At 42.1% G+C, this 233,801-nt stretch overlaps 5 protein-coding genes across 19 annotated transcripts in view; 1 reads left to right on the top strand and 4 right to left on the bottom strand.

The window, feature by feature from the left end:
* Positions 1-1,045: 1,045 nt before the first annotated feature.
* myo9aa (myosin IXAa) lies at positions 1,046-102,514 on the bottom strand. 8 transcript variants are annotated; one of them, XM_069165685.1, is made up of 44 exons: positions 102,003-102,512; positions 78,472-79,443; positions 47,654-47,748; positions 47,502-47,564; positions 45,815-45,914; positions 43,789-43,842; positions 41,635-41,732; positions 41,111-41,237; positions 40,731-40,820; positions 37,331-37,447; positions 36,914-37,048; positions 31,505-31,626; positions 29,858-29,999; positions 28,810-29,005; positions 27,234-27,353; positions 25,802-25,877; positions 22,017-22,157; positions 21,484-21,523; positions 21,267-21,389; positions 20,063-20,143; positions 19,725-19,835; positions 16,630-16,752; positions 15,739-15,888; positions 14,775-15,082; positions 12,579-14,336; positions 12,101-12,200; positions 11,626-11,841; positions 10,510-10,607; positions 10,227-10,357; positions 9,805-10,025; positions 9,516-9,632; positions 9,175-9,363; positions 8,796-8,846; positions 8,499-8,610; positions 6,895-6,956; positions 6,474-6,666; positions 6,224-6,352; positions 5,970-6,075; positions 5,731-5,862; positions 5,005-5,128; positions 3,517-3,537; positions 3,067-3,275; positions 2,764-2,906; positions 1,046-2,666 (listed from the first exon to the last, which is right to left on the bottom strand). In XM_069165685.1, exons 2-44 carry the CDS (start codon positions 79,354-79,356, stop codon positions 2,167-2,169), a joined length of 8,109 nt encoding a protein of 2,702 aa, XP_069021786.1. In that variant the 5' UTR covers positions 79,357-79,443; positions 102,003-102,512; the 3' UTR covers positions 1,046-2,166. The 8 variants fall into 8 exon arrangements, with proteins under 8 accessions (XP_069021786.1, XP_069021785.1, XP_069021791.1 ...); XM_069165684.1 differs by having other exon boundaries at positions 9,805-10,028; XM_069165690.1 differs by lacking the exon at positions 27,234-27,353 and having other exon boundaries at positions 9,805-10,028; positions 102,003-102,513.
* Positions 102,515-102,521: 7 nt separating this feature from the next.
* senp8 (SUMO peptidase family member, NEDD8 specific) lies at positions 102,522-104,955 on the top strand. Of its 3 annotated transcripts, none has more exons than XM_069165693.1 (2): positions 102,522-102,885; positions 103,509-104,955. In XM_069165693.1, the coding sequence occupies exons 1-2, from the start codon at positions 102,747-102,749 to the stop codon at positions 104,189-104,191; spliced, it is 822 nt and encodes a 273-aa protein (XP_069021794.1). In that variant the 5' UTR covers positions 102,522-102,746; the 3' UTR covers positions 104,192-104,955. The 3 variants fall into 3 exon arrangements, with proteins under 3 accessions (XP_069021794.1, XP_069021795.1, XP_069021796.1); XM_069165694.1 differs by having other exon boundaries at positions 102,522-102,852; XM_069165695.1 differs by having other exon boundaries at positions 102,814-103,291.
* An 8,893-nt stretch (positions 104,956-113,848) lies between these two features.
* Positions 113,849-144,243, bottom strand: gramd2aa (GRAM domain containing 2Aa). Of its 3 annotated transcripts, none has more exons than XM_069165645.1 (12): positions 143,756-144,240; positions 135,108-135,212; positions 127,328-127,385; positions 125,634-125,706; positions 124,058-124,161; positions 123,428-123,526; positions 121,958-122,029; positions 121,730-121,786; positions 120,298-120,475; positions 118,511-118,604; positions 115,465-115,569; positions 113,849-114,941 (listed from the first exon to the last, which is right to left on the bottom strand). In XM_069165645.1, the coding sequence occupies exons 1-12, from the start codon at positions 143,893-143,895 to the stop codon at positions 114,938-114,940; spliced, it is 1,089 nt and encodes a 362-aa protein (XP_069021746.1). In that variant the 5' UTR covers positions 143,896-144,240; the 3' UTR covers positions 113,849-114,937. The 3 variants fall into 3 exon arrangements, with proteins under 3 accessions (XP_069021746.1, XP_069021748.1, XP_069021747.1); XM_069165647.1 differs by lacking the exon at positions 143,756-144,240 and adding an exon at positions 141,109-141,403; XM_069165646.1 differs by lacking the exon at positions 113,849-114,941 and having other exon boundaries at positions 115,461-115,569; positions 143,756-144,243.
* A 1,330-nt stretch (positions 144,244-145,573) lies between these two features.
* znf609b (zinc finger protein 609b) lies at positions 145,574-221,169 on the bottom strand. 4 transcript variants are annotated; one of them, XM_069165642.1, is made up of 9 exons: positions 220,319-221,169; positions 196,940-197,829; positions 168,854-169,082; positions 157,012-157,099; positions 152,843-155,150; positions 152,346-152,715; positions 150,965-151,333; positions 148,965-149,038; positions 145,574-148,263 (listed from the first exon to the last, which is right to left on the bottom strand). In XM_069165642.1, the coding sequence occupies exons 2-8, from the start codon at positions 197,699-197,701 to the stop codon at positions 148,995-148,997; spliced, it is 4,170 nt and encodes a 1,389-aa protein (XP_069021743.1). In that variant the 5' UTR covers positions 197,702-197,829; positions 220,319-221,169; the 3' UTR covers positions 145,574-148,263; positions 148,965-148,994. The 4 variants fall into 4 exon arrangements, with proteins under 4 accessions (XP_069021743.1, XP_069021744.1, XP_069021742.1 ...); XM_069165643.1 differs by having other exon boundaries at positions 145,574-149,038; positions 152,346-152,712; XM_069165641.1 differs by having other exon boundaries at positions 145,574-149,038.
* A 7,986-nt stretch (positions 221,170-229,155) lies between these two features.
* trip4 (thyroid hormone receptor interactor 4) overlaps positions 229,156-233,801 on the bottom strand; it is a 66,774-nt gene continuing 62,128 nt past the window's right edge. Inside the window, exon 13 of the mRNA XM_069165649.1 lies at positions 229,156-229,535. Coding sequence (XP_069021750.1) covers positions 229,471-229,535 — 65 coding nt within the window. The 3' untranslated portion in view covers positions 229,156-229,470. The remainder of the gene's footprint in view (positions 229,536-233,801) is intronic.

Consider the following 233,801-nt stretch of genomic DNA (forward strand, 5'->3'; position numbering starts at 1 on the left):
ACTAAAGACATGCAGGAACTGAAACTGTAACATAAATCCCCCAGTTATAAAATGCGGTAAAATGCATTAAGACATAGCCACTGACGAGGTAAATACTCTACAATATACAAATCATCAGATCAATACAAATTATGATCAGTCATTTATAAAATGTGTCTTGGGACCTCAACTGTGTTGCTAAAAGTGCAATGTCAATTAAAACATACATTCAGGGACATCATAACAGCCTTTTCTTAAAGTGAGTGTTTATAACTTTTACTGAACTGTTGCTACTGTGGTGACAAATACAGAATAATGATCAAGGCTACAATGTAGTGAAACAGCAGCACACGTCGAGAAGAGTCAAAAGTTAGCAAATCAACTGGTGACACTTGAAGTGTCAGTTAGCCATCATAAGTTACTGGTCATAGCAGGGAAACTGTGTTTACTGAAGGTGTTTTACATTCCTTACATCCTCCATCTTGTATCGGTACGAGATATAACATTATTTCTTCTTTCTAAAGCTTCATGGTGTCATTTTACAAATTATTATCTTGCTAATTGTACTGGTTTGTATCGTATTCGTTTTGCAAAGATACACAATGAAATTATTGACCATGGATCATTGAAACTAACCAATAATGACACCAAAATCATCTCATGGATCAGGTACTGAGTTTGGGTTTGAATTTAGCATTTTTCGGTGTTATTTTTCTGAGAATACATTTTGACATATTATAGTCGGGACGAGGCAGAGTTGTAATAAAGATGAAGATGGCAGGATACCATTTAGCTGCTTCAGTTTCATGTACAGCGCATACTTCCTCTATTACATCTAACTGGGTGTCAGATTATAACAAAGCCCTTGTTGATGTTACTAATAACCCCTATCTACCGTGACAAGTAATTCTGCTGCAGAAAAAGGTTTATATTTATGTGTCATCTCCTTTGACAGTGCTGAAAAATTCTAACAATGACAAGTTGTTAAATATTTCAACATGAAATTAGGAAAAATACACTCGACATAAACATAAACACACATTAATAATGACAAAAGACATGACGCTTTTATGTTCTTGCTTGTTGCTATTGAGCAAACAGTTTATAGACAGGAGGGGATGGCTTTGGGAGTGGGTGGGTAACAATAGATCTCAAGAATAGAATGGCATTTGTCCACTATATACTGTACATATGAACTGTACATTACAATTGTTGTATGGCTGTTGAGCAGTGAATGCAGGAATATAATACACATCCGAGCATTCTTAAAGAGCTGGGATCCCCTTGGCTGGAATACACACCAGCTGATTGGTCCCTTTGATGGCGGTATTTCCCTTGTGAGGGGGAAAAAAAAAAAAAAAAAAGCAGCACAAACTCAAAAAAACACTTGAAGTGGTTTTCTCTTTCTCACACACACATACAGTCACGCATGAACGCTCCGCACATGCACACACACAAATGTAGCATCCACTGCCCAAATCTGAACATCTCTGTCCAAGATATTAAAAAAAAAAAGAAAAAGATAAATATCTGACTTCAACTACCCAGCAGGAGCTGGTGTTCCGGCTTTGTACAGTATTTATACCTGTATATTATATGCAATAAAGAATTTCTGTGACATTAAAATTTATTAAATAGGGAAAAAATATTTTTGTAATAACAGAGCATCCATTGCTAACAATGATTGTAATGAACTGTAAACTCATAAAGCAGCTAATAATTCTGAGCTTTAAGTTCACTGTAACGACTCATGGTGGCTGATTTCTTCTCATCTCCTGGAGTACATTGCTTCAGCTTTCCAGCTCTGTAACATTCCCTGATGCCGAGTGGTCTCCGGCATATTCCAACGTTCCCTTTTCTCTGTCCTCCTGCTCAGTGTGTCTCGTCTTGGCGCCGAGTAAAGAGCTGCCAAGGCACTGTGAGAGCATGGGTGGCAGTTTTAGTCCACAGAAGAGGAGCCCTTCCACCGATTGCTGTCCCTCCGCCAGACATACCTCCCTCACATCTGGAGGTGGAAACACTATACACGGACCTTGGGGACACTTCTTTGCAGACTTAGACAAAGAAAGGCTAAAAGCAAGAGTGCTTTGAGGAGTGGACATCAGTTGCCATTATTTTACCTCCCGTTGAGAACATACGTGTCTGCGTGGGAGTTGGATAGGGAGTGCTTTGGTGAGTAAGTGTCCTTCATACCATGAATTCATTGCTGCCGTACAACACCAGGTGCTGCGGTATGTCTGGAGGGTCCCTGCCGTGCCCACTGCCTTCTCTGGAGTGCCTCAGGGTTGAATGCCGGGCTCCCTTAAGTTTCTGTTTGCCCTTCTCCGGATTGTAGGTGCCTCGGCTGGTAAACTGGGGTCTTTCGTCATACGGGCCTTCCTGATCTCCCGTCAAGCTGCCGTCTAAGCTTTCAGATCGAGAGGACTGAGATGCATTCAGAGACTGGGCCTGGGCCGGACCTGGACTTGAGCCCCCAGTGGGTGACTTGGAGTGGAAACGAAACCGTCGGGTGGTGGCCGAGGAGGAGGCGGACGAAGGGTGGAAGTGGGACGAGGACGAGAAGGAGGAAACACTGGAACATGAGTCTACAGAGTCCAGGGAGTCGGGCTGCCGCCGGAGAGCACGGCGCCGGGGGCTCTTCCCGTCGGATCTCCGAGGCCACGGGGAAGTCAGCCCTGGACCTCTCTCTGAAATGACAGGGAGAGACGTGGTTTTATTTCTGATTACACACAAGAACTATTACACACTGAACGATGAGTTATGATTTCCTGTATAATGACATACCAGAAAAGTCAGAAATAGTTTCCTCCGAGTCCACATTGAGGTTTTCAGAGCTGTCAGCGGTACCGATCGAGGCCTCTGACTCCAGCGTCTCATCATCTGACGCTCGTGGCTCCAGACTCAGCATCTCGAAAGTCAGCTCCTCTCTACAGAAGACAACATTAACCAGATTCAAAAATAACCTGAGCACACGAGACAGCTAGAATCAATAACACAGAAATATTTCCAAATCAGTTTTTCCGATACACAGTTTGTATGACTCCTAATTTTGAGTCATAAAAAAAAAAATCATGTCAAATTATGTACTTCTCTTTCTGCAGGTTTTCAATCTGCTCTGTCAGCACTCTCTCTTCCTGCTGCATGGCCGCCTGCTGATGGTCTGAGATCTCAACGATCGACTCCGCTCCCTCTTCGCCGCCGCTCTCTTCGGTCACGCTGTCAGTCACCGACGGCAGCCGTGGACTGACGGGAGGCGACGGGGTGTGGTAGCTCAGTCGCTGTACGTGGCCTTTGCCCTGATGAGCAAATGGAGGGCAGATGTTGTCTTCTCACAAAGGCCATGATCATATTACATTCGTGCTTCATAAAAAAACAAAAACGTCGATCATCCCAAAATGAAAACGCTGTCATGTGCAGTTCATTCCAGCACATTTAGCAGGGAGATACCCACTGAACCACAAACGACCAGCCAAGTTTAAACACAGTACAACACCACAACCCAAAGAGAAATACACCACAACGATACACAAACTTTACCTTTTTAGCTGCGTTTGGTTGCTTTGAAAATTGACAAGAAGAAAAAAAAATAGAAGAATCAGCAATGCCAGATTCATAACGATCAATTTTAATGTGCAGTAATAATCTGTCAAATTGACTGCTTTACTGCCTTATTACATCTTTTTCTAGATTACTGACATATAATGCACACATTTCAGTTTGTCAATCAGGTCTCAAAAGCAAAGCTAATAGTAACAATACCACTGTTGTGTGATATTGTTATGGTATGTCAAGGGAAAATGTACAAGAGTCATCCAAATTTTTTTTTATGATATACAGTATGTCCATAATTTACCAAGAGAAAGTAACGACACAAGTTAAACCAGACTCCAATTTCTTATTTCGGATTTCTTAGGGATCTAAGCTCTTCAGTATTTGCCTTTAAAACTGAAAATGTTTAAATTTTTATGGATTTTAAGTCACATGCTGTGTTCCAAATGGTGTAAGTGCGTTCACACTGCCAAGTATGGAAACCTGCAGTGCACTACAAGTGCAGGATGATGCACTCAAAACGGTCCAAAAAAAACAAAACAAAACAAAAAAAAACGGTCGGCGTCTCGGCTACGTACAGGAAGGGGCGGGACCAGCGACATAGAGAATTTTCAAATTAAGGCATCTGAGGAAGCAGTAGCTGTTCCTGAAAACTACACAAAAGTGTCTCTTTTGCACTTGTGCTGCTGGATAAAAAACATAAATGTGTTCGTGTTAAACAGAGGCCACAAAAACTCGTTAATTTCTTGGTAAAATAATTAAAGCTGCAGACATGTTGGCAGATGATATATTCACATGCTGAGTTTATATTCTCTCAGTGTGCGATTTGAGACAACAGTAGTCTGTCGAAATTCAAGTACTACACAAGTAAGAGTCCTAACATCTAAGAGCACTATTTATTAGTGTACTAAGGGAAGAATGCCATTTCAAACACAGCAATAAAATATGACTTGATATGAAAAATGTTTTTGTTTGTTCCATACGCCACATAGCATAAAGAAAATCAAATTAGAAGCAACTGTATGACCGTATAATGTCCTTACTTTCATCCACAAGAATCGGTAAAAGAATATAGTCGACAACATCCAAAAACAAAAAAAAGTGAAGCAATGACTCATGCTTTGGGGATGGAGAACACAGATGTTAATAATTGAAGAGATGTGCGGGAACCACAAGAACATCACCACTGGATGATGGTTTGGAGATGCAATCCATGGTGTGTGTATACATACCATAGTGTGCATTATGCTCATAAATCTAACAGCTATTAGTACAGGTCTCTGGGTAAAGGAAAGGACATGTTAGGGCAGAGATTCTGGAGAGGAGAAACTCTGCTTATAAAAAGGGAGGAAATCACGGGAAGGGGTAGCAGTGAAGGCGTTTTCAGGATGGCCGAGTCAGGTAGGTTTAGCAAAGACTCAGTAAATAGGTTATTGCTCGGATAACAGTGGGATTAGTCGTAATGTTGGATCTTACCATCGACCGTCGAATGAGGGTCAGTTTGCATTTGGCCTTATTCTCAGCAAACTCCAGGGTGCTGATGTCCTTTAGTCGCACTCTGTACTTATTCATCTGCTCACAGATGATAAGTTCTACACACCTATGAACAGATGGCAAAAGACAAAATCACTTCAGAGTCACTGGAAATACTTAAGTTTATAACAAGTTATTCAAAAACCCTCTCTACACAGTTGTGGACCGATACAGTACAATATGTGCCTTGTATTTGCCATTGGGCTAATTGTCCCCATTCTTCCTGTCAAGACAATACATTTATGCCCAATTTATGCACTCATGTGATTGAATTTATGCACCATCAGTGGGGAAACCTGCAGCAATGCAAGTCGAATTAAGATTTATTTTATTGACCTAATATCATTATGCAAGTTATGCTGTGAGCTTTTAGACACGGACAACACGAGGCTACAGTGACAGTAAACCCAAAAGACCACTTCAGCTGAATTATGCGTTGACTGATGACTTTACTTGTCGAGCGTCACTTTTTCTCTTCCTATTAAAAAAAATTATACTTTTTCCCTCCTTAATAAATCTTGATAAAGTAGCTGCTGAAAGAGTTTGTTCATTGTTCTCACCTAAAATAGATGAATTTAACTTAATATGTATTCCAATTTCCCCCCCACACTTTCCACAACCTTGGGCAGAGCAGAGGGTTTATTTGATAAACATGAAGTATATTATTACGCTGTTGTCTTGCTGATGTCCTGGACACTCTGCAGTGGATCAATGGTGTCGGGGCAGCGAAGGATGCAGGGTGCAAAAACTATAGCCAAGGCATTAGCTGACATACGGTTTGTATCCTCTTGCAAGGCGATCCTGAAAGCATGAATTCAGTATTAGAATAATCCATCATGAATGAAATTAAGCCGCTCCATATATTAAGTCTAACATTAGCATAATAAGAGATTTCTTTTTTTCATTACCTGACAAGATGAAATATGAGGCGTTCCAAGGTGTTTAGGTGCGTTCTGCTGAGCTGGTCAATAACTGAATACACTCCTCTGATCATTTCCTTTTTATCCTTCAAACCTGAGGAGGCATTCGCACAAGACAAATCACCATTTACTGTTTCAGCAGGCAAGTACATTTCCCGCTGTTAGCAGTAATAAATCGTTGTGGAGCAAATATCAAGTGAGATGCAACTGAAGCACGACGGTGCTGAATGTCCACCACCTACCCATGGCACGTATGAACTCCTCGTAGAGCTCGAATGTCATCAGAGGATTGGGCAGGTCTCTGAGCCACTGCTTGAAAACACTGGCGATAACATGGATGTTGTAGTCGTCCAGATTCATGTTGTCCACATCTGTGCGGTCCCCGTAGAGAATGCAGAGAAACCACATCAACACTTTGTAAATCACATTTAATCCTTTTGTCACCTGGGTTTTTAAAGCCAACACGCATCATCAACCTGCCGGCTGACCCACCTGTGTCCAACCCCTGCTTGAGTTCCCTAATTTTGTTGGTGGAACCCGACTTCCTGTATATTCCTTCGGTGTAGAGGCCGTGCATCTCAATGTAGTTAATGAGCTTCTCTACGACCAGGGGCACCGTCCTCTCGTCGTTAGTCAGACGAGAAACTTCCACTCCGAACTGTCTGGAGGAAAGCTCCGGATCAAACTGTTCACAGACACAAATATAATATACTCTTATTAACACATCCACATGTTGAGTATACACATGCAAACATTTTTCAAAATTTATATCCCGAGTCCGTTGTCTTTCAAGATCGATCACTGTTGGTGTGTTATGAGGCACAAATACCATCAGCTCTTTTACATAAACCCGCAGTAACACAATTAATGTCATGGGACGTTATTGTGAGGGTGCACAATATGGCCGACTCACCTTCTTACTGCATTTAGTAGTCATCTTCTGGCAGCACTTTCTGTGGCAGGCGTAGCGGCACACTGGAGAAACACAGCCAGAGAGATCAAACAAGTCATTTCTATTATCCACAGAAAGGCAGTGCCTCCTCATTATTCAGCAGAAGCTGGCGAAAAAAGACACACAAAAAAAAAAATCAACACTGCTATTGCTCGAGAGACCAGAGGGCCGTTGGCCGGCGTGAAGAAAACATCCTGTGCGGATAAAGGACAAACTGTGTGGAGAAATCTCTGGAGAGAAAGAGACGCAGACCCCATGAGTCCAGTTGAAAACAATCTGATTAGGGATGAGGAGGGAGGGAGGGCGGGGCTCGATCTCTGAGGTCACACCGAGCTCTGCGTGTGTGCGTATGTGTGTGTTTGCGTGTGTGTGTGTGTCCGTGAGAAGTCCAGAGATGTTTGTGCATATATGTGTGTGTGTGTGTGTGTGTGTGTGTGTGTGTGTGTGTGTGTGCGCGCGCGTGTGTGTGTGCGTGTGTGTGCGTGTGTGTGCGTGTGTCCGTGAGAAGTCCAGAGATGTTTGTGCGTGTGTGTGTGGATGTGTGTGTAAAGTCCAGAGATGTTTGTGTGTGTATTTTTGGTCATTCATTTTTGGTATGAAAAGCAATTTCTTTTACATCGCAAAACTAAAATTCTACAATTCTCGTGTTGTGGGGACATAAATGTTTTAACACTGTGGGGACTTCGTTTTGGGGACAAAAAGTACATCCACATAATGTAAATTAATACATTTTAGGGTAGACACTTGGTTTAAGGGTTAGATAAAGGTTAAGTTTCATTCATATAAGAATAAAGTCAAGTTTCCAGGAAATCCATGTAAGTCAGTGTCATGTCCTCTGAAGTGATGAAAACATCCCCCTGCATGTGTGTGTGTGTGTGTGTGTCAGGGTACAAACACTCACTAACAGCAGCTTTAAGGACATTTCAATTTCTACTACTAAAATTGAAAAACCCAAAATTCCACCAGCAGAAGATGTTTTAGGAGTAAATCAGAAACCTTCTTCTTCCTCATGTTCATATCCAATAAAGAAAGTGTAGTAAAATATTTCAGTTGAAATTTACTATTGCATCAACCTGAACACCCACCACAGGCCTTTTCTCTTTGTGTGAGATGATGGTGTCCTTTCATCATCTCACATTTTAAGGCCGTAAAAGACCACTTTCATGATCAATTAACCTCAGGATTATTTTGACAATTAACTGATCTCATTTGTTCCAGTGAGAAAATACTGTCATCATGAGTTCGCAGACCATAAAATGACAGTCAAAGACATCCAGTTTTTACTAAGTAAAACAGAGAAAGCAGCAAATCACAGTGAAGTAACTGGAACAAGCAATGTTTTTACTTGATAAATGACAAAATCCATTTACTTAATTATTATATGATTAATTTTCTTTCAGTTAAGCATTTCTGCATGAGCGTCTTCTAATAAGAAAAACAACAACTTATTTTTACACCATTCATGACCTTCAAAATCGCAGATTTAAGGGCAGTTTTTCTACGCTGTATGAAATTCAGGGATTCATGAGGTGTTCTGATTTGCAGGTGTGATATTCTGCACTCACATTTGCACACGCAGGCACGGTCCATCATCCAGATGAGTGAAGAGCAGTATTCACAGTATGTGGGGATGCTGTACTGGGTGGACTTGAAGATGTGGCCATTATGCTCCTCCACCTGCAGAGAGCAGCAGAGCACAGGTTCATTTCTCTGTTTTCCTTTATTTTTACAGCCTTGTGTATTCTATCAGATGTTTGCTTTAAAATGTTGTTATTTAAGCTGTTGTTGAAGATGGAGTCATAGAAGACTGGATGTGTTTCCTCTGTTGTGCCCAATGTTGGTGAGAATGAGGAGAAACTTACAATGTCAATGTCCTTCTTCCTCCGTTTTTTGCGTTCGGGTTTAGGAGCCGGCTGCAGTCAAAGAAAAGAAAAGAAAGAAAACAAACACATTTTTTTTTAGTATTCATCAAAGCATCAAAAATAAATATTAACATGATGTACAGCATTGACTGAATCTCTTTTGCAAACCGAAGTATGTGACAAGTTTGTAAAAATGTAAATAATCATTATACACCTAATATTCTTATTGGAACAACCAATGCATTTATTTCTTTACCTTCACCCAAAACTAAATTAATTCAAAGGAGTCTAAAATGTCTGTTGACAGTTTTGACATCATCCAAACTCCCAAACGGCCTCTATTCCCCCTAGCGGTCAGGAGGCCGCTACACGTCTTTACCTTGCCGAGTGTGCTGTCCAGAGGTTTGTACTCGGTCATGAACTCATCCAGGAACACTTTAAAGGTGTTGACCCACACTCTGACCGGAGACTCCCTCCAGTCCCTCTGCTCCTGACGCATGGTCTTCTCCAAGATGTGCTCAAACAGAGCGTAAAGGTCTTTGTAGCGGATACTCTTACCGTCATCCATCTAGGGAGAAAAAACAGCAGGGTGTGCTTTTAAAACATAACGCTCCGGTATAAAACAACCGGACTAAGAATAAAGATCCGGAAAGTGGTGACTATAATTCAAAGGAATACTTTGTAGTTTTGAGGGATAACTTATGCAGCGTTGACACTTACTGCAAGCGCCGTGGAGTAAGAGTTGAAGATGTTTAGACGAAATTCCTTCAGAGCCTTTTTAAACACAACGTCCACCATGGTGTCCTTCTTACTGTCCTCAGTGTCCAAGTCGTTGATCTAAAACGTGACACCACATTCATCACAGCACGAAGCAGAACTACAAGTAGCTCTTAAATATTATACGTTTCTTCTCCTTGTGAGGAATTTTAGATGCTCAAGTCCAACCTCAAGCTCCACCTTCACTCATATTATGTATCGAGAGCACAAGACAGATCATGTTTGGCTGTACCTTCTTCATGAGGAAGTCGTTCATGCTTCGGTAGTCGTTGGTGCAGGTGAGGATCTGCACAGCGTCGTTCTGACACTGAGCCGACTCCAGAGCCACGCTGCTGATCTTGACGCTGCGCCTTCGCTTCACCTTGGGAGAAGGCTCCTTGTTCTCCTTCAGGTCTCTGAACCCTCGATCCGACATCAGATCCGGACTACAGGGCGGCGACATGTTTTCCTGGCCTGCTGCGGGAGACAGAAATCCACTCAGCGACACTTCGGTGGGAATGATATTTGTTTAAAACAAGCAACTTAGGCAAACAAACTTTAGGTAAAAGATTAAAAAATGTTTAGGAGTATTTTAGTCTCTCACTGTATTATTTTTGATTGTTTCAAAAATATTAGGTATTTGAAAAAGGATGCATCAGCTCTTGCATATCGTACCGTCTCCCAGCAGTGGCCCAGTGTCTCCGTAGTCTCCATCCAGGGAATCTCCCCCACAGATGAGTTTTTCTCTGGACGTCTTCTTATCGCCATACTTACTCTTGCCCCAGAAACGCATCTTACCACGAACCCTGGTCAAAAATAAACAAAATTTGTACATTCAAAATGTAAATTGCTTGAACTTATAAGTGGCAAAACCCTCCGTAAAATTTGCTATTAAGGAGATAAAGAAAATAAGTTTTGGTTAAACTGGATGCTAGCGATGCAAAGTTGAGGAACAGACCTTCCATCTTGCGAGTTCTTCCTCAGCGAGTCCACTTTGCCCAGATCTCCTGACGACATGGCTTTGTGTATCTTCTTCTGCTCCTCAGAGCTCGCGGGCTGAAACAACATCAGAACAGATAACATGTTAAAGACATGGCACAGAGGGAAGAAAAGCCTCTACTATTTCCATGAGAGAAGTTTATTATGAGCTGCAGACAAGCTCAAGCCAGTAGATGGCACCATCACATCACTTTTGTAGCACTTTCTACATTTCACATTTACCAGAGCTTTAACTTCCTGTAAGTATCAATAAAAGTTCCACAATTTATCATGAAAATAAATAGCAAAAACAACAAATAGTACTTCATAAGTAAGAAAGTTGACAACATATGACTCAAACCATTTTTCCCACAAAAAGACAGGAAGAGTTTGTTAAGTGACGAAGAAAGTCAAGAGCGAATCATCTCTCAAGGGTTTCCAAGGTTTGACTAGCAACTAGCGCTTTGTCCTAAGAGAGGAAACACAACCAAGTGGCATGCAAGTATTTCTAATCAAAAAGGAAAGAACCAGGAATAAATCAAGGAGAAAAATCACTATTACAGCTGTGAGAGAAAGAGAAGCAGCATTATGTTAGAAAAGCAACTACATTAAAGGTTTCAGGGGGAAAATACATTTCAAAAATTGTCATCCATCAGGATGCAGAAATTCTAATTCAAATTCAAAGTTGCTCATTATTTCTGGAGAGGTTTTATAATATAAGAAAGTTTTGGACTTATGGTTTTGACAGCCTTGAATTCATGTCTTTAAAAACCAACATGAATATTATACATAAAAATCAATGTATATATATTCTTCGATTAGAAGGATAGTGTTTATGGCTTATTAAACAACACCGTTTTAGCAGGTATTTAAAAATGTCTTTGAAATACCTGCCTCGAAACACCTTTGAAATGTCTTCCACTTTTTGAGAAAAGTGACTATTTTAGAAAAGAGAAATTTGCTGAAGCGCAGCTGGAGTCAGAGGTGTGATGCAGACCTATGCTCTCTCTGCGGAGTGGGTTAGAAAGGTCAGAGAGAAGCCACGCTTTAAGAACGTAGAGAGAGCGCCGCTGGGGGCTCGGGGGGTGCCTGTTACCATGTCCGAGTCACTGAAACAGGACTCTCTTAAGCCCGCCTCCGTGGAACTCTGTTTGGAGAGGGGTAGAGTGTAATGACGGGGGCTGGGGAGGCTGTCGCCATCACAGTCATCCTCGTCAGTGTCGCCCCCAACTGAGAGGACGGGGCTGCGGGTGAGGAAGTCGGAGCGGGTCCGTGCCATTCTGGCTTTCTTTTTTTGGCCCACTCTGCCAACCTGGAGTTCACCGGAAGTGATAACAGCATGTTTTAAAAGGTGCCTTTAATAACGTGTAGAAGAGCTTCGGTGCATTTTGATCTTCATGTCAGCCAGCTGCGATGTTCTTGGTGTTAGATTAGCAGCTTTAATGGCAACATTCATTAATGCATTCACAATAAAAAAAAAAAAAAAAAAAAAACTCAACCCTGCAAATATGCAAACACATGCTGAATGAAATAGCCGTTATCTAAAAAAGAAAAAAGAAGAGATTGCTTACATCGCGTGTTTTTGCTCCTTTAGAGGGCTTGGACACTGGTGTGGTTCCTTCTCTGGGAACAGCTGCAGGTGTTTCTTTAGTGACAGCATCACGGTCAAAACTGATGGACAAAAACAGGAAAACAAATACAAAGAGACAAAGTTATTAATGTAAAGTAATAAGTGAATAATTAATTCACGAAGCAGCAACAGGGAACAAATGTGTCAATGGAATTTTAATTAAATACAGACTTTTATTTTACATTAAAGCATCCTTTACATTGGTCTGATGGTATTTTTCTTTGGTGAAAAATGTTAAAATCTGAATGATATCGGCACCATATTGTGGGGTAACATCTGCAACACGTCATTGTTATACCACAAGTGGGAGGTGGCAAAGTCAGATTTGATGTATTATTTTCATTCCAAAATGGATTTACAAAAACATAGATAGGACAAGCAAAAAAAAAAAAACAGCAAAATATTAATTCACAACTCACTTTTTAAATGTCACTTTGTCCTTTGGAGAGAAGAAGATGCTGCCCGGTTTATCTGTCATACTAACTGTGGTGCCTTGATTACTCGGTGGTTTCTTGGTGGCTGTTCTCACTCTGGTTCCTCCTCCATCTCTGGACTCCAATGTGAGTTTGGGTGCCCAGCCGTCAGCCACAGACCTGCTGTCCTTGCGTCTCTCTCTGGGAGCAGTAGCAGGTGGAGGAGGCAGCTGGGGCTGAGGGGCAGAGTGCAGCGACGGGGCGGTGGAGTCGGACTGGGTTCTGCCGTGAGGAACTAGCCCTGCTCTTCTCTCGATCAGCAGCGAACTGGGTCTAAGGGGCTTGCTGGAGGTCGCGGTTCCACCGACATCTGGTCCGCCCTGTCTGCTCTGCTGTATCCTGTGCAGAGCCTCTCCTCTTTGCTTCTCAAACATGTCTCTCTCGTACTGAGCGAAGAAAAGTCGCTGGCGCTCCAGCACTTCTTTCTGCTGTCGAATCTGCTCCATCATCTCCTTCTCATTCTGCTGCTGTTGATTACGCTGCCTCTCCTCCTTCTCTTCGTTCAGCCGCACCAGCTTCTCTATGACAGCCTGGTCAGCCCGAGGGACAGCGGGAGAACCAGGGACGGGACCTTGAGAAACAGGAGCTGGGTCTGGTTTCTGTGATGAAGATGCCAGTTCCCCCGTCTGGGCTGCAGAATCTCGAACCTCTACAGGGGGACGGACAATGCCACTCGTCTCTTCGCTGAGAGGCGTTTCTTTCTGCATGCTGATGACCACCACCACTGGTCGACGAGTTGACTCTCGTCTCTCTTTGAGAGGCTTCGTAACGACAGTGGTGGTTACGGAGACGGCTGCCTCTTTGTTCTGTTGAGGCTCTTCAGCAGGACGATGGGAGATTACTGTGCTGCCCTCACTAGCAGGGACGTAGAAGGTTGGGAGGTAGTTCTCGATTTTGGGCGGATGCGTAGGAACAGACGGGACTGCTGGATCCATCTTGGTTGGCTCCTGGCTGCCCTGGGAGGCAACAGCGTCAGAAACTGTTGTCTTGTGTGGCTCATCTGGCTTCGGGCTTGTTGAAACAACCTCTTCATTGGGTTCAGACACCGGAGCGACAGGTGGAAGAGGGGAGCAGAGTTCGTCGCTGTCTGTCACCTCTTCCGTAGCCTTGGGTGCCTCCTCGTCCATCATGAGAAGCTCAAAGCTGCCTTTGGAGCTCTGGCTGTCGGGCGTGCCTTGAGGTGAACGAAGAGGTGGGCTCGCGGGGGGAACCAGCTCCAAAGACCAGCGGCGCTCCTCAGACGGGGACGACGCTCCACCGCTGTTTGCTCGCACCTTGAGGAGCTCCAGGCTGAACTTGGCCTGCTCCAGCTCCCTCATCCGCCGACTCTCTCTCTTGGCCCGAGTGGTTTTCTGGCACGGCTCGTCTACATTTCGAGCCCTCTCTCGCACCACCACTGTGGACGTCGGGCCTGAGGTCGGTTCTTCAGTCTGTGCTTTAGAGGAGCTCTCGTTAGTCCCGGCATGTTCTCCTTCATCTCCCTCCTCCATAGCGGTGCTCTTGTAGCTGCTGAGGATTTGGAGGCTCCTTTCTCGCTGTTCGTAGGAACGATCCTCCCAAGTGCTGAGGTCCAGCCCCATGATTCCTTCAGGCGAATCCTCCTCCTCTTCTCGTGAGAGACTCACCTGGCCATTCTGTAGCCGAAGCAGCTCCTCCTGCTGCTCCTTTCTCTCCCTCAGTATCTGCTCTCTCAGCTGTTTGAAGCTGCCAATCAAGAAGGCACGGTTACAACTTTAGCTGAAACTACTACCTACCCTTATTGTGAAGAATCTCTTCACACAGATAAAGTTATTACTGACTAATTTAAACTACCCCCAAGTGTTCACCACAGAGTCCGAGATACAAATTCTTGTTCTCAGCAGCTCAGCTGATTGTAGAGCAGCTTTGGGTTGGATTGCTTGCGTAATGGTTCACTCTTTCCAAGCCATAGTTTGTTAGCACACTGAACAAAGCCCAAATACACTGCAAGAGCTGTGTGCAAAGACTAATCTGGTTCTCAGCAGCTTTAGCAAAATCACAGTCATCTAACCTCAGAGGCTATTTTCAGAGCCTTTAGAAAAATTGCTAAAATGTTGGTTTTTGTTTGCTAAACTCATCTAACTGCAGTTTTCTAGCGATGAGTTGTTTCGCAGTAAGACTTACCTCTGTCTGGTGAAGAAGCCTCTGCTCGCCGCCTGTAGTTGTACCACCGTGGCATACAGACGCAGGTAGGCTTCTCTAGCTCGGTGACAGCGCCAGGTTGTCTGAATGAGCAGCGCGGCCGTGCAGCGCCGGTAGAGCCAGAGCCTCCACGCCCTCTGCAGCACCAGAGCAGCCTCCCTCCACAGCCTGAACCTCTGACGCTCCCTGTAACCTCGCCAGTGAGTCTGCAGGCACAGAGCTGCCCCTTCCTGGACACTGTGGTCATAATCCTCCTCCTCCTCTATGGACTGGTAAGAACGCCACCACTTCTGCAAGGGGGTGAAGATGATGACGAATTGTTTTCAACACACGGCAAAGTTCAGTGACTACAACATCTCTTTTAAAAGTAAAAGAGTCTTCACTCAAACGGCAATTTCAAGTCTCTTTGAAGACTTTCTTTTGGGATTATAAATACAAATGAACTGTTTATGAGCTGGATACAAAGATTTCAACTTATACTACATTTAGGAAGCTTGTAAGCTAAAATCAAACATTCCTGATTTGAATGGATACTTTTTAATAATTTGATTTTACATATCTAGCATCTCACTGCACTTTAAATGGGAAATATACATGAAAATAGTGTTAAAATATTGTATTACCAATATCTTGGTTTCATATTACTGCAACTGTAAGCAAAATCATGTGGATTACATTACACGGAATATTTTGAGTACAACGAAAACGTGAATAACAAAATAGTTAGTTTTGAATTAAAACGTCTTTGGCTACATTAATGTGAGCAACAATATTTTGTAAAACCGTCCAATGATATCAGCAAATTATTTATCATACTGCTACTAAAAGTTGATAATTAATGCTCAACTCTCAGGACCATTTTCCAAAAAAATTTAAATAGAGATTAACTAGATGGAGATAACAGCTGCGATGATAAAAAAAAAAAAAAAAAAACACCGTACTGTACCTGGATGCAGGTCGCGGCTTCTCTCATCCTGACAAACTGCTTCCTCTCCAGCCGGGCTCTGAACCGCCGCTGCAGCATGACGATGAGTCGGAGAACTTCCCGGTGGAGTAAGGCCTGCAGCCGCTGACGCTCAGCTTCCCGCAAAAACACCTGAGGGGAGGAGCCACGATGGAGTCAGCACGAGATATACACACGAGATAATACACACATTCCTCTCAAAAGTCAATCGTATCCACACGCACAGACAGAGCTCAGAAATCCCTGGCCAGATACGTGGTCACGAGAATGTAAGGTATGATCCTCTAATTATATAGACAGCAACCCAGAGGCATGGACCCCTCTATCATGGCTGAGTCACACCGTGGACTTGCACACACACCAAATATGGGGCACTGTCCACATTACATCCTTCTTTTTCAAAGGGAGGATGCTTCCAGGTATTATGAGGTTATTCCCAATACTACACTTTCCTCAGGTCCATGACTTTTTTTAAAAATATATTTTGGGGCATTTCATAAGTTTGAGAAACTTAAAAACCTTCATTCTTATGAGTAAATCATTCTTTGGTCTCAGATACAGCAACAGTAAACATAACAATAAACACAATAACACAGTGTAATCAGCCTCAAAATTTTCTTTTCACCAAAATCACCAAAAAATTATATAATTCCTTTTACATCTGGCCTTTACATTGCGACTTAATGAACCCTGATATCCCTCTTACATTTTCACAGAAATAACTATAACAATATTTTTCCCCGCATATGTCTATTTTTTTAAAATATTTTTTTTTACTGATAATGTGCTTCATTAAAAACAGATGTCACACCATGTTTTGCATATTTGAAAGGTTGATTTAGAAGAACTGGAAAGGAGGAAGTGGGTGAATACCATTGTCTTTCCCACTTGATAGCCCTCCGGTTGGAGGTCTATCTGATCCAGACACTGCTGGATGCCCTCTGTGGTCGCGCTAGTGCCCTCTGGCAGCAGCACACAGAAGTGGTGGACAAAATCCTGTCATGAGAACGAAGAAAGGTGTTAATGAGAAGAAAATGTAAATACCCCACAGCTCTGCTCTGTTTGAAATTTATGTTTGTGTCGTGTGCACAAGATTTCTGTCTGATGAAAGCTTCATGTCAATGAATCTGTTAATGCTAACAGTTTGTCTGGTAGAGGATTAACTGGTTAGGGTTTGAAACATAAATCTTGATCAGCAGCAGAAACTGAAGCTTCTGTAGCATCTCTTGAGCAGACCAAAGTTGAAAAAACAAAGCTGTCAAGGAACATGTGGTTTCAGGTAAAAGTCCACGCCGTCCATATTTGCAGGGGTTCAAACATCATGGCATAAATATGCTGAACTCCCACTCCTCAAACTGAGGCTCATTGTCTGAATTCAGTACAATCTGCACCCTGGGCTGCAGGGGGTGGACGGGGAAACAGATGCTGTGTTTATACAATTACAAGCATAGGGAGTGTTTCGGAGACCCGAGGACAATGGAGAGGCTCTGTTCTGAACAGCAGAATCCTCCAAAGTGATACCATGCTCAAGATATTTCTCATTAGCGCTGACCGCAGCGCTAAATATGTTTGGAGGAATTTCTGGTAAATGAGGATGTCTAATGCTAAAATTATCTGAGTGAGATCATCGAAAAAATTGCAGCTTTATGAGTTTTGCACTCTGTTATGTACATTTTAAATGAAAAGGATGGTCCACACAAAATACAAAATTATAAATATCATTTTTAAATTAGTTTACAAATGTTAGTGGGAACCATTTTTCAGTAGTACTCATGTGGAACTCAAACAACACAGACAACTAAAACATGACAAAGAGCCAAAACCAGACGCTGCTTATTTTATAAATGGGTCACAAACCAAAAAGGTTGGGAACCACTGTTTTAACATTTTTTTTTAACTGTGCATTGTATTTTAAAGGATTATAATATGCCTATTTTTTTGGGTGAAATTTTAAATTCTCTACAGGCATGTTCATAGATGTATGAAAATACTCTGCTTTGAATGATAATTTGTGTCTGATAGGATTCTAACATAAAAAAGTTCAGTTACCTGGTTAGAAATTAGGAACATAAATCATTCTGCATGGTGAAGGTCAAAAATCCAACAAGAGTAGCATTGACTAAAACACATTTGTGAGTATAGGTGGACCTTCATATTAAAAGTAACTAGCAACTACAGATGTCACAAAAATTTTCTTGAGACTGAACATCAATATTATCATATATAAAAAAGTATAAAATGGATATACTTCAGTCCAAATGCCTAAAAAACATGCATGATTTCATGAATTGTAATTAAGTAAATGTACTTAGGAACTTTCCACCACTGCAGTTTTATACTGAAGTTGAAAACTAGTGAAACTCATCCTGTCTAACTCTCACATTGCTTCTGATCAGTCACAGAGTCAGTTCTGTTCCAAAAAAAAACAACCTCTGAAATTAGTAATTTCAGATGGTTTTCAGTGCCATAAATGAAACATCACTACCCTTGATTGTATTTAAGAGGCAGCGGGAGGCCTAACTGTGAAGATCTAAGAGCTCCACTAAATAAAACCTAAAGCAGACACCTCTGTGGTTAAGTTTGGTAAAGTGACACCTGAATAAGAAATCAGAGTGACTTAATCTTTGCCTAAAACCTTGGCAGGATGTGACGGGCACATTAAAGACCACAAAATGGAAACTTGTGTGAGAAAAAAGCAGAGTAGGCGTGAGCCACTCCCAAATGTTTTCTGTCCAACAACTCACTTCCAATCTGCATTTAACATGGTCTGCTTTAATAGGCGCATTGCATTTCTCACAAGGTTGACATCATTGTTCAGAAGAGAGCCAGTGTGGTTAAGATGGCTGCCACCTCACATCCCCCATAATTCCCTCCTGACGCTACACGCAATGAACCCAGTTGGAGCAACATCAGCGACAAGTTTCCTGGAGGGGAATTCATCACTGGCACCGAACCTCATGGAAACCCGAGTGCTGTTTAAGCTTTGTGTGGTGAGCGGTGAGATTGATAGTACAACGGCGTTCTGGCCGGCACACGCCTGCACAGAGGGGACACGTTAATATGATCTGCTGCTGAACTCCTTTTACTCCTTACTGAGTGTTTGATTTCTGGAAAACATGATTCCTGGCATTTTCAGACAAAGGTCGAAAAATCCTGGGTGAAGTGGGTCTGTTATAACTCTCAGGAAATGAATAGAGTTTAAAGTGGAACTCCACCGATTCTACACATAAAGGTCAGTTCACTTTATCGAGTACATCACACAGCCTGTGAAACTGATGAGTTTGTCATGTTGAATAAAATAGTTCTTTGCCCTTTTGGGTGTGGAGACAAATTGTTTTCAACAAAAAGCTGAGTTGCCAACCAGAGTTATGAAGTATCAAATGTGGGCATTTACCGGACATGGATGTAATATGTAAAGTGTATAGTTCTGTATTTCAGAACAGATTAAAGAAAGAAAGTCCCGGTTGTTCCACCACAGAGGGTAGGCGGAGCTAACTCAACAGGCTCATGCTTCAACTGCCAACTAACTGACGTCACACAGGTGACACTGTTTAGATCTCTGGGAAAGAGTCCAAAAACACGATGTTCACTTCCAGAGTTGAAGCCAAAGAGAACAAAACTCAGATCTTCAAAACTGTAACTTTAATGTTTCTAGAGACTAACTTTCTAATAAACGTAGTGGGGTAAAAGCAACAATATTTCCTTTTCAAATATACTGGAGTAAAAGATGCAGGAGCCTAAATTTATGTACTCATATGAAGTAATGTGTCATAAAATTGTAAAACAAAAAAGCAAAGTGTTTAACAGCTATTGTGGCAAAACCACCTAAATTCTGGGGAAATATGTTGTATATATTTGGTGTAGTACTTCCTTCTTTTGTTATTTACCATATTCAATTTAAGATGATGAGTTCATAAAATATGATTTTTAAAAAGAGTATCTACAGGGTGTGAATCTGTGAGCGTTACCTTGAAACTGTACTTGATGTTGTAACCCGACTGCCGGATGCGCACGGTCTCCAGCATACCAGTGTAACGCAGCTGCCTCAGCACCAGGTTATCATTAAACCATAAGGGCAGCTGAGAGACAGACAGATAGCCAGAGAAAGAAGAAGATAATCGAGCAGAGGGGGAAAAAATTAAAGAGAAAAGGAGGAGCGACAGGCGGCGGAGGTTACAGATGGGGGGGGGGGGGGTGGATGATAAACAGCTTTAAAAAATTCGAACTTCAAAGGAAATGAAAAAATGCTTTGAAAACTAAACCAAAGCAGTCAAAGTGGCAGCAATGTGGAGTCGACCCACTGTACCTTCTCAGCGTTGGAACGGATGCACTTGACGAAATACGGCTCAGACTGACCCAGAGTCTCCATCAGCTTATTGAGAGACGCCTGCAGAGAAAACACAACAAGCTGAGGAAAACTTTACAGCTGTTTGACAGTGAGGAGCCACAATCAGGTGTGTCTCTCTCATCAGCTGGGGTCGAAGTGACAGTAAAAACTCTTTTGCTGCAGGATTAAAGTCTCTGCCTGGCATCATGATTGCTAGCAACATGTCTACGTAGGCATGTGGCGCTGGAAAAAAAAATAATAAAGGAACCATGTGTGTAGCATTTCCATGTGCAGCTATTGTGTTGCGCCTGTAAACACACGCACATGTGTGTCAGCATGTGTCCGTTATAATTGAGTGGCGGGAGGCATCCCCCCCCCCCCCTCCGCCCCCCCACCCCCCTCCACGGGAGATTAAAGCAATCAGCGCAGCACAGGATGTGGAGAGTGAAGTCATCCACACACAGAGGCCGGGGCTGCCTGCCAGAGGGGCCTCAGCACTCGTCTGTACCTCCAACAGCCACAGAAATACGGCTCGCTCTCTCAGAAGTCAGGGAGAAAATAGCACATTTTAGATGCCGAGAGTTTTTCTTAGCCTTTCGTGTGTTACCGGCTGCCAAAGAGAGCTTCCATCAGATATTTTTGAGCTAAAGGGAGCCTGACTAGAAGAGGTAGCGGTCTGTCTCATTTATCTCCTGTTCGAGGCGGCCTTTTAAAAAGAATATCAAAGAGCAGAGCGGTCCCATTTAACAGCTTCCTGATTGATTTCAGGAGTTGAAATGGGAGGAATAAGCTCATTTTAAAAGTAATGAGGAATTTAAAAAAGGGTGTGTCAGTGAATGAGTAAAGGCTAATTTTCTACTTTCTCACCAAACCCAATGTATTATTTTTTTTTTTAATACCAGACATGATCTCATACATCTATAACTTTTGGTTGGGTGTTACTGTAAAACAGACACCTCACACTTACTCGCCACGCACACAGTGGACAATAAAGGCTGTGAGCAGGTTGAGAAAAGAGGGATGTTTCCTCCCGTGGGCACTGGTAAAGGACACACCTTGTTTGTATCGTATTCACAGCTGGAGGGGGATTCCTCGGTCCAGTTCGGGCTCATCGTGTTACTTTTACTGAATGGAAAATCATTGAGCTCTTTGGTACGCTGCCGTGTGTGCGTGTGTGTCTGACCTGGAACTGTGCGCTGATACTGGGAGGTTTCTTCTTCTTGTGCAGGTGAAGCAGGGACTTGGTGATGCGGTCGTGAAGCGTCAGGTTGCTCAGGTACTTCAGCGACTTGACGTTCAGCAAATGCTGCAGGTGGGAAGTCAGAGTCAGTTGATAATGTAACACTGTGTTTGAATCTTTGCCTTTAATTATGATCAATAAAAGATGTATTGACCCGTACCTTCGGAAGAACTGGCTTTGATTTGTAGTTTTTGTTCCTCCTGTTTATAAAATAACAAAATAGAAAAGTTAGTCTGGCAGTTCTTTAAATCAACAGGTGAGATGAGTAGTTTGTTACTGTCGGGAACAAGGCCAACAAAGCATTCAATTAATCCCAGAAATTCCTCCCCAGTGGGTCATATCCCTGTCAATAAAGTGGAACTTTATTCATCCCCGTGGGGAGGAAATTCCCTTTTCACTTGCTCCCCTCCGTAGGGAGGTCAGAGGTCAGGGTCAGCGGAGCAGATGTTTGAATTCGGCTCTTTCAGGTTTACAGATGTCTCTAAACCACTAAGAAACACTGGTGAACAAAATAACAACTAAAATAAAGTGATGACTAGTGTTATAAATTACAACCAGAAAGAAGCACAAAGAGAACTATTTAATAGACGAAAGAAAAGCACTTCGGTGAAAAGACAGCAGCATCATCACTGCACCAGGGTTAAAGGTGGGTTCAGAGTGTTATGGCGACTGCAGACGTGTCCTGTCTCTCACATCAGGATGTCGTGGGCTCTTTCGAGGAGTTTGCTGCTGGCAGAGTTGACGAAGATGCCGTCTTCTTCTGCATTGGAGCTGCTGGATGATAAGCGGCTGTGTCGACCCACACGTCCGTTCCAGCCGAGGCCCGGAGAACTCCTTCAGAAAAGAAAAAAAGCACAGACCAGTAAAAGCGATTAATACATAGAAATCCAAATTCATATATATTTTATGCTTACCTTACTCTATGAACTTTGGCATTACAAGACAGCAAACAGAACGTATATAACTAAACCTATCTTAAATATTATAGCTTTAACATGCAGTTAGACATTTGTTTATTAGAATCAATGAATCAATTTGAAGAGTTATTTATCCTCCATTATTATATAAATTCAACGTATAAACTGTACTTACAGTGTAACATATATTTATATATAACATGTTGTATTTTCAATACTTTTATTCAAGTGCTTGGAATTCCTTTATTCATTTCTATTTGTTTTACTTGCACCGACCATCAAAGCAAAAAGAAGGTATATACGAAATAAAAATAAAAAACATCAACAAAAGTCACCTGAGTACCCAACCTACTTGTCACCCCATTCGGTAAATTATATTATTTTACATTGATAAGAGTCGACATTCAGTGAATTATTTCTAACCTTTCGTGGCTAAAAACACGTTTACTTAATCGTTTTTGTTTCTTTTAAATGTCAAACTACCAGATGCAATTACATAAAATAACTATGACTAAATAAAAAACATACACTCCTAAACCATGCAGTGTCAGTCATGGTCTTACACTTTACTGATGTTTTTACAGCTCTTACATTGAATCTAGTTTTTGTTGTATTTTCTGTGATAAAGGCCTTCAGATAGAATCATTATTCAGTCACCTGGTCTTTCCACAAATATATATATTTTTGTCCTGCCATTGATGTATTGATCATGTCTTGAGAGCAACGGTGATTTTTTTTTCTTATCCACAAACTTTGTTTCTGCAGTGGTAAGACACTAATTAACACATTTGTTTAAAAATCAACTGTGTGACATTCTGGTTTTACTATGCATATTAGATACAGATCTCAGGTCTCAGATATAAAATCAAACATCTTTTACCAAGTTTTGTAATCTGGGGCAACACATAACTGTAGGAGAGGGAGGCGTTGTCCTTTTTGGCCCTTTCGAACAGATCCGAGTTTGACTTTAAAGAAGAGGGACTAAACTGCACCAAAACAACACCTTGTGTTTTCTATTTGTAAAGGGGGATGTTTTTGTCAGGAGGAATGTCACCAGCAGGGGCAGCAGTTTCCATGTTTGTTTGTTTTTTCTAAGGAGAGAGTGAAATTCCCCTTATACAAAATTAGTTTACTGAAGCCTCAAACGTTTAAACCTCAAGCCTCAAGGTGAAACCTAACCACCTGCCCAGAACACAAACAAAAACAGCAGCGGTCAGGTCGTGGTTACAACCAGCCTGAACTTCTTTTCAGCCCACAGCTGAAGACAAGAGGAGGAAAAAAATAAATAAATAAAACTGTCTGAGGAACCGAATAAATACATTAAAAGACTTTCTTCAACAATATTGTTCAAAATAGAGAATAAATGTATTTAAATGTATCATTGCCATTATCATTCAGCTCTTCAGATTCACTGGAGCAGTTTATTTTGTTTACAGTATCATCATTTAAAGGTTTACAAGTCCTCCAGACAAGTTTAATGCCTCATACTATTACACAGCAGCAGGATGTGTTCGCTAACTCATACCGTGTTATTAACAGGAGGTCGAGTCATTCCTGGAGCGAAAATAAGATAGGAAACTGGCGTGTGGAGCGATTTTAAAATGGCTGATTAAAAATAAAAGTCCAAACAAACAGAAAGCAGCAGAACAGAAGAGCCATCTGTACTTTAGTGAATAGCGAGATGTTTGGATTGAAAGTGGATTCTCAGTCTCTGAAATACTGAACATAAACATGTTTTCTAAAAAGTGACTTGAAGAGGAATCAAATACTTTCCTCTCGTAACAGTTTTAGCTTGTTTGTTTTGCTTCGATTCAATCAAGCCACAATTTTAGTTTTTGGTCAAATCTTAAACTGTTAATTTTGAAATACATTTTGGACGCAGAGTCGAAAATACAAGTAAAAACAAAGAGCAGGAGAGCAGCCTTTTAAAGCTCTCTCTCTTTATGGAGGCCACAGAAGAGACCCTGAGGACGCTTCTCTCACACAGCTACGTTCACTGCTCCTCTATCCTTGTTACAGGATTACATCTCCACAGTCCCAGAGGAGCAGTACAGACACGTATGATTTGTACAACCAGCCTGCTTTATATTAAAATGTCATAAATTACAGCAGAAGCTCCACAAACCTCCGGTGTATAATTGTAAATCAAAGTCTTTGGATATATACGTGTTTCTGAGTTGATACGTTCCCCTTGAATAACGTCAGGAGCGACCAGTGTTTAAGGGTTTATTGTCTGTGGCCAAATCTGCAAATACATTTTGACATTACAATATAGTAAAGCACAAGTCTTCTGGTTGCATCTGGCCATCCATATAAAGGATAATTTCTCCCCAGCTGATCGTGGATCTCAGTAAGTGGTGATGGTACAGTGTGCGTTTTGTAGCGTGTTTATCCCCAAAGTTGAGAGTCCCATAAAGCACCGCACTGTCTGCTGCTCCGTCCAGCCGAGGAGCACCCTGCAGGGACTCGATATTTATCACTCCCCGGGCACTCCTCTCCGACGCATAGCTCTGACTTTACATCACGGAGGAAGCAGCTGCGCGGGGTTTAGTGCTCTCTTAGCGTGTGGAGGATGAGTGTGTGGAGAGGGACGTTGAAGGAGGGCAGAGGTTGCAAATCACATTATTGGGGGGCGGGGGGGGGGGGGGGGGGTTTAACAGCTCCTGTGTAACAAAAGCTTGTCCTGTATGAGACCCTCCGTCGTGGTCGTGGGCTGCTAATCTCACAGCCCACATCTAATTAGAGGAAGTGGTGGAGGGCGGCCTCGGTGGGGCGGCATGAGAGCGACGCTCGGGGTCACAGCACAGTCATCACTCTGTTTTCTTTTTAAAAGTAATGTCATGTTTGCCCCAATGCCCAGAGGTAAATATCATGAGGGTTACATGCATGACAGAAGATAATTTAAAAAAACAAAAAACACTAACACCACGTAAACATGGCAGATCGTCTGCAAGAAAGTTGTTCAGGGGTTTGTTGACAAGTTTATTTGTAGCGCTCTAAGTATCCAAGAAATAATAGCAAGTTTACAAGATGCCCTGGAGGCCAATGAGTGACGGCGCTGACAACAAACATCACCAGTTTTAACCGTCCGAGTGCCCAAATGCAAAAAGTTCATGTTCCTCATTACTGATCAACGTACATGTTTTTCTCGTTGTAATAATCCAAATAAGAAAATGATTAAGTGGATTTTAATGTGATTTTTGTGCGATTTATACATTTATTGTGTTGTTTTGACCATTTTAACCTGTTTATTTGAGTATCTTGAAAAGCGCTACATAAATATAATGTATTAATATTATTCACCCATTCACATACATATTCATAAAACTAATGGAGCTGTCATGCAAGGCGCTCGCTTGCCATCAGGAACAATTCGGGGTTCAGCGTCTTGCGCAAGGACACTTCTGCATGTGGCATGTGGACAGGAGGAACCGGGGATCGTACCGCCAACCTTTCGATTACTGACCAACCCGCTGTACCATCTCACCCACAGCCGCTCTCACATGAGATCAGAAGCTTCACGAAGGGCTCGAAACACACGATCACAACGCGGACACTTACCGTGGCGATTTCTCATTAATGGTGTTGCTTCCCTGAAGGTCTGACAGAGGCGTGCGTGGACTCTTCCTGCTCACACCTGATCACAAACAAACAGGTTGGCATCATGTGAAAGAACAAAAAAAAGCACACACATGCACACGACACAGATAAGGACACACACAAACAATCACAAAACCACACCTCTGACACCACGTTACACTCCAGTGTTATTGCAGTGACTGTGCCTTTTTATTGGAAGTATAAACTACTGCAGGTGATTTCATAAAGTAAATATTTGTGAGGTTAACAGCTTTGTGCTCTTGTTAGTGTCGAATTGTGATACTGAAGAGTTATTTAGTTTAGTTTGGACTGTAGGTTTCAGATATCGGTTAGTTATTTAAAACATCAATTTTCCAAACACATTTGGTCACGTAATTATCTGAGGAAAGTAAAAATGCAAGTACAGTGGGTTTAATAAAGGTTGCTTTGTGTGCTGGCTGGGTTTCGACTGTAGTGATATAATTCATACACCAGCATTCCCCGTGAGCCTACAGCCAATCAATCACAGTGCTGAGAAATCAGAGAAGTCTACGGTGTGTTAGCCTCCTCGTAAAGCAAACTGGGGCCGAACAGTACTGTATACCCTTTTCAGTTTCATCGCTTTGTACAACAATTTCACTCTCATCTGGAGCTGCAGGGTGGCACAAAACAAAAACACACAAACACATTTGAGTGTGATGGAATATTTGTGGAGACCTTTTGTGAGAAGTGTGTGAGGTCGGCTGTACAGTGTGTCCTGCACCACATGTAAAGCTGCCCGTGAGCAAGTTAGTGATCATAATGCACACATGTGCGTCCCAGCTACGCCCCCCTCAGTCCTCTATCACCATCACCAGTCTATGTGGTATTAGTGACAGTGGTACAACAGCTGATTTTAGACACGTGTTTGGTGAACAAGCAACTATACCCGCTGCCCAATAAAAATAAAAAACAAAACATGAAAGTGTAGCAGTGTGATTACTGACAGGAAAAGTGTCGGACACCACGAGGTGTGAGTTAGCTGGGAGAGCGATGCAGTCATGCATTTCTCTGCAAGCCTTGAACCGGCACCGTGTGAGTGACAGAATGACCGAAGCATGCTTGTGAACAACATGCAAGACAAAGATCAAGAACAAATGCATGCAGGTGTGTAAAAGAGCGGGAAGAGGGAGACAGAGGGAGCACAGACCAACAAGCATCTAGTCTAAAATAAGAGTTGTAAATCTAATCAAAAGCGGAACATTAAAAAAAAACGTTGTGAAACGATGTCTCTTTAAGTTTGGATATTCTTCTTTGGATATTCTCTTTTGGCTTTAGAAATACTGATGATGTTGGTCGGTTGCATCCCTACAGTTTCCCAAGTCACTGTCTGACATGAAAGTGGGAGGAGTTATCGTTCAGTTGGCAGCCTTACTGTGCTTCTCCTCTTTGCATCTCTGCAGGATCTCTAAGCTTCTCTGATGCACAGGGTGCTGCAGAAAGCTAAAACTATCCACACTTTTCAATACTGCACAGGGAGCAGCGTCATCATGCCCTTGGAAAAGCAAAACAAAAGAGAAAACAGAGAAGGAAACAGACAGGGGGGGAAAACAGAGAGAGAGAAATGACAGATTAGACAGCGAAGAAGAAGAGATCAAGAGACACAGTCGTCTACTGGAGAGATACCTGTGCAAAGACTTCTGGAGAGAAGATGGTTGACATTCAAAACTGGCGGCAGCAGTAGAAAGTTTGCCGTTGTAGTTCTGTGTGTGGGTGTTCGCCCCCCAAAGGCTCTTCCATACATTGTCTTCTAGAGGTATTTCTGTGACCTGATACTACTTTTTGTCCTCTTTGGCAGGACGGAGGTGGTAATTGAATTTATTCCATTATAATGTATATACATCAAAGACTTGTTAAAAACTTTGACATAAGTTTAAAACACAGTTGTGGTTTTTCAGAAATGTTTCAGAAGACATGTAACAGAATCCCTTGGGTGACACTGATATCTTTAGAGTTTAGTTGGAAGGATTTCTAAAAGATATCTAAGGATAAAGCAAAGGATTAAAGACTTCTGAAGAAAAATCTACTTTCACATGACAACATCTACACTTCATGTGTAGGAAGGATAAAGAGGGTGCAGAGCGCAAATCTGATTCACACGCCGGCAGTGCTGAAAGAACATCTGAAGGTAATATCTGGATATAAAGTACAGCTAGAGAAAAGTCTAAGGGGAAAGAAGGCATTCCTAGAGAGCCAAAGCTGAGAGGGAAAAAGAGTCAGAGCTACTGTAAGTACATGACCACTCTACTACAATGTACATTAATGCTATAGAACAGTGACTACCGAAAACATGGCGGCGACAAAGAAAACTATAATGAATGAGGACAAAACCATAACTGTATGGCGTATGAGCATATATTACTGGACACGACAGGAAAACTGAACATTTCTATATTTGTGATCTCTTGCAGTTTATTAGCTGAGCTTACTTGGTTATTGTTTATGTTTCAAAGTTCCTTCAGCTTTTATCTGGTGACACCAATAAACTGCAAGCTACAAAAACATAGCAAAACAAGATGAATAATCAAATAACTGTCATTCTTTAGATTTGGTAGTCTGACAGTTTATTACTACTTTTGTTGTATCTGTAATGTGTTTATACCGATCAGAAAAGTCAATGTTCTTCTGCTTTTTCTGGATTTGCCATTTTGACAGTGATCTTTTTTTCCCCAAACTAAAAATATCAGCTAGTTTCATCACTTTGAGCATTTATTCTGATGTAATCTGTCTCTGAAAACCTTTGAAAATTCAGTAAATTAATAATATAAGCACCATTTAAACATCAGAAGCTGCCTTTATAAAAAATAAAAAGCCCTACAGACATTTGTTGAAAAACATACGGACTTTCTACCCGTCCATCTGCAACATGTGTCTCTTTACAGACAGACTCTGCCTCATTGCTGCTGTAAAATGGGAATATAAACAAGAGTTTTCTAAGCGTGGGCTCTTACCAGTCTTCTTCTGCGTGTGTCTCTTTCCCGCCTCTCTAAAAGCCACCAGGGCTCTGAAGTAGGCTCGGAGAACCGCCCAGCGGAAAGTGGCCGACGGGTCGATGCCCATCAGCCCGCAGATGAAGGCGTTCTTGCTGCTCTTTAGTAAAGCTACGATGTCCGGGCGCATGTGATCCGTGTTCTTCTCCCTGAAATCCTGAGTGTGTGTGTGACAAAGATATAAAATCATTCAGCAGTACTACTGATTAAGCTCATAAGCATCTGCTGTAGCCGTTGCTACTCGTTCTGAAGGCCACAAGTTTAAAGATATCGATATACAATCATGAACGATAAATCAAAGCTTTTGATCAAAGAAAAAAACCTGCCAAATAAATTACAACCCAAAACTTTGTAATATCATTCAACAGTTCTCCTTATATAACTTAAACCAACATTACAGCAGAGAGCTAATAATTACTATGATAAAGCTACTTTTAATGACACAATCATCCATAAAAGTCATGAAAACTAAGACAAAATCATGTAGTGTATATATGCATTCATTTCTTAAAAGGGTAAGCACTTTCTGAGTCTTTAATATTAACTTGCTCCATTCCACAGAACCTCTATACATAACTGTATATTTTTAGTTTTAGTGTTGGCTAACTTTCCATTAATCCATACTAAGTGGGATGTTATTGTGTTTGACCAAAGTACTCCAACAGAGCTGAATTCAGGGGTACCAAAAAAATAAAGCTTTTTTCTCATCAAAACCAACAGCCTGTAATGTAATCTGGGGTAAATTTAGAGCCACGGCAGTCAGTTGTATATCCTATCCTATTATTGAAGATCTTGAAACTATTATTTATGGAAAATCTCATCACTTGTAATTTTGCTTCTCCGTTTGCCACCATTTCTTCCAATCGAGGAATAATTCCACTGTGGTGGATCTTCCCTGGATTGTGCGAGATAAGATAACACGGTGCTGTTGGTCATTACCCCTCTTTATATTAAAGCTCAGACCTGCACACAACGGGAAAGGATGACAGATCTTGTTCTTCATACTGACCTTGACACCGTACTTGACCTTGCCAGCGTAGTGTCGGATGATAAAGGCGGGCTCCATGACGGCCGGGAACTCGATGTAGCTGTTCCCTTCATGCTGCCGCTTGAATTTATCCAACAGAGTCTGGTTGGTGGCCTGAGGGAAACTGAGAAAAAAAAAAGGACAGAGGAGTTAACTTTGAAGAACAATGGGTTTAACATCTGTTTTTAATATGAAAACATACCAAAAAAAAAAAGGAGTTCTACCAGAGAATCAAAATGTCGATGCACTTGTTTAAAGCCACCAACTGCAGTATAAATCACAGATTCCTGATCAGTTTATCCACACAGAACAAGGTGAATTAAAGACCTATTTTTTTCCACCAGTCTCTACAACAGTATTTGAAATGGACCACTGGAAACGTGGCAGGCCAACATCGTCTGATCTATAACCAGTTCTGACATATTATCCTCTGATGCCACAGGTCGAAGATTATCCTTTTAAGCTAATTTCAGTTCAGGTTTCTTGCCAGTTCTTTAATATCGAGAGCCAGCTATTCTGCAGAAAATCAACAGTTTACAGGAAGAGGAGAGGGGAAGAATGAGACACCCGGGGTTTTTGGGAAAGGCTGAAACCTGAGCTATGAAAACAGCACAGCGAAAAGCTGCTTTCCAGCTTCTCCAAGTGGGAGGAATTTGATTCAGTGTCCAAATGGAGAAGAGGGGGGAAATAAGGATGGAAATATTGTTAGTAAAGTAGTCACAGTGCTGCCATGAAGCTGAAAGGATCAGATTTAGTCTGTAATTTAGATGGTATACGTTCTAGGCCTCTCCATCTTAAACAACGGTAATTTTATTACTTGTCAAAGTTTATTTTTGCAGAAAAACAGAGGCTTGACTTAATTCAATGTATTTTTTTTAAGTGAAATTGGACTCACTCAAGTGGACTCACAATCTTAAACATTTTCCCATGTAGCTTTGCAGTTATTAACATACTACCACTATGTGCCTTCTCGAAAAGCTCTAAAACAAGCTGACAGATTCATGTTTGACATACTGTGACTTCATGAATTTAATCAGACTATCATGCTCTCAAAATAGTCAGCAGACATTAGCATCTCTTTGGAGTTTCACACCCCCTGATGAATGAATTCCCCTTTTATCTCTTGCTTGAGCTTTACATGTTGGATCGTCGTCTCTCTACACAAACTAGCCCCTCTGTCTGCTTGTTGTTTTGTGCCATAAGACCAAAACATTTAGCTAAAAGAGGCCAAAATGCTTTGTAAAGCGGTAGAGTTGGGAGACAATTTTCTGTGTTTATTACTACAATCAATTCACATTCAGCACAGTCAGTTCATTCAATTTTAATATAAAACTTGTCCACTGCAGTGTCACTGCAGCACTGGGCGAACAGTTGATGTTCTGTCTCTCATTGATTTTAGTGTTTTAACTTTCATCTAACAGCTAACAGTATAAAAACAGACAGAAACGGGTATCAGATGCAACAGAGGTCCCAAACTGGATTAAACCAGCGATTTTGTGTCAGAAAACCTGCCAATTTTACTTTCACCTGCCAAAAGCACTTGATGATTTATCACACTGGCAACTAAAAACAGCTTCGAAAGAAGTGATCCAGTCGAACTGGAAGCCAAACAGTTTTTTTTAGACTCACTTGCACTCTTCATCCAGGAGGTGGAACAGCGCTGTGGGCTTCTTGCTGATCAGGTTGATGCAGCCTGTGTTGTCGATGTAGTCGATGTTTCGCCAGCTGATGCCCTCGGCCCGGTACTCCTCCTGCACGGTCACATAACACAAACAGACATGTCCGTGTCAGTGATCCCTTCGACAAGACTTTGCTTCAAAGAATTGTATCTTGATTACAGACTTTTTCTTTGGCTCTAATTCTCATGTTGCAATGACAAGAATGTCAGTAGCTATTTATGTAATAAAACACTATTAAGTGCTTGATTTCATCACATTTGTGTGTGCTATTACAATGTATATATATATTGTTGTTGTACTTTTATGCTCCTAAGTAGTTAGGAAACAGAGACAGATGCAGACATAGAGTTTTAAAGTTTGGTACAATCCACTTTTAGGCCAGAAGGCGTTCAGCACATGTGACATCAAAGACGATATCTTGGCACCCATGAAAATATTAATCAACAACATACCATCAAGAAACAGTACTTTGTGCGTCAGGCTGTTTACATTTTTTACAATCAAAGCAACAATGCTGTTTGCATTCATTGCTTTCATGTTTGCAGACTTCTCCTGGCTCGTTGGTTTAACAATGAGAGAAGCATTCGGAGCTTTTATCAGTATTCTTCCCCCCATACATGTTATTTTCCTGTCTTCCTGGGAAAGAGATTTAACCAATAAAGACCATAATCCAGAGGAGGTTTAATAAAAATCACTGGAATCTCCTTTTACTCTTGTTACCCTTAAGTCACAAGGCTGAAAAAAAAAAACAAAAAAACCAGTTAATTACTGATGTTTCCTCTGCTATCTGTGCTGAAGACAATAAAGTTCATAGGGACAAATAAGGAAGGGAAGATGATCTTTAGAACATAGAGAAATTAAATGAAAGGGCAATGCTGCAATTAAATTGATCAAACTGCTGTACGACTTTAGCTGCTGGCGAAACTTTAAATCGGCGCCATTTCATTGAGATTACTACACAAACTGAGAGCTTAATTCTTTAACACACCCGTCTTCTTTTCAGGGATTTGTAGTTTGTGCTCCTTACAAACAATTCAATTTGTCTCTTAAACTATAAAATGTGAAGGAAGACCTGTTTTTTGAGACTATAATCTTTAGATATGTGACACAAATGGTGTTATTCTGCAGAAAAATAACCACTTCCCTTAATAACAATGGAAACATTTAGAGCAGAAGTACATGACAGTTGCTTCAGACTAAGCAACTTACTAAAAACATATTTTTTTACTCAAGTTTTACCTTGAGTTTAAATAAAACTTGATACACACCGGCTGGAAACCATCAGACAAACACCTGTGTAATGCTGTATAATGCAATTTAACAGCCCTGGGATAAAATGTATGCGAAGCGCAGAATATTTGTGAGTCAGATGGGAGCTGACTCAACTCTTTGGTAATCACTGAGCTGTGGTTTGTGGGGGTGCTGTATTGGACTGCATCACATTGAACAGGATACTGTTTCCACCCCCTCGACATGCTTTTAAATCATCTTCCTGTAAATGCTGTGATTCACTCGTATTTTGACTAAACCAATAAAGAACCATAACATGTCTCCAGAATGTGCAGAATCAGCTTCTCCACGATGTTTCTCCAGACTGCCGTCATACTCTTTTACTGTTGGTCTTAATAGTGATTTATTGATTTAGCCCAGTAACTGTATTACAACCAAGAGCCCATTTCTGAATCCTGACACTGCACAACTTCCATCTGATAAGTTTTTTTGTGTCTATTTGGGATTTGTCTGAGTGAATGACGCGTGTAAGTAACAGAACAACGTGAGATGAGAAATTTTAAAAGTTAAAATGAAGGAGAAGGCTTCCTCACTGATAGATTCTTTTGTAACTTCTAAGCGAGCCCACATACACTCATCTTGTTACGTACAGGGATACACAGCCCTGCACAAACCTGCAAAAGATAAAAAGATTACACTGTACAACATTATTATTGTGAACATCAATCTGCACACAAGCAGATCTGTTTCCTCTGTAAGGAAACAATCTTTTCTTCTACTCGGCAAATCCGCCGTTATAATGATAATCCACCGAGGCGCAAGCAGAGCTGGTTTTTAAAGAGAATGGGAGATGACACTCTGGTTTATTTCATGTTACGCCCAAACTCCACCTACGATAAATAACTAAAAACAACCTGTTTGAACCATGCAGCTAACTTTTCCCTTGGATTATCCTTTGTTAAACTAGAAGAAGTGCATCTCAACACAACCTAAATGCACTAGTGCCACGCACATTGGGGCATGTGCACAGATTGTTGAAATAGAGCTGAGGGAGATACGTGTCTAAAAGGGCCTATATGAGCTTAAAAGTGTGTATTTGTGTAAAGGTCATATTTGGGCATTCCAGGAAATCAAGTACAGACGTTTATCTGCTTTGCAGCCGCAGATGAGCAATGACGGAAAGACGGGTTAAACTTCCAATCCAGTTAAGATTAGAATTAAAATTCAGTTAAGATGAGCAACAAACTGACAACTGAAGGAGTTAACTCATGATTACACTGTACCATACTTTAAAATAATACATATATTATTATGCTAACGTTCTCTTATTCCATTTTGCGTCTTTCAACAGTGTGATTACCGGCAGAGGTTGTTTTAAAGAGCTGGAAAAATAAATCAAAAAGGGAAAATAAGTACAATTCTCCCTTAAAATGACCATCAGTGTGTCCTTAAGAAAACCAATGAGCCCCTTTTCTGCTCTAACAGAGTGACTCACTGGTCGACGGATGAATGGAAATATACTGTATGTAATTGTAGACGAGGGTGTGAAGAGGAAATATGAAGCCAGCTCTTGGTCAACCAATTCAGGCTGAATCATTTTCAAAGGTTTTCAGATTGCCCCAGAGGTGTTCCTCGATTTCCATTTCCACACACAACTAAAGCTACAGTGAACCTACTGCATTATGAAACTCTTCAGTTTCCTCAGATCAAGTCTTTGTTGTAGTTTTAATTAAGTGTAATGTTAAACCTATCAAAATATGATTTATATACAAGCTGAGACATTCACAAATATGTGGATTTTGTTCTATTATTGGCCTGAAAAAAAAAAAAAAAATCCAGGATTAAAAACTGTAATGGTTGTTTGACCTATGGAAAACATTATAAATCAATATGAGGATTTACCGATAATTTCACACTCATGTTCACATGCACAGTAAAGCTGGTGTTGTGAGGGTCAATATTTTCTAAACTAGCGAGTGCGCACTGGCTTTGTATACGAGGCTAAATCTCTGCAAAGGTGAAACCACTGATGATCAAACTTGTGTAAAAGTACAGAAATCATACTAACAAGTGTCAGACCGGAGGTGCAGTGAAAGTCAAAACTAAGGCTGAACAACCATGACGGTGACTGTTGCCTGTGGCAGCCTTTAGTGATAATAGTTTTATCTGCTCTGCTCAATGTTAATGCTGCATGCAAGCCCTGTTTTACCCAACAGGAAGCCGATAGACATCAGTTCTGTCATTATCTGATCAATGAGTGCAGTATGGAAGCGAATGCTGCTGCACACACACGGCCTGTGTGACAGGCCAGAACATTTACAAGCAGACAAATTAAAGATATAGCATGGTCAGACTGATCTCTGGGCGGACTGGATGTTCTGTTCATTTTCCAGGTTAAAGTGATAAACAGACTCCGCAGAGAATAAATCTGAGCATGTTTCTGAAAATATTAGTTATTATTTGCTTTAATTTCTTAATCAAATTTCACAAGATTTAATCATCAGGCCCTAATTTCTACGGGTTTCAAAGATGTTTTGCAAATAATTTAAAGTAGGACTTGCAAAGTTTATCACGGTATCAATTGGTCCTGGTCTCATTTAACCACACAACAGATGTCACTTTCTTTTTTTCTTTTTTTTCCAGAGACAGGGTAGTAATGTAGTAATTCTGTCCTCCTGTAGATCCCCGAAGACATCTGAAAAGGGGCAACCTGGTAGCCGACATTTCCTGACTCACTTTCCTAAATAAAAGCAAAAATCTCCCAAAATAAATCTTAAGAGAAAAAAAACTTCTTTTTTTTTTTTTGTGAAACACCTCGCTCCCAAACTGATCATGTCCAGCTTCTGGTCACCCCAACACACCCTCTGGGCTTGAAAACATTCTTTCTTTTTTTTACTTGTAAAAGGTGCATGTTCAAAACAAAACAGGGCGTTTAGTTGCTCTTTAACAAATGGCAGAAATGGGGATTGGATGGAAACACAGAAAGCAGATGCAGCACAGAGGCTGCATTTACTGTTTAGCTTGAGGCTGGATCTATTATGACTCGGGTTCATGCAGTAACCAGTAGCACAGGAAGTGCTGTGGGATTATCAACAAACACTGGAAGCTGAAGTCTCAAGAGTCTTAAAAAGAAGTCGGATATTACAAGACTGCGATGTATAACATGCCTGAAAAAAGTCAACCAAGAACGACTCAAAGATACTAAAGATTAAGGACTTTGTAAGAGCCTTTGCTGCCCCCGCACTTAATTACTGAAATATTCAGCCTGATCTCAAACATGTTTTAAAGGATAACTGTTTTCAAGCAATACGTTTTCTACAAATGAGGCTGGGAGAAATATTTTGCATTAAAACACGCAGGCTTGACAACATTTATAAATCTTTGAAAATAGTCATTTTTGGGTGATTACTTGAAGAATCCATCACCATATGAAGAACCTCCAAAAACAAAGAAGTCTTTGAAGTCGTTTCTCTTGATATACATCTGCAGGATGACTCCTGAAATATTTACGACATGGAAGCAGGACAGGGTTTGTGAACGACTGCCTTTGTACAAAACGGGAATGAATGAGGGCGCAGACCATGTCGATGTTGTAGTTCATGAACTGCTGCATGGAGGCTTTCAGGCAGCTCCAGCCTCTCAAACGTACATGTCGGGGCACGTCGCTGATTTGGTCAATCTCATGGTAAACGCAATGTTTAATGTACGGGCAAATCTTACAGATTGTGACTTAAAAAAAAAAAACCTTTGAAGTTAATCAGCTCACTTACGAGAACATACAACCTCAGTCGGGGTGGTCACAGGGAGAGAGAGGTGAGTCATAAGGCTGTCAGTTTCTCCACTAACACTGTTGCATAATGTTATGAAGAATTTCTCCATTGTTTCGGTGTCATTGTAATGCATGGGCACCGGGTGGTGTGATAAGGATGAGGGACTTTTTTGGAAACGGTCAGTCAGAACATAAGATTTTAAAATACGTTAAAATAACTGCGTTGAATTAGTTGCAATAATACAGAAGCTAAGACGTTCAGACGCTGTTTAAAGCCTCGAACAGGAAGGAAAAGATAATTGTCAAATGACTTTGATGTTTTTACATCGTAAAAAATACTTCTTTTAAGAAATGTCTCACCTGCTCGAGCTTGAAGATGTGCTGGTTGAAGTAATGCTGGAGACGTTCGTTTGCAAAGTTGATGCAGAACTGCTCGAAGCTGTTGTTCTCGTAATCCTCAAAACCGAAAATGTCAAGCACTCCGATGGACAAGATCTGAGGAAGACGCAAAAACAATTTTAATCTTTCATCCCAAAACGTTGCTTATCCATGGAGGAAAAGTTTCTTCTCTCATTTACTAATCAGTACTTCAAAATCTGAGAACTTGTCTTTTTAAAATTGACAGTTTTGTCTGTAACATTTACAGGAATTTAACTGTTTTCCACCCCAAATTTAATGTAATAGTTATTATTTTGAAAGTTTTCATGCTGGAACATTTCAAATCAGACAAACCAGATTATTCCCGTGTTTAATGTATCTGAGGTCCTGGTATCTTACCTTGGTGGTCTCCTCCAGGTCCTTGATGTTGAGCAGAGCGTGGTTGATCCTGAAGACAATCCAGTCAAACAGAGCGCTGTACAGAGACTTAGCCATGGAGTCTCGCACCGTACCGGCCTGGAGAGACACAGACGTACACCATCGCTATCAGTTTATTCCAAGATCTCAGGGAGCAGCATTAAGAAATGAGCAGCCATGAGCGACTGTTTCCAGGTATAGTATTATAAAAGAGACACGACCCAAAACCAGGTACTTTTACAGACACATATTGACTGACTTAAGTTTTCGCCACATAGTTCGTATCTTCTTTTCAAGTAAATGCGTACAGTGAAGTACTTTTAGTAATGGAGTGTTGTGCGATAAAAAACTTTGTAGATGTGCTAAACACACTTTCATTTGACTTTGTTTGCTTCCGTTCTACTGTTCTACTTTACAATGGTTTTTTTTTTTAACAATGTGATGCCTTCATGATGTCTGTCTGTCTGTCTGTCATTACTTTGGACACCAGCTGATGCTCAACAACCCAAACATTTCCCACACATCTGTATTACACATTAGAGCTTGGCCTTGTAACACTGCACTTTTGTACAGTATGAAAAACAATGAATGGAGGCATTTAAATATAGAAAATAAAAGAGATTTATATCAAGGTCAAAACTTGAAACTCAGTCAAAACTGGCCTGCTTTAAACACCATTATTCAAAACCAAGTCAAGATGTGCAGACAGTCGTATTTTTACTTGAAAATCAACCGTCTATAGTTTGACCTGAGTGTAAATCACATGTCTGCAGTCCCATCAGAGCTCCAAGTAGGATCTGGACTCTGAAGTCTTGATGGAAAACGGAAAATAGGATATCCTCAAATGTAGAAAGCAGATAGCCAGAAGAACAGAGACAGTCCCACCGTCCAAACACATCTCTGACATTGATATTCTCTACAGAAACTTTGGCACAGCAGACAAAACATCACAGACATGCTGGCAGGCCGCGTTGTGTCACAGCACGACGTCTTGGAGCAGTTATTAATGTCATTAGGCTGTGTGACACTGCCAGGGTCTGATGGATGCAGAGGGTTAGCGTTTCAGTCTAATGGAAATATGAGCTTTAATAAGCCAGACACACACTTTAAAATACACTGAATATACAGTAGAGTCTCTGCTGCACAAAGGACGAAGACTCAGATGACATTGAATCTTCAACATTAAGTATTTGAAGATATTATCATTATTCTATTATTATGTTTCAATCATGATCAGAAACTTTATGTTTCAGTAGGCTGGATGAATGTTGTGTGTTCTTTCATAAACAGGGAGATCATTTAAATAAAGCTTTCTTTTCAAATGATTGAGAAAAGCTTTCTTAATTCCCGTATCCGCTGGAAAGATTTGACCTTGCTGCAGCAAAGGGGAGAGTCACGGTCTTCAGAAACAAAACAAACCACTGAGTGGCTACCCCGAGTTAAAATATCCCTCGTTTCTAAATAATTAATCAGGATATTTTTAGCCTCCGCAGACCAAATATGCCTTCTAAGGGTCAGGACAGATATTATTTTGAACCTTATACATACTGCGCTCTAATGACCCATGAGCTTTTCATTATTTGGAGGCAAGCTGGACGTAAAACATTCAACAGCCTCATAAATCGGACCAAATGGAGAAAAACTCATTAGAGAAACGCTCAGATTTCTTTGAGGTTTCCTAGTGTATGATTTCATTTAACAGGCGATGAGATTGTTGAGACTATTGGACCAATATTTACACGGAGACCACCCAGTGCGCTACCCAAACAATCACTGTTTGTTCATATGAAATGACTCCTAAATATCCAACAAGCCGTTACGAGGTTGTTGTCGTTTTGGTGGGAATGTATAACACGCCACCATCTTCTGGGAAAGACTGCGGTAAAATAATGCTGAGACTGTTTACTTTGGTGTATATTAAATATTTACACTAAAAAAAAAAATTGAAAATTACTTTCTGTACAACAGAAGATTTGACTCCACTGAAATATGAAATACTGAGGAATCATGATGAGTTTGATGTTACAAATTTTACTCTTTATACGCATGTACCTCCCTCTCCTCTTTCAGATGGCTTTCGTCTGCAGACGTGTTTGTTTTCAGAGTTGAGGTCCCAGTGAACACTGTAGAAGGGCTTGAAATGCCTTCCCTTCTCTCTAAACAGACTGAAGGACTTTGTGCATGCGTGTTTGTAAGTGTGTGTGCTGGTGTGACTCTGTGTGCATGTGTGTTCATGTTTGGCAGCAGACTGAAGGAGCTGCAGATAGAGTGAGCGAGCAGGAGGAGATCCGGTACTAGTGCACGCTGTCCTGTAAACACGGCTGGGTCAGACTGAAGAGCCTCGACTGCAGCGCGAGTATCGAGCTGATAAAGTGTCTTAAGTTGCATGAGAAAATGGTCAAACGTACGAAAACGACATGCTCATACAGTGTGTATTAAAGTCTGGCTAACAACATATCATGATTACTATAGAGTAAACCTTACAGTATACTACTTTTGCAGTATTTATGAACTCAACAAGAAGCTGAACACAGACAGAGCAAAGTGGCTTTCCAAAAATATAGTGAATATTTATTGTTTACGTATTTTGCCAGTTTTAACACACTGAACTAACACAATTGCGAGACCCCGACTGGTGCGCAAAACCATGTGATTTAACAATTAAGCCACAACCACTTCAAATCAAGTGAAACACAGACAGAAATCAGTCAGAAAGCAGTTAGGGCAACCTGATAGTTGGGTGGTGAGGGTATAGAACGCATTGGCACAAATGTGATCGGCATTTGGGCTGTCACAATCTTTTAAATTTGTTGACGAACAATTGTCCTACAAGGTTTTTTTTCTGTTCATTTTACTTTGACAGACAACTTTTTGCTGCAAAACTGACAAATCTGACGATGCTGTGGTATTTGGCTTTGCATTTAAATCATTGATATTCATGTTAATAGATACTCAACGAAATACAGTCAATCAAAAATGAGAGTTTAGGCGCTTTGGTATAAACAGTTGGTGGCGCTACGACACAACAGCATAAATAGGGGTGCAACAAAAGGACGTTGTAAAAAGGCCGCCAAAATGACATGGAAACAGTGATGGAAATATGATATCTCTGTTCGACTCATCCAGATAATTTTACACACATAAATAGAAATGATTCCAACGATTATGCAAAATTGGCTCAAATAATTGTGATCAGGCGATTATATAATAATGGTGACAGGTCTAATCAGCATCGAGTCCCCTTTACTGCATTCCATTCCCCTTTTCTCTTTCCCCACATTTCCTGTCCGTCTCTACTTCACCAAACTAATAAAGGCAAAAATGAAAAGAAAAAAGAAAACTTTAAAAAGACAGAAAAAAGCTGGAAAGCAGCTAGTCTCACCTCAGACAGTTTGTAGGGAACAATCAGCTTCTCTCCTACAGTCACTGTCTTCCTTGTCGTCAGAGCTTCAAATAGCATCTCTTCTTTGACCTTGTGATGACAGTAAAGACACAGTAAACAAGTTAAGAAGCCTGACACTTTCTTTTCGAGCTGACTTTCATCTTTGACAGTGTAGTAAATCATTGAGTGCTGGGTAAATTCAAAAAAAAGTCGTGTGATTTTTGGATTTTATGTTGAACAAACAACAATGCCAACAATTAAAAGGGACAGTGAGAGCAGGAATATCGTGTCAAGACTTTAACACTGTCCACCTCTTTGATCTAAACATAAATACAGAGAATATGTAGAAATAAACTCTGAATAGCTTCATTTTTCAGTACCTCCAGCAGTTCTGAGACGACAGGCAGCATCTCGGGGTTGCAGATGTCTATGGAGTCATCCCTGTAGGTTTTCCTCTTGTAGCGGATGTTTCCCAGGTGAAGGATGGCCGACAGCAGAGAGAAGATCCTAAACAACAGGTTAGAAAACATTTTAAGGTTTCAGGTGTTAAAAGCTCCAGAGACTATCAATCAGTGGTATCCTTTGAGTTTATTGGTCCAGGTTTGATTGGAATAATCACATAACAGTACTTGTAGTAATTATGACTTGAAGCTGTGGTAGCCAACAAGATCACTGCGCACAGTATAAAACATGGGAAGTAAAGTATGTGAGAGTGAATGTGTCCATGTGTCATGTGGACTATATAAAACAGATTATAACTTTTTGGCAACGACTTATATATTTATGGGTTTCATGTGTCTTGTCTTGTATTATGAGTCACACTACTTTCCTATTTGTAAGGCAAACTTGTCACTACGGACTATTTAAGTTGACCTCATCGCACACTTTTGTGTGTGTCACTCACTGTTTGCGCGTGGCAGGAAGAAAGCCCACCATCTCCATGGCCAGCTGAAGCCTCTCAAAGTCATGCTTCAGGTCTTCTCCTTCAACAGTGAAGCAGTCCTACGAAAAAAAAAAAAAAAGCAGCAGCCCGGTGTTATCAGGCTGGCGGCAGCTGTTACGACACCGCGGCCGGAAAGCCAAAAGAGCTAATGACAAGTTACTATGAGGTTTTAGAAGAACTTACTAAATACCGTTGACATACACAGCGCCTTAATGTTTTTAATGTTTACAGACTGTCAAGTAAAGATGCCTAAAAAAGCTTTTTAGTTTACTTTGTAGCTGAAAGCCCCCCCCAAAAAAGAAACTTAAGCGTCGCCAGAAGCAGACAAAATGAATGAGTCGTACCAAAATAAGCTATCATTAAGAAAGTTTGGGGTCAAACAAAACAGCAACACTCCAGACTGAAGTGAAGAGCGCTTGGTGAACGGCAGCATGTGCACAATCTGCTCATGTAGTGGAAAATCTGGTCTGGCTTCCCCTTCAAACCAATCCACAGAAATTTGGCAAGCTGGCAAAAAGAGCTGAGAAGAGTAGCAATTTATGGGTTTGCCTGTGTTTGAATAATGGATGATAAGCTCAAGTAGCAGAAAGGAAACACAGGAGAACTTTCTTTTGATATCATAACAGTGATGTGGGCTCATAAGCAAGTGCTACTCTTACACAGTGTATGAACACATGTGAAGCACAGATCTCACCAACAACACAATAAGACTAAAATCATTAAATCATTTCAAAAAACATAGAAAAACACTTAATATCATTTAGTATCCAAAAGCACAGGACAAGGATTGAACCTTTGGATAAATCTGGATTGGCTGTTTATGACAAGAGGAAAAGTTTTTCCCAGACTAGCAACACATGCTTTGATGTAACAACACAGTGTTTCACTACACCCACCATAATGTGAGCTCTGCTCTGTGCTTTATGGGCCCATTCCACTATGGCTGCCATAATTATCACATACCGAGGCCTCAGAAACACAAACATGAGACTCACGCTTAACATCAACGTGCCTCCTTTCCTGCCGCCTTCACCCTCTGCCTTCATGGCAGAAACTCACACTGACCTGTTAGTGTTACATTTCCGCAGCAGGGAAATCTACATTTACGTTTTAAAAACAAGTTTATAAGCTTGGACTTCTTTCCAGCGCAAAAGAACCTGGCAATGTAATAAAAAAAAAGTTGTTGATGGAAAGCTACCAAAATGAAATTAAATCATAATCATTCCAATTATTTTAGAATTGTATGTAGTAATATTGTTGTTCCCTTTGCAGTCACTGTACTGCATTATTTCTTTTATATTGTTAATAATATAGATAATTGCTGCAGGGCTAATCATATGAAGTCTCTGCATCTGCACAGCAATTTCTGTTTACTAATGTCAGAGTTGTCACAAACTTATTATTATGCACCTCAGTATCAACATTCAGAATGCAGTGACCTTACTGAGATAGGAGTGGAAAATTAACTAATTAATCAAACGCAACTGTAGTACTGTTCTATACATGCGTTAATAACCACCAAAAAAGTAAAAAAAAATCCCAACACAAATCACAAAAGACCTTTTGGATCATTGACACCCTCCAATCCAGTGTTTCTACTGCAGGAAGTGATCTGAATCAAATCAACCGGTCGAATATGTTGTGACTTCTGGCTTTAAAAGTTTTGAGCATGTAAATATAATTGAAGTTAAAAAGGTGCGATATTAATATATCCAGATTTTTCTGTAATTTATCGACAACTTCAGCTTCAGATTGGAGGATCGATACCAGAAACACTGCACTGGTCAATGATCAAAAAAAGATCACAGCAACACAGTCAGCTGCAGTGGCCAGGATATGACTAGACATACCACCATAACCCAGAGAAGCAGCACAACAGGGGAAAGCAAAAACAAACAGAGCTAAAATAAACACCAACCAAACCAAACCTGGAAATATCCAAAAAGCAACAAAATGAGCAAAGGAAAGGGGGGCGGGGAGGAGGGAGGGGGAGTGCAACTGTGCAGAGAGAGAGTGATCTGAGCTGCAAAGTGCTCAGGTGACTTTAAATCTACTCGTTGAGGTTTCTTCCAACATGTGCACACACACGGACCGTACAAACAAACAGATACTGACCGGTTCAATCTCACAGTAACTGTCCCATTGCGGTTGGCGGGTTGTCTTTGTCATCTGGAAACGTTAAGGCAGAGTTTACAGGAGGCAGGGTCAGGGTTAGATAGCAGCACGTACTACACACACAAACATGGACACAGCAATGGAAGGAGGTGCTGTTAGGACTCAAGCAATGGAACAGCTCTGTTCACTACCGAATAAATATCAAGCACTCGCAGTAAGACCGATGGCAGATGTATGCACACGAAAAGCGTTCACAGACACGAGACCATGAGCGCTCGCTACGACTGAACACATCAAGGCATTAAAGCAGATGAGAGTTGCAGATACGCAACACGTTAAAGATTCAGATTGACTTTACTGTACACTACAGCATACCATGAGTTTTTATGATTCATTTTCTACCTCCCAGGGAACTGATGATTTCCATTCATATAAATAAGGTAGGAAAAGCAACCTGCGATTTACAACCTCTGCTTTACGTTGAAGTAATTATTGCGTTGCAGCCGGAAACATTTTAAAATTCTTCCCCGGGTCTGTGTGGTACGGCTGCACCATGTGAGGTTTCATAATCGGACACTTTGTAATAAAGTACCAGATTCCCATGATGCTTTTTACTGCATCTGCTCATCTGGGTTCCTTTTTCCAGCATCGTATCTTGTCATTGCAAAACATTTTAGCAGCCAACAACATTCAGTCGTCGGTGTCCTTAAACGCAGCACAGAGGGAGCTTTGTTTCTTCCACATGATGAACCACACAATACTAAAATGCGTATGGAAAAACATTAAGGATACTAATTCTGTACATTGCAAGCAACTAAAGTCTAAGTCGCTGTTAAATAACTCTCATTTCGTGGTTTAATGTGCTCGATCCTATAGCTGCTTTAAAAGCAGAAAATGAACCCAATAAAAACGTATGGTTTGCTTTGGATAACAGTCAAATCTACCGTGTATTTTTGGTTAGTGGATTATTTAAACAATGCAAAAACACAGATGTTCAGAAATTCTGAATGAGTTCGGATTAAAGGACCAAAGTGGGAAGAATGAATGAGAACATCATGTTTACGTAGCCTGTAAACAAGTCAACTTGACTGTGTGACGGTACGAGAGGTTTAGGAGTTCATGCAAGAGCTCCAGCTGGTGCAGGAGCGTGACTGTTTTTTTTTTTTCACAAGGACAGAAAAGCAAAAGAGATACTGGAGAAGAGGAGGATACGGACGGAGTGCCACAATGTGTGTACGTATATGCGCGCGTGCTTGTGTGTTTGCATCTGCACATCAGTGGTTGGGAGGAATGGAAGGAATTCCCTGCTCTCTCTCCTGCGTAGGCGGAAGGATTTTGGATGGGGGTGGGGGGGTGGGGGGGGGCAGACTTCACAGGTTTTACACAACATCCACATTCCATATACGCAATGTGCGTGTTTATGTGTTTGCGTTTATTGTGGCTTTGTTTCATGGCTATGCGTGACCCGTTTTCCTTGTGGGCTGCACAACAGAGGCAACAGAGAAGAGGAACACGTGCTATTTTTCGTGTGTGTGCGTTTGTCAGCGGTGGGGATGAAGCGGTAAAGACGTGCGAGTGCGTGTGTAAAAAAAACCAAAAAAAACAAAAGGTGAATGAAGACCGAAGTGTGCGCGAAACCCACACGCATGCAGCCTCGCCCACGAAAACTCAAATGAACAAACACATCGAAATTAAGACACTTCGCTCTGAAACAGTTGTAAACAACAGACAGCATCAGGTCTGGTGCGTGTGCGTGTGCGTGTGCTAAAGAGAGGGGGAGACTCCATATAGCGTGTGTGGAAAGCCGGCCGTGTGCGTTTCCTTCGTGTCCCGAGTTCTCTGTTTCCTGTTTGTGGACACTGAGAATGACACGCTGATGACACCAATACCGACATTCACAACTGTACAAATACATTAAAAAAAAAAACAACAACACAGTAAACACATCGCAACATTATGGGCACGACCAGCATGAGACAAAAAAAAAAACCAAACAAACAGCTGATTGTGCCGCTGAAGGTCCCACCTGACTGAGGTAATGATATTCTTCAGGCTTCTTGAGGTGAAAGGCTGTCCGCTCTTCTTCACTCGTTCCTGCCAGCAGGTAGTAAAACACATGGTAGTTTCTGTAAAAAGAAACATGTAGACAATTATGAAGAGTCGAATTCAAACTCAATAATACAAGCTTGATTGCTAAGAAAGAAATAAAAAAAAGTTTGCGTATGAATATACCAATAACTTATCCCAAATAGATATTAGATCTAAATATTTGCTTCTTGAAAAGGTTAGAGTTGACTTACATCCATATAATAGAAAATAAAATTCCAAATGCATGCGGCTTTGCTATTTATCGATTCTTACTACTTATAATTGTGTTTTTACCGACCATTGTCTGTGCAGTGCAGATTTTAGCATGCCTTCAGTTAGCATGTTAGCAAACTAAAATGCTACAATACTGTCGACATAATGGTTCGGATAAAGTGTAGCTCATTAGCTCCCTTGTTTGCACACGCAGGATGTCAATATTAGTGCATATATATGCCGACACTCTATTTTCCAAACGGTTAGCTTCGTAGCTGACACCAGCATCTAACATACCCAGGAAACAAACACGTTTGTCAGCGTAGTTACAATGTCAAGAGGGAAATTATAAAATAATAACATTCAATTCATTTTAACTACACAGAAAGAACTGACGGTGGACGTATATTTTCGAGATGGCATCTCATTAATTGATGTGTTAGACAAGTAGAAACATGTCAGGTGATCTCTGAAGTATCTTTGTAGGAAACGGAAACACGACTTGGCGAACAACATTATTATCTAAACTGAGTGTTAGACTGGTATCAAATTCCCTAACAAAATGAGTCATGACAGCTCAGGTGTTAGTTTGTTTGTTTGTGTGTGTGTGTGTGTGTGTGCGCGTACAAGTGTGTACGAGTGTGTTTGCATGCGTAAGTGCACTTTTTCTCTAACAGCATCTAGTTACAGCGCAAAGGTTAGAGGTCAAAAGTGTGCACCGGCTGTAAAACATAGCTCTCACACACACACACACACACACACACACACACACACACACACACACACACACACACACACACACACACAAGCTTTTATGGACCTCGAGTCAGCAATCCATGTCAGTGATAGGTGGCTCACCATGGGGGGCCCACATATTGTGAGCCCCCCATGGTGAGGTCGACGCTCGCCACACCCTGCAGCCAGTCCCGCACATTAGTGTCAACTCCATTCAGAGCTCACTTCACTTCATGACTCACACTTTGGCAAACTGAAACTGCAGCCTTTCTCAGTTCGTCATTTGGATGCACATTTTTGCCAAAATTCAAACTCACTTCATTTTAAGTGCTTTTTTTAACGTGTCATAATATTGACTCGACGTACAGGATTGTGCTAAAATGACCAAGTTGGACACAATCTTGTTTGTTGATACTGTTCATATTTATGACCTTAAACATTGTTTAGATGTGTTGATATAATATATTACACACATTGCAACTAAATGCTGCTGGATTTAGTCCTCATTACTGATATATGTAATATGACAATTACACAGGTTGTACATACATCATGTTGGATTGATGCATACATATTCATTGTTAAATGAACTTCACTACTACACGTTTAATTTCCTGCTCACAGAATGATGTGCATTTCTCTTCGTTTCAGAGGTTATGATTATGATCTGTGCTCACCGCTCATTGTGCTCTTGATAGACCAGTCTTGACTTCTCCAGAAGGTATTTCTCCACATATGCTCTGTAAAAGGAACAATACAAAAATGTAACTTCAAGCTATTATTCTAAAATAAGAAATAAAACAGTAAGCATCAGTCTGTGGCTCCTTACCCTCTCACTGTGCCGCTCTCCTGGTAGTTCACCTGAATGAACTTGCCAAAGCGACTGGAGTTGTTGTTGTGTGCTGTCTTTGCGTTCCCAAATGCCTGAAGGGAAAAGAGGAAGAAAAGAGGAAGATGTGGTAAAATGAAAACAAACACACACTGGGAAAATAAATGAGAAGATGTCGAATATTACAATATTTTACACACAGGTGAGTGCCAGACATCTGAGGTCAAGCTTTGAGTGGACTTAAGGTGTGGATAATTTGTTTGTGGGTCAAACACGCCGAGACGTCGGCCTCCTGCCTGACACTGTCTTGAAACAGTCAGCCTGACCGGCGGAGAGCAAGCTTTTCCTCTTACATACTTTCAAACAGCGTCAGTCCGAGACAGATTAATAACATGTTTTTAGGATCTATTAAAGTCAGAGTCAGACAAATTGCCAGAACGAGGATGAAGGAGCCGCGGCCAGTGGGTCTGATGGAAAAAAGATCCGCAGTGAGTAATGGGATCCATGTGGCCATGTGGAACATGTGTAGTGGTTGTGCTTTAATAAGACGGTCCAGTATTTCCCCTCGCAGCTCTGTTTATGTTGTATGGCTGCCTGGAGGGGAAGTCGTTTTTCGCCCTATATAAACCCTGCAGTTATTTGCAGCTCCGCCACAAGTAAACAAATTCCTCAGTGAATCACTTAGAGCTGTCCAGAGCTCTGCATCTGTGAAATGAGAAAACTCTCCTTCCCAACCCCACCCTTCACCAACGCCACTTACTGGCATGCAAACACGCTTGGAGTCCGTTAATGCTAAGCTAATGTGCAACATCTTAGGGCTTCGGGTGATTCCTGATGCAAAAATGTGTAGCTCAAACTGCGAAGAGTCAAGACATTCAACCATCGCTGAATTTCACTCCAATTTGTTTCACAGTGGGCCCCGATTGGCTAAAATCGCTGCTTCTACGCAAAACAAAATAACAAATTAAGACACGGAGACCTTTTCAAGCCGCTAACAACAAGTCAAACCACCAGGCCAAGTGGCAAAATCTTTCTAATCTTCATTACTTTTCAAATTTCACGGCTCGCATTAAAGTCACGTACAATGCACATAGGGTGTCGCTTGCATAAGTAAGACCTCTGCATGCGTGATGGAGCCTTCAAGGCAAATAAATCAGTAGATATTCAGTAAAAGCAAGTGCTAAAAAACTGAAACTCTGTTAATCAGACCAGCTCTCGGTTTCCCAAAAGTATCTGAAAGTTCACATGATTTCCGAGCCATTGAAAGTCTATGAGCATCAGACCATTAGGATGATTATGGGAAACGTGGCGCTTCAGAACTGCGGACACGTTGGCCTTTCTGCTACTTGCAGACCCTTGCTGGAACAACTGGATCACAGCAATGAGCTCGCCTCTCATTTATGACTCACAAAGCAGAACAATTCATTAAAATAGGCTGACACTGTGGAAAATACATGTTCAACTCTGCCGTCCTGAACAAAGAAAGAACACACAAAGTCAAACCGAGGAACAGTGACGATATCATGTCACATCCAAGAATGTGGGTTTGAAAATGTGACGCCTGATGCATTTGATATTCACAGAGGAGCTGCTTTTCTGTTCACCACTCCGTCTGCCTCCGAACCGGCTAACCTGCCCGTTTCAGGAACAACAGGTCAGACGAGGACAGACTAACATCAGTCAGCGCCCCTCAGTAGTAGGAACTTCCTGGACAGATAGCCAATAAAAACCAAGCACTAAAGCACTGAAACAGGGTGAGGAACAGACGGAGGTCAGACAGGTCTGATATCGGACATTTCAGAGCCTTTTGTTAACATTCAACATTAACACAGGAAGCAGGATGTGGAAGAACTAAAACACTGAAAGCTGATTTATACTGAAGCACTGCGTGTTCGTCCACCTGGTCTGTGTAAAAAAGATGTATGGGTAAAGAAGACGTTTTTAGAGCCGACAGTTTGTAATCTTTCTAAACTTGGCGAGCAGCGCATCAACAGCAATAAAACACAAACCTCCAAACAGAAGGGACATCTGACCTCTGCAGGGATGGAGTTTCTGACAATGAACATGTTACATCATACAAACGCAGGTAAAACAGACTGAAAACAGTCACCCCTGAGAAAACAAGCTGTCACTAGCTCTATAAACTACTTTTAAAATCCCACATTTAGTTTCCTCTAATATGAAAGTATTGCCTGAAACGTCAGCCACACTGGACTTAGATCATCAGAAGAATATGCTAAAGAACAAGAGAGCAATCTGCAGTAACCCCAAACACAAAGCAGCCACAAGGCAAGTTCTGATTTCACAAACTTGTTCTCAAATGCAAATATAATTTTTCTGCACTCTTGCTCTTCCCACCTCCACAAACAACCCACAACAATGCAAATGTGTTCTTTCCTCTTCTCGTATGGGAGTTGTCGAGAGTTATTCTGGGAAATTGAAGTCAGTAACTTAAGCTCAGTAGCACCAGGCAGGTTGAGGCAGAGTGGGCTGAAACAAAAATTATATAATTTCATGACAAAATATAAACTCGATAAAAGATTTCACACACAGTGAAACAGCAGAAGAGAATCCGAGGGTGGATTCTCTCCTCTTCGACGGTCCCAAAGACTCAGAGGGACACCGTAGTTAAAACTGTTTGTACAGACATGATTCTCACCACTTTAGTCGCTCCATTAGGTCAACAACATTATTCTTGGCTTCGGACCACAGACTGAGCCAAAGGCGGACCAATGACAGACTTGAGATGGTGCCAGTGTGTTCTGGGTGTAATGTGACCGAGGATACGGGCTCGGTCAAAGTCATTCAGTGGAGCGCAGACAGAGACGATGCCACAAGAATGATGCCATGCTTTTATAAGCAAAGTAAATAAGTAAAAATTACATGTGTTTGAAGTGTGGTTTTGAAATAAAATAAATGTTATAGCAATAGAGTGTGACCTCACGTTTTAACTCCAGATACAGCGGTCGGATTTTTGCTTTCAGTATCAAAAACACGAATTCAGAGACTGGGTTTCATATGTCACATAGATAAGGAGCTGGCGACTTGAGCTGCAGCTGTATATTTGCATGCATATTCATATTCATTCTGCACACACTGAATAAAGCCAAATGTGTAGAGTTATATCGAAGCCACTTTTAGACTTCTAAATAAGTAATTTTAATGAAGACAAGTCAGTTTTTAAGTGTTTAATAAATGCGAGGAGAGTCAGTGGTTCCCAGTGTTGTTGTTTTTTACCCTTACAGCGCTGGCTTGGTCCATATAGATTATTCATTTAACACTGTGGATATTGTTAAAATATCTTTAGTCATACAAGACAATAATCCTTGAATTGTCTTCGAGCGCCGCCTCAACCAGCGGTGTTCAGATTCCGTTAATACACATGGCTGTAGTGATATAATAAGGTATTGTGTCATTGTATGCTCTGATTAATGCAGAGTGGAGCAGAGACACATGGTCTGTAATCATATGAGGATGACTTCATTGGAGAGGAGAGGAGAGGAGAGGAGAGGAGAGGAGAGGAGAGGAGAGGAGAGGAGATTAAAACAGACTGTTGTCCTTGGTGAAGTCTGCAGGGAGTTGGGAGCGTTTCAAATGAATGGAGGTTGTTCACATTATTCACATAAGACTCTCAGATACAGAGAGGAGACAAAAGAGCGCTTGATTTAACTCACAAAGGGATTATCTTTGAGCAAGTCATCAACTGCTTCGGGGCTACAGATGCATTTCCATGGCTGGTTGTGTTTACAGGTCATGTGACAGCATGGTCCCTAACTACACAGACAAATGCTTTGTTTAGATTTCAAAGCACTTCAATCATACGTGTTATGAGATCAAAAACAGCATTGTTCTCACTGACTGACTGCAAACTGATTTAGGAAAGTGTCAACCTAATGTTCTGCATTCCTTCTCAGACAGTAGCTCCAGAGAAAACTACTCCGACAAATTGTTCTGTGTGACTCAGAGAAGCTAATTTAACCTCCGCAGATTCACATCCTTCTCAGAGCTGTCCACCAGGCCGACTCATCCACCAGACATGCAGACAGGATGTCATCAACGGAGTAGAAGACTTAACCAAACATGTATCACGGTTATGTCACGGTGAGTGTGAGCAGATAACATTCTCCAGAGGCTAATTCATAACCATGTCCTTTGTGATCTCACACCTAAGGCCATGTGCCGGCCGGAGCGGACTGCGGTCACTGCGGTTGTTTAATCACAGGGGAGAACTGAAGACCCAGTGCAGTGAAAGCATGGTGGGATGTGGGCTCTGGCAGCGGCTGCTTCTGTCAAAACACTGATCTGAAATGTGTTTGAGGGAGGATGTGTACAAGTTTAACATTTAACATAGCCAGCGTAAAACATTTAAAATGTTTTTTTCCTCCATGAAATAAGGGCAACAAACCAGACTGCGTCTTTCCACGTTGAGTGCAAAATAAACTGGGACTGGACGATATTGTATGTCTGAACTAGAGTGGGTCATGGTTTTCAAATATTTGAAACATCATAAAAACATAACAAATTGAATAGTATATGCGACTATCACCCTTTCTTATTTCAACGTCAGAAGGTGGCAGTAATGCACCTAAAAGCCGTTATTAGTGGCTAATAAACAACATAAGGAGAAGCATTAATAGTCAGCTAATAGTTGAATAGTTCAGAGCGATTATCAAGTCATATTTTTTTCTTGAACTGCACATTCCTAGTCCGATTTAGAATATAAGAGCCTAAAGCCATGTTAGCTGCTCTCTGAGGTTGTTGGTTTGAGCTGAAAGCCAAAATCAGCATGCTAAAATATTTAGGTTGGTAACAAGCTGAGATTTTTAACAGCTATAATGATTGTCAGGTTTACAATTTTACCATATTAGAATTTAAACAAATTGCTAGTTCACATGAAACAATGAAGCTGAGGTTGTTTTGATTCTCATTTAGTTTACCAAAAAAGAACTGGACAATTTAAAAGAAATACTGTCCAGCTGTTATAATTCTTCTTCTGCGAATCTCAGGAGGTCCGTACAACATCTCATGGCAAACAATCCAATACTTTACTCTAAACCACAAATTTCAACCTTATTAGTTGCACTAAAGGAAAATTCAGAAGCTCATCAGTCAGGAAAATTCATTGTGCAGACCATTGTGTTTATACAATTTGATAAAAAAAAAAACAAAAAAAAAAAAAAAACATTTTTTTTTTTTTTTATTATTTTATTTTTTTTACTGTATTTCTTCCCCAAACCTGATTAATTAGATGATTACCAGTTAAATATACTTTCTGAGTGATCTTTGGCCTGGTTGGTTGGCTCCTCTTTTATTTTTGTTACTATTTATTTGGGCTGCCATTTCTCTGAAGCTGTTTTATGTGGCAGCAAACTGAATATCTTTACGTTTTGGAGTGTTTGTAGTGATGCAATTTGATGGAATTGACTTTGCCCTGGTTCACGTCAAAAATTATATAACATATTATTCCTCTATCAACCAAGTTAATAATTGGCCTATTAACCAATAATTAGAACAATTGTGAGTTGCAGCAATGATCTTGGTAATGTTATCAATTTAGTGTGGAGAACAGAACTGTCAACAAACTGTTAAAATGTGACAAACTGTGGCATGACAGTAAAATGTCCACAATCAGTAACAAACATTAGACAAACATTTTATGTAAATTTCTGCAAAACGCAGTTCAACTACCAAGTGACTCAAGAAACTGTGATTCATCCATTTAAAAAAGAAGCAACGTTTGGTTGTAAGCTCGGCGGAAAAGAGCTTTTTGTCATACTAAACTACATCCTACTGTCACAAAAGCTGTCCTCCATAACTACCCATGAGCACACCGTCACTCTGCCTCAAAACGTCCCTAAGAGCAAATCTGATGGTCCAGTGAAATCAGCAATATAGACATCAAGCCTGACAGGTTGCGCAACTCTGCCTTCAGTGAACTGCCAGAAATCTCAGCGCTTGTTTGTTTAGGGTTTTTTTTTTGACAACTGTTGTGTTTCAAAGAATTTCAGCTTCAAATTTAGTTGAAGCTGCAGTCACATCTGTTTAAATTGGCCAACTGTGAGCAGAATAATGTAAGAATGTGGTGTTGTTATTTATATCAAGGCTGACTATTCTCATACTTCAGACTACAGGCGAAAAAAAAAAATGAACATTATAATTTCTGGAATCAATGCAACCACATGTTTATGTAAAATTTCAACAAGGTTTTCTGTTGTTTTGCCATACTGTAAAAACAGATTATCAAATTTACATTTAGAATTGGGTGCGAGCAATGGAGATTTTACTACATAAACATATCTTCTTACAGTATAATTAACTCTGTCTTGTGTTTTTTTCTGGTGTTTGACTAACTGAGCTGACGAGACAAAACAAACCCAATGAAATTATGAGTTGTTTGCTTTCTCTGCTGGCCAAATTCTTTCATTGAATTAACTGTGCGGTAACCTTCATAAAATCATATCTCAAGCCATAAAGTTTAAAATGTGACATTCAGATTATCTACATTTTTATATTAATCTTTGTAAATGCCACACAAAAAAACAGCCTATAAAAGGGTTGTGCAGGTTTTCAAGGATTAGTTTGACATTTCGGGAAATATTATTCTTGCAGAGGTTTTGATGAGAAGACTGACACCAGCCTCATATCTCCACAGTAAATATGAAGCTACAGCCAACATCAGGTTAGCTTAATTTAGCACAAAGACCCAGAGGCAAGACATATACTGGTAACCCAGTATTGATGAGTGAGCTTCAGATGTGCTGGGAGGCCCATATGGTTATCTTGAGACAGAGCCAAGCGAGCTGTGTTCATGCTAAGCTAAGCTAATTGGCTGCTATGAGAGTCACATCAATCGTCTGATCTAACTCTCCACTGGAAAGCAACTGATTTCCCAAAATGTCAAAGGTTTCACTTCAGAAGTTACCCGGACTAAAACAGAGTGAAAGAGGGAGAACAAGAACAAAGAAAACAAGAAAAACTTAATTACAAAAAGCAGTGTCCTTTTGATCGCTGTTGACTAAAGTATTGGCTCAATCAGAAGGTCCTCCTGTAAGGAGGAAGTGAGCATTAGTCACAGTGATAGAGATGAAAGCCAGGCGTAATAGAAAAATAATCACGGATGTCCAGGACTCCTCAGCTATCCGAGACAGCTCTCATATAACATAAACCTCCCTGAATTAGAGAAGATGAGTGAAAAATAGCTGCATTCCTAAATTACGAAGGCCCCTCAGACAGAAGCAAATCACAAACTTTACTCTCACTCGAAATGATCAAATTCATTTCCCATGTTTACTGATAATCATCTGGAAGGTATGAAAAGACTCCAGCCCAGATAATCTGATCCTAACTTTGCCTAAAGACAAGATGTTAAAATGCAGTAATTACAGTCAGTGGCAGTGTCATGTAAAGAACCAGAAACAAATTTGGCTTTAGAAAGCTTTTTTTTTTTTTAAGAACAAAGATACAAGCCTTATTTGTTGCAGGTTTTATGCTAAGGATTTTGGAAACAATTCATCAGCCCAGGGGTAGGAAAAAGTTCTCAACACACAGCAAAACACTGATGTCCTTTAACATAACAAAAAACACTGAATCACACGGATTATTTTTGGCTGAAAGCAATAAAACATGGCTTGAATTAGAAAATATATTTAAAAAAAAAAATCAAGGGCAAGTGCATCAACACACTGTATTCTTCATTTACATAAACTGACCTAAATGGCACACAAATGTCGGGACTAAAGGTTCACATTTATAAAAAAATAAAAAATAAAAAAAAGTCAGACTGGATCCTTCTTCCTAATTTTGACATGAACCTTGAGAAACTGCTGCTGATTGGGCTCCCTGCTTCTTTTGCGGGTAGCATCATGTTTACTAGATTTAAAGAGTCGGCACAGTCAGCTGCCCAGTCATTCCTCTTATCTGCAGTAAAGATGTCAACTTCCTCTGACTGCCTCCCTCTGGCATCTTATCCCTGATTTATTTGTGTTGCTACGGATTTCACTCTCTCCTCATTTTCTCTCACACATCACAGACACCAGTGAATAAAAAAAACCAACCACAAACACAAGCAAACATTACCAACATCTGTTCTGTTTCACTTTGTTTACACCTGCGGACAGAGGATCAATTACTTCAAAGCACACAGTCTCTCTAGCGTTCTGTTAAACAGAGTTCGTGAACTGAACAGGCTGAATGAAAACATAATGAAAGTTTCAGAGATCCAAAACCTAAACAGGAAGAGCGTGAGACAGAAAGCAGACAAACGCCTCAGAGAACAACTCATTTAAAACAAAAACAGTGTTCAACGCATCCAGTTTACTCCACTTTCAACACACTGATGTAACTACACACCAGTTACTACCAATGCAAATTCAATGCAGCAATAACCAAAGTGTAAAACTAGGAAATGTTACCGTTTCTTCTCAACCAGTTTCGTTAATATTATATGGCAAAGGATGACTTTTTTTTCTTTTATGAAGCACAATTCAGGGCAACTTCAAAGTTTGTTAAACACCTTAAAATTCTAAAAGAAATCAATAACAGAACTTTAAAAGTCAAAACAAAAATGTGAACATAAATACATATTCAGAGCCAATCTTTACATGAAAGAAGTGGAAAAATAAAGTCATGGAGACCAAATGAAAGTTGCTATTACTGTTTATGTCAATATGTAGGAAGAGCAGTCCTATATAACAACAGTTTCAAACTAATACACAGTTTTGGCTACTTTTTTTCTGGACTAAACTGTTCAACTTGCATGTATGTTATATCAAACTAAGATTATTTGCTTTTAAAGAACTCCAGCAACACTTCTGGTATGAAGAAAAACTTTACTGTTAGACGCGTGTTTCGCCTTGTGGACTTCATCATCGTCGACGAGGTCTAACATTAAACTTCTTCTGCAAGTGTTGCTGGAGTTTGGACCTCTGCAGACTCTTTTTTTTTTTCTCCGTACACTTTGGCAGCAGGTGAAGTAGCGCCAGAAACCCCAATTCTGCTTCTATGATTTGCTTTTAAAGCCGTGGATTCGCAGCCCTTGTTGCTGTGAAAGTAGGAAGCCTTCATTCCTTTCATTCTGTCAGTCCAAACAGTCTCACGTGGAGTTATCAGTACAAGCAAACAAAATCACTAGTAAACAAGCTACATGAAACATTTTAACCATCAGGAATGGAAAGAAAACTTTACAACTAAACACTTGGGCTGCAAACCAAATTTCTACTTTTTAGGTCATTAAACTTGATTGGAGGGGAGCCTTGTTGTGCAGAAAATATAAGAACTTAGGTGATATACATTTATTATTTTAACTACTTTTACCTCTTTATTGAAGAGACAGTCACATATTTAACTCTGTTAGTGCTGTTTTCCGGTCTGGATTATTAGTAAGCAGGTGGAGAGGAGAGATATGAGGCTCAGCTAAATTGAAGGTTAGTCCTCTTTGTTTTTCAGTTCCCATCGGCACTGAATTCCCCCCCTGCCAGCACACAGTCACACACAGACACACACAGACACACACACAGTCTCTCTCTCTCACACACACACACAGTCTCTGTCTCTCTCACGCACGCACACGAATACAGTCACACACAGACAGTCTCTCTCTCTCTCACACACACACACACACACACACACACACACACACACACACACACACACACACACACACACACACACACAGAGAGAGAGAGAGATGAGCACACAGACAAACTCACACTATCAACTTGTGCATACCAAGACAGAATCAAAAGTCACTCAGTGTGTGTGTGTGTGTGGTGTGTGTGTGTGTGTGTGTGTTCGCACAGTGTGTACGGTATGTTTACACACAGAGGTCTGTAAAACAGCTAAAATTAGAGATGCTGATGAATAGGCTTAGCTATGCATGTGGCCACAAGCAAGCAGGGAGGCGACATTTCATTTCAATACACTGGAAGCTCAAATCAGAAATGATGAATCACACTGGGCTTTTCCCAGTCTCAAGATCCCAAGAAAAAAAAAAACCCTCATGAAATAAAAGTTAATGCATACATGATCATGTTTCCACCTGATGGAAAAAAAAAAATGTGTTATGAATAAAGCAGCTGCTTTATGATAAAGCAACAAAAAATGAGTTACTGAGCTGACGGACTCCGCAACTATTTTGATATTACAAATATTTAATTGTTCTGACTTCTCATATGTAAAAATTTGCTGATTTGACACTATTTTCTGAGGTTTTCCAGGCCAGGTATTTGATTGATTGCCAGAGTCAATTAATCTATAAAAAAATAAAACAATCATTCCTTGCAGATCTACTCTGCATGGTTGCACATGGGACAACAACCCTCGAGTGACATTCAAATGTGGCAATGTAATCCTAATCCAATCACATTAAAGGTTTTAACTCTCGCTCAAATCAGAATAGTGATTTTCAAATACTGGGAACAATAACAGACTTTTGATTCCTCAAACCATCAAGCAGGTTTTCTCCGGACGTCCACAGTAGATTAAAAGCATCACATTATAATTTAAACGGTCACATTTCTTTCTTTTTACTCAGTACCAACAGCATCATAAACTACAGCCTCCAAAATCAACATCCAGTTGAATAAACAACTCCCCAAGTTTAAGAAAATAATTGAACATTACAGTCTCCTTAAAAGGTACAATTTATTTAGAGACTGTTTTGCATTAAACTCTATTAGTTTTAACAAGATGTGTCGAACCTGTCTGACCATAGCTGTACAAATGGCCCCAATGTGCCTGAGTTATTTCCATTTTTCCAATTTAAGCTTTGCTGCCATCTTCTTCATGCTGGAACTATCTAGAGTTTTGAGCAGTGCTAAATTACAAGTCCCCTGACACGCCATAGCTGCTCCCACATCAGTTAGACAATTTATTATACTGTGTTTTGACAAAAGAAGAGGAGTTTTTAAATACCTTGTTCACCCCACCGCTCATTCATTATGTTTATTTATACTTAGTATGTGTGGTTTTCCTCCACATTTAAAAATTATTTTTTAATTCCTAATTAAAAACGTTCCTTTACATCCAAACAGTTGTTGTTTTTACAGATTCCTAATGTCTACCAGCTGATGAGTGCGGAGGAGTTAAAGGTGATAACAAGAACCCAGAATATTGAAATAAGATTCTTGAAAAATACAATTTATTGCAAGTCCCCATGAGTCAACAGTTGCTGCACCTGCAGCTTGTCCGAGAAATATCTTCCAGCTGAAGGGTCAAATACTTTGGACCATTACATTGGAAAAATCCTCAAATCATAACATTATGAAGGCAGGTCTGCCTTTCTGCAGAAGTTAAACCCCATTCTTCTCCGGTGTAACTAGATGACTCAACTCAGTCCTTAGCGGTGTGAGGTGACTATTTGTAGCAGAGACCCCTTCCTTTTCTGTGAAGCACAGCTGCCTTACAGGATTTATTTCAAACATTGTCAAGATGCCTTTGATGCAATGTCATTTTTCACACTGGTGCACAGTGTCGGCTCTGTTCTTCAGTCATTCACCTCATTATTCCTGTTCCTTCTGCCATGTGACAATTTCAAAGAAAAAAAATGTTTCCTCAGCTGAACTCCTGACCCACAGTTACATAAGAGGGCTCGCTTTTCTTAAGTGTGAGAGGAGGGTTAAAGTGGACGCATGATCCATAGAAACAAATTTCCTCAAACTTAAAGGGGCACACGGAGTGGCGGAACAAACAGGACCTGAAAGCTTCTGGTTTCAGCACCAACTTTACTGGGACGTCCGGGGGTAAACAATAGTGCAGTGTTTTGTCGTGGTAATGAGATGAGGTACATGAGAGGCACAGAAAAGGGATACAAAAAAAAAGAAATGAGGAAGTAAAACATCCAACGACTGAATCCTCAGGCCGTAAACTGGTATTTTACATTCATGTTCTGCGCTTAGTTATTATGAAGAGGAAGTTGTCACGTCTCAAGTATATTTAGATCATGACAGTGTAAAGTCAAGAAACAACTAAAAAATTCCAAGCAATCGTCTTATCTATAGAAATAAGTAAAATATTAATAGTAGAAACCAATACCTTACAAGACTGAAACTATCTAAATTGAACAATAAGCAGCCAGAACTAATGAAACTCTATTAAGATTGTACCTGCACTTTTGTTTACTCTTCATTGTTATGTACTTTAATAGATGACAGGAATCAAAAGTTGTAAAATCCTAAAAGATCAGCCCCTTTATCCCGTAGATAAGACCAGGTCTCATGTGTCATGCTTTTCCTTCAGTCATGCTCCTCCTGTCTCTGCTGCCTGTGGCAGGTTTGAAAATAATTGCGGGCATATCACTCTGCATGTTTTGTCCTTGTGTTAAGAAAATGCAGCTCATGGTATCTGCACCCGAGCATCATGTTTCATCTCTCAGCCTTCATCTGTGGATGTGATTATGCAGGCAGGAGTCCATGACAAACAGTCTAAAAGGAGCTTCTCAAACAAGTCAGTGATCACACAAAGAAGAAACGAGGGGAATATTCAAATGAAGAAAAATGAGAAAACAGAATATTTGAAATATACGCACAAATACAAGCCCTTACTGGTATAAATAAAACTAAAAAGGCTGGGATTACAGTGTGACTCGATTTTGGCAGTCGTCCTGCTTTTTCTGTGTGATAATGTATTCCTATCGTTTACAGTCTGTTCAGGCCTCCAGTATCACTAACTATGTGGCACATTTTTTTTTTACCTTTAAAAAACATAAATACAGATTTAAGAATACCAAAATGACAAAGCTCATCTCTTGCAATTTCAAGAAAAATGAGAATAAAAAAATGAATGTGTTGAAACGATGCAGACTGGTTCAGATTTGATAGACAGAACACGTGTCTGTCTTCACATCGGTCTTCATTAGTCCTCCAGCCTTTCCGCAGGGTTGGAATTTAGGAAAACAGTGAGAGAGCAGCAGATGTTTGATAGTCAGCAGTGAACTGCTGTCATTCCTTCCACTCGGCCCACAGGCTCAGTGCTGTGAGTCACTCCACCAACATAAAGACGAACAAGACCTGATTGTTGAGTCAAATATCAGACTGATCGCTGAAACCACAACAACAACAACCACAAACCGCTTTTCAGACTCATAGTTTTGCATGGGAACCTTTGCTTTTAATTGTGTGTGCAATATGAATGAAAGTCAGCTCGTATTAATCCAGCTGCCTTTTTTGATCACACGTGTGACAGCGCTGACTGGAACACTGTAGTTTGATCATTAAGGTGTCATTCATGACGCGGCAGATTGTACAACCAAACCAAATTTGTCCTTGTAATTGCTCCACTGACATTAGCTGTCAGTCAAGCGTCCTAGTTGTCAGTTTTAATGGCATCGATTCATTCTTCACATCAGCTGGACATTAGGAAGGTACTGATGAAGAGGCCCGTCCGTGAGGCCACACCCATGTCTGCAGTGCTGCATCGTGTTGGCAGAGATTCAAGCTCTGTGTGCGAGTGTGTTTTGAGTGCTGAAGAGTGTGCATGTGGCTCAATAGGAGTGATGCTGGCCTGGTGGTCCAGTCGGCTCTGTTTCACTCTGTTCGCCAGCTCAGGTTAGCTTCTGGATTATTGTGTGAATGGGCTGCATTGATGCCAGCTGGAGAAAGGGACAGGCTATCACATTGGATCTACTATACCTATGATATTTTCTTAAATTTACTGTAACATTTTAGGGTGCAACTTACAATTTGACCCAAAACTTATGAAATTGAACTTTCCGTGAACACAGTGAGTAAATGTTTCATTTAGACTGAAATAAACCAGTTAAAATATCTATATAGTCTATTTTCTATGCAGTATGTTCTGTACAGACTGTACCTGTAAAATACAAAATGTCCTGGTAAGTAGATATCTATGTTCAAATTATTAAAGCAATTAAGGGATGCAAAGCAAAAATGTTTATGATATGTGTGTATAGAAAATAAAAGTAGCAGTAAGAATTTTTAACCTCCCTAATATCCAATATTTTCTGGAATCAAGTAAATGTCTCAATGATCTAAAGACAGATATAGGAAAAAAAAAGATCCTGCAGTCAAATAAAATATGATAATTGAGGAAATTATTTCCCACAAAAAAATATTTAAAAAAACAAAGGAGGGGAAAGAAAAGGAGCATTTTCTTGTCAGTTTGGAATAACACGCTGACTATCTGGTATTAAATAGGGTTTTATTGGCTTGCACTAAAATTTACAAGCCTCAGCACTCTGATGATGTAATAGCTTCCACAGCAAAATCCCTTCACAGGCTGCTCTCTGCATCCATGCACTCTTCACTCACAATGTTTATTTTAACAGCAGGGTGGGGGAGCGTCAGGTTCAAGTGGCAGCGAACTTCAGCAACTCATTCACACGCTAGTTCTTTTTATTGGTCACCAGGTTTGATTAAAAGATGAAGTGTAAACCAAGGAAATACAATTTAGATCCTCATGTACACAGCAGTGCAGGTGATGCTCTATAAGAGGTGTTTTTAAAGTATGAGATGCTGGCTTGCAGAGCTAGAAGAGGCATTTCATCTCCAGTCCAATAATAAATACCACATACAAAGTTTAACAAACTCAGTGGCCTATTAGTATTTAAAATACTCCTTGGAGAAGGACACAGAGAGCATATATTGGCATATAATATACTGTAATCTATGTACCTATTTTGATACTGTTTACTGTTACTGTCTAGAGATTTGGACAAACTATATCCTGATGCTTTGGCAGCATTGTTTTCGAAATGTTTATGCTAATAAAGCCTTTTTGAATTAGATTGTAAACATACACTAAACTGTCAGTAATACACAGCTACAATGTGCTTCTCAATACACTGACGACACTAACTAACCTCAAATGAACAACTCTGACAGAACTCACTAAAGAAGAATCTGAAACAATTTTGATCATCAATTAATCCAATTATTAAGCAAAAGTTACAACTTCTCAAATGTGAGGATTTGGAGCTTTTCTCTGTTTTATATTATCGTAATCAGAATATCAAGGTTTTCAACTGTTTATCAACAAAACATGCTGCTTTTGGCATGCACACATCAGTAATGGAGTAGTTCCAGCCTTCACTTGAGTAAAAGACGAAATAATATAATACAAAAAATACCTAAATAAAGATAAAAGAGCTGCACTTCTAATTATATCAAAACTACCAAAAACTGGCATTTTATGAATGTTTTATTATTGATCTGTTACAAATAATTGAAATTCTACACTGTAAGTGTTTTACTTACGGGGCTTCTAAGTTGTATGACATTAAATTCTCCCTTTGTGAGATTGTTATTATTTCATCTAAAATGTAGTTAAATTAAAGTCTCGCAGAACAGAAATACTCAAGAGCTAATGCTTTCCACTTTAACTGAAGTACAACACCAAAAGAAAAATACTATTTTGTGTATTGAAGCATATTTAGTGGCATTCCAGTCAGCGCTGTGCTTTGATGATGACGACAGAGGGTTGAGTGACCGGAGTCAATTTGCCTCCCTGTATCGGATGTGTTTGACAAGCACTGAGTAAATGTGCTCAGCCATTAAGAAAACAGGCCTATCTTTTAGAGCAAACACTAACCCCACTCACTCCAGAGGCCTCTGTCAATATGAAGTTTCTCAGTGGCAGCAAGTTGCTTGGATAACCTGCTTGAGAGGAAAAATGTCCCTGCTCGTCCTTTCTGAGAGCAGGGAGCCTTTTTAACATTAGTTTGAGTGGAGGGAAAAGCACTGGGATTCTTTACTTAAGTAAATGTACAATACAAAAATCTAAATATACCATTACAAATAAAAGCCCTTTATTGAAAATGCTACATCCTATGATTAAAAGTGCAGAAGTAGTATCAGGCATTATTAGCATTTTACAGTAAGTTAAGGTGAAGCTAGCTACAAGGTAAATCTGAGCTTTTGTGCGACGATCAGTTGGACCGGGACAGACGTAAAAATAAAGTTGTGCTAAATACATTTCATTTACTGCACTAAGCTTTGCTATTTTGTGAAATACTGAAATCTTTAAACTGAAGTTCAAAGTAAAAATCACTACTTTTTGAATTTGCTAACAGCTCATAGACATCTGAAACAGGACAGGGGATCCCAAATAAACCATTGTTTCGTGAATAACAAGAGGATTCAAACCACTGACTCAAATTTGAACAGTGCACTGCATTTAAAAAACCTAGTTTATGTAAAATTTAGAAAGTTTTAGTTTGCCATCCAGCAAACGCAGCGGAGTAAAGAGTGAAATACTTTGATCGACAATAAAGTGGAGTGGATGTATTAAGTGGCAGAACATGAAGACGTAGTTTATCTAGAGTGTACTTAACGTGAATGAGTATGTACTGATTAATGGCAGCCACTGAAACTATGCTAAAGGTAAGCGAGTTAACTTGCAAAGGAACAGCAGTAGTGTTTTAACAAATTATACCCTTTTTCAGACGTGTTTATGTCCGTCACTCTCTGCTACCAGAAACTGTTTCTTATACATTGTTCTACATGTCGACCAAGGGTGTGACAAAACAGAAAAAAATAAAATGCACAGCTGAGCATGAATAGAATCTAGCATCGAGATCTGACTGTGAGAGAGGATGGGCCGAAAGAGATAACTCAGCACAACTGGGGGTTACAAAGCAACAGCTTCTCCATATAAAACCTCCTACGCTTTGTTCTGTGCACTCGCATACTTGTGTGTTTTGTGTGCGACTTTGTGTCTTGGTAAGTGTGGAGGTGTGCCATGAGGGATCACAGGGTGGATTTATGGACTGGTGACAGATTTCTGGGGTTGTAATCCAACTCTTTACATTCTGACTGTGTGCATAAGAGTATTTACATAAACACAGGAACATCAGCATTTACAGCAGCTCCGTGAGGAGAGTGTTAAGTATTGTCAGTGTCGCTTCCTATGTGTGTGTCATACACAAAACAGTTTAACCATATACTATTTTTTTTTCATCATCTCCTAAGTGCAAGATTGATGTCTTGGATGAAACTCCACAGAGCCATTGAGAAAATAAACTTAAAAGTTCTCTCTCAACACTCTGAAGGAAAAAAACTAAAAACTGTAGACGCTCACAGTCCAGACATCAGCAGAAAGAGAGGAAATGCACGAGGCGCAGAAAGAAGCTTCCCAAATCTGGCCCTCATACAGTGAACAGGAATGCAATAGTGAGGGGGAGTGAGAGGCGGGGGCACAATGTCCTGGAAAACATGGAGTCACGTCCCAAATCACAGTGTTCAGACTCAGGGAAAGACAAGAAACAACAGCTAGAAAAGTGCTGTGACGAACTGCAAGTGAAGCATCTATAGTGACGTCTCGAACACTCCCTGCACAGCAAATTACTAATATCGGTGAGAGGTTACTTTGAGGGTGAATAAGGCAAATGATAAAATGATAAAAAAAAACTTCACGTTTAAGATAAAACAAAAAAGACATCCATTACAATGCAGAACAAAGGGGATTACTCAGCCACAGAAATATAAACTTCTCCTCAAGTATTTATAATCTCAACAGTCTCTTTACACTAACAGTGCAAAGCTGTTGCTAATTGTTATTACAGATCAGTTACTGCCGGGCTGGGCTTCAGCTTTCCCACTTTCTCAAGTTAACGCAGCACACAGGATGAGAGCGGAGGGTTACGACACAAGTGGAAGATGAGAAGGATCGATTACATGTCATCCCAGTAGAACTGGTTCTGCTGCAGTTCTGTGGGATTTTTCAAACAAAAGGGAAACATTCGGCTATTTGAATGCATATGTATGATCCTGCTGTTCATGGGGAAGGTAACTGGAGTGTACTTAACACAGCTGAAAAGTTACAGCAGGTTAAAGGAGGTGCAAATAATGAGCGGAGTTGATGAAACAATCAGGTCCTAATCTGTTATCGTCCATCTGTCAAACCTGCCGATTGAAATCTATTCGTGCCAGTTCAATTTATTAAATAACTTCTCTTACTTAAATAAGTTTGGATATGTCTGCCTTAAATTTGAGAGTTTGAAGTGAGAAGTGGCATAATGTCAAGTAACAACTACGTCTAAAAAAAAATGTTCTATCAACAAATCAGAGCTGTGTACCTGACACTGTCGGCACTGTTTAAGTTTTAGCCGCGTACGATTTGGTAATGGAAGTCATCAACGTGTTTATCTGTGAATACCAGAAGGGGGAAAAAAAACAGCAACACCTGTGAGGCTCAACAAGGAGACACGTCCTAGAAGAAAACTGATTCCGAGTTGTGTTTGTTGGATCTCTTCAGTGTTGATTTTCCTTCAACATAAACCGACTTTTGTGGTCATTTTGCCGGTGGATGAAACAAACGCCACCGAAACATATCATCACCTTTTAAGTTGCTGCGGTCAACTTGTTAGCAAGTTGTTATTTTTGTTCATTACACATCCAGCAGTTAGAAAGCAACTCGGGAGGTGTGATTTTGCCCAATTGGCAAATATAAGTCAAACTTTTAGCTCTGTTTTTAGTCTCCACCATCTCCTGGTAACCGTCTTGGTGCAGATGTGTGATATACAGCAGGTTTTAAAGCTTTTATCTTAAATCAAGAAAATCATTTTTTTGTAAAATGTCATTGTTAAAACAAAATATTTTTTAAATATTCATATTTAACCTTCAGTTTATCAGAAACTCAACAAATCTGGAAGCTTGTGCCTTTCATAGTGAAGATTCGCAAATTTCCTTTGCAACATATTATTATTTCTGTCTCACATTCTTTTGTTGTTTAACAAATCATTGTATCCTTCTTTCCTTTTCACAGTTTCACATACACATTTTACTATTCCCCAACAATCCACAAGCATTCACCTAATAAATACCTTTAAAGTACTACACTCACCCGAGAACGACTGTTTCTTGTAATAGCTTATATTTCCTGGCAGTAATAGTGTGGAAAGTTCTCTCTAAAGTGAGGGATATAAACTGTAGTCAATCTCTCACTTCATCTGACAGATGAATCTCTACGGGTGTGTTGTAGCCTCCAGCATGTGTACCGCAACCTCTCTGTCATTAGCCAACACCCAGGTCGTGTTAGTAAAGCTTTGTCCATGCAGCCAGCCATGTTGGAGCAAAGTCGGAACAGGTGGTCTTATCAGTAACGCGCCCATATGTAGGCCACATGTCAAGCATTAGCTGACCAGCGCTGGGCCGAGCTACGCTGAGACAAGACAATGCACCCGGCTGAGGTGAGTGACTTAGCACAGTCACTACACTAAAGGAGGTCAATCCAATTAGTTAGATCCGAGAGACATAAACATCAGGACTCTGTCCAATCCCGTGCCAGTCCCACGAGACGTTCAGGTCTTCTGTTCAACATTACACAGATGTATCCGACTGGCCAAATCACACACAGAAATACGTTTTATCAGAGTTTGCGCGAGTCGAGTCGAGTCGTTGAACAGGGAAATTTCATGTTATAAACTAGGTGGAATTAAGTGGTTGATTATCTAATCCAAAAAACTGGGCTGCCCCATTGTTTGACCTCAGAACACTTCAATGTAGTGCTCAGTAAGCAGGTGACCTCACAGCACTCGTCACGGTCCGATCTTAAAGCCGAGTTGTTGGATGCCTTTCCGTCCCTATGAAGCTGTTGCAAAGTCAGTTTATCATTATATCTTGAAACCTGACTTGTTCAGCTGGCAGTCTTCTTCTTTATTTCTGGCTTCTTGCTGTCCGCAACATGTAATCAGTGTAATCCTGTTTAACAGAGATTTCATACGACTACACAGTACCCATTTCGATTAGTGTCCGCCATAGTCAGCCAGGATGTGTGTTGCGTCACGACTTGCTTGTTAAGTATAAATGTATAAGCTTAATATGAATTGCTGCACTCATGATCAAAAACTTATGGCTATTTCTATACATTTGTCCATTCAGAAGATTTTGCTCTGTTTTTGGCCTTTATCCCCTAGAGAAATATTTTCCAACTAAATGCACCGTTCGGTGCAGTGGTGTAGTGTACAGCGAGCTTTACTCTAATAATAGTCTAAATTAACACAGAGCTGTGTTTGCAGGTCAGCCAGTGGGAAAAAAAAATGAACTGAAATTCAATACAAAAGCTAATTAAACCTGAGAAAAGTTGCAAATTCAGGAGAATGTCCAACTCAAATCACCCTGGCAACTAAAGAGAGACCACTCCCAGGTTGAGTCTTTAACTACATTATGAAAAAAAAAAAAAAAAAGAGTAATATGGAGTAAATGTACTTCAACTTCAAGGGGAAACGCTGCTGTATGTCATGTTTCTTTAATGACTTGAGCCTGAGGTCAGTGTTTATTGAGCAGAAGCACTAATGTCTGGACGACGGCAGTTGGTAAAGCTTCATAAAAGAAGGGGATTGTATCTCCACAATTATTAAATACACACCTCTTCAGAGCCATTATTGAGGACATTTAATGAGTCATTTACATAATTTGAATTACCGGCAACTCTCCCCGAGAACCTTAATTTATTCTCGGAGTGACACTATCTTCTTACTTGGATGAACTGGAGGGGACATACAGACCGATATATGAGCCAACAGAGGAAGAGAGAAATAGGAAGATGGGGAACAAGGAAGACGATAACAGCACTTCATAATTGCGTCGCATTTCCTTCATGATAACATATCATAGGGACAAAAGTCAAATCTTATCTTTCATGTCCGTTGCTGTTGGAGCCAAAAGAGATGACCACCTGCCACGCAGGGACTTTTTTTTTTACTTCCCTAAACTCAGCACCAACAAATGCAAGACAACCCGGAAAATATACAGGACAGCATGTGGCCGGCTGGGAGGAGCTTTTCATGAGCGTCCTGCTCCGGGGTGACATCCCTCATGTTTCCTGCTCCATTCCAGATGTGTGTGCATTCCACACCAGGTTTTATTCCACCACATCTGGACATGTGGGGCGCACAAGATGACCACAAACCACACACACCACATGAGAACGTCGCTGCAGAGAGGTCACCTGCAAGGATTTATGTAACTCCAGTGAGGAGTGGAGGGTGTGCAGCTTTCAGCATTTATGTAACGGACATCACTGATGCTCACAATTATGACGATGTGTTCAGAAGGAAGTGGTTACAGATTTTAACAGTTCTCGTCTTAGTCTTCTAAAGTAATACAGTTTATATAAATTCTCAAAAACCAAATATATCACAGGTAATTTGCTGAATTTGTATCACTGCCACTCCTACAGGAGGAGAGGAGGACACGACTGAGCATTCACACGATGCTTTTAAAACAAGTGCTGAATATCAACCCCTTCACAACATCTGTAAGTTTCTGAGGAGGGATGATGTAAATGAACCACATTAAGCGAACAAAGTCACAGCAATCGAAGGGAGGACATATCATCTCAGTGTGGTTGTCATCTATGTTGAACCAAAATTTAGAGATTTTAACTAAATGTTTGCCAATGATAATAATCATTTGAGCCATTCAACAGTGAAACTACTGACAAATAACATTGATAACAATTTCGTAAACGTCTTTTTTGTCCAAAACCCCTTAAAATATGCAGTTTATTGTCACAGATGACAAAGAAAAACAGAAATATTTCATGTGAGAAGCTGGAACCTGTAAAGTTTGGCATTTTTGCACTTAAGCCATTCATCAATCATCAAATTTCTTGCTGATCAATCGCCTAATAGAGCATTCAATCTACCTATAAGCCTTAAGACTTCTTATCATCACAAAATTGATACGACATTTTTGAGCCATAATTGGAGGCATTGACAGCACAAATGTGCTTCCAAGTAATTTACCAAAGACTTCAAAAAAAAGAGAGAGCTGGTCCACTGTGATTGTATTCGTCACCACGACTTTTACGTCATACAGAATAAAGTCTTTTCTGTCCGTCTTATTGCTATGTGACACACTGGTGCAGGTGTAGTAGGACAGCTGGTCAAGTCTGACAGCAGGTGCTGACTGTGTGTGTGTGTGTGTGTGTGTGTGTGTGTGTGTGTGTGTGTGTGTGTGTCTGTGTGTGTGTGTGTGTGTGTGTGTGTGTGTGTGTGTGTGTGTGTGTGTGTGTGTGTGTGATGCTGACCAAGCACCTGCAAACTCTGGCACACCACAGCATATAAAGAGGCTGTGAGGGGACACAAACAGGCACATTGTCGGGCTGCTGCTGACATCTGTTGCTGACGAATGACTGGATGGTTTAAAAAGTGTGATGAGGGATAGAAGATAGACAAGATGAGGCTACATATCTATACAAAATTGCTGATTGAATATAACTGCACAGATGTAGGGCTGAACGATTATTTTCAGTACCAGTTAATCTGCAGATTATTTTTTAAACTAATCGATTGTTCTTAAAAAAACTAAAATCTAGGGGCAAAAAAACTATCACAAATTCCAGGACACAAAGATTAAATCTTCAAATGAAAAGAATAACAGCTAATTTTCTAATGCAAGAAGCTGGAACCAATATATCTATCTATCTATCTATCTATACATTTATTTATTTATTTTTTTTTTTTTTTAATGGCTTTTTTGTTGTTTTTCATTACTTTTTTTGACCAAAAAAGTGAAATATTATTATTTTTCTGTGATCATGTCTGGTCCATTAACCGATTCATTGTTTGCTGTGCTTTAGCCTTAACAGTTTTGTTGATCTAAAATGATGTAAAGGTCAAAACTTCATCACATTCCACTCTGACTTTAATATACAAGTTAACATAACTTCACTGCTGTACCTCCAGAAAACCAAAAAATACAACTGGATGATTCGTGAAAGTTTAATTAAAAACACACTTATCCAGATTTTTGCTTCGTTTTGACCCGACACAAACTACACAAAGCTCAGAAGTCAACAAAATCAACGTGACCCCTTTAAGACCGATGTGGTTCCAACCAAAACTCTCAGTAACTTCTTGGTCTCAAGCTGCAACAGTCACAGTGAGAAGCTGTATCTTTTTGTACAGATGGGTTGACAAAGCAGGAACAGTATGTACTCGTCTTTCCCAGACACTAGTACCAGTCCTCATGTATACAGTGTCAGGGAAAAATAGGAGCTTGGCAGCAGAGTGGCGAGATAAACACTAAATGAAAAGTAACAGCTGGAGCTGTCGGCATTCTTTGTCTTTCGGCTACGAATTCGAACACTGCCGATACAAAGTTTGTAGTTGTGGGTTATCTCATGCTAAACTTTACTGGGTGAAACTAGTTAAAGTAACATTTCTGCTGTTGTTTCGACCGAAACACATAAGAATATCATAGCTATAATTAACAGAATTTGAGAGACAAGATGTGCGTTTTATTGACAGAAAACGGTAATCAACAGACTTTTCAAGGCTGCTATTGTCCATTTTTCTTTTAGCATTACCTTTGCTTCTCTAAAAATGTAGCCATATTTTGAACCAGCTATGCAATTACATCACATCCACATAAAACCAAAAAATCGATTTCATCCAAATCCATACAGCGCTGACAACTGACAGAAAATTTACAAAATTCAAAAAAATGTTGGTTGATTCTGTAACTTCTCATTTCACCATATAACCACGACTCTCCAATAAAGTCTAAAAATAGACACTTTCCCACAATATCAAACCCTTAAACTTCCAGTACAGAAGCCACTACGGTTTGCTTCGCTGCTACTTCCACCATGGAAGGTGATTCATTTCCTGAGGTATGTTTTTATGAGTCAGACTAATGACTCATATTAATTATGAATAGCAGAGGAAGGACCTGATCATGTGGATGAGATAAGGACCATAATTTATCAAGCAGTTGAGCTAATCTATCTTTCTTTATTTACACACTCAAATACAATCAAAGATGACACATGATCTCAGAAGAAAAAAACGGTTTATCTTAAAACGCAACAGAAACCATTACTGCCGTCATATTTCAGTGCAAAAACTCCCACAATCTACACCCGAGTTTAACCCAACTCGCAATTTCAATCAACATAAAAGTCTCGTCAACGTCATTGAAAATCACAGACATTTATTATGAAAATCCAGCAAATCTAACCATTTAATGGAGCCTTTCTCAAGAGTATGTTCTGTGGTTCACCCAATATGTTCAGTGTCTCGCGTTTTAGTGTAAAGAGCAGCCTTTCCCATTAGCCAATGATTAAATGTCATTTAGCTCAATTAAAGAGCTCAGTCCTCAAGTGAGTGGCAGGGCTGAAGGTAGCAGGAAAAATGTAGGAAATGTGGAAAAATTTTGAAAAACAAAGAGTGTTTAGGAATCTCATGGATAGAAACCATGACATACTGTAAGTACCCGAGCTGCCAGGCTGGATTTCTATTTTACATTGTTGAAATACCTGAGGTTTCTATTGTTGCGTTGGAGGACTATTTGTCTTTAAGTAAACCCAAGGAACAAGCTTACATTTTTCAGAGAGCTAATCGGAATTTGCATTGACTTCTAAAAGCTACGGTAGAACAGAGGCCGGCCCAAATATGAGGTCTCGATTTAACCACCAATAGAACATAATAGATAGACAATAAAAACAGATAAAACTTCAATTTAAAGCTCTCTGATTCTACCACTAGTGACAAAACAGCCATCCTCTGATCTTCTGGGACAACCGTCAGTAAACATATTATGTCATCCACATACCATGGTGAAAATAGTAGGTCCAAAACCAGTAAAACTCTATTTCTGATCTACACGGGTAACCTGGAGTTTCTATATTCTCTGATAAACTGCATGTGTAACTTGTGCTAGTGTACTTTTGCACTACTTCTGCCAACTTGCATCCCTTTATTTTGTTTTTGCACATTAAACATTTCCACAGGCCACGTGCAACATATGCGTTCCTTGCTTTTAATGGCTAACGCTGCTGTTTTTGTCACCCTATTGCTATCCAAGTTGACTGCAGTTCTAATAAATTACATTTGTTTCACGTAAATCTTTTGCATCGACTCCCTTTTCTTCACATTCTCGGACCATGTTTTCGAAAACTTCAACTGGAGTCCGGTGAATACAGATTACATGGCACTGGAGTCTTGCACCTTCCTCAACAAGGGAACGCAGCCCATCGGCCGAGCCCACAATGCAAGCATTCATAATGGTCAGTATTACACTCTTTACCCTGATTTAACCTCAATAAAAAGCACAGCACTGTAACTTTACACTCAGCTGAGGGACACTGCACATAAACGCTGTTCAATCACTCCCAGTTTCTCTCAAGTAGTCTTTCTTTTCCATCCCAGCCTGAGGAAAACAACACTTTCAGGGCACAGTAAAGCTGGTTTGACCCCACCCAGTTGAGGGAGAACCTGTAATACATACTAATCTACTCAGTATTAGTGAGGGGCTCTGGGGAGACAGTATTAAATGTGCAAGTGTGTGCGCGTTTCTGTGTGAGTGCAGGAGCGTATTGAGGTAGCAATGAAGGAGATGCTGAGCGGTGAAAACGCTGACCTGGGATGACTCACACCAGGGATATTTCTTTTGGCCAAGAACACGGAGGAGCACAACGGGAGCTCCAGCGCTCGCTGGGCCAACGAGGTCTGGCAAAACAGCAACAGTGCCTCACAGCTCAGGCGCCTTAAAGTGCCCCTGAAACACTCCTCTAACACAGCATTAGCCGTGCTCGTGCACTAATGCCCTGTGACACCACTCAGGTCTTGGACAGCAGATCCTGAAGCTGCACTGTCAGAGTGAGCTTGAGGTAACCCCATCCTCTCCGTCGTGACCCGAGGGGAGAATAGAAGACAGCTGAGCTCATATTAAGCTGTCACTTCGCTCACATGGTAAAACAAATGACCATGCTTCCTGTGAGAAGTCTTTGTTTTCATTGAACCGAGACTAGTTACTTCCTGAAATAGCATTATAGAGTCGTGAACTGACCCGAGTCCAAATTTCTGGTTACATGTAGCAGTAGTTTTCAGATTTCTGCCCTATTTTTAATTGGAGTCACTGCAGATAAAGACAGAAAACATGTTGAAAGAGGAAGAGGGGTTACACGATGAAGGTCCTGGACCGGGATACCACTGGCGACGTTGTGCTTAAGTGCTTTGCATTTTAACCTATCCTGTAGTACTTTTAGGACATCTCATATTTTCATACCTACTCAGGACATTCACTCCCTGACCTTGCTTTCAATCATTCTTAAAAGCCAGGTAGCCACCTGAATATAAAAACTGGACAGGCTACCATCTGGATTCAAAGCCGGGTTGGTTGTTAAGCACTAGATGACGACTAGCCAGCACGAGAAACAAAATACACCAAGGATCCATCGTCCAATTATCCACAATACATTTGTTTAATCTATCAATCGTTAAACCAAAGGTTGTTTGATCATGCTGAGAGCTAAAAAGAGAGGAAAGAGGTGCCTGGTGACCTCGATGTTCTCTGCACTAACGTATAGTTACTGATGAGCACTGTTGAACAAGTGGAGATCAAGCGGACAGCAAATGGCCTTTAATAGTGATGCTGCACTCCGAGCTTTCCTTCATAGCTGTCTGTCATCCATTTCTCTGTTATTGCAGCCACATGCTTTAAAATATAATCCCGGCAGTGTGAAATGTCAATTGAGTCAAAGCTTGAGTCAAAATTTCCTGCATACCATCAACGGTACCATGGAGACAAAAGAAGATGAAAACATCCCAAACATTTGTCAACATTGAACTCCAGTGAGTAAGATATGTCGTCATAGCAATTTAAGGCATAGAGTCAATCCAGTCATATCTGGCACACGAAGGAAAACAACGTCAGGAATGACAGACAGCAGATAAGCACTAAACCAACACAAGGTGAAGTATTTGTCGTGTTTCATGCGTGCTTGTTATTCGTCTTCGGTCTGCAGGGTCAACTGAAGTCCACAGCTGCTGAAGGCAGGATAAATCAAATCAGACTATTCCCCTTCAAACCCCAAATTGAAGCCTGTCACACCTCTAATTGGCTTCAGTTAGAATAATAACCGTGTTCAGACAAAACGGTGGAACTGGCTGTATTTGTCTAACCAGCACAACATGCCCTTACAGTGTCTGTTTTCATCTCCCTCTGAGTTTTATTAATTGAAACACTCGAGCGACAGGACTTGTCAGGGTCTTAACACATAACTGCAGCTGTTGGCTGGTTTCCAGACCAGACGCCTTTGTAAGCGATATCCTCTATCATGGGTTTTGAAAAAGAAAATCTGACTATCCGTGCAGTTCAGGCCTCGGGGTGCGTTTGCCCTTCGACCGACAGTCAGTAGAAAACGTCTGTCTGCTCTGCTTTGAGATTGTTCACTTGAAGGTGATGCCTCCACAGTGTCCCGGTCTTCAACCTTTTCTGAATGATGACCCGGCCTAGCCACTACTGAAGTGGGAAGGAAAATAAATATGTTTTAACTCTCCAAAAGTAAATTAAACCCCAAGCGACTGCCACTAAACAAGGCATTAAAGGAAAGAAAAGTGGCTCAGTGGCAAACACTGAATACAGTTTTTGTACTGGCTGGTGCCGGGTTGTAAACACTTTTGCTGGACTTTTACTGAGTGTTGTGTGTTTTATATGCGTTTCATAATGTTGAGTGAAAACCTGTCCAAAAGTCTGAAAATGTAATTCAACAAATCTCTGCTCCACAATTCATCTGAGTGTTTAATCATTTACAGTAGGTTAACATTCACTTTCTTGGCTTTTAGTTATTAGAATGAACCCTCCTTTGAATTTTCTTTCTTCCAGCAAATTATTTTCCAATGTTATTTTATTTTAAAACTCAAATTGCGCTAAAATCTATACAAACGATGTTTCCTCTTGACTGTGTTTGTTGGTTGTAATTTTTTCCTCAGATTGAATTTTCAACCTTTATTCTGACAAACCAAAGAGTACAATGATTTTGGGGTTTGGCGATACTGGATGTCCCCCATAACGACTTACATTTCCCTAAACTATAGCATATCACACAATAAGCCATGTGTCAATTATTTAAGACGATGAAGTAAATAGCTATTGTAACATTAAGAGAGAACAAAGACATGGGGCAAAGAAGTCCGTCATACAAACCACGCAATCTCTACAAAATTACTGTTAGAAAAATTACTCTGAGGCTAGATTCAAAATCAAACATATCGGACATTTTTTCTTGCAAGAAGGAGCAAATACATGTACACTCAAAGAAGGATGCCCAGCATTGCTCAACGTCACTCCTCCGTAGGGCAGCTTTTATACAGTGTGACAAACAATTGACAGTCACCCCCATTCCCTTTGTATCTGCTTTCGTATGGTAATACTGAGTTGGTTGTAGGTCACAAGATAAGGACACAGGAGAGTCGTAAATTAGATGCCGAAAGTAAAACAAAAGAAACTTTCCGGAGCCATTTGCAAATAAGATGACTACATAGAAACTTTCCGGAGCCACATGCAGACAAGAAGAAACAATCTTTTTTTCTTACCATCAATTACGTAATGAGTTCAACAACAACGCATGCTCAAGCATGTGTTGTTGATTGTCCTTCTCAGCTTCCAAATAGATTGCAGTGTTTTATGCTCATGTAGTCTTGAACAAGTAGCCTGAAACAGAGATGAGGAACAGTAGCAGCAGTGCTCCCAAAGACCTGCGAACAGATTCGGATGTGTAAAATTGGAGGCCACTGAGCTCTTAAAACCAATGACCCATGTAAAATTAGAGGTCAAATTTAAATTCAAAGCTCTTTACATTAAGTTCATAGAACATTAACTCCAGCAGGGGTCAATACTTGGACACATGGACACTGGACTTCCCCTCAGTGACAATGTGATAAAGAAGATGATGGGGGGGAAAAAACACAAACAAATCAACTGAATATATTTAATAAATCAATTATCATTCCTCCTGTTGCTGCTGGTCTCCTTTCCTGAACGAAAAGCTTTAAGAAAATGAAGATAAATTATTCCTGAGGAAATTTTTGGCAGCTGTTCCTGGTCTTTCTCTCTTCTATCTCTCTCTACAGTAGCACCGCAGCTCCAGTCTTGGCATCAATCACCAGCGGGCAGATACGCAATCTTACTGTGCAAACAATTAAAGGCTGCTCCCTCTGCACCCGAAACTACTCACTCGTGTTGCTGCGTTGAGGATTAACTCAGTGGGCTCACACATTAACTTCAGTGACACTCAAATGAATGGTATTCCTGAGAACTGTGTTTGCTAAACTGACAGCAATAAAATGTCGAGCTACTCGATGCCAGGATTGTTGTTTTGTTACCTTTGAACTTGGCCCTCTCAGCTGTCATCTTCAACTTGACATTAATGCCAAGAAAAATAAACTATTTTTATTTTCTTATAAAGAGGGAATCATAATATTTTCTTTTAAATTGTTTGATTGATAGATAATTTAACAAAGTCAGGAGTTCTTCCATTCTAGTTGGCTATACCCAGAGGAAGAAATAGATGGTAAATGGTCTGTATTTGTATAGCGCTTTATCACCTTTCGGTCTCAAAGCACTTTAACATGGTTTTCCCATTCACCCACTAATGAGACAGATCACCATGCAGGGTGCTGCCATCAGGAGCACATTCACACACCGATGGTACACCATCAGGAGCAACTTAGGGTTCAGTGTCTTGCTCAGGGACGCTTGGGCATGTGGACGGGAGGAGCTGGGGATCGAGCCACCAACCTTCCGATTGGTGCGCAACCCACTCTACCGTCTGAGCCACAGCCTCCCCTCCCCGAGGACCTGTATGGATTTCTGTTTATCATCTGTGAACCCAGTGTAAACAGCTAGCTTTCAGGTGTGGCGACAGTGAGCGATACAACCCCCTTATAAAAAATACAATAACCCTCCTGACAATGTGCAACCTGTATTTGCCTTTCTGATAAGAGGCATTGTGCTTACAGTTGAAGGGTGTTACGTAACTTTCAGGAATTGAAGTTGATATTGACAAATGAGAAAACAATGTGCAGTTGTGAACAGACTATCGACTGGTGTGTGTTAAAGTGACAGGTCCCCGAAGAAGAAAAAGAATATGAGAGGAATTTCTTGTGTGATATGAAAACAACCAGTTTCCTTCACAACCCTCGGCTGGGCCTCTTCAACATCTACCTTGAGACAATATTTCCACTGTGTAGAAAAGAAATGCCAGAAACAAGAATCTACAACTGTACCACTGATAGGCCACAGGCGGCTTGCAGATAGAGTTCCTCTGTGCACAATGTAATCCCCACACAGCTGGACTAAAAGTGCAGTAAACCCCTGTATGGGTCAAACACAACTCCAGGCCAACCAGAGATAGTTGTGGCTGAGCAGTGTTGTGTAACTGATGTAAAAAGCCACATAAAAAAACTCTCAGCATGTTGATTATGAAAGCATGAATGAAAACACGTAGAGGCAAACTGTAGAAACTACAAAAGCAGACAGAAAAAAATCCACACTGAACATTAAAAGGTCTCTTCTCTTAAATTTAGCAAACAAACGATGCGAAGCAGGCAGAAAGTCTTTCGGGGAAAATTCAAGTCAAGTTCGTAGTTATTTCAGTCACAGTTCAAGGAGGAGGGACTCTCTGTGCATCAGACAATTAGAAATGTAAAGCTAACCGAGACTGAACAAAATGTTTTTTTCACAATACGAGCTTTTAAATAAGGTGCAGCAACTAATGTTTCAACATGAAGCTAATCCTCTGATGAAATGTAATATAATCCTGTGCTTCAGACTTCATCAATCTAGATCAAACCCTCCGGGACAAGTCTAAATCACATCACAACTCTTAACATGTTAACTCTTTAAGTTGTAGAGTGATAAAAGACCTGCTTGTCACGATGCTGTGTATTTTTCATTGTTCCGGGATTTCACAGCATCAGAACTTGTGTTTTTGCTTTAAAGTCTGAAGTAAAGTCTCGTTTTTTTGGCGGTCAAGTCTCAAGGCTCGTCTCGAGTGCCGATCTTAATTAACAGCGAAGCACATTGAAAAACAACAAATGTTCATCAAAGACCCGGAGAGGCGGTGTTTTTGCTTACCTCTAATACTGGCCCCGCCCCCAAGATGATCTGCTCCACTCCACTGGCAAAACCCTTCTGACTGAGAGCGGTCAGATGATGAATGAGAAAGTTTGTGCTTTGCGTCTTCCCAGAGCCGCTCTCCCCAGATATAACAATGCACTGATTGCTCTGTCTCTGCAGCATGGCGTGGTAAGCCACATCTGCCACGGCGTAAATATGCGGCTCCAAATCTCCCAGTGTATGATTATCATACAGCTTCACATACTTGGGGTTGTAGATGGGCAGGAACTTGAAGGGGTTAATGACGATGAGGATGCTTCCGACGTACGTGTAGATCTTTTCCTGGCGAAAGCGCGAGCGCAGGTTGTCCAGCAGTGAGCGCTCGTTGAGCTCCGGCAGGCAGCACAGATCCGCGTGGTCCCCCTGAGACTCGGGCTGTGGCAGCAGTCCACGTTCCACCATGCGCCTGCGCTCCTCCGTGACCTGCAGCCACATCTGGAGGCTGCCGCCATAGTGAATCGAGCCATCCAGGTTCTTCTGCCGTAGGAGGAAGCGGTAATCGTCCCCACCGAACAGCGACCGGTGTTCCAGTGCCACGCGGGGCCAGAGCATCATCCTCTGCACGGGACAGTCGCTGGGATTCAGGATCCACTCCTCCCCACCGAACTCCTTCACCTCAGCCAGAACATAACACTTGGTGCGGTCCAGCTGCAGCCGATCGATGACGCGTTCGATGGCTTCAGCGGCCGTGGTGGTCTTGCGGGCGCTGATCGGGCAGTAGATGGTTCCCTCGACCAGGGCGCCGGGGTAGATGCGCACCGTGAACTCCGAGTTCTCGAAGCGCTGCCGCCGGCCCAGGGTGCCCATGCCACCGACACCACCAACGCCATCACGAGCACTCATGGCGCAGCAGGAGTTCCCATGAGCAGCGGCCCGGCACTGGCTCGTCCTTCACTGGGCTAGAGGGGCCGCCGAGTCAAGACATTACCACTGCAAGAGAGAAAGACGAGAAAAAGAAGGATCAATATCCTGCAGACTCACAGTACTTGAAAATATAAAACATGACCTGATTCAGACGGTGAGAACCAGCCTTAACAAAGAATGACGTAAACATAAAAGCCTATTTTTAAAATCCAAGCAGGACATATTTGGGATGTAAATACAGATTCTTTCCATTTATATTTGGTCTACAAAATGTCAAAAAGCAGCTAAGAGTTATAAAAAAAAAAATTAAGAAATCCAATATGACGTCCAATTAAAAGTCCAAAAGCTTAAAAATATTAATTTACTATCACATAAATCCATGTATTTTTGCTGAGAAATGACTCATGATTATCCGATTGTTAAACCAGCAGATTAATATTCATTTGATTGACTAATTGATTAATCTTTTTAGCTCTAATATCGCTGACCTGAAACTGCAATGAATGAATGAAACATCTACCAACTAGTCTGATCTCTGACTGGGCACGTCAGCCGAGCCCTCTGCAAATCTACCAGATTACTAAATTTGGTCAGATTATGACACAAAGACCTCTTGTGCTGTTACGTAATCTGCTAAAGGGCCAAATTATTTTGCTGGACCCCGACATGCATACTCATAACGGATAAAGGATAAGTCATTAGGTTCTGCAGGATTACCATTAACACACATACACACTCCCGAGCACACACATAAGCTCTCGCCAACCCCAAGACCAGCAGCTGCCGTCCTCTTTAGTCAATACACAATCACGCCATTCACAAGTTCCCTCTTTAATACAGCGCAGAGGGACATCATGGGGAGAGTCGAGGCCACGGAGAAGACACAGAGAGGAAGAGAGGGTCGAGTTAAATGAAACAGCCGCCAACAAAAACTCTCTGCTGCTCTCAAAAATAAAAAGGGGCTTTCTTTGGTGTTTGTATCAGACAAAATAAGTATTTACCACACATTAAGCCGACACTGCAGTAGTCAGTGTCTTCCTCCTTTCGTCTAACCCCGACAACGTGACAGCCTCGTGTATCATCAAACTGAAATGTTCAGAGCATTCCAGGAGTTATTATGTGATGTACTGTAATTTGTCTTTACGTCGTAGCTGTTTGCCTTCAGTCCGCCTTTCATCTTCTGCATCAGATACTGATTTTCAAAGGAATGAGCGTCAACTTGTTGCTATCAGTTGTGGCTTTTTTCATGCAGGTAGAGAAATGAATGGCGTAACTGTGGTACTTTCGGTTCCCCTGTCAAGTTTAAAGTGTTGTGGCTCCAATTCAATCTGGCCTCTAAAGAGCTATAATTGTGCTGAAATTAGGATCTCTGCCTCCTCTAGGATGGAATTTATCCAATATAGGTGCTGAGCAGCTACTGTATACCAATACTTAAAGAATAATGAAATTATGACATGGGGTCACATGCACGAATAACTGAAAAAATATCCTGAGATCAATATATAGGCTGTCAATTAACAATTAACACTTGACATAAATAGTTCCTCGATCCATATATCTTAGTCTATAACGATGTTCAAAAAGAGTGAGATACACCCAATGGAATTTCTGCCAGCACATGTACTATCATATATGACACAAAAAAAGAAGAAGAAATGATCACATTCAAGAAGCTAGAAACAGGAAATGGTGATATACATCAAAATTTACTTGAATGACAATCACAACAGTTGTTGATTAATTTTCTAAACTGACAAAAGCGGGTGAAATTTTTTTGTTGCGGCTCATTATCACAGTAAATATTCCTGAAACGTTTACACCTGGTCAGGTATAAATGTGATAAAGGCTACAACAAACAAAACAAAAAAAAGGCCCAAATCAAAAGTACATCATGAAGAGATAATTTAAACAGCAGCAGTGTTTTACATCACCTTATGCATCAAACTTATTTTATCTATCTGCTCTGCTTTATGTACATCTCTTTATATTAATGAAACATAAGCAGCCTGCTAAGTCGTAGACTGAAGAAGGTCGATGTGTTATGCCACATAACTCATTGTGCATCACAGCTACCTAGAAGCTATGTTACGTCGCTTGATCAACATCAGCATCTGAGTAACAGGTGGTTTTTGGGACCACTGGTAGGTGCGATTTCATGATTGCACCACCTGAGCAGAGAGCGCTCATCAAATTTAGTGTCAAACTCAGGAAATTGGCAAAAGAGACCCTGGAAATGCTTCAGAAAGAAAAAACCTGTGTAACTCAGGTGCTGATGTTCATTGAGGTTGTTGCTTCGCCCTTCTCCACGTGTTATTACTGTGCTACGAACCATTCGTGCATAACAAGGACAATCTCTCAACCTTTTGATTGCATATCATTTGGATGAAGTGAAAACACAAGAAAGTCCCATCCTGTCAGCAAACCATTATATTTCAGTATTTACTCTGCAAACAATTCATATCTGTGTGACCAGTTGTTACTGATAATAAATTACACAACTTTATACATTTTATAAATTTGTAGGATATGTACCGTTATGTAATTCACAGCTGTCACAAGACTTTGTCTTTACTGGCGGCATCGTTATTTAAAGTTATCTTCAATATCAGAAAGAAGAAAATGGATCACGCTCTTTACAAAATATCAAATTGCATGAGCAGCACGACCGCAGCAGAAATAAAGTGAAAACAGGAAAAGGAACAGGGACGTGTATAGTTGGTGCACAGAGGCGAGCGCAGCGGACTCCAGCATGGAAATGGGACAAGGCTGCGCCCCCGCCGGGTCATTTCCTGCCGCCCCATATCCAACCTGCCATGTGTCACCTCAGCAACTTTGATACAACCGTGTGCCATACAAACACATGAACACAGTACCTGCCCCCCTTTCCAAACACAGACCCACCGATGTGAGACACAGGAAAACACACACACACACATGACCTTTTTTAACCTCACACAGAGCATTGGATCTAACTGAATAAAGCTGCATTCATACACATACATACAGCCACTGGTTGGTGTTAACTGACAGCGATCAATGTATGTCTGTTTCCCTGCTTGTGTGTGTGTGTGTGTGTTTGTGTGTGTGTGTGTGTGTGTGTGTGTGCGTGCGTGTGTGTGTGTGTGCGTGCGTGCGTGTGTGTGCGCGTGCGTGTTGTGAGCACTGAGTTCAGGCCTGGCGTCTCGAACAGATGGTCAGCTCACTGCTTAAAGGATAGGGAGGGGGGATTTAGGGTTGTGGCAGTGCTGGACAGCACTGGGCCATGCTGGCCGCCTCTCTGTTTACCATCACGAGGACAATCAACTAATGGACATGTCGTCCAGCAAATCTTACCAATCACAGATACCCAGTAACTCCCTTCGCCGTCTTGCTTTTGGTCCAGACAACTGCATTAACCACAGGATGGATCAGGGCGACATGAGGAAAAGCCTGCTCATACTGGAGGATGGGATGATGTAATGAAAAGAAAGATGGATTATAAGGGCTGAAAATTTTAAGTAATTTTCTTTGTTGATTGTCAGATAAAAATAATGATAAATATTGAATTAATCACGAAGAAAAAAAGCGAAGTGAAAGCTTTTAACAACTAACTTTTCTATTCTGTGACGGCAACCACAAAAATTAAGTATTTCCGGCACTTAACATAAGTAAATTATTATCGTAAAAACATCTCTAATCAGTCAGCTACTATTCTGTGATAAATGGACAAAGTAATTACACACATGACAGACCTAAATTAAAGATATACATGAAATGAGACTAAGCACACAAGGCAGTAACAGCCTGACTGATTCAGGCATCAACAAGTCCTGTAACCAACAAACAAAGATTATCTGTATCCATTTAGTCTTGTGGTCAGACCTGTCTCCACCTCACTGTACCAACTCTGGAGAATGGACGCACTGATATATCATCCTGGTATCAGGAGGAGGAAAAAACTCCCTGGGTTGTTTGCATCTCTTAAGACAGTCTAAATCGTAATGGGTGAATTGAGCAAAGGATGCAGTGATGGTGCCTTTGCAAATTGGTGTTGTAGGGGAACTTGTTTTAGTGGAAAATTTGCCCGTGAGGGGGCATAAAAAATGCTTAACCTGTCTAAAGACTCAAAATAGTCAAGCAGGAATGTCTTATTGCATGATCCAAATCTTCATCAAAACTTGCCATTTTCGGCATGCAGGTCGTTGCTCTGAGGTAGTTGTTGTTTCCTTTTGTGAAACACAGATAGAGAAAGAAAAGGAGACTGTCGACTGAAATAATCGTCCAAAGGCAGGTTCATACTGGCATTTTACATAGAGGGAGTTAGACTAGTTCTTTTCTTGCTCCAATAAATATTTGGCGGATCAGTTTTGCAAAGAAAGAATGATAAAAAGAAGTGGTGATCTTTTAGTCTGGCACTTTTTAAATAGGGAAAAATGTCTTTACTGCAAAAAAAAGAAAACATTTGTGAACTAAAAACGTTCTATAAATTAACATAATCCCAATTGTTGCTGCTTCTTTTTTTCTCCAATTGAACAATTTATCCCGTTTACACACACATTCACCAAAGAGGCAATTTCATACTGTAACATGCATCCACAGCAGCAATCACATTGTGCAGTGACAATCACATCAAAGTAAACAACTAGAAAACAAAAGGACATGAAGAGCAAAACAGAGTGAGCAAAGAAGACAAAATGTTTGAGACACTATGTCGTTTCACCCGAGCGCCGTCCCTCTATGTCTTGCACACACACTTAAAAAGGTTTGACGCAGATAAGCCTGAGGTTTGTGCCCTGAAGGAAGTGACAAAGCAGATGGAGCACAGCTGGGAGGAAACCTGCAGTGGCCTCGTCTTGTCTCCTAAAATGACTGAACCAGAAACAGATCTGGTTACATCACCTGAATCTTCAGGGATTAGAAAACACGGTCAAGTCATCTGACCTCAAATCAGTTTGAGCAGATCAGGGCAAATCCAATCTCAGCGAAGATGTAAAGAAATAAAAAACTGAAATTGACACATATTTTAGGTATATAAAACACAATGGGTGTGATTCTGCATTCAGCTTTTGTTAAAGTTAAATTTGGTTCCGATGCTATCAGAGTTCACCAAAGCGAGGAGAGGTGTTGGAATTCACAGAATCTGCACTTGGATCAGTATTTTTAATACAATGTGTAGCACGAGAAAAACACGGTCTGTTTTTTTTTTTTTTTTTAACCAGCAACAACTGCATATTTATACTTTTTATACGTCCGGATGTGTGATTTACGAAAGATATATGGTTGCCAGGATGCTTGCAAATGTACACATGTTTGGCAGATGTATTGAAAGACAACTACACTTTTGCATTCCTTATGTAATCTGATCATTGTCTGAGAGATGCCATGTTGGAGGTTCTCTCTGACAGGAAACAGAGGGGAGGTTCAACCATGTGAGTCAGACTCTTCAATGGCTGCCATTGTTGCAAAGGAGTGAAGGATCAAGTTTGGTCAGCTTTCTACAATGTGAAGTCATCTTTCTGAAAAGCTATCTCTGTGTGTGTGTGTGTGTGTGTGCGCGTGTGTGTCACTGTCATCAGTACTAAGCTCGTGTACTCAGGGCTAATAATGTTGCGGTGCCTCTTTATCATACCTTCAGCGACTGTGAATTTTTATGCGCTGCACGAAGGTGTGCGAGTTGTCGCTGACCTGTGAGCTCTCGAGTTCACTCTACAAGTTTTACAGGGTTTGTTTATGAATCCGACAGCTTCATGATGCAACATTTATCTGCTATGTTTATTAGCTACATGTCACAGGATTACACTGTTTGTCTCTTACTGCCTTACATTTTGTTTTGTTATCAATTATTCAAAGGAGTAAAAGCTGTAGCTCAGTTAAGGTTGATGAAACACACACCAAATGTGGCATTCACATCAGTTATTGTTACCATCAACATCTTTCTTTTTTCACACAGCTTGACATTCCTGTGAAATTCATAGTTTACTGCTTATGTATATGTATATATGTATGTGCATACATCTTAAAAAAAAACAGTCAATCAGTATGGCAGCTACAAAACCCAGTTAAAAGCAGATACTGGTAATAATTCAAATGTGTATGGAAACATTAAATGCGTAACATCGGCACCCCAAATGGCCAAATTACCCCCAAAATTGTCATTTGAATTCATTCCGTCACAGGAAACAATAAATGTAGTGGCGTTACTATTACAAATGTAAATGTATTCTTATTTCTTTTCATGATTCATGATCCTTTTTTAAATGAAAAAGTTGGTATCAGCAGTTGGAAGCGGTACTTGGGAAATTTGGTTTGGTACATAGTGGTGTATGGTCTGAAAAGTTTGATAACTTGTGGACAACAGGATTATTTGAGAAAATAGTCTTTAGATCAAGCAGTTACGACAATAATCATTTGGGTTGGAGTTTATAGCTGGAGTTTTTATTGCCGACTGAATCTGTTGTTATGCCAAATACTTTTTTTATGTGAAAAGCACAGTCAAATAAAAGGACGCGCTTATATGACATTCGGTTTGTTTATTGGTAACTATCTGTCTCACACGTGTGAAACAAGCTGTTAATCATGGCATCATGTTACTGCACAGATAGGAAAGATAAAACCCAAAGAGCCAGACTATGTTATCCAGCTCACATTCCTCACAGAAACTAATTTCCCTGCTTTTAATAGGGCTGTAGAACCTTTAAAAACAAGCCCAACCCCCTCACTGTTGCAGGGGGAGGAAATTGCACATAAAACACAAACAGTAGAACCTACCATAAAACCAACTGTACAGAGAAGGGATGGGCAGCAGCTACTGGAAAAGAAAAACATCACTGGAGAAAATAAAATGATGCCTACAGCATTTCCAGTAAACAATTTCCTCATACTGTCTGTGTAAGTGTTTTCTCCAGAGGTGTTTGAAGCCCAAAATATTGTACCAGATTTTTGCTCCGAATTTGTAATCTCCAATAGATTTTCGGAAGAAATTATGGCTTGATCGACTGTCGCTTGAAAGGTGGTTTGAGGGGGGATCACAATGCATGATTGATTACATAAACAATAAACAATCTGGCTGTGATTTCTGGCATAACATTTTTAGCCGGCTGTCTGTAGTCTGGTTGGGTTTCCTTTAGTCTGCTGTCAATTGATTGGTTATAAATTGTTGTGAACTTGTTTGAATATTTCTGGAGCGGTAGATTACATGTTGTGGCTAAAACTGTAGTCTTCTGTCAACACTGTTCAGGATGTGGTGCACTCGTTTGATGAAATGTTGTTACTGGACCAAGAAAGACCAGCGGTTCATCGGAAAAGTTCAGTTTGAGCACCGCGTTGTGGACGGTCCATTGATCCATACAATGCGAGCATTAAACGCGTAGGTTTAGCCATGTAGACAGATCGAATGCAAAGTGCCGAATGAGCCGGGATGTCTGTGGCTTTCCGTTTCCATTTTAAATCTCTCAAATGTTGTCCAGTCAAAACTGGACGAGACACAAGCTAAAACGCCTAAAATATACATGTAGAACTAAATGTTTCTCCAAACCATTATGCTTTGCGAGCAAATGTATGAGTTGGTGAATTAATGTATTAGTTGGAAAATTGTTACAAAACATTTATGTGGTATCTTTACCTTTGTAAAAGTGAGTCTCCCGTTACAAAAAGGTTAACTTAGGTTAAAAAAAAAAAAAAGAGGGGATATTCAAAAAATACTGTGATACTGCCTCTTAATAGATATTAGCTTAAATTCAGTTTGAAAAAAAAAGGAAATAATGATTTAGCCAATTCCTTGTTGTTTTGGCACTTTAGTGTAGTGAACTTATTCAAAACTACCTGTAAATCTTATTTGGATGCAGTTTTGTTTTTTTTCCATGTTAACAGCATGTTCGGATTCATCCATTACAGCGTGGGGACGTTACTTTAGTCCGCAGAAGAAGCAGCACCCCAGTGTCGTATGAAAGGAACGGAGGGGTCGGCTGATTGATGGGGCAGAGGAGCACCAACACGTTCTACAAACACATAACTGCAGGTCACCACTCCTTGCACCCAACTGTACCAATGTGTAACACAACTCTGCCTCTGCAGCGTCCCACGGAAATAGTTCACCTTCAGCCTGGAGGCAACAGAGCAGCTCGCTGAGAGAGGCCTTGACCTTGTCAAGCAAAGAGCAACAATACGAGCTGATCGGAGGATTGCAGCAGCTTCCTGTACTGTAGTTACAGAAAGCTGCGGAGTCTACTAGTTGTTATTTAGTTCAACAGTTGATTGACAGAAAGGAAAAAAAAGTCCAAACATTTGCAGGTTGCAGTTTCTCAACAGCGAGGATTTGCTGCTTCCGGGCTGCGCAGAGCAATTAACAGGAAACCACATATGAAACAGTAGAAGGCTTTTAATTTGAAACAGACACAGGAAGTCGCGGCACTCGGCCAATCAACTTCATCACTTAGTCAGAGACTTTTTGTTTAATTTAAACATTTTTCGCAAAATCAATTAATCTCGCTGAAATTGTAGCCATTAGATTTACCAGCTCGCTAACTGACAGTTACTCAGTCAAAAGACAGTTAACAAGCTCGGTCGCTTTGCAAGCTTAATTCCCAAATGCCAGGAGGCAGTAAATGTTATAGTAGAGACAAAATAGGAAGTAACTTTGTGAGCCATTTTGACAAATGCTAACATGTTCCAACTGGTTCGCTCATCAAAAAGTAGATTCCCGGCCAGTCGAGGAGTCCCAACGCCACCGAGCCTCGAGGAAAAAATGCTTCTGGCAGATTGATGTATTTGTGCAACTTTCTGGTGCTATCACTGTTTTATACGAGTGTAAATTAAATGAAATTAAATAGGCTATCTTTAGTATGGGTAAGTTGGTTTATTGAAACAAGAAATCTGGAGATGCCAAAGTGGATGAATGAAAAAAAAACCACAAACAGCCCCAATCGAGGGAACCTGGACAAACAGGAGGAAGAAGCTCATTTCTGTGCTGCATCTCTGACTTGTATTTTGCTGCACAGTTGACAACGTGCCGGTTTTGTACTCCATTTCCTTTGGAAAAAAAAACACCAAAAAAAAAAAACATTTTCTGGCCATACGAGCGCAGCTGCCCAGAAGTGAATGGTTGACAGAGGTTACGTTTTTCTAGACTGTGTGGTAAATTGACTGTAACATGAGGATATGGCACGGCGGCCTACTGTAACTTCCCCCTGTATTTAACTCACTGGTGAACTGGCGCTAATTTGGGTAAAGTGGAAAACAAGGAATGCAGGACGCAAATGCTGCTGTCAGCGTCTGTATCATTTGGGTTTTGGGGTTTTATTACAGTTGCAGTTAATACGTGCAAAGGTTTTCTCGAAGATCGAATGTGTAGACTGTGCTCACTCATCCGGATCCTGGACTTTTTTTTTTAGGAATGACAGAACCAGTAGATTTTTTTTTTTAAATATATGAGAAAATTATTCTTTAAGCTCTGCAAGCACCTGATAAATTCATTTATTTGCCAATTAATTAAATTATCAATATTTAACATCTGTGGGTCTATACAATACTTGCCACTCAAAATATCACAATGCTATGCGGTATTAACTTTTTCCACACCTCCAGTGACAATGACAAGTTTTTCTGTAATTACGGAAAAATTATATAACCGCATTTTACGTACACACATTTAACTTGTTAACTTTCCCTGATATGTAACAACGAAACAAGAGTCCCTGAGCCAACTTTGTTGATTGCTATTGGTGCAAACCTGGACAGATTTTGATGGATGAGTATGAGCTAATTTAAAAATGCCTACATTCCGTCTAATTTCCTGTGTTTTGTGTGGGTAACTACAGTGATGGAGTGAAAACAGATGAACTAAAACTCAGTACCGTACTTGAACCCCTCCATGTGCGATGTGCTGCTAATGCTATACGTCATCTGTACAGACATGACTCAAGGGCTCATAAACTTTGCTTTTTCCTCGTAAAAATTCCTTAAATTCACCTATCTGAAAGGCAGACATTACTTTGGTTAAATTGTGCACAAGTTATGTCCACATGAAGGCCAGATGAGGGGACACAAATATTTGATGTCTCAGGATGTTTCTGATACGCACTAACAAGGTGCTTGGGAGCATTAGTAAAACAAAAACCGTTAATTAAATATAAACAAGTCATACATAATTAGAGTAGTATTGCCTGCAAATACAGACATTAATAAACCCTTAATATCTAATTGAGCTGGGCGGATCACTCTAATGAACAATTGGAAAGGAATGAGTCTAGGTTTACTAGAGGGAGTGGATGTGAACAGTATCTCTGCCGAAATTAACTCGTCAATTAATGCCCAGAAGAAGGACATGTTTTATTTTCTCACACACAGACAACAATATGGTTTCAGGGCGTACAGCGAAACACGGCCTGAAATACATTTTACAGCATGATGTGCACTCACTCGCACGGCTCTCGGGTCTCTGTGTCCGCTCTGTAAGTACTAATGACCAGAAAGTAGAGGCTGGGGGGTGCAGAGTATTCAGAGAGCCAGAGAGAATAAGAAAAGAGCATGAAGTGAGAGGAAATATGATGCAGAGTCGCAGAAAGAGAGACTGAACCGAGTAAAATAAAGGAGAGGCAGAAACAGTCAGACAGAGAGAGACGGAGAGTGAAGAGGATGTCGGCTTCCTGAAACCTGAGCTGTGGGAAAGTGAGAGGAAGGAGAGGCAGAAATGAAGGACTGCAACACTGACAGTCAACCTGGCTGCAGCAGTGCAGGTACTCATTGTTGATACCGTTCAACAATTAGTCTAACATACAGTTTACTCCATAATTTCAACAACTATTTGAGAGATTACAACATGATTGTCCAGGAAACACACAGCAGATGCTTCCTGTTATCTCCCTCCATTCGTATCGAGAAAAACTAAAACTTAATTTCACTGCAGGCAGCAAACAAATATAAAAAGTTGAAAAAAGAGATTTCGGAGCAGTAAAGACTAAATAACATCACATCATATACGAGACATCGATAACTCTAAAGAACAGAATTGCGCAAGAAAAATACAATATAGGACACATTTTCACAAAGAAGGGAAATCTCCTGTCTCAGAGTATTCAATAGAAGCACCCATGGACGACTAGCCGGTTATTAATTCTCTACCCTCTCTGTTTAAAAAAAAAAAAAAAAAAAAGGCACAACTAAAAATGCTACAAGGGTTACAGAGTCTTGTCTGGTTGCTTTGGTGTAAACAGGCACATTTCAGAGTATTGCAGACTGGTGAGTTGCGAGAATTTGCAAGTTTATTATCATTTTGTAGCCAATCTTTGGTCTGAACTCGCCATAAGTGAGCGTCAAGGCTGCACTTTTGAATCTTCAGTGTCCCATTATTTGATGGAAAATGCAGCATACGCACAAGTTGTTATTAAAAATCTGCTCTATATCATCTCATAACGTTCACGTAACTTTGACAAACAAATAGAGTTGTGATGTGTTGAATGATGGATTCATCAACTCAAACATGGTTTATGAGTCTACTGATCATGTTCACCAAGAAATGACTCAAGTGAAATAGAATAGAACCTAGATAATTGTTAGAAAATTAATCAATCAGTTAATTAACGTCAACATGCTGCCGCTTGCCCTGCTGGTACTTCAGGTTCTAAGTAGTACAAAGACACCCGAGTCTGTGAGACCGGAGACGTGCTGGAACAAGTCCATCCTGGAATCACTGTCCACGCCGTAATTAGAAATGACTGAAGGCCTCTTCGGGCAGGCAGAGCACACAGCAGAGGATAAGTGTGACTGGTCACTCTGACTGAAGCGCTGGGCCGACACTAACTCCCTCCGCATTCCTCCGGCCGAGCACCAACAGGTGACACGAAAATATGATACTGGAGGAAACACCGTGCGTGTTTGCTAAATTAAGAGCCTCACTTTGCTGTGCAGGAGCCACATATATTATTGGCCTGCAGTGGAGTGCCTGACGAGAGTGGAGGGTGAAGCCAGAGGAAGGAAATTAATCCAGAGTACAGTGGGAGTCCCAAGGACAACACTGTAAAAGAAAAAGAAAAAAAAACATTGCATGCTACTGTGTGCTCCGATATCCGCAGAGTCGGCAAATTCTGCCCCAATAACTTGTTTCCTTCTTTTCCCACTTTCTCGGTATGTTGCCGCACTATTCAAACATCACAAACCTTCACAGAAAAAGAATATTAAAGCAAAAGTTGTTAGTCCAACAAGGTTTGGTCAAAGCTTCAAAGTTCAAACAAAAAACAATGATTCCAAAGTGCAAGGTTAAGTCAAAAGCTTGTAAATGACTGGTGGATTTATTTTAATGGACCCTCATAAAAGGGGAAAGAGGCAGAAAGAAACGAGAACATATTTTTCCTGCACACAGGTGAAAACTTACTTTTACATTTCAAGTAAACCTCTTCTGTCAGTGGTGACAAGCAATTACAGAGTTTCAGATATACTTTGCTGGATGATTCTCCTGTGAGACAGTGTGGTACATTCATTGAAGTTAGTCATGACCACAATTAAACGGAGTTCTTTAAACCATTAAACTGCACTTTGTTCCAGGCTGCTGTGGAGACTGGCTATGAAAGAAAATACAACTATGAATGACCACGAGAAACAGCGAGTAAACGGCACCACTCCTTTGTTGTCGCCATGGTAAACTCCACTTCCTGTGTCCACTCCCAGGACAATGACAGCAGCTTTGGGTGAGACAGGAAGTGTAGCACAGGGGGGGCTTCAACATAACAACACTATCATGCCATTGTAAAAGCACTTTGATTTCACCTTCTACAAATCATGCATTTTATGTCATGATTTTTTTTTTTAAGAGGTTTTGTTTTCCAACTGAATGAACATTCAAAATCAAACACTTAAATAATAAAAACAATATGGCCTGTAGGCGATGTATGACAAAGTCAATTTGTACACTACATAGCACAGAAAAAACAATGCATTAAAGGAGAGGGTTTTCTACAATGCAACACAACCAGTCGTGTGACATTTTAAACTTCTCAGACAGCCACACCAGTGGACCTGGTTTCCATTGGTTTGGAAATCCGATGCCTGAAATTAATACTCAGATGTCCTAAAAATACACAAACATAAATTAAAAAAAAAAAAAAAAAAAAAAAACATCTGACTGCCAAGGGATTCATAAGATGATCCGTTTGAGCTTCATGTTGGAAAACTTCTTCCAGTTTCCAGGGTGCAGACGCAGCAGATGAGACGGCCGTGTCACCTGATCCTGAAACACCTGCTTCGAAACCTGTCGCTTATCTCCAGCTCAGTGTTTCTGTCCCAACACCTCTGCTTCCTCTTTAAGCAGCCTTTACTCTGGCTTATTCACATGTAGATTGCCTTCTCTTTGCCTCTGGCTCACAGTGAGCTCGACCTCTCACAGATGAGAGAATTCTATAGATCCACACCTGTGATTTGTCTTCAATTTCTGAACAAAGAAAAGCTTCTACACAGATGTACCGAGTGAGTAAACTAGAGAGCAGCTCAGTGTGAGTCGAAGTCATAAAAGTATGCGTAATGCTTTACTGGTTCACTGATATCATGAGGTAGGGGTGTGAAGGATTCTCTGAGGAAGCAGCTGGTGATTTCAATGAAAGATCTCCATACAACAAAACTACCACACAATTAAATGAAGTAATTAGAGATTTTCCAGTCAAATCTGAGGAGCATTAAAGGAAACCCCTTTCACATTTCACTAAACACATTTTTCTCAACATACCTACTTCCCTTTACTCAATAGTCTATATTTGCCTGAATTAAAGTCATATTAAGCCTCCGTAGGTGAAGAAATTGACATATTATGAACAATGCCTCACTCTTCTATTGACCTCGCGTTCATATTTTATTGTTTTACAGAGTGGAAAAATGTTTTTCCTTTCAGACTCTATTCTAGCTCTGGAAATATCAATATGAAGCTGCACAGTCTGCATTTGGCCGATGGAATAGGAAAAAGTACACCACCCCGCCATAAAACAGGCCAGCGAATAGAGGGCACGTCATCGGCAACTGCTGCTGCTGTTTGAAAAGTTTTTAGATTTAACGGGTCCTTGGAAATCATACATGTCGACCTCTATTTTTTTAAATGAAAAAAAAAACATTAATCAATTCAATATGGGTGGTTTTAACACAACTGTAAAAACTAGAAACATTCAAACAGTGGGGAAGTTTTTACAACTTTGTCAACCGAGGTAAAAATGTATTAACAGCCATCACTGCAGCCAAAAAAAAGGATCACCTTTAAGTGCCAACTGCATGACACGTGTATGTAAAAGTCTGACATGAATATGAAAAGAAAAGAGAAAAAAAAAAGACTTCTATGTGGTATCTTATAAAGTCAAAAGCACAAAAAAATGTGAGTCCAACTGACGCACGAGTCAATACAGATACTGTATGTTTAGAAAGGGAGAGACGTGACAAGAGTATGTATCAAAAGTAGAATGCAAAATGCAACAGTTAAAAGATAATAATAAAAGGGAATTTTATCAAAAGACAATTAATATTGGCAGCAGATATATCATATCATCCTCAAACATCTTGTATTGGTTTAAAAAGTGCAGCAACAGTTAACAACACTGGTCTAAATGTACCCCAGGCAGAGGATGGCGAGGTGTTATCATGCTGCAGAGTCAGATAGGGGAGATGAAAGAAGAGGAAGGAGAGGAGGAGGAGGAGGAGGAAGACAGTGAGGGATGAGGAGCCATCATTGACCCGGATTATGCACACTCCATTTCCCTCTCAGAAAGGGAGTCTGTTGGGCCAAACGGACCCATTCAGTCGCCTCTGGCCTCGAGGTAAGACAGCGCACTTGGCACACCTACATTTTTCCTCCAGAAACATTCAACGTGCAGAAGCCAACATACGAACCAGCAGCAAGGACGCGAGTGCACAAACGTAAGAGCTGAACACAAACAGGCACAGTGTACATCCAAACAACGGATGAGTGGGTAACAGGGAATTGGATTTAGTCTGCAAACAAAAATACACACCGAGAGCAAGACGGGCTGCAGATGCCAAAAGGACTCATCTCCTCTTTCACAGCCGAGTGGAGACGAGCAATAATGACTGTAGCTGCTCACCGAGCGCGGTGCCAAGATACCCCCAACTTCAGGGTGGTGAACACGGGTGTGCACCGAGAGATCAACACTGTTTCCTATTCTGGATACCTGAGACCGAGTCGAGCATACAGACAAAAGACGTTACCAGGTAAAGAGTTCATTTTCAACCTCGGGTTATACCAATGGACGCGTCATCTTCATGGTCAATTAACTCCAATCAGCTGCCGAAGGTTTCTTTTGTCAAGTGTTGCATAATGATGCAGATGGAGGATTTTGTACTTAAGGGCATCCAACACCTACATTCAGAGCTATTTCAAAGACATCGCTGTGAATCATTGAACACATGAGTGGGCGCCAATGATCAAAGGAAAATGTAATTCATCAGACTTTGGTGATGTAAACTTAAAACTCAAGGGCATGCAAGTTCATGTAAGCTTATACAAGTCGGTTTATTTTTTATGTTGTCATACTCGACCGACAGCAACTTGAACCAACTACATGGAATCACATCCATGTGTGTTACAGAGCAGTCAGCTGTCTAATCCCCGTTTTTTAAATCTCCATTTAAATTTTAATTTGCGGCTTTTTGTGTTCATTAAGTTCCTTTCCTGGCTTTGATAAATCGCTGTTCAAAGTTACATATTTAGAATGCCTTTAGGTGGTTTACATGTAACTCGACACCTTTGCCTTCATTCATCCACCCGCAAGCTGACGGGATTGGTTCTTTAGATACGTGACGTATAAAACCCAGACAGCCTGAATGTGTTTTTGAAAATTGCAGACTGTCACTGCAGTTTCAAAAAGAGGAAATGCTCAACCATGCGTTAACTCATTATTTCACTCATGATGTCTTCAAGCAAATATAAAACACCACGTGCACATGTTCACAAGCTGAAAGAAAGCTTTTTCTGTTGGAGGAGGTCCTTTACAAAATCAAATCTTTTGACACAGAGAGACTATAAGTAACTCGGATAAACAGTCAGAATTAGAGAACCTCAAATGCAAATCATTGAGGCCACAGAAGCAGTGTATGCCTCCAGCAGCTGATAGTAATGACAGGTCATCTAGTCTAACTCCGGGTCTGCATGTTAAGCATTATTTTAAGCACATCTGTTTAGCGTATTAGGAAAAAACATGACCTGTAATTACAGGGCAGTGTTACAGAGGCTCTCACTGTCTTCTCTGAATGGGGGGGGATGACTGGTGTCTTACTGCCTTCAGCAGACCGCAGGCTTTTTGAAATCTGAGCCTTGTGGTGCAGTCAGAGCCGCAGTCAACAGAGAGACGGCAAAGAGCTGCTGTTTGATGATAACGCAAGTTTGGTTGCAGGCTTCAAGGATATGACGGAATATGTTGGCGAGAATCTCCGGAGAGGCTACATGTAATGTTCCGAGTTCGCAGTTTATTGCCCGCCCTAAACTTTAAGAGAGACGAAGTGAAGTGACATTTGGTGGTGGAACATGAAATGAACGTGACTGTCGAGGCTAAAGGAAAGTTCCATCCTGAGATAATATTTCACTGTTGCTAATAAAATGTAAATTACATGTAATGAAAGAATTATCCTGCGTGGAAACATCGTTCACCTACTTTTTTTTTTATTTATTTTACTACCTTTAGATTGTGAATTCCTTCATTTCCCAGAATGCCTTGCGACAGCCCCAGAAACATGCATGGGCTTGTTTTATTCCGCCGGGTTTCTTTTGCAATGAGCGACAGCAACTGTAAAGCGTGACCCAGACAGACAGCAGTTTGTAAGACAAGCGAGGACAAGCCTCGCGCCTGTGACCTAAAACACCATATATATATTGTTTGTTTTGTTTATATTGGTCTACTGAGTAAACAAACATGGATAACTTCGATTAATTTCTGACTAAACATTGGTCCAAAGGTCGAGAAAGAAACTGTTAGAAAAAGTGATATTTTACCATTTTTAGGTTGTGTAAAATAATCTGCTGTCAAACTGATGTAACTGTTTGCGAAGTTTCCGAATGTGAAACCATTTTTATCGACAATTAATCCTTTTTTTTTTTTTGTGCTTTTTATCTGATTGATTGTTCAAAACCAGTTCAAAAGGTTCATTAAAATGCCCCAGGCCATATAACACTCCAAAGGGTCAGTCCACAGAGAAACGTACGCAGCCTTTATTCAAGAACTGTGCCATTTGGACTTCCGTAAGTTTGTGATGTCACAAACTCATGCTCGTTGATATGTTCGCCTTGTGCACGGCCGACTGTTGAACCTTTTATCTGGAAGAAAACACCAAGCGGTCTTTCCATCACCAAGTAAACAAACGACAAGGCCAAACAAAAACTGGGCATTCATTGCTCAGAAAGAAGTCAGCCAATCAGAAGAGAGGTCAATACATCTTAAAGAGACAGACACAAAACAGCCTGTAACATTCCAGACAGAAGTTAACGAGAGGTGGTGTGAAACTATACTGAAATGGTTATTGGTCCATAAAACCACAAAAATATATTTTTATTGATGTAAAGACAACAAATAAAACACAAGAGTGTAAAATAAGGGACCTTTAAATGAATGATAAAGTACGGCAGATCTACATTTAAATTCTCGTATACTTATTCAACCAAAACAGACCATGTGTCTGCAGAAAATCAAGAACAAACTACTCAGTCCACTCTCTGAACAATACTTCATTGTCTCTCTCAGCTGAGAAGGTCAGAACAGTCCAACCCTCCATCTGAACCCTTATTGAGCTCATACTGGCTTGGACTCTCCATCTCCACTTTCATAGTTCACCTGTTCTGCAGCGCAGCTCAGCCAGCATGACATGGAGAGCAAAAATATTTGTTAAGCGGAGACAGCTTCACCATGAAGTGGACTCTTTCAGTCTGAGTGGGGGACCTGGACTTTGTGGAGACAATAAGGACCCTCCAATCATCTCAAGGGTGTCTGACCATCAGCGTTCAACCAGTCAGAGCAATGAATGTGGGCCATGAAATGCGTCAGTGGGAAAACGGGATGAAAGCAGGTGGGTGCCAGACTAAACAGGCGCTACACTGAACATTGTATTTTTCTTTAATGATAAATGTTATGACCTTATAAGGATCTCTTAGATGATGATGATGATGTTTGTTGAGACCGACAAAGAACGACTATATGTATGCACCTTCGAATCACAAATAATTTAATAAATCACAGGTCACGAAAAGGAAACACTCAGACAGCACAAACCTTCGCAACGACCGTACAATCATCTAACTTGTTACTTTTGTTTAATGCACTAATTGTTTATGCTGACCTCAACAGCAAAGTCTGATACATGCAAGTCATGTCACGGCATGAAAAACTTTATATGATGTAAATCCAATTACATCTCATTAATACTACATTACGGAGTGGTATTGTCCTAAATGTCTGTCTGAGTCTTTCTGGATGAATTATATTTTCCATCATTTTCCTTCAATAAAACCAAAACAAAAGTCTCCACTTACGAACCATTACTCCACAGTTAATGATCCGACTTTTTCCATAATCGCCAAGTGGCCCGTTATCATCTGCTCATTTACTACATTGATAACTATTGTATAGATTAGACAGGGGAAGAATGCTCGCTATTAGTGAGCGTGTATTTGAAATCCATCTTATCACAGCCCTTTTACTGTCAGTTGCCCACACCTATCTCCACTCTTCCTCCCCTTCAGCCTCTTTCTGACGGTGAACAGACTTCTGTAAACCGCCAGAGTTTCTCAGATAAGAGCGGCGGTGTAGAGCAGAGACACCAAACTCCAAAATGTCTTTCGTCTTGTCCTCCTTGACGAGCTTGTATCCCAGAAAAACAAATCAATACATCATTTCCTTGAGGTCTTAATATTATATTTGGCACCGAGTGGGTGTTATGAAACGTGAAAACAAACCCAGCTCTCGTTGGTTAAATATCCAAACGAATATTTTAATATTTCCTGATGCTATGTTTAAGTTAAGGCCCATGCTTCAATGGTAATGACACTTTTGAAAGCTATTTAAAGTGGTTTCAGGGCAGAGCTGCTCTGCTGTATTGTGTATCATTAAACAACTGCACATGCCTGAGGATTAACTGTGGGCCCTCTCCTGTCTGTACCATGAGGCTGCTGGGGGCCAGGAGCTATTGTCATAGCTATGTCACAACACACACAAAAATTCAGCAAATCACAACTTTAGTTTGGCCTTTTGTCATTTCACCTGTATGTCGTCCTGCATAGCGTTAACTGGCAATAGTGCTGTCCATTAAGTAAAGTGTTCTTCTGAAATTAAGACTTTTAGGAGTGCTTTTACACCATCACCAAAATCAGAAACATTCCTCCACCAATTATCAGTTTCCACAAGCTCATCCAAGACGTTAAACATCCTCCTCCTCCTCACATCAAAAGACAAATTAGGTTGCAAGTGAGCAGCCGTAGCCACATTTAACGTCATCATTTAATTAAAAAAAAAAGAGGCACAAAAAGGTTTTAACCACTTGCTTCTCTGTCCAAAATAAAGACACTGATACAAAGTGAGCTGCCAACAAGATCAGTGTTGTTTGTCCACTCTGTTTCTGCCGCCTATTGTGAGGGATTAATTAAAAAGAATAAGTCAGGCTCGTTTCACATAAACAAAATTGCAAAGAACAACACGACGCACTTTCTTCTCTCCAGCTACTGTTAGCACCAGTGAGTTAATGAGTAGAAATGCAAAACGTGGGGAAGCCGAGCCTGTGAGGCCAGAGCCTGCCTCATATAATGGCCAACCAAAGAAAGGGGAGCTTTGTTCGATGCAACACAAGCAGGTTTAATGACTTCATATGCATGCCAATCACTTGCGCCATACAATCCCATCATGCGGCCGCAACACTTTTCAGGACATCCCGATCATGTGGGCCCGGACCGTGCGACTGGTGTTCTCCCCAAAACATGAGCTGCCATTCGGATCAGCAGGTAACACCTCGGGGGATGATGATGAGGATGAGGATGAGGATGGGGTCATTCCCATTATCAGATTATGCAAGAGACTGCGGGAACAATGCTCAGAGTCACTCACTGGAGCTTTAGTGGATGTGCAAAGCACTAGTCAGAGCCCAGAGGATCGTTACCTCAACGATAAACAAAACAAAACAGCAGAAACTGCAGCTCTGTGAAAGTGGTCATTTATCATGTCGACTTCTTAAAGCACCAGGAGTTAAACATCACACTTACAGTCCTTTGGTAATCAATTAAAGCTAGATTTTTTTATTTTGTGTGTGGTATTTAAGCATGTATAGGCATGTGCATAACACAATAAATACTTTATTTTCCTGTTCAGCTCGAACTCTTATCATCATACTATGTGTTTTCTGTAGTTTATTGTTGGTTAAAACAGTAGAAATAGCAGCATCATCTTCATCCTTCATTTCAACCATTGAAGATGATATTCTAGTGATGCTAAAATCAACACGGCACACAATATAATACTGATAGCTGTACGGTGGGCAACACAATCAGGTTCTAGAAGCTCAGGCACATTTTATAGTTCAGAAAATACAAAATGATGTACAAAGATGTTGGTTTTTTTTTTACTGCTAATGTATACAGTATCTGCCATTACTTTTTGAGAGGAGAAGAGGACATATCATCAATGACAGTCTATGAAAGTTTAAAACGTTATTCACTCAGTGGCCACAGTTTCAATTGCAAAGACATTAGGAACTTGTATGAGCTCATGGACACATGGAAGCGCCAAAATGAGGCCAAGCTCTGGTCTAACCGGGTGGCAGGACATTATGTACAAGATGAAAAATCCTCAAATCATTAATTGATTCCCTGTGAGAAACCCGAGTGAGTCATAACAAATGGACCGAAAAGGTTTCTTAAAAGCCCTCACAAGTATTCCAAGAAGACTGCGTCCAACTACCGTACAGATGAGCCCCTGCAAAGACTCCCATCCGAGCTCTCCTCTCTTTCAAACCACAGCTTCAATCTTTCAGGCGGTGTCGGTGACATCGCTCAATGCAGCCCGATGTGATACAAAACTGAGGCCAGTCCTTTAGAAATAGCAGACAGAGGGCCTGTGGGGTGTCAGATGTCAACAGGGACCAGTTGCCGGAGTCTCAGTCCAGACCGCCTCTCATGCAGCTGTCTCTCCTCAGACCTCACATTCCTGCAGGACAGGCCCACTTTACTCTCATCACCTGTGCTGATCTGAGGGCGGGACCAGCTCACAGCGACGTGAATTCAAGTCATTTTCTGTAGTTGTTTGCAGTTATGAAAGAACACAAATGTTTTTACCAAATGAAATCACACACAAAAAAAGAAAAACAACAGGTTAAAAGCATGCTCCGATAATCACTGATCGAAATTTAATATGGGAATTACATAATTGTCGCAAAGACAGCGAAGAGCGCCCTGTTGGTGTGTGTGATTCAGACCTCTGACTGGATTGTCCTCTGTGACGTCTGCCTTTGTTGCATGAGCTTTTCCATCTCTCCCTCCTTTCATTTTCCTTGATGTCTGTCTAAAAGATGACTCCAAAATACTGCAGATTAAATCGGCAACTGCAACAAGGTCGCCTCACTTTAGACTCGGCACACACAATGTAGGCCACAGCCTCAAAAATAATACCGAAATGGCATCAAGCAAGATAAAAATAAAACCCATTCGGGGCCAGTGGAGCTGCATATTGCATGCGCCTGAAGTCGACACTCTGCCCACTGACAGACTGAGACTGTGCGCCCATGATTCAGCAGCTTCTTCACCCCATTAGACCTCCCTGTACAATTGCAGTTGCTTTGCACTCTGTATTGCCTTCACTGCATTATAAGCTGCACTGTCTGACCCCCCTCTAAATAATACATGTAAACATGTACCCCACCCTGCTGCAGACACACACTCACGCACCTTCTTTTCATTTCTTAAATCAGACCTGAATTCAAAACACCTGATTCATGTGTTCTGGAAAATGGTTGCAATGTCTTCTCTTTTTTTCTTCTTCTTAGATTTTATATTATTTGTGCTGTATCATCCTCTGTGTGTGTGTGTGTGTGTGTGTGTGTGTGTGTGTGTGTGTGTGTGTGTGTTAAGCCGTGTAAGCTTCGTTTAAAAGGGTATTAAAAACATCAATGGGCCCAAGAATTACAGTTGAAAATGAGCTTTCTGGCCAGATGTAAAACATTTACACAGCACTGACGCAAATGAATGTGCGTTATCAACAAAAAAAAACTGAACTAAAGAATAAAATAAATCCAACCTGAAAGGATCAAATAATTGTCCCTCTGTAAAGATACAATCGGTGGCTTTAGATGTAGCAGTCTGCATTTGCAATGTTGAAAATGACAGATCAGTGAGCAGCAGCTTAAACTTTTTACAAGCACACATCACACACACACGCACCAACACACCTTTTGACTGTGACTACTCATTTTAACAATAGCGCCGACTGAGCCCAAACACACACACACACACACACACACACACACACACCTTAAAAGCATGCTGACTGAAAACAATTTAGCAAATTAGATGAGATGAAGAACAAGTTTTCTTACAAAGACTCAAAGTGATTCATGGATTTATTGGCTGCCTCCAGCCCCAGAGCCTGTCGTCCCGCTGCGGGGCACCACACCAGTTTGAAATGCATCACTCTTACCTCCAGACGTGAGCCGAAGTAAAAAAAAAAAACTGAAGTGGGACTCGAGTTTTTTTTCCCCGTCTCTTGTCAGGCTGGTCTGCAGGAGTCGCGGCACACTTGTAGCCACGCAAAAACGTCTCTTTTTAATTCCCTGCAAGCATTTCCCAGTGAATTAATTTGTTTTCTTCTCTCTCTCTCTCTCTCTCTCTCCCGCCGCTCGCCCCCCCCCAGAATAAAGTCCTCGGAATTCAAGTCTGCGTTTCAACACTCGCGCATTTCTTTTTTTTTTTTTTTTTTTTTTTTTTTTTAATCCGAGCGTGTTTTGCAGTTTGAATGTAATTAAAAGGCAGTCCTTCGCAGCTCGCTGGAAACTCCTCTCTCTGCCGTGATAATCAGTGCGGCCATTCCGAGGCGCGCAGCAGTTGCGCGTTCACGCTGACCATGGGCGGAGAAAACAATCCGAGAGGGAGGACGCAGCGAAATGACAGGAAGTGACCGGGGGGGGGGGGGGGGTAATACGACGGCGACGTGTAACGCGCAAAGCACGTCGCGTGTTTTTAAATGGCGCATGAATCAAATCTGAGGCTCTTTTTTCTTTCTTTTTTTTTTTTTTTTTCTTTTTTGGAGTTTGTAAAAGGACTGCCGTGGTGGGATTTGTGGTTCCGTTTTTAATCTTACGTACATTTTATAATCTCGGCCACCGATGACGTTCCGGCGCTTTGCGCGTAAAATGAACCGGACCGTTTACGCGCGGGCACCCGGATGAAACCGGCCAATCACGGGCGAGCTGTCGCAACGTGTTTACGTTTCTCCGACGGCGCTTTACGGTCAAGTCACTGCAATGAGGGACGACTCCGCACTTTTCATGGTACTTTTCATTTGAATGTTATCTCTTTTGCAGGTACGGACATTACAAACAAACTGCACGTATTTATTTTTTCCCCCCTCCCCGTACGACCGAGCGCGCTTTCGTGTTACGCAGGAAGCGGCCCGACTTTGTTTTAGCTTTTAAAGTGTGACGGTGAAAAGTGGCGGTTAGCTTTCGTTCAGGCTAAATCGAGACCGTCCGCAGCAAAGCGAGGGCTGCTTTGCTGGCAAAAAAACAACAACAACAACAACAAACCCAGCGACTAAAACGCATTGCAGTAAAGTGGCATTGGATTCATGGCCGAGCAAACGTCATTGTAAATATTTGGAAATCGCTCGTTATTCCGATAAGTACGCAACTAGGTGACGTCATTCCACTTTCGTAACGACCCACATCAGCGATCTTAAAAGTCTCCACAAATCGACAGCTGGATCCGTCTGTGAGTTTTTTTTTTAGGTTCACTTAATATCATTTTAAACATCATCTTACTTGTTCGGGGGTTTGTCCCGGTTTCGAGAAGACTTCAGGGTGCTGTGCATTTATTGTATGAGAAATTATTAGACTGTATTATCTAAATGGGTGTTGATTAATCTTCTGATGACATTAAAAAATTTAAAAAAAAAACACATTCAGCACTGAAAGACTGTATTTTTCAGACGGACGCTCAGTGAAGATGGACCCCGTGGTGCTGAGCTACCAGGACAGCCTGCTGCGGCGCTCCGACGTGTCCTTACTGGAAGGACCTTACTGGCTCAACGACCAAGTCATCGGCTTTGCCTTCGAGTACTTTGCCGCCGAGCGCTTCAGGGTCCTGGGGGAGGCCATCATCTTCATCAGCCCGGAGGTCACGCAGTTCATCAAGTGCGCTTCCTGCCCCGACGAGCTGGCCCTGTTCCTGGAGCCGCTGGACCTCGCGTCTCGCCGCTGGGTCTTCCTCGCTGTGAACGACAACTCCAACCACGCCGCCGGGGGCTCCCACTGGAGCCTGCTGCTCTACCGTCGCAACGCCAACCACTTCGCCCACTACGACTCTCAAAACGGCAGCAACTCGCTGCACGCGCGCCGCATCGCCAGCAAGCTGGAGCCCTTCTTGGGCGCGGGGAGGAAAGCGCTGTTCGCCGACGAGCCCTGCCCGTCCCAGCAGAACAGCTACGACTGCGGCATGTACGTCATCTGCATCGCCGAGGCCCTGTGCGAGAAGGCCAGGGTGGAGGGCTCGCCGCGCCTGCCCGCGCAAACCATCACGCCGGCCTACATCACCCAGAAGAGGGCCGAGTGGTGCAGACTGATCCAGAGTCTCGCTCAGAATGACCTCTGCTGCGCTCTGTCTTTCCCTTAGCACGCCGATCGGGGGGGGGGGGGGGGGCCCTGCCCTGCCCTCCCCCCTTCTCCCCCCCTCACTATATGCAGAACGGCTGCGTATCTGCAGCCGGAGAATCTGAACGCACTCCTTCAATACGATATACAACTATATGCGAAGTATATTTCTATTACGGTCTTATCATAATCCATAATACTCACAAGTTGAAAAAGATAAAGCAAACGTTACGGGTCTTTTTAAGGACTCGAGAGAGAGAACGGTTGATGTCATCGCTTCTCCCGTGTTTGCGCACAGCAACGTTACAGTACGTAAACAAGAACACCAGCATGCCTATAAAACTATATTCTAGCCCTTGTACATATTCGGCGAGGACGGAGAATGTGTCTCGCGGACGAGGAGGCACGGACGTTTCTTTTTCTCCCGTCGTATTCGTACGGAGCGAACGTAGAAATGTTTACGCAAATTATTGCTCAGGGTCATTTTTTTTTTTTTTTAAATGAACTGAATTGACAATAAGAATGTGCATCTTAACGCCGGCTCTCCTTTTACGTCGCGCCCGTTCCGGTCTTTGTTTCTCGGCGCGAACAGACGTCGCGTCTACGAGCACTTTTAGTTTGGAAACGGATATTTCGCCGCGCGAGGGTAAGACGTGCGCCGAGTGTTCACGGGACAGAGGGCGATGTCGAGTGGTGGAATGTGTTGTTATGTTATGCGTGTTAAAAATGATCGAGTTCATTGCTGATTGAATAAATGTGACTGTTGTCACACTTTTGTTGACGGAATGGTTCGATTTCTCTGGTTTTTATTCGAGGTCCCAGCTGTCTTTTTTATTGAGTTCAAGTCTTTTTCCTGTAAATACAGTGACATTAATTACCAGAGAAGTTCATTGTATATTATTTGGAATGCACAATTACCTCATTGAAGAAATTACATATAGCGTACACACATTTACTGATGCATAAATGTTGGATTGAACTTCCGTGTCAGTTTTTGTAGCTCAGAAGTCCCAAAAAAAAAAAAAAGTCTTGTCTACGGCTAAATGAAACCTTTGCTCTTAAGTAGAATAATCAGAACCACTGACGTAGTGACACATTTGGTTTATAAGAGTAACACAACATTTGATCCCAAAATGTTAACACTATTTTTAAATTGGTGTTGGATACTTTAATTTTGGGATTATTTTTGGATACCATCAGTAAAATATGATAGGAAAGTGTGGCTGGAGTTTTAAAAAAAAAAATGATAGTCGTACAACATGAATCGGCAAATTGGTTAAAATAATCCAAGAATGTGACAAAACATTCAAATCCAACTTTTAGGACAGACGGTTTGTTACATTGTTTGTGCTACAAACAATGCAGTCAGTGCTCGAAATGTAATTTTTTGTGAGAAAGTAACATTATTTACTCACAGGAGTGGAAGTCTTGGTGGAGAGCAGCAGAATGAAGCTGAAACACATAAAAGGCAAAAGTGTGCCCTTTTTTCTATTCTGCAAAAAAAAATATCTGCAGCAGTGAAGAACGTCTCACAACTGAAACAGATTCTTTCTCTTCAAAGTGGGAATAAATTTCAACAGCTTTCATTTTTAGAAAAACAATGAAGATCTCCAAGAGAGTCACAATGAAGAACAGATGGGTGACCTACTGTACCCGCCGACATCACACAGGAAGGACGAACTATTCTTAACTTTCAGCTTCACTATCCAGAATCTGACTGTGGTCTCTTAACAAATTCATGAGCGAGCATTACAAACCGAGTCTGAGCAGGATTGAGTTCAGGAGTTTCTAGATTCAGCAAAGTAATGCTGACCACGTGTGGAGACGAACAAGAAGTTCACAAAAACGTCCTTTTGATTCAGCCGGAGGGAGAGCGAATGAATTAAAAGATCACTGTCCTGTCTTGTGTTACACCGCTCTAAACCCAGAAAGCAAAAGACGCAAATCACAATTTGGACAAATATGTATTTAGTTTCCCTTCATGCGTGTTCTAAAAGCAGCCTGGTAAAAAAAACAAAAAAGAAAATTATTTTAATAAGGGGTGTTTTAAAACGTGACAAAAATCAATCCAGCACATTGTACACTGTTTTTAGGACTAACTGTGTAACTGTGTGGCAGACAAAAAAAAAAAAAAAAAAAAAAAAAGGGCCATCACCTCCTGATCTGGCTGCCTGCCCTGCTCTCCTCTTAAATCCACACCGCTCGGATTGTTTCTACCCTCCGCTCTCCTTCCGCTGGCACCCTTGTGCTTCGTCTACATCCCACGGGCATATTTCACCCGGAGTAACCAGTCAGACGAGACATCAGGGTTTACTATTGTCCTCATAAAATGCCACAAAAAGCTTGGGGCATTCCCCTCCCTGGCAGCACGCTGCATTAGTGAAACAAAGTGGCCGGCGAAAGGCAAATTTATTTAGACAGATTTGCCTCCAAATGGTCGATTAATCAAGTCACGGGTGCTTTCAAGGAAGCACAGCTCTCTGTTTGCCGTCATTGCTCGCTACCCCTCGACATGCAGTAGAGTAAGAGTTTTGGTTATGATTTGAAGCAATAGGACTTTATTATGCACTGAATCACGGAATAACCTAAACTGAGATGGATCAATTTAAACCCTATAAAATCCTGTACTATGCTTTTTGTTCCTTCGGCAAATTATGCGTAGCTCTCCCTGGCATAAAACGAAGCTGCTCAGTGTTTGTGGTTTTACTCTGCTGGGAGTCCACACCGGGTTCATTGATAATCTCCACCCTTGGGAGAAAACAGGTCATTTTTCTTTTGGACCCTCAACATGTGTGCAGGTGAGCTGCTGTGAAGTGAGCTCAACACACATCTGAGGAAAAAGTCAAGACAGCAGATTTGCATTTGGAAACAGTATTGAAAACAAATGTGATTAAAGTGATTACAAACCAGAAAACAATGAGAGTCCAGAAACAGTATACTGTATATAAAAGTGTACTGTGAAACTGATCAGTTCATCAGGATGAATTATTCCACTTCAATTATGTTTATAAACCCGGGTTTTTCAAGTTATAGTCTTTTTTTTTTGTAATCCTTGTTCTTCATTCTTTTATTCAATTTAATATACAAATTTTTAACACTTTACTGTTTTTTTTTTGTTTTGTTGTTGCATCAATTTTGTGTTTTAATGTGAAACAGTTTGGGCTAAGTGTTTCTATAAAAGATGATATATAAATAAAGCTGAGTCGAGTTGATAATTAATTTGAATTAATTACATTGACGGGGTGATTTTGTTGTATGAATAAGGTACAAATAAAATGCTGAGCAGCTGTAAGTGATAACTGCAGGTACAGCGGAAGAAAACAGGACTAAGCGGGGAAAAGGAAGTAAGCGGTGTGAAATTTTGAGGTACAGAGATTTTAGGAAAATCATGAATATATATCTAGAAAACGCAACATTTCACACGAGTTTATCTGAAATGTTGTTTTTCTTACCGTTTTCTCCATTTTGTTCCTGTTTGCTCGTGAGAATCTGTAGCTTGACTTGGATATGCTCTCCAAAAAGAGTTAAAACAAGTTCCCGAGTATGTCAAACTATTTGGTTTTATTTTATGACCACAGATATTCCTTCATTTTTTTATGTGAATAAACACAGAGTGAACTCACTCACCGCTGTTCTTCATCAGCAGTTGTGTGTAATTGATGTCAGGAGCAGCAGCCAAGGTTTCCCCTCCAGAACCTGCAGGTGCTTCTTATTTACTCATCAGATAGACGTCCTCAGGCCACACACACACACACACACACACGCACACACACACACGCACACACACACACACACACACGCGCGCACACACACACAGGTCTATAACATGAGCTCAGAAGTGTCTCTTAAAGTAAAAATCTGTTTTGGGAGTGTCGGTTCTTGTTCACTACATCACTTCCTGTCACGACACATCTGCAGCCAACTGCAACAACCTGGAACATTTATAGCTTCATAAACAGCTGCATGCGTGAGAGTAGGTTCGATTAAAACATGCTATCGAGAGGCCTGAAGCGACACAGTTCCATCCTGGACAGCAGCGTCTGCAGATGTGCTCTGCACGGTAACACGTTACGGGAGCTGTAAGTAGGTCACGTCCACATCACAACGTCAGAAATGAGAAGAGAAGGCGGGAATTAGATGCTCCGCTGCAAGTGCAGTGTGATTCCCCCCCTCCCGAGATGAAGGTCACCATTGTGCTGCACGTTAACAAACTGTACCGGCGGGCTGCAGAAGTGCCAGCCGGGCTGGTCCACCTCACCTGCCGGGATCAGGCGGTCAGTGATAATATGTAGGTCAGTTATTGTATGGCCAGAAAACTGTTGGGAAATTACAAATCTTTAATCCGACAAAGACACAGCCGAGAATCAGAAACAGGAGGCTCCGGTTTCAATGTGGAAAATATTTAATTAATCCTAAAATGTGATGTGAAACAGCAGCACCATTGAAAACACAGCAGGAACTGCGTGAACAGTTAATGTGGTGTAAATAATACTTGACTTTTATGAGCATCTTGTGGAAATCTGGGAAATGGAAGAATATCTTTTCTACAGAACTCTGCAAATTGACTTATAACCGATATAAATAACCTGATAATTCCCATAAATTTGCATTTTTAGCATCGGGAAAAGGCATACTTGAGTCACCAGAGAATAATAAACCTCTAACTTGTCCGAAGGTTACCTCCCACTGTAAATACCAGCACCTCTGGGTCACAACTTTACACTTTTATTTTTTCAAAGAATTAACAAGAAGTAAAGTGTCGATTGGTGACCTTTAAAGCTGCTGCTGCCGCCGCCGCGCAGATTTTGTCGCCTTCAGACAGAGGCGAGCATGCCGTTTCCCCTTTTCATTTATTTGTGTTAAGTTGAGCTCCAAGCAAGAAAGAAAATCAGCATAATTCCAACAATATGTCAAACTTTGAACGTTAGCAAATTACAACAATTAATCATTCTGTCTCTGTTTGGCTCAAAGTAAAAAAAATAAATGGTGTAATGAAAACTAATTGTTCTTAGTTACGCCCCACACATGCGTGTCTTCTATTTTATAGCTTGTGTCACTTGGTGGACACTCGTAACTAAAGTCGCAGGAACGCTGAGCGGCGAGGGGCTGCAGATCTTTCGGCGATGGGCTTCGCTGGGTTGAATTAGTGATCGCTGGAAGGAAAAGGAAAGAATCCAGAGAGCTGATGAAGTGCAGATGCTAACGCAGAGAGAGAGAATAGAGAGAGCGAGAGAAGCAGACTGGAAGATGGAGAGCGGAGAGGACAACCGAAAGGTACGCTCGATTCAACCGCACGGCCATTTTCACATAGACGACGGTTAATCCGAGCGTGAAAGACTCAGAACTTCACGGTTGCTTATCATCTACAGAACAGGCTGCGGTTCAACCTGTCAAACACAGGAGGGCATCGTGAAACGTGTGCTAAAGTAGACTTCCACTCAAATTCCCAGCTAGAAATATTTAGTTTTATACAGTTTTGTTTTTTTTTTGCTTTAAGGCCACATTCTTAACCTAAATAAATATCATACATTTAATGGTCAGCACATTCCAGGAGTTATTAGTGCTGAAATCTTGTTATATATTTAATAATGTATTACAGATATACTCTGACTTGTTCCCCATAATGACTTTCAGCTCTCCGGAGGATGGGTGTTGCTCTCAGTCAATGGCGGGCAGATGGACAAATAAATATGGTGACGCGATCCAACTGTTTGTGAACACGGGCGTGTTTGCGGTCGCAGCCGACCTCTGTTCATCAAAACACGGTTTAACATGTGGCTGCAGTGCATTCTGGTCCTTTGAGGTCGTCTGGCAGGAGATGAATCAAGTGTTTCACCGCAGTTTTGTCAGTCAAACTCTGAGGTACGTTTTCGTACCAAACCTCAATCGTAGCCCGGAAGGATGTAAAACCTGACAGGAAAAACACATGAATTTCACATGCGCAAAAACTCACATGTGACCACACACACACATACGTGATGTTGCACATGTGAAACTTGTGTTTTGCCCGTTTGGAAACGTGTGGAACATTTTCATGTTTACACGACGCAACGTTGAATGCGTGAAGCTCATGTAGATTCCCGTATGAATCATTTTCCACGTATTTTCCCCAAGTTATCAAAGTTATCACGTGTTGCAAAATGTGCAAAATGTGTGTCAGACACGCGATCACGTGTGTAAAACATGGGAAACATCTTTCTTTTTTTTTTTTTCTGTAAGGGAAAGCTTCTTAATGGCTGCTTTCTTATGAAAATAAGACCAATCCATGTCTACTAAAAAACAGTTTTTTCACAGTGATTTTTGATCTCAAGCTGAACTGTAGATACACATTGAATAGTAAATCAGGGTAATGTACATTCTTACACATTAGATATAACGCTTAACACTTGTCACGGGATATGAACGATTTTTTTGTTCTCTAATGCAATTTCATGGCAGGTTGTTTTTTTTGGAGTTATTTACATAAAACACATACATTACATTTTAAAGAAAATTGTAAAACAAAGTAATTTCATTGCTTCAGTGCAGAACATTTTCCATTGGATGTATGCCGTGTGTAATTCTCTCTGGATATTTGGTCCCAAAATCCCCTCGCAGAGGAAGAACTATTTTTTTGTCTTGCAGTAAAAAAAACAAAAACAGCTGCTCTCACTTCGTAAATGGAATAAAGTGCAGTGCTCCTGGGTTGTGATCTTTGCAGACATGGACACGTTTAATGCCCCACTGAGGTGATGTGTTCTTGGAAAACCTCCAGCGGTGTGTGCGAGCATTTCCCTGCGCGTAATAAACCATTACCGTGAAGTTACACTCGGCATTCTCCTTCAACACCACGGAGGTCAAAGGTCGCCCGAAGAGCATTCCAGGACAGACGCTACGGCTCCCCGGAGGTATGGAGGAGGCTGCAGCTTGTCTGGCCATCTGCTCCGACCTGCCCCCCCCCCGTCACTCTGCACTCACACACACACACACACACACACGCACACACACACGCACACACACACACACACACGCACACACACACACACACACACAAAGAGTTACAGTAGTTGACCCCTGACCTTTGTGCTCCTTGAGGTCTCCAGAAGGCTTGCGGTCCAACTGAGACTGACAAACAAGGTGCCGCACGAGCTAATAACTACAATTACTTTGTTTCTACTGTGCTTTTACGACTCACTAAAAATGACTGAAGGCGTCAAAATATGGATGAATCAATGAGTGAACATAACAATACAAACAAACGTAAACAAACAATATAAAATTCCAAATAAAAACATTTGAGAATCAAACGTCAAAGTACTCACGATAGACCGGAATGAACGCTCGTAGTATTAAATAACTACCATATTGGATGTTCATTACTGATGGATCTATTTCATGTAAATAATAAGTGTAATGTAGAACAATAAATTGAACATTATCTGAGCTGATCATCTGTTTTGTGGGTAAAATATAAATCTGCAAAGGAACCTTTAGTGTTAAATAAATACAGCAGAGAAAAAAAACATCAAATAAAGCACAAGTAGTTGTATTTAAGCCGACCTCGGTACTCAGGATTGTGTATATCAAATCCACCGTTGAATGTGTAATCATGTAAACCATTAAGGCGTGGTAAAAAAGAGATCAGCGCTCAGAAAAATGAAGATAAACAAGCTTGCAACTCACTCGCGCCAAAAATAAATAGCTCAACAATCTCAGTGCTATTGATTGTTCTGCCAAACCACGACAGTGAACCAGAAAACTGAACATCAGGAACATGAAAGTAGCTCAAATAAACTGAACTGAGCTTTGATGTCACACAGATTTCACAGATCTTTCCTACATGGTTTTTAAGTCTTTCTTTTCCAAACGTGAAATGTAGTTCTTGGAAACGTTCTTCAGAGGTGTAAAAGTAACAGACTTTCAGGATCTGAGACACGGTGCTCTTCTGGAGGATATTCGTAAATGTAGTTTCTGGTTTTAGAGGGAGAAAGAAATCTGAATCTTCCATCAGTCACCATCAGGAGGGTTTGGATGAAGGTACGGTACTTTAACGTCATAAACCAAATCTTAAAGGATTTCACCTCCTCATTCCTGAAGTTGCTTCTTCTGTCCATTTATCCACATTATTTTCTGAAGTGGAGTTTTGTGTGGTTACTTTTTGTCAGTCAAATAAATATGGCTGGTTACATGTGCACTTGTACATTCACATGTACCTCTTTCAATTAAAAAAAAATTCTCAGTGATGCTTTCAGTCTTTTCAACTTACTTTAATTAGAATAACCTTTATATATAGATGCGATTACTTTACGGTTCCTGAATATAGAAAGATTAAACAGTAATTTCAATGTTAGCAAATTTATATTTTCTAAGGGTTTGGGATTTCTGCTTGTTTTTGAACATGAATTAAATCATGTGTTCTGTAACTATACTGACTGGAAATGATCTAGAGTCATTTTAACAGATGTGGCATCAACCAATATCTCATGTCAGATATTAGAATGAGCTCGTATTACATGAAGTGAAAATCAAGAGTCCTGCACAGGTTTGATCGTCATCAGGTTTGTTGTGGATTTCAGACGTTGTCCCGGACGCTGCTGTCGTTTCACCCTCTGAATCAGATGTCTTTCTCTCTTTTTCAAGCTTTAGACAAAAATACTGAGGAAGAGATGTGACTGTACAACTGAGTTTACTACAGTAAAGCCAACTGTTATTAAAATGATCCATTTTCCTCAGTGGAGAGTTTTAGTTCACCACGATCGAAGCATAATTTTGGAGATATATTGAATTGTTTTATTTACAGGAGAAAATATAGGAAACTTGTGCCAGACAAAATCAGAATAAAGATCAAACTCTTTGTGCTGGTTATGCATTTGATTGAAGTCATTTCAGATATTGTTATCAAAAATGTTGTGGTGCTGAACGCCGTGTGTTCACTAGATGTCAGTGTAGGTTCTTATCCTGGTGTTTAGTGAAGCCAATGGTCTGAAGATGGCCTTTTTATTCAATCAGATTGAATTTAACAGGCAAAGGGACAGATCCAGAAAATTTGATCCACAATCTTTCTTTAATAAACTCCCGGAATGAGTTTCTTCCTGTTTCTGAGAATATTCTCGTTAAAAATGAGAAATAGTTCAACCTCAGGGTCAAATGTCAACAAGGACTGTCTGACATTTACGTTAGGAAATTACAGCTGAGTATCACTGTTTTCATTTTAAAAGCTTCTAACTTCAGCTTGCTTAATTATCACATGGTTTTCATGCAGGATGAGAAAACTCAAGCTGCTTCTTGAGTTTATTGAGCCTTTTTAAACCCCATCAGGTAATATCAAACGTTTGTATTAACATATTCATGACTACAGTAACGGCTTGTTTTTGCTGAGTTTCTGATCTGTTCGTTTTAAAAATTACAACCCATGAAAACGGCGACAAGTTATTAAATATAAACTGAGCCCGGTGCCAGTGTTGTACTGCCAACGCACCGCACCATATGTAATATATTAAGCACCGCCTGCCTCTGCCAACATTGTGCTCCGTTTCTGTAATTCAGGCTGAGTTGTGGAGGTTTCTAAAACTTGCAGCGCTGTCGGGAGTCGAGCCTTTCTGTGGTTATGTGTGAGGCGCCGATACGACAGGATGGAACGGCGCATTGTAAAGTCTCGGCACCCAAAACGAACGAAAAACAAAGCGAAACCCACAAACACTTGTTTTTGTTTATCTACATTATGTTTGCCAATTTAATTTATTGGGATTTCTCAAACTATATACATATTGTATCAGCCATGTCTGCAAAATCAGAAATATATAACTCCGTTTGAAATGTATAGAAGGAAACACCCTGGCCACTCCTTTTACACAGCAGATTAGTGAGGCAATTAAAAAACAAAGATTTCGCATGTCATTTAACCAACTCATTCACATTATAGTTAACACCCTCGAGTGGTGTTGTCGCTCCGGTACGTCACAGTTTAAACGACAGGTAACTTCACTCAGTCCAGCGTCTGTGCTTACAGCATCACTCTCTTCCATAAATACCTTGAAAGTACCTATTATCAAGCCCCCCCCCCCCAAAAAAACAAACAAATTAAAGATCGAAACAGCTACATACATTTGAAATAATGGTTAAAAAAAAAAAAAAAAGTGCATTGTCGTTGCTAGTTTTAACCTTCCTACTAAGGGCTGTGGCAAAATCTAAAAAAAAAAAAAGAAGAAGAAAAGGGTTCAGTCTTCTTGTTATCAGTCGGAATATGTTGGATATGAATGGACGTCTGCTGTAACCAAAACACACCTGAAATGTCTTTACTGTCAGATTCTTCAAGTAATTAATGTGTTGATTTGTCTCTTACCTGTCCTTCTTCCTCAAACACCAACCTTCATCATCCGTCACCACCTCTAATCGCCATCAGAGCTACAAAACAGCAGGAATCTCCTCACTATTTCAGGACCTCTTTACACTGCAGTGTCACGTGGTGAAAGATGAAACGTCCGTGAGAGGGACGGGCCGTTGCAGATGATCACAGTCTAAAGTTAAAACCTACTTTATATTCAGAAATAAATAGACGAGTCAGTTTGCATAGTCTGGAAGTGATCACTGAATCGGAGCAGCCTCCGTGGGAAGCCTGGAGTCGGGTCGATGCTGCTTCCTTCGTGTGTTGACAGCCGGCGCGGGGCGGTTGGGTCAGCTCTGGGGGCTCTGAGCTGGTCCTGGATCTGTGCAGGAGGGCATCGTCAACTCCAAGCATGAGGAGATTAAACAGCAGCCAGCCGGATTGGGTCACAGCGGAGAGCGGTGGTTACCTGGACGACAAGAAAGACACCTGGTTAGTGGATTAAATGGAGGAAAAATGTACAGCTGTTTTTACAATTTTTGAATCATTTCACTGGTCTCAACACATACGTTGATGTGCAAACATGTGCAAACCAACAGAACATCTAATTATCTCGAGTCAGACATGATTTGTTTTACTTATTTAAAAGCTTAAATATAAATTAGCTTCGACAAGAAGCGCTCTTTAAATAACATCTAATGCATTTATCCAATTTAATGTGACAATATTTGCACTATTGTCCCTGTTAAATTAAAATATATAAAATACAACGTACCTTATAATAATACCATATAATGAACATATATTAATGTTATAATTGTCTCATAATTGTGGTTTATTTTGTCACTTATATCTAAATCCAAACACCCATGTACGTTGAATGTTTTTTTTTGTTTTTTTTTTTATCTTTGGTATATTCATGTGCTATATTGTGTCACATCTGTCGCATTGTGTCTACATCAGTAGTGATGATGTAGCTGGCGCAGCGTTACCTCTCTCTCAGGGGCAGATTTGGGTTACTGAGGAAGGACAGCTGCTGCTCCAGACTGCACACACGAAAGGCCAAGTAGCAGGACGACAGGATGAGGAGAATAATACTGACGGAGGAAGAGGAGACACGCGTTTGTTAACTCGCACATTGTTTTTATGATGACATTGGACACTGTGATCGCCCTGCTGATGTGGAGGAAGAGAGGTGTAATGTCCCTGGATGAACGCTGGGTGGCACTGTTCGACTTTCTGTCAGCATCACGCCACTACACGGCTCCACAACAGCACATGTTAATAAATCTGTCTTAAAGGAGTCAGAGGAAAGAAGTCATGACGTAGCACTTCAATGGTTTTTAGGGCCCGAGCACCGATGGTGCCAAAGCCCTATTGGTCGTCGAGGAATTATTATTCCGCGTTATTATTATTCTCTGTAAACAACTGCATTTTTGGAGGCTTTTTCATACTCAAAAACTCATGAAAGTTGGTACACGCGTCTCTCCTGGCGTTTTTAAAAACTTCGTATTTTAGTGGAGTCGCGAGTGGGTGTGGCCAAATGGCAAACAGATGCCCCGGAGGCTACATTGACCTACACGCACGAAATTCGTTGGACGTGTGTATCACACCGAGATGGACAAAAAGTTCCAAGTGCACCATTACGTCAACTCAACAGGAAGTTCGCCATTTAGAATTTAGTCGCCATTTTTGGCGATTCAGACATGTTGTACTTCAACAAACTTCTCCTACAGATTTTGTCAGACCGATTTGAAATTTAGTCTGTGCACTCTTGACATGTTTGGAATTAAAATGTATCAAAATAATTTATTTTCATAGATCGGTGTGCCCGTGGTGGCCAAAAAGGGACCCAAAAGTCATGCTATAGCATGTCGTCCAAAATGTGATAAAAAAAAAAAAGAAAAGTCATACTATAGCATGTCCTAAAAGTGACCCAAAAATGACTTTTGGGTGACTTTTTACTGTAGTATGATTTAAAAAAAACATCATGACAAAGGGGGGGGATTGAACCTCAAACCTTCAATTTTGATAGGCAATAGTTCTAACCGCTACACCATCAATCTTCCCAGGAGATGACCTACATTGTGACAAATCTTTGGCTCACTGCAACCTATAACTCCACCATCCACAAATACTCATTCAAATGTGACCAAAATTGCCACAGACATTCTTTGGATAGTAGATATACATGTTTTCAAGGGGGTCTGAAGTGATATTAAATATCTTCCTGTATTGTGTAGTGTATGCAAAACTTTTTCAACTTCTCCAAACATTTCAACTTCACTAAAAGTTGAATCACCATCAACAGGCCAAGGTGGAATCTGAACCATTAATAACAACCTTGGTGAAGTCGAATCTTTTACCTGTTGAGTTAACCAGACTGTTGGTTGTCACTGGAAGCTCTGAGTGAACTCCGTGATACACTTTCTCCTGCCACGGCTATTTTTCTGGTGCCCAAGATAGTCCAGGGGTCTACGACCCCGCTTCAGAGATGGAAACAACCTCATGGTGACAAGGGTTCGAGCGCCGCTCAGGTATTACACATGGTTCACTGAGAGCTTTATAGCCACATCCCCATAATAAGGTTCACTGAGAACAAATCCCTCTAAGGGTAAGCTACATGGTTCACAGAGGGGGAATGTACATGCAGTCATACCAAACCAAAGGTCAACTACAAAACTCAAAACAACAATAAAAATCCCCCCAAAAGAGACTTCTTTTTTTTTCATATTTCAGACATGATATAGTATCAGTATAGTGGTGTTAGAGCAGTTGCCTCACAGTGAGAAGTAACTTGAGGCATGCATGTCAGTTCAGAAAAAGGTCATACTCCAAAAAGTGATTAAAAAAAAAAAAAAAAAAGTCATCCAAAATATCCAAAGTATGTCGTCCAAAATATATATATATATATATATATATATATAAAAAGTCATATGTTGTCCAAAAAGTGACCCAAAATTAATTTGTGTATAGAGTATAGAGTACATAGTATAGCCAGGGCAATGCGGCTAAGTTTGATGTTTTGGCGTGACACAGGAAGTTGATGTTTAAGGTCAAACGATGCTCCAAACCTCATGAAACTTGCATCAGGCACCAACTTTCATGAGTTTTTGAAAATGTTAAAGCCGCCAAAAAAAAGGCAATTTTTTTTTTTTAATAATAATAAGGAACGAGTTCGAGAAAAAGATTAAAACTGCAAGCGGCAATATGCGGACCTTGGCGTGCAGCGTGCGAGGGCCCGCATATCACTGCTTGCAGTTTTAATTTTTTTATCTACTTTTAAAGCAGCCACTGATTTCCAATCACTCCTGTACATTAAAAAATCCATAAACTGAAACTAGCAGGCGTCGTAAAAATCTGGAAAAATAACTTTAATTTATTAATTTAAAAGGACCATTTTAGAATATTACAGTTGAAGTACACTTTATTTAGAATAAACCTTATTTAACCTTACTTAATGATAGTATAACATGACATAAATTTATGTTTTTAATTTACTTAAGAATGACATGTATATATTTTATGAAGCATAAGGGTACATAGAGTTTCTGTTGTAATTTATATCAGTTATATACCAGAGTAATTTGTCATTTCTATTTTCCTGGACAGGACGTCAGAGGTCGTCATCAGTCATATGACAAACCTCCAGGAACTGAGTCAATGCTCTCTCAAGGACACTCAAGCAGAGCAGCTTCCTGCTTTCCGGGTGGAGGTCAGTCTCCCCGGTCAACCAGTCACCCTGCTATACTAAAGTCCAAGGTGGAGAAGGAAGTCCACGAAGACCAATCATTTAATGTACCGCGATGTTATCGTCACGAGAGGCAACTTCTCTGAGGAAATATACATCAAATTAAAAAGTGCTTTAACAGCTCAGACACCCCCCCTCCTCCCCCGGCCCCCGTGTTTAGTGCCACTGAATCAGCCACTATTTATATCTCCATGTTCAGGCTCACAGTGTGTGTGGAGCTGTGAGTCAGCTGTTGGAGGACGTGAAGGTGGTGTTGTTGATGTCTGGTTGTCCCTCTGTATACTCACAGCAGGGTGAAGAACTTGAGCAGCTGGTATTCCATCTGGCCCAGCTCTGCCACTGGCTCTGATAAAAGACCTCTGTCTGTCTGCAGCGCTCGCTCTGTAACACGCACACACACACACACACACACACACAATCACATAAAACCATTAACATTACTCGACTGTACAACACATTCTTGTGTAAATACTGCTGCTGAACCACCTGTTGGTGTAAATCTGAACGCAAAATGGATCCCAATATTGAATACATTTGATCGATTATGCTTTCCAAAGGGGACGCATTTTTTTCCACATACACTGCATATAAAATATCAAAGGGTGCAAATAAAAGTATATTTATTAACACCGTGAATGGACAGGGAACTTAACTGCTGTCTGCTGATGATTTTCTGAAGATTAAACCTGAATTATGTCATAGAAAAAGAATATGTGCCAAGTAGTTGAAGAATGTGAGATCAACCGAATTACTTTTTATATTAATGAGGACATTCTCATCCATGCATTTTATATTATTTTATACATAGCTAAGGGTTTTTAAGATGGAAAAAGGTGATACATTTTTATGTAAGTTACTTAATTACTTGCATTTTTAACTAAAAACTAAGAAACTTTTCTTAAAAAGTAAGAAATTGGAAAAAAAAATTGGAACAACAGGTGTGCATATTTCTTTTTAAAGGAGGACTAAATAAATCTTAATCTTATGTTGTTTTTAATAATTTTTTTCTTGTCAATATTACATAACCATAAACTCCCTGCAGCCTAATAATTATTGCATGCTAGCTGACATGAATACATTGTTTTCTGTTGCACAGGTGTGTGTCCATATGGCGCTTTATGTAAAGGCTATTATAATCCAGGTTAGGCTATCAAAGCGTACATCTTTTAATTACATTACTCCCCAGGTTTCCACTCCACACATGAGCCGTGACAATAACATACATAAAAGCTCACGCCGACCACATTTCCAACCTGTAATGGAGAGCAGCATTAATGTAGGTTAGCGTGAAGAAGGTCCAAAGCCAGTCAGTGTATATAGCCGTTAAAAGTGTCCTCAGACAACTCTGACAGCAGACATTGTTTGTGCTAATCTCGATTTAATCTGCATCCGCCCCAAAGCTTTTTAATACAAGCCCCCGCATGATTTAATCTCCATTTGGAGCTTAATGTGTCGTTGCGTAACAGAAACGTTGCCGTCCGAAAGCAATTACTCATTCACTGTCTTTCTCTCTTTTTTTTGTCTCACGCACAGACACACACAATGAAAGCCTAAGCACATACACACACCGTATGTATCCAGTCAACTAAACTATATATACACGACGTACAATATAAACATGCTTTGACGACAACAACCATTTCTAATATAAGTGACATTTAAAGACAGAACTTTAACTCGGTCTTCATTCATAACTCGGTCCCCGTTTCATTTAAAACTCGTCACAGATTAACGCCTCCTTACTGAGCAGGACTCCTTAAATCTTTTATTCCCCCACAATCTCTTAAAATTACACAACGCAGGCTCTAATTATTCTCAAGATTAAATCTATTTTCGTACTTACAATGCTGCCACCCCGTGAAATGCTTTACAATTAGCAGTCAGATGGGTGATATCGAGATTTTGGTAAGCCATGTGGATAAATCTCATAACAGTCCTGATAGAAGACGAGGAAATTGAAGTAAACTATAAGTCACTTCGACAAGAATCTGAAAGCGTTTAGCCCTGAGTGAGGCCTTGGACTTCGTGTACATACACTGACATTGCATCATCATCGCACGAGCAGTTTTATCACCTTCCAGCGGCTGTTCTGATTTGAAAGACGTGTCTGCGGCGCTCAGGCTGCTGGTGGAGTTCCCCAGGAGGTCAGGAAGGGAGGAGGACACAGACACCACCGAGGGTTTCCTTCTCCACTTTAACACTGATGGGAATTCGTCGACCACCGGGAACTCGTCTGGCGTCGGGAACTCGTCCTACGGCACAGGAGAGAGAGAGAGGAGGACGTATTGGTGATCCCAGTGCAACGGATAATGATCCACCGTACCGGTGTCTGAACAACTCAGCTGTCAGCACATCACCGGGTTCAAGATCAAACCAAAAATGGTTACTTATATCAATCCACTAATGCTTTATTAAACGTTTCGGGCCATTAATTCAAACAACTTTTGGGTTGCAAAGGAAAATCCTTTTAGCGTGTGTTTTATCATTAATTCAGACAAATATGTTAGTAATCCATGTTTAGAAGCTCATGGGTACCACACCCTTTTAATAAACTAACAAGTGTACAGTTATACATGTAAATAAATTAGTAATGAATTATTTTTGTCCAAATAAATGGTACAACAGTCCAAATAGTCATAGTCGTTCTTCACAATATCTGGTCCGATCAATGGTTTATGACTGATCTATAATGCTCAAGCAAATGAGTTACCAACTATTAATAAAGCTATTATATAGTAAAACTGTTTGTAAAATGGTAACACATTTATTTTGAGCTTCAACAAGCTAAATGCCTACTAGGACCCAATGGCGCCTGTATGGAAGCTACGCTGTAAGGAAATACCGAGCTACGAAAAACATTATTATTATCATTATTTTTAATTACCTGGAATATCACTACATTTACTTCTTGAAAAGACTTCACTTATACAACCCAACATTTTCTGGGTCAGGCGCCACCAAAGCTCTAATAAACCTTTATCATAATACGCAGGCCTCTTGAACACACAGCTTTTTTTTTTCCTCGAATATTATCGGCCAGGGTTAGAGCATGATCAAGGACGAGTATGTTAACAGAACTTAATTATTCCATAATACAAAAGCTGTTCTTTAGCCAAGCAGCACACACGCACACACACACACACGTACACGCACACACACGCACACACACACACACACACACACACACACACACACACACACACACGTACACGCACACACACGCACACGCACACACACACACACACACACACACACACACACACACACACACACACAAGGTGACTTCAGAGAACTCTTTGATAGCATCTTGCCGACTCGGGGAATAATTCCTTCCTGCGAGGCTGCAGCTGCAACAGAATGATCTATTGATCCCGTCTGTGGAAGAAGGTAAGTCAACCTTCTGCTGCGTGTTTCACACAACACTGTTGAAGTTCCCCTCACTGTGATCTTCACAACTTTCAAATTTGAATGGGTGATGAAAGACTTTCTCTCATGTTCCCACTGACCAGCAACAAGGTGGGCTCCTCCATGAACTGCTTCAAGCTCAGACTCTTCCCATTGACCTGGAGAGGGGAAGGAAATCACCTCTGTAAGTGACACGTACGCCACACAGTACATACAGCAGGCGGAGTGAACGTGTGTGTGTGTGTGTGTGTGTGTGTGTGTGTGTGTGTGTGTGTGTGTGTGTGTGTGTGTGTGTGTGTGTGTGTGTGTGTGTGTACGTGCCCTCTGACCTGTAGGTGTGTGCAGATCCTGCGCAGGACGTCATACACACTGTCTCTCGATAGCAGGGATACAAATACATACTGAAGAAATAAAATAGAGAAACAGAGATATCAAGTTTTCATTGAAACCATTTGGGAACACTTCAGAGATTTAAAAGTTTTAATCTGGAGCACAAAGAGGATATTTTTCTCATCAAACAGTTTTGTTCCAGTTTATTCTTTCATGAACAATTATGAGCGACAGGTCAGTGACAGCTTTCACAAACATGGCTCTGACCTGGATAAATATCACTGCTATCTAAAAGGTGCTGTTGAATGCATTTATATTGTAATTGATACATTGTGTTACTGTGTGTTTGTTTTCAGTTGCTTTTGTCTGTCAGCTCATAAACAGTCTCGTTCTTTCTCCCCTGAAAAACACAAATGACCCTGAACTTTGTGGCTGAAGACACGAGCTGCGAACGTTTGACCTCATGAACAGAAGAATCGACCTCAATCAACATGTGCAGCAAAGTCATGGTGTCCAGAGGCGTGTGTGTGTGTGTGTGTGTGTGTGGTTATGTAATACAGATTGCATAATCATGTTGAAAATGACTTGACAAAGTTTCCTGAGATTAGCATTAAAAAAAAACGACAAAAGGGCATCTGTTAATTACGGGTGCTTAAAAAAGAGCTGTCTGTTCATTTATATCTGTTTATATGTTAGCATCTTAGAAAAGGACTTCTTTTCACCTGTCGGTATTTCTGATATGTATATGTAGTATGTTAAATTCATCACGGGTCATGTTTGACCTCATTCCACCATACATATCGAATGAAAAGCTTTGACATCATAGATTTCAGCACTAAGGTGCTTGTGTCTTGAGTTCGACAGAGCCTGTAGCTGCTGGTGGTGGTGGGAGGTTTTCTGATGAATCACAGTTTCAAATGACTTATTTGTGTGTTCAACATTGTTGTATTATTCCCTCAATTTAGCAAATCATGCTTTCTAAAGACTCAATTTCCTCCCTCTATTTTCTCCTAAGCAGAAGGCGCGTTGCACACAAATAATTAATTTGGGGGACCAATTCATTAAAATAGCTTCCAGCCTCTGGCCAACACACACTTTCCATGTGTTTGTAAGGTTCGTTTTGCGCAGTTACTCTGACGCTGAAGATAAATTACCCGGATTTTACCCCGTGATTACATTGGCTTGATGAGGCTTGATGAGGCCAGGACAAAAGCTGAAAGGTACAAACAGTCTTTGAAAGCAGCACCTCATGACTGGTGGAGACTGGTATGACAGAAAGGAGGTTCTTCTGAACACCTCTGCTGTAAGGGTGGAAAAACTTCCCTCTCCTGAGCTAGCAGGCTGGTACTCTGCTCTGCTTCTATCTATAGCGGGCTGTTGTTGTTTTTTCCATCACAGCTCCTCTGGAAAACACAGCGCTAATCAACACAAGTATTTCAATTTACAGCGACTGTGATGGAAGTGTTTACCTTCTGGCCGGTGTCTGTGGTGATAGCCAAGCCGTTGGGCACGAGGCCAGCTGTCTTGTGCTTCTTCACCAGCCTCACTGAGACGACAGGGATAGCCACCTAGAGGAGACGGGGAAAAAAGTGACATTTAACAAGGACGCACTCGAGATTTGAGGAGGAAAACTTAAAAACAGAACGATGAGAAAATGACAGGTGAGGTAAAACCACCGTCATGATGAGAGGAAATGGTAGAAGGGAAGGTAGGCACTAAAATACGGAGGGAAAGCCCCTGAAGAAAATCAGCAGTGGACGTGAAAACGTGTCTTATTTCAGTGAGAATGTGAGGAATGCAGTCTGAATAAGTAGCTTATTGTCACTGACATGTCAGGAGAGTTTTGGTTTCAAGGAAATGAAGGGAAAAGGTACAGTGGACAACATAAAAGGGAAAGCCACGTAGCTGGTGAAGGTTCAGGAAGTCTACATGTTCGTGCTACATAATTTCCACAGTGCAGATATTTTACATGTGGAAGAAGGCTGTGAAGCTTCAAGTCGGCCCGTAATCCTGACTGACTTTCAGTCAAATAATTTGTCAACTTGTCCAAACTCCAAAGTCAGTTTGAGTTTATTAAGCTGTCTGTCCGTCAGGCCAACCTTGATGTCCTTGCCGAAGAGGTTGGCATAGAAACACAACCAGTTTCTGGAAATGTAGAGCCGGCCTTGTAGGAGGATGTCTCTGAGAAGAGCACAGGAGTACACTGGGAACAAAAGGGACACAAACACTTACAGCAGCTGTCAACTGGATCAAGAAAAACATGCAAGCTCATTAAAAACAGTATCTCTTAAACTGCCTCATCAGATTTTCGGGAAATTAAAAGAATTTCTTTTCAAACATTTATCTCCTCAGTTTCACGTTTTATTTTTGATAGGTCGCAGATGGCATCAAAGTTTATGTTAAAGCAGGTTGAACTGTTCAAAATTGATGCTGTGCAGGAAAAGTTGCTGAGGCTGACCAGGAGGAAGAGCTGAAGCAAGAGCAGTGACGGGATGAAGACTGTACCCGGACAGCCATTTAAAACCAATAAAAAAAAGTAGCACGAATTAAAAAATACTGGACAGTATAAACTTCAAAAGGTTTGATGAGACAAACATTTTGGTCTACAAATAGAGAATTTCTCTTATTTTGATGTTGTGCGCTCTTGCTAACATCAGCCACCGTTAGAGCTGTGTCCGAAATACTATTTGCTATACAGTGCGTTACATTTACTGTTCACAAGTTCACGAGTGTGTAAATTTATCAACCTCATAACGCCCTAAAAAAAAAAATTGCCGCAATGGGAGAAAAGTGTAGAGCCCACTTTCCGGTAACAATCCCACAATGCAGTGCGCTTCGTTTGACAGATGTCAAAATGATGGTGACGCAGCTCAACAGCTGACGGCGATGATTTTTAGTACGTGTTTGAAACCTCATCTTGCTTCTCACTATTGAGTGTCCATTACAGAAGGAGTTGTGACTGAGTGAGCGAAGGAGTGATTTCAGGCACAGCTGGAGTTAAAGTCAGGACTTCTAGAGAGCTGTGTGGAGTCACTGAGGCTCAGGTCAGCGGCCTCAAAGTTAAACCATTTGTTTTCTATTTCTACACACATTGAATACAAAAGGTGGAAGGTGTGGAGAATTTGGGACATGTTTAAAGGCAGCCGACACAGCAGGGGGGAGTAACGAAAATACCAGAAAAGCAACACAGTGAGTATTATTTAACGAGAAATTGATCGAGAAAGTAAATTGCCCAACATTGCAACTCGTGTGTCATTACTAATAACTTCATCATTTACCCTTTAGATTGTCAGAAAATAGTTAAAAGGTGCCAAAGGTGACGTCTTAAGGTGACTTGTTTTTGCCCAACTGGCGTTTCATATTCTAAAAACATAATTACTTTACAATGATATAAAACAGAACATCCCCACATCTGAAAAGCTGGAACATTCAAACTTGGAATTTCTTGATTAATTGCCACCAATGTTGATAATGAATGAATTAATTCAAACTATAGTTGACATTATTAGCCGATACATTTCATATTTTAGAAAATACTTTTAGCTGCATCACAGTGTTACAACGCATTCACAGCCTGCAGGAAGAGCCGAACAGAGTACGAATACATTACAATGCAAAACAAGTGAAATGAGAGCAGCAGCAGTACATTTTTCTTCCTGGTCAGAGTGACAGTACCTTTCATGAGGATCTCATCCTTGGGCACGCACTGGAACAGTTTGTGGTACTGCGAGTTGTACTTGCTGACAGTCTGTGCAGAGGGACAGGGCAGAGTCATGAGCAGCTCCTTGGCGGACCGGCCTGCCTGCACAGCACCGGCACCAGCGCCGCCACCCCCGGCCACTCCGCCGCCACCGGCCACTCCGGCTCCGCTTGGCGCAGACACCACCCTCTGCCTCAAAGGACGCGAGCTCTGCACCAGGCTCAGCACGTTGGCACCGTACACACACACACACTCGCGCACATCCAGGGCCTGGAACAAGCCGCTGCAAGACACACACTGTTCCCCTGTCGCCGGTCAGTGCTGGGCCCGAGAACGGAGGACTGCCTCCGCGCAACTACCTCTAATCTACGTGCACACGCACACACGCACACACACACAAACCTGGCTCTAATGTTTACACCTACACACACGCAGACACAAACAAACACACTGCAGACCTACAGCAGCAACGCCTCAGTTTACAGCCACTGAGCTCTTTCTCAACTACAAGGTTCTCTTTCTCTGTCTCAAATACACCTCCAGTGACTCTACACTTTGCAGCACCCAGCTGACACCCTCCCTCTCCTTCCTTTACACACATACACACACTCTGCCCTTCATCACTCTGAGCTGAGGGGAGGAGAGAGAAGAAGAAAAAAAAAAAAAAAAAAAAACCTTTCTCTCGCACACAGGTACTCTCCACTGCTCCCACTTTAAGCCCTTTCTTTGTCTGCCTTTGCCTTTCCTCTTTGCCTCCGTATTTTTCTCCTCCTGTCTGTAGTGTCAGTCTGTGACACCTAAAATCCTCCCTTTTCAGAAAAAAAAAATCATACATTTTCCTCCCTGAGCACACAAGAGCTCTCATTCATCCCGCGCTCTCCTCTCTCACAGCTCAAACTCACTTCTACATATCTCTCGCACCAGATTATCTCCCGCTATTTCTCTCTCCTGCTCTCCATCTCCATCTGTCTTTTCTTCCTTCTGCTCATGTCTGCTCAGTTTGTTGTTCTCCGCCGCTTCTGTTCTAGTCTTTCTATTAATAGCTCGTGCTGGAGCAGCTCCTGTCCTCAGGAATATGGCGCTTTGCAGTTACAGTAGCACGGAGAGCTGGGAAGAAAAACCCAGGGTTGATGCCGACCGCTAACGTATAATCATTCTCTGACTGAATTCATGGGTGAAACGTCTAAGATGATTAGTTTGTGGTATGGTCGTAATGATAATGACATTATATACTAAAATATACGCTAAAATTATCAAAACATCTGAAAGACACATGATTATAGTGGCTCTAATTTTCCATTTTGCTCCCACAGTGCAAAATGATGGAATTCTTGTGGGACAATTTGCCAGCGTAACTACATTACGTAACTACTATATGTCATGAAATTCAGATAGGTTTTGAGTATTAGATGTTTGTTTTCCGATTTGAAGCAGCGATAGATCAAAAAAAAAATTACTGCTCAGAGAGAAGGGTCCAAATCAGAGTCCAAACTGTACAAAAAGGGAGTTTGTACACCCAAATCAATTAGATTGTTCCTTTTATTTAGTGTCCAATGTCGAAATTTAGCACTGCGGAGAGGGAGAGTGCCACTTTAATTGGGGCTGTCACTTTTATTAAACATCTGGCTAAGAAAGGAACAATCAGGATCAAAAGAGAGAGCAGACTCACCGAGCCCCTGTAACATTTCTTCACATCTTCATACGACAGGTCTTCAATCAGTTGAAACCTGTGATGAAACAAAGAAAATAATTAATTAAAATTACATATCCTCATTTGCATTTTTCTCAAAAATGACCGTCAATGTGACAAAAATACCTCACAAGCGCCTGGGAAGGCAGATTAATACCTTCACCTGAGCTAAAGAAGACAAAAAAACAGTCCTTAGCTGGTGAGCACGTACGGTATGTGTGCATATGTATACATGTCATGAAAATCCCTGCCTCCACATGACGAGTTAATCATCAGCGTGTGCATAAGTGCAGAGAGACGAAGGCTGTTGCAAAACCTCGTAATCAAAGATAAATATTGAGCTGCTCAAACACAAATAGCGACCATGCCAGGAGATTAGCCGTGTCACTATTTTAATAGGACATGAGCACATACACACGCACACACACACACACACACACACACACGCACACACACACAAATGCACACACACACCGACACACATCACTGGCATCAAACTTGCCCCAGGAGGAACAGTCAGAGCAGTGCAGCAGATGTCACAGCATGATACTCATATCTGTTGCAAAGGCAGACACAACCATCCAGCAGATAAAACACAGTTTAATCGGACATTTAAGGGGAAATGTCATTGAAATGAACTGCTGCCCCAGTTAAGACGCTTTAAAGCGGAAGACATGTACGCTGCAATAAAGAGTGAAGGGTAGGGCGTTTTTGATGGATTCTTCTCTGAGGGACTTTCCCTTTCTTCCCGTATCTTTGTGAGAGTGCCGGGTGATTGGCAGCGAGCACAGCGAGGTGGAACGCAGCGCTGATATGAAAACACCGCAGCTCAAGGAGATGCTGCTAAAAACGGGAGCTCTGGAAAAACCAAACAGCGGCTTCATGTGTACCGAGATTAATTATCTCACTCGGTGGAAGCCAATTCTCGTACTGAGCACGAATGAAAGGCACTAAATGAAGGGCAGAAAGTGAGCCTTGATATCTGCAGCCATGCAGAGTCCAACCGGGGACAGGAAGACTAACGTTTGCGAAACACACCGGCTCCTGCTCAAATCCCTTAAAGTCATTGCTCTTCTAAATGTTACAAGTGAAAACTTACTATTAAAAGTATGAACAAGTGTGGAGCAGCCAATGCTGTGGTAATCAGCCTACATACATATTTATCAGCTGGACTGAAACTATTTCTACTTAAGTATTGTTCACAGGAACGATATTTTCACTACATTTATCTAAGAGGCAGCTTATAGTTACGTTAAAGATCAAGATTTGATGTGTAAAACGTCTGATCTGTTGATAAAATGGGCTTTTTTTTTTTAATCCATTCAACTATTCAAATACTGCTTACATGTACACGTCAATCAACCAGTAATAATTACCATTAACACACCATATGACAGTTATTACTCTCTCAATATAAGTTGTATTCTTGACAGGCCACATTTCTTAATTTTGCCCCGAACACATTTAGCGAACCTTTTCTTAAGAAAGACTTTGAATATTGGCGTTTTAAAAGATGTGATCTTATTTGTGATGTTGATCTTTACTCGGGGAAGGTCTGCAGTGCAATAAAACAACAATGCTTCCAGTTTCTTGTGTCCAGGTCAACTTAGATAAACGGATCAACGGCAGACGCAGCTTCAGCTTCAGCTGCATTCTCTCAGCAGGATGTGCATTTGGCATTTAAGTGCCGACTCGACAAAACTTCGACAGGATTTTTTTCTTCTTTTAAAAACTCATTTGGGGACATTAAAAGTCCACGTTTTCAGCCAAGTTATAAAACTAACGTTAACATAATTGTCTGGCTCGCTACCGCAGATAATCTGCCAGAGACGGTTGGCATTTCAAACAGAAAAATGAATGGTCGCTAAATAGAAGGGGAAAAACGATGCTTTTTGTTTACTTCTGTCTGAAATAAAAGACCCGTCGTTTTATTTGTTTATCTGCGCGAACTGCATCTGGGCCGCGTGAGAGCGGGAAGCTCGACGGGGGCGGCAATGGAAAACTCAGCGGCGTGGCTAAGCTAACAGTCGACTGGCACGAACCCGTAAACTCCCCACGAGCCGCAATGTGAACGCAAAACGGGCTGGCGGTGTGCACATGGAGAAAAAAAAAAAAGAGACAAAGAGCAGCGCTCATATTTTATGAGAATCCACGTCTCAACACAGCTGTGCCTCGATTCTGCGAGAGACGTCACGTAACGGCTGCATTTGTATTCTCCTCCGCCGTCCTCGCTGTTTTCAACGAGGTGTCGCTCTGTTAAAATGCTCCTCGCTTTTGCCCTCGCAGCAGCGGGACTGTCGGCGTCCTCCCTGACGAGAGACGCTGCTCTGGGTAAGAAGATAGTGTGACCTCTGTCCCTGAACGACTCTCCCTGACTCTTGTTAAGTTTCTTTTCCGTGCAGCTCTTCGTCTCAGTGGACGCGAGAGCGGCCAAAGTCTGACCGCCGGGGTCGCGACGCCGAGACAACGGTGTCGGGGAAATGCTCGTTTCTGTGGGAGGGTTTTTTGTGTGCGCGTGGCCAAAAAAAACAACCAAAAAACGGTCATTGTCTATTTTCTTTTTTATCAAATTGTACGAATTGTTTTGGAAAAATAAAAGTAAAATAAATATACACATGGGGAGAAACTATCATCATCAGAAATGATATTATTTTGGAACGGAGATGGGCGATTTCAGCGTGCAGCGTAGATAACGTGAGAGACGATACGACAAAATGATTTGACCGTTAAGATAAAGAAACACCTGCTGAAGTAGGGAATACAAAATGTTTCTCACATTATAGCGACAGAATGGAAGAATAACTTTGGCTGAGCTTATTCTCAAATAGTAAGTCTCTAATTTGTTTTAGGTTTCACTTTGTTTTTCTTTTGTGTTTTGCATGAAATGATGAAGCAGAACTTCACATCACTTAATAACATTTTGACTGACATTAACTCTAATAAAAAATGCTCTTCGGTAAAATTAGATTACAGCTGAGCTATTTCAAAGTTAGAAAATTAAAGCTGTGACTGCAGCATATTCTTCACTGTTGGGAGGGACACATTTTAAAGAATAGTAAGATCGTTGTGTGAAAGAGATATAAAAATGACTGAAAGATGCTTTGAAAATGATGCTGAAAAAAAAAAAAAGACCAATTTGATGAGCAACTTGTGGGAGCAGAGATATAACGGTCCACTCCTGCAACAATGTAAAGCAAAACAAAATTGCATACGATAAAATATATACACACAGTGGTGACATTCACTGTTGTTTATGCAACTGAACAACGCGCAGCAGTTCGACCAACTCAAGGTTCACTGACAGCACAGACTCTCGACTGTTCGGCCCGGTCTTTGTCTTTGCAGACAGATCTGTTGACAGCCTCAGTAGTTGTTTTCATCTGTAGCGCTTTGTTTCGAGTTTGCCGGGACAGCGAGCGCCCACATGACAACCGCTACATCTCCACGACGACGGAGCAAACTCAGTCTGTTCGCGAAATTTATGTCATAATGAAAATACAGAAAAAGATACTTAAGACTGAGTTGTGATTGTTTCAGCAAACAATAGCGTCTTTTTTTTTTTTTTTTTTTTTTTTTTTAACATTACAGCAATGAACATCGTCACCTCTCTCGCAGTAGTTTTATTGGATTTTAACACACCGTGCGGGGAATTCTTCTTATTGATTTTATAAATGTGTAAAATGGACGCAGCACTATAATGTAAGCCTCATAGCACCCGAGTGTCCTGTAACATTTGTTCAATTCTCAGTTCATTCATTTTTGTCGTCTTTATTGTTTCTCCAACTGCTATCTCCTGAATCAAGAGAGCGAGTGAGAGACGAAGATGCGCAGCTCAGGCTGGAAAAAGATCCAAGCAGGGTTAAAGTGTCAAGGAGTGGAGGGGGTTGACAGATGCTATGTCTGCCTGCTGTGTGCGCGTGTGTGTGTGTGTGTGCGTGTGTGTGTGTGTGTGTGCGTGTGTGTGTGTGTGTGTGCGTGTGTGTGTGTGTGTGTGCGTGCGCGTGGTTGTTGTGTACAGCAGAGCAGTACAGCTGTGACAGCGCTGCCAGGTCTCCTGCTGCATCGGCTGGACACCTTACAGAGACTTAAAGCGATACGTCAGTCAACTTGCACCATGTATCACCTTCAAAAAATAAAATAAAAAAAAATACTGCTAGTATCCATCAATGCACCCGAACAGCCAACCTGTGTCTTCCCTGCTGTTACAGCTAATGGGGACACTTTTTAATATTCACCGTTACTTTAACTGGTTTACAATAACAGCTTATTGTTCTTAATAGGAGCTTCGACATGTGAGTTATATTTAGTTACAAGATGAACCTATCCAGAATTATGCACCCTGGTATTCTGCCAAAGCGTGTGACACACCCGTCGGTCCACTGGAGGATAACATACCGTGTCACTGGCACGTTTTGCATCTCCTGGGCGTGAGAACATCCACTGACTGCTTGTTAAAGCTTCCGGGTCTGAAATTGAGGGCAATGCGGAAGCACTTTAAACTTCCAATACCACCGAAGGCCACGAGGGGTTGGCTAACAAAAAGGCTCTGGTTTCACAAGATTCACATCCAACTTCTTTCATAAAAGGTTTCCGGCATTGGTGGGCGGGCGCAGCATCCTCGGGTTCCCGATCTTATCGAGTCAAGACTCACCGCACGCTCCTCTCCACTCGTCCAAATATGGTCACTTCCTGCTCCAAAATACCAAAAGGGCAATCGCCAAATATCGAAAGAAACACTTTAGGTAGAAACAGTATCTTCTCGTGGAGTGACGGGTGTATTACATTGTTCGTCATGGTATTGAGTTGGTACTATATACAAGTGATAAACATTGTCCAAATTACATATGTCTTTAAAGTTTAGAGTTTTTGCCCAATTTAAATGCCGCTAACATGAATTGAGAGACCAGGATAACGACCGACTAATCCATAACCAAACTAAATTACAGCAGTAATCAGGTCATCCAAAGAGCTGGAAACTACCCTCGGTTTAACCTCTCCAACATTTAATTATGTAACGCAGCTTGCCCTAGATTTGCAAATTTGCAGTTTTCCTCATTAAAACCGCCCTCCTGGAAAAGACATCTCATCATCTTGTGATCATGTTATGAACAACGGTGTGTGTGTGCTGCTCTCCCTGCCTGCTGGTTTCCGCCTATAAATAGACCACACAGTGGCTCGGCACTCTCAGGTGGAGAGAACAGAGTGATTATTAAAAACACAGGCGGCTCTGTGGGGACTAACCGGCTCTCCAGTCCTCGCTCTCGCTCTCCATCTGTCGCTCCCTTTTACCCGAGATTCCAGGTCTTAATCAATACTGTTGGTACAGCGAGGTGAGAGTAAGAAGAAAACCGCTACAGGCTATTCCCACCATACCGTCGGGGGAGTATCGTATCAACAAGGTCACGAAGGAATGATACATATACGGATAGCCTCAACACAGTGTCGCTTCATGTTTATTTTGGACATTATTCAGAGGGTTTGAGATTCACAGGCCCAGAAGGAAACCATCAAATTTAATATTTGAAGTAAAAATGTGAAGAAAAAAACAACAACAACAACAACAACCCAAAATCAGGTTTTCAGAAAGCAGCAGTGAAATGTTGTTTTTCTGGTTGCCAGGAGGCTCAGCGGACTGTGGATCACATTGTGTGTAACTGTCCTTCACATAAGCTATAATGAGGCTTAAATAACACCAACAAATCCCCGAGAACAACCGTCTTTGATCCCTGCCGTCACTTTTCAGAAGCTGTGGTTTGGAAATGAAACCAAACCTGTGTATCAGCTTATACCCCCGTGAGCGAAGCCGTGTTTGTGTGTGTGTACGCATGCGCTTTTGCCCGTGTATCGCAGTGTCCTTGGCTGCGAGGCGGAATAGTGAAACTAATTACAAGCTCAAAGAATCCTAAATTGAATCCTAAATTAGAAAGCGAACACCTCCCATCGGTGGCCGGTGTAGCGGTGGACTCGCAGTCAATAATTTAGCCGGAGGAGAAGAAATTGGGGCTAAGAGCAGTGAGAGAAGTTGATAAGAGTCACGATGAGACTCACAAGAAAAGATGAGGATTTTCAGGAGTTTAAAATCAAGGAAGTGGAGCTCTCATTTGGAACAAGACTTATTATTCATGAAAGAAACACTTTATACCGGTGAGATAAATTAACTCGTGAGTTGATGTTTTATGGTCTTGGCTCATTTTCAGAGCTGTCTATTCATTTGAATCATTATCCAAATGTTTTGTGGTCAAACATTGGGACTCTTTATATGTGGAGATTCAGTAGGTACTTCCACATAATCATTTTCTTTACGCAGCTCAAACATGGGCAGTGAGGATATTTGGGGAAATCCCAGGACTTCAAGCAAACAACATTTGTATTGCGTGCTACATAATAAGTATGTGCCGTGCTCTTTGGAGGACCTTGACGAATGCTTTTCTTTCAGCTGTAAAAAATATCACCGTGTTAACTCTTTATAAGAGGAAAAAAAAAAAACTCTGCTTGATTTTTATTTTCAATATTTCACATAAAATCAAGTTGAATTTGTAATACTTTTTATTCCTTTGACATTCAGAATGATATATGTTTCAGACAATTACGAAAAGATTACTGTCATTCTGTGTAAATGTGCACAAACCTAAATTTCTAATAAATGTCACCGAGTATAGCCTACTTACTGCAATATGAAGCATTTAGCAGTTTAAGACCTATATGCTGACTAGAAGCTGGTGGAGACCAAAAGAGACTGAAATGGAGAGCAAATATTCACTCATCACTTGGACAGAGACGTGATTCAAAATGAATTCTAATGTTTCTTTGTGTGTCCTGGATTTACAAGAGTTGTTTGGCAACAGCTTTATAGTGATACAAATATGAGAATTGAAATATGATCCTCTTATTTTTTTTTTAATGTTTTTCTGCTCCTTAAGGGTCATGAATCAATTAATGCAGCCATAGATGCATAATATAATACTGTAGAAAAGATTTACAACCCGAAATACAGCGCGGAGCAGCTGAGGAGGGTTGAGATAAGTAGGGCAGTGGGAGGGGATAAAGCCTACACAACTACACACACTGCACACACTGCACACACTGCACACACTGCACACACTGAGCGCTACGAGTTCAAGACTGACATATGCATTAAGTGTCCAGGTTCCACTCATTCACCGAGTCTACCAACACACCACGCTTCAATGCTAAATCCCATCCCAGAACAGATTCCACAGGATTACGCCGCTCCCGCCTCGAATCCCTCTTATATAACACGTGCGTTCTGTCTACACACACACACACACACACACACACACACACACACACACACACAGACACGCACAGACACGTGCATATGAATGCTTGCACCCAAAAAAAAAAAAAAAAATGCTGCGATGGATTAAACTAATTTATTACTGGTAAGACTGCGGCACACTTTCCAAGCTCATATCTCCTCCGAGGCCTCAGAAGGGAAAAGAAAAACACATCCTTTGTAAATCTCCTTTCGTGCGTGCGTGTGCGCCCGCGCTCGTCTATTGTTTGACATCAAATACAGCTGAAATAAAAGCACAAAATAAGTGCTGTGAAAATAAATCTCCCAGGGCTGTAACCCATGACCATGCACAGGATACAGATGGTGTGTGTGTGTGTGTGTGTTGTGGGGAGGGGTTGGGGGAGGGAGAGGGAGAGAGAGAGAGGGGGGGGGGGGGGGGGGGAATATGGAAAGGCAGCAAGTGTTGCGGCGCAGTGTGTGTTTGGTGTGTGCGAGATTTGCCTGAAGTGGCCGTGCGTGTCGTCGTCCTTGGAGGGCTCCAGGTCCTGTGTCGAGATCAGGCCGGTTTCTTCACTCTGCTCCTGCTGCTCAGTCATGCTCCTGGCCCTGGATACACAAACACACAGCTCTATGTTAACAGCAGGCACCTCGCCGCTCCATCTCCATGTACACTTGTAAAAAAAAAGAAAAAAAAAAATTAATGTTTGTTTTTTGTCTCCAGGTTTGGCTTCAAAGAGACGCTCTTCCCTAATAGTTTCTGGGGCAAACAAGTGGACTCTGTCTTCAAAAACCAAACACGGCGGTGACGCAACATTCAAAGTCTGATTCAGCTTGTTTGCTCGACATTAAAAATATACACTAAGCAAAATAAAGCCGTGTTCCTGTGCTTGTGTAAAAAAAAACAACAAAAAAAACGGGGTCAGCGTCGACTCTCGCCCAGATGTTTACAAAGAAGTGTAGCACCTCGGAGGTCGTGCAGATGGCTGACCTGATGTGCTGCTGAGAGCTGACTCAAATATTTGTTATTTTTATTTTTTATTTTTTTTAGATATACTTTACTTTTCAGCGCAAAACGTGCCGTGAAATGAACCGTTACCCAAAAACCAACCGGGAGAAACCAGAAGTTGCGTAAGGTGAGACGGTCAAACAAATGCCTTCCCCGCGGGCCACGACCGAAAAGCACGATAAACACGCCGGTATGTAAAAGCTGGGCTCGTTCTCAGCGAAGGAACAATTCGTCGGAGACGCCAAGAGAACCAAATCCAAGTTTGGCATTTACGGTGATGGATTACGTGGATCGGGCTCATTTCACCGGCTCGTAGAAGCCGTTTTGCATGCGGTTCGAAGTGGACGGCAGCAAATGGTTTCCTTGCGGGAGGAAACACAAGTCTTGTAATCTGCATCGACAGCGAGGCTGCAAAAGTAGTTGGAAAACGGGTTGAATGAGTGATCCGCGTCACTCTTACAAACTATTCAAGGTTTTGTCTGATGTCAATGAGTCTGGATGAGCACCACTGTCACGTTTCAAAAATTGTTCTCCGATATAGTGTTTAACATTATTGATTATAAGAAAAAAAAGAAAAGAAAAGGGGGTGTTGTCAAAATATTTTTTTTATACACTTGACCTTGTCAGTTTTGACACGAGTTATTTTTCATTGCTTTTATCTTATTTCAATGGTTTTTCTTTGTTAGCTAACCGTAGGCTGCATTTTCCAATTGTTCATCTATGACCTTGCTTTTTGAAGTGTTTGTCGAACACTTGTCGCGTTTTTCTGTTTATACATTTGATTTAACTATTTCCACAGTTCATCCATTATTAATTTACTCTTTTACCTTTCCTGCTCCGTTAATAATTAGTTTTCACTCACTTTCGATTGCAACGCTTTGCATGTCTGCGAGATTGGCGTCACACCAGTTTGCGATCTGATTTTTGTGTTATTTTGCATAAATACTGAAATCCTTTTCTAAATTATCCGAGTAGCCCACAATCTTTCAGGTTCCCTTCATCTGCAGATGTGACGCCGGTGCACGAGTACCTTTGGAGGGGAATCACTGATATAGATGTTAATTAAGATGTTGTCATTACAGCACAAGTACTGGAAAGCTTTAAACCTTCCATTATAGTTTGGTTTTTTTTTCTCACCTGCACGTCATCTTTTTTTTTTTTCTTTCTTTCTCACTTGTGCACACAAACACATGCCTGCCCTGTGCCGTACTGTCCTCGGGGAGAGGGGAAGTCATTACCACCTGCTCTGCTATAATTACAGGTGCTGATGGAAATAAGCTCCTTCATGCAGTTTCCAATGTATTATCTCTAATTGGCCAGAAGCTTTACGTCAGCTGCTGACCTCTTCAAACAAAAGGGTCTTTCTGGCGCTCGACGTAACATCTGACTGGTTATCTGTGATCACAGAGGGTTGAAAGGGAAGGTGAAAGGCCTTTGGTAATAGATAAGACAAGGCTTGGTGGGTTCTTCTCACGTTTAGGGGATTCAGGAGAGGTATGTGATCCAAGCTGTGGGGCCGGAGGGCAGAATGAAGGTGTCTGGTTCTGCTGTAGTTCACTTTAAAAAAAAAAAAAAAAAAAAAAAAAAAAAAAGGGGGGGGGAGTTGTTGTTGTTGTTGTTGTGCTTCTTCTTCTGCTTCTTCTTCTTCAAAAAGAAAGGTTTTGTTTGATGATTGAAACCTCAGTATAAACCAATAATCACTCCAGGCGTTCATGATAGGAGAAAAATATGGCACTTTTTAAATCAACGTATGCAAATGTAATTCCCCCAAAAATTAAGAAAGGTCTCACGCAATCAGACTAAACTGCGTTTTAGCTCTTATTTTCAAAAGCACGGCACAGAACTGGGATTGCGCTGCCTCACAGACAGCTATTGGTCCGTTTTCCTATTTGTTTAAAGTATGAAAACCATCTTGCAAAGGCATAAACTTGAGTCAGTGGCCAGTTATTCGACCTATTTTTTTTAGTTTAGATAGAGAAAAAGAAAATACTTTTCATGACCTTTTAGCTGACAGCTGGGAATTCTTTTGACACCAGGCAGTGCCCTTGTCTGAAGTCACCGGGAGCAGACTTTGACTTTCTGGTTATCTCATTCATAAAATGTTTGCTTGCACTCTGAAAATCGTATGAAACACAGACAGCACTGCAGTCGCTGACACAAATAGCCCTGGGATCAACTTTTCACTGTATCACTGTCAGTTCGGCTACGAGGACGGCTCGGCCGACTAAAATTGGTTTTGTTTAGTCTGCGTTATTCCTAGAATAAACAATCAAATCCTGCTTTTCACCGCAACCCGTGATTTTCTCTCAGTCACCTGACTATATGAAGATGTCCGTCTGTAACCGGGTTACATGTGACATGCTCACTCATTATGTTTAATGTCATGCTGCTGCTGCTGCAAAAAAAAATACATCCAACACGCGACTAGATGGGCTTCACCACAGTATAATGGACAAATGGCTTCATTTAAACATCGAGCTTATTTGGAAGTGAAACCTTTGGTTACCACAAGGTGCTACTTCCTGTTTGACCAGAAAGTTCTTTATGTAACAACGTTTCTCTGAGTAAAGACTCCATCAGAGCGTGTCAGTGTGACGGTTGGCTTCACTTCAGCATGAATGGCAGCCACGTAGGTCATGTGACAATGTACAAAAGTGCTGAAGTCCGTATCGGTGAGCAGGTTGGTGGTGGTCCGACAAATCATCGGACTTTCACCCAGAAATCTTTTCCAAACCAAGCGGTTTTGTTAAACATCGTCCGCCGGTTTTTGTTTTTTTTCCCAAGCCTCACACGTCAACATTTGGGTTGAATTACCAAAGACTCATTCTTGGGAACTCTTGTCAAAGTCCCCCCCCCCCCCCATTAAACTAGCGGGATCCAGAGATCTAAAGCATTTTGTCTGCTTGGTGAAATGATCTTAGTGGCTGGCTGTGATGGATATTCCTTTCAGGACACCGCGTGACGTAATCACCTCGTGTCAGCCGAGGTCCTCCACCAGAACCGTGGAAGGATCAATCAGCGGGCAGTGTATTGTTTTTACCAGCTCAGAGATTGCGCAATTTTCCGAGGAACTGCTCCACAACATTTCTGCGAAAGGGGTGATATATTGCAGCGAGGTTCTACTTTTGAAATTCCCCAAAAAACCCTTCAGCTCCATTCATATTTCAGTCCGCTGCAGAATACGGGCGGCGACTCCGCTCCGACTTTAGTGGCGAGTTTGTTCCACCGCTGTGAGGAAAGGACGGAGATAAGTTTTGACTGAGACGGGCGACCTCAGGGAGAACAGAGCGAGTATCTCGTCCTTGGCAGCGGGTTTACTGAGCCATGTTTTTATTAAGCACGAATACGCAGAGCAGGAACCAGTTTATTATGTCATTACAGCGAGACAATACATAGGCTACATGTCTGACCCCGGAGTTAAACAACAAGCACGGTCATTCTTCTCCAAAACAAACAAATAAACAATGACTCCATGCTCCTTCGAAACCTCCCTCCTGCTCTGGTCTAACTTTTATTCCTTTTTTTTTTTTTTTTTTTTTTGGGGATACAAACTTAAAGACCTCCACCTCTTCGTCTCTCGACCTCCACGTCCTTCTTTGTCTACGGAGACAAACATTTTGTGCCGTCACAAGACATCCTCAAATCCGATTGACGGTAATCCCGTTAAGGTCGCCGGTCACCGAGACGCCGCTGAACACCCGCCGCGCTCTCCCCGTAGCCCTCGAGCAAGCAACCTGTGGCTGTCTGAGGCCAAAGATCTGAAATTTCCCTTTCAAAATGTAAAGCGAAGTTCTTTTTTTTTTTTTGAAGCTACATGCCAAAGTGCGGCGTCACCTTCGTGCTTCCGCACACACGGCACTCGAAGCTATCCGTTACAACTCGCTCTGCCTCTTTGATCAGACATGTCCGCTTCATACAAGAACATTCCCAAAACACCTATAACAAAAGATTAGACTATTCAGACCCGGATCTGTTTAATGATTTCCCAATAAGTTACTGTAGCAAATAAACTAAAACAAGCAAATACACTGAAGATTTTTTTTTTTTTTACCTTGAGCAGACTGTCATGCAGACAAAAAAAAAAAAAAACTCCAAAAACAACCAGGCAGCTGAACAGCAGTTTGTTTCTGGATAGTTTACAGTGGGCGTGCGGGAGAAAAGGTTCAACATGTCTGACAAGCTGACGTGAGGGTTTTCTCTCATTATTGAAGAATATTGAAGTTGTCTGAAGGAGGTTTCTCTCAAACTTAAGGCAAACAAGAACGCACTTGTCAAATACACAAATCCAATGTAAACGCAAAAGGAGAAGAGGCTGTTTGCCTCGTTTGCACCTTACATAAATCATTTTCAGAGCTTTGTTGAATCACTGGGCATGATCATCATTTTCCTTTTTCCCTCCACAGCGTCAGTAATCTCTGTATTTGTTTTGTTGCCCTTATTCTTGTAAATGTACTTTATTTAGACTTTTGGGGGGTTTCTCAGACGCAGACAGTGTACGAACCTGCAACAGAAGTGCAGCCTTTGGACTCGGAGGTACTCTGTCTGCACTGCATGACACCTCCTGAAATAACCTCCCCATTGTGCAAGTGCCTCAAAACAGCCTTTGATGACAGAAGTGTGTTTTTTTTAAGTCAACACAAGGCGTCAAATATCACTTTACTGAAAACTAAGTGGAGCACAATGTTTACTGTACACTGTTGAAGGGGATTTAAGAAAAGAAACGTATTAGTCTTATAAATCCTCTTTAAGTAGATGTGTTGCTGAATTAATACGCCAAAAACTAAAGCAACTTGTCCATATTAAAAATATATCGGCTTTTCTACTGGGACATAGGAAATCCTACAGCACCTTTAGTTCAAGCAATACTACAGACCGATTTAAGCTATAACACTACCTTAGAAATGTCAAATGCTGGGCAAAAATCAACACATTATGGGCCTACTCACGTGTTACACTTTAACTGAATACCTTGAACATGACAACACTTATTCCTGTATTGTATATGTATCATAGGTAGCACTTGTCTTTTTCAATAATCGCTGCCTTTCATAATCAAAAGCAGGAACGGCGTGAAGTTTGTCAAGACGAGGTCAGAACAGACGTTACTCTTCAAAATAAAAGCGGCAAATGATTAACTTTAGGAAGAAATGGAGGTCTTTAGTGCAACAGGTGATATTATATCAAACAAAAATGTATCAGTTATGATCCACGTTTGATCACGATTCACAAATCAGGACTCTATTAAGATCAAATTCAGCACAAATAAGCATTGCCCACCGCCCTGCGTTTACGAGTTTAAGCACAAACCCACATCATACAAACCTGATTTAAATACGTTTGTCACCACGCCACTACCCACAGCTGAAGACAACCATTATACATCCTTTCTATAGGCGCTCATTACCGCATACAATTCGTTTTGGCGTGCGTTTATTTTGAAGTCCTCGCCGGAAGCGCGGCTCTCCTCGCCGTCTCGACGTAATGAATGTCTCCTACCTGTAGCTCACAGGCTGCTGAGACTTTTTCCGCTGCGTTGTCGCCTCGAAGCTCCGCTAAACTCCTCAGGTCTGAGCTGCATTTCCCGGCCAAATCATGTCAGGTTCTTTATCGACGAAAAACTGACCCCCAAAAATAATAATAATAATAATAATGATAAATAACCCCCCCCTCCGTCATTGTTCCCCCACGAGTGCTTAAAGCTAAAGCAAGAGAGTCGCGCTGAGCTGCAACGTCCTCTCAAAGTGTGTCCGACTTGTGGAGGTGGGTTGAGCTTACCTATTATCCAAGTGTGGGCTGTTTATAACAGCCAGGGAATTAAACGGAGGCTTTTTTTTTTTTTTTTTTTTTCCCCACAGACGTCCTGAACAACATCGCGACGGCTCAAGACTGTCACGTGCAAATACGGAATAAAAAAAAAAAAAATAAATTAAAAAAAAAAAAAGACCACAAAAATAAAAGTATAGTTTAGTTTTTAACCGGGAGGTCATGGTGACTGAGCTTGAACTTGTTTTTACAGAGGTTTACATTCATATATATATATATATATGTATATATATACATATATATTTTTTTAAGTATTATGTATATATTAAAGTAGGAGTTTTGGAAGTTATTTATCTTTAAAATTGCATTAGATAAGAAAGAAAAACGACCACATAAAAGCACTCTGTTATAGTATTTGTTATGGGGTTAATTATTGATCATTTTATCTGTGTAAGGTATTGACAGCGGTGGAAAAACAATATTCAGAGCCTCAAGTAAAAGTGCCAATTCAGCAATATAAAAAGTGCATACAGAGTTGAAGTACAGGAGTATAAGAAGCAAAATGCAGTGAAAATATTAAAGTGAAATTGCTGCTTCGGCCCGACTGGTACATTATCGTGCACGACGTCATTAGTTTATTAATAATAAAGCATTATTGTGTAACGGCTTGTTACTGTTGTAGCTGCTGCAGGTGGAGCCGTTTTGAACAACTTTTTTTTAATCCAGTTTTAAAAACAGGGACAGCAGATAAATCTGAGGGGTCGTCAGATAGTTCATGGAAAAGGAAAGAAGAAAAAAAACGAATTTCTAAAACACCAAATCTGTTTTCAGTTTTCTCTCAAATCTTTCGATTTTGAGACATTGGATCATATGAAAATTTTGTGAAATGAAACATTGAGAGAAGTTTAGAGTGAAAAAAAAAAATCACTATTTGCTCATAGATATCTGAAAAGTGACTTTGACTACATTGATTTTTGGAATACATTAGAAGTCCAAAAGTTGGAAAATCCTGGTTTACTCTTTGACATTGTGTTGTATTTTAAAATGTTGTTATGTTATCAGTTGTGTCAAATCCTCATCTGAAAAGCGACTAGAGCTGTTAAATAAACGTAGTGAGTATGTAAATGCGGTAGGTACAATATTTCCCTCTGAAATGTGGAGCGGATAAATAAAGTAGCATCACATGGAAGTTAAACTACCTGAACGTTGTACTTCAGCGCAGCACTTAAGCAAGTGTAGTAAGAACTTAGAAAAGGTAATATCTGTAAATAGCATGCAAAGGATTAGTCAAATAATGATTGTACTGACGTAAACGGATTTAATGGTAAATACAAAACTTGTTGGTTAATTTTTGTCCAAGTGAAAAATTTATTTTCCTTCCTGTTCTTCATCACACTATAAATCAAAGTCCAAAGGAAATGCTAAATGAGCAATAACTCGGGTGACGTGTGATGAGTATAATATTATTTAAGTGAGGAAGGAAAAGAAAATTGCACTGGATCAAAGTCCAAACAATGCACAGTCCAAATGGTGCACTAAGTGTGTGCTGGAATACTGAATGGAAAAAAAAAAAAAAAAATGGAGATGTATGAAGACGTGTAGCTGCAGTCCTGTTTCCTGTACGAGTCCTCATCAGCTGTCTGGGTGCAGACACGTTAAAGAGAGTTCAGGTTCAAAGACGGAGGGACTCTCCAGACAGGATGTTACACTCGGGAGGAGTTTTTACACTACGTTGGAGCTGGAGCTGGAAAATCTTGTAACTCCCTCCAAAATGAGTTTAAACTCGCAGTGCTGCAAAAGGTGGGTCATGTTAAGTTCATCATGCCAATAAGAGGGTACAACAAACACGCATCCTGTGCATTCAACATGCTGCTGCGTGTCCAAACTGCAGGTGGAACAAACCTGCAGAAATATGTAATGAGGAGAAAAAAAAAAAAAAAAAAAAAAAGAAGTCGGGGGGGAAGTCGTGATATATAATATCCCCCAACTGCTGATAAATAAGATAAGACACACACGGATGGGCTGGCACTCTCACCCAGCATGACCCGCCTTCGCAATGCTGATTTAATCCCTTCACTCAAGTCGTTTTTCATTTCTAAAAAAGTATTTGTTGTGCGTCTCCTACTTCATAGCGAATAGGGAAACACTTCAGGTGCAAACTCAAGACAGGATGTCCTGCTGCAACTGTAAAAAAAAACAAAAAAAAACTTCTATTGTTTTCTATTGCTTCATGTCCATTTTTTTTAATTTTTTTTTTTTTTTATAGCCTTTTATTCATTTTAGATATATGCACTGATTATCTTTTTACATAATCCACTTGGCTCACTTCAAACATCCTTTCAGGAACCTTCAGTGCACTTCCTGTGTGGTGTTCACTGACCTGGCTCTGCTGGCTGCTATCCTCTGACTGCAGTTACCATGAGGGTGGCGGTAGTGGGGGAGCTGGTAGTATCTGTCCTGGCCTGGGGCCTCGTCGGCGGGCAGGGCCTTAGGGCTGGCTGCGTAGATAGTGCATCCCATGAACACCTCCTGGAAGTCACCCGCAGCGTCCTACAGCGAGCAATGGCGAGAGCCGTCCTCAAGGTATCCTTCCTCTGAGCGGGCCTGTCCTGTCCTGATGCCAGCCAGCTGCTCTGTGGAAAAGCCATTGGCTCAGCACATTGGTATCTTAACCCCTCCTTCCCGCTGAATCTCTCCTCCAGCCGGCCTCGCCCGCTCCCTCTCTCTCTCTCTCTCTCTCTCTCTCTCCCTCTCTCTCTGGCCCTCCTCCCCCTGCCGAGCCGAGAGCACAGAGGATAATCAGATTTCACATTTACACTCAACAAAATCATCCCCGGCGTAATCACTGCCCGTCACTGATGTTGCATTATGCTAATGCACAAGAGCGCACACCCAGTTCAGGGGCATTAGGGGCAGTTAAAAATATCCCGACTGCCCGACACAAGTGAACGCCACGGCGGATAAAGTTTGAACAGAGAGCACGTTAAGTGATGCACTGAACTGTTAACAGCTGGCCGAACACACTGCTGTCGCTGCGACTCGTGATCGCTCTTCCTTCCTCCGTCCAGTACTGGATGTAAATGGAGTACAAAATGCTCGCCGCAGGTTTTCAACTTCTCAGAGGTGACCTTGATATTTTTTCAAAGATTAAACAATATTTAAACTGAAATTGCATAAAGCTGAGAAAAGCAACAGAGCCTCGCTCTTCAAAAAACTCTTCTCGACTTTTAAATTCCTCCCGTGAAACGTTTCATGGCCTCAAACAATACGCCGCTATGAATAGCAATTTATCTGTTGTTGTTTTTTTTCTTTTCTCCAGAATAAACAACAAAAACAAATCAATTAAAATGAATTAAAATGACATCTACTCGTCCTCCCTGATTAAAAAACTACAGAATCTCCGAACAACGGCCGGAAGGTGCACAAGTTAAACTTGTGAAAACGGCCTTTTAACGTCAAACTCTGCACAGCGAAGTACAAAAAAAAAAACCCAACCCAAAACCCATTTCTGAAATCTTAAAGAGCATTTTACAGCTTGACAAAGATGCAGCGTTGTCCGCCAACAGCATCGCAAATACAGTGTTAAATGGGACGTGTACCGTGTTCAACCAAACCCCCCTCAGTCAGCAGTAAAACTCCCTGAAAGAGGCTAAAAAAGCTGACATCTGATCCAGCCGAGAACTCACTGCGCCTCTTCAGAGACACTGCTCTCCTGTGGCCACATGCCACACTGCAGTTTCTGGAGCTCTCGTGTATTTCTAGCATCATCCCCCTTGTTGGACCGCTGCAGGAAAAGGAGTAGCAGTTCATTTAATATACATATCCGGGGAAATGTCGAGTACACCGCGTAGAATGATAATGACCACCGAGAGTAACAACTCTGTAAAAAACAAACACAAAAAAACCCCCCGTGTCCTCAACCCACTTGGATACGAACCAAACTTGGTGAAAAGGTAAACTTGTTTTTAATCAACACGGTTTCCTGCGAAGTGAAATTATTTTTCCATTATGGCTTTCAAGGCTGACAATATTAATATGAAGTTAACGCCTGCGCAAACAAACTGGGAAGACGGATTGCAGATATACAAAAGATTTTTTTTTTTTTTAAGATTAAAATCCAGTTCATTTAACAGTTGTATTATTCCTGTTATTAGAAGTACCGTTACCGAGCAGAAGCCATTGAGCGGTTCCCAGGACAGATTGTCTCATAAAAAGATTTATTTTTTTCCAGCCCAAATTTACAAAGGCAAGTTACAGAGTATTGTATAAAAAAGAACCATGGTAATGTACACTTTACACAAACTCCTGAAGGGAGGGAGAAATGAGGAAGAGGAAGAGGGAGAAGGAGAAGAAGAAGAAGAAGAAGAAGAAGAAGAAGTAGAAGAAGAAGAGTTCTGAATTTCTCACACAGAAAGAAAATGAAGACATTTGTAAACATCCTTGCAAAGCACCAGTGCCGGCGCTTTTGAGGGCGGGTGGAGGGGCGGGGGGTTGAAGGGGGTGAAGGGGGATGCGGGTGGGGTGGGGGGCATTTGCGTGACAGTGGGCGGGGTCAGGAAAAGGACGAACGAGCAAGTGTCTCCGTGTTTCTCACAGAAGAATGTTCAACTAGGCACCAATTGAGACAACTGCTGGCCAATAAATATACTCTTCACCATGAAACAAATACAGTCCTGCAAAATACAAGAGCCAAGCACTTTCCAATATGTTGATAGCAAACATGACTTTTTCTGGCTTTTTCATACACTTTAGTATATATGATTTTCACTGGGCTTTGCTTACTACTGAGATAACATTACTACTCTCAGAGAGAGAACAAATGCACTTGTCACAACCATTGTCTGATAAAACTATATGTACTGTATGCAGTCTGCTGGTACTAAAACCCACCGACTTTAATGACAACATCACAGCTGCCTAGATTACCCTTACAGATTAAAGTACAAGTCAAACAACCACCACATTCATCTTATTCATATCAGCCATTCTTCGTTTTTGAAATCTCAAAAAAGTCAAAATATATACCGACTCGCAAACTTCCGTGGGACGAGAAACTGGCAACTCGTTTTCCTTGGAATGTCCAAGAACCTCAACATGAAGAGCTGCAGTTTCCCGATCACCAGTAGATCCTCAACAAACAGCCAAACATCCGACCTCAAGAGGGTGTTAGACAGGAGATGAACTGGTGGTTCGGGGATTTGATGGCGTATGATGAGGACACAAAAAACAGAAATTACAACGATGGGAACATTAAAAGTGTTTGTAAAAGAAAAAAGAAAAAAAAAATCAATAAAATTTTAATTTAATGACAACATGGTCAATATTCTACTCTCATTATAATGCTTCAGAGGAACATTAAGACTGGTCACAACCCACAGCAGCCTGGTAGGACATTAGACCTTCACCCCATGCTGAATGAACCACGACAGCACACGCAGCCCAAAGCAGAAAATGTGCTTCCTTTTTTTTTTTTTTTTTTTTTTTTTTTTCCACACCCAGAAACAGAAACCCTCTCAAATCAATGCAAAAAGCACTGGGATAGAATTTCCTTTACAACCCCTGAGGTATGAGAGAACTGTAATTTAAAGCCAAGAGGGACCCTCTGGTAGCACGGGCCGCGCCGGGCAGCGGCTTTCTTGTGTGGATTTAAAGTTAACCAGACTGTGAATTTACAGTGAGGGACCACCTGTTTGAGCTACAAAAGGAAAGCCGAGAGCGACGTGCTGCTTTCGTCAGCTGATCGGGCAACTTTGAGCCTTCCTACTTCAGTCATGTGCGCGACTCAAGGGCCCCGTTTCACTCCATTTACCACGTTACATTTTCACCGGCTCGCACTTCTGGTCATCTGATTGGTTCGTGTTTGTTCTGTAACAGCTGGAACCTTTTTTTTTTTTTTTTTTTTTTGTGGGGAAGGAGGGAGGGGGGGGAGAGGAACAACTCAACAAAACACTATCAGACTCATTGACCACCACCCCCCACTTCCCCCCTCCTGGACTGCTCCGAAGCTCACCGCTGGTTTCAAGAAAAAAACCAAAAACCAAAAACCAGTTGACCGAGGTGAATGCGTGTTATGGTGAAGCCACACGAGCAAGCGAAGCGCCAAGAGAAATTTCAACTTTTTGATAGCGCGCACGTTAGCCTTCAAAACAAAACAAAAAGATCCCACCGATTTTACCATCGTGTTTTCACTTAATCTTGAGTAGCAACGACGTGGACAGTGATTCAGTCGACCGGCACGCTGCGTTGTTGGGGCGAGTGACGCGGACCGAGCGAAACCCGCGGGGCGAAGAAGAAGAAGCGCACGAGACGTCCGGGGACGCCGCAGCGACCCGAGCACGTGACGGTAAAATGCTGCGTTTGCTGAAAGCTGTTTAACAGGGTTGTTTTTTTTTGTTGTTGTTGTTTTTTTTTTGTTTTTTTTTTAAACAGTTGCGTGCGGGGATAAATATAAACATTTACGCACATAAAAGTAGGATAAAAGTCTATATTACAGCAGAAAAAAAAGAAAGAAAAAAAACATGAGTTGAGTGAAATTTCACATTGTTTACAGGAAACGAACTGGACGAGCTGGGGGTGGGGGGGGTGGGGGGGTTTACAGTAAAACACCGGGGGGGAAAAAAAAAAAAAAAGAAGCGGCCCGGTGCAGCGGTGACAAAGTCCCCGTGAACTCATCGCTCGCTAATGTGGCTTCACCGTTTCGAGTGAGTGTACAGAAACACAGACGTGACCCTTTCGTCGTGAGGAAAAACAGGAACAGATTCCAGCATCAGACACGTTCAAAGATGAGCACAATGATATGGAGCAAAGACCGAGAAAAGAAAACATGAATAGTGTTTATTCTCCGTTGAGGTGTACGCGGTCCCTTCGCAGAACATGACGACATCATCCCTGAAACAAGAAGCGAGGGTTCAGAAAGGATGGGAATTAATGACGATGGAAAATGAATAAAAAATAAAAAAACAAACTTCAGTCTCAGGCTCTTAAGTCTCTGAAGAAAGCAGCTGTTGCCATATTCCCTCTCCCCACGAAATATAGCCAAACATTTGTCAAGTTAAGGATATACTGTCGTTTCACGGCAGACTTGTGAAGCCAAAGCCATGAAGTGGAAATCATTTCAGTACGATTCACTTTCTTCCGTCAGTCTTTAATTTTAGTTTGACTCCTCTTTCTCCTCAGCCACCCAACATCCTGAAATCCCCTGCCAATTTCTTTCTAAGTGTGCCAAAAAAAAACAACCAATGCAGTCAGAAAAGAAAAAAAAAAAAAGAAAAGTAAGAAAAAAAAAAACGAGAAACGACAACAAAAATGCTGTTCTGGCAGTCCAATAGTCTCTTTTTGCATTGTATTTGTTGACAGTGCAAAGACTAGATAATCAGCGGGTTGGTGTTTCCTCTGCGTGTTGGGGCAGAGTGATGGCTTTGAACCTGGGTTATTATCAGTCCTGTTACAGTCCGAGGTTTGGAGAATTTGGGGGTCTTTTACGTGGGGGAGGAAAAAAAGAAAACGACAATCTGCCAAGCCTTGGGGCAGAAGAACCCCAAAAAAATATAGATAGAAACACCATTCAACTGATGTCTAAAAGGTAACACCTGGGAGGAGCCTGTTCTCATGTGAGCCAGTCACATGAATCTTTGCAGGGTTGAGGTGTGACGGTCAGGTTTCCCTGGGAGAGACACAAAGCACAGTTTATTCAAATTAAAATCTTGAATTACAGAACACTTATTTTAGTTCACTAAACACACAAAAACATAATGACTTACACGCATCTAGAACCCGTCTCTAGAATCTTTAAAAGGGAATACATACTTGGGAATACATATTTTGGAAACCAAACTAACTTTATGGATTCAAGTTTTCACATAAAACAATACTTGAGCAGCTTAAAAAAAAAAAAGAGAATTAATTTTCCACAAATAAACACAACTGCTTGTACAATAGTTTCCTACGCAACTGCAACAACAGAATTCTGTTTACGCAATAATAAATACATACCAGTGATACTATATTTATACTGTACTTGATTTCATGCAGTGAACGCCTCTCCTCTCACCCTCTATGCATTTACATGACATGACAACATGTCATTAACTTCATGCCTTCCCATAGTTTTTATTCTTCCTTGTCCCATTTCCCATCTCAAGAGTTGTCTGCTTCTTTTTGTTCTTCTTTCGCAGGTATCCCTGGCCCTGAAGCTGCATGTTTCTGGTTTGCGATTACTGTCTCCAACAACCTTTTTTTTTCTTTTCTTTTCTTTGTCTTGGATCTCTACGCTGTTCTTTTCTTTCAATCAGTCGAGGCAGATGGCCGCCAACATCTGAGGTTTCTTCCAGTTGAAAGAAGTTTTTTTTTTTTTCCCTAACTCTGAAGGAGGTCAACCAAATGTGGAGTCAATTGAAATGTGCCAGTTTATTAGGTACACCTCGTTCAAACCAACGCAGTCGAATACAGCAGTGCTGCACTAACTCCTGTTATTATGTTGTTGTTGTTTAACTGCATTGCGTCATACAGAGAGGTGTTTCTGCATTCTAGTCGACGGTGATTGATGTATACAAGGTGGACAAAATAAGAGAAACAATGGTTGATATATTGCAATACAGGACAACAGCTCCACTGACATCATCCTCCAAAATGATACAGTTGGATCGACACCTTCGTGAAGCAGTTTCAACAAAGGCTGATCATAATAACCGTCACGAAGGAGGGATTTATATCAGAACTGCATTAAGTTTCATGTTTTAGCCAGCGAGTATATTGGTTTTTCAAAGTAATTGTAATTTCAAAGAGCTGCCACCAGATGTCAGTGCAGGCTGGAGTGCCTTGGTGTGTTGGCGGGCTCACTCAACGTCTCTATTATCAACACTGTGATCCACTTGTCCTCAGAGGACCTACTTAGGATGGATGAGCTGAGGGGCTAAAAGCTGCACCGCATATTGTACTAGATTGCAGCAGAGAAGTGAGGGCTTTGTTTGGACAGGATTTGGTTTCTTTACACGCTGCTGCCTTTGAGTCTGCAACATAAATGTTGCAAGGAAAGTGCAGAGCAGGGTGTTCTCCTCACTTTAACTCAAACAACCCTTGGACAAAGAAAACACGCGATCTCTAATTATTATTTAAAAAAAAAATTTTTTTTTTACAGGTCACTCTACATCCGTGCCAGAACTCGTATATTTTTGCCTGGAGTTACTGTATGGGCATTTGTTTGTTTGAAGAGCAGTTTCTTCCACCTGCATTCGTCTGGTTTGCAAACACGGCTCTCAGTGGGGCTCGTGTTTTGTTTCACTGTCGGCCTTTCGCATGTTGTCTGCTGGTGGTGGGTGAAGGGAGGGGTTGCTGTTTGTTGGCAGCCGGGCTGCAGTACAGAGACCAAAGGCGAGTTGGGAAATCTATGGCTATCGGTGTTTCTTCCTACTTCAGCTCTGTATTTATATTACCTATTGGTCCTCCGCCATAATTTAAAAGTCTAATTACAGTAGGTTAAGTATTCTGAACTCTTTTATGATCTACTTTTGTTTGCTTACGCCAGATGAGCAGCATATTTAGTGTATTGAATCTACAGTCAAACAGCAGAGAAGACTCAGGATTGACTGACCTGTGGCGTAGGACAGGTCATATTGCCCTGAGAGCAGGGGGTATGCCAGGTGGTGGTGAGAGGGCATCATGCGCTGGGAGGGGGACGAGCGTGGTCGGTCCACGTCTCTTTCTCTCTCCCTCTCGCGCTCCCTGTCTCCAGCAGCTCCTCTGTCCTGCTCCCTCTCCCTGTCGTGGGGCGGCTTGTCACCTACTGTGGGGGATTTGCTCTTGTACTGGCTGGCGTGCTGATGCAGGATATCCAGGGCTTTGGAGTCCGTTGCCGTTTTGGTGACAGTAGGGCTAGCACGCGATTTGTCGCTGCATTCCTCACCTCCCGCTATTTTATTCCCATACGGAGAAAAGGGATAACCTCCAGGTAGATAAGAACCTAAGAGTGACGAAGAGAATTAATGGGTCACATTTAGCTTTGTATGGAGTACCAATGTGATAACCAATGATCCATCAAACTTGAACATAATTGATTTTAGATCACCAACCAGTGATACATTACGTGGGATCATTTGGATCTTAAAAATAAAGATACAAACTTTAAATATTGCAACGTTGTTCAAGACATTAGGCCCAACTGTATTATGTGGAGTATTCCTTTTATTTAAAAAGGGACGTGACTAAAGACCAGCATTAGTCATGAATATGCCCACTTGGATGTTGTATGCAAGTTATCAATAGTACCAGTTGTTGTTTCTCTTCAAGTACCAGCCATGTTGGTGTGGTAAAAACTCTACTATTTACTACAAATGTAGACGATATTCTTTGGGTTATATATTTGTGGATAAACACCAAAAAGTCAAATTTGTCAAAGGAATTTAGGGATGCCTGCAGTTATCTCCAATGTACACCATTTTCTGTAATAATGCTGCTCATACCCACTGATTTAATGGTAAACAAGGAAGTTAGGTTCTATCGTCCTTGGAACTTTCTCCCACGCTACGTCTTTCCCACGACGGCTGCTGAAGGACTGCAAATATTTCAGGGATCTTTTAACCATTACTACAATTTCCAGCAAAACAACACCAACATTGCTGAAAATTACAACTGTTACAACTGTTACATCTGCTAAAACTGAGACGTGCACTAGAGGTACACTAGCAAATCTTTGAAAATCTTCAAAAAGCAATGTATGCAAAAAGCAAGAGACGCTCCATTCTATAAACTATGTTGACTATGTTGCCTTTCCATCTAATTTCCACGGTGCACAACTTAAATCATAGTTAAGATCAGAAACTTAGTCAAAGTTCTGCATTCATGCTCATGTTGGTCTATTTTGCGTTTGACCAAAAGAAAACACGAGAACAAACGCACGACTTGGACCGATTATAACACTCACCAGACAAAAGAATTTGGATTTACCCATATTTTGAATAAATCTAATGTCATACCTGGGTAATTCTGCATCATGACTGAGGGCATGCCCCTGTATCCAGGGTGGTTGGGGTCATAGCCTTGTCCGTAGGGGTAACCATGCATGTAGGGCATGTAGCCCTGGTGCTGTGGTAGTGGTGATGAGAACTGCATGTGGGGATTAGAACGAGAGTCTTTGCTCATAACCCGATGGTCCTCAGAAGTGATTCTGGGATCACTACCCTCTTTGCCATCCTCCTTAGGCCCACTTTGACTGTCCTTGGGCCTTGACCTGTCCTCCTTTAATTTACGATCGCGTTCCCGTTCTCTGTCCCTTTCATCTTTCCATCGAGGTTGTTGTTGCTGGTGCTCATCTTCTGCTTGGGGCTTCTGGCTCTCGGGGTACTGCTGAGAGCAGAAAAGAAGGTCTAAGTCAGCACAAATGAGCATCTACACCATTAAATGACTCCTAACCTTGTCACAAAAGATTCACAAGTAATATATTCTAGCATTGTTAGACTAGATTGGTATTTACCTGTCTGTACCACATGGCCTGTTCCATCCCTGCCTGACCTCTGGACTCCAGAGCTTGCTTGGAATCTTCCTTTCCATGGTGCCCCCCTTCAGTAAGCTTCATCTTTAGCCCTTCAGCTTGCTGGGACTTTGGATCCTCCCCCTTTATGCTTCCCATGGATTTGGAGGAGGGTTCAGAGGGCGAGTCCCTGGATTTGCTTGGGGGCTGCGGGGTCTTTCCAAGGTCCGTCTGACTTGGGGCTTTGGAAAGGTTTGGCGGCATGGGGCTCTTTTGTTTCCACTCCTCCTTCATGGAGGCTTCACGTTCTTTCATGGCAACGTCGGACTTCTTTTCAGCAGCACGATGCTGTTCAGCCATCTGTCGCTGCCGCTCCTCGTACTGTTGCCGGTAGGCTGGGTTGGTGTTCATCAAGTGGTTATGGTAGGCTTGATCAGGATGGTATGCATATGGAGGGACATAAGCATACTGGTTGTAGTAAAGAGGCTGCATGTACATGTTGGATCGCTGTTGGATGACCGAGGGTTGCTGTTGTTGCTGGCCAGGAACACTGGTGTCAGGTTTGCGATCCTCATGAACCTCAACCTTCACTTTTTCCTCAGCTTGTTCTTGCTCTTCCTCCCTTTTGATCTTAACCTGTCCTTCTGCCACCGGCGTGCCTGGATTGGGCCCGCCAGGACTGGGGTTGACGTAATTTGGCGAGTAATAGGACTCATAACCGGCATAGTATGGGGACTCTTTGCTGGGTGTCTGGTTTGGAAAGAGTGCTTTCTTGACACTTTCCCTGATGGCTTGTTCCTCTGTCCTGACTTTGACACCTTCTAGTTTCCCTTCACCGTCCTCACCAGCATCTGAAATGTCTGAATATGCTGGGCTATTGGTTTTGACTGAAGAGTTGTCAGCACCATTCTGGTTCACCGCGTGAAGTGGCGTGAGAGGCTGTGGCATCCCACTGCCATCTATCCGACTGGCAACACCAATGGATGGGCTCGGGGCGTTGTCAGAAAAGCTGTAAATTTTGTCGGCCTCAGCCTTGATACTGGCCAAACGACTCTGATGAGGATCTGAAGACCCATTGAGGAGGCCTTCCCCCTTACTCCCCTGATCACAAGGTTCAGCATAAGGTAGCTTTCCTTCCTCTAGTTTTCCTCCCTTTCCTGGAGGCTTGGGGCTGTCAGCTTCCTTCCCGCCATCTTTTTTCTTTTTGTCTTTCTTCTTCTTGTCTTTGGAGCCACCAGAGGCAGGATCTCCAATGGCAGGAGGTTTAGGCTGTGCACCTTTCATTTGGGGACTCTTGGGGATTCCTTGTATCATTGGAGTAAGCCCCGGGGAAGAATTTGGGTTTCCGGGTGGAAAAGAGTACATCTGCTGGGATGCTGTAGGGACAGGACCAATGGGCCGTGGGGACTTCAAGTTTTTCTGAGCCATTTTATCAGCTTTTGTGCCAGTGTTACCCTTTTTAGACTTATCTGACCCTCTCTTATCATCTATACCATCGTTACTGGCCTCATCAGTGAGGCAAGGCCCGTCCTCACACCCATCCATCGGTGTACCCGCCGTTTCTGGATCTGTCTCAGCAATTTTCTTTTTACTCTGCTTTGAACCAAACTTGCCAGGAGATGGGGAAGGACTTTGAGCATCAAAGTTCCTGCCTTTTGGAGTAACTGAACGTGCAGGAGATAAGCATCCTTTCTGAGAGATAGACGCGCCATTACAGTTCCCCGGCTCAGGGTGGAGAGTCGAGTCCTCTCCATATTCACTGTCTGCATCTACTTCCAACTTTATGTCGTCATCATTGTGGGCACGGGCTTGGTGGTACTTGAGACCGTTGATGTGCTTGTACTTCTTGTTGCAGTTAGGGTGTGGGCAGTCAATGAGGACTGGAGAGGGGCAGCTGCGATCAAGAGGAGGTGGAAGTGGCTCAGTCTTAATAGAAGGAATAGGGAGACCTGTTGGTCCCACCCCTCCGCTGTTGGAGTTCGTCCGCATGCGCTTGTTGCCTTTGGTGTCCTCTGAGCTGGAATTGGGTTCCATGTCTGAGGCTGGTTTGGTCTTGCGTTTCCCAGCTGAGGAGGGACTGGCCTTGATGTCCTCTGTGTTACTGTTCGGTGGGGTGCGGCGCTCTGATGGCGTCTGGCTGCCCCTCCGGCCCTTGCTGTTCGAGGCGGCACGCGTTTTGTTGTTGGTGCTGCCCTTGTTGTCTGACGAGTTGCTGTTCTCGTTGATAGGGGTGTTGCTATTCGGCCGCATTCGCTTACCCCGACCGCGACCATTCCTCATCTCCAGATCACTTGTAGGGGATTCACAAAACCTGCGGTGACATCAGATTTCGTCATGTCAGAGGTTGATTTCAATACAAAACATTTTTGTTTAGATACTGAAATAATATAATGGAAATTCAGCCACTGAATCACTGGAAATACGATTGGTGTTTTAGGAATAATTAAAAGTCGGTCATAAAAAAAAAAAAGACAAATCGCATACGAGGTGCAGTCAAAGGTCGCATGTGTGCAAGTTAAAACAAGTGTCCTCATGCTTAATACACTTGCATCATGAAGGCAAACCCCTGTTGCCCTTGTTATTCATTATTGCGTAACCACACAAAGCCAAAACCTTTGATTGTACAGGTAAAAGGGTCGATTTCTTTGGCAACTGCAAACTTAAGCTCCAAACTTGAACTGCTCTTTAAAGGTGAATGCTTTCAAAGAATTATCTTTTTTTGCCCCACATAAGGCACATGCAAGACTTTAGGCTACTTCTATGCTTGGCCATCGCCTTTCTAAAGTTTGTCTGAAAAATATTTGTTTATATTTTCACAGGGAATCTCAAACACTTGTTATTTACTGTGTTGATATGTATGTATTGATACAGCGATGCCAAGGATGACAATACTGAAGGTAAAAGTTCTTGTGGGTCCCTAGACTGTAGTAAACAATGGCAATGATATCAACATAGAGAGACCATTGTTCTGTCCTCGTCCTCTGGTAACACACCAATCTGATGTTTTGTGCACATGACTTTCCAGATGAAAAACATGTAAACATCATTTGACAAGACAGCCATGAACATGCGTTGTAATGAAAACATGCAGTCATTCAAATACTTAAAAAAAAATAAGCAGTTTGGCCTTATCGCTCCATAACAGTAATGTAATTATCTTTCTGCACAGCAGTGAAGGTTAGCAGTCTATGACAAAGTCAGACACCGGGCTGGTATGACTCACAGCTTCCTCTACAAGTCTCTCCAAACAATTTCAGCCCCAGCAGGCGATGTGAATACATCCGTAGTCTGACAGTGGAACAGGAATTTAGACTCATTACAAGCCCAAGTTTATATTCAGTCCGTTGAAAGCTCTCTGAATTATTCATGGTGTGTCCCTAATGTAGTAGTGCTGCGAACTGTAAGAGTATCTTGGTGCAAATGTAGTCCAGCAAACCTAACGCACTGAACATTATTGTGATATACCGAGATACATTAGTGCGATACAGAATCGCCTTGTTTTCCATTAGCAATACTTTGATCTTGATTTTTTTTTCTATTGCACTTCATGTATTTCAAGTATAGATTTATATTTACATTTAGACACAGTGCAGGTGTTCTAAATCAAAGCAAGTGCTTGGCAAGGTATTTTACACACCCCGTGCATTTTGCATAACAAAGGCAAACTCCCCAAGAATTACAGAAACACCTTTTGCCTCCCACATAGCACTGATCTAAGAAATTGCAGCCTCTGTGATAGAGAGTGTTATACAGTGTTGAGGAAAAGCTATTAGTCCAATAATTGGATTCCGCAATCTGGCTTGTTGGAGTAGCTTTCTATTTCCACTACTGCCTCCTGGGACAGCAGGCGTTTGCCAATGAATCCTGTTTCTCCAGGCTCAACATAAAGACTAACATGTTCTCGGTAGGTCCAGTGGCACACTTGCAATTTGGTGCACCGGCCTGTGTATCCTTGAGCTGATGCTGCTACAGCAGATTCATATCATACAGATTATGAAAAAGGTTAAGAGACCAAGTAGCAAGAGTCTGGATAGAGAGCATGCATTAGTGATTCATGGATATTGTGAACTCCTTTTCTACCTTGACATTTGAAACTACCATGCATGACAGTGAATTTAATAGTATGCAAAACCTGCTCGCTCCACTTTAAAATACAGGGCGATGCTTCTTACCTGGGGGGAGCCCAGTCATGCCGTGTACAGTCCAACAGGGTGCCCACATATGTCTTGTTTCTCCAAGTAACATTGACCACCAGCATGCCTGTGAGACAAGACATCAAATATTCACCCATTTGCATTGTATTAAACATGATAATAATACAAATTACACAGAAAATTACACCCCATTTACCAAACACAGCAGGGAATGTTTTATTGTCGGATTCATATGTAACCGCTTGTACTGTGTGAGCTGCAAGTGCACGGTGGCTACTGCATCAATGCGTTAATCTTTGCTAAAGGGTGTCACGTGGAAGACAGTCATACAAGTCAAAGATCCTTTTTTTTAATTTTTTTTATTATCTTCTTCACACAGTAGAGCCGTAGGGGCAAGACTGACTGATATCATCTAAAAGACTTGGAACAGACTCAACTGCAGTCAGCACTGTAAAAAAAAACAAAAAAAAAACTGTACAAAGATACTGACAGAAGGTCTCACTAAGAACGATCACACCGAGGTTACCGTGGTAACCGGGGAACACTCACCGAACACCCCTCTCCATTTAAATAAGCCATCTCGCAGAACAAGAGATTTCCCCGAAGTAGAATTAACTCCGAGGCAAATATTTTTTTTTTTTTGCAACTCTCTATCTCACTTTGCAGCCCTGAAATGTACAACCTCGGGGAGAGTATGGATTTACTACTGCGGCTTCTTAAAAACAATCAACGAGCTCCTGGGTTGAACCGATTCAGCGTGAGCCGTTCAGTTTTGACAAGAGTGTAAATGAGTGTGCAAGAAAAGCTCCTTGACTTCACTGGTATCGCTGCAATCTGTCACACTCAGAAGCTTCTGTCTTGCCATTTGGCGAGTGTGAATTTGGTAGCACCGGGTGCGAGCTACACAATCTGACCTGCTCCGAGTGCGATACCTGATCTCACATTTAAAATCTAAAATTAGTTCCAGAAGATCACACGACTCATATTCTCTCCAAGAAACCAAATACTCTTCATTTGGCAACAGCTTGTATGTCATCAAAATGTCACAGTCAATCATGCAGATTTGTACAGAAGTACTTGACTAAAATCCTGCACTTTGGACATTTAACTGCATGAAATACAACTATTATTAATGCAAAAATACAACAAACAAAAAAACCAAAAAAAAAACCACGCTCTCTTAAATTGACAGCAAGGTGGAGGCAGATGAATAATTTGCAGATGTTTTTGCCCATAAATTCAAAAACTAAATCATCAACCAAACAGTTTCGGACGGTTTAGGAGCAACGACTGCACAAAAGCATTCTGAATTTATTGCCAACACCATCCCCCTCGCTCTCCGGTGGTGACCTCAGCTTGCCACTTCAGCACTGCAGAGAAACTGGAGGCTGCAGCGAGCTAACTTATCTAATGGCACAGGAATGCTGGCTGGCAGCTTCCATCGCTCCGAGCATTTTATTAGCTTAGGAAACCTCTCTTGCTCACCCTATTTTCCCTCTCTCCTTCACCCTCACCCTCATTTCCTCTTTTCAGATGGTATAACCATCCCTGGCTTACAATTCCCCCCCCCCCCCTCCCCACACACAAGTCACAGTTGAGACCTCATTTTTCTCTGGCTGCTGCCGGAATAAAGCGGCGAGTGTAGAAGGCATTTATATATGTTTACAGGAACCTGCTGACACTTGGCCACAAGTCTCTTCCTTCAATCTATGGCCTGAGAACATGAGCGCTCGGTCAAGGCTAGATCTAACTGAAAATGTCGTTTTGTGTGTGTGTGTGTGTGTGTGTGTGTGTGCGTCGGGAAGTGGAGGAGGTCCTCGAGTTCGGATTTCTGTCACATTAAAAGAACCCAGACCTTTTCTAAAACGCCTTCAACAGCCTAACCCCCCCCCCCCCCCTCTCCCTCCCATCCCACCTCCCACCCCCCCTCTAAGCTCTCCAAACACTCCAACACAAAATGGCTCTGGCAGCTGGTCGTGGCAGGATGTAAATCACGGCCGGGCAAGTGAATGACTGGCCTTTCATGATGTGCAGGATACAGCCTTCCCCGCATTCTCTGGCGAGAGGTTGAGAAAATATACTACGAGTTGTTTAAAGTCTTTAATGATTTTAAAATTAGCATTAGGTCTTTATGTTCGTCTTCTTCACTAGCTGGGACAATAGAAGGGCATGAATTGGATTTCGTTGTTACTAATGCCGGTACTGGATAAAAAAATAAAATAAAATGATTTGGGGAAATACATTTCTTGTCCTATTTGCTGAAAATTGATTGAGAATAATAAGAAAACTGTTTTTACTCTCAGTAAGACAACAATAAACCTATTTCCCAACATTGCTACCAATTTGTTGAAGGTTTCTAAGTAAATCGGTGTATTTTCACAAAGATTGCGTGTAGATTATGCGGTGAAGCGCATATTTAAAAGACATATTACAAATTTTAGTTAATTGTAGTAAACATTGCATTTTCGATAACAATAAATGTCAAATTGTTATTTTAACCCATGTACACCCTAAGCTGCTAACTTGGCACGTCATAACATTTGTGGATTTCCTGTAATTTTTCACGCACATTTACTCAAGTTCAAAGTGAATGAGGGGGAAAATAAACAAACTATTTTTAAACCTGAAGCAGGATTTTCCATCAGGATTCAGGTCTGATCTTCGGCTCATTTTTCACAGACTTTTCACATTCTTGTTCTGAAGTAATTCCACGGCGTATTTGACCGCGTGTCGCTGTCCCGTCGGAGGACCGATCTTTGCCACGAGCTGACATCGTTGGCTCTTTGTGTTCGGGTTTCCCTTTTGGTATTTCCCTGTATTTCCCTCAACTACAACTACTCAGGTGTTTGCCGGTGAACAGCAGTGCACGCTGTAGGCCTGCAAAGGCTTAACATCATGAAAACGCAGTGGGTGACAGGTGATGAGAGGAAGTGCAGCGATCAATCTTATTGAGCCTCTACACTCTAAATAGGTGGCTGATTGATTGGCCAGGAATACTTTATGTGCCGTCAGTAGCAAAAGGTGCATAAACACCTCAATCATTAAGCACCCCATAAAGTGTAACTACAGTATTCGGATGAAACATACTGGAAATTTATGAGGGCAGTCACAGGAAGTGTCATATAGCCACGGCAAAGATTTTTGTTTAATATCGTCACTGCTGATGCTCATATACACCTAGTATTGCTGGAAAATATGCAACAGAAAACCCCGCAATACTTCCTCGTTAACGGCAGATAGCTCAGACTCATGGACGAGGCTTTCTTGCGGACTTCACACTTGCTGTCGTCGTCCCCCCCCCCCACCCCCCCCACCCCAGTGGCCTCCTTCTGGCCATGTTCCCAAGCTGAAGCCAAGGAACTCTGTAATCCTGTCAAGAGTGGTCTTTGGCTTCTGGGTCACCTCAGATCTCTGCTTCTGACTTTCTCTGCATGCTAAATAACATAGTTCCTTGAACATTATGTGGGACGCCTCAAGGACATTCGAAGAAATTTGGATACAATTTGACTCGAATGGGAATAAAGCTTAAAAAAGAAAAGAAAAAAAAAAAGAGGATTTTGCAGCACCTCATCTTTAATTAAGGTGTTTATAAAAAAGTGAGCAAAAGTAATGCTTTCAGGGCCTTTAAGTGTGTATATGCGTGGTGTATATAGCTTACACAAAGTGAAAATGACAGGCCAAGTTATGAGATCATACTCGACATCATGGGTATAAGTGAAAGGAGTTTTGTGTACCGACACTTAAGATGCAGCACAGCTTGGAAAATTCAATTTCCAGGCCACACAGTTTAAAGTCTGCGGTGAACACTCGCGACAATAATGACAGATATGAAAATGATTTTACACCATTGCCGTACTGTCAGTTCCACTAAAATGTTTCCTTAAATCAAAGTGAGTATTTTGTGTTGATAACATTTTTCTGAGCACCTCCTCACCAAACCCATTTTCCTGTTAAAAATGTAGGTCGTGTAGATGAAAGTTTCTCCGTTATTGTGACGATACCAGCTTAACAGACCATAAGAAAACGTGCCGAGTTCACATTAATTTGGCTAATTGGAAAAAAAAGAAAAGAAAAAAGGAGTATCAGGTAAAGATGATGCTTTGAGAAGATAAAGAGCTCTGGTTTACTGAAAACTTGTTTCTCAAAGGCTTCGACGGAGAATCCAGTTTTGATGCGCGACATCCAACACAATCTACATCGCACCGTTTTTTTTTTTCCCGACGACTTAATAAAGCCTCGATTTGGGGAATCTACATTAAACTCATAGAATTATTTGGAAATATTCCAGAATATGATCAAGGGTATTTTTTTTTTTTTTTTTTTTTGCAAAAGCTCTAAACTGAAAGAGTTTATCTGTACACTTTCATCTGGAGGAATAATTTTCAAGCTCTCGGGGGCGAAGATGTCGATGTCAAGTCTGTCTAAACACGGAAAGCCCTTGACAAAACAGCACAAACAAATCTCCCTCTGGCAGAAAGCAAATTACACAAGAAACTGAGATGACTTTGCATGCGTGATCATTTGTTTACACACGGGGAGTTACATACGAGGAGTTTGCGTGGGCTGCGATCCCTCTCTTTACTCGCTGGATTTGTTTCAGGGGGAAGAAACAGACGGGAGTTCAAAGATCAAAAAATAAAAGTTGCTCTTTGGAGCTGCAGCTCACTTGGGATTTGTTTTGTGAGGGGAGGTGGGGTAAGGGTGTGTGTGTGTGTGTGTGTGTGTGTGTGTGGGGGGGGGGGGGGGTGTCGGCGTGATTTGGAGCAAACACAGTTCCCTGCACCCATCCCCCACCCCTTTCTGTGTCAGCCTTAATAGGGTCATTCAGGACAGCTGAGTGAAGCCCACATTAATGAGGGATTGGCCTGTAATTTTGCCACTCGTTTCCTTTCGATGCTGTTGAACAACAAATGGCGGCACCTACTTAGGCGTCCAACTCCACCGCGTACTCGTGCGAGATTACTCGAACAAGAAGGTGAAGAAAGGAGGGTGGGGGAGGGGGGGGAAATGAAGTCGGGAGTAGCCCGAGCATGCTGCAGGGGTGACTGCCATGCCCTGACCTTAAACCCCCCTCCTCCCTACTTAACACATTTCATTAGGTTTCAGCGGGGCCAAAAAATATCAGGTCCTCTGCTGCCGGTGAAACCTTGCGAGGGCCACGGGTTCACTGGCTGACCTCTGCTCTGCTCCAGCTCAACAGGAATTCAGTGGGGTTAATGGCATTTTCACTGACTGACCTTGTCAAAACGCCCGTGTTATCTTTGAAAATCGGACCTCGCTTCTGTGTAATGATTGGCTGGGACATTATCAGACTGCTCTCACAGAAAAAAAAAAAAAATCTAATTAAAGGTTTCTGTTTGTCTTCATATTTGTGTAAAATGGATTTTAGATTAAAACAAGGGAAGCCCTGGAAAAAAACAACAAAAAAAAAAAACGTGCGAGCAATTACCAGGACGTGCAATTATCACCTTTTGTACACAGTCAGATAATAAAGTAATAACTGACAGACCCTCTTCGTATCCGATAAGAAAACAGATCTTTTTTTTTTTTCCCTTCTCCATTACGAGTTTTCTGTGCAATAAAAAGCATCGCTCATCAAGGTTGCAAGAAAGTGAGAACAATGAGAAAAATAGTGTCAGTATTCATTACGCAGAGAAGATAAAAGATAGCCGGGTGCTGCCACGAGCAATAACTGTAACCTTGACAAATGAAGCGTTTGAGCATTCAAGTGTCTGAGCATGTTTCCAACAGTCCATTTTAACGGCGTTTCTGCACTTGTGGTGCATAAAACGAAGTCGAGCTTGTCCGGTTATGTCAGTGTCAGAATACGAAGCCCTAAAACTGACCTTTATCTTAAATGCGAGGCAGACAGCAATTTGGGACGAACTGTATGAGTCACTTACAGCGCTGGAGATGGAGGTTACACAGAGCAATGGAGTACTTCCAATATTTTAACTGTTCTGCTAATGTAACCCCCGAGGGGGCCCCTGCTCCAGTTTGAGAAACTGTGTTAGAGTTTTAGTTGGTCTTAATGTGACAGAAAATCTAAAACTAAATATCTTTGGGGTTTTGGACAGTTTTGTTGACAAAACAAACAATTCGGAAGACGTCGCCCTGTTTTTTTTTTCTTATTTATTTTTTTGCCACCAGTGGCTGGTTTCAGCTCACCGTGTCCTACCCATTGTTTTGATTTGATACAAGCCTACTGTGCATTTCTTAAAAGTCGGGAACACGCGTCAGCATTTCTGAGGAGGTCGTGTGACCCGACACGAACGAGTAAGTTTGCGTCACACGACAGCAGCTGTCATCGGCGTCGGTGAGCCACAGCGTTTATCCCACGCAGCCCGCATAGATAAAATCACGCGTCTTCAGCTGAAGCCAATCTCACACGAGAACGTCTTATTTCACCCTCTTCAAACTGCAGAAGAGGTCAATTGCAGCGTTCAGCGGTGACTTGCATGCGGGGCGTTCATGTAACATCCGTAAATTGCAGCTGCAGAATCAAATGGCGGTTAGCGCACATTATCGCTGGCGGTAGTAATGTGTTATTACCAGGTGCCGATAAAAAAACAAAGGAAAAGTGTTTTTTTTTTTTTTTTTTTAAGACGAGAGAGTAGCTGCATAAACTACGAGTTCGACTATTTGAAAATGTGCCCCTTTTTTTTTTTTTGTCAGATCAGTAACCGAGCAAAATGCCGAAGATTAAATAGGCGATTATAATAACGGCTACCTCGTGTAACTGGCGAGTCTATAACGAACAAGAAATTCAAGACGGTCAAATATATAACACAAACGAGAGCGCTCGGTCCAAGAGGGGAAAGTTACAGACGAGGAGCGGATCAGACACGGGTCCGATGGTCGAGGATTGCATTTTGGAATTCAGAGCGTTCGAGCCGACTGAGAAGTTCAGGCTGCATTGTGGTTCACGAGAGGTAAAAGTGTGAAGTCGCTCTCACTGACAAGAATAACAGCCTGTGAGAAGGTCAATTCTCTCATACCACTGAGAGGCGAAGGAAGGCGGCATTAGTATGCTCTCCACACCGTCCCACATTATCAGCCGCATGCAGCAGTTTCTCCCTCCGCGGAAAGAAAAAAAAAGAAAACCAGTCCATGTTTACTTTGACAGTGGGAGCAGACGAGTTGATCACAAACCAGCAGCCGGCCGTGTTTGCAACAGCCGGAAAACTACTCGGCATCTCCACCAACTTTACACGTACTTATTACTGTAAATAATTTGTATTGAGGCAAGGAGCACTTTCCTTAAATGTCATGCGGGTAAATGCGCAATCTCTCTCTGGAAAAGCAAGCCCTTCCTGGTGTTTTTCCTTAAAGGAGATGGTGCTGCGATTCGGAGACGCGTCTGCCAAAGGCGCATTACTCAGGCTGTCCTTGACGTGCATATAGCAAACATGATATCTTATGACAACCACTGGCATAGCCTAAAATTCCTCCAAGCATATGATTTACGTTTCAAGACTGTTTTAAGTGCTTGAAAAAAAAATGCAGTTGTCAGCCAATGAGAATAGGAACCAATGTCTCTCAGGAGGTTTGGGTTCAACTCAAGGCGCCATCTTGCTGAACGCCACCCGGGGACTGAATTTGTGACCAACAAGACGAGCCTCTTTCTTCAGGAAACAGTGAGCCATTATTTTCAGTTCCTTGAGTGTAACTTCAACCGCATAGTTAGGAATTCTTTACAACATTGGGAGTTCATTTTTTATTTTTTTTTCCTTCCACCCCCCCACTCCTCCCTGGAAATTGGCCACTTCCACTCTTGCACAGTGAACACAGATGAGTGTAAAGATTGGCTCGGTGCGCTGGAAAGTAAAGTGGCTAAGGAGCTGGCAAAATGAAAATCTACTGGTGTGCGGAGGCCGGGGAAAGAAAAACAAGCATCGCTTTTTGTTCCTTTTCTTTTGAATACGTCCTCTACTGTTAACAGAAGTTCTGCGCTAGATTTTTCACTCCATCTCCCCCCGCCCTCCTCCTCCCCCCATCGGCCCTGACAGACAGCTACAGGCCTCCTGACAATGCCCACTCTCATTTCAAGGACAGTTTCTATAGCGAGTTCACAGAGAGCAGTCACCGCTCGCCTTTGTAAAAACATTTCAATGAGGCCACTGACAGGTGGTCTTCAAAGGAGCAAGGAAGCATAGCTGGCAAGTGAGCTACGGAGCCAAGTACTCCTTTCATACAATATTCCCCTTCTCGACTCCCTGACGGGGTTGGAGGAGGGAAAAAAAAAAAAAAAAAAAAAGACATGTCTCAAATGTTTATACAGGAATATCCGTTTCACACTGACCTCTCCTCTATGCAGATGCCGAGCAGCTTTTAACTCCCGCGCTAACGCCGGTGCTCGCGACGCTCGCGATGACGTGCGCCGCGTAAATAATCCACGAGACAAACGTTTATCACAAACAGCCTGTATTATTTATCTATTAGGGAGCTTAAGAAGCTGCGGGACCTGCTCGGGGAATAGCCCGCTGCGTACTGGAGGGTCGGTGCCTCTGAAACGCCGCACTGGCACTGGCACGGAGCTGCAGTGTTTGGCCAAAGGGGCCCCCTCTGTGTTCCCTCTGCCCCGGAGCAGGAGCCAAGGCGTTCTGGGCTGCGATTCAAGAGCAATAAACTTCTCCAGCGTTTTAGAGATGGCATTTGGAGGTATCAGCATGCTAAAGCCTCGGAGGGGTTGGCCCACCGCTCTGCCAACACGACCCTGGGAGCTGCCACTGCCTCGTCTGCCTGCGCTGAGGGGATTTGTGTCAGTGCAGGGCCTTAAAATACCACAGTCCTGCTCCCCCCCCCCCCCGCCCTCCCCCCCCACCCCCGCCCCCACCCTCCTGTCTAAGCTTCACTCGCCCCCAGACTGACAGCATGACACAGACTCACTTTCTCTCATATTGTCCATTTCTGTTCTCCTGCACAGGACTAAACGCATACATTTGTTTGTTTTTTTTAAAGTTGCGTGGGTTTATTTATTTTTTGTTCACTCAGATTCACTTAAGACTTCTATTTAAATCGTCTTACTATCCAGATTTGCGCTGCTACATCTGTGGTCAAATTACACACATACACACACACACACACACACACACACACGGGGATGAAACATTTCTTCAGCCTCATCCGCCAAAGAGTCTCGTCAGCGACTGACTGAAGGTGCAGCTTCTGTGATCGCAATTTTTTTTTTTTTGTTAGGTGTTGCTCGCTTCCTCCTCATCTGTTTCTTTCTCGGTGAGTCGGCTGAGGCGCAGACAATTACTGGAAGCCTGTTGTTCATTTACTCCCACAAGGCCGAAAGGCGGAGGTGATGAAGCAGCTGTTGGTTGGCATGCTAAGTGAAACGCGTGCACACACACACACACACACACACACACACACACACACACACACCCACGCGGTGCATGCCTAAACAGCTCTGTATGAGACTTGTCATGCAGAGAGGTGGGGGGGGGGGGGGGGGGGGGGGGGGACTGCTCAACTTCACTGCTAATCAGGATGCCTCTGCTATGTCTTTGGGGCCTCTTGTTTGTTGCTCTTCCCTGGTACTCGGCCTGGATCTGCTTGATTTCCTCATTTGGTTCTCATTTATTCGGCTGCCACACAATGCGAGAAAGTCGGCATTCATAGGTCTCGTGGGGGAAAACAGCTGAATGCCAGCGCATTTGATGCGAGCAGCATCTGGGTCTCTTTCATTTTAAAACTAGCCGGTGGGTCATTAGGAGCTCGTACCATTAAAATGATGTAGAGGGAACGCACATCTTTGTGTTGTTTAATGTAGTGTGCAAAATGTAATGCAACGGAGGCCACTGAGAAATGCCTCCCTTTGCAAAAGCCAGCACAGATTCACTATTAAATCTCACGGATAGTCTGCTGTTTATATGACACCTTAAGGTGATCATAAAATACATAGTGAAGACTCTGAACAATCCCTCTTAAAATCAAAACTATATCTGATTTTTTTTTTTTTTTTTTTAAACAGTATAATAAATTCACACACGGCCGAAAGCCAAAACTGTAACAGACCAACTCAGAACCACTTGATCGTTGCAGTTATGAAACATATTGCTTCATCCTTTACATCATATTTGTTTGATTTTTCTACTGGTTACGATTTCTGTCTTATTCTGAGATAAAAAAAAAAATAAAAAAATAAGAAAGAAAGAAGAAAAGGTTTCAAAGAGAATGAAGTGAGCCTTGAAAAACCCGACTGGTCTCTACCGCTCTGATGGCCATAACAACCCGTGTGATACACCTGCGCGCACGCGCGCACACACACACACACACACACACACACACACACACACACACACACACACACACACACACACACACACAGACAGACAGACAGACACCTCTCGCCACTGTACCACTTTTAAAAACCACTCCAAAGCTCCCACCAACCTCCTCCCCCACTGAGCCAGATAGAGTGGAATCAGGAGAAAACACAGCTCCATCAGGCCAAACCACTGCCTCTTCCAGCGAAAATAGCAGCTTTGAGAGAGTGAGTGCAGGCAAAGGACAGACTTGGTCGGGGAGGGGGGGAGGTGGAGGGGGAGGGATAGGTGGGGGGGGGGGGCAGGGCGGGAGGCTCAATCACTCCGTGGGAGGCAAGAGAACGAGGGAGCACAAACATAGTACTGCTGTTGGCTCCGAGCCATGTTTGTGTCACTAACAGAAGTAGCCTTGTCCACCCCCACTGCCCCCCCCCCATCCCCCCAACCAACCCTCTCTCCCCCTCTCCCTCCCCCCTAACCCCCTCTCCTGCCTCGCACTTGCTTTTCTCCCAGTTTGCTTGGAAACAGAGTCAAGGGGTGACCGGCTGGATGCTTGGTAACAGAAAAGAGCCGCAACAGAGAGGAGAACAGGGGTGAATCAGACACAGCCCAGGGCTGGAGCAAAAATCAAAAAACGAGGGCGGGGAGGGGGGGGGGGGGCGGTGGAGTGGCACTCAATAGCAGGGACTGTGCTTTGGGAATGTTGATGAGGCAGGGACATTTCTTTTTCTTTTTTTTTCCCCTGTTTGGTTCCTCCAAGTGAACCAACAAGCAGCACTGTGGATGTGTGGGCGATTTGTACTCAGCATGCCCGCAGAGCGACTGAGCGCGAGCTCCTTTGAAGATTAGGTGTTTGCATTATTTCACATGCACAACGGGGGGGGGGGGGGGGGGGGGCAGTCTTTCAGGCCCAGCCCAACCTGATGGAGCATTGATACATCTTAAAATTAAATAAGCCGAATGCGGTTTCAATCAAAGGGAGGGAAAACTGAGAGCGTCTGAGATTTCACTCGGACTGCGCTGCAGGAGAGGAGCCAACTCTATTCCCAACTGGCAGGCTCGCAAAAAAAAAAAAATACCCCCCAAAAAAAGTGCTTTGTGTTACGAGGCATGTTGTTGTTGAGCAGATATCTCCGTGCAACAAACTCCCGTCTGCGTACTCCCAAGCAAAAGAGAAAAATCAAGGCCACCTAAGAACTGCCTGCCAACTACTATTGTTCCTGGCAATATTATGCAGCATGTGTGCTGTTAAAGCAGGCATTAGTACCACCACCACCATTTCCTCAGGCAGTCCGAGCATATCCAATTACATTTTCGCAGGGAAAATATGTATGGTAATGACAGCAAGATGATCATTTTTTTTTTAAACGACAGAGGCTTCACTAAAGCCTTGAAAAACCGACTTCTCTTTGATGCCTCAATACAACCGCACAACCGCACTGGCTATGTGAAAACAAAAACAACCAAAAAAAAAACCCTATCCCATATGGTTTTAGCTTATTTTGTCTTTTTTGTGTGTTTTTTTTGTTGTTGTCTTTTTTTAATGCCACAATCCAGGGACTCATTTGAAAAGAGTCACTTACCATCTTCAGTTTCCTGCCACACAATGCCTTCAAGATTGACACTGGTCCCGGGCTCGCAGGGCCCCAAGCACTCGGGTTCGGTAGCCAGGGCCACGTCGGACGTGTTCACCGCCACCGAGCGCGTGCGCACCATTATCTGCTCACACGGCGAGGCGATCTCACTGTTGCCTACCGCGGCCAGGAGGTGGAGGGGGGGAGGAGGAGCCGGCGTGGAGACGGGCGACTCCATCTGCGAAGAGAGGAGTGGAAGGTTTTTGAGAGAGAGAGAGAGAGAGAGAGAGAGAAAGAAACACAACGAGACACTTCAGACGCAGCGAATAAACACACACTGGAGCAGATGTGGAGAGTCAGCCAGCGGATGCCGCGACGAGAGGAAGTGAACAAAGTGCTCAACGCATGAAAGGCATTCTGGTATTTCAGTGGCCCTTAAAAGCAATCTTCATCAGAGGGAGCGGGTGATGGAGCAGTTAGTGCTGCGGCGTCTCTTTGCTCAACCTTAGAGGTGATTAGCGGGGCGGCGGGGAAGGAAAAAAGCAGAAATGTGAACTGGCTTTGACTGCCTCTGTGGAAAGACAGAATTCGCTACGCTGGGGAGGGGGGGAGGGGGGGTCGGCCAAACAAACTACCCCCCACCCCCACCCCCGCCCCGCCCCACCCCACCCACCTACTCACACACCAAATCATCTCACAGGCTGATCACTCATTAATTCCCTCAATTAAAGAGCTCGTTGTGGTACGGGGAGCGGGGCTGCTGAGGGTCAGTAATTGATTCCACCTGTTCTGACACACCGTGACAGCGACGGGGAGACGGCGGGGGGCCGAAATGAAAAAGGACAGCGAGGGACGGGGACCAGACTAAGTGAGGGGGACGACGCGCGAGAGAGAACCGGAGGTAGGAAAAAAATGTGTAGGTTGGGAAATAAAAAAAAAAAGAGAGAGAGAGAGGAAGACCGATGGTGATTTAAAGGCCACAGTGACACCGGGCTTAGTGCTCTTTATTCAAGGCGGTCGACATTAAAGCGCTCCAAATCATTAGCACTGAACTGCAGGGGGAACGCCGTTGCCGAAGCCAACGCTGCACATTTATTAATTGGGCATAAACCACTCAGTGCTCGCAAATGTGCTGCCAATGTTGGATCCAATTAGACTTAGAAGACAAAACAACAATTGACACGTTGGATTATAACCCCGTACACCCTTTAAATAACTGTTCTAATCTACTTACTGTTCCAAACTGAGTACGATCACACGTGAACACAAACTACTTACCGCCGCCGATACCGAGGTGACGGCTTAAGTTGGGTCCACCCGGGGTTGTCGGCGGGTCGGTAAACCGCCTCGGACCCGAATGAACCCGCTAAAACCGACGCTACGGCGTAACTTCATCCCGCAGACTCTGCTGTCTGCCTGCCTGCCGGTCAACCTTCGACTGAAACATCTCTCGACACCTCCCAGATGGACAAACACAAAATTTACATTTCTAATCACTAATGCAACCCCCATCAGCCCTCGCTGTACTTACTATTCAGAAATAATTGGCGCTAATTAGCAAATATTAATGCTAATTTAAGGTGTTTTATACCTGTTAAACATCGGCACCTTAGCATTGTCGTGGACAGCATTTAGCTCCAAAGAACAGCTGCGCTTATGTGGCTCTGCAAAGCTGCACTTATCATGGCTGTAAATGCTTCGGAGTAAAACAAATTTTGTTTTTTACATCTATTGCCAGAGAAACTGAAATGTATGTGTAATGAGTTACAAGTAAAAAAAAATGTCCATGACGCTCGACTACTTTTTCACATTTTGGGGTTTAACAATGATTGTAATCTTGCAAGACTAGCAACAGATTGCTATAATAACCTATCACGTGTTAGAAGATTTTTTTTTTTTTTTAAATTAATTTTTTTTTTTACACACTATAAATATAGATCGGTATTTCCACTGGAGATGCGCTTTTAGAAAATGCCCCGCGATTTATTCCGAGTGAGGCACATCAATCACAGAACAAGAAATCTGAATCCGCGATGAACTGAGAGCTCTGAAAACCAAACATTAGTCACTGATGAAATTTAATATTAGCTCAAGACTTGTCATCACAGAGGCTTTATATTTCACGGTTTACTGAAATCAGTGCGGATAGCCCATTTCTGCCGGTGCTCAGAGAGCAAATTAATGTGTGCAGAGAGTGACAGAGAGTCGGGGCTAACGACATCGTAATCGCCGCGTGTCAGTTTCTGATGCACGACGTGGCCGAGCCGCCGGCCGGCTGAGTGAATGAGACGGGACAGGTAATCACCCGAGCTGTCACCACACACTGTTCCTGAGCCTCACGGAGACACGGGGCTGCAGACAAGACCACACAATAAACCCTCCTTCAGAGTGACAGCAAACGGTGAAAGGTGCAAACAGGTTCGTGCAGAGCCTCCCCTAAATTGACTCAACTCCTCAAAGTCAAACTGTTTTGTGTCGACATTCCCGGATTTGACATTTTGGAAAGGTTTGTGACCGAAGTGAGCTGGTGTAGTTTGCTTTGACCTGGAATTAGCCTCCAATAAAATGCGTTTACTCCATACGTTTTGGGCGGCACTCGTCATTTATCAAGATTATCACGCTAACAATCTCCAGATCTGTTTCCTCTTTGGACCAAACACAAAACAACACACGATGTTTTAGCTGAACGCTGTTTGGAGCCGGACGCTCATTGGGGCGAGTGTTTGAATTGGCCACTTGATGCTGGCAGCGCGAGCATCGCCGAGAGTACGGCTGAAACTTGTAATTATTTTTATCAATCAATTCGTCTGTGGGCCATTTTCTGAATTAACCGATTCACCATTTGGTCAGAAAACAGTGGCAAACGTCCATCGCATTTTGAGAGTCCTTTTGAAAATGATCCTTTGCCCCGTTTTGACCAAACAGCAATCTAAAACTCAACGCAAAAAAAAAAAAATCAGCACATTTAAAAGAGAATTGCTGATATTTTTTGGGCATTTTTGCCTTAAAAAAAAAAAAAATGCCTGAAATGTTGACATATTTTCAGACTATTTAATTATTTTGGACTGCTTTAGCTCTGGACCAGACATTACTGAAGACCCAACTGCCAGTGATACTTGAAATGTAATGCATTTATGCGATAACCCCGGAGAAGAGGTCCAAACCCCACTTTAAAATGACAGGAGGCTAATGATGGCAGATAATAATGAATTAAGGGAAACACGGTTTAGTGTGTAAATGTGAAAGCAGAGCAAAGTTCAAGGATTCCCCCGGTTTACAAGTACAGCAGCAGTACGAGACGCCTTTTATTCATTGCGGTTCTCCAATTATTTGCTTTAAAAAAAACAACAAAAAAAACAGAACAATTCCCTTCAATATCCGCGAGGTTAATAACTTTCATTAATGAACTGATGAATTTCACAATCGTATCTTCCATTTTCAGATTAGGTACAACCTTGCCTGGGTGATCTTTGGCATTTATTTTTTTCCACTCAATTTGTTGGGGAATTAGAGGAATTATCCCATTTCAACTGTCAGAACTACAAGCGACTAGTCAGTCTAATGTCATTACGCAATAAAGGAGCCATTCTCTAAAGCAATGGTACAAAATAATTAGAATAGAATCACGACGGAAATGGGACCAGTTTACATGGTGCGTGAACAATGCCGCCCTATTTCCAAGTTCTGTCAATGGATGAGTGAACAAAAGGACTTTCACTGTGGGGCTGCAGAGTGTAAAACCCTCACAGTGAAATGCCTGACGTCTCATCCGGGGTTTCGAGAAAAAAAACAAAAAAAAACAACATGCAACTGAACTACACAATTTGTCAGATTACAAGGCTCTACCCGCCACTCAGCTGGTGCCAAATTCCACAATTTCTTCCCTCCGTGCAAGACTTTACAGAAGGATTTTGAAATCTCCCCCGAAACCACAATGCTCGAGTGTCACGCAAACCGTTCCTTAACTGAAACCCTTCAAAAAGCCACACTGGCAAGAATAATGTTTAACTCGCTGACAAAAAAAAAATAAAAAAAATCCTGCGAGTCTTGAACTGGCGTTGTGCTGACTCTGCCTGGATTTCCAGTGATCGCACAATAACTCGGCCGTGGCAGATGGATGTGTGCTGCACTTTTTACTGGACACATTAACTTCAGCTTTAACTTGTTTATTAGAGTTGGGATTAAGAAATTGAGCACTAAGCTTGGACAAGGATTATGAAAAGGATTACACTGCACTGTCATACTGAGACACCTGTCTTGGTTGTAACTCGTGGACAGTGGGGAGCCGTACACAGTTGACCGAATGATGCTTTGAATCTTTTATTTTAGTCAACGCTTCGGGTCAGCACGCTGTAAAAGTAGAAAGCCTTAACCTTGACTGACAGTTTGTAAAATGTCTGAGCAGCTGTTATCAGTTGCTACATGGATCTGTATTTTCATAATATCGTATTGCTATTATCAGAGATCATCAGATCGCCTTCAGAGGGAGGTGAGGGGCAATTAGAAACCTTTTCTCCGTCATCATTCCTTTTTCAAAATGTCCGTGAAGACGCAGGTGCTGTAATTGACCTATTTTTGTTCATCCTGTCGGATAATGCTGTAAAAAAAATTACAAAATAAAGATTTAAAATGTAGGGCACCAGAATACTGATCAGAAGAAGTAAAATTAGCAGATGACACCATAGTGACTTGTGGAAAAAAAATGTGTGGACTATATTTCAGTAAAGAAGTTGACGCTTTCTTAATGGGTGTCTGTTGGAGCCAGAGTTGTTTTTTGTTTTGTTGTTGTTGTTGTTTTTTTAAAGCCTGCCCCTAGTGGCCCTCAGTGGTATTACACATTTAAGGCCCTTTATTGGTTTCACTTTTCAGACCCAAAGGTCCAATTGTATATACAGTCTAAGGCTTCTCCTCTCTGATTACAAACAAGAAAAAAAAATAGTTTTGCTATAGCTGTACTAAGGCAAAGTCGGTAACAAATAAAATGGATCTAAGGATACTGGAACGGCAGAACGTGCGGGGTCTGATCTGGCTCAGCCGGACGCTATTGGTCATAGTGGTGAACAGAGCTACGCTTTGGGGAGTGGGCACGGAGAAAATGGAGATAAGAGGTTTTTTTGTCTGATTGCAGAGCACACCTGTCGGGATTGGCAGATGGAAAAGGGAACCCAAACGGGAATCAAGGAGTCGTTTGTGCTCGTGTGATTAACAGTGAACAACCTTCCTTTATATCGGCAGGGAAAATAACAACTGGAGAACCTCTCAACTCGTGATCAGTTGGGATTTTACTGCCAATCAGAACAAGCTGAGTCACTATGTGGGAGACGCGGAGAACCATGAGACCAGCCATGCCTAACCTGTTAAAAATATCTACGGTCTGGATTTGATTTTATGTAAGATGTGACGTGTAACACGGATATTGTTTCTAAAATAGTTATGGATAGAAAGCCCAGATTCATTTTTAACAGCGGCCCTAAGACTAAAACCACTTTCATTCACCAAGCTCATGTTTAACACGGGATTATAATAAATGTTCTGGTCATGGTTTAAAAATTCATACGAGACTGCTGTTGCCGGTCACAGAGAATCATGTCTGCAACACTTGTTCAATAAGCATCACTGCTAAACCATAGAATTACATATTTTTCCTGGTCCTTTTTCTGCTTCGGAGCGTGCAACAACATGAGCACCAAAAGCAGTTCCTCTCCCTCGCATGCTGTCCTATTTCATGTGCCCATGCTCACGCTTTCTTTATCTTTCTACTTTGCAGAACAGTTGGTTGTAATGTTGTTAAAATGGGAGTCAGCTCATTGAGTCAGGTCACAAAATGCGTGCTGGATCATTCAGATTGATTGCATACGTGGGTTATCATCTCCTTCTGTATGTACTACAAAAAAAAAAAAAAAAATAAAAAAAAATAAAAAAATACAAATTTGTTAAACACCTTGGTGTCTTAGTTAAAAAAAGAAAAAAGAAAAAAAAGAGACATTTCTTTATTGAAAGAGCATGTATTGTACAAAAGAATATCTATAGTATTCAATATCAAAGAAAAGGGTTGATTAAGATTTAACCAACACGACTGTGAAAATGTAAATATGTGACAACAACATATATATGTAATGCTAAAATAACATAAGCTGGCACCAAGGCAATGGCGCTTGCGGTTATCTCAACCTGGCTGTTAGCATATTTCTGTTATACAATATGTTTATGCCTGTAATTCAATGCAACACTGCCTTTTTATTTAATTGGGTTTTCATCCCGAGTTGCAGTTTTGTTGCATTGTATTGTTATTTCGAGACATCGTGTATTATTGCAATATTTTTCTGTGGAAAAAAAAATTGATAAACCATTTATTAAATCTTTACGAAATGTTTTTAAATGATAAATACGGGTGCCAAGTGTCGCCCATTAATTTGACGTTTTTTTTGTAAGTGCTACGTATTACTATGCTAATGTCAATGTTGTTAAACTGCAAGAAAAAAAAAATCCCAGAAATCATTTGAAAATTGAATCGTCGCAAAGTAAATAAATATTTAGTCCACGGCGACGTATGGATAGTTTCCTGGCTGCCGTCTGAAAGGAACTACGGCTGCTCTTCACTGGCCAATGTTAACTGTTTAATTTATTGTTTAACCCAGGGGTGTCAAACATACGGCCCGCGGGCCGGATCCGGCCCGCCAGGGGGGTCCAGCTCGGCCCGCCGGATGACTTTGCTAAGTGTGAAAATCACAGAAAGACATAAAGTGCATTTCTATGAGAATATGGAGGTTTATGAGTACAAACGTTTTGTAATTTTTGTTTTTTTTTTAATCGATCCAGTAATTGCTTCAAAAACAGCGTAAATGCGACGTCTGCTCCGGAGGAAGAAGCGATCGCTGCTGGGGAATCTGCAGAGGAGAGCCCAGGCAGATAAACAGCGGGCTGATGTCTGAGTTTTTGCTCTTTATGTTTCTAGTTTACCGTAGAAAGACCTTAAAATAGGGTTTATCATCCAAAAACCTTCACCAATGATTTAAACATAGAGAAATATTGTCGTTACGTATGCGTTATTATGCTATGATTTTACTGGTCTGGCCCACTTGAGATCAAAGTGGGCCGTATGTGGCCCCTTAACTAAAATGAGTTTGACACCCCTGGTTTAACCGCTGAACGGCACAGATTTTGTAGCCCGAGAAATTCAACACTGTTTTCAACATCAAAAGCGGGGGAAAAAAAACCACGTGTTGAAAAGAGAAAACGTAATTCTTTCTGACACTGAGCCATTATTAAGTAAAAAGGAGCCCTTGCTGAAGTGCTACTCGCCGGCTAAGTTCAGTGTCCCTGCTTCAATTATGCAATTCTTTTTTGACTCCGGGGGCCGAAGCCTGTGAACATCTTTGGTGAGTTACTGAGGTCGAAGGCCAGCTGGAGATTACACTTCTCGCCGGCTCTGGTCGGCGCTTCTTTCAACGCCGCTGACACACGGTGGAGAAACGTCTGAAAAAAAAAAAAAAAAAAAAAAAAAAGAGGGACCCCGGCCGTCTTCATCCGGCTACCGCGCAAACAACTTGGGACTCGTAATCCGCGCCGCGTTGTCGAATCTGCATAATGAATTTAAGAGCGGCGGCGTTTAAATTATAATCGGTCCAGACAACTGCAATGCGGAGTCTGATTATCAGCCACACGATCGTTGGGTGTGCTTTTAAAGCGAGCCCTGTTATTGAGAGCACTCAAGTGACATGGTTATTAGCATTAAGCTACAATTGAAAACAAATGCACAAGTCTCACCTAATTTGATTACTAAAACGTTCAAATCAGCTGGGTGGGGGGTGGGGCGGAGGGGGAGGGGGAGGTGGGGGGGAGGGCATAAAATGACTGGGTTCCCTTTCAAGTCGTGAAAGCCGAGCCGACTGTTTTCAAACACTGAACACTGGCCTAATTCTTTTTTCTGAAACCACGCCGTCATTCTCTTTGAAGCTCAGCGCGATCACAGAAACGGAGAGAGAAAACACAAACAGGAACACCTGACATCTATTGTGGACCACCAGCTGGCAAAAGGCACTCAGTTTCCAGGCAACTCTTCTCGGTTTTAGCTGCTAATTGTGCTTTCGGGGAAGCGTAACCACCGATAAATAATACGGGGAGGAAACTAAGCTGCGATGGGAGTCGGTCACCCGCGACCTACAATCTCTTCGGAGCTATAATGAGCAAGCCGGGATCTCAATCTACACAGTTATTGTCTGACAAAGAAGCCGTTTGCCACATGACTCTTTTAACGTTATAGCTCTCCACCACGCATACAAATGATATATATTTTTTTTTTATATAGCAGACGAGGGGAGTCGGAGTAAAGTTAGAAGTCATGTAAAACCTGTTTTGTATTTTACCTTGGAGCCAAAAAGACAAAACAAAAAAAAACCAACCTTTACAAAACGTAACGCTACCGCGATGGCGTGATTCACCGTTTGATCTCAGCAATGAAACCGACCTTTAAGATTGCAGCTCATCTTTTTTTATGACGCAACACAACCTCCAAGGTGGGAAATGGAACGGCTAAATATTAAAAAAAAAAAAAAAAAAAAAAATTCTGTAAAAAGCAACAGCTTCATATGCAGCACCGAGTAAACTTTCATCTCAGCGACCGCCGCGGATCACAGCTCAACTGTGACAAAGACTCGTAACGCTTTCAGTGTGACACATTATAGTTTTTTTTGTTGTTGTTTTTTTTTTTTTCTTTACTGGGAGGCTTTGATTGTACTGAAGCAGAAAGGTGCATGAAAAGCTTTGTCAAAGAGAAACCTCTTACGAGAGGCTTTACCTGTGGAGACATCTGCACTCGCTGATGAAAGGACAACATACATTAGTCAGGAGGCTGCTCCTGCAGCTACCAGCTACATGATGGGAAGCAAAAGTGATATAAAAAGACAGAAGGCACATGAGACCGCAGGGTAGAGAACTGAGCCAAGATAAGTGGAGCTTACCAATTTGCTCACTTATGAAGCAGTGGCCTAATTTGCCCAGTAAAGCAAAGTCACACAGAGGAAAAAAAAACTCCCTTCCTGTTAGTACCACGATCCAACTGCAAAAGTAAAACAAGACCCATATTTGGCAAAAAAAAAACAACTGGCGGGTTTGTTTACAACTTTTCTGAGTGTCTGAATGGTCTTATCCTGTCTTCCTGTCTGCAAAAGTGCCACGTCGGCAAATTTCAGCAATAAAGTTGGTGACTAGAATTAAAAAAAAAAAAAAAAAACAGGAAAATAAAACACAAGTATTACAATCCCCATGTGTTATATGTCTGTACTTTTTTTTTTTTTTTTTTTTTTTTTTAATATTAAAGAGCAACTTCACACCCAGTTTAAGTTTCTGCTTTCACATACTAACAGAAGACTCCAAGAGTCAGTCAGTGTTCAACCACAGCATCTCAGTTTAGGGTGTTGGTATACTCAAATCTTGACACTTGGCACCATGAAAGCACAGCTGAGGCTAATGGGACTGTTATTATTATTCAGGGTTTTTTTTTTGTGTGGTCATAAACAAACATACTGAGCAAAATAAATTGGATAATGGAACTTACAATTCATCCCGAGGGGGATATGAATATCTGGACCAAATTTCACGGCATTCCTTTCAGCAGTTGTTGAGTCACGTAGAACCGCAAAGGTTAACCTCAAGATGGCGCTACAAGAATCAAGAGGATCACGAAAGTCCGTTGGATCCACCGTGAACGTCCACCGTTCAATAACTGCAGAGACCTTTGAGTTTGGACCACAGCTGGAAGCCAACAAAGCTACCCCAGAAGCCTCAACGCGAGCACGGCTGCAAATACATTCAGATCCCTCATAGAAAGACAAGTAACTGCTGTAGTGAACAACACAGACCGCATAAGTGTGATGTGCCAAGTCGAAACTGTGGATATTGTATTACGTGACTATTAAATGCTACATATTGTTATTCCTTGCAGCCATAATATCATTACACGAACCAACTCGTAAATCATTTGCCCGTCTGCGGAAGGAGATGTACAGAAAAACACCAGCGAGTTACACCGGTTTTGGCTAACGAGCAGATAGAGAAACTCCATTATCTCTATGGCGGATGGCATTTCCTGAAACAAGTGAGAACGGAGAACTACTTACTAAAAAAAAAGTCGTCATCCTTTGTAGCTGCTTAACTCAAGATTTTTTTTGGCAGTCGGTGCTGGAAGCCTGGTTGGTTGACCGGCTAACATACAGCAGGTGGTGTGATACTCTTTCCTCTTGTCTTGGTTCAGCTTGACCTTGTCAACCTAATTCCTTCCTCTCTTTTCTGGCTCAGCTGGCTGCTTTGAGCCCGGGCCTGGTATTGTTTGTTCGACAGGGTGGGGGGTTGGGTTTGGAACAGCGCACTGGGGCGGGCTGTTGGAAATGGTTGAGGGCTGAGAGGCTCTCCATACAGAGGCAGAGCAACCTGAATATCCCTTTATGTCTTTATGTGTGGGACGCCTATAGGAGGAACTGCCAGAGCATAATGCATCTGTACTCTATTATAATACCAAAAAAAAAAAAAAAAAACTAGGGACAAAACTATTCTCTGTGCCTGGCTCTAAGATCGTTTGTGGTTTCAGTCGGTGGTTTGCGGCTGGATGTTCTTATAATAACGCAACTTATCCCTGCGTCTAAGGACGGAGGCTGCTGTATTCTCAGCAAAATCTAAAGCTTCTTAAGGAGAATATAATATTAGGCTCTATAAATAAATAAAAAAAAAAAGATTTGCCTGAGTTGTAGTGCAACACTGAATACTGGCATAGAAGTCTGCAACTAATATTTATTTTTCATTATTGATCGATCTGCCTGCCATTATTGTTGTTTTATCGGTAAAATGTCAAGAAGAAAAAAAAAAAAGTCGGTTCATCGACTAATTGTTGCAGCTCTGATGAGATTATTCCTCTTCAAATACCGTAAATATGTTGGAAGATTAAAATCTAATCAGTTGTAACATGTTTTTAAACTTAATCTTATCTACATGCTAATTCGGGGCTTCGCTGGCGTTCCTCTTCCCGTTCTCCCCATTTCTCATCCTCCCACTCTGACCATAGGTCAGCTGACAACAACAGTATCTATTACAACAATAAGCCACATTCTTGTCAAGGTCACCCACTTGCGTCCGACAGGGAGAGAAGCTGTGCTGGGAGTAGAAATCCAGATAAGCTAAGCTGAGCCTGGGAGGATTTCTCTCTCGCCAGCCCCTCTCCATAGTCATAAATCTTATCTCACAGCAAAGGGAAACCTGACAACAAACTGAGAGGCTGTCATCAACAGCTCAGCCACCTAGATTTCCGCCCAAATACCAATGATTCAGACTTCTTACAAGTCTGAGGCTTTGGCCAAACACAAGCTCGTGAGATCAGAATGGAAAAGACAAAAACGAAAGAAAGAAAGAAAGAAAGAAAGAAAAAAAAAAAAAAGAACCTAGCAACCCGTGCAGCGTACTTAATGTTTTACGATTGGGCATGACAGCTGTGACTGAAACTCCAGCTTCAGGTAGCTACTACCTTCCTGCATTCAAAAGCCCAAAGCGGCTTGCGCTAAGCAGAGCAAAAAAAAAAAAAAAAAAAAAAAAAGAAATGCTCACAGACACACTATCCATAAACCTTATCAGCCAAGTAACAAAAGACATTTTACTGGTCCCACATATTATACAAGAAAAACAAGTTGTTATTCAGCCTGTGAGATTTCCCCAGAGCCCCTAACCTCAAACTATTTATAGATGTTCTGTTAGTCTGTTTCGCTTGTGTTGACGCTCTGCTGTGGGTGGTGCCTTCTCCAAACATTAGAAAGACAATCCTAAACCACACATCAATAAACACACTTTTCTTTAAAACAAAAAAAAAAACCTCAGAGTTATCCCAAATTACTTTCGGTTGTTTTGTGTTTCTACATAAAAAAAAAAAAGTAAAAAAGGTAACAATGAATATTATGCTTACCGCAACACAGACATGTCATTTTGTGGCTGCCAGACTGTGAGTACTTAACAGTACTGGATGATATATTAACTTGAATTTGGCATTATGCTGAACTGTAAATAATTAAACTGTAAAAAAAAAACCAACTAAATATAGCTCCACCACTGTTTGTAGATGACCTTTAAGAATGTCATGATTAACTCCCAAATTCCTCTCTTGGCTTGTCATTGTAGGAAAAAAAAAAAAAAAAAAAAAATACAGTAGAGGTTTGAGCTTTTCAGATAAAAAAAAAAAAAAAAAAAAAAAAGTGCAAAGGTTAAATCCACTGGCTGCAGGAGTAGAAATGCGTGTCTGTGCATGTGGAGAAGTGAACCGCGCTCTGTTCTGCAAATAGTGCTTGAACTGCACTCGCTGCTGTGGCCCTCATGCTGCTACTTTAACTGGGGCTTGCTACTCTGATTGACCTCTACTGCTGGATGTCTCATTGAACCATGTCTATCTTTATGGACGGTGATGTGCACTATTACTGAGTGCCAGTAGTTTCTGCACTACTGCCTCAAAACCCTTTAGACTTCTACACCTTAATACACCTTTTTTTTTTTTTGAAGGGGGGGGTGGGGGGGGGGGGGCAATGACCGCTGGGGCTCAAACCACATGACATTTCAACACTCTCACTGGCGGGAGGGGGAAAAAATAGATGAAAAGTTAGGTCACTGGAGGAGGAGTGCGGCGGGACACGTTACCCCACGGTTTATTTTCTGATCCACACGGCAACGTCCATGACTTCTTTTGATAATTATAGTTCAAAACTGACTTGGATGTAATCCAGAGTTAAGTGAGAAACCTTCTCTGGAGTGTGACACCTGACAAAAACAAGCTCACCTGGGAGAAGAAAAAAATAAATTAAAAAAAAAAAATCTACTCTGGCAAGTATCAAAAAAAAAAAAAAGAAAAAGAAAAAGCTGTTTGAAAAGGCTTAAAGCTGCACGGCAGATCCACTCTGGCACAACAACAAAAGCATATTGAGCCCTCAAATGCTTCTCAGACACTAATCAAACAACATGCGGCGACTTGTCAGCGCAACACAGTAAAGCCATCGCGCGCTGCAGCCGCCGGTGGGGAATCTCTAAACAAATTATATCTGTGCCCTTCAGATCATTAAAAGCACTAATAAAGTCAGGCTGCGGTGATGTCGAGGGAGCGGGAGTAAAGTGAAACCCACTATATCACACCAAATCTCCCCTCTCAGCCAGCCGCTTAGCGGAGGTCTGCTGCTCTCAGCCATCAGAGTTTGATGACCTTGTTAGTTTGAGTGCCTAATCTGCTAATGCCCTGATAAAAATAAACAGTCAGTGCAGTCATTGTAGCCCACCCTCCCCCCTTTCCCTTCCCTTCCTTCCCTCCCTCCTTCCCTCCCTCCTCTGCCGTCGTCCTGCTCCCTGCCTGCAGCTGCCATCCATAAACACAGATGATACCTCCATCTTTATTTATCCTAAGGACTTACTGTCAAACTGACAAGTCTTCGGAGCCGGACGGGGTTCGTGTTATGTATTGTTCGTTCAAGACAAATGCCTTTTAACATAGTGTGACGTGTGTATTTCACGTGTCTGTGGATGCAGTTTATTCATACACTATACAAGTTTGGTTAGCCAAGGGACACGCAAAAATATATTTCTCGTACTATACTTGGCTTTTATTAGTTTTTCTTAAGTCAATTTTTAAGCACTTTGCCTCTTTGGTGCTCAATAATTCATACTGAACACTAGATTTGAGATGAGATCGGAATTAATAATTCAACTCAAGACTATATGTTAGAAATTTTTCAAAAACACGCACTTGACAAGTCACGGACTGGTTTTCCATGTTTACTCTGGACTTCAGTGAAGAACAATCAAGCTCTGTAGCGAACAACTGCACATCTAAAACGTTATAAAGCGTATAAATTCATCTTCACCAGATCAGAACATGTAGTCTGAGGGCCACGCAGCACTGAAGCAAAGCCTATGAATTCTTGCATCATGTTTTTTTTCCCGGTATATTAAATGTCCCATTATTCAGCAATAACCAAATTCCCAGGACCTCCACAGTAATATCCTAGGCTATATTATCAACAATAAAAAAATACCCTAATAATTGTGACATATGACTTAAGCGAATGGATTTAACAGCAAAATGTCCCTCTTCAAGGGATACATAAACCTAATGGATATGATTAAATATAATTTAGTTTTCCAGATGGACAGAGAGGCCCCACTTACGAAACATAATTGAATGTGCGAGCTCAGCTCATCGCCAAGGACTAAACAACTCCCCTGCCTCCAGTACAAACCGCAGCTCATTTCCATATTAACTCCACCTTTATTGATCCACTCACACGTCCTCCCTTCTTGACACGACCCCGACACACTAAGGCTCTTTTGGGACAATTGGAAATAGTGAAACGCAGTAAGGCCTTTTTCACCATCGCAGAAAAAGCAGAGCATACTTGGGGAGTTGTCCAATGGGTAGTTGGCGGAGAGTAAAAAGCAATCTCGGCAGCAATAATTCAGGAAGTCTGCCACGTCCTTCCAGTTTTGAGAGGAATAATAAGTCCAAGCACGCCAAGCCATCAAGCTCTCATCACATCTACGCACCTGTCAAGTACCATAAGAAAAAAAAAGCAGGAATCCAGCAGAATGTCTTTCTACTTCATTTATTCCCAGTCTAAAATGATTACACAGTTGAAACAAAGATCTACGGGTTCAGATATCGTCCAAAGCAAGAACACGTCTCTGCAAACTTTATACTTAGCACTCCTGTAATCAATTTTTTAATTGTAATAATGTGTCAAAATCACACTGATAATGTGATTGTGAAAGGGGCCGCGAGAATTATCAACTCAATCTGCAGCTTTTGTTTTAGCAATATTTCGAGTTTCAGCAAATTGTTAAGCCGTCTGGCCAGCACCCTTACAGTTGAGGTTCATGCCCAATTCTCTAATAGTGTTTATTTTTCCCACAGCAGGCAGCTTTTATCAGCTGAAAAGCCCTAAAACACCTACAGAAGAGTACCTGCTCAGCAGCAGACAGTTAGAGACCAGCTGGTAAACATAGCGGAGCATTTAGCAACTAAATAGCCAGATATTTCCCTCAGGGGTTGGTAGAGGCCAAAAACAGAGCTAAAGAATATTTATCACCTTAAAAGACAATTTGGTCTGTTGTTGCTCATAAGTTGTTTCAGATGCCCAAGATAAAACAGCGTGTGGTACATCTTTAGGTTTAAAAAAAAAAAAAAAAAAAAAAAAAAAAAAAAAAAAAAAAAAGGTTATCAGAAGCTTCCTGCAGTGTTTTATATAGTTGCAGTGAGCTTTGGAAACAAAGACAAAACTGTCTGTTGTGCTGCAGTCGCTGGAGGCTTCTCTGTGCATAGCCAGCTAACCAGCATCTACTGATAGCGTGAGAGGCATTTAGGGAACGTCGGGTAATCGTAGCATCGAGCAATAAGCTTCCATGTGAGGCACTTAGGGAAGATCAGTAGAGTGAAATGTTAACTTTAGCTACAGAAGATGCCGTGTTACACTCTCCCCCTCCAAACTGCATGAAACCTAAAGATGTGTAAAGTGTAAGAACAATTTATTTTTCTTAAAATTGATTTTTGTTGTTGTTGTTGTTGTTGACATAAGTGGTATCATTCCGGTACCGATATAAAAACATTTTGAACGATACCCAGCCCTGCACAAAGGTTAATAATACACGAAGCAGTTCTCCAACGAGTCCTTCGTAACAACCACGTTATTATTCAGCTCAGCAAATGTGTGAACCGTTACGTTATGTATTTTACATCACAAACACGTCTACCAGGAATATAAGAACATACATGATAGACCAACACAATGGGCAAGATTTACCCCCCCCCCCCCTCCTGAGACCATTTTTTTTTTTGGGGGGTCAAATCTCCTTCAGTTGGAAACCTCAAAATGAGGTTTAAAACCACGTAGGGTTGTAGCCAGACACGTTTAGTGTGGAGTTTGCATGCTCTCCTTGTTATGGGTTTCTTCCAGGTGGTTCTGGTTTCCTCGCAGTCCAAAGACATTAATTTTTTTTTTTTTTGTTGTATACTGGGGACGATAAAATGTCTTTCGTTATGAATGAGAGTCGACCCCAGGAAGAAAATAGTTTCTACGGTGTCGACCAATGGTGATTCTCAGAGAGAGTAATATCCACCTGGATTCCTAAATGTTTTTCTTTGAACAGTTATGGTAACTTAAGTATTTCCTGCAGTGCTACCCACATCACAGCCTCACCCGTAACTGTAATAAAGAAAAAAAAAGAAAAAAAAAAAAAAAAAAAGCAACCGACACGACTGCTGACCAAATGAGTCTGGAACAAGGATGGGAGGAAAAACACGGCGGAGATAGGACGAACAACGTTTTGACAGGGGACTCTTTCTCTGCCTACAACAGATAATGCAACGCTTCTGTATTCAAGGACACTGATGCAGTCTCTAGTGAGCATATCAGCATTCATAAGAGGACTCTGCTGTGGCAGGGGTGACTTTGATGCATGTGGTACTCTTGTTTAAGGAAAGGAAACAGCATGAGAAAATCAAACCTTCATACACTGGAGACTATAAAAGTCATTGGCACGCGGCCAATTTTTGAAGAGAGGCATAAGCAGAGGACAACCTACATTTATCACTTATGGCATTTAAGGTTTTTAATACGGTAAATCATGCACATACAAATAATTTATAGGACGTAGGGTTCAAAAGTCTGCAATGGGAGTGCGCTGCAATAGGAGGAGTTGATTTTCTGGAGAAAGAGGCGGAATAAAAGGCCAAAGCTGGAGAAAATGTCTCAGGTACAAGGTGTCAAATTCAATATTTTTTCCACATTTAGTCCATAAAATGTTTTACAGAGTCCCCTGTCTAATTTACGCTGGATGTGGGACTGCTATTAAGCTGGGCTCTCTCTATTACGACTCTCACTTGGCATTAAAATATTTCCCAAACCAGGCATGCACTTTGAAGTTAATGTTTGGCCGAGTCGTTTGCAGTGTAGAGCTGGCTTAAATGCTTGTTCTGCTGACAATAACTTCATCATAAGTCTTTATATTGTTATTTTAATGCTCTCACCCGTTCGTGGGCCGAGGCTGGCCCTGATCAAAGTGCCTCTGCCAGCTACATAAATCTAAAATGCCATGTAAACAGTGACCGACTCCTCGATGCCAAAGTCAAATAGTTACATGTCATCAAGTTTGGACGGACTTGGCAGCAAAGCAGCACTTCGGTTGGGGGCCGGGGGAACAGGTCAATCCAACGCTGTTTGTACACTTAAAGCATATGTAGTTGATATATTTTTTTTTTTTTTTTTGTCTTTTTCTCGACGAGCGGTGGATTGCGGTGAGGATTTAAGGGATGCAGTGGTGATGAAGCGTTAAGTTGTTGGTCCGAGGCCCAGGTCAGGGAGCCACAAGATGCTTTAGCTCATTCTAAAAATGCTCCATTTTTCCAACATGTTAACGAGAACAGCTTCAACCTGATACCTTCATAAAAGCCAGATAAATAAATCCAAGGCAAATACGGCTGAACAAAACGGGATACGCCTTGAACGAAGATCTTTGCCAACATTTATCCACTCAAATTACTGAAAGAATTTAATGTGTCTTGCTTTTATACCTCAGTGACATCCCTACTTTGCAGTTATATACTCTTTGAATTAATTGGAAAATAATTTCTTCACATAATTGTCGACTTTAATGATACTCATGATGATATACTGAAAAGTAATTTTTAGCATTACAATAATAATGATAGTTTCTGAGATTAAAAAAAAAATGCAATTAGCTTAATTTGAATGATAGAACATCACTTAGTTGAGAAAAACTGTTTTATAGAAAGAAACTGTTTGTTTCTAAAAGAGGAGTCTATGCAGACATATGCTCTGGTGCTGCTACCAAAAAAATATGGAATATATTTTAATAGCACCTAGAAAACATTTATAAACTCTCCAGATGTAATTAAAAAAACAAAAACATGATATCAGCAGTTAAGTATTTAAAAACCACTACAATAACATAAACCAGTTACAACTGTTCCAAACTCAGTCCTATATTGTGCACAGTTGCAAGCAATCCGTCAACTCATAAATGTTTGACATTGGTCCCAAAGGACGGACGTGTTCTCCTTTTAATTTCTATCAGCAGTATAATCCCCTTTTGAAACCCTTTTTAGGGTGAATTAGAAAGACCCAGTATTCAAAGAGATGAGTGGAGAGAAGGGGCGGGAATAATCACAAGGGCCTGGCTGTCTGTGTGGATTAGAATGGGAAAGAAAATCCTTTCATCTCAGCCCTGTACTTCCGAGCTTGGAAGCATGCATGCATGCGCACTCATGCGCAGACTCCACCAAACCTCTAACGCACACTTCTCATAAAAAGAAATGAGAGGAGCTCCATATTGTTCAATTCTGTTTTAATACAAACGGAAGCAAGCTATTTAAATTTAAACAGACGATATTCAATTATGCTCCAAACGGACACGACAGTCACTGGATTAGAGGAAAGCTTTGCATGAAAGCTTTGCTCTCGAGGCTGACCTCTCAGTTTGGCTCTCGGGCAAGACGCAGCGCAGAGGAACGCACGGACATGATCGGACTTGCCTCTCCGATTTCTCGTGCCGAAATGTCGACTCGCTGCTCTATTTCGGTGGCGGACGGCCCTTTTTGACGACGTCCTGCGAGATGTAACGAGAGGGATGAAAACCCAGAGAAGCTCCTCAGACAGAAAACGACACGCTGACACGGGCAAACAACACCATCTGACAGATAAGAAAATGGATTAGCCATTATGAGCGTTTGCTCAGTTGTCTACCTCGGCGAGGGTTTAACCGAGCGCAAAACGACATGCCGAGTTGCGTGTAACAAGAGTTGACACTAAGAAGACCGTGATAACAAAAATATCTGAAGCACCTGGAAGCTAAACCGACTACTGCACACGTCTTCTTCCAAAGTAATAAACAACTTCTGCTTATTTTTTTAATGAAGACAGACAATAACAATGTTTGTAAAGCCGCAGGGTCACTCGTGCTTTATTCACTTAACAGATCAAATACATGTTTTTTTTGTTGTTGTTGTTGTCCATATCTTCTATTCTCTCTTTTCGTTATTCAAAATGATCTAAGAGGAGACACTCCAATGAAACCCAAAACTGAAACAGTCAAAACATGCCATACACTAATGTGTATACTCGTTTTCCCAAAAGGCTATACAACCAGTCGAGTGGTATTTTTAGGGCAATTATAGATAATCACACAGTGGGAGTTGGTGTGCATAACTGTGTTAAGAATCTGACGAGTCTGCACTGCAAGCTTCGACACGCTCCGTTGAAATGAATTCAAAGTGTCTCTTCTTTCTTTTGGTATGGAAAAAATGACATTACTCTCTGGTTGGAGTATATCATCCTGTCTGGACGAGATACTCAGCAGCAGCAGGCAGTCAGCTTGAGCGAGCAACCTGGTAGACGTTCTGTCAGAAAACATTTTACTTTTAAAGCTAGAATCCCAAAAAGCTGGGCATGAGAGGCCATAAAAGGGGAATAAGAGAAAATGGTCAAATAAATCGGGAACACGTGTTTTTCTTTTTTCATCGCGCGTACACACTTATCGTTTCATTTACCAAAGATAGAAGCTGCGTGATGTTTTTACAAAAAAAAAAAAAAAAAAATCAAACTCAGAGGCCGGTGGACTAATTCGGAGGACGTCAAGTTCGGGAACCGCAAAACGCCGACCTTCTCCCATCAGACCGGCGACATGACCTCCAGTTTCATTGGATTCCATTAGGAAAAAAAAACAACAACAACAAAAAAACCAGTATTGACTAAACCTCCTGATGCAGGACAAAGAAAGACCAAAGCAAAGTGGTGAGTCTCTCTTATGGGGAAAAACAAAGTACACTTCAGAGAAACAGAAACAAGGTATGGTTAAGAATTTAACATCAGAAATGTGATTGATTCTCTTAACTCGTTCCATTTAACGAACTAGCAAACAAGCTTTAGGAAAGAAGGGCAAGAGGCAAGTAATCCTCTGAATAATCACTCTTGCTCAAACACTGCCTCGCTGTTAACTTTGTCTTTGTTTAACTGAAAACCTTCCACAAGCGGCAATAAGCTCTTAGACTAAGAACATACATATATATATATATATATTTTGGTCTCGGTCAAAGCCGCTTCAGCATTGATAATTATTCCAACCTGCACCACAAAACGTCCACATTTAATGGTCGAACTACCATGAGAGAAGAATTAAGTGCAGAAAATTCCTCTCACATGGCAGAAACAATAGAGACTGTGCAGAAACAAAGCCCTTCAGGAACGAGTGAGAAATTCCCAAAAACTCTTTTTTACAACCGTAGCAAGTCAGTACAAACTTTGAGCCACCACTTTTCCTCCCTGGGAGAAAATTCCAGTTGAAGAGGGGGGGGGGAGGTGGTTGTGTGGGAGGGTAGGGGTGTGGGGGGGGGGAGCCACGTCTGCTCCTCCCCACTGTGTGGGTTTTGTTCTGCTAATCAGACCACATGCCTCAAGGATTCAGGAATCCAAGAGCTCTCAGCCAGCTCCTCTCATTCCACATACAGCCACAGCAGCCTGTGACAAACTATTCAGTGTTGGGGGAGAGGTAGTGGGGGGGAGGGGGGGGGGTTAAAGACTCTATCCATTCATAACACTGTTCAACCCTTCCCTCCCTCCTCTCCTAATCTCAAGGCAGTTCTTTACCCACCCCCCTCGTCCTCCTCTTACCCCTCATGTGCCCTCTCGCCACAGCACAGCCCTTTTTTTTTTTTTTATCTGTCTGCATACTGCACACTGGGTCTGAATAGGTTGATGGTTTATTATTAGACCTCGGTCCAACTGCACACCCACCACAGTCCTAAATAGAGAAAACAGAACCCGGCCTACATCGAGTTGAAAGTGTAGATATTTGCCTCCCTGGCTTGTTTTTTTGTTGTTGTTGTTGTTGTTGTTGTTTTGCCTCTTATTTTGGTTGCTTTTCTCTCCCGCTCTCCACCTCCCCGACTCTCCGGCTGGTCGAGCGGCAAAATGAGGCAAGCTGGAAATTTGCAGGCTGACAATGGAAGACAGCTGCTCTCTCTGCATAAGTCTTTCATGAGCTGAATTAGTTGTACAAGCCTTAGCGCCCTCCCCCTCCCCTCCCCACCATGCCTCCCTCATAGCAAGCTGATCCAGACACAGCACAACACACCTCCTGGAAAGCTGAGGAGGGAGAAAGACAGGGAGGCAAAGACAAAGCGTGACGGGGGCTTTGTTTGACAGATCTGTGATTGCTTTCTGCAAAAGTAGCCAAATATGTTTTGTCTCCCAGAAAGCAAACCTTCACATGAATTCTTCATGATGTTTTTTAAGGTTGCGTTTCACTGTACGACTGAGTGACATCGGTGGGGGGGGGGCAGTTTTTCTTTAAAACAAAAGATTAAACCAAGGTTCCTGAATGATATTGATGTTAAAAGAAACCAAACCTCCACATGATTAAAAAAAAAAAAAAAAAAAAAAAAAAAAAAAAAAAAAAAAAAAAAAGGAGCAAAATTATGGCACTTACACTCCCGGCAAGTCTTCTGAAAGTTTATACGCCCCTTGATTCGCTTTGGGAAAAATGTCAGAAATGATTTATGAACACAATTCACAGTTTGATCAAGACTCCCTGATACAAAGCATTTGTTGCACGGTAATTATTGTATGAATGAAATACATGTCCTCGGGTCAATATGAGAATAAAATCGCATGTGATAACATAACCGAGAGAGGAAGTGCTTTTTAGTGAGCACTTTGAAAAAGAAATCCGAAAACACATCAAGTGGTCGATGAAAAACTGCCATCGAGGTTCTTGTTACAAAATCGGATCCATAAACGACAAGGAGCGACTCGCACAACGACTCATTCCAACAACAACCGGCTCAAAGTTTTCATTATTCACGCTCGCACTTGCGGTAAAAGCGAGCTAACTTTATACTCAATATCGAAAGCGACAACAGATCCCAAAAGCCTCAAGGAAGCAGACGGAACACAAATCAAACTAAACATCCACTGAGGTCAAGGTGACCACAGCCAGTGTTTATGACTGGAAATACCAGCTTCCAGTATTAAATATTTCCAAACAACAAAAAAAAAAGCAGCAGCAGCAGCGCCTGTGGACGAGGATTTCCTGTGCAACGAGACCGGGAACTCTGTGGACCGCTGCATTCTTCTTCTCATGCAACATGGGAATCCGCGGTGTGGTGTGGACGGAGGAGTCTCGTATAATGGAGGCTTATGTGGAAACAATTCTCTGGTAATTAGTATTGTATACAGCAACGTGAACCTGAACTGTGATATTTCAACTGAGTGAAACACAGATGCAGAAAGACTGGACCGTGCCCTCCGTCGCCACAGATGCTTATTAGTGACGGAAATAAGCCAATTCAAGTTGTGACGCGACGTTTAAATGAAAACACGTTCCACGCAAATTGAAATGATAGGTAAATTTTTTTTGGCTCCTGTTAATCAAAATCATAATGTACGAAACGTAAGATCCTGGATGTCATCTGAAAGAGTGGGGGGGGGGATGTTTAAACCGTTTCGTTTTCAATGAAAGAAGATACAGCGACGACGTGTTGGGACGCTTGTGACACTGGAACTGCTTTGATTTGGCAGCGTTTTGGGTTTGGACCAAATAACAAGAGACAACCAACTCATTTAGGAGGCTGTGTAAAAGTTCTGCGACAGCTCGAGATGGAAATATTTAACATGTTTTCTCATTTTAGCATCATTTCTTCCATTAACTACTGCTAAATTGTGTTTGTCTGAAAAGCTGTAATCCTTCTGCACAACAAGCACGTTTGGCGAGCGCGGTAAGATATTCGACTTTTTCGCCGTTGTATATTCGCAGACCATTTTAAGATTAAAATGTTGTATTCTCTGCAAACCCTTTGAACCCAAAGTGTCCCCATCCCTCGACATAAGCCCCTTCATCATTGTACGAAACGGCCTTTAAATTGGGAGCATTTGAGAAGATCAGTGTTTTGCTGTAGTTCATTCCCCCCCCCCCCCCCTCCTCTCTCCCGCACCTCCCCCCACATCATGTGACTGAACAAGCCATTTTGATTTACACTCATTCTACAAGCTGTTTTGATTTGCACCGGCATGTCAGCGAGGGAGCGGACGCAGTAAAGCCTGAAGATGTGTGGTATGCGCGGTATGCGTCGTAGTCTGCTGCTGCTGCTGCTGCAAAAAAAGGAGTTTCCTCACCGCACGGGATGTCCGCACTTAATGAAAATAGAAAAGAGACGACCGATCTTGATACCGTTGGTTACATATTTCCACATCTTCATTCTAACAGCCGCTCAATGAACCAAAAAAAAAAAAAAGGCCTCGATAGTCACGGCGTCTCGTCGCCGACTTCCTGGATCGTTCTCTTTTTAACCGTGTAGCCTCGTGCTTTTCTTTCCCTACGAGATCAAAGCATCTCCTTTTATTTTGAAGGCAGGAGCTAATGGCAGATGTGGAAAACAATTAGTGTCAAATTTTTTTTTATTTTTTTTCCCCCTCCCTGTAGTAGTGAGGGACTCCCTGAGGGAGGAAACGCCTCAAACGAACAGCGGCAACGACGCAGAAATCCCAGCAGCAGCGAAGCGGAGCAGCAGGCGATTCACTGCTACATTACGTCCCGTCAAACGCGGTTCGTATCGATATGTTTGTGATTTCAAGTGGTCTGTATTTAAAGACCGATGGGCTCCTTCGGTAATCCTGGCATTGAACGTACATTTCTAGGATCGGGCATTTCGAGCAAAAAAATACTAAAAAAAAATCACGACCCGTCTCCAGTAAATTTGTTGATTTTTTTTAAATTATTTTTTTTATTCAATATTGTCTACACTCGCCTTCAGTGCTAAACGGCACTGAAAAAAAAAATATTTGTATATTCTATTATGGTACCCGCGGTTAACTGCAGTGCAAAGCCCAACAATGAAACGGATCGAACGGCTTCCCCGATGCTCTTAATAGTCGAGTTCTGCGCCAACAGAACCGCTTCGTAAGATTTGTCGTCCAACAACACCGCAAATCAAAAGTGTTTACAGCTCCTGGAGGGCATTCAGAGCGTTGCACTCCGTTGTGCACATAAACGGAACAAAAGAGAGCCGAAGACAAAAGGTTCAAGTCCTTTCTCAGGGACACAGTGAAGTGAGTGTGAATGGTGTATTTTTGGTTTCAGGAAGTCACAGAATTTAGGTCAGATACACATTCTCAAGACGCAAAGATGTAAAGATAATTCAACGTGTTTGAACAATCACACATAGAGCACAAGCGTCTTTTTTTTTTTTTTCTCACAAAGAAGAGGACTTCTATTTCTGGTGTTTTAATTATCCCGCTAAGAAAGCACAAACCCTTGCTGATGTCCACAGAATTATCTTTATCAGGACGTGAGCGAAGTAAACGAAACAGCCTCCCTCTGCAGTGAGCTTGTAGTTGCAATTTGCACCCCTTCTTAAAATAAGTCACAGTCTCTCTTCTGTTCTGCAGCCTTTAAAAAAAAAAAAAAAAAAATCCCTGGCACTACTTAAAAGGAATGAGCTGTAACACAATAGCAACAGTCAGTCAGGCACAGAAAGAACTCAAGCCAGCTCTCATGAGATCCCTGCGCTCCCCGGGCTGGACATCAGCAGCAATGCAGAGCGGTGGCTGTGTGCTCTTTCATTCAAGTGCAGCCTTTCCTTTCTCTCTCGCTCTCTCTCTCTCTCTCCCTTCCTCCCCCCTTCTCGCTCCCCCCCACCACCACCACCACCACCACCACCACCTCTTTTTCAAAGTAACATTGCCAATGTAATTTTCCATGAGAGCTGCTCCATTTATCAAGGCCAGTGGCACATCGCGGAAGCTGACGAATGCCTCACTCCTTCTGGATTTGTATAATGAGAGGTGGGAGAGTGAGACACACTTGAAGGTGGTTAGCGCTTGTACCGAGAAAGTAGAGATGATTTATTCAGCATCCGAGAGCAAATGCTTTGGGGAGCTTTAACTTAGGACACAGACAACGTTGTCACGCTATTACACCTCCACCGTGGAGAATGAGATCGCTAGTGACACACGGTGATTAAATGCCTGGATTACGCAACACCGGTTCTTTCAAATTAACAGGCAACATGTAATGAGACACATTTCCAAATGTAATTCCCAGGAGTAACTATTCTCTTAGATAATGCTTCGTCGTATTATCCTAATTTTCTTTTTGAATAATATACACAATATACCCAAAAAAAAAAAAAAAAAAAAAAGTTAAGTATAGTTACACAAATATCGCACATTACCTGATATAATTTGTTATGGGGGGAGAGGTAAAAAAAAAAAAAAAATAATGAAGGACCAACGCCGACGTGTAACGTCATATTTGCATCGTAAGGGCGATCCTCCCGATATTCCCATGAAGCACTGACGGGAGGAGTGGAGCAGTCACCCCCCCCCACCCGCCATCAAATTCGGTACGAGTTTCGACAGAATACAAAATAATCTAAACTGTCGTCAGTGACAGCACGTCACTTTGGCTACTGAGTGATGAAGGAGTGGCATTCACATCGCTGCGGGACACTGGCTGAAGTCTTGTGCCTACGTAGTTACGCTTGCTATTCTGAGTGCAAAAGTGCATCCAAACTGAAGTACAGGAACACGACGTCGCGCCGCGAGTACCCAGCTGGCGCACTCGGTGGGAAGGAATGAACCAGCAGCCCGTTTTCAAACTGCGGACGGCTGACGATGCCGCAACTGTTGCGGCGCACCTATTTGAACGAATGCAAATAGCGCACGTTTACATAAAAGTGTTTTCTTTTTCACTAACTGCTGCAAAACCGCTAATAGATAGGAACCATCAGTGTGTTGGTTATGCGCGTTAAATAAGTGTTCTCATCAAGTAAAAAAAATGACCGGAAGTAAAAGCCGGCAGATATGTTGGCGGGCGAGGCATTCGAATGCTGCCGTCATTTAAGGGAAGTGTGCAACGCTTAAGTGTTCGGCTTGAGACAACACCACCTTCTCAAAATGCAAATGTGGGTGGGCGGGTCGGGCACGGCATTAGTTGTGTTTGTATGCGACGCAACAGTGTACAGCGTATAGGCTAGATCATTATAACTAATGTGAATTTTAGCAAGTGTTGGCTTACAATGCTGGTCACTCATACCGGGCAACCTGTTTAAAAAGGGTCTCGCGAGCCTACCGAGGGAGAACTAAGCTGCCGTTTTTACATAGTGGCCGCAGATGGAACTGCAGGTTGTGAAATACTCGGCTTCAGAAAATGGATTTTCCTTTAAACCACCATTACGAAAGAAATGGATGTAAAACAGCCAACACATTTCTCTGAGTTATCATATAAACACACATATATATATTTATATATATATATATATATATGTACATGCACACACATACACACAGTGGGCCGTTGCTTTTTAAAGGTTAAAGCCCTTTTGATGTGTTTGTTTTTTTACACTTCCATTAATTGGTGTTGCCAACCTCAAAACTGCTCTTCAAGCCACTAATTGATGTACGCTGCAATGCAATCGCAACCTTTCCCCCCCCCATCGTGTTTTCAAGGATACATTTCACCAACCATTTGAAAGCAGTCGTGACCTTCTTCCTTTATTCACCGCTGTCAACCAATTCATGTGGTTCTCCTTAAAAAAAAAAAAAAAACCCAAGCCTTTTCTGGTCTAAATACATAATGATTACAAAGACTTTCCCGAAATGTCCTTTCACAGCAGTCAGCCCGAGGAGGCTCTCCAGCTCGTGTTCATGCGCTAGTTCTCCCGGATTTAAGGAATCAAACAGGCTTCCTCGCAGCCCATCCCCCCCGTGCCACTTTCGGAGCAGCAGGAAAAACGACGAAGGCGTGCTTTGCACCAGCTCCCTCCCCCACACACACACACACGGCTCCACCAGGCATTGCCGGGGCTTGTGGGATTAAGAATGGAACACGATGACAGACAAAAACAGTCCTCAGCACCTCCCTGCTCTGCTGTCTTTTATACTGCGAGAGCATGAAAAGGCTGCTATGAGGCATACAATAGACACAGTGATAGATCAACTCTATGAGTGAACAAGATAAGTGTGGGGGGGGGGGGGGAACGGCTACACGGATGGCTATATTGTTCTTGTGCGACAACGTCGGCACTGAAATCGTGTGAAGTAAAAAAAAAAAAAAAATTAATAAATAAATTAAAAAACGAAAATGGAACACGATTTGACATTTACTTAACTTCACCGGTGTAATGTTATGTATACGGCTGACAGTGTCTATTATATTCTAGTCTGCTGTTACTACTTCACCGCCTCACGCGACGCGCATACCACCCTCGTGGTTAATTGCGACCGACGCCGGTTGGTATTCATTTTAAACATGGCAAAAGAAACGTTTGAATACCAAAGCAATTATGGATGCTTTTAAAAATGAATCAAGCCTCTGCTGTCAAGAAGGGGAAGAGAACATCAGCACTGTGTGGGCCATTTCCTGTAGCCGGTCTCAGCGTCATATTCGTCAGGGGGGCCCTTATTCATCGTATGATAATAAAAGAGAAAAGCACTAGGTCTTTTTTTCTTTTCTTTTTTTTATGCATCACATGTTCGACTACTTCAGGGAATGCAGTCCATCTCCGAGTCACGGGCACAATTTAAAAAAAAAAAAAAAAAAAAAAGCCTACAGTGCTCGGTCCTATTGTCATAATTCATACCCTGAAAATTCAATCGATGAAAGCCAGCACTGTCGCAAGGACCCTTTTCACAGCTTTCTCACGAAGAAAGCAGTAACTGAGGAGAGTATTTCTGTTGCTTCCACACATTTCCTAAAGCGTGCTGGTTGAAAACAAGATATAAATTGAACGAACACCAGATTATTTAGCAGCTTAAGTCAGCGTACAGAACCGTATCTGTACGTGGGTTTGTTGCGAGAGAATAATTACAAAAGTACGTGATGTAAAATGTATTTCAAGCTACTAAAACTACCGATTGTCAACAGCGTTGTATGCTCCCAATTAAACCATGAATTAATCCTTTCCTTTGACGAAGACAAATATAATTGGAGCCCCGTCGGTGAACCGGTAACACGCAACACGACACCGAACACATTCATGCAACATCAAGAAGAGAGTAAAAGTAAAAGACGTACCTTTTCATTTTTGACCTTCTTTAGCGTCTTGCATTCACTATTACCATTTTCCACCTCCTCCGGTTCAGTTTTTGTGGTCAGTGCTGGTACTATCCCAACAGATTCAAGTGCAATATTCCCCATTTGATTGGCATCAGCCATGTCTGGTGATTGTGTGTTCTCGAAGGACGCGTTACGACTATTCCCCAAAGCAACTTGGGCTTGAGACACAACATCCTTCTCCGCGACACCTATTGCCACGACTGGGGCGCCATCTGTTTTGTCCTTCTTACTTTTCCCACTAGCCCCTTCTTTGTCTTTTTTACCACCGAGAACACCTCTGGAGGCTTTGCCCCCTTTTTCCATGTTCTTCCCAGAGGTGGAATTGTTGCCAGCAGCAGCTGCCGCAATCGCTGCCGTGCCCGTCGGCTCCCCTTGAGTCCGTCCTGTAGTTTCTTTTTTACCCCCGTCTCCAGCTGAAGCTTTGCTACTATTGTCTTTAGAGTTCTTACTGCGCTTGTATTTGGATTTACTTTCCTTTCCTTGAGAGCCAGACACTGGACTAACAAACCGGATGTTGTCAGGCAGTGCTGCCACTGCACTAGGTGGTGCCGCCATGCCGTCCTTGGTGCCAGACATCTCAAGCTTGTCCTTCTCTAAGTCAGCGTCAAGGTCAATAATCAGATTTCCAACACCGATATCCCACTCATCCCCGCTGTCGTAAGTGTCCACCGCATTAGAGTCCACACCTTTCCCGCCTGCAGTGCCACCACTTAGGGACATTTTAGTGCCAACGGCCCAGGATTGCCTCAGTGAGGTCCGACACCCTCTTAGACGGTTGGGACTCAGGGGCAAGGGTTAGAGAATCCTCACGGTCTACTCGTTCCTGTCCCATTTAACCACATTTTGCCCTAGAAAGAAATAAGAAAAGAGGTACATTAATCTAATAATTCAGAAACAGAATTAACAGCACTGCATCGCTGCAATCACAGAACACAGCGTTAGATTGGACACACCACAGAAGAAAAAAAAGAAGAAGAAAAAAAAAAAAATCATTTGATCATGAGCCAGTAATTCTCTGGTGATCACTGTGCAAACCACTATGGTAATACCCACTGGTGTGACAGCGCTGCTCCGAAAACCCTCTCTTCATAATCACTTCCCACAGTCGTCATGGCAACCCTGGGAAATGTAGTCTAAATCCTGCTTTGACAGCTAAGGTGGCCCCACTGTTCTGAATGACTGGCTCTCTTTTCACGAGGCACTGCTGATAGTGTCACTGCTGATAAATAAGGAGTAGCTGGCCTCACACACCCCCGCATGGTTTATGGAGCTGTGCCTTTTCAACTCCAGAGCACAATGGTAATCTTGCATTAACAGAGGGGCTTAGAAACATGAATGAACCAGTGTACGTCTCGGGAGAACACCGGTTGGTTGTATTTGCTTACACAATATAGCCCAAAGGTCATCAAGTTTATATCCTTTCGCACATAAAAAAAAAACCCACAAAAAAACCCACACATTCTCCTGCAGATCGCAGCTGTATCTGATTTTGGACAAAGTGCAGATCAACATGGATAGAGAAGAGAAAAAAGAAAAAAAGAAAAAAAAAAAAATCTTGTTAACCCAGGTCTTTAAAACGTAACATTAGCATTGCTTTACAAGACTCAAGATCCTTTTTTTAAATTTTTTTTTTTTACTTTATTCTGAATATTTATAAATAGTTCTGCATAATAATACAACAGTGGTTCATTTCCAACAGAAAAAACGAGAACTCGATGTCGTGGGCGAGCGGCTGTGAAAGGAGCTCTCTCAACATTTACGTTGAAATGATGGTCGGCAACATTGTTATTGTACATCAAGGTCTCCTTGTGAACAACACATGCTATTTAAATACTGTGTGCTGCTGCATTAGTACCATTACAACTCATCCTTCGACATTTGCCAATTATCTATTTGGAATAACAAGCATCTCGTGCGAGGAAACATGTTTATCGATTTTAATGATGAAAATAAGAGAGCAGAATTTAATTTACTGTGCACCGTATATTATCAGTGATAATGTTAAATAGCTTCCTGTAAAAATAAACATTCCCGACACGTATGTTCATATAACCGTTTCCTTTTACTCTACGCCATAGATTTAAGTACCGGCGGTAGTTATTAAACATCAGCCGATCCGCTGGACAAAATATCTGCTGCTCATGTGTGTTCTAGAAAAAAGGCATCATTGCACTTTATGGACGTTTTATTTCCTCAATAAGAAACTTGCGGGAGTCTGAGACGATTGGCTGAATATAACCAGACAGAAGCGATAAAAAAAAAAAATAATAATAATAATAATAATAAAAAAAAACAAAAAAAAAAAAACTAGAGAGGTCATAAACTAGAGAGGACGGACTAGTACCAGAAAGCATCCATCTTTTTTAAATCTTGCACTTGCAGTCCCCCGAGGCTACATCCAGACAGAATCTCTTTGTTTCAGAACACATTACGCCTTCTCTTCTTAAAATAGAGACGGCTAAAAACACACCTGACTCCGTTTTGGTTTGAAAACTGCATTACGGATAGTAAACTGAGACTTTAGAAAACGATGACGCCGACACCCACGTTCGACTCCTCGTCGGTTCTCATCAGCCATGACACGTCCTTCCCCGATTCGTCACGTCGCCCTTCCCGGAAGAAAACCAACGGCAACAACCTCGACTGCCCGTGGTTAAAACTCAACTTGGGACAACAAATTACAGCCGTCGCAATTCCTGCCGTTTATCTGTAAAGGCTGTTGTGCAGTTAAATTCTGCATCTTGTCATGCTACCACTGCCTCCATGCACCGGAGGAAAGCTACTGTTCAAGTGATTTATCGAATCCCCTCGTTCAGCAGCGTTACCAGCCCCCACGTGGAGCACCGGTGTTGCGCCGTATTTGGTGACCCATCAAATTCTGTGACCGGCTCCGACACGCTTACACCACCCAACCTCCACCTTTCACGCCCGCACCTAATCGACCGAACCAGAATCCGTCGGGTCGCCCGATACGGTACATCGCCCGTTTTTTTTGGGTGGCGTGCTCGTGTGCGCGAGCGGTCATGCGATGGGCCTTTTCAGGCGTTAGTATGGGCAGAGATTACTTACTAAAAATGTCTGCGTGGACAAAGATTATTTATTTATTTTTTTTTAGTTCTTTTTAAATGAAAACATATCGGTGTCGGCGCTGCCCGAGAGCTCACGTAGGAAAATAAACAACACGTATGCAGTTCTCATCTCTCCTCGCAATAAAGAACGTGAAGGATAAATAAGGCCGAGCACAAAAGACTCTGGAGTGGCGGTAAGGCTGAGAAGACCAACGCCGTGCTGAACATGCATGAACTCTGGTGACTCTCTTTGTAGTACACAGTGGAGAGTCCAGAGATCCTTTAAAAAAAAAAAAAAAAAAGATCAATGTAAAGTCTTTATTTTAAATTAGCAACTTGGGTAATGACGCTTTTCTTGTGGATATCTGCAAGACTTTCAGATGGTTGCTGATTAAAGTATAAATATTTCTGTATCATAATTAACTATTGCAGCAATAGATTCTGTTTCAGCGCTGGTTAAATTCAAACTGAATCTCTAATAAGCATCCACAAGCAATTTACCACACGGTTGCAGCAAAAGCAAACTCAAATTTTACTGCTACTTTTTTGGGAAACTAAATTGCTCTGATATTTAATTCAGTATTTCAAAAATAACAATATCCAGCACACTTCTCTTCAAGTAAAGAGAATGAATTAAATAAATCAACTTAAGACTTAAGATCATTAGAAACGCGCACTGTCTTTTAGATTTTTGTCTCCGCCTCCTATAAGATGTTAAAATATTCAACTTTATACATTTGAAAAAAAACAACTTTATTTTTTAGTCTTGTAAAAAAAAGAGGCCATGTGTAAATATGACTTATCCTGATGGGCTTATCAAGTTAAATACAGAAGCATCTCTAATATGAAAGCACCCAAAGAGATTGTATAGAGATATATGCATATTTTCTGCTTCATTGCTGTTGGTAGTACAATTAAATTTTTCCTCTCTGCGACGGAGGAGCTCAAAGAAATATTCTTTGTCGGTTTTTCTAGTTATGACGCGCGCACTCAGTCACACTCACACTCACACCAGACTCTGTTACTAAGCCCAGTTTTATGTTCCACAGGAAATAAAGTCAAGAGGTATAAAACACGAGAACTGCATCTAACTGCTTTAATACAGAAGCGAGGCGTTCGACTTCAAAACTGGATTGTTCCTGCTGACGGAGAGGAAAATACTCATTTTATCATCTACCATTACTTAGCTCTCATTAGAACAGCTGTCCAAAATTGCAGCTGTATCCCATAATGCACTGAGCTCATTCAGTTAAGGGGCCGTTCTTATCACCCCCAGCAGTGACAGAGGTAAAACTGTTGAACAATCATTTGATCACCGCGCCTGCTTATTCCTCACAGATGGCTCCCCAAAGGAACAACAGTCGGTGGCAGGTTTTGGAGGGCGGGGAGATGCAGCTGTCTCCGTACGACTGGGTAAACAGTTGTGAGGTCTAATTTGTCCAACACCTCCACAAAAGAGAGGTTGTAACTCTATCGGCAGTTGACCCACTGTACTGCCCTGAGCTGGAACTGCAGTGCGAGTCTCTTTTGAAAAAGCTCTACCGAGGAAATGTCCCAGCGAGTGCCCCATTGAGCGAAAGGCATGCAGGCTGTGCAACTCCCAGAGTGCTTGACCCTTTTTTTTTTTTTTTTTTTTCACAGATCCAGTTTCATTCAGCTATCTATCAGAGGCCGTGTGAGGGTGATTCAGCCTTGAAAGCGCAGGGGGGGAAAAAAAAAAAAAAAAAAAAAAGACGGGCAAGCGATTTATGGTGGATTCAGCACAACTAAATCAGATCAGGCCGCGATGTCGTTTTCTGCACGTGACTGCTCGTAGCGCCGTGCGCACCTGTGCGTGAAACAGAAATCCGAGACCGAGGTGCGTCTATAAACGAGGTTCTGACGCCGACTTCATTCGGGCTCAAACCACAAAGCAGCGCTCGTTTTTCCTAACGGCGACGGGGAGGTCTCGATCCGGAGGAGGTGGAAAATAACAAGGCACAACGGGAAACACAAAATGTGACTACTGCTGTTCACCGACAGATAAAAACAAAATACGACTGCACTTTTAGATGGATAACGTAGTTTTCCTCATCAGAATGGAGAGCAGGTAATTATCGTTTGAATTGCACTCCTCAGCTGAGATATGCCCTCAAATCAGCCATATGTCAACATGGTAATTTAATGCCAGAACTGCCTTAGTGCACCCTACCAGAGCACAATAATTACTGAGCTAATTTCAAGGACAGAGACATTCTTGGGTAAATAAGTTCATTTCGGACCCAAATTGGAACAAGCGTTGCCACTGGGCCCGGGCTCTCGTTTGTTGTGCTTCCTGGTATAATTACCATCATGAAAGCTTACACTATGCTGCAATGGGTCTATTTGTTATTGAGGTATATAATATCAGTCATAATGATTGTTGCCTCATCTCTGCTCTCGGTGCCCCAAATCTTATGAAGAAGAACTGAACGACGCTTCTCCAAAGTTCCTTTAAATTGTCCTGCGGAGATGCAGGAACATTCTGTTTCGCCGTAAGCTCACAGAGGAGATTGTAACACCTCTAAAAATCTCCCCAAAAAACCCGCCCCGCGTCGCTGTGACCCAGGGCATGAAGCAAGCTCTGACTGCTTGAACAGTGAGGCAGGCTGGCTGGCTGGCTGGCTGACCCCCCCCCCCCCACCCAACACCCCACCACACACACGCACAACAAAAACAATAAACCAAATGGCCAAAGCAAGGTGACGGTTTGTTTGTTGTCTGTCACGTTTATATTGTTTTAAATGGAGAATTTGTTGGCTTTGGGCAGGCAAAATAAGCAATTTTCAGCTTATTTATACTGCGCTCTGTAAATTGTGTTTCTTTTCTTTTTTTTTTATAGACTGCATTTCTGATTATTAAACGAAAGCCAGTGGATTATTCTTTGATTCAAATTGGTAGTTTCGCTCCTCTACCCACACCCAGATCAACATGGACCTGTCTGTAATAACGTGACTTGATTTTTGTTTTTCTAATCTGTACGAACACTAAAAGTAAAGACCTGAAACCTAAAAAAAAAAAAGAAACCTTGACAACATGAAGAAGACAAATGCCCCATATAACTGCCTATAATCAGCTGGTTGACAATAAAGGGGGAAAGGAACAAGATCTGTATGTACTAACCGAACTGAAACACTAATAGGTTAGTGGTGAGTCCATCTGATTGGTCCTCCGAATACGAACCACTTAGACACAATGTTCAGAGTTGGAGTTGTTAGCAGATTGAAAAGCAACTGTGGCAGTAACCTAAGCAGACAAAAACAATTCTTAATTGTCTCTTCAAAGTCTAGCACGGAGCATCTTTTTCTCTGCAGGTCATTTAAAGGCAAGTCCCCCATCCAGAGTAACCTCCATGTAATTGGATTGTGTGCTTGAGCTGATTACCGAAATAGAAATGCACCCAGCCAATTCAGGTGATGGGAATCAGGAGTCTGAGGGTCAGCCAGCATATTTATCAGTAAACATGTCAACGATGGGAACACACCAGCAAAGGTGAGTTTCATATATGAAAACAGTTTTTTTTTTTGTATTATTCAACACCTGCTATTCCTTAAAAGCCTTCATTGTTACATTACATTACATTATGACTAAGAAGTCTTTTATCTTGCGACTACAGTCACTTTCTGCATCTCTTGGGACCGGCAGCAGAATGACTCAAACCACCAGTAACTAGAGAAGTGTGAAATATGCAGATTGCTTTCTGGCCGTTTCGGCCTTAATGTCTCGGCTTTGGCGTGATGCAGCAAAAGACGAAGCTCTTACACAACACTGCTTCACAGGGCATCGTTCGCCGTGGTGCTTTTTCAGTAAAGAGGGCTACGTGGAGAAACAGAACAGTATCGAGCACGACGGTCACACGAGTGCTGCGTCCACAATAAGAAGGACACGTCAGTCAATTAAAACCGCCGAGTTATTCGATTTGATCGCAGTTTGGAAACTCGCCTGCTTCGCAGACTGTTCACTATTGAATAGGGAAAAACAACAGCTTTTATGTAATCAACTTCACTGACCTTTAAAATGATTGTTCACATAAAAGGTTAGAGGCATCAGGAAACTGCCTCCTTCTCGACATTACTCTCTCTCAGCACCGAACTGTGTCTGAGCAGGCAGATTAGGCTGTTTACAAAAACCAAGACCGGAGCGCCCAGATTTACGAAACGCTGCAGCGAGTTTGAAAAGCTCAGTTTTTGGTGAGGAAAACAAAAGGCTCATTGTGGACTAAAGGGGGAGATTCACTTTCAAATTCTGCAGCATGAGAGTGCAATCTCAAAATCATTTCATGGGGCCTTCTTCAGAGTCCTCAATCACGACAGATAAAAACTCAATTTCAACCGTGCTCATCGCTTTTCCGCACGTTACCACCGCAGCAACTTGCATATGTATATTACCAAGGTCCTCGGCGGGTGTTAAACATGATGACGGAACTCATTAATTATTTACAATCATTTGCCAAAAGCGCTTGCATATTCAAACATGCAAAAATACCAATGCGTTTTCATTTTAACAGCTAATCTACTGTCTGAGGCATTCAAACGTAGAGCTGCATTAGATGACGTGCGCATAAGAAATAAACACGTTTTACAAAGTACGTCCGCTCTACCCGAAGACATCTGAAGCCAGCGGCTTCAATTCGTCTGCTAGTTTCCGTTCTCATTCTGTTTAATTATTATGTAAAATCAGATCCATTAGCAGTCCAATCACTAATTTAATTCAATTTATATATCGCCAAATTACAACACAAGTCATCTCAAAACACTTAACGTGGTGACGTCTTTACAACAGCGGCAACAGAACCAACAACTTCTTTTTTTTTTTTTTTTTAATAAGAGTCATTATTTATGTAGCACTGCTAACTAGATTTCTGATCATTATACAAATGTACTGTTTTTTTGCAGATATATATATATTTTTTTTTTTTAATGCGAGGAGGATGTGGGGGATGGAGCCAGATGACATCTTAAAGTGACACGTCTAATAATGTGCAAATGGTAACTGCCAACAAATTCAGCTGAAGGCTACTTGCCTCATGCTTGTGGAGGCCACGGTGATTATGTTGGAGACTTAAACCATATTATTTTCAGATGAAAACCAAGTACTACAAAATACATTTAAAAAAGAAAAAAAAACAACAACATGAAAGTGGCAAGACATTTATCTGGTATCACTTGTTGTGAGGCAAACCATTTTTGCAGCTTCCGCCCCCTTTGATATTGATGCTAGATTGAAAGAAAGAGTAAAGACTCTCTTCCCAGGTTTAAGTAGTTGACAGATGAAGGCAGCTCTGGGTGAATTGTAAACAGAAGATAAATATTGGGCTTGAACTATTAGAAGCAAACAAACATTTGCCTCACATGAATCAAAGTTTCATTAAGTGCATTTCCTGTCATCTGATAATGAAGTTGCCACAGTAAAAAAAAAAAATAAAAAAAAAATACCAATAAAAGATCATTTTTACTCCATTTAAACGGGTCTTGTCAGTGAGCCACAGCTTTTAAAATACTCGGCGTCTACTTGGGCGGGCCCGCCCTTGACGAGAAAATCACTCAGTTTCAGCTCAAGTAAGTAAATCGTACATTAGAGCGCCTTATTTCCCTTTTTTTCATCCCAAGTGGAGGTATCAGTACCGGTATCCAAACGTTCTGATCGATGCCCAGCTCTAGAAATAACCTCGCTTGCAACACAGTTCTTGTCGTATTCCCCGAATATATAGAGGGTTAAAACAAAACAAGGAAACGCGGCACCGAAACCTCCATAATATCCTCAAGCTTAAATAGTTTTGACCAGTCTAGTACAAATAAATAATCAAATTGTGGCTCGTCTGCGGCAACAGCTGAGGCAGAGGATGAAATGAACACTCACACGCTGGCCGGAGAGTAAAGGAAGGCCCGATCTTAAAACACTGACAAGGTGCCAGATTGATTTTTTTTTTTTTTTTTTTTTCCTGTGTTCAAAGAGGACTGGAGCAGAAACAAGAGCGGCTCCATTAACATGCGCAGCCATTCCACTCTGCCATGATTTTCTGAATTACAAAAGCCAGCCACTAAGATTCTCAAAACACTTCTAATTATCTCTGCTCTCTTCATTGTGTAATTGAGCCACTCCATCTCAATGCTAGTAGTTGTAGGAACGGCGGCAGCATCTACTGTGGCGCACTTATTTGTTAGTGGTCGGCCGTAAAGTAGACTCGCTGAGTGTACGCTTAATCTCTCAGTGGAGAGACTTTCGGTTTGATATCTGTGATGGATTTTAATTAATACTTCATTATTACACCCATATATATATATATATATATGGTGGAGCGCAGTGGAATACTAATACGGCAGATTTATGCTCCTGAGAAATGTTCAACTACTTTTAGTCGTCTTTCATTTCTCGCATACCGACATCAAGGCGAGACGTCTTTACAAACGCCAACACCAGACGCTTCATCGCCTTATTTGTAATTTGAATATTCTGAAGGAAACACACTTCCACTTGAGGTTACAGTTTATGACAACGGTGCAGAGAACTGCAGCCAATTTGTTGCACCAATGGCGCTTTTTTTTTTCCTTCCTCACTTGGATAGTGATCCCCTACTCTTTTAATTAAAACACATTATCTAGGTAGCGTTAAAACTCATGCAGGATAAATAAAACGTAAATGACAGGATCCATACCGAAATCAATTTTTTTTTTCTTCCCTCGACTAAAATCGATAGTTTTTGCAACGCAATATCTTAAATGGACCAACGTAAAAATGTACGCTGCTCGCAGGGATAATGGTGTAATTATTAATCGTAGCTAAAAGTATCAGCAGACGAATAACAGCATGAGGCCTTGTGAGCGGTCTGAGAACTGCATAGACACAAGGGCAGAGACAATATTACAGGACATACTGCCTTGTTTTTGAGAGTCATAATAAACACTTTCATTTCTATTCACTGGAGAAGGTTTTGACACCTGCTGAAGTGCTTGAAGTACACGCATAATAATATATTTAGCATCTAAATTCTTTTGATACCGAGAACAGAAGGGGTCGAACGATGACCTCTGTGCTAATGTCGGAGTTATAGTTGATGGAGATGTACCTATACTGCCACAGAACGGCCGGCTTACTATCAAGGGTTTAAGATAAATTAGTAATGAGCGTGACATTTCTGTTCACAGCTCTGGGAGTCTTACGGAGATCAAAGTAATTTGGTTGCAGACAAGACTGTTGGCAAGTGCTGACAGCTCAGCAAGACTGAGACAAAGATATCAAGCAGTACATTACCTTAGCAACATTAATGAGGACAGAGTAAAACACTCTATCAAATATTCAGTGTGTCCTGTAGGACGGCGTGATTCTCCACCCCCCCCCCACCCCCCGCAGAACAAGACCAACCGAAGCCAGTGAAATCCACAGGACGTGCTGCAAATGTCAACGTTAAAATCTGTTTGGATTCTATTGATTTGGACATAACATGATCCAAAAAGCTCAGAGTACTCGTGGATGAAATGGTTCGAAAGTCGACTGTAACACTAGAAAACAAAGCCAGGGAACCTCCCCATTAACCATGAAACTAAATTATTCAAAGGGAGGAAAAGTACCAGTGGAGATAAGGGAGCTCTCGAAGTGCTTTGTGTTGATAACTACATCAACCGCCAGATATTCGGCGTTGGTATGAGGAGAACCTGCCGAGCTGAACTTAAGCGTCTGATCTTGACTATCCGTCTCACTTTGTTGCCAAACTAGCGTTTGTAGATGACAACCAGAGGTTGGCACAATAAGGAAAAAAAAAAAAAATAAAAACTTGCAAAATTCTGACACTTTCTCACAAAAGACCTCACAAGAGCAACGTGCTGCAACAACGGTTCAAGCGTTAAACACATCTAAAACAAAAAAGTGACAGTTAAAACATCAGATGGCAGCAACTTCCTGTCATTGCAAAGCAATCACCGTGAATATAAAGGTTACTGTTCGTCTGGCCCTGTTCACACCTGGCTTCAACCGCTCTGACCACACGCCAAACACCAGAGACACGCAGAAGACGCCTCGAGATCCGATCGCCCGGACCGCGTTCGGAAATGATCTAACGGGCTTTTCTGCCGTCCTCCGCAGGAGCTGATGTTTGTGAAGGTTCGCGGCCCCGATCGCATCGTATTCTGAAGCAACAAGAAAAATCCAATTGTTTTTGATTTCTCCTTTTAATTTCCAGCAGTTTTTTTTTTTTTTTGCAAACGGATACGATGTTCCCGTTTTTATTTGCGTATTTAATTGAGATCTAAAGCACAAGTGGTCACTTGAGATGCATCCTAATACCAGGTGTCCCCATGTGATTCAGCAATTAATTTGTTGAACAGAATTTTCATTGAAATCTAAGACAATTCGCAGGGTTGGAACTGATCAAGGCTTTTCTTTTCTTTTCATATAAATGTTGTAAACGAGCTCATTTGCAGCTGGAGGAGAGGCGAGTCTCTCTGGTGAATGGCAGGTTAGTGCGTGGATGCTGTTGCATCTTTTGTTCATCAGGGATTTGAAAATAAAAGCTTTAGTCTCGGGAAGCTTATTGGTCAGAATTAACTCGAGGAATTCGGAAATGAGTGAATTATGTTGAAAAACACTGCTGCGGATATATTACAGTGATTTGTCAACAGGTACAAGTTTAAAAATCCCCAACAGCGTCAAGCACTTGAATACTAATTATCAGTGGGTCCAGTCCACATAACGTGATCATATATTTCCTGGTAAGCACACAGACACTCAGTCCTCCCTCTCTCTCCCTCTCTCCCTCTCTCTCTCTCTCCACATTTTACATGTGCTCATTCACTCTGACACGATGAGATATGGTGATTTCTGTTTAATGGGCATTTCCTCTTCAGCACCTCATTGGCCATTTCCTGGGATGGTCTCAAACTCGAGCCACTGAGCCGTTCAAAATAAACAACCCAGACTTTAAATCAGTTTACAAGGATGTTTGATTTAATCAGTGCAGGGACTCAGCGGGAGGGGGGGGGGGAGGGGGGGGGGCGGTCTCGACGGTGGTTGGTAGACTCGACAGGCTCAACCTCTTCCTCATTAGAGAATTATCAGCGTGACCGTCGCGCCTGGCTGCCTCCTGTTAGCGCGACGGAAGTCAGGCTTCAAACAAAGACCATTAACTTATACGAGGACACCGCGAACTTTACGCGTTTTACTTTTTCAATTCTTTAGATCAACAGAAAGTCTACAGGACAGAAGCTGCAGCTGCCGACAGCACTTTTATATGCGGCATGTTTTTTGACATAATCAAAAGGGCACTTGAATGCTAGTTTGCAGTTAAAGCTTCCGTTTCTGCACGACACCTTAAAAGTGGGTCGGGACGGGGAGAAAATGAACTTTAATACACATGACACACTGCCAGTGGAGTGTTGGAAGTGCAGTGCAGTGCAGTACTTGGAGGCTTTATGCTAAACGCCCCCCTCCAAACAATTTACACATGAATGGCAGAACACCAGGCACATTCATAAGGCAGTTCATGCTGCAAATTGCTGGCTGTTTGCGACGACGCGTTTGTTCGCGATTCATATTTGTTTTGGTTTTCACGAATGACGATCCTCACCTTTGCAAATCAAGGGATTTGCTTTCTGGTTCAAACGACGGGCGGGAGCACGGTTTGAAAGATGGTAACGGCAAGAGAGGAAGGAAGCTGGCAAGAAAGCAAATCTCAAAAGAAATGAAAACTTTACTCACGGAAAGGAAAAAAAAAAAAAAGCAGCAGATAAATTCCGGTATGGCGTAAACGTAATCCTGACAGACGCTGCTAAAATGGGTTTGTACCAACTGAGCTGTTATAATTTGGCATATTTTTCCGATTTATCTCTATTATATATCAAAAATTTGCGCTGCTCCATCCGGAAGGTACGCGGAAAAGCGAGTTAAATACATGTGCTGGGTAGAATAAGCTCGTTTTACAAGCTAAAATACTGACTGACAAATGAGGGAGAAGGAAGAGTTGTGAAAGGACAAAGCCTCAGGCTAAAGAGCAGACAGTCTCTTGACTAACTCTGCTCTGCCCTGGTGTGCGCGTGTGCGCGCGCGCTTTGTGTGTGTGTGTGTGTGTGTGTGTGTGTGTGTGTGTGTGTGTGTAACAGAGTAAGATAAAGACACTATATTTTTTTTTCCTACAGTCTTTTGTGAACTGTTTATTACATGCATTCCTGCACAGGCAGCTTGCCAGGCAGGATTCCAACAAATTCTTACCGAGAGCTGAAATACCCTTCTGCACACAGGCACCAATGAGTCAATGCCATCTTCTCTCTCTGGACATTTCAAACTGGTAAACGAGTTCGAGCTACGTGGAATTTATTCTATTAACCTATCGCATTACGACTGATCTGCAGATGTCTGTCGGAAAGAAAACCGCGAACGTAACTGCTCCGTGGGAGAGTCAGAAGTTTAACCAAGCAGACCAGTGCCGGGTGACTAACACACTGCACTACTGTTTGTACTGTGGACAGTTGTGGTGTTGCCATGTGAATGTCTAACTAGAGAAAGGGCACGGACAACCATTAACCTCAAATGACTGCCCGCCTCTCTTCTAGCAGCTGCATAACAGAGGCCGAGTCAACAAGCCAGGCTTCAAATGGCTTTGTCACTGTGGCATGATGGCTGTTTTTTTTTTTTTTTTTCTCTATTGCAATCAATGCAGCAGTGATCTGCTCCCGAGAGCAACAAGGGTCACGTTCAAAACCTGACAAGTATCAGGAGTGAGCTTGGTAACTTGGACCCAAGTCACAAGCTGATCAGAAGAGTTTCTGACAGTGCGGTATCAAATACTCATCAATTTATAGCAGCTCTATCGTGCAACTGAAACCTTAGCTCATTATAAAAGTGAGTAGGCAGGTACTTCTGTCTGTAAGTGATGACTAGCGAACTCAGCCATTTCCTGCCGGCATTTGGAATAATGGAAAATATACGTAAGGGAGGGGAGGAAAAACAAATACACAGTCATACTGAGCAGACTGATAAAAGAATCTATGACGCAATAATAATACTGTAGAACTGGATATTTGCTTAACCTTTTCACCTGCGTTCACTCCCATTAACCCTCATCTATAATTGCTTGGACAGCCCAAACTGTTTCACACAGCCTGTAACGCCCAGAGCAACGCTGTTGTTGTAAACCAACAACATGGAGGTGTCGGCTGGGTTGCCTTGAGGTCTATTTGAGGAAGAAACCACGCCGAAACACCCCTTGATGTTAGTTTAAACACCTTATTCGGACATTTGACAGCCCTGTTTACAGTCTGTGCGCTGCCGCCATGACCACTTGGTCGTCCATTAAAAGGAACTCCACCTCCGAAAATGCACGTCAGCGATGGCAGCGCTGAAAAGAGAAACGGAAAAAAAACAGCATACGTTTGCTTGCCTTGTCCTCAAGACTGCCACTAAAGCAAAAAAATCTCCTTCAGCTCTCCATCTACCGCTGCTATTCGACATGTCTGTCTACTCTCCGTCTTCTCCAGCGTCGTCAATCTTCTTTTATAGTGCCTGCCAAATTAAAATGCAAAGCAAACGGGTCGACTGTCAGACATCATATTCTCCCTTATATGTCAACATCCAGCCCATTTTCTCTTCTTTGTTGTTTGGCAGATTACAATACAGTAGAAGGGAAAAAAAGAAAAAGAAAAACCCAAACAACCAGTCAGCCACCGTACGGGGCAGACAATGGCACATGTGCTCACTTTCAGCAGCACCATATTTAGTCTGATGTATTCACATGCTGGAGCGCCCCAATATTTCATGTGACTACTACTAACAACAGGCTGAATTTATGCTTCTCTGGCGAGTTGTTTCTCTGCCGCTGTTGTACGAGCCCACGGCGTGGAACTGATTTACAGTTCAGCGTGCGATTTAACCCGTTGCCAGTCGTGACACTGCTGCCTCACTAAATTGAACGTGTTGTACATTTTGAAGGGAATTGTTGCGTGTTCGTTATTCACCCGGGGCAATTGAGTTTCGTTGATTGTGCTCGGACGAAACACTTTACACACACAAAAAAAAAAAAATACTCCCCACAAAAGCATGCCGCAGAAGATAACACAAACTGACCGAGCTGGTCGATTACAAATTCTTGTTGTCTCCACGTGGCCCCCGTACAGCCTTCGCTACCCCGCACAAAGATACCACAACATCTCAACACAAAGGCATAAATCCCCCCCCTAAGCTGCCGAGTGAAACTCTACACGCCAATATTGTTTTCCAAAACCAGTTAGGACAGTCCAAAGCACTCAGGTTAAAGCCACAAGATGGCTTCTCCGGCTGTTTCGACAAATGTCCACACTGCAAATGTTTTCATCATGGCCAATAAGCATCATGGCAATGGCAGTGAAGCCAGAGGAAAACAATGTACACAGCCCGCAGCTACACAGCATGATCTGTCCAACGTCATTACAGATTTGTTCCCGGACTGGGTGATTGCCGTGAGTGCGGCTTTATTTGCTTTGTTTTCGATCGACTGCATCCTCTAGTCTTGATGATAGCCGGCCTTAAACGAGTGATTTTTCTAAAGATGTTCCTTGATTATTTGCGAAATCACATAATATTGTTTTTCGGGGCATGACATAACATTTTCTGTCTAAACAGGGAAATCTGTTCTATCACGTTGTCAGATTAATGGGTAAATTAACAGAGACAGATTTAAAAAAAAAAAAATGACTTGCTGCAGCCTGTTTACAACTAAAGTTTGTCATTTTTGTCGGATTTGATCAAGAGAACCAACACGAGGCAAGTCTGAAGATGTTTTTTTTTAACCGTTTCCTTATTTAAGGTTTGTTTTTTTCTCAGATAACTGGATTTCTTGTATTAATAATTCATTTTGTGGAGTAGCGCTTTCTGGTTGTTGTTTTTTAGCTGCCCCTTTTCATCACAGCTCATTTAAACATGTTACTAGAGGCCAGAACTGAAAATAATATCGCGCTATTATGACAAAATACAACAACAACAAAAATATATTGTATTGCTAAGTTCAAGAGAAATTGTTGTAGTTTTATATGTCAGCATAAACATGGCAGTTTGCCCTCAAATAATCAGTAAACACTGAAATGTTACTGTGGTTTGTTGTACAACTTATCTTTTGTAACCAACCACTTCCACACTACAGAAGTTACTTCCCTTTTCGGAACCAACGCTCTCCGCCATGATTGCCGTCGCTGTGCTTAAGTTAAGGACGCAATATTCTTTATATCGTCTTGATGTCATTACAAACTTTATTGTGACTGGTAGGCTACGATGTGGTGCATCCCTACATGGTGGAGGGATGCAGGGAATATTTTTAGTACCGTTTAATCTGAAAATGATCATCTTTTAGGTTTTATTTGACCCAACAATTCATAACCCAAAAATATACAGTTTACTATCACATATGGCACGGAAAAGCGACAAATCTTCTTATTACAAAAAAAATGGAAATCCATTCACCTATACATCGTTACAGGTCCGATTCCAGATGATCTTTTTATCGTGTCTGCAACTGTCTCCTAGGTTTGCCGATGATGTTCTTCATTATTTGTTTTGTATTTTTAAATCATGAACTTAAACACATTACGCCAACAAAACAGAACAGCAGCTCTCTTATTTGTCTTGGTGCAGGAAGGACAAAGTACAGAGGAATCCGTGTACTGGTTAACCAAAAACAGCAACCAGACAACACAAGATGGTTGAAAGTGGTCCAAATCTGGTTGCCGAGGGCAACTGGCCAACCATTACTGCCGCACCCTGAGGGCCCAAATACGATTTCCTGTAACCAAGTGCCAAAACTGACTATGTTGTTGAAGACTGGTGGATTTAATGGGGATTTCTTGTAACTGATAGCACGTGGGTGAAGCCGTTTTGAAATCACTATAAAATGTAAAAGAGAAAAAAGTAAGCCCCGGTACTGGTGTTAAACCACCCACCACCAGTTCATTAAGTAATGTATTCCCGATTGAATAGCTGAAAATGCATCCTGCCTCATAAACTATCCCCGTGATAAAATACAGTATATATAGTCCTGGGGAATCAAACAGCGGCAGGCCTTAATCCCATTTAATTCTTTATCCATGCACAGTAAAAAAAATAATTAAAAAAAAAAAAAAGGAGCTGGACATGCTCACAGTGAGCCTGAAACAATAACCCCGCGGTGGTCTTTAAAGTGAAGCTGCTTTGATGGGAATATGTTTCACACTAACGGGATGTAAAGCTATACATCAGCCTCCGTGCGTTCCCAGGCAATGAGATGAAACACGATAGTATAACTCTGTTAACTTAAAACACCGTTTTGGACAGAAGAAGAAATACTCCTCTTTCAAAGTAGCTGCAGCTCCAATTGATCATCCGCCGCTACTTTGGACTGCAGCAATTGTGCCGTTTGTGGAGGTTCTCTGATTTACTCATCAATATCACAAGTGAGGCTGGTGTCATCCGAGAGAGACGACGGGTTTCTTTGTCATTCCTGCAGATGACAGTGGATTCTGCAGTCAGTATGATGAAGGCAACAGGGACAGAGCCACCCACTCGCTGCCACCACAGCGTATTGATGTGCTCTGAGGAATTCCCGCACATCACATCTTCAAAGACCTTTCTTGCTCGACACTAAGCTCAGCTCATAAATGTATCTTTATAAAAGACCGTGACAGTCCAACAGCTCCAAACAAGTTTCTGGGAGGACACTAGACTGAACTGCCTTCTATCAACAGATGGACAGGCTGCAAAAAAAAAAAAAAGAAAAAAAAGAAAAAGAAATTCACACCATTTTCTTTGCACTGGTATATTAATTAAGCATTTCTAGATGGTAAATTGCCAAGAGTAAGTTGCAGTGAAAAGATCACCAGTTTCAGGAACCAGCGAAGCGCGATTGATTATCGAGGTCATGTTGCTTATTTGTGGATGAATGAAGACAGCACTGAAAGCAATAGTGTGTTAAACATACTAATGCAATTTGACAGGGCTTCAGCATTACAACAGCAGCAACACACACACACACACACACACACACACACACACAAAAATCTGATTGCATTGACCCATAATTGCTGCAGCTTTTCTCTTTAAGAACAGATAGGACGATCCTTCAAACCGAAAGCAAATGAAACAGCATTTCTGCAGCACTCAAAGACCGCGCTGCGCCACAAAAGCTGACAATATCTTTATAGCCTGTGTGGGGGAGAGTTGAGTGTAAGCTAGGCTCGCATCCCAGGAAAAGATGGATCACCAGTTTCTGGCAGAGCAGCAACGGTGCAACAAGCATTCAACGTGTGCTTTTTTCCCCCCTGCTGTAATTGGCAATTCACGAGTGAGAAATCCAATCAGTGCTATAAAAGCTGCAGCAGAGCTGCGTATTCTTTGACCCATGATACGACTTTACACGCTCAGATGACAACTGTCACATCTGGTCAACTTTTTCGACAACGTTGTCAGCCGCAGGACATAAAGGAGTAGGGAATGTACTCGCATGACAGTTCTAATACATGAAATCTATTTTGGTGGCCGGCCCAGATACATTTGCACCCACTAAATATGTCCCCAGCAGGGCGGCGCGATGGATGGATGGATGGATGGATGGATGGATGGACAGACGGATGGACGGACGGATGGATCAATACTGACTAGAGGAACACAAATCAGCTGTTTAATCGTGACCAATCACATTTTGAGTGAACCACAACGGGCAAATAAAACACTCCGTTTCAAATGATTACATCCGCGTAGATGGTGCAAGTCACTTGTCTGAAGTAGAATTAAAAACATCTCTTCTATTTCTGCAACATTAAACCATCTCTCAGGTGCGCCATGCCTCTGACGGACTGCTGCCGGCTGCAAGCGGCATTCAAACCTCAGCATTTTGTTCACGTTGGGAGACGAAGAAACGATCCAAATCCTGCCCGAACCTTCCGCCCACGACTGCTCCGGATGACACGTCTCTCTTTACCGGTATTACAAAACAACAGAGGATACTATACAAAGCTCTTCACATCATTACGGGAAACATTTCATGCAGGCTTTTTCCTAATACAGACCTACTCAACTGTGAAAACATACATATCCCCAACTGCTTACTCAAAAAAAGTATCGGAAGCCGAGAGTGCACTGGCGTCTGCAACTAATAAACATTACCATGGTCAAAATAATCATAATTTGGCCTGCAAAACAGCAGACAATTAAAATCTCCGTGAGAATGTTCTAACATCAAGTTAATCCCACCGAGCGACCAGCAGTTTAAAACTCAAGGATATTTTGTATAAATATGAAATCCAAAAAAAAGCAGCCAATTTTATACATTTGAGAAGCTTTGATGACAAAACGTTTGGAAATTTTACATAAAAATAATAGATTACAAAAATAGTTTCCAATTAATCTTTCTATTATCAACTAACTAACCAATCAGTGCCACTCCACTGTGTATTAATTGACATGTTAAGAGCTAAAATCAGAATAAAGGACAACAAAGCTGTCTGTGAAGTTCTATAATTTGATGCATTATTTCATCGTTTTAAAAGGGGGGAGGGCTATTAAAGGCTGCTCACTGTAAAGAAGAGAGAAGTCCGTTATGTGCGATTGGACTGATTTGAATTTACATTTACCGACTACAATCTGGAAGTCAGGTCGCGAATGCGACGCTGCTTTTCAGCGAACGCTCAAGTTTTGGAAGCTTCCCACCGGCGCTCCAACGAGCCCGACCCCCATCAATCTGGGAGGATCACTTCAAATTAATCTCAACCTCGGGGGGGAAACCCCGTTGTGATGGTTTAAACTGCCGAGAGACGCTCCATCTCATCTGAACCTGTCCGGTGACACTAACGACACCGCGAGCCTTAACGTGGACTCGCCCACTGCGCCGAGGGGATTCAGGAACGCGTAGGGTTTAACATTTAACGTGCGCTCTGTTTCTTTTGTCAAAGTCAAAACCGAGACTATCGTTTCATACGCGGGATACGCGACGTAATTAAATGATTTCAAAGTACCCGAGAGCCTTCAGACGACCGGCTACACCTTCGAGGATAGAGGCCAAATCCTTTCTCAGCTGGTGTTGCGACCATGAGATGACGGCAGCCTCACAGAGCCAATATAATCCCCCTTGTCCGGGGCTAATCTAACGCCTCGGACCTCAGAGCAAACACCGTCTTCCACGGTGTTTGTCTGAGACTGACGCACGTCAGACTTTAAAAAGGGTGACCGTCTGGTCAGAACGAACACGGGGAATAACTTTATCTGTTTTTTGTTTTTTTGTGGATCGTTGACTCGCAAGATTTCATTCGAGTCAAATAAGGAAACGCGTGGAGTCGGTCGATCGTCGACACCGATGTTCACAAACACATTTGACCGAAAGACACTTTTCAAATCAGTCGCATCGGCTGAAGAAACATTTCATGAAAGCAGCTCGGTTATCACGGACATCAAACTGTTGAATAAGGAAATTGGAATTTCTTCAAGTGCCATTACTCTTTGTGTTCACCATCGAGACTTTAAATTTCTCTTCACAAGCGATGGCTCTGTCAGATTGTATAAAATGACTCTCGCACGCTACAACAATGATAAAGAACAAATTACTACTAAAGAAAAGTAATAAGATGGAAAAGAACCTTTGAAAAGGTGGTCAGCTGGAAAGGAAGCTGTACCAGCTCTCTGTCTCGCAGTCAAAATGAACGCGTTTCCTTCTATTGCTATTTTCAACAGTCCCACCAGTTTCTACATGTGTGAATTCAATTTTGCGGGCAAATCCTCCGGGCTTGACGCTGCTTTATTTCAATCTTTTGTATTGATTTCTGTGTGACAAGCATACGAGAAGGAACCCGTGATATATCTCAAGATAAAGCACTCCTAAAATGAACCCCCCCCCCCCCCCCCCCCAAAAAAAAAAAATCAATACAAAACAAATCAGTAATCAATCGACGCCGATCAAACACTCTTACGGCCTCAAAAGCTGCTGCCGAATCACAGTCACTCCAGGAAAATTGATCTCATCGCTGCCTACACGAGAGCAGCTTAGTTAGCTGCGGTTAACAAAAACCTGATCGATTAATACGGGCTGAGAAACGTAGTGATGGTACGTCCGATGGGATACCGTCTTAAGATTGTGGATGTCGTACTATTGCGTGAAGGCGTCGTCTTTTCACAGGTTTAAAGGCCGCATTACAGTAAAGTGAGGTAATTTTCTGAAGCGACCAGATTGTTGTGGCTGCTCTTTTTTTTTTTTTTGCCCACTTACTCCGTATATTCACATTATTGATGGTTATTTATCACTAAATCCCATTGGTGTAAAATATTTTTGAAAGCACCAATACTCATCCCTACAACATTGTTACAATAACATTAGTTTTTGTTTTTTCTCCCCATATCTCCCAGCCAATCAATTAACCAAGAAATTAATTGACCTGATAATTGTTTTATGGATAATGAAAATAATAATTAATTTCAGACTGAGTGGATAGCAGACTCTGTCAGGAGCTGATGGGTTGGTTTGTTTTCTTTAGGTGACACATATCAGCATTTTGGGGGATGAAAACATTCACAATGAACATGGACACCTTAGATTTGTACTTATCTCTCGTCAGCTAACGGATGACACGTGCACAAAAAAAAAAAAAAAAAACACACATTATTTATGGGTCTACCTCTAGTACACTGTAAGGAAAACCGAGTTCAGTGTCCTCTCAAATATGTCCCTGTGAGATTAACGCTGACAACTGAAGTCCTCGCATTGAGTCGCGCTGCTTCGAGGACCTTGAGAGCAGCACGTGCGGAAACCAGAAATATGCAACACAAATTTGTGCAAACCCCGTGACAAGTTTATGTGACAAGCTTTGCTTGCACAACGACACTTAAAACCAAATCTAACTCTTTTTTTTTTTGAATCAGTCGGGTTTTTTTTTTTTTTTGCGTGAGCAAATATGGAAAATGTAAATTGCTCCATTTAAGGTCAATTAAAGGGTTGGTTAGTTTAGCAACAGCTTTAGGAAACCTCTCTTTCAGCTTTCGTGGCTAAACATGGAGGCAAATGGATGAAAAACTGCGAGTTGTAGCTTTTAATCTTGAACCTGCAGCTGAAGTACCGGCGGCTGCAGACGACTCGGCGGGTCTTTCATGTGGTACCGTCCTCTGCTCGACGGAGCAGCACAGACTACGGGGTAGAGCAACGGGGTTAGCCCATAGCGGTCTTGTAAAAAAAAAAAACAACAATGTTGTGCTTTAATTGAATGACTCACTTCACCGAGCCATGAGCCAAGGATCCCAATTTATTCATGTCAGAAAGCCCAGACTGGAGGTTTGTTTGACCACGGGCCACCATTTTGTAAGATTTCATGTCCCAGTAGAGAAGATATAACCTGCAACAGAAAAGATTTTACACCTCGCCGTTGCCGCCGACGGTGACACCGGTAGTAGAAGTGAAACACGGGGGTTTCAAACGGTGCCACATTTTTCCCCTCGCACCGTGCGGAAACATCCGAGACTGACACGTTTTGTGAAAATTGCTCACTTTTCTCTATTTAAAAAAAAAAAAAAAAAAAAAAAAAAAAAAATTTTTTAACGAAGACCCTAAAACATTCACTTCACGGGCCCTCTGGGGGTCCCCGGTACCCATCTTGGGAAACACTCTGGAGCCTGTGTCATACTTAAAAAAAAAAAAAACTTAAGTTTCCTCATGACACGTTTGTTTCCAAACATTCAACCTCTTTTTATTTATTTATTTATATTTTTTTTTTTAAAATTTGTTTTAAAAAAAAGACAAGATTATCAGCAGGCAGGACAAAAAAAAATAAAAAAATAAAACAAAATAAATAAATAAATAATCCCCCTTCAATTAATCCCACGTTTCTGTCCTCGAGGTTGACGGCTGGCTGTCACTGCCCCGTGCGTGCGTGCGTACGTGCGCGTGCACGTTAAACGTTTCCTAAGCTAGCAAAAGCGACTTCAACGTTACTCGGATTTTAAGTTTCACGTGTTGTTGTGTGTGTTTGTTTGTTTGTTGTTTTTTTGTTGTTTTTTTACACGTCAGCCGAAGTTCAAGCGGCTAACGGGCGCTAACTGTGACGTCATCGTAGCCGGCAGAGTGAAAACAATGAAGCTCGGGGAGATTTTTTTTTTTTTTTTTTTTTTTTTTGTGTGTGTGTGTGGCTAGCTTCGCTGCCTCGCATGCTTGTTTTGTGTCGGCTACACGGGGCTTTTTGTTGAAGCCAGCCCCGCTCGCTTTGCTTTTCTTTTTTCTTTTTTCTTTTTTTTTTCAACGAAGTCGTCGCTTTATCAACAATAAAGAGAGAAAACGGAGCAAACTTACCGACTTTTAGCTGGACACTCCTATTCCAAACCGCGGTCTGCCCATGGTGGTGGTGGTGGTGGTGGTGTCCCGTAAATAATAATAATAATAATAATAATAATACAAAAAAAAAAAAAAATACAAAAAAAAATAAAGGACAAATTAAAAGAGTAACGGGCTGGAATTACAATAAAACCCCTAAAAAAAAATTATTAAAAAAAAAAAGAATTAAAAAAAAAAGATCACCCCTCTTAAAGAGATGTGAAGCACCAGGAACCAGAGGCAGCGCACTCCCCGAGACATCCGACACGAGAGGAGGGGGAGGCCGAGCGATTCACTGGACTTCTGCCGTCACACTCCGACACACCGTCCGCGGCGAAAACAAGCCGAGTCCGGAGCGCATTTTATACATATTTATAATTTTTTTTTTTGTTTCTTCTTGTTGTTGTTGTTGTTGTTGTTGTTTTAATCGGCGCGGTATCGAGGCCCCCCTTCCCGACACACAAAGTCCGGTTCCTTCTCCCACCGACCTTTCGAAGCCAATTTAATCCCACCGCGAGTAGCTTTCCGTCCGCGTTAATTCCTCCGTATTCACCGATTCTGGACGAAGCGTCCGTTGCTGCTTCTTCGTGTGGGAACCGATACAATGTAGCCAACCAGCGGCGGCGGCGGTGGCGGGAAGGAAACCCCGGAGCGGAGCGGACCGGAGCGGACCGGAGCGCTCCTCCCGGACCGGACCGGCACGTCAAGACGCGGAACTGGACTCGGCGCGCTGAACGGACCGTGGTTTTCATGCGTGTGTGGGTTTATTTTTATTTTATTTTTTTTTTTTTTATTTATTTAAAATTTTATGGCTGGTGGACAAGGGTGCAGGGCCGGCGCTAGGATCTTTAGAGATACCGAGGTCATAACTCCCCCACCCTCCCCCCACCTCCCCCCTTCAACCCCAACCCTGACTGTGCTGTCAGTAATATAATTATAGTGGGGAAATGTTAAATACCGTGTAATACTTATTTATTTCACCTCAAAGTAGTCAAATTTAAATATCCACAGACTAAAATTACATCAATGTGTTTCATTGTTGATTGTAAATTTCCCAACGGTTGTAAAAAAAAAAAAAATAGTGGAAAATACCTTTTTAATAGTAGCTGATACAACATTATGTAAGTTGCGACAATATATGACCTTTATTTAACCAGGTAAAACCAATTGAGAACCAATTCTCATTTCCAATGATGACCTGTCAATAGCAGCAGCCGACACTTATTTTAGCTGTTTATTGATTATACTGTTTTTTTTTTTTACTATTAATTAGGGAATTGTTTTGTCAGCAGGATATCAGAAATGGAGTTAAATATCCAGCACAGTTTGCGATCGAAACTAGTATCATTAAACGCAGCCTACGATGACAGAGAAAAGCTGCAAATCATTACATTTGGGAAGCAGGAATCTTGGTAGATTATGGACAATTAGTCCGTCTTCTGACTTTTCTCCACTGAGTTACAGTCGATTCAGTGCAGAACATAATGACTATTCATTTAAGCACTTACTGTAATAGATAATTGCCATGACACGGTAAAGTTGTCAAAAACGACACCTTCCTTTGAAGTGTCTCGCACATTAGAAAACAAATCAAACAAAAGCCGACAACGACTACAGCTACATAACTGTTTGTTTGTTCTGGTTTATGAACACCGCGTGCTCACGGGAAGTCAATGTCAGAACAGCCCGTCCGCATACCGAAAACAACAAAACCGGTCACACGATGAAAATGTTAAAAAAAACAACAACAACCACAGACCGCGTATTTATGTTTATTCTTAGCTGTGGTCGTCATAGTGATTATGACAAAAGCAACGGAGGTGGTAAAAATCGCCGTTCATGTCCCGACGCCCGCGTTATCCAAACCGTCATCTGTTTGGTGGCCTCGGTGCCTAAACCGAACCAACACCGTTGCATTGACGACGTCTTTATTGTCGTTGCCATGACGACGAAGGGTCCGGTACTTCCTCGTGGTCATATATATACTGTATTGTAGTTTTATTTTCGGCAGGTGCAGCAGAGAGTTAAATACTATCTGGACACATTACCAAAAAAAAAAAAAAAAAAAAAATAAATGTTATGTAAATATAGACTGATTCAGATTAATATCGCTGTGTGGAAAAACCCAGTTTGGCTGGCGCGCGTTCGGTAATATCGCAGTTATAAATGCGTTTCTTTGATTGATAAGTGTTTTTTCAAAGCAACTGTTGGATAATTTGATGTCTTTCTAATGAGTGGATTTTGGCCCTGTTTTTCCCACAGACCTTTTTCCAAGAGAAAAGTAGTTGAACGATCCATTGGAGCGGGCTTCCAGATGAGCCAAAGAGCTTAATGAAAATCAAAAGGCAAGTGTCATGCTGGAGGAGGGTAAACACTCATCAAAGGGATTTGTCACAACCTGGCAACCCAAACGTTGTTTATATCAGTGGCTTATAAATGATGATAAAAAAAAAAAAAAAAAAAAGCCTTAGTAGATGATTTATTTAGCAGTAATGGAGCTGTTAGTCACAATTTAGAAAGCCCGTATAAATGGTGTGTTATTAGAAAGCCGCACCATTAAAGCAGTCGACGATAAACACTTCATGATCCACATAATAGCGTTCGGTTCAAAGAAAAGAAAGCAAATGTGCATCAAATGTGCAAGCGTGTTGGATGCGAACACTTTTTAATCTCTCAATACTCCGATTGCGCAAAAGAAGTCGATACAGAGGTCAAAACCTGATCTTCAGCGCCGAAGGCAAATTGGACGCGTTACCTTCGCGACTGCCTGAGCCGTGTTTTAATTCGACTGAAGCGTTTCTATTAACAAACAACCGAAAGGGGAATTTCTCAGAAAAAAAAAACAATCCAAAGGCGGAAAAAAAAAAAAAAAAGAAGAATCCCAACGACGAGACCCTCTCGAATATGTCACGATCGCAAACTCTCTCAGCTCCGCGGATAACCTTTCATGTTTACCAGCTTCAAACGCCGTGAAGGCTTTAAGTCCTCGTCTCGCTCGGGCGCCGGTTTCCCAGGCAACAAGAATATGATAATGTTGCCTTTGACATGACAGAAGGAATCATCTCGCTAACAAACAGAGACAACAGGCGCAGGGAGGGCGAGGGGAGAGGACGGGGAGAGGACGGGGAGAGGACGGGGAGAGGATGGGGAGAGGATGGGGAGAGGATGGGGACAGGGGGGCTGAATTAATGGACTCATTTTCACACAGAGGGAAACGCGGCGGCTCGCCATCCTCCATCTTCCTCTATCGCCTCCGATGCATTCCCGCCGGCAAGGCGCGCTCTCGCCTCCCCGAGGGAGCCGGCCGGCCTCCCCCGTCGCAAAGCCAAATAACAGTCGGCGGCCGGAGGGGGACCGGAGGGCGCGGATCTGTGACGACGGCCGCCCTCCGGGGGGCTCTCGCCGCCTGAGCGTCAACGCCAACTCTAACCCCGAAGTGAGCGAGCTGCGCGGACGCCATGTGTTTTCCATCAAGAGGGGAGGGAAAAAAAAAAAAAAAAGGGGGCTAATCAGGCAGCCACGAGCGATCGCAGAGGGGGCCGGCGCGATCCACGTGATCGTCTTTCCACCGCTCCGTGAAAGAAACTGGAACGCCTCGATGCCCGACTCACAGAGGCTGGCTCTTTAACACGCGTTTGAAGATTTAACGTCGGCCGACAGCTTTTTTTTTTTTTTTTAGCACGCTCGTGTACGAGAAATCGACACAGCAAAAAATAAAATGGTGCTGAATAACAGCTGTGCTAATATAATTTATTGTCATTCTCCAGATTGATTAAACACACGGCCTGATGAATAACTGCAGAGGTGCGCGGTAGATTTTTTTTTTTTAATTTTTTTTTTTCCCCACTACACAGTGCTGTAAAATTCACTTTGTGTTTTCTCATTTTAGTCACCGCTTTGCGTTGAGAGTGAAACGTATCCCTAAATTATATTTTGTTTTGACATTTATGATCCCCAGAGGATGAATCGGATCCTCGGCTCCGCCACGAGATTAAGTTGTTTGGGTGATTTGTTGTTTTTCTGTCCGAAATGTCAGCTTTTGGCTGGATTGACTTGAATTTCGGTGCAGACGTTCACCCCCCCCCCCCCCCCCCCCCCCCCCCCTCCTCCCCTCCACCACCACCACCTCCCTTTCACAGAGAAGTGTAATCTTTTTTTTTTTTTTTTTTTTTTTTTTTGTGTAATCCCTTAAATGTGACTCCACCATCTGGTCCAAATTTTGCATTTGTTCAAAACGTTCAATTTGTTTTTACGTTTAACAACTAGTGATATTCCCACCGGGCCTCAGTTGCACTTCGTTTAGTCCCGCCGAGCGGCGCGAGCACGCTTCAGCTTCATAATGAGCTGCTGAAGAAGGCAAACCTTACGATGGCGTCTGCGGCTGTCGACTCTCGGGATCGCTTTCACGCCTCGGAAGACCGAATCGAGATCCGAATCCAAAGGATGAATTGCTTTTGCTTCGCTGTAAACATTCAGTCAATTCAGTTTCGACTTCGCTTTCGCAGTATCGCAGATGCACCGCGGACCTCCGTCGCCGCGAGAAGATGAAAAAGACCAACAAAAAAAAAAAAAAATCAAGGAACCGAGAACAAACCGGGGGGGTGGGGGGGGTGGGGGGGGGGATTCACAGCTTGTTAAAGATGCATTCATGTGTCTTTCGACACGTCATCCGTCCGTGCTGCTCCTCTGACAAAAATTAGATCAAGTATGAAAACGGATGACATTTTTTTTTTTTTTTTTTTTTTTACTGGCTGTTCTAAATTCGTATGAAACATCTTATTCGGGACAAACTTGGGATTTTGACCCAATTAGTCAAAAACAGAAATCACGCCACAGCCGGGAAGGCGCGCGCAGAATATATCTGTGAACGTAAGGGGTCGAGGACAAACAGCCGCGTCGTCGCTCCGGCTGAACGGGAGGATGTTTTCCTCTGCATTTCTTTTCTCATATTTCTCCAAATGTGAGCAGTTTCGTCGCATCTCTTCAACTCCACTCATTACATTTCAACGGAATAAGAGCACATTTGTAAGCCCGTGGCCAAAAAAAATAAAAAAAAATAAAAACGGGTTTGCATTTATTGTCTATCGTATAGCAATATGCAAAATAGTTAATCCAAGGTAATCACGTTATGTATCTGTTACAGTGGCGGCTCTGGAGAAAACAGAACCCCGGAAGGGACTATTTTACATATTCAAGAGACTAAAGCTTGACAAAACACTGTGTTTGGAGATTTAGCCCTCATGACAGAAGAGGCCCGGAAGACAGACGATCAACCGAACTGTCTGCAGTGAGTAAAAAATAAATAAATAAATAATAATAAAAAAAGCTCTGAGAAGCTGTGAAGACTTCCTGGTGGGGCTTTTTTCTTTTTTTTTTCCACCCCCCCTTTCTCTTCTTCTTCTCGGCGCTTCACTCCGACGTGAGGACCCAGGAGTCTCTTCAGTTCGGCGTTTGAGTAATTAAACAGGGTGTTTCTGTTGTTATCCACGCGGGAAATTGACGGGGGGAGGCCGGTAATTTGAAAAACTTCCCCGGCTGCGCCTGTGTCGCTACGGACAGCGTTTCCATTCGGCGAGGTCAAAAAAGGTCACGGGCTAAATTGATCACTTATCGGCGGACCTTTAGAAATGGCGGCGGGTGAAATCCATTCGCGATGGAAAATCCATTTTTAATTGAATTTATGCATCCGCTCTCCTTCGGGGGAGTCAGAATCCCATAAGTCAGCAGTCGTCGGGTCTTTTTCTTTGCGCGGGTTTCCTCCGATCGCGGTCATTTGCGGAAAAGATAATTTATAGATCCGATATTAAACTTTTTTTTACTGCGGCCCGTCCCCTCAAGGGCAAACAGGTCGTAGCTCTTCATGAGCCGAGAACACACATCTCTCTCTCTCTCTCCCCCCGTGTTTCCACTCCCTGGCCTTAGGGGAATATAAGCTTTCAAAAGTTCACGTGCTTCCCCTCCTCGGACGGGGCCCGCCCCGGACCTCGGGACTAACCAGAGTCGACGAGGCGTGACACACGTCGGGAGATGATAGGAGTTCTGCTCTATTAACCCCGGTTCCCACATCAAGGTCGGACCGTCGCGGACGCGACGAGGAAAAAGTTTCACGCAACAAACCTCCCGGGAATGTCGAGCGAACCCTTACGAGTCTGGCATTTCCAGAAATACTATTATTTGTTTTCCTGCCAAGAGTTAGACGAGAATATCGATGCCGCTCTTCAGTAAATGTAAAAAAAAAAAAAAAAAAAAAAACACACAGCAACTGCAGCCCGGGCTCTGCCCCAACACGGCATCGAATCCATAACTCGCTAATGAACCCGTGTTTGTTTGTGTGACTGCCTCAGAGACGGGGCTCGCCGTTTTCCTGTTTGCCAGCCTTTCCGTGCAAAAGCAAAAAAAAAGCGAAACCGGCTCCGACCGCAAATCTACCTGATAAAAGTATCACAGGGTGCCGACGCAAGTTTTCTGTTGGCTCGGTGAAAAGGTGAGGGAGGGGGGGGGGGGGGGGGGGGGGGGGCTCTACGCGGGAAGTCCTGCGGTGCTGTCGAGGGGAAGAGGCCCTATTGTGATGTCAAATTGTCGTAAAACGAGCAAACATTGACAATATCCTTGGCTAAATATTTCCTTTGTAGCGCCACGCTGCCTCGACAGGCAGCGCTCTGTGACGGATTATGAGATGGATGAGCCGTAAGCTGTTCCCAGGTTGTATTGTTCCCCGGCCTGCCACCACCTCTTTCCAAAGTGCTCCGAAGCCTAATTCCTCTTCCAGGCCTGTGGGTGCGGATGGGGCGGGGCGGGGCGGGGGGTGGGGTGGGGCGGGGGGGGGGGGAGCCCCCTCTGCCCTCAGACCAATCAGTCTCTCAGCAAGCACACAAAAGGTCCTGCTGCTTCTACAACTGGAAACTCGCCTCGACGGCGACGAGGGCACACTGTTGGATCGGAGTCAATTACATTTCGTTTCAATCAGGACGTTCAGCCGGGCACCTTCTCTCAGCCCAAATCGTGAATAAATACATTACCCTCCTTTTAATGTCTAATTTAATTTAAAACCCCAGCCTAAACGAATGGAAGTTGGGACGGCGACGGGAATTTGAGTTGGACGTCCTGCCGCCGGAACAGGTGGCGCTCAAAATTGGATGATGCCACGCTCGTTATATTGCCTCATCTCCTCTGATTAGTTCCTCTCCCTTGTTCGCCAGCATCATCAACAGCGGGGCGGTCGGGGGGCGCGCCGGCGTGGCAGGAGAAGCTGCCGGCACGCCGATCGGGCGCAGGAGCACCGCGTTACAGTGAGCCGGTGAGGTTTCAAAAAAAAAAATCCACGATCCACGTCGCTCTCGTACGTGTCATTCATGACGCTGCAGACCGGAAGCCGGTAAGCTTAGCTTAGCATGAAGGCTGGGGGGGGGGGGGGGGAATCTGCAAGCCCGGCATTATCCAAAGGTTGAAAAAAAAAAAAAAAAAAAACAGCAACGTGATCTCATGGCGTTTATCTAAAGAGGCTTAGTTTAAAAAAAAAAACCCGCGTGCGTTTGTTTATGTGAACTTGGATGTCTGTTCTCAGACATCTTACCCCCCACCCCCCCCTCCCCCCATCCCGATCTGGGAGACAGAAGAAAAAAAAAAAAAAGGCCACCCACACGGGGCAAGTAGCTGTCATCGTCGATTCGCGCGGGGTGGAGGTGGAGGTGGGGGTGGGGAGGGAGGTGGCGGTGGGTGGGTGGGGGCTGAATTCAGTAAATTCTTAAGTAACCTCTCTGGAAAAAAACCCCCCCAAAAAAACCCCACCTTCTATTGAGAAACTCGACAAAAGAGACCTCTCACATTCTCCGGGCGGGAGATTACTGGGAGGGCTGCTGCAATTATGCGTTCTCATGCTGAATGGAGCGCAGCAGAGAGTCGCGGCTAATCTGCAACTCAAACAAGAGTAAATCTAAACTAATCAACAGCGAATTACAATGCCGGGCACAGGCGGAAAACATAACGAGTCTGGATGGGTGTGGGAGGGTGTGGGAGGGTGTGGGAGGGCGCGGGAGGGCGCGCTTGGTGATTCGTGTTATGCTTTTCAAACAATGGTGAAATACGCCCCTCGGGCAAGAAACGGCTCAGCCGAAGAGCCACTCGACATATTTTGGGAGGAAAATAAAACCACGAGGCGACGCGAAGAGCAGGTAAAAGAAAACAACAAAAAAAAAAACGTCGCAACCGGGAATTACAGCGCGCGCGGAAAAATGTCGATCGCGGGCCGTCGGAAGGAGCGCTTCATGAAGAATTCAGATTTTAAAAAAAAAAGCTTCAGCGCACTTGAACGGAAGGACCTCGAGGGGGTCTAAAAGTCGCCGGTGTTTTGAACGTCGCCCGAAGTAACCGAAAGGTGTCGTTGAACCGGCTGAATTATTCCAAAAACAAAAGTTTTAGTTCAGAGTCCAAAATTACGCCGCCGTCGAGCCGGGAATGACATTTTTCCGGGCGACGCTGCATTTATTTTGAAATGGCCTCATTGAAATTAATGAGAGGGCTGTTTTTTTTGTTGTTGTTGTTGTTGTTTTTTTAAACACATCACCATTGTTGGTCTAATTGTGGCCTTAGGTGTGAGAAGGGTAAATGACAGGCCTGCTTCTAATGAGGAGGAGAGATGACCAGCAACTCTCTCTAGGTCATTAAGTTCCTGACTAAACAAAAAAATAAAGCTAAAATATTTCAAAAAGTCAGGTTAATGTCAATACAATTAAAAAAATAAAATAAAATGTGTGTTTTGAGTTGTAAAAATCATTCAGACTTTCAACACGAGTCTTTTTCATTTGGACAAAAGCAGCTGAAGATCTTTTTTTTTTATTGAAGCAAACATTCACACAGCGGCAAAAAACAAAACAAAAACCAACAACTCTGCGGAGTCGTATCAATTATTCTTTTTAATGAACATTTCTCACCGATATTCTTTGTGCAAATTGCCCTGCGACTAACCGTAACCGCGGAGATGATACCGATGACGCAACATGTCAGCGATGTTAACGACCCCAGAGAGGGAGATTCCAGTCTGGGTTGTTTTTTTTAATTTTTTTTTTAGAAAAACATCATTTTCCATGTTCCCGTGAGCTCAGACCGTTTTCCCCTCCCGAGCTCTTCCTCCGTCACTCGGCAGCTGACGGGACCAGCCCCTTCTTGGCACCCTGGTGGTGGTGACTCTCCAGCTTCCCTGCGAGAGACGGGGGGGGAGGAAAGGGGGGAGGGAGGGAAAGGGGGGAGGGAGAGGAAGGGATGAATCAAAACACCATCAAAGGGACAGAATGACCTTTCTGAGAGCTCAAGGCCTGCTGATTACAGGCGGCCTCGGGTAGATGCACAGAGACAGAGACAGGACAGGAGACAGAGACAGAGAGAGAGAGAGAGAGAGATGGTGGTGACGGTGAACTAAGAAGGACCGACGAGACTTTCTATCTCTCAGCAACAACATTAAACCGCGGGCCTCCGTCGGCAACAAATCAAAGGTGTCTTTTAGCTCGGTTTTAAAATGCCCATTCACTCCAATCCGACGGCAACTGAAAACACACCGCCGATAACACGTCTCGCATTCTTCCACCCCGAGCGGACGACGTACGCGCCAGGAATAAGTCGGGACAGCTCGGGTCGCCGGCGGCTGCCATTACCATGGCGATGGTAATTACCATTATTTGTTATTATTTGTTATTATTATTCATTTCCATTATCAGTTGGGGGGAGAGGGGAGGGGGGGATTCAATTTGGCTTTTAAGGTTGTCCTTCGGCGTTGAACGGTCTCGGTTCGATTTCCGGTGAAGAGGAAGAACGTCCAAAACTCGGAGGTGATTTTGCGAAGTGCGTAACTTCCATTTTTTGGGGGGAGTTTAAGAACGAGCTTCGATTGAAAAAAAAAAATTTAAAAAATGGGTTCGGTGTCATAGAAATCAAATTGTAATCTGGAAAAAAAATTAAAAAAAAGGGTCGATGGCGAACGAGGCGGTATCGTCAGCGTAAAGAAGCGCGCAGAAAGGTTTAGTTGGAAAAAAATAAGACATCCGTCGCGCGAACAGGAAAGAGTACGGGGCCCGATGGCGATCCTTGTGCAACACCTTTTTTTTTTTTATTATTATTTTTTTTTAACCAACTTGATTTTTAAACTGTTTGCAACAAAAGCGTCAACTCAAAGCAGACGGATAGATTTGAAAAAATTTTTTTTTGACAAAAACGTCGTTTTCTACCATCGAAAATAATCTAAACCGGTGAAAAGCAGGACGACCGCGAGGCTAAAAATCTGGATTTGTGGACGAGTCGATGCACAAGAGGACATCGTCCGCGTAGAAAAGCACACGGGTCGTGTAGTTGGGAAGTATATATTATTGATGTATACAATAACTAGTAGAGGGGGGGGGGGGTTCAGCGTTGATCCTCGAGCCGTCTGCAGCAACAATCTCGACAACCGGAGGTTTATTATTTGTGGCGTCAGGCTTTTTAACTGTTTTTTTTATTTTATTTTTTTAAACATTCAGCAGACGAGGTCTCCGAGTCGTTCCGCCGCAGCGCGCATTTTAGGGGGCGGGGGGGGGGGGGGGGGGATAAATATTGGATGTTAAGAGCCCGATAACTATATCATGAAATAGCGAGATGGCAGCTGAACTCGGGAGAGCTGGAAGTCAGAGTGCTGCTGTGCCAGCAGAAGCACAACAGACTTTTCTTTTTTCCTCCTCCTCGGGGAAGTGCGCTAATGCTCCGAGTGAGTCCTCCAACTCCTTTAGCTCTTTCTTGGTTTCTTTTTTTTTTTTTTTTTTTGGGCTGGGGGGGGGGGGGGGCAGAGGGGGGGGGGTGTTGAGCAAGAGAGAGCTGGAATCAATATTGTGGAAAATTGATCTCTGGCAATTTCCCTTGTCGTGACACGATGACATTTCTGTGAAACGTTGTGTATCAGCATGTATGAAAACAACGTGATTAACACGAGTCAAAACGGGCATTCGGGGGGCTGGGGGGGGGGGGGGGCATTCAGCGGCTGCACAACCGAGAGTTGCTTATTTATATATATATATATATATATATATATATATATATATATACCCCCCTCCCCCCCGGTATATTAATCTATGATGTCGTGGAAGGCTTCTTCAAGCTCGAGGACAGCTAAAGGGTGCTGAAATTAAAAAAATAAAAAAATGAACCGTGCGTAAAGTCAAGTCGCCAGCGGGAGGGGGGGGGGGAGGGGGGGAGGGGAGGGGGGTAATTTGGGAGAAAGGTGTTTAATTCAATTCAGTTTCATTCACGGCGCCAAGCGGCGGCGGGCGGCGACGACGCCAGTTCTACCGGGGAACGTAGCACGGTACCGGTCCTCCCAGCACGACTTCGCAACGCCGCGAAAGGAACCCAACAATAACACAGATTAAAAACACGTTGACGGCACGGAGGGACAAAAAAAAAAAAAGGTTTTTACAACTGCGAGCTTTAAACATTCAAACCGTAACGCGATCGTTTGTTTTGAGTCCACTCCCGTCTTTGTTTTCATGGTCGATTTCTTATTTCCGCGCCGCCGAAGAAACTTTGAATTTGACGTTCGTTCAATAATAATCCGTCGCCCTCGAGTCCCTCGTGTCGCTTGAAGGACGAACTGTTGGAAACCGCTTTGGTGTCTTTTCTTCTAACATTTTTGAGAAGTGTCCTTTAGGCAAATTTTTTTTTTTTTTTTTAAACATATTAAATTCCATCCCTCGGCCAAAGCGCGGACAAATAATGAGGTCTCGCGCGGGACAGCCGCTGACGAACAACCGGAGGCCGGGCTTCGCGACGAGTCCGACTCGTTGCATTTCGCCGGGGGAAGTCAATCCGGCCACGTTCCGTGTTCCACATTGCATGTTCCACGTTCCACGCGCGAAAGCGACTTTTTGTTAATGGCTGCGGAGCTGCTGAGCTGTCGCATTTCAAAATAGGTGCTGCGGAGTCGAGCGAGCTGGAGGGGAACGCAAGAGAGAGGGTGTGTGTGTGGGGGGGGGGGGGGGAGGGTTGTGGTGGTGGTGGTGGTGAAGGAGTGGGTGGAAAAAAACAGAGAGACAGCAAAAATGAGACAGAAGGGATGGGGAGAAGAGGGCAAGAACAGGGAGGAGGAGGAGGAGGAGGAGGAGGAGGAGGAGGAGGAGGGAGGAATGGGGGGGGGGGGGGAGGACAGCGGGGGGAGGCAGAGAGAGAATGAGAAACAGAAAAGGCCGGCCCATCGATTGGCTGAGATAATTTCCCATTGATTGCTGCACTGTTTGGAGATTGCTGGGAGAAAGGTTTTATTGCCCCGCAACGCCGCAGCCGGGGAGGAGGCCGTTAAAATAAAGCCCGGGTTGTCTGCAGAGGGCCAGCTACCGTCGTCAAGACCGCGGAACGCACTCCCGGACGCCCGGTCGGCCGTGGCGGGACGCTCGCGCTCGGACGCTCGCGCTTTCACGCATCAACAAATGCGCGCGGCGTGCGTAAACGGGAGGACGGACGCGGGCTCGCCGCCGACGGAGAGCGCTCCTCGCGTCATCCCTCGGAGATCCCGGGGCGGCAGCGCAAAGAGTATTTATTAGACTGAAATAGAGGTCCGCCGACATCCTCCCCGACATCAATAATACTCGCGGCCCCTTCGGCTTCCGTTGCAATAATAATCACAGGAATAATTGGCCGGTTGCTGCTTTCTCTCTCTCTCTCGCTCTCTCTCTCTCTCTCTGCGAGAGGAACCGCCGACGCACCGAAGGAAAAGAAAAGGAAATAAATAAATAAATAAATAAACCCAACAGGCTTGAGTTTTGTCTTCTCGTTGTATCTTTTTTTATTACGCGGCGATCCCAGCGCACCCGAATAATAAACCCAGACCAGATATGCGTACGCGCTTTAACCGGGCGTCGAGCTGGACGTCTTTCTCCCGTCTTTTGTGTGAAAGCTCCAGATTAAGCGGCGAGTCGTCAGTTCGCAACGCGCATCGTGAGAATCATGCCGGGCGTCTTTTCTGTTGCGAACAACCCTCGTGCGTTTGCCGGGACTTCCTGCGTTCGTCCGTTTTTTTTCCCCTCGAACGTCTCCGCGGTCAACCGGTTTAAAGTCGCCGAAACCTCCGGGTATTTAAATGGTCTGAACCGATCGACGCCCTCTTGACGGGGGTCAAGACCCCCCCCCCCCCACACACACACACCCCCCGTGTCGCCTGCGAGCCTTCTGGCGTCGCCGCCGGCAGATTCCTCCCCCCGCCCGCCGCAGATAACGTCCAGGAATGCTGGTGTCGAAACAAAAGCTGGTTTCTTCCTGCTTCGCCGACGTGGGAACCGGTTGCGTATTCCTGTCGAGCCGGCCTTTGCGGTTTCACGGTGCTGAAACACACGCTCGGGGGGAGGAGGGGGGAGGGAGGAGGGAGGGGGGGAGGTTAACTGTTGTATTTGTGTTTGTATTACTATATTCCCGGTGCAGTTTCCAGTTTCAGTGCATTTCAAGCCGATGTATC

This window comes from Embiotoca jacksoni, unplaced genomic scaffold (genome assembly GCF_022577435.1).
Source record: "Embiotoca jacksoni isolate LCO1_2020_lvr unplaced genomic scaffold, fEmbJac1.0.p SCAF_35, whole genome shotgun sequence".
Taxonomy (NCBI): domain Eukaryota; kingdom Metazoa; phylum Chordata; class Actinopteri; family Embiotocidae; genus Embiotoca; species Embiotoca jacksoni.

What these genes read in the sequence shown, in the direction of transcription:
- myo9aa (XM_069165684.1), bottom strand. Translation starts at nt 79,356, where the DNA reads ATGAGTGCTCGTGATGGCGTTGGTGGTGTCGGTGGCATGGGCACCCTG. An exon ending in ACATCTTCAAGCTCGAGCAG is followed by an intron (nt 31,627 to 36,913) that starts GTGAGACATTTC and finishes GTGACCGTGCAG; the next exon opens with GAGGAGTACCGGGCCGAGGG. An exon ending in CTCATATTTCATCTTGTCAG is followed by an intron (nt 5,863 to 5,969) that starts GTAATGAAAAAA and finishes TCATGCTTTCAG; the next exon opens with GATCGCCTTGCAAGAGGATA.
- senp8 (XM_069165693.1), top strand. Translation starts at nt 102,747, where the DNA reads ATGAAACCGGCCAATCACGGGCGAGCTGTCGCAACGTGTTTACGTTTC. An exon ending in GAATGTTATCTCTTTTGCAG is followed by an intron (nt 102,886 to 103,508) that starts GTACGGACATTA and finishes TGTATTTTTCAG; the next exon opens with ACGGACGCTCAGTGAAGATG.
- gramd2aa (XM_069165645.1), bottom strand. Translation starts at nt 143,895, where the DNA reads ATGGGATGCACTATCTACGCAGCCAGCCCTAAGGCCCTGCCCGCCGAC. An exon ending in GACACGCACGGCCACTTCAG is followed by an intron (nt 127,386 to 135,107) that starts GCAAATCTCGCA and finishes GTTTCATCACAG; the next exon opens with GTTTCAACTGATTGAAGACC. An exon ending in CCACAGACACCGGCCAGAAG is followed by an intron (nt 122,030 to 123,427) that starts GTAAACACTTCC and finishes TTATTTCTTCAG; the next exon opens with TATGTATTTGTATCCCTGCT.
- znf609b (XM_069165642.1), bottom strand. Translation starts at nt 197,701, where the DNA reads ATGTCCCTAAGTGGTGGCACTGCAGGCGGGAAAGGTGTGGACTCTAAT. An exon ending in GTGGCAGGAAACTGAAGATG is followed by an intron (nt 157,100 to 168,853) that starts GTAAGTGACTCT and finishes CTTGTCTCACAG; the next exon opens with GCATGCTGGTGGTCAATGTT. An exon ending in TGACCTGTCCTACGCCACAG is followed by an intron (nt 149,039 to 150,964) that starts GTCAGTCAATCC and finishes TGTCTCTCCCAG; the next exon opens with GGAAACCTGACCGTCACACC.